This window comes from Orcinus orca, chromosome 6 (assembly GCF_937001465.1).
Source record: "Orcinus orca chromosome 6, mOrcOrc1.1, whole genome shotgun sequence".
Classification (NCBI taxonomy): domain Eukaryota; kingdom Metazoa; phylum Chordata; class Mammalia; order Artiodactyla; family Delphinidae; genus Orcinus; species Orcinus orca.
In genome coordinates this window covers 24,973,710-25,262,067 of record NC_064564.1, presented here as the reverse complement: position 1 = coordinate 25,262,067, position 288,358 = coordinate 24,973,710, and the positions used below count along the sequence as shown (strand labels likewise).

General features: G+C 39.8%; 1 protein-coding gene and 2 pseudogenes across 3 annotated transcripts; 2 read left to right on the top strand and 1 right to left on the bottom strand.

The window, feature by feature from the left end:
* Positions 1-101,028: 101,028 nt before the first annotated feature.
* AUH (AU RNA binding methylglutaconyl-CoA hydratase) lies at positions 101,029-264,469 on the bottom strand. 3 transcript variants are annotated; one of them, XM_004270608.4, is made up of 10 exons: positions 264,168-264,468; positions 245,018-245,085; positions 244,821-244,908; positions 208,238-208,324; positions 179,227-179,319; positions 177,495-177,551; positions 112,229-112,416; positions 108,886-108,936; positions 107,289-107,336; positions 101,029-103,097 (listed from the first exon to the last, which is right to left on the bottom strand). In XM_004270608.4, exons 1-10 carry the CDS (start codon positions 264,427-264,429, stop codon positions 103,020-103,022), a joined length of 1,020 nt encoding a protein of 339 aa, XP_004270656.1. In that variant the 5' UTR covers positions 264,430-264,468; the 3' UTR covers positions 101,029-103,019. The 3 variants fall into 3 exon arrangements, with proteins under 3 accessions (XP_004270656.1, XP_033285532.1, XP_033285534.1); XM_033429641.2 differs by lacking the exon at positions 107,289-107,336 and having other exon boundaries at positions 264,168-264,469; XM_033429643.2 differs by lacking the exons at positions 244,821-244,908; positions 245,018-245,085 and having other exon boundaries at positions 264,168-264,469.
* LOC117201659 (uncharacterized) lies at positions 215,068-215,185 on the top strand (annotated as a pseudogene).
* Positions 215,191-215,292, top strand: LOC117201658 (uncharacterized; annotated as a pseudogene).
* Positions 264,470-288,358: the final 23,889 nt, after the last annotated feature.

Below are 288,358 nucleotides of genomic sequence, written 5' to 3'. Positions count from 1 at the left end.
CCACCAAATAGGAAAAAACAACTACTTGATGATCACGAGCGTGTAGCCCCCAGACCTACTGGCGCCTAAGGATTGATAATGTTAACCCCTGTGACACCTCACCATCAACCAATCAGAGAATTTTGCAGGAGTTGACTACATACCCTGGGATGCCCCTCCCTCAGCTGGCCTTTAAAAAAGCTTTGCTGAAACCCATTAGGAAGTTCAGGTGTTTTGAACGCTAGCTGCCCTGGACTCCTTGCTTGGTGCCCTGCAATAAACACTGAGCTTCTCTCCACCACAACCCTATTGGCTTTACTGGGTGCACCAAGCACAGCCAAGTTGGGTTCAAACTTGTACCCAAGTTCTTATCTCAGATTCAGCTTGTGCAGAAAGCCGAATTTAAGCTTCTAGTTAAGGAAGATTCTTCATCTTCTGCTTCCTATGAATTGCTTGGTTGTGTTTTGTTTTTAAGAATTAAGGAGAGACAAGCAAATATAAGTTATCGCATGAGAATGGGCTAAATCCATGTGAACAGATAAATATTAAAGTATTCCAAATATAGACTAGCAGAAAAACATACCAATAATAGGAAAGCAGATTCAGAGGTGTGGTGGTGTTCTGACCCTATTGACTGTGAAGCTAAAATTCCAATTTTTAGTCTGCAAAAGTGACAGACCCAGCACAATTCAGAACAAGGAGATGATGTCTGAAATCAAAGAAGCAGAAAGAAATACACTTGATGCCAGTGCAGATAATATGGGGTAACCAATGACGTGCTCATGGCCATAGGAGCAAAGCATAACTTTTATTATTAGGAATTATATTCTAGGTATTAAAAATGTGATCGAGACAGTCATAGTTACACACTGAAAATCACACGTTACTTAAACTTTACACCTCCTACAGATATTGGCTCAAGATGGATCACGAACTCAAATGGAAAACTTAAAACTATGAAACTTAGAAAAAAAAGACAGGAGAAAATCTTCAGGGTCTTGGACTAAGCAAATAGGTCTTAGCCATGACACCAAAAGTATCATCTGTGAAAGGAAAAAGTTGATGAGCTGGGCTTCATCAAAATTAAAACTTTTACTCTACGCAATATCTTGCAGAGAGGATGAAAAGACAAGCTAGAGATTTGAGAAAAAATAGTTGCAAACCATCCACCCATCCATCTAACCAACTAAGGACTTGTATCTAGAATATATGAAGAGCTCTCAAAACTCCACGATAAAGAAAAACAATCCAGTTAGAAAATGGGTAAAAGATATGAGACATTTCACCAGAGAATATGCTGATGACAAATAAACACACAAAAAAGATGTTCAACATTATTAGCCATTACAGAAGTGCAAATTGAATCATGATTGCTTCATACCGATCAGAATGGCTAAAATAGAAAATAGTGATGACACCAAATGTTCGATAAGATCAGAGAAACGGTATCTCTCATACATTGTTGGTGAGAATGAATGGAAAATGGCACAGCTGCCCTGGAAAACAGTTGGGCAGTTACATACAAAACTAAACATGAAATTAGCATACAACCCAGCATTTGTATACATGGGCATTTATCCCAGAGAAATGGAAACAGGTCCACAAAAAAACCTGTACACAAATATTCACAGCAGATTTATTTGTAATAATCAAAAACTGGAAATGACCCAAAAGTCCATCAAGGGTGAATAGTTGAACTGTGGTCCATCCATACAGTTTACCACTCAGCAATAAACAGGAAGAAACTATTGATCCATGCAAGAACTTGGATGAATCTCCAGGAAATTATGCTGAATGAAAAGAGCCAATCCCAAAAGGTTACATACTGTAGGATTCCATTTACATAATATTATTGAAATGACAAAATCATAGAGGTAGAGAACAGACTAGTGAATGCCAGGAGTTAAAGGGGTGGGGTGGGGTGGGGAGGAAGGGAAGTGGGTATGGCTATAAAAGGGCAACATGAGGGATCCAGGTGGTGATGGAAGTGTCCTGTATCTTTACTGCATCAACATCAACATCCTGGCTGTGATATTGTACTATAGGTTTGCAAGATGTTACCATTGGGAAAACTGAGTGAAAGGTATATGGGATCTCTGTATTATTTCTTACAGCTGCATGTGAATTTACAAAGTGAAAACAATTTCAAAGAGCAGAACAAAACACACAGAAAATGTCATGAATTGAAAGAATTCCAACATCATGTTCAAACATAAAGGCAATATTTTACTGAATGTTAATGCACATTAAGTACCAGGAGAAAAAACATTTTAATGATTTTAGAAGGCAAGGATTCAGTGAATAATGGCTACTTAATAGTCACAAACATCGTTTTTAAGTATTACAAAGGTTTTAATATTCATCCTCAAAACATAAAGAAATATTTTCAAAGCCTGGAACTGTTTCTACTATTGAGTTCTACATGGATCTCTTCATTCGCCACTACATGAGGAACTGAGCCAAAACCATCTCAAGCAATAAACCGTGCTCTGGTTGCCAAGAACATTACTAATTCACACTATTTAAACCATTTCACCAATAGCTCTTGTTTTATAGCATCCCATAAAGTTTTGACCCATTCACACACTTGAGAGTTTGCGAATCTCTTCCTTCCTCCTTTTGATATCACTTCAAAACCTGTATCTGCTTGTCCCCTCTCTCCTTGTGAGTCCTTTAAGTGGGTTTTCCATAATGTATCTCGAGGCTGTGACTGGCTGGATAAGTCTCCTGGTTAAGTCACAGCTGGCCAATGTAATCAATCGAAACTCATTCCAGACTCACATGACCGGTTACTTTAGTAACCCTCTAGGACACCCTAGACCACATGTCGGCAGTCTACAACTTAAATTCTTCCTTGTTCATCCAACCTGGGATGAACCAGGGATTCTTTCTTCTGATCTGGATATAGTGTTCTTTAAAAAATTAGAAGAAGTGGCAAATTTCATGCCATTAACAAAGCATGCTAATACAACTGTAAGATATAATTTCTCATGTCCAGAAGTTTTAATAGTGGACAATTAAACAAATTTTGCACTTTTGTAGTTGGGTTTGATGACACATTGAGCATCAGAGGGACTTAGGCCCCTAGTAATATTCATATATCCATATATATTAGTTACTATCTCACAGATTACCCCACAACTTAATGACTGAAAGCAACAATAAACATGTATTACCTCACAGTTTTTGTGGATCAGGAATTCAGGAATGTCTTACCTAGAAGGTGCTTTTTCTGGGTCCTTGATGTGGACCAAAGCCAATGCACAAAGGCAGTCAGGCAGAAGGAATTCCCTCTTACTCAGGGGAGCTCAGTGATTTTTGTGATACTCAGGCCTTCAACTGATTGGATGAGGCTCACCCACATTAGGGAGGACAATCTGCTTTACTCAGTCTATGGATTCAAATGTAAATCTTGTCCAAAAACACCCTCACAGAAAACATCCAGAATCATGTTTGATCAAGTATCTGGGAACCCTATGGCACAGTTAAGTTAACAAATAAAATTAACCATCACACCACTGTTTCTCTATTAATATACTGATATTAATTATGACAATACTATCCCCTCCTAAGTATCTTACTTGCCCACACCCCACCCACCTATCCATGGTAATGTATGAGTTCTCAAAGGCATCACCGCCCTGCTCATGATCACCTCCAATGCTTTTCCTTCCCCTGTCTCCACACCTCAAGTTTCCTTCCCACCACCACACACCCAAACATCCAGCCCTAACTCCTTGGTTTTGGTGAAATATTTAATATTGTAAGTAGTTTAAATAGCAGATTATCATTATGCTTTCTCTTCTGGAATGAATGTTCTGTCTCGAGAATCCTTAGTTAACATTCACATGCTCATTTTCCAGTGATTCACGGTATTCACTTTGATGTCATATTGCTAGCACAAGACATTGTTCACAAGGGCCCAGAACTCTTCATCTTCTCTAGCTTGATTCAAGAGTTTTCTTTATATTATCCTCAGATAATGTACATGGTTATATTTCTGAGGCCCTATATAGCCAAAATGACAATACTTTGCTATGGAATATGAATTCCATTATTCTCAATATAATTCACTTGGATAATAGAGGCTTTTTCCTTAATTATTATCTTCTATCTTCCAATGTTTTTGATGAGACATCTAATGCTAAATTCATTATTTTTTTCTTATATATAACATGCTTTTTAATATTTTTCTGAATGCTTATAGGTTTTATTCACTTTATCAGGAAATTCTCTGGAATATATTCAAAGACGTGTCTTGTTTTGTTCATTGTGCATGAGATTCAGAGAGACCATTGACTGTGCAAAGTCACCTGTTTCTTCAGCAATGGGTGGTCTTCTTGCTCTAGCTCCTTAGTTACTACTTTTCCATCTGTCCCCTTTCTTCATTCCGGATTCCTACTATTTATGTTAGTCATCCTGGTTCTGGTGCTTCTTATCTCCTCACTCATAATTTCTCACTGGCTCTCTGCCTGGCTCTGTTTTTCTGTTTTGTGAGAGGTTCATCCCACTCCATCTTTCAAACCAGAGGTACATTCAGGACTCAGTAAAGGTGATCCTTTTTTGATTCATCTACTGAAGGCTTAAATCAGAATTCATGCATTTTATTTTCATAAAGTCCTCTTTTCAAAGAGATGATGTGACCTCATCTCTTTGAAAGGTCTCCTCCTATTCTCACTAAAGTTCTCAAGTTATTCCATCAGTTCCACCTCAAGACAAACCAGTCATCTTGATTGACTTCCCTCTGTAGTCCTGAACCCCCCTAAGTGGATTGCAATTCCCTTTGCCCACTCAAAGTTGTCACATGCCTTCAGGTTAGGTGGTAGGGAGCCCCAGATCAGAGGTGGCCTTGCTGTTTTAACAGCCAGAAGGGGTTATGCTCCAAACTGGGATTGGAGAAAGGGCTTTTCAAGTGCAGGGAGACCCCTGTCCCAGCAGCACATTTCAGCTTACAATTAAGCCCCTTTGCCAAATTCAGGGCCAACCTATTCCGGTATCCCCTTGAAGGACCTCATGCATACAACCTTCCTCTCAGAGGGCCCCCTGGCTCTCCCTGGTTCCTCAGACTCCATAGGAAGTGGGACCCAGTTCCTGCTGACACCTCTGTCCTCCTGGCCCAGATTGCCTTGCAGGCCATCTCTGCTTCTGTTCCAACACACCTGCTAGCACATCTTTGGATCACAGTTCAGGGCTGTAGCAGTGAGGGGTGAGTTTAGTGTATGGACTGGGGTTGCAGCTGTAGGAACTTGGTGAAGGAGTGAACCAATGAACAAGCACTTTGGGATCACAGTATTTATTTATTTGAGAGGAAATGGACCACTATCTCTCTTTTCATAAGGTGCTGGTGCATTTTCCAGGAGCGTGCATGGGACAGAAGGTGCAGCTTACACCTGAGTCAGGGCCATCTCAGAAGCAACTCCAGAGATCCCAACTGGCCTCGGAGAGTTGAGAAGGGCAGTGTATTGGTCAGCGCAGGCTGCTGTGACAAAAACAACAGACATTTATTTCTCATAGTTCTGGAGGCTGAAATCTGAGATCCCAGTGTCAGCAGGGCTGGTTTCCTCTGAGGTCTCTCTCCTTGGCTTGTAGACAGCTGTCTTCTCCCTATTTCTTCACATGTTCTTCACCGTGTGTGTGTGTCTGGGTCCTAATAATCTCTTTTTATAAGGACACCAGGTGCTTGGATTGGGGCCCACCCTAATGACTTCATTTTAACTTAATTCACACTTTAGAAGCTTTATCTCAAATATAGTCAATATTCTGAGATATTGAGGGTTAGGAATATGAATTTTGGAGTATACAACTCAGCCCATAACAGGTGGTTGCCTCCCTCTGCTCTCCACTCCCTTGGGTTCTGGAAAGACCTTCTAAAATCCTCCTTCCTTTATGTCTCACTCCAGGCACTTGATTGTTTTCCATTCATGGACCCATCCTCTCTGGTCTATGTTTCAGGATGTTCTACCATCCTATATCCTTTGCTACCACCAAACAGTCACACCTGTAGCCTGGAGAGCCTTCCCTGACCTTGGGTCACTCTGTGATTGAAGGACCATCTGGGGCTGGTATCTGTCTCCACTGTTTCAGAGACTGATTAATCTTGTGCTTCCCATGTGATTCCAGGCTGCAGACCCTCTGACACACAGGAATCTCAGGGCAGACCACCCACCCTGAGTGCCTGTTTCCCCCACAAATCTACACCGACCACGGGGAGCATCACAAGGAAATCCCCAACTCAAGCCAGGTATGAGCTGCAGTATTATCAATATTCATGCTGGCTGCATTCAGACATGAGACTCTCAGGCAGACCCATGGACTAAACCACTTTCAGGCTGAAAACTCCAGCTTTGGATCAGCACCGGGATTCAGCATGGATGTTACTGCACCTGGGGCTACTTCATCAGACACCCATTGCAAAGGTGCCTTCATGACCAACAAGAGTAACTACAGACCAGGGCCTCCATCCCCAGCCAGCACCACTGGCCACTTTCACTGAGGTTGGCAGACCATTTTTGGAGGAGCCAGAGAGCACTTGCTGGAGCTATCTAGTTCTTTAGAGGCAGTATAGGCTGGTATCGAAAACACACATTCTGGACTTTGCCTAGCTTTGAATGCTGACTCTCCCGGGTACTGGCCTTGTGACCTTGGGTACTTCACCTCTCTGGGCCTCAGTTTACTCTTTTGTGAAGTAGGAACAATAATAATACTTACCCTCTAAGGTAATTGGGAGGATTAAATGTAGCTATCTTTAAAAAGCATTTAAAGAGTGTCTAGTACGTAGTAAGTGTTCTACAAGTATTTCCTGAAATTATTATCATGGTGCTTTTACCACTATTTAATACACACCTTGTGGAGTTGATCACTTTTCTCTAAACTGGGCCCAGTCTTACGTTGCATTGTGGCCGATGTGGGCTGCCACTGCTGCTGTTTTAGCTGAACCACTCCTGGTGGAGGCCCTCACATCCAGTGATTCTCTTCTCTAACTCTGACGTGACCTCCATCCCTACCAACTCTCCCCACTGCATGCTTTGCTCAGGATGGAGTCTGACACACACAACTGGACCTCTGCAGATACTCATAGACATGTCGACCAGCCCAGGTCTCCCCACTTTCCCGGGGAAGGGGACATGGTACTCAAACAAATTGCGGGAACAGTATTTGAAGTGTCACTGAGAGGCTAGGGTATGAAATAGAATGTTTTGATCTTTCCTAGTTGCGGGTGTCCCGTAGACTGGTCTGGGAGCACATCTCTAACATTTGTCAAGCTACCTGGAAACTGGTTTGAACAGTCAGTGTGTGTATCTAAGTTGATTTCATTCTAGACACTTCATTATGGCAGCCAATTATCTCTTTTTAAACGAAGCTTTCCTCTGAGGATTTTAAGACACCTTATATCCGTGAAAAACTCCTCCTGCACTACACACCAGTATGGTATTTGCACGTGCCTGTTTTCGTGTGCACCCTTGATGATGGCAGACAGAAATAGCAGGGAAGAGTAAAATGCACATACATCCCTGGGATGGGGAGCCTTGATTTCTTCCTCCACCAAACTTATCTGGCAGCCAGCTCAGATTTAAGTTTCATTACATCCCCCCATTTCTATAAGCAGATTAGAGAAATTAAACAGCCCCCACTCCCACCCTAGCCTGAGTGAGAGGGCAGACCCAGGCTGGCAGCCCCAGGCCAGGTCCATCCAGGGAGGCTGGTGCATCCCAGAAAATCTCCCCAGTCCCACTGGCTTTCAACTTCACCTGCAACATTCAGAAAATAGAGATCAAACCACGTGACTCTGTTTTGTAGCAAGAAATTACACCAACTAGGCCAAATAAATAGAAGAGCCGAGGCACCCACACACCCCCAGGAAGGACATGTGTGACCCAGACGCCCTTAAAGAGCTAGGATGACAGAAAGAAATATCACAATTCAGATGAAAAACCTGACAGTAGACAAGTTTAAAAGGCATTCTCTAATAATCCAGAATATACGAGAGAAGGAGGGCCATTAAAATGCTCTCTGCTCCCTTGGAGCATCTCAGCTGCTCTTTCCATAAGCAGAAAGAAAAGCTCTTTGAAAGGCAATGATTTGCTTAGAAAACATTCATTTAAAATGTCTTGCAATTATTGACACTTTCATTAGATCTTGGCAGGAGCACAATATCATTGTGTCCAATGTGTGCCTGCCACAAGAAGAATTTCATTGGTTCGGAGAGAAAATAAAATGAAAGTCCAAGGACACAATGCTTGAAATGCTGGTGATGGGAAGTTGACCGCCCCAGGATTAAGGAAGCTGGTATCTGTGTTGTCATCCACCTCCCAGCCCACATCACCTCTGTCTCTCTGTCTGTCTGTCTGTCTGTCTCTCTCTCTCTCTCTCTCTCACACACACACACACACACACATACTTGAGCTCAGCTGGGCAGCCATCCAAATGATTCATATTAAATTCTAGCTATATTCAGCACAAAAGTCATCTAACATCAGAGGATCAAAGTTACATCAACTAACAAGCACTGGGGAATTGATAAGCAGCTAAAATTAGGTCATTGCATAGCAGCGGCTTTTGATGGATGAAGTGAAATTTAGCCACAGGTTTGCTATTTAAAGATCTGTTACAGCATCCTTTCCTGTAGCCACAATGAACATACAGCAAAGTATCAGGCCTCTGATGAAACGTTTAATCATCACTGTTCGCTCCACTGTCTGTGGCAGAGATTTACACGTTCCTTAAGAGTATAGTCAGCTCTTAGCCTGGGCCACATAAATGAATGCATTTTAATTCCCACATCCAGAGCTTAACAAAGGCTATTTCTTCCTTCTCGGGGTAAATTCTGTAAAGTTATTTTAATCACTGTTTAAAAAAAAAAAAAAAAGAAGGAAGAAACCACAGGCCCAAAATGGAGTCACTTGTGCTAAGCCCCATGTCAGCAAACTGAGATTTAATACTTATGACTAAATGTAGTTTCAGCTTCTCCCAGGAATGTAACCTTTAACCAGTCAGTCTGGGATTACCTGGTCAGCACTAGTGAGGTGACCTGCCCAATAGACCCCTTCTGTCCCCCATAGAAAGGTGACTTTGCCTGAAACAATCTACTCTTTGCTAGAAGCTTCCTCTTCCTGCCCCCTTCTGCCTATAAAAGCCTCATTTTGTTCAGGTCCTGAGAGCTCCTTTCTGTTCACTAGATGGGATGCTACCTGATTCATGAATCATTGAATAAAGTCACTAAGATCTTTAAATTTCCTCGGTTGAATTTTTCTTTAACATCACTTTTGAAAGCATTCCATCCAACACTCCAAATCCTGACCCAGCTCTGTGTTTCAAAATTCTTCATCTACTTAAAACAAACACAACTCTTGATTGCCAAATGTATTTTTCAACTTGTCCCAGTTTCCTCATTTCTTTGTTTTTCTTTTTCTTTCCATTTTAGAAACATAAACCCTTCCAAAATGGCTCATTTCCCTCTCGTCTTTGGTTTGTTTCTATTTCTGGATGCATAGGATTGGGGATCCTGTTTAGTCAGATTTCAGTTAGCTGTGGCTGAGGCCCCAGCCTGTGTGGCAGTCACTGGTTTTAGTTCTACAACCCCAAGGCCACACCTGTAGCCAGAAGGGCCTCGGGTCAGTGTGTCCTGTCCAGGCGGCACTGGATCAGGAGGCTGACTGCCCGTCTAGCCCCTACCATCCCCCAGGTCCAAGGAGGCTGTGATACCACCAACGGCACCAAGGGATTGTTGAGCCTCCCCAAGTACTGGACTCAAAGAGAAGGGCAGCCGTTGCAAACACATCTGAGAAAGGAGAGGAGGCTTCTGTGGACAAAGGCAAGTGCAGAGGGGCAGACTGGGCCCATTTGGAAAGGCCTGGAGGACAGGCCACCCTTGCCATAGGAGACAGGCTCCAGCCAGGCTTGGCAGGGCTCTGGCGGCTGCCCAGGCCCCAGGAGAGGCAGGGTATGGGGAAGGCTTGGGAAGGGAGCACACATCTGTGATGGCCCTGCAGTGGCCCATAGAGCCAGAATTCCTTGGCACACCCAGAGAGGTGCTGCCCCTGGGATCCCTGGGCTGGAAGACAGTCCTGGGGGAGCTGGCAGGGCTGGGAGTCATCAGAAAGCAGTGGTCAAGCAGGGGCCCTCCTGGACCCACCCCAGTCACTGCTTCCGTGGTTCCTCCCAAGACGGACACCCAGGATTCTCAAGCCTGCCTCTCCTGTCTGATGACCAATCACCAAGGCAGTGATTATCTTGTCATCACAGAAATGTCACCATGCCTGGCAATGACTTTTCCTAGGCTAATTCTATACCTTGTGCTTCCCATTCTAGCCAAACTGTTGTGCTGGCTTTGTTGGGAAGATAAACTCAATCACTGGAAGGCTGTTCCTATTGTATTAACGGGGTGCTCTAAATGGAGTGGCTTCTGTAATCCTACAGGCATTCATCAGAGAGCCCACTGGAGGCGGCAGGAGCAGGGTGTGCCATCGCACCCAGTTTGTGGTTTCCTGTGATGTGGCAGTGGCTGGGGTGGAGCTGTAGGGCCCAGACTGGGGGAGCACTCTTGGGAGGCCAGGCTGACACGGGGTAGGGGTAGGGAGGTCGTGGGGTTGGAGTGCGGAGGGCTTCCTCAAGTTCAAATGAGAGAAGCAATCTAAAAGACTTGATTTCAACGTCAAAGTGGTTGTTCTTGTCTGTTTCCACACTCTCCTTACAGAGCCACCCAGTGTATCTGTCTTAGTTTGGGTTCTTCCAGGTAACATTCCAGGGCAGGCAGTGTATTTGGGGGTGGGGGTTATTCCCAGAGCACTGTGAGGTGTGAGGGGGACAGGAAGTGAGATGGAACAGAGAAGGCAGCAAGAATGCTGTCGTCACCGTGATAACTGAGCCCAGTCCCACTCAGGACCCTGGGATGCCAGTGTGGGACTCGAGATGAGGTCCCTGGAGTGTGTGTAAGCTGCTCCCCTGGGCCACTGGTAGAGGCTGCTGGGTGCAGGAAGACCATTAACCTGCAGGCATCCTGCCCTGCTGAACAGTCAGGCAAAGCGGCCCAAAGGCCAGAAACAGCCCAGCTGGGAGATGCAGGGGTGGAGGATAGGAGTTAAGGGGCGTGCACATCCTGGCGGGAGTGGGGATATGAGTGGGGCATGTTGGCAGCACTGGCTACAATGTCCAAGACTTCATTTTCAGGAATGCTATTTTTTTTTTTTTTTTGGCCGTGGCATGTGGGATCTTAGTTCCCTGACAAGGGATCGAACCCGGGCCCCCTGCATTGGAAGCACATAGTCTTAACCACTGGACCACTGGAGATGTCCCCCAGGAGTGCTATTTTTAAGGCTTAGATTTGAACCCTGTGTCAGAAGAGATGGGAGCCAAAAACCTGATTAGAGTCAGGAGCTGTTTTCAGGGGTTAATTCAAAGGGACACGTCTATTCATGGTCACAGTCCCAACCATATGTACCTTTACACATGGTAGGTGCTAAGATCACCCTGTGGGTGATGATGTGCCTTGGGTGGGTACAGGCCCTTCAACCAGAGGGCCTATTTCCTGAGACCAGTAAATTACACCCTACTAATTATACCAGATGTCATTATTAATCACTTTTATCTATGTAATTTAGACTATTAGCCGACTGTATTTTCTGAAGAAGGCCATACCTGTAGGTACAACCATCCCACCAGCTCTTCTTACAATGTGACAATAGCCTCCTCTCAAGTGGTGTGTTCTATATTCCCTCCTATTTATGGGTTGAATTGTGTTCCTCCAAAATTCATGTGTTGAGGTCCTAACGCCAAGAACCTCAGAATGTAAACTTTTTTGGCGGTAGGGCCTTTAAAGAGATGAGTAAGGTAAAATGAGGCCATTCGGTTGGGTCCTAATCCAATGTGGTCACTGGTGTCCTTATAAGAGATTAGGGCACAGACATACAAAGAGAGAAAACCATGTAAGGACACAGGGAGAAGACAGCCATCTTCAAGCCAAGAAAAGAGGTCTCAGGAGAAACCAACGCTGCTCACACCTTGATCTTAGACTTCCAGGCTTCAGAACTGTGAGACAATTAATGTCTGTTGGTTAAGCCACCCAGTCTGTGGTACTTGTTTTGGTAGCCTGAGCCAATTACTACGTGTCCCCTTGAGGCTGGGCAGACTTTGTAACTGCCCGACCAACAGAATGCAATGGAAGTGGCACTGTGTGACTTCCGAAACTAGATCAGAAAAAAGCAGTAGGGCTTCCATCGGGCTTTCAGTCTCTCCTGGATGCTTGCTCTCAGAACTCAGCCACCATGCAGTGAGGGGCCCCAGCTAGCCTACATGAGGAGACCATGTGGGAAAGAACTGAGGCCCCATATGGCAGCTGGCACCAACCATCAGACACATGTGTTAATGAGGCTTCAGGTGATCCCAGACCCCAAGCTCAGAGTCATTCAGATGAGGTTCCAAACAGAGTGGAACAGACACAAGCCACACCCTCTGTGCCTTGTCCGAATTCCCACCTCACCAAATCCATGAGCATAGTAAAAGTTGTTTCACACCACTGTATTATGGGCTCACTTGTTACATACTCAAGGTAACTGAAGCTGGCAAAAACAGGAGATACTGCAATTTTCATTTTGCCAAAGAGAAAAATGAGATGAAGAGTAACTCAGATTCACATAGCTAGAAAATGGCAAAGCAACTTGGGTGAGTAATTTTGCTGTAAATGTAGAGTCATCAAGTGTGCATTTCAGGGAAGGAAACATGCTTAAGCTATTGGGACGCAGAGACGGCCTTGGGGACACCCCTCCCTCCATGTGTCCCTAGGATGTCCACCTGCCATGAGCATTTTCCCCCAAAGGCTGTGTAAGTAAATCTGTTGCATAAATTCCTAAAGTGGCATATTTATTTAAAACTGTTAGATCATGCCACATCTCCCCACAAAGAGATGGCAAGAATCAACACACCACTAGCAGTGTCTGACTCCTGTGCCGGTTCAGTCTTGGCAACATTATTGGGTTTCTGATAACTGGAGAAGCTTTTAGTCCTGTTATAATTACCTTTAAAAGATTATATAATATACTTAAATGAGTATGGGTTGAATTATAACTTTGAAGCCTTATCATTTATCCTCATGTTGTGAAAGGCAAGGAAAGCAGCATAATTATACCAGTTTCCTTTTCTTTCTCTCTCTCTCTCATCACCTCCAAATTCTTGCTAATTATATAATTATCTCAAAATGGTCATGCTAGAGCATTTGCATTCTGCTCCCACACACATCCAGCTTGCCTGAATTCCATGCTCATGACCACTTCTTTGCTGCCAGCTTCTGAATTTGGTGGCTTGCTCGGGGTCCACCTCAAGCTCCTTGTCAGCAGGGCTCCGGGTGAGACATTTCCTGATTCCTTGTTTGCTTGCTCTTTTCTTACTTCTATCTAGTTGACACTCTTCATATCATCACCTCTTCCTTTCAGGTTTTTTTTTCTTTGAGAGCTTGTTTCACAGTGGCCATATATTTTCTAGTCTTTGAATTTCATGGAGAAACATGGGTTGGCTATGTCCTTTGGCTTTTAGCACAATTTTGTGTGTGTTCCTCACCCGTCTTTTCATCTCCTTCCCTTTTCCACCCTTACTCAGGTTCTTTGCTGGTTCTTTTTTGATCATTAACAGTCCTTATTTGTGGTGTCATTCATGGTAGACCATTGTATCAGTTGTAGCTGAGGAATGGTGTTGGGGAAGGGACCAGTGGAGTAAAGCTTGGATTTGGGTCTTTGTGCCAAACACCACACCCTGGGGGCTGTCTTTACTCAAGAAGAGCTGGGGTTGCCAATTCAAAAGATGCAAAGCCCTGCACCCTTGGCCTGCCCATGGCAGGTTCTGCCCCTGCCTCTGACTGAGCAACCTACCGTGCAGACAACATTCGCCTCTCTTTCTGTCAGTCATTCTAGAGTCTGATAACAAAGGAAGCCTGGAGTTGACCACTTGACTCAAAGAGTTGACCAAGGAGCAAGTGGAAATCCTTCTTCTAGTGGGGCGATCTGAGTAGACTGCAAACACGCACTATATTTTCTTTCATACGTGCCACAAAATGCTTTCCATGATTTTGTGTCATTCCTTCGCCTGTTGCTAGAATGACTTTGCTGAATGCTCTCCTGGGGAAAATCACTTAATTGTTTCAATTTTGCCAATTATCTACTTAAGGGTCACTGTTTGCTTCCTATGATACAGCAGCTTAACTAATTAAAACGATTAACCTTGGGTGGAAACATAGCCTGAATTTATGCAAATTATATGAAACAGTGACATGCATGGAGGGATAAAGGAGAGCCTAAGGGACTTCTGGTCTGTGGAAGGCTGACAGCTCTTGAAAGCAACCTCCAGAGCTATTCTACTGGGACCAAGGCTAGCTAATGTCCAGGTCCAGGGCAGTGTTCTGGCTCTGATTTCATGTGATCACCCCCTGGGGCATCTGGAACCCCAAATGGATCACAGCAAGACCTCATGGGGTGGGGCCACTGCTGGAACTTTCAACAGCTCCCCAGGGGGATTCCAGTGTGAATGAGGTTGGACCAGAGTATGTAGGCTTTGTTTGTACTTTTTCCTGAAGTGAATTTAGAAGCAAATCCAGTTAGAGTCAAACACACTTGTCCCCTTCCAATCACAGGTATTAATAAATAATAACAAATCAGAGGAGAAAAGAATCTTATTTGGGAAGAGTCCTTAAAAGCTTCCATTTTCTCTGCAGCCTCAGTGGTCCTCAACCTCAGCTTCTTCTGGACTTACTCTCAGGGCATTAAGAAATATGCATGCCCAGGACCTTCCCCCTGAGGTCCCGATTTAAAAGGTTTAGATGTGTTCTGGACCTTCCCCATGCCCCAACTTCCTCTTGACCCAGGTGTGCAGGGGCGCCTCCAGGTTCCAAGTTAGTTCTAATAGCCCCATGGTTCCTTGGGCTATTTAGGATGGTCAGAACAAAGTGCACACAAGGACTGTTCAAAATTCAAATGTATCCATTCATTCAAATTCACTGAGGTCGGGCTTCCCTGGTGGCGTAGTGGTTGAGAGTCCGCCCACCGATGCAGGGGACACGGGTTCGTGCCCCGGTCCGGGAAGATCCCACATGCCACGGAGCGGCTGGGCCCGTGAGCCATGGCCGCTGAGCGTGCGCGTCCGGAGCCTGTGCTCCACAACGGGAGAGGCCGCAACAGTGAGAGGCCCACGTACCGCAAAAAACAACAACAACAACAACAAAAAATTCACTGAGGTCTTACTACATGCCCTGTACCATAAGCTACTTGGGGCAGAGCTGTGGGCAACAAAGACAAGTTCCCTGCCCCCCCAGTCCTTATTCTCTTCTCTTCTCTTCTGTATGACTATATTATAGTGCTCCCTGTATTCCTGTAAACAAAATAATTGAAAATGATAAGACAAGTTATGAGTGAAGGAGTGTTGCGCATGCTCATTGCTACTGGAGTGTCACAGCTTCTAAGCCCTCTCAGTAGTCACAGCTAGAAGATAAACATAAACACCCTAACATAAATACCTATTTTTATTTATCTATCTGTATATGTATTAAAAGCCAAGAGTTGGTGCCAACATCTCCGATTCCCATCCAACAACCCCGAGAGGCTTCCTTGCCTTGTAGTTGCAATTCCTCCAGGACAGCTCCCCTTACTTCACAGAGCTATCTCCAACATCCTCTGATGTAGTGACCCACTGTGCTGGGCTCACTTTCTGGGGTAACCTGGCCCTGTCTCCTCCCATTTGGGTTTGTACCTGATCCACTTGGACACCTGTGCCAGCACCTCTCTTCAGTAGAGGCCTGTACTGCAAGGTCAGTTTGAGAGCTCAGAGGAGCTAGGCTGCCCAAGCCCTTTGGATCTTCCTTTTTTACCATTGAGATTAAATATGCACAACATAAAATTCACCATTTTAACCATTTTAAAGTGTACAATTCAGTGGTTTTTAGTCTATTTTAAATGTCGGGTAACAATTACCACTATCTAGTTTCAGAATCTTTTCATCACCCCAAAAGGAAATCCTCTACCCAGCAAGCAGCCTCTTTGGTCCTGCTGGTAGAGCTTATATATAGCACTCACCTGGGGTGACCTCAGGTGGGGCCTGTGCACTCACCTGGGGTGATCTCAGGTAAGCCCATGCACTCACTCATGTGATAGTATCTGCTGTTCTCAATGCCTGACCACATTCTCCAGGGACCACTTGCTAGACTACTTGGATTCTCCTGTTTTGGATCCTTAGATCCTTCCCCTCTCTTTCCTCCTTGTTCCACCCACACAGATGTCAATGCCGTGGTCTCTGGTTGTTGGTGGTTCATCACTGCCCACTTGTTTGGGGGACTTGTAAGGATATCTTGTCAGCTGGTTTTGTTGCCCGTGTTGTCCATGGAATTTGGGGGTTGCTATCTGGTTGTTCTCTTTTGAGTGTGTGTTGGTGGGGGCTGGAGAAGAGTCCTGAAGAGAGCAAAGCCAGCCTCTAAGAATTGTTTGATGAATCACCTCTCTGAGTTTCCTACCACCCCTGAGCCACAGGGGTTTGGATTTCACCTGGCGCCTCTCCTGGGAAATGATTTAAGTCATTACGAAAAGGTCAAGTTGTTTTCAGAAAACGGTTTTAAGAAGGGAAGGAAAGTATAATATGGCTTATGTTCCTAAAATGCTCAATTTTTAAATGCAATTTAATGCTACCTGGAACTTTAATCTATATGCAACTATTCAGTCTCCAATGACCTGAATAAATCTATGTATGTGTCTGTAGCTCAAATGCAGGGTTTGAGGGTTGAGTTTTAAGGCTGTTATTTATCAAATATTAAGTTCTGTCACGAGTTCTTTCTTCCTTTGACCGTGCTAGCGGGCAGATCACATCCCATGTTTGTGAAGGGGTGTTTGTGTTGAACGACAGGCATCACACACTTGGTCCTAAGTCATAGACTAACACCGGGTGAGCACAGACTAGGGCTCAGGGAAGGAGCAAGCAGTTCCCTGCCTCTGCTGCTAGGACCACGAGATCGCCTAGAAAATGCAAGAACTAATGCTCTTCTTGTATTTAGTGTTTTGTTTCGTTAAGATTTCCTTGCTTCTCTTTCCTGGTGACACTGTAACTTACCTCCCCTTGGGCAGTCCGTCCACCAACCATTCTGGTGATGAGCTTTGCTAACTCAGTTACATTATGCCACATTCCCACAAGAGCTTTCTGAGTACAGATAGATTGGCTCTGAGCATAGGATTGTCAACCCTCACGTCACCCTCAAATTCTCAGGTAACCTACATTCTTCCTACATTTCTGAAACATTATTGGGCAAAGAGCTCAGAGCTCCATTTGTCACCTGGTACAAGCCTTTGCAAATGTGACAGCTCTAACCTTACATCAAGAGCTGGTCAAGGGGTCTGCCCACTGTACCCAAGCACAAGCGAAGCCAAGGACATCCGCATCTCAGAAAAGCTCCACTTAGAAACACAGGAGTAAGAACCATACAGAGAATGAGGTAAAGCACTCTCAAAAACAATGAGATATTTTACAGTAAAATATTTGTGGTGAATGAATATAAAAAGAAACTATATCAGAGATTGAAGGGACCAGTTCAGAGAGACAAATAAACAAGTCACCCCCCACTAGGATGCAAAGAGGTAGAGAAAGAGCAGGGTTAGCCTGTGAAATCTTCTTATGATTTCACAAAAATTTGCTGCCTGGACACATTTTGCCTGTTCATAGAAAATCAGAGATCTGAGCAGGCAACTATTTAGAGGATGGAGCATACTGAAATCTACATCAGGATGGATGGATATGGATAGATGGATGGACTGATAGGATGAGTGGATGGGTGGATGGAGAGACAGATGGGTAGATGGATGGAAGGATTGTTTTGTGTTAAAGCAGATATAGCAAAATGTTAACTGCACAATCTGAGTTGTAAGAATATTAGTGGTCCCTATACAATTCTTTTAACTTTTCTATATGTTTGAAAATTTTCATAATAAAATGTCAGAGAGAAAACCTGTGGCTGAGTGTCCCTCATGGGTTCGTTTCTTGACAGACCCAAGGAGCTCGTGAAAAAGTAAAACTCCTGAACCTCACCAGGCCCACATCTGAGTTTCTGAGAATGAGGCCTAGGAGACTGCATTTCCAAAGCTCTCCTGGGGGTTCTTGTCAACCTGGGGTTTTAAAAACACCATAGAGGAGTCACCTCGGGGAAAGTTCATCACAACGTAACCAGGCACGGCTCTACCTCTCGCCACATGAGCCTATAGCAACTGCATCGAGCAGTGGCTGCAGGTCTGACACTCTGACCTCAGGGCTGGAATCCAGATCATCAGGCACCAGAGCAGTAGAACAACCCTCATACTCTCTTAACTCCTGGGGGTATTTCTGGAGTCACTTCTCACATAAACGACTTGCTCTCACATCTTCATCTCAGGAATCAGGAAAGCCGGAATCAGACACAGCTCCAACAGCATTCCCTGCAAAGGAAATGGGAAGGAGGCTGAGGAGGGGCCAAGAACACCAGAGAGAAAATGAAGGGGGTGGTGCCTGCAAGCCACAGAAGGACGGGGTGGCAGGCCATGGGGGGCCTGCAGTGAGCCTAGCAGAGGAGAACATGGAGTCCTTGCAGGCCTCATCAATGACGGGACAGCGGTCCTGTTGGATAAGGCCCATGGAAACACAGACAGCTCTTGAGAGAAGTCCAACCAATGACGAAGGGAGGAAAAGGCGGCAGCTGCAGGGATGTGTGGGGTCAAGGGAGGACACTTCAAGTTCAAGTTGCAAAGACACAAGTGGAATGGCAGCTGGGGTGGGGCCGGGTGAATCCCCAAGAGAGAGAATCATCAGCAGTGGAGAAGGTGGGAGATGTGGGGTCCAGAGATTAGGCAACGCGGGGACCACGTTGCAGACAGCAGATCTGGGAATTTGACACGAGGAGCTTCCCCCGTACGTGAACGTAGCCCTATATTCATGATCCGTCCACTCAGATCCCATGGGACACAGGTTCTGGCCTCATGATTCTACAGATGTTGTGAGGAAGGCGGGATTCAGCCCCATGTTTGGAAGCCTAGAGGGCCGAGGGGCTTAAGGATTTGGGCACAATCATGCAACACTGACCAGGGGCAGCCCGGGTCTGACCCTGCCAGCCCCAAAGGCATATCTGTGGGACTCATAGATGGACCGTGGGACTCATAGATGGACCATTGGGCTTGACATGCAATCCTGCCATGTGGCAGCTGTGTGACTTTGGGTTGGTCACCTCAACTTCTCTGGGCCTCAGTTTCCTCACCTGATAGGTTTAACAGGAAGAACCAACCAGAGGACACAAGCCTGTGCGCTTTCACTTCAACAAATATTGATTCATCCATTTCACTTCAACAAATAAGAACTGAGGGTCTCGAGGGCTGTGCCGAGTGTCTGGCATGGAGCCACCCACCCCATAAACCTAGACAACCTGGTCCCTGCCTTGAAGAGTGTGGTTTAGAGGGGAACAGACATGCACTCACAACCTGTGGTCCAATGAGGGCCAGTGGCCAAGGGGCACCCAGGGTGGTCCCAAGATCAAAAGGAGCCAAATGACCCTCCTGAAGATGGGGGTGTCAGGAAAGGGATTCTTTCGGTTATCTATATCTACAACAAAGTGCCCCAACACTTAGTGGCTTAACCTATGGGTTATTTATTTGTGATACCAATGATTGTTTTCTTACTCTCTCTCACCGTCCTGGAGTTTGATTGCAGTCAGCTCGGCAGTTCTTGGGCAGATGCAGACACTTGGTGGCTGAGTCTGGGTTCACCCAAGGATCCCTCAGGCACCCATCTGTGGTGAATGTGGGCTGTCAGCTGGTCTTCCTCTGGGGCGATTGCCTGGAGCACTGCACCTGGCCTCACCGTGTGCCCTGGGCTCCCTCAGAGCATGGTGGCTGGAATCCAAGAGCAAGCATCCCAAGAGACAAGAAGGAGATGCTACATAACGTTTCATGCCCTCACCTCGGCAGCAACGTAGGTCATTTCCAGTGTCTCTACTTTTTGGCCAGCCATTAAGGCCAACCCAGATTCAAGGGGACAGACAGAGCCCACCACTCCAGAGAAGGAGTGTCCACACCATATAACAAAAAGAGCACTGGGATGGGGGTGTGTGACCACCATTCTTGGAAAACACAACCTCCCCCAGGGAGGGTGGCAGGGCAGGGGTCCCCTGAAGATGACCCTGGTCAGCACTGGAAGGATGAGTAGGTGTCTCCGTGGAGAAGAAGCCATACCAGCCTGGTCAGGAGGTGTGTTGAGGAAGCTGACAGAGCCCAAAGGGCTGGGAGGGGAGGAGAGGAGACACATGTGGCCATGGACACTTTGCAAATGTAAGCAGTCAAGGCTCGCTGCACTGGAGCACATGTCATGTCTGCATGTCCATCTCCCTGGAGACATCGCCGGGAAAGGACCCCAACACTCCCGCCCAGCCCATATGCAGCCACCAGCCACATAGGGCTTTAAGCCTTGAAAAGTGGCCACTCGGACCAGAGATGTGCTCTGAAGGTAAAATGCATCCCGGATTTGGAACACTTAGTACAAAAAGGCATGCTAAATATTTCATGAATGATCTTTTATATCGATGGAATGATAAAATGATAATAGTTTATATATATCAGGTTAAAATAATATTTATTAAAATTAATTTCATTTGTTTCTTTTTTTAGCATGGCTACTAAAAAACTGGCTCACATTATATTTCTGTTGGGCAGAGCTGCTCAGTCATCAGAACACCAAGCTGTCACCTCCCTGTGCATTTGCTCATGGTGGTTCCCCTGCCCAGGCATCCCCCTTCCCACTCCCAGTCACTGCAAATCCTGCTTCCTCCCACGCTGCCTTCCAGAAGTCCTGCCAGGTTTCTCCCCAGAGCCAAAATTGAGTCTTGCCAAGCTTTGTCTTCAGACCACCTTACTCCTGTTTGGGGCCTGATAGATCCCCCTAAATTGATCCCTGACTCAGGTTTATATACAATAAGAACATTGTTTAATGGGCTAAAATGAAGTTAATAAGAACTCTGGTTTCCACTGGCCTCTTTCTCAGGAGAACTCAAATTCTGTGGCAACAAACAACACTGCAACAGATAAATACAGGGCTTCAGTAGAGCCTCCTGCACTCATAAGCACTGGGAATTCAGGCCCTGGGCAGTGGTAAAGCAGTTGCACGCAGTACATTTCTTATTCCAAAGCCTTGGAAAATAAGAGGAAAACAGTTCAGAGAGAGAGGACCCTCAACCTCTCAGTAGAGAGACCACAACTTGCCTGATTACTAGAAAGAATACAAATTGTTGTCTCTCATACCTGCAACGTACAATTCCATCATCAAATGTGTAAGGACTTGCCCCACGATTTCTTTTCAAAATACATCCATCATCTGGAACCATATTTCTTTTCCTGGATTTGTTTTCAACCGGGGAATGTACATTTCTAGCACTGGTAGAAAGGATTAGTTTTCTGATCCTTTTCGTGGGCCACAGTGTTATTTTCCCCCTAATTAACATTTATGCAGACATCTCTCCCGCTAGCTCTCAGCCTAGAAATGATTTATTTTTTGGAAAGCTCAAAAAGATATTCATTCAGCCATTTTTTTGCCCCTAGTAAGGAATGCAATAAAGGAGAAAGACAATTGGATGCCCTTGGCTCACTCAAAAACTTTAAGAATTTAAACCATCTCCACCAGGCATGGAAAGTGCTCATTGATGAGGAGGGTGATAAGCAAGAAAAGATCTAAATACACAAAACATGTCCACAGAGGGCCCGAGGGGACTGTAGGACATATGCATACAGACACTCAAATATAGACTTAAGCAAAAATAGATACTCTGTCCAAATACAGCTAGCCAATAAATATATGTGGGATCACAGCCGCCACTATTTTGAAACTCATAATGGGACTGCATCTAACAAGCAGTTCAGGTGGAGGTACAGGAGCCAGGGAAGACCGCTGGCTGTGACTCAGAAGCTGCTGGTGTTGCTGACAAAGAATCCCCCAGGCCCGTGCTGAGGGACTCGCATTACCTCATTCAGTCCCTGCCATTTCTGGGAGGTGAGAGTTATGACAGTTAGATTGGCAGCAGTGGCAGGGCTGGGATCTAGACCTGTGTCATCCAGCTCTGAGCATGTGCTCTCACCATTGAGCAGACCTCCTCTCAAAGAAAAACAAAGGAAATCATTCATTCATTCATTTATTCATTTGTTTTCTTTGCAAATATTCACTGACCACATGCTGGAAAAATTCCTTATTGGTCCCTGATTGAAAAAATTAGTAACTGTGGACCCAATTTGTGGCTTCCTTGGAAGACAAAGTGTGTAGAGGAAGGTTCCTGATGTGCAGTCAACACCCCACTTCCCTGCAGACACTGAGAACCCTCCCATCTCCTTTCCCTCTCTCTAGAATTGAGGAGCTGCCTGGCCCAGGGAAAGATTATTCACTGTATGGACAGCAGCAGGTCATTGAGGTCACCAAGACAGGTTTCCACAAAGCACAACGCCAACTTTTCCTGCAGAGAATAACACAAAAGTGCCAAATCATTGAGCAGGAAAGTTAAGTGCCAGCGGTAAAAACAAGAAGAAGAAGAAATGACATTGGCTGAAGATTCACTTTGTCAAGCTCCGGGCTGAGCACGGTTCATTTTCTGAACTCCACATCATAGGCACTATCATCTTTTCCCTGTGTTATGCTGAGGAAACTAGGGCTTTGAGAATTAACAAACAAGGTCTTTCAGATCGGGGTCCACGCTCAGCATCAGTGCTGTACACGATTCTGTACCAGGCAGCTGGTCCAGGTGCCTCAGGGAAGAGGTCAAAGGACGCTGATGCCCCCGTACAACTTGAATCTTGGAATGGCCCCATTACTTCTCCCACAGGCAATGACCCACTTATTTCAATGCATATTCAATGCCTGAAATTTCACAATCAAAAAGAAGGGCAAAACCATCAGCCTATTAGATTAATCTTAACAATGGGAATCCTAGAGTACTACAATCAAAACTCATTTATGTTATTTGCATGTGAGTATTATGTGTTTTCTCCTGCCTGCAGCCACTGCCTTCCCAGGAGTCCTAGCACAGGGCTTTGCCTGGAGAGAGTGGGAGTACTGACACCTCAGTACTTGCCCCCTTCCAGGAAACTGAGGGGTCACTTCCCACTGGTCCCGATTTTGAAAGAAGAGGATGGGGAGGGGTTAAGTCCTAAAGTGGTACCAAGAGAGACCGTTTCAAAACATCATCTGCAGATGATGTCCCTAATGGGGGTGGGACATCTTACCACTTGGGCAGTATCTGCATGTATTAATCAAGAGGAACTTCTGCCCATGTAATAAGACTGTCTACAAAGCTTTGAGGACAGAGACAGGCAAGAAGGAAATGTGTAGCAGACATTAGCTGTGGCTATTACAGCATCCTTCAATCCCTCATCTGGGCAGGAAGTGAGCATTTACTGACTTGCCCAGTGGACCCTGGGAATCAGGTCCAGAGGGGCTTGGTGGACCTGCCAGGCACACATCACTTCCTGGAGACCCTGCTCCACTGGGAGCTTTGCTCAAGGATTCACCGTGGGGCATGGATTCACTCTTAGCATAGAATGGACCCAGGCATCTCTGCCCAGTCCCGGGCTGCCCAGCACTGAACCTCTTGTGCCTTTGAGGATCCTTTAGGACACCTTTGGAAGACGTCCTCGGGGGAACCAAGGGGTAGAAGGACAGCTTTCTTCACCTGCAGGAGATTCGGGACTACAACTGAAACCACGAGAGAACAGAAGTCTGAGTTTTCTAGTAAGTCTGTTCCGTGCATCCTGACTTTTCATTCTGTACTTCACACCAGTTAGGGATTTCTTCTCAGAAAACAGGAGGTGAGGAAAGGGGATGACACCCAATGAGCCCAGCCATCTTTACTGTGGGTTGGCCAGCCCTTTCCAAAGGGTGTAAATAAGTGAGAGTGTGGTTTGCTGTGAGAATTCGAGAGAAAGAGAGGAATGTGTAATGTACTGAGGAGACTTTTACTAAGAGCATGATGGAGCATCGAGCCTGGTGCAGCACACAGAAACCCACAGCAAGAGGTGGTTTCCAGCTCCCTGAGGGCTGAGGCCAGGGTCCACTTGAAGCCGATTGCAGGCTGCAGATGGCCTCTCCTGGGATTCATGGGTCCAGAGAAGGGCCTTGCTCCCGGCATGTGTGAGAAGGGCAGGGATGGGGACGTGTCACCTTCCAGAGGATGGAGGGCACTCCACCTTCCCAAAGACAGCCCTTGTTGGGGCCCCGTTTTGCGACTTGCCATTCTGTGACACCGGCCACACATGGACACAGAGGTTTATGTTCCCCTCCCAGGAGGAAATGTGACTGTGGTGCTGCCCATCTGAAATCCATCTAAAGGGCTCAGTTCACATCAAAACACCCCAGATCCAAGACAAGAAGACAAATCTTCGACCAATCTCACTTTCCTGTTCCTGCATCCACCTTCCTCCTATTCCGTGGTTGGAATGAGGGTAGTTTAGCCACTGCACTGAAGATCTCCAAAGGACCCAAGTGTCCTTCTTGCTCCTCAAAAGGCATGGGGATGCCCACGCCAGCCTCAGCTTCCTTTTAAAATGGCTAGTCCAAGTTACACATGAGGGAGGGTGGCTCCCGAACTGCAAAACCCTGTGGGGAAACCAGGACCCTGGTCGGGGAGGGGAATGCAAAACCCTCTCTACCCGAAGCTGGCAACCCTGCAAGGGCTGTTGCTTCTAATTTAAATTCTCATTTCTTATTCTATTTTGAGATCCTCTCTGGGATTTTAGGAATGTTGAGACGTGCCAGTTGTAAAGCTCTGAGTACAGAACGGTCACGCTGGCTGGGGGCAGGCGCTCGCAAATGGAAACAAATCACTTGTCAGGAGCAGCCTTCAGGCTCAGCGGGTCTGGGAGGGACCCGCTGGTCGAAGAGATGGCCTGGATGCAGGCTGTGGAGAGAAAGAGGCTTTGAGGCTCCCTTGTAACTCTATAATGCGGAGGAAAGTCAGCCTTTAAATGAGGTTAAGTTCCCGGGGAGTGACGGTAAACAGAACGGGCAGCCCCTTAAGTGGAAATAAAGTGGTCTGGGTGTTGCCGCAAAGCTACAAAATGAAGCTTAGCTAGGAGAAGTAGATTCCATTTGGGAAAGAGCAAATTTGTATGCAGGCTCAAGGGCAGCTTAAGAGAGCTCCTTTAACCAGGAAAGAAGGGAAGCAGGAGAGGAAAGGAGAAGGAGAGAGGGCGGTGGGGAGACTGAGTGATGGAGTACGGCTGAGCCGAGGGAGCACAATGTCACCCTGAGATTTTACAGCATTCAACGTCCGCCCCCAGCACGACCTCTTGCAGCTCAGCGCTGCAGACGTCAAGAGGAAAACACTCTGAACTTACTACTAAGGATTTTTCACACATTTAAAGATGTTTTGCATATTTTTTTCTAACTGCTCCCCCCCTCCGCCCCCCAGGCTCTGTAGTATGTTTCTGCATTGTTTGTAACCTCTTAGCTTGTGCAAAGAGCATTTCAAACTCTAGGGACCCTGACAGGCGTTTCTTAGTTTGATTGTGTGTGTGTGTGGGGGGGAAGTGGGGGGCAAGAATCATCAAATGAAAACTGGAGGGAGAAACAAAGAAAATACGATCTTGTGTTTTCTTGGTTTAAAGGCAAGCAATAAAGGCTGATTTGATATGTTGACGAGGTTCCAGGTTTACTTGGTCAAAAACCAAACCAAAGAGAGGCGTGAACTGAAGTCACATCCGCTCTCCCGCTGCTGTGAGGTGACCCACGTTATCAGCCTGGTCTCCCGCGTCTGCATCTATCTCATCTCACTGTTTGCTCCACGACTCTTGACAGGATGGAGATGATGGGAAAACTTCCACATCCACAAGGCTCGCCAGAACTCCCTCGGGCTAGTAGAAAGCCGGTTTCTCTTCCAAATCTCTGCATGTTGATGAGACAATGACTCAGGAAGATGTGATTGGATTTAACTTGCTTAAAGATAAAGTTCCTGAAGAGTTTCAAATTGTAGTCTGGCACCCTCTACATATTAAAAGTTACTGATTTGTGTCTATTCAGAGCTATGAATTTCCATGTCGCTACTCTTTTTTCTTTAGAGAGAAAGTGCTAAATATTTAAAGGCTAAGGTGATCAGGAAATTCATAAATGCTCAATCAAAAATAATTTCATTCCATTCTAAAATTAGAAGTGGAGAAAGTCAAGAGAATTGACACAAGTTGTTAAAATGAGTATACAGGTTGGATCAAGTCTTTGTTTGTTTGTTTCAAATTTATTTTATTGATTCTTGATATGTCCTAAGTGGAGGTGACTCATATTTTTCCCCCCACCAGGTGATAAAGTCATCCTGGAGGTGGGATGACTTTCCCAGAATTCCTCTCACCACAAGGGATGGTGGGGAAGGGTCTGGTCCTCTAGGTCTCTTCTGGATTGGAATGCAAACTGCCATTCTGGGAATGTCAATTGCGTGGCTGATAATTTCATTCTTTTGCTTGTGGAAGAAGCATTCAGGAAATGTGCCTCAGGCCTATTCAGTTTGTTGAAAAACTAAGAATGTCACATATAGGGTTTAGCCACCTACTTGGCACTAGGAACTTAATATAGCATTGTTATTTTTCTATGGAGCCAGAATGCTAAATTTGATCGCTGGATAGTTCTTGGATATGTTCCAGAAAGAAGCATCCGTATTCGATGCCCAGCAGCTCTCTAAAGGAACAACAAAAGTAGGATACTTTTCATTTTCTAGAAGGCATAGAATTTTAGCTAGGGGACTTTTTAAAAACAACTATTAATAGATTCTCACATCCAAGACTTAAAAACATACTAGTAGGGCTTCCCTGGTGGCACAGTGGTTGAGAATCTGCCTGCTAATTCAGGAGACACGGGTTCGAGCCCTGGTCTGGGAGGATCCCACATGCCGTGGAGCAACTAGGCCCGTGAGCCACAACTACTGAGCCGGCGCGTCTGGAGCCTGTGCTCCGCAACAAGAGAGGCCGTGATAGTGAGAGGCCCGCGCACCGCGATGAAGAGGGGGCCCCGCTTGCTACAACTAGAGAAAGCCCTCGCACAGAAACGGAGACCCAACACAGCAAAAATAACTGAATTAATTAATAAACTTCTACCCTCAACATCTTCTAAAAAAGAAAACAAAAAACATACTAGTGTCCTGAACAAATTTAAAAGGCACTGTGCCTGGCCCATCCCTCTGCTGATGGCGTTGGGCTGGGCATTGGCATATATAGATTCATTGGCTTTAAACGTAATGTTCCTCTTCATGCTTTCTTCACTTTGCCATATGTCTTGGTGTTCACTACATGTATGTATGTATCTTTTTCCTTAAGTGTGCAGAATACAATTTACTTAACATTTCTCCTGTGGATGAACATTTAGACTGTTTTCAATCCAATGGCCAAAAACAAAAAAACCCCAAACAAATTCTCATTTGAATATGCAATTCTCTGAGACTAGGTATTTTTATATATGTTTATTAGCCACCTGTATTTCACTGTCTGTGAATCACCTATTTATCCTGCGTATGTTTCTATTTCATTGTTTGCATTATTATATTACGGTTTCATAGGCACTCTTTATATATTCTAGATACTAATTCTTTGTTTACTAAATATTTTCTTCCTATCTGTCACTTGCCTTCTCCAAATGTTTCAGCACAGTTCTTCTGCACTTTCTTTTAAACATAAAGTTGAGATTCAGCTTGTCAATTTCAACCAAAAAAAAAAAAAAGAAACTTACTGGGATGGGAAGAACTAAAATCTTTATAATATTAATATGTCTTTTCAGAAGAATGGTATGCCTCACCAGGTATTCAAAATTTTTTATGCTCTTCTTTAAGGTTCAACTGTAGATTTCTGATAGATGGCCTCTAAGGGTTAAGCAAATATTTTCTATCAAGTTAATGAGGATTGTTTACTTAATTAGGAAAGAGTGTTAAATATTTTAAAATATGTTTTACATCCATTGAGAGAATATACGGTTTTCTCCATGTCCACTAAGGGGATAAATCATATCAATAGATTTTCTGATATTGAACCATCCTTACATTCCAGGTATACACCCTAATTTTTTCATGATATTTAACTTCTTTAATACTCAAGTAGAACCTGTGAACAAGTATTTTATTTAGGATTTTCACATATAGATTCATAAGTGAAGTGTATCTGTGAGGTTTTTTTTGTATTGTCTCTACAGTTTTAGATAAAGATTATACTAGCTTCCTACAATGAGTTGGGATGCATGTCTCATTCTCCATTTACTGGAAAAATATACATAAGATGGAGATTATTCCTTGCAAGTTTGGTAAAAACCCACATGTACCATCTGAGTCTGGGGCTTTTTGTTTTTTGGCAAGGGGGTGTCTTAGTCCATTCAGACTGCTGTAACAAAATACCACAGACTGGGTGACTTAAAAACAACAAAAATTTATTTCTCACCGCTCTAGAGGCTGAAAGTCTGAGATCAGGGTGCCAGCGTGGTCAGGTGAGGGCTCTCTTCCAGGTCACAGTCTTCTCAGTGTATCCTCACATGGCAGAAGGGGTGAAAGAGCTCTGTGGATCTCTTTTATAAAGGCACTAACCCCATTTATGAAGCTCCACCTAATGACCTAATCACCTCCCAAACGCCTGCCTACTAATACCATCATATTGGGCATTAGGATTCCAACATGAATATTGAGAGAGCACAAACATTCAGACCTTGGCATGTGGTGCCCTTGAAAGGAGGTTCTCAGAATAATCCAAGTAGTCTAGTAGGCCACTTTCTTTTATACTTTCTCCTGCTTCCATGATTTAAAGTGAATACTTACTACATGTCAGTAGTGTTTTTCCCCAAATTTGCTTATGACAAGTGTACCTGTTGCAATAATCTTATTTAATTTACTATTATATAAGCCAATGGAAAAAGTGCAAAAAAAAAGAGTTTTCATTTTTATGAAGAATAAAGTAAAGCTTTAGGAGGACTAGATAGAGATGAATCACTAAGATAAATGGTTCAGATTTAAATGTGCTAATACAACTAGAAATGATGGGTGGAGGCAGAAATACCAAACATCATATCCTGTCTACTCAAAGTGTGGTCCATGGACCAGTAGCAGCAGCATCACCTGGAAGCCCATTAAAAATGCTGACTCTCAGGCCCATTCCAGACATACTGTCATACTTGGCATTTGAACAAGATCCTGAAGAGATGCACAGATACAGTAAAGAAGCTCTAATGTCAAAGGATTCCACAATCAGATTACATTTACTGTCTTAACATTCTTGCTCTCTATTTTAAAAATTGAAACTGGAAATTGTTGACAGTGAATTACAGGTGTGGTTTATGTAAGAAAGATGATGTCTATTTCCACTCAGCAGACCCATTTTCAAAGAAAAGGCTGTGGCCCTACATTAAAAGATTGGTAAATGAATACATGTTTTTATGTTTTCAATTAAAGTAAAATATTTGTGGTTTGACAATTTTTTGTTTTTTGGTTTTTTTTTTTTTGCAGTACGTGGGCCTCTCACTGTTGTGGCCTCTTGCCAATTGCGGAGCACAGGCTCCGGACACGCAGGCTCAGCAGCCATGGCTCATGGGCCCAGCCGCTCTGTGGCATGCGGGATTTTCCCAGACCGGGGCACGAACCCATGTCCCCTGAACCGGCAGGCGGACTCTCAACCCCTGCACCACCAGGGAAGCCCTGGTTTGACAATTTTTAATGATTCCTCCCATTAGCACATTTTTCTCACTTAGCCAACTGACTACAGGTCTGGACTGTGATGGATAAAAGAGATTCTACTATAATTTATGTTTTCTTAGATTATCATGACTTTCATCTAGAGTCTCAAAAATGTTGGCATAGACTTTTATTCAACTATAGTCTTTTTCTTATGGTTGCTTTTCCACTTCTATTTATATGTATCTTGTTTTTGCTGTTTTGGAGTTTTTTGTTTGTTTGTTTTGTTTTGGTTTTTACTTGTTCAGAGTGGCCAGAGATATATTTAAATTATCTTTTATTTTCAAAGTACTATCTTTCATTGTTTTTTGTTTGACTTTATAATTGTTTTTCTGTCTCTCCTATTTTCTAATGCCAGGATTGAAACCTAGACATTTTCCTCTGACATTTTCCTCTGATGTCTTCACGGACATTCACTTCTAAATCCACAGCTTATAGATTTAGTTTTTATTTTCTCTTTATTTAAAGGGTATTTTTAAATCTAAAACAAGAACCATTTTGCCAGTCTTTTGATTTCAATGCCTAATTTTTTTTTTTATTTTTTCTTTTTATCTTTTGCAGCTTGTTCAGATAATGTGGCCTATGTAATTTTTGTATTCTGGAATTTATTGAGATGTTCTTTGTGTTCTACTTTAGCAACAATTTTTGTGAATGATCCATTTGTGTTTGAAAAGAAGGTATGATCTCTTTTGGCGTAAAAGCAATGTGTCTGAGTGCGTAGATTTATATACAGAGCTAATCAAGCTTGTTAATTAGGCTATTCCAATCTTCTATTTTTCTCTACCATAGCAAACACAGTTAACTGCTCACCCAGCCATTCCACTCCACTTCTATTTGCCCACATACCCTGATTTTTCTTTGGGGGGGTGCGGATAATAATATGCCCAGGCTGGGAGATGAGTCATGAGTAAGTCTAAGCTAGCATTTCTCAACAGAGGCTTTGCTGACATCTTTGCTCCTGCTTTGGATGCTAGTGTAAGAATATAAGACCTAGGGCAGTGGCAGACATCTTGTGGCCATCAGGCAACTTTACACATTATACAAGTTCCTTTGCTCACCACTCCTTGGATAGTGTTCATGTTTCTCTTGTGTTTATTTTTATTTGTTCTGGTGTATGTTTCTTTTTTAAAGAATCCCTCATAGAGGGTTTATGGGTGGTCTGTTTTCTGAGTCCTTGGTGCCTAACAATGTCTATTGTTTGCCTTCTGTTTCACATTGTACTGACCTTGGGCATGAGCTCCCTAAACCCTCCTGTCCTCACAGCATCTTCTGTATTTGTGTTGCTTCAGTTTTGTTTTTCCCTAGCATCTGATACTGTCTGCCCATATATGTCTTTCAGAATTATTCCAAAGCTCTCCTGCACTCATGGCACTCTTTTGTTTTCCTGTATTATTAAGAATCTGTTCTTTTAAAAATTTCTTTTTTATCATTTTGTGGGAATTGAGGCTGAAATGAAGGTAGATGTGTGAACTCAGTCAGTCATCATAATTCAGTATCAAAATTTTGGCACGGAAAAATCAATAATTCATTCTTTAGAAATTTGTAGGGAAATAATAGTCACCAAATGATACCACCATTTGGGCTCAGGGATATACTGATGGCAGTTCTGTGTTGTTTTGGGTTTTTTTTTCTCCCCCTCAGCTATGTTTTACATTCCTTGTTCTGTGGACTCTCTTCTGGTAACATCGAAAATGTATGCTTTCTTCTAAGCAGATCCTCAGCCTAAACAAAGGAGAAAAACACAAACACACATCACACCTGAGAATGGGCCAGGCTTGGTGCCCAGAAGCTCTTCAATACAGATTTGCACGGCAGTCCACTGGACAACCTGTCCCAATTCCCAGGCAATATTATCTTCAAGGAAAAATTTGATCTCACAGGTACATTCCAGGCAGCTCTTGTTCAAAGAAGAGACTATTTTGAAAGTAAATGATAGAGCCACGATGTAACTCAGGGGAGTGAGACCTGTTTCCTGGCTCTAAGCAGAAAGCCCCAGACTTTACGGTCAGGGCTTAGAAGCAGTCTCATTAAGCAGGCTAGTGGCTCAGAGCCCACGTCCCTCCTCCCTGTGTGACTCAGAGCATACTGTGGAGCCTCTCCAGACCTCGTGGCCATAACAGTGAGACGATGAAGTGGTAGTCTACTTCATGGAGCCACTGTGAGGACTAAATTGCACACACAGCACTCAGAGCTGTGACTGCAATCACTGCCTGTCCTTGTGACCAGCCTCAAATTTCAAGCTAAAGCCTAGAAGCTTCTACCTTCAGCATGTGCCAGGATCAACATGAGCCCTTACGTAAATTTAAGTCTTAAAATGCAGCTGTTTACAGGTACACAAAACACACGTACACACTCCTCAAACTACATAATGGTATGTGTGTGTCCATGTCTTAGGTGTTCCTATGCTTCTATACAGGCGTTTGTGCTTGTATATGTGTATGTTCGTGTCATACATGTATATGTGCTTATATATGTGTTTGTATGTGTGCATAGATGTGTGTACATGTATGCATATGTATGTAAATGTGTATAAGGGCATATATGTCTGTGCGTGTTTATGTACATGTGGGGAGAGTGTCTCCTTCCTACAGCCCAATCTATGTCTCATGAAGCTTCTTGCTTTACAATAATCACTGTAACTCTTTGTCAAGTGTAGCTATGCTGATGCTCACTCACAGTGTCCAAAGGGATGTTCCCGCTGTCTTTACAGGGTTTGCATTAGAATAAATATTACATTTGTGGGACTGTTTAGAACATGCTTATCTCTCAAGAGACTCTGCAACACGATCTTGAAACACTTAAGTCTGCCATATGTGTATCATATTTAAATAAAATACAGAGACAACTTCATTATGTGAATGACAGCAGGGCAATGGGAGGCACAGATTAACATTTCTTCTAAAAGAAAAACAGTTATTCCTAAAATATTTATGGATTCATTTCTTAAATTGCTTTATAATTTATAGAGGAAGTTGTCCTTTAAATGTCTTCCATAATATTAATGTCCTCCTAAAGCCATAATCAATTTTCCATCAATTTCATCAATTTTCCAAGTTGGCATGAGATAGATACTCTCCCCTAAGCTCTTCTCTCTCCCCAAATTATTACAATTATGATCTAATATTCAGTGCTCTGTGTAATTGAGAAAGCTGAACATAGAAAGTCAGACAGAAATTTGAGTATTAGCTTTATCATCTATATAGTGACACAAGCTTTCTCAGCAAAGCAGGTATATTTTAATTGTAAGTGCAACCCAGATCATCATACAAAGCAGGCAGGTGTATGTGAGATGCCATAGTCTTGTCACTATTTTAATGTAGCTCTCCACCTCCTGTGCATATATATAACTTAATGCCAGTAGAAGGTACTGTCTTACTCTGTTTCGGCTGCTGTAACAAAGCCCCGAAGACTGGGTGCTTATCGACAACAGAAATTTATTTCTCACAGTTCTGGAGGGTGGAAGTCTGAGATCAGGCAGAGAGAAGCAAGCTCTCTCATGACTCTTATAAGGGCAGTAATCCCATGGGGTGGGGGGGGGGCCACCCTCCCGAATGACCTTGGCTAATCCTAATTTTCTCCCAAAGGCCCCACCTCCCAATCATCATTACATTGGGGGGTACAGTTTCAATATGTGAATTTGGGGGACACAACCATTCAGCCCACAACAGGTTCTAGGTGTGTTGTGGTGTCTATGTTGCAAAGAGCAGCGTTCACTCAAGCCACCTCAAGTAGGTTTGGATGTATGACAAGGTTAGTGGGATAGCTTCCAGAAGCAAGCTGCCTAACCTAGCCTGGCAACGGAGCTGCTGATGCCTCTACAGTAAGAGTCAGAGCACACTGCCCCATCTGGAAGCCCTGACTAAGGCTGCCAGCTCCCGGACATGCTGCACTTGCCATTGTCTGCAGCTACAAGATGGACAACACCCTGCCCATGACCCCAGGGAGCCAGCACCAGATAAGGTGACCTTCACCAAGATTGCCACAGAAAACCAAACTCTTCCCTGCTGGCCAGCAAAAATGAGAGCTCACTTCACTTCTGCTTCCAATTCTGTGAGAGAGCCTCTGGACCCCCAGGTGCATGGGCACCTAGGGAATGCAGGTGTTAGCCTCCCAGCCTCTGTCCTCCATGGGAGGATGGAGTGGAGGTCGATGTGGATCCATCCTACTCACCTTAGCTGAATTCTGGAAGCCACACAGAAGTGCTGCCCTCCAGGAGACCACCCACTCCTACGTGGATGCCACTGTAACTTCCAGGAGGGAGTGCTCAGTCGAGAGAATCTAGAATCACGGTGCCCATGCACTAGCTGCTGGCCACATGTGACCTTGTGCACCTAAATGGGGATGTGCTCCAGGTGTTACAATACACGCTGGACCCCAAAGACTTGGTACAAAACAAAGAATGTAAAACATCTAGTTAACAACATTTACATTGATTACGTGTTGAAATGATCATATTTACATGGCAACTGGGGTTAAATAAAATATATTCTTAAAATCAATTTTACATCTATGGATGAGTGGATGAAGAAAATATAGTGTATCTAGACAATGGAATATTAAAGAGAATTAAAGGGAATATCCCATTCCCTTTAAAAGGATGGGAGTTCTGGCACACGTTCCAACTTGGATGTACCTCGAGGACAATATGCTAATGAAAGAAGTCAGAAACAAAAGGACAAACACTGTATGAGTCCACTTAGATGAGGCACCTGGAGTAGTCAAATTCATAGAGACAGAAAGTAGAATAGAGGTTAGTAGTTAAAGAGGGGAAGATGAATGAGGTACAGAATTTCAGTTGGGAAAGATGAAAATAAGTTCTTCAGATGGATGGTGGTGTTGGTTGCACAACAGTATGAATATTTAACAGCACAGAGCTATACACTTAAAAATGACTAAAATGGTAAATTTTGTGGGATTTTTTATCACAACAAAAATAATCAAATTCACCTGTTTCTTTTTTACTTGTATATTTTTTACTAGCATATGTATATATTTAAATTAAATTTTATATATCATTTACATATATATTAAGGTTTTATAAATATTCTACTAGAACATTTAAAATTATCTATGTAGCTTGCTTATTTCCACTGGACAGCCTGGGCCATCCAGGCTAAGACATCCAGCACACGTTTCCTTAACCAAATGACCAAGGTTAACATCACCAATAATAACACATGGTGACATCATGTACCCCTGATATGCTGCCCAGAGGACAAGATATCACCTTTCCGTCAAATCATAAGAAAACATCACACAAATTGAAACTGAAGGACATCCTACAAAATAACTGGCCAGTGCTCTTCAAAAGTGTCAGGGCATGAAAGACAAGGAAACACTGAGGAACCATTGCAGATTGGAGGGAGTGAAGGAGAAAGAGCTAAATGCAATGTGGGGAACGAGGAGATCTGAATAGTCTGTAGTTTAGTTCACAGCGCTGTGTCATGTTCTTTCTTAATCTTGATCATGGTTATGTAAGATGTTGACATTAGAAGAAACTGGGTAAAGAATATACAGTTACCCTGAACTATTTTTGCTACATTTCTGTTAGTCTAAAATTATATCAAATTTTAAAAGTTAATACAAATAAAGTCACCCATGTCAGATGCACTCAGGTAAGCTCTCTCCTTACCTGCACAAAGCCTGAATCTACATTCTCTCCATCCCCTCCTCACACCCCAGGCTTCCTGGGGGCTCCAGCCCAAGGTATTGAAATGAGACTTTTTGTTTGTTTGAGAGGTGCATAGAGAGGTTGTTACTGGATTGTGTTCAATGATGAAGGTAGTGTGTGTTTATTGTAACAAGTCAAAGAAAGAGCATGAATAAGGGAAATGGCAACAAATAATTCATTTCTCCCAACACTTCATTCCCACCCCAGAGGCAACCAAGTAGCAACTGGATGGCAGCATCTCTGTCTGTCTCCACGCTCATCAAACAGGGGTACACACATTTCTGTGGTTTTCTTTCCTACCTTTACAAAGGAATAAAATCATCTCATAAGTGTTACTCTGAAACTTGCTTTTTTTACTTAACAATTCATCATGGGTATTTCTTAGATATAGAGATATATAATTGGACCTAATATTTAAAGAGCTACATAATATTCCAACATTCTATATTATGATTGTACTATAGTTTCGTCAGCCATTTTCCTATTGATGGATTCATATCATTTCCGATTTTTTTTGCCATGTAAACAGTAACTATAGCCTTATCTGTTGGTACTCTTCTTTTTGAAGAATAGTCTCTGAAAGAAAGGGATGGCTAAGACAAAGGACATAAACATTTTTTCTTTCATTGAGGTAACATTGGTTTATAACATTATATAAGTTTCATGTGTACCACATTATATTTCTACTTCGGTAAACTCTACACCATACACACCACAAAAAATTTATTTTCCATCTATCACCACACAGTTGATCCCCTTTGCCCATTTCACCCACCATCCCACCCCTTCCCCTCTGGTAACCACTTCTCTGTTCTATCTACATGCTTGTCATCTATTTTGTTTGTCGGTTTGTTTGTTTTCTATATTCTACAAATGAGTGAAATCATACAGTGTACGTCTTTCTCTGTCTGACTTATTTCACTTAGCATAATGCCCTCAAGGTCCAACCAAGTTGTTGCAAATGCCAAGATTTTATCTTTTTATGGCTTAATAGTATTCCACTATATATATATATATATATATATATATATATATATGTATGTATGTATGTATATATAGTATCTATCAATATCTGTCTATTTTTCTCACACCTTTTTTATCCATTCATTCATTGATGAGTACTTAGGATGTTTTCACATCTTGGGTGTTGTAAATAATGCCATGATGAACATGGAGTGCATATACCTTTTCAGATTAGTGTTTTCATATTTTTTGGATAAACACCCAAAAGTGGGATAGTGGAATCATATGTAGTTCTATTCTTAATTTTTTGAGGAAACTTCATACTCTTTTCCACAGTCATTGCACCAATTTACATTCCCACCAACAGTGCACAAGATTTCCCTTTTCTCCACATCCTCACCAACACTTGTTATTTCTTGCCTTTTTGATAATAGTCATTCTAACAGGTGTGAGGTGATATCTCAGTGTGGTTTTCATTTTCCTAATAATTAGTGATGTTGAACATCTTTTTCATGTGCTTGTTGTTCATCTGTACATCTTCTTTTGGAAAATGTCTATTCAGCTCCTCTACCTACTTTTTAATTAGCTTATTTGTTTATTGTTGAGTTGTAGGAGTTTTTATATTTTTTAGATATTAACCCCTTATTGGATATATCATTTGCAAATATATTCTCCCATTTGATAGGTTGACTTTTTGTTCTGTTGATGGTTTCCTTTGCTGTGAAGAATCTTTTTAATTTGATGTAGTCCCATTTGTTTATTTTTGGGTTTTTTTTCCTTGCCTGAGGACACATATTCTAAAAGATATTGCTAAGATCAATGTCAAAGAGCATAATGCCTATATTTTCTTCTAGAAGCTTTATGATTTCAGGCCTTACATTCAAGTCCTTAATGTAAAATTTGAGTTGATTTTTGTGTACGGTGTGAGATAGTGGTCTATTTTTTTACATGTAGCTGTCTAGTTTTCTCAACATTTATTGAGACTATCCTTTCACCATTGTATATTCTTTGCTTCTTTGTCCATATATGCATGAGTTTATTTCTGGGTTCTCAGTTCTGTTCCATTGATCTATGTATCTGTTTTTCTCCCAATGCCATGTTGTTTTGAGTACTATGGCTTTGTAATATAGTTTGAAATCAAGGAGTGTGATACCTCCAGGTTTGTTGTTTTTTTCTCAGGATTGCTTTGACTATTCTGGGCCTTTTGTGATTCTGTATAAATTTTAGAATTTTTTGTTCTATTTTTCTGAAAAATGTCTTTGACATTTTGATAGGGATTGTATCTTGTCTTTATCTGGTTTCTCTCACTGCCTTGTTCTGAGTACGGCCAAGGAGTCTGGAGCTAAGAGTGGTGTTTGTGCTACAGTTTGTGACTATAGGATTCTAACAGAAACCTTGTTAGAAACGCACAGAAAATGAACTAAAACCAACCCTGAGAATGAGTATCAGAAGGGTATCTCCTCTGATTGAAAAACAAAATGCACAAAGAACGGATAAAAAAGATGTGGTGTGTGTGTGTATATATATATATATATATATAGTGGAATATTACTCAGCCATTAAAAAAAGAATGAAATAATGCTGTTTGCAGCAACATGGATGGACCTAGAGATGATCACACTAAGTGAAGTCAGACACAGAAAGACAAATACCATATGATATCACCTATAAGTGGAATCTAAAAAAAAAAACAAATGAACTTATTTACAAAACAGAAATAAACCCACAGGCATAGAAAACAAACTTATGGTTACCAAAGGAGATGGCGGGGTGGTAGGTGAGGAGAGATAAATTAGGAATTTGGGATTAACATATACACACTACTATATATAAAATGGGTAAATAACAAGGATCTACTGTACAGCACAGAGAATTGTACTCAAAATCTTGTAATAACCTATAATGGAAAAGAATCTGAAAAAGAATATATAAATTATATATATATATGTATATACATATATATATATATATACACACACATATATATCTGAATCACTGCTGTACACTTGAAACTAACAAAACTTTGTAAATTAACTATACTTCAATTTAAAAATATTGATATGAAAACAAAAAGCAAATAAAAAAGAAAGAAAAACAAAATGTATAGACTTCAGGACATGGATTTTAGTGACATTGATTTGGTGGCTCAGATGACCTTTTTGGACTCCTACTTGCTTTTGGATAATTAATTTTATTCCTAAGTGAATCCTGGGTGAGTAAATCATTTACTATTTGCTTAAAGAGTACTGGTTCATTGCCATATCTTTGAAGTTCTAAAATTACTTGTAAAGTTCATATTTATTCCTTTTTTCAGAAGACCTTTTCCTAGACCCCTCTAACACTTTTCCAGTTGCATCTCTTTCTTGCCCTCCATTAATTGTCAGCAGATCCCAGCTATTTCTTTCAAGGGCTAGGTTTTTTTTTTTTCTATATGTCTACTTATTTTTTTTTATTCAAAAATTACCGAGGGCTTCCCTGGTGGCGCAGTGGTTGAGAGTCCGCCTGCCGATGCTAGGGGACACAGGTTCGTGCCCCGGTCCGGGAAGATCCCACATGCCGCGGAGTGGCTGGGCTCGTGAGCCACGGCCGCTGAGCCTGCACGTCCGGAGCCTGTGCTCTGCAACGGGACAGGCCACAGCAGTGAGAGGCCCGCGTACTGCAAAAAAAAAAAAAAAAAAAAAAATTACTGAGCGCTGGAAAATCATGTGGGGGTAGGAGGGAAGCATCATTATGTTAACCACGAATTTCAATTTTCTTTTCTGAATTTTTCTGGATTTTAATTTTTTTAATGAGCATTGATTGTTTATATGATAAAAAAAAAGTAATAGAAATAATGCTATGGTCATGGCTCCCAGGGTCAGCTTTAATTCTGATTCCTGTATAGTGTAAATAATTGGCCTCTGATCATATATCACTCCTCTAAAATGTTCAGATCTTCGTTTATTTCAGACTCTAGGGAGCTTTAAGAAATGGAGCAGAGCTTAGTTGACAGTAGGAAGTTACACAGCAGGGTTGCCACTCAGAGCAGGAAGCAAGCAAGTACTGAGTTGAGTCCCACTCTGCTCTGTGTCCACTGAAACACAGACAGAAACTGTGGACCAACAGTTTTGAGAAGATATGTACATGCTGACATGTGTGAAGGGCAAAGGAGAAGATACATGAAACGTGCTTATGGAAAAATTCAGTACCCTTATTAAGGTAACACACTGAGCCTCTGATCAGGTACACCTGGAAGCTGTCTTAAACGATGCTGAGAAAATGCTCTCACACTGGAAATCGGCTTTCTTCTGAAACCTTAGGTCTGGAGCTGAGCTAATGATCATGGTCTCCATTCCTGGCCTTACACAGGCCAATTATTTACCTGTTGACTCTCAATCCTTTCCATCCTCTTGTGCTGGCCTCTGTGGCTAAAGGGATGGAAGTCTGCAGACCACCTGCCCTGGACACCTGCCAGCTGGCTTCCTGATGAACCATTGGTGGGAGATCAAAAGGAAAGGGGAAACAAAAGGCCCTTTTGTTCTGCTCCTGGCAAAACCTTTATATGGGTTGAATAGTGTCCCCCTCAAAATTAAAGTCCACCCAGAACCTGTGAATATGACCTTATTTGGAAATAGGGTCTTCAGATGTAATCAAGTTAAGATGAGGTCATGCTCAACTAGGGTTGGTCGTAAATCCACTATGACTGGTGTCCTTATATGAAGAGGGAAATTTGGACATAGAACCACAGAGAGACACCATGTGACTATGGAGACAGATTGGAGTGATGCCAAGGATTGCTGGCAACAACCACAAGCTGGAAGAGGTAAGGAAGGATCCTTCCCTAGAGCCTTCAGAGGGTGCATGGCCCTGCCGACAGCTTGATTTCTGACTTCTGGCCTCCAGAACTGTGGGAGAAGAAATGTCTGAGGTTTTAAGTCACCCTGTTTGTGGTACTTTGTTCTGGCAGCCTCAGGAAACTCAGCCTCTCACAGCAGCATGGCTCAAAGCAGGACTCCAGCTGTAACTACAGGTGGCTGCACTCAACAGCGCTGGGAAGGTTTCAACAGCAGCTGCTGGACTGTGGGCTCCTGGTCACCTGAGCAATAGCAGTAGATGTTCAGGACAGCCTGTAGCCCATCAGCGACCAGCGCAGCATTGGCGTCTTGGGAACACCCTTCCTTACAGGTGATAACTGAAGTTCAAACAGCTAAGCAAGTCAGCAAGAGCCCCCAGGTAGGTAGAGCAGAAGTGTGATGCAAAGTCCACACTCTCACCACCTTGCCATGCTGCCTCTGAAAACACTGGATGCAAATGTAGTCTCACCCACAGTGTAGACCTCCAACAGTAACTCACATCTCAGAAACCCTTGGTGTAGCTAAAAGGTTAGTACACGCTTGTTGCCACTTAGTCAGTCAACAACTGATGGCACATTTATGAAGTGACAGACATTTTGCTAGATGCTTGGGCCATACAGATGAATCATTTCAGTTTCTGCTTTTGAGATGCTCATGGATGAATTTAGTTAGTAATTGCAGGTACTAGGCTAGCCCCTAGGATCAAACCAAGCAGGTAGGGATCAATGCTGGTCATCAAGTATATCCCCAGCTCTTACCCTGGAGCACATGTTAGGATGGCATTTCTTGATCCCTCCTGACCACTCCTTGGCGATGGCAGCATTGAAACAGTGGCTGTCCCATCAGCCTAGGTGACCAAGTGACTGGTCACAATGAACAAAGTTCCCCTTTAACCTATGGTAGACATGCAGCATGAGCCATCTGAAGTGGCTAAGACTTTGGGCTACTTGTCACCGTAGCATAACCAGCGTATTTGACTGGCCCAACAAGTGAGATCAGTATCTGCTTTATAGATGCTCACGGTCTGTGAAGGAAAATGTACTCCTTTATTCAACGGGAGTCAGTAGACATTGCAGTCACTGGCATAGCAGTCTGCTGGAGAGAATGGGATAGCATTGCAGGATCAGTCAGGAAACTTCTAGAGGAAGGTCCCACTCAATGGAGCTGAGGAAGAGGCAGACACATGAACCACCAATTGCAATACAAGTTGATGGGTGCCAGAACAGAAGGACAGGCAGAGGGCTGTACTGCCACAGATGGAGCGTGACGCTGTCCGAGAGGCAAGGAAAAGTCTCCTGGGGACCAGCATTGGAACTGGGTCTCAACAAGCAAGCCATGAAGTTGAGGCAAAGGGGAAAGGACACTGCACTGCACCTTTTAACTGAAATCGCTCCACTGTCTAGCAAGGTGCCCGTAACGTAGAAAGTGCTCACTAAAGTTTTGCTGGCTGAACGCATGGATGGAGCATAGGCAAATTTCAGAGAGAAGAGAGACGTGTGTGAAGAGCTGGGGCCAAGAATGGGTGTGACTGTTCAGGGAAAGAGCGAGCTTCATCTACAGACCTCTCAAACTCAGACCTTTCTTTAGTGTGTTCTGGGCACCACCCAGGAATCAGGACGTGAGGTTATTTCCTCCTTGATCCTCACCCTCCCTCTGATCAGCGCAGGCGCTCCAGAGAAACAGAGCTAATAGGAGATCTATATCTGCATCTATATCTGCATCTCTTTCTATATCATCTATATCTATATATAGATATATAGAGCCATATAGAGACATACATATATATATGTATATGTATGTATATGTATGTAAAGAGATTTATTTCAAGGAATGAGTTCACAGGCTGGGAACTCAGGCAGGAGCTGACACTGCAGTCTTGAAACACAATTTCTTCTTCTTTGGGAAACCTCAGTTTTTACGGCCTTCAGTGGATTGGATGAGGCACACCCACATATCAAGGGCAATCTCCTTAAAGTCAGCTGACGGTTGATGCTAACTACATCTCCCCAATACCTCCACAGCAGAACCTAGATTGGTGTCTGATTGAACAGATGGTACTTTAGCCAAGTTGACACAGGAAACTACCCACACACCCTCCAGACCATTTCTCCTGCTTCCTCCCTAAAACCCCGGCTCCTTGGACAACCACGCCATCCCTTCCCTTGCTGCCCACACGTGACTAATGCCTCCTCGGCTGTCCACAGCAAGACTTCTGCTCCTGGCTCTCTACCCTCCTCTCCATGCCTGCTCTTGCCATGATCCTCAGATGGTCCACAGTGGTGCTGGCTGAGTCACCCAGGTGCCGGTTGAGTCAGCTGTCCAGTCCATAGTCGCTTGTTTCCAGGCTCCTTCCCCCACCACAGAGGAGACCGTAGAATCAGACTAAACTTTTTGTTCCTGGATGCTTCCCATCAGCTGTGTATCAGTGCACATATACAAGCCACAGGTGGTGAGCTGATATCCTAGGATCTCTAACTAGATCAGCCTCAAAAGCCTAACCGCTCACACTTCAGAAGCCAAACCAACAATAAATAGGGTCCCAATACAATGATGACACTCCTGAACTGCTTAAACCCCAAAAGGGGAACTCTGGGGATATGCCTGAGCTTATACTATTATGAAAGGGAATCCTAACAAAATAATTATCTTTGAAGAACTTAGTTTGGGTATTTGCCTCTGGGGTGAGACTCACCAAACTAAACCCTGAATCCACCACAGGATAAATATTTTCGGCAAAAAATTTAGCGTTGATTTTTCAGGCTTTTGCACGTTTGGAGGGCTGGGACACAAATCAGTAGGTAAGTTATTCACTCATTTTATAGGAGCCAAAATATCTAGGATTAATATACACAGCTGTATGTAGCTGGATCTAGATCTACTTATATCCAGTCATCCATCCACCCATCATCCCTCCATCCATCCATCTATGCACAAACATGTCCTTTGGCTCCAGTGCTGTCTTACTTGCCAATAAAAATAAGGTGTTCATATTTTACCTCGTTAACACACCACATAAAAATTATCTTCTACTCAGCAATACAAATAAAACCTCACACTTGCCCCAAGGCTTGAGGCAGTCCCCACCCCTCAAACTCAGAATTGTTAGAGGTATCTGAAGGCCTTTCTGTCACTCTTCCCGGTCCAGACTTGTTTGGCCCAACTCAGAGGAGGACTGGGGCCCTAAATCACCTCCAGAAGACGCCAGCTGCTCATCTCTCCCCACTCCAGAGGCTTTGGCAGCACCTTGCTGCTGTCACAGAGCCAGCCCTGCTTTTCAAAATATACAGAAAGGCAGGTTCTTGAGTCACGTATCTCCCCAGACCACAGCCAAGGGCAAAGTAGCGTTTCACTTCTGCTGCAAGTTCTGCTGCTGTAGACCATGCATGTGCTGGGTACTGGGCACACAGTATAGGCCCCCTGACAGTTTCCAGTGTATGGAACCAAATGTCTAGTATGTTCTGAGAAGTAAACGCTTTGGGGGTCAACGTGACAGCGCCCAGTTAGGAGCGTGACTGAAGACGGGCACTCCCAGCTGAGAGAACAGTGCAGGCAAAGACCTGGCAGAAATAGCAACAGCATGATTTCAGGCCAGTGGGAGAGGCCAAGCATGGCAGGCCCGGTGTGAGGGACAGAAAGGCGAGGCTGTCAGCAGGCCAGGCCAGGCCAGCCTAACACATTAGGACCCTGAGGCCTCTGAAGGTTTCCAGTCCTAGGAGCAGCAGGCTTTCTTTTGCATTTTATTTTTCCCCCAACATTTTACTGTTATATAATTTCAAGTATACAGAAAAGTTGAAAAATAGAACCCAAAGACTATGTGAGTGTAGATTCAATAACTGCTTACATTTTCCTGCATCTATTTTTGTGGGCATTGGGGGTGTGGGGGGGAGGTATCTGTTTGTTTGTTTGTTTACTGTCATTTGCAAGTAAGCAGCAGACATCACGGCCATTTACCTCTTTTTTTTAAATCTATTTTACTAAAGTATAGTTGATTTACAATGTTGTGTTAATTTCTGCTGTACAGCAAAGTGATTCAGTTATACATATATATGCATTCTTTTTCATATTCTTTTCCATTATGGTTTATCACAGGATGTTGAACATAGTTCCCTGTGCTATACAGTAGGACCTTGTTGTTTATCCATTCTGTATGTAATAGTTTGCATCTGCTAATCCCAAACTCCCAGTCCATCCCTTCCTCACCCCCACCCCCCAACCTTGGCAGCCATAAGTCTGTTCTTTATGCGTGACCATTTACTTTAAACGCCCAGCACGTGTCACAGAAGAATAAGGAGCTCCTCCCACCTTAGCACTCCCCGCTAACATTATGCTGCCCAGTCCATGTTCAAACTTCCCCAGCTGTCCTCAGAACGTGCTTTAGAGTTAAGGAGATGTGTTTCCAGGATGCCATCTAAGTTCACCCACTGCCTTTGGAGGTCACAATCTAGAACCACACTCTTATCCTAATACATTGACTTCCTGAAGAGTCCAGGTCACTGGAACATAGAAGGATGCACCACATTCCGTCCCACATTCTGGATATTTCTCATCATTTTCCCGTGGTGCCATTCGGTTTGTTTCTTTATTCCTTGTATTTCTTATAAACTGAAAGTTAATCTGGAGCCTTCATGAGATTCAAGTTAAACATTTTTGTCCAGACCACTTCATAGACGATACCGGAGCCTTTGTGTCACTTCATTCCAGAGGCACACAATGCTGGTGCCACTCAGTGATGCTAACTTGATCAGATGGACAAAGAGAGGCCCCAGGACCCCTGTGCAGTAGAGGAGCATGCCCTTGTAAGTTACAACAGTCATGGTTGGGATTCTTTGGCACTGAGTGACCATCTGATCCACAACGTCACTTTCACAAATGGTACAAGCACCCACTGACAGCCCAGATTTGCCTTGAGGATGAGAATTCTGCAGCATGGCTGGAGGATGAGATGGGAGGAAAGGAAGCCAGTGTGGCAGCCCGGCATCCTCCGCCAGAGATATGATGTTGGTCCAGGCTGGGGTGGGGCTGGGCAGAGAGAAGAGGATGCATTCCATGAGAGACACCAAAGAGGTGAAAGAATGAGATCTGGTGAGGGTTCAGTGGAGATGGAGAGATCTAGGTTTGGGTGTGAGCAACTTGATGGATATTGTGGACTTCTTGCCAAGTGGGAGAAGGCAGGAGGGGAAACAGGATGGCCAGAAAGAGGTGGCGCTCAGATGCAGACCCCTTTGGGGCATCCAAGAGACAGGCGTGAGGCTGCTGGACGCGTGGGGCTGGCCTCCCGAGAAAGGCGGGACTGGGGGACTCCGGGGACTCAGCTCACTGGCCAGGATCAGCAGGCCAAGAACAGAACTAGAAAGGGGAAGACAGCCCAGGAAGAATCCTTGAGCACAACATGGAAGGAGAGAGTCAGAAGTCCAAGCCTGCCCATTCTAGGAACTAGGGGGAGAGCACCCGAGAGAGAGAAGATACCAGAGAAAATGAGAGAAGAGAGCATCTCAAGGTACACAAAGCTGTAAGACTATCTCCTTTAGAAACAGATATTTTTATTTTTGGGGGGTGTACGCAGGCCTCTCACTGCTGTGGCCTCTCCTGCTGCGGACCACAGGCTCCGGACGCGCAGGCTCAGCGGCCATGGCTCACGGGCCCAGCCGCTCCGCGGCATGTGGGATCTTCCCGGACTGGGGCACGAACCCGTGTCCCCTGCATCGGCAGGCGGACTCTCAACCACTGTGCCACCAGGGAAGCCCTAGAAACAGATATTTTGATACAATGTGATAGAGATGATGATTGATGGAGAAAGCAGAAAATGTTAAGACAAAAAACTTACCATTAGGCAGTCTATTGTTTTTAATTTACTTCATTTGTCCCCAGTTTTATTGAGATATAATTGACATACATCACTGTAGAAGTTTAAGATGTACAGCATAATGTTTTGGCTTACATATATTGTGAAATGATTACTATAATAAGTTTATTTAGTATCCATCACCTCATAAAGGTATAAGAAAAAGAAAACAAAAAGGAAAAAAATGTTTTGTCCTTGTGATAAGAATTCTCAGGATCTACTGTCTTAACTACTTTCCTACATTTCACACAGCAGTGTTAGCTCTATTCATTATGTTGTGCATTACATCCCTAGTGCTTATCTTATAACTAGAAGTTTGTACCTTTTCACCACCTTTCTTCAGTTCTCTCTCCCTCTACCCTCTGCTTCTGGTAACCACAGATCTGATTTCTTTTTCTGAGTTTGGGGTTTTGGGGCTTTTTACTTTTAGATTCCACGTATAAGTGAGATCACACAGTATTTGTCTTTCTCTGTCTGACTTATTTCACTAAGCACAATGCTTTCAAGGTCCATCCGTGTTGTTGCATATGGCAAGATTTCTTTTTTTATGGCTGTTTAATATTCCATTGTGTATATATATATATATATATATATATATACCACAACTTCTCTATCCATTCATCCACTGATGGACATTTAGGTTGTTTCCATGTTTTGGCTATTGTAAATAATGCTGCTGTGAACATGAGGGTGCATATATCTTCTTAAGTTACAGTTTTTGTTTCCTTTGGATATATTCCCAGAAGTGGAATTGCTGGATCATATAGTAGTTCTATTTTTAATTTTCTGATAAAAAATATAAAAAATAAAAATAATTAAAAATTTTATTTTTAATTTTTTTTAATTTTCATACTCTTTTCCACAGTGGCTGCACCGATTTACAATCCCACCAACAGTGCACAAGGGTTCCCTTTTCTCCACATTCTCACCAGCATTTGTTATATCTTGTCTTTCTAATCATGGCCATTCTAACAAACAAGAGGTGTTACCTCATTGTGGTTTTGATTTGCATTTCTGTGATGACTAGTGAAAATGTCTATTCAGCTCATAGCCCATTTTTTTTAAAGCCAATCACAGTCCACAAATTAATTTCATGGCCCATTAGTGGATCCCAATCCACATTTTGAAAAACACCACTGTGATAAGTCCCCAGACCATCAGTAAACTCTGTCTCCCTCCTGAAGCTCTCTCATGAACACCACCCTCCCACTTGGGTAAATCTGAAGAAACATGTGAGTCCTCTGGCTGGGTCAGGTGGGCACAGGGAGGAAAGATGCAGAAAATGAGAGACCATAAGAGGGTGTGCCCACAAGGGTGGGAGGACGATCCAGGAAAGGGGGTGTGTCCAGGCTGATCCCTAGGTTTCGGGACCCCTTCGTGCTGTTGTTTCACCTGAGATCACCAGTGATCCTATATCACATTCACCAGTGTTCCCCAAGTATGGCAAGCCCCTTCTCCCAGTTACCCTGAGAGCCTGTTCTCACTCCAAGTCCTGGACAGCAGGGACCCTCCTGTACACTAGAGCTCGACTCCCTTCTCTACCTCCACCTGGCTCAGCCATCTGCCCAAACCTCCTTATATAAAAAGCAAAACAGGAGTTCATGTACTCCCTAACCCCGGGCAAATGGGCCTTCTTACCATATTTTTTAGCTACAAGGAAGGTATAATGGCTCCTTTGCAAGACAAAGGTGATCCTTCTGCCTTTCTGGTTGGTTGGTTGGTTGGTTTTTAAAAAGGCTTGCTGTTGATCTATAAGAAAGTTTTGGGGAGATTAAGAGCAGCATGGAATTTAGATGTTGGCCTGATCTTTAATGCATCACAGACACACAGACACAGACACACACACACACACACACACACACACACACACACACTGCATGGACATGACAGCCAGCAACTTGGGAACCACTTCAGAAACTCTTCTGTGAAGCACAAAGTGCTCACCAGGCAAGAGATGAATCATCAAGCATCAGAAATGATCACTTAAGATTTTCAGTTATACTTTCTTGCGTTCCATGAAGGTAAATGTGTTCTAATAAGTTCATGTGTGAATGTACTCATGGGGCATCCAGGATATGTTTCAGTAAAATACCTAGGATCTGCTTTTCCTTTTTTTTCCTTCTCTCTCTCTCTCTCTTTCTCCTTTGTGCTAGTGTTCTTTCAGGAAGGAGCATTTGATCCAACTAGGAGAACTAGGGAGGACTTCCTGGAGGAAGGGGCATTCAGATTGGGATTTGGAGAATCATCTGCAAATGTGGGAAGTGACTGGAGGCTTGGACTAAACCTGAGAAAGCAGAAGGGTTCAGGATCCTTGGGGAATACTGAAGAGTCCAGGGCAGCATCAGCATGCACTGGAAGGGTGGGAAGGCAAGTAAAGTGGGGATGCAGAGGGCCTGGGGCACCAACCTCAGACGGAGCCCATGTTCAGGTGGTAAGGAACAGTTAGGGATTTATCCAAAAGGGAGCGGCATGATCCAGTATGTTATAAAACCAAGCACATAGATGGCACTGCAGTGGTGGGGGGACAGCTGGAGGCTAGTCAGGTGAGACTTGTGAAACAGTGCAGGCAAGAGTCAGGGGGCTTCTCCACGAGCTTAGAGACGCTTAGCCCTCTAACAGCTGCTCCTTGGACAACTTATTATCCACACACTAGCCTGGGGCACTGAGTAACAGAGGTGAATCAGGAGGAGGCAGAACACAAGCAAGGTCCATCTGGACCCCAACAAAATACGATTGTCAGGGAGGCCCAGAGGGCTGCAATCTCTGAGCGTAACTGTCACCTAGGGTTTCTATTTCCTGTATCCAAATACAAAAGTAATCAGCTAGAGGAAGGGGCAGAGAGGACAGCATTCTCACCATGAAACTGGGTGATCTAATGTTCCACTTGGTAGTGTAGCACTTAACAGTCATCAAGCCCTGGAGTATTCATTCTAGTAACTCACAGTAAGCAACACATGCCACAGGCTTAGAGAATGCTCATTCAACAGGTGAATTCTGTTCCTTGGTTTAAATATGAGGATTGCACATACCAATGTTTCTTTACAATCAGTCACCAAGGGGGACCCTTGCATCTCCTTGCCCCTGGGGAAGTGTGCCCCCAGGGATGCCCAGGGACCCTGCCCCCTACCCCCTGCAGTAACCCCCCCCCCCCATGAAGGCGGGCTGTGCCAGAGCCCAGCCCAAGCCAAAGAAGGCTCATCGGTGTCTTCTTTCATGTTCTCAGGAGTCCTGGGTGACCGTGTAAGAGAGGAGGCAGCAAACTACGGCCCCTGCTAAGACTGCCCCCCCCCGTTTTTGTAAATAAAGTTTTATTGTAACAAAGTCATGCCCATGTATTTATGCATTGTCCTTAGCTGATTCTGCTACAGAGTACTGATGACAGAGGCCATGTGGCCAAAAGACCTAAAATATTTACTATCTGGCCCTTTACAGAAAATTTGCCAAATCTTGATTTAAGAAGTCCACCTGGGACTTCCCTGGTGGCGCAGTGGTTAAGAATCTACCTGCCAATGCAGGGGACGCAGGTTCAATCCCTGATCCAGGAAGATCCCACATGCCACGGAGCAACTAAGCCCGTGGACCACAACTGCTGAAATCCACACGCCTAAAGACCATGTTCTGCAACAAGAGAAGCCACCTCAATAAGAAGCCCATGAGCCGCAACGAAGAGTAGCCCCCGCTCGCTGCAACTAGAGAAAGCCCATGTGCAGCACTGAAGACCCAATGCAGCCAAAATTAAAATTTAAAAAAAAGTCCACTTACCCACTGGAGAGACCCCACGGAGGGGCCCTGAGGCCACAAGGAGAAAGAGAGGCCCAGCTGTCACATGTCCCTGTCATGTGATTTGCCAGGTGATTTGGCCATGAGCTGCCAGCACAGAGGTCCCAAGGGAGGTGGCAGGAGGACCTTGCGGCTGGCCCTGGCCAGCTCTCAGGGCTAGTTTAATAGAACGGTGGATTTAAGACATCGAGTTTGGGGTGATTTGTTACACAGCAATAGATAACTGAGATCTGCTCCCCCCTTTCTCCAAAAATTGTTGGGCTGTGACCATGAGGATGGAACAAAAAGACAGAGTACCACGAAGATCAGACATGAAACCACGGCTGAATTAGTTCCTGAAGCTGCCCAATAGCAAAATGTAACTGACTGCAGAGCTTTTCTGGAGAAATAACATCACTCATCATGAAAACAGCTACCAAACCACAGACTTCTGTTTCCTTCACCTCGGACGTCACCTCTACTTTTGGCAACAGTTTGACCACATTTGAGTTTGTGGGTTTTTGCCTTTTAAATGAATCTTATCCTTACGAAGGCAGTGAGCACTGGAATGGTCCCCCAGGACAGGAACTTCTCATCCCTCTAATGCACACTACACACATGTGTTCTTTTAGACACAGAGGCTCCTTGTGCTGAATTCTAGTGTCTTTCTAAAGAGGCAAGCCTGTCCTTTCAAAATAGCTCGAGCTTGAAAGAGATGAGGCACGCTGTGAATCCAGCCATGATTTTCATGATTTGCTCATCGAAAATCCATCCGTTAGATTTGTTTTTCAGGGAAAGTGAACATCAACACTCATTCTGTTTGTCACATTTCCTCAACTGCATCTTGAGAGAAGGCTCAGTGCCCTCTTCCCCCTTCTACTGGATTAACGGCAGGGTCGTGGTAGATGGTGCAGGAAACTCCCCTGTAGAGGCCATAGTCAGTGCGGCTGCCTCCCAGACAAGCAGATGGAGGAGGGAGAGGCAGAAGGCCCCCAAAGATGTCTGCAAATGAGTTGCACTGCATGGTGAAAAGGACCCTGTAGGGGTGAGTATGGTTATAGACTTTAAGAGGGATTAGATCAGATAAGAGATTGTCCTGGGTTATCCAAGCAGGCCCAATCTAATCACATGCGCCCTTAAAAGCAGAGAATTCTCTCTGGCTGGAGGCAAGAAGAGATGTGGCTGAAGGTGGCTTCAGAGAGATGGGAAGCATGGAAGGACTTGGTTTGAAGATGCAGGTAACAACATGAAGAAGTAGGCGACAGGCCTTCAGGCACTGAGATAGGTTCCAGCCTGCAGTGGACAAGGAAGACCTGGGCTGGGCTGGGGGCTCCCAGGAGTACTTTCCCCCAAGCAAATCTCAGTCAGCTTTATTTTGGGGAAGTGAAGTCTCACTACCCCTTCATCAGGCTGAAGAAAACCTTCACTGTTGGAACATCCTCCTCTCCTTCCAAGGAAATCCAACCTATTCCTGTGACTGCAAGCACCATTGCTTCTGGTTCTCATGAACCGGCCTCGAAGGAGTGAGTTAGTTCTTTTAAGAAAAAAAAAAGAGTGCCGGGCTTCCCTGGTGGCGCAGTGGTTGAGAGTCTGCCTGCCGATGCAGGATACACGGGTTCGTGCCCCCGTCCGGGAGGATCCCACATGCCGCAGAGCGGCTGGGCCCGTGAGCCATGGCCGCTGAGCCTGCACGTCCGGAGCCTGTGCTCCGCAACGGGAGAGGCCACAACAGTGAGAGACCCGCGTACCAGAAAAAAAAAAAAAAAGAGTGCCAAACTTCTCTCTTGCTGCTGCACACCCACCCACTGAAGCCTTTGCTGCCCACGTTCACCTGCTCACCAAGGTGTTCCCTCTTCTAGAAGTTTCCATCCTACATTGTGTATAAATGTCTCAGCTTTCAGTCAGCAGGTGGTGGCCACGCCATCACTCGAGGGGATCAGCACTTTTCTGTGGCCCAGGGGTGCCATTGCCGGGACAACCAAGAAGGACTCCAGAACGACTCAGGTCCCACCTGTGCTTCTCCAACCACACGGAGGGCATCCAGATCCCTCTACACTTCTCCACCTGTTGCCTTTGTCCTCTTCCACTCTCTGGCTGCCCTCACACCCAGCTGTCCCTACCGGCCCCTTCCAGCCCTGCGCCAGGGCCTCAGTCCTTACGATGCCTCTCCAGCCCTCCCTCCTCCCCACCGTAGCCCCAGGAACCAGGCAGAGCAGACAGGAGATGGAGTGAAGCCAGCAAGTGGCCCAGGGAGGCAGGCTCAGTATTTTGTCTATCACAGGGGAATCTCCTCTCCGATGCTAAGTGCTCTGCCCCCCTAGCCAGCAGGCACGAAGCTTCCCTAACAGCTGATCCCCAGTCTTGTGTCTGTAAACATTTACCCAGGCCTCGCCCAGTCCTGCACTGAGCTCCAGGTTGTAGGTGCATTATTTCTAATCCTTACAGTGGCCAAGTAAGGGGTTCCTGAGTCCCCTAGTAGGAAACTGAGGCAGGAGGGGACGAGAGGGATGGAGGAGACAGAGTTCGTTATTTGCCGGAGCCACACAGCTGATGGATGCAGTTAACACTGGGTTTTACTGTGGTAAAAAATGCTATTATTTTACTTAAAAGTATGTGCTCATTAAAAAAAAAAGTTAATTCCTATAATAAAGTACTGATGAGAAAGAACACTTAACCTCCTAAAATTGTAGTACCTCAAAATGCATCCAGTCCAAGAAGGTCTGTTGGGCAGATGCCTGCAGGGCTGTGTGCCAGCCAGCGAACCTTGGCTCCGTACCACCCCCGACGCCAGGGCACCTGGCAGACCCGGCTCCGATCTTCCCGGCTGACCCGCTCTTCCCACCGCAGGAGAACCGGGCAAGGACCACCTGATGCTGCAGCAGTCCAGGGTCCCGGCAGGGAGGGGCGTCCAGTAGGAACCAGGAGAGGAGGGAAGCCTGGACATCAGAAGGGCCTCCAACCTCCCTGGGTGACAAAGTGTTGTCTGTATGAGAGCTGGGAGAGAACAGAGCCTGGGGTCTGCCGTGTCTTGCGGGTCTCAGCCAGACAAGCCTTGAAAGATGCCAGTTATGTGGAGGCGCCCATGTCCGGCTGCACCATCGCTGCACACCCAGCAAGGCCTGTCTTCAGGCTGCGGTCATCAAGGGCACAAGTGGCCCCAGCCCCGAGACTTACCCCTCATGGTTATCCACAGACTAAAGGGGACAGAGGGGTCCTCCTGGCACAGGAGGAGAGACCCCCACAGTCTGAAGCAGAGGGAAGAGAGAAGAGGTGTCGTGACCGGCCCTGACAGCTGAAGCCAGGGCCTCCGTCACCCCACATCGGGCAGGTCAGCCACATTCCACATTGCACCTTCCAGAAGTTTCACCAAAAGTGCGGAGAACCCAGAGAGGAGTGGATCTCATACGTCTGGTGGGAGGGGAACCTTGTTGGTTGGGTGAGGAAACCAACAGTGGGCTTCAGGCAGCATGTCTTGAGTCAAGAGCAAATTCCTTGATGACTCCAGCTAGGCCCTATAGCATGAGTTCTTAGCTGTGAACTTCAGAGCGAAAAGGGTCAGTGTAGGCTGACGTCTTCATCCTCCACTGCACATTCACCCAACACGGGGACCCTAAAATTCTCCAGTCCTGGCCCCAGACCATGATGTCAGAAGCTCTGCAGCAGGGACGAGTTTCATAATTTTAAAACGTCCCCTGGTGATTTTAAGAGGCACTGAAGCCGAAGAACAACTCAAGAGTGATGAGTTTCCAATGCTACATGCCTATGCCTCCCTCGGGATCTTGTTAAATGAAGCTTCTGAACCTGGGGCCTAGGGGCCACTGAGCTTCTGCATTTCTAATCAGCACCCCAGGCATAGCTGCTGCTGCTGGTCTGTGGACCACACTTTAAGTAGCAGGAAAACAGAACCATAATTCTCAGTCTTGTCTTGTCTTTTTTTTTTTTTTTTCACTCCGTCCCTACCACTGATTAACATAAAAATCTCATGTCTTCCTTTAATAAGATTTAAAGCTAGCGCAGGATATAAGTGTTACACCCAAGCCAAGTCTCAGTACGCGAGGATAAAGCCCCGCTATGTTTGCACATCACACCTCTGTGGCCCGCCAGGGGAGGTCCCCTCACACCCAGGATCTGGGGAAACAGCCTGGTGCAAAAACAACACGGAGGCTCCAGCAGCTGGGTGGCCCAAAGCCCACGTACCCTTGTGGGGCCTTGCTCCCCCCTCACCAAACAAGGGAGCAGCCAGGTGACCTTGAAGGGCCTTTCCAATGTGACTGGGACTTTTGATCTTAAATCATCTTTTAATATTTTCCATCAATGGCCAAAGGATCTTTGGCCTCCTCTGTGACTTCCAGGAAAGAGGCAGGCCTCCAGGGGTACTTTGTACCAGGGGCATCATGCCAGGGGACTTTCCCGACAAGAACAGGATCAGGTACAGCGGGGTCAGAGACCATGCCATAAAGACCAGAAGTATCAACTGCCCAGACCAGGGTCGGAAACTCTACTGTTAAGCGCCAGATGGTAAATATTTCAGGCTTTGCCAGCCTTAAGCTTTTCGTGAAAGAGGTAAGGGGGGCTTCCCTGATGGCGCAGTGGTGAAGAATCTGCCTGCCGATGCAGGAGACACGGGTTCGAGCCCTGGTCCGGGAAGATCCCACATGCCGCGGAGCAACTGAGCCCGTGGGCCACAACCACTGAGCCTGTGCTCTAGAGCCCAAGAGCCACAGCTACTGAGCGCACGTGCCACAACTACTGAAGCCCGTGCGCCTAGAGCCCATGCTCCGCAACAAGAGAAGCCACCGCAACCAAGAGCAGCCCAGGCTCCCAGGCTCACCACAACTAGAGAAAAGCCCACATGCAGAAACGAAGACCCAAATGCAGCCAAAAATAAATAAATTTATTAAAAAAAAGAAAGAAAGAAAGAAGCGCAGGAAGAGCCATAGACAATGTGTAACAAATGGGTCTGGCCGTGTCCTAATAAAACTTTATTCAAAAAACCAGCAGTGGGCAGGATTTGGCCCACAAGCTGTAGTTTGCCAACCCCTGGCCCAGAGCAGTGCTTCTCAAACTTTCATGGCTGCAGGTCGCACAGGGAGCTTGCTAAAATGAAGATTCTGAGCCAGGAGGTATGCGTGTAGTGCTGTCCAGTACAAATACCATGTGAGTCACATGTGTAATGTAAATTTTCCTGGTGACAATACTTTTTTAAGTCAAAAGAAAAAGGTGAAATTCATATTAACAGGATATTTTATTTACCCTAACATGCCCCAAGTATTATTTTTCCCTTGTGTGGCATGAGCCAAGTGTGGCTGGCAGCTGGGGTCATGGATGGCAGAGTTCAGTGCATGGCCTGAGAATCTGCATTTACAACAAGCTCCCAGGTAAAGTTCTGGTTGGTTTCTAAGAGCACCATCTTCTACCTGGGCAGCCTTGACACAATTTTCTGCAGAAGATTTGGCAAACTGTGTACCTATTCTAAAATGCTTGAAGTCATATCTTAAGGAATATCCAGCTCCAAGTTTATTGATACTATAATTGTATGTTATTATCAAGTATTGTTTCTCAAATGCTCTCACCTGTTGGTTTTACATAAAGACCAGTTAAACAGAGGCCCTGGCTCCTCTGCATCCTACAGAGGAGAAGCTGTGCATTGATAGAGAATGCAGGAGACAAAGATTATGATCATCTGTGTGGCAGATCCTATACCAGGCCCTTTACATCATGTATTTCTCAGGATTCTCCAGAGATACAGAACCCACAGGAGACAGGTAGATAGATAGATAGGTAGATAGATAGATAAATAGCTAGCTAGCTAGAAAGATAGATAGATAGATAGATAGATGATAGATAGATGATAGATAGATAGATGATAGATAGATAGAGGTACGATTTATTATGAGGGATTGGCTCATGTGATTATGAAGGCTGAGAAGTCCCCCATTCTGCTGTCTGCATGCTGGAGACCCAGGAAAGCCAGTGGTGTTCTTCTGAGAACCCAAGGGCCAGCGGTGTAAGCTCCAGGGTGAAGGCAGGAGATCGATGTCACAGCTCAAGCAGGCAGGCAGAGAGAGGGACAAATTCTCTCTTCCTCCACTTTTTGTTCTAGCCAGGCCTTCAACTGATTAGATGAGGCCCACCACACTGGGGAAGGCAATCTGCTTTACTCCGTCTACCAAGTCAAATGCTAATCTCATCTGGAAACCACCCCACAGACACACCCAGAATCATATTTACCAAATATCTGGGCACCTGTTGACCCAGTGAAGTTGACACATAAAATTAGCCACCACTCATGGTTATCTCAATGAGCTTCACAGCTCTGTGAGGGAGCACTATGAATATCATGGAGGAGAAAACTGATGTTCAAGTTTAAGAAGCTGCAGCTGACAACAGGCAAAGCTATGCCTGGGATCTGTTTCCATTCCGGGGTCATACCCAAGGGGTGGGGTTCACATGCAATTTTAAGGTGAGAACACACAGAGGTTGTTATTTCAACAATTTTAATAATATATCTCCAGCTTGGCTATCTCCATCATATCAAACTTAAAATATCTCACAGATAGAATAGGAAAAGCTGAGGTTTATTTCAAGAGTTTGTTTAAAAGTTATTTTTCAAAAAAAAGGTTAAGTGATGTAACCCTGTGGCAAAGTGTGCAAAAATGACACTCAGAAAAAAGACAGAAAGAGCCAATAGAGGCTGGTGTCCCCAAACAGTGAATGTTCCTTGGTCATTTCAGCCTTTTAGAACCTTGCTCTAAAGACCGTAGTCAGTCCCCCCAGATTCACATGTCACTGTCTGCCCAGAGCCCTCCCTGATTTTCACTTTGGCATTTCAAATTTGCCCATCCCAGAGGAAATTCTAGGAGCCTCTGTTCTCCCGTCTCGAGGAACGATCGCCCACACCCTAACCCTAACCCAGTTTCTCAAACCAGAAGCCAGTGGCCTTGCTGGACCTCACCTTCCTCCCTGCACCCCCGCCTCCAAGTCTCTTCCTGCTGCCTCCGACAGGAAGCCCCCTCCACGGGCCCTCCTCACCCCAGCCACCCTGCCACTCCTGTCCTCATCCAGGTTCTCAGAGAATTCCTTATGGGAGGAGATAAGTCATATAACGCCTGCCCATCACCTGGGGTAAGGGTGTGTCCTGCGTCCTGCCTCCCTCCCTGATGGCATCTAGCCCCACCCTCACTGGGGTCACCCGACTTCCAGGTCACTCCCTGGCATCGCCCTTGCACATTTGTCACCTGTGTGTTCGCCAGTGAACCCCAATTAATGTGCTGTCTTGCCCCCCTCAGGGAGGCTCCCCCACCCCCAGCTGAGCTCTGCACCACCCCTTCCTCCCATCACTGTTTTGCTGCTGCCCTTTAACCCCTCTCAGAGTCTGTAATCACCCTAATTACAGGCTTAATTATTAACGTATGTCCTCCCTTTGTGTCTCCCACCAGAATGTTAGTGTCAGGGGTGCAGACCACGCGGTATCTCAGTGTCCACCCAGCCCAGCCTGGAGAGGGGCGAGTGCTCAACGAATATTTGGGGACAAATTCAGGTACAGAGTAGGAGTGAACAGAGACCCAAAGCCTGAAGCAACAGTGAAGGGTGGATCCATCCCATCCCAACCGACTCATAAGGGCAGTTATCCTGCTTTGAAAAGCTAGAAAACCTTTTGGCAAGGTTTTATCCACAGGGATTTTGACACAAAGAAAAATATCTGACAGTCTCTGGCAGTAGCCAGAGTTCTGCTCGAGGCAAGAGGCCTGAGAAATAGTGAGTATTTCTATTCTGCCCACCCAGTGAATAACCTGTGCCATCCCAGGTTCCCTGTGCCTCGGATCTAGAACACCCGTGTCCCCAGCCCACACCTTCCTGAGGAGGCCTGTCCCCCAGCGCCTGGCCATGCTTGGCCCATTCTCCTCTCACCGGATTCCTCCCAAACTCAGCCCAGGCCTTACACTACACTGTGTCTGCAGGACCCCAGGGCACATCCTCACACGTGAGCCTTTTGCATCCTGCCCTCCCTGGACATGCCCTCTCTGCCCACTTAAAGCCACTGTTTAGGGCTCTTCTAGGTCCCCCTACAAGGTCAGGAGCAGGGCTGCCTGAGGTTCCCCAGGTTCCTCAGCAGGTCCTGAGATAAGGGTGCATGTAATGAGGCAGGGCTCCCAGGAGAGACTATGATGGGAAGGCAGAGCATAGCATACACAAAGAACCAAGCTGGGGGAAAATTGGGCCAGTCCCCAGGGAATGGGGGAGTTTTCAGCCTGGTCCTTGGAGACCCAGAGTAGAAGTGGCACCCCACAAGCCAAGGGCATGGGCCAGGGAGGGGTAGAAATGGAGACCGCAACTCCTGGGCCCTTCCAACAAAACATCTCCAGCGGCCCAAGGGCAATTCAAGAAGAGCTCAAGGACAACCTCTCCCAGGAAGTGCTAACCAGGAAAGCAAAAGCACACAGAAGCCCAGAACAAGCAGCAGAAACAGTAATGCAGCCCAAGGGACCCTGACTGGAGTAGCCACAGTCAAGAATTTCCCAGGACTCTCAGCACAGCGGTAACTCCATCATCTGGGGAACAAAGGAGTCTGGTCATGGCCTCTGCACTCTGACCCACACTCAGATCCCGGGAGCTGGAGGCTCATCCTCCTCCATGAATATCCCTTTGTGAGCACCAATATCTAAGCCTGCACCATGCCCCTCATTGCGTCACCCCTCTGATGTCGATGTCACGCTCCAGAGAACTCAGTTTCTCATCATCAAATATCTTTATCTCAGCAGAGGAATCAAAACCTCTCCTCCTGGTAAAATGCTCCATAGAAAATATCAGAGTCTTATATTGATGTCACCTGGGGAGATGACCACGTAAGATGTGGTCAGTGCTCGTGGCTGGGCTGCCCCTGCCTGGCTGTCCTTCTGGACAGGGGTGGAAAGGAAAGCCGCCCTCTCCCAGGGTTTGGGGGACCCAGATGCCCCCCAAAACCGGAGGGTGCTGTGCTGGGCTGAACCTCCCCATGCCCTCCGCTCTGCCAGGTAGCCTCTCTGTCCCTCCCGTCACCGTTTAACATTGTTCATTTACTTCTCTGCCCTTGGGGTCTCTTCCTTCCCTATCTGCAGCTGAACTATGTGTCTCAGGTTGCCAAGGGGAGCCCAGGGCAGGGGGACAGCAGGAGTAGCCGGCAGGGGGACAGGCATGGGCCTCCCACCCACCTCCCAACACCAGCACACCAAAAACTCTGCAATCTGTGAACCCCAGAGTTTAGGGCCCAGGCATCTGGGGGCCCCGATTCTCAGGGGCCTGCAATTATTTGGTATTTAAAAAAAAGAAAGGAGATGCTCCAAGCCCTGAGATGGATGTCACGCTGTAGTTTCAGGGGAGGAGGTGATGGCGGGCACGTGGGGCCAGGTTCCCACCCTGTTAGAGGCACCCAGTGGGCTCCCTGCAGACTAAGGAGCCTGACGAGGGGTGCGTGCTGGGGACACCGTAACCCTTGAGGGTTGACTGAGGGAATGAACATGTTTATAAGTGAGAAAAGTGGAGGAAAGGGGAAAAATGGATGGCTCTCTCTGAATGTGACTCGATGATCTGGAAGCCTTTGCCTGTCCCCCACCGACCCAGGATTCGTGGGACCCATGGAGAGTGTCACCAGGCACTGGGCTGGTCATCGGGGGCTGCAATGTCCTGCCTGAACAGACTCCTCAAGCTCGGGTGGCTGCTTGAGAGCAAGGCCTACCCCACACGCCTCCTCTGTCAGCAGGAATTGGGAAGACACACCCCACCAAAAACCCTTGTTTAAAAATTGGGTTTCTTGCCATCCTTCACTGTGCTGGTAAACGGCTCTCTGAGAAAGGAAGGGGGAAAAAACGATTTGATTCCTGGTGTTTGCTGATTTCCTTGGGGTAAATATTGACACTTGGCTCATCTGGAGCTCCCCCGTCTCAGGAGTAGGAGGACGACAGCTCTGTGCATTAGGAAAGATCTCTATCGTGGGCGTTACTGATTCATCCTCACCTCACTCAGGACGACTACAGTTTCACAAACATTTACTGGATGTTAAAGAATTCTTTGTGGTTGATTTCCTCAAATACAGGAAGCTGACTTTTCTCAGCAGTGAACTTCACTTACCAACCTGACCAGGGAAATGATCTTGGCAAATGAGAAGTTAATGTCACCCATCACTCTGCACAGCCGGCGGCTTATTCTCTACTCAGGCAAAACGAAGGTTTCCTTTACTCTCTCTCTCAGTTACTAATTCTCCATAGATGGTCATTTGGCATCCAAGCGGCGGAGGATTCAGATCAAAGACAACTCCGTGTCTTTGAAACAGTATGGTTCTGGGAAGGACACTGGCGTAGTGCTTACTGACTCTCGGCTGAGAACAGAGATTGCCCTGGGTTTCCTGTCTCTTTGTCTCATCAGAAGGATAGCACATGTGCCACCTCTACCTGCTAGAGTCCCTGTGAGATTTTAAACAGCCTAACCCGAGAGAAAGTTAACGTGTTAGCCACGAGGCTCTACACCTCGTACCTATTGATTTTCTATCAGGTGGAAATAGAGGGAAATTCAGAGCTATTTGTTGATGCTGTTGGTAACAAAAATCAAAGAATAAAAAATACAAACTGCTATTAATTGAGCAGTTGCCCTATGTCGGGCACCATGCTATGGGCTTTATATATAACATTACACTTTTAACCTGCATAAACCCCTGCAGACCCCCATTTACAGATGTGACCACAGAGGCTCTGTGAGGTGACATGTATTAGCTTGGCTTTTGCCTGTGAGGTCCCACAGCCCTTGTTGACAGAGCAGAAGGGCCAGGCGAGCGTTCTTCTCATTTGAGTCCAGTATTCTGTCTGCTCTAGTGTCTATCCTACCTTCTCCCCTCCCCCACTCCAAATCCCCTTTCCTTTGGGATTTCTGGAGGTTATCCCTGGGGCTGCCCCAGCTCACCAGCAGACCCAGGAGCTGGAGCTGATGCTTTTTTTTTTTTTTTTAAACATCTTTATTGGAGTATAATTGCTTTACAATGGTGTGTTAGTTTCTGCTGTATAACAAAGTGAATCAGCTATACATATACATATATCCCCACATCTCTTCCTTCTTGAGTCTCCCTCCCACCCTCCCTATCCCACCCCTCTAGGTGGTCACAAAGCACCGAGCTGATCTCCCTGTGCCATGCGGCTGCTTCCCACTAGCTATCTATTTTATATTTGGTAGTGTATATATGTCCACGCCACTCTCTCACTTTGTCACAGCTTACCCTTCCCCCTCCCCATATCCTCTAGTCAATTCTCTAGTAGGTCTGTGTCTTTATTCCCATCTTGCCCCTAGGTTCTTCATGACCATTTTGTATTTGTTTTTTTTTAGATTCCATATATGTGTTAGCATACGGTATTTGTTTTTCTCTTTCTGACTTACTTCACTCTGTATGACAGACTCTAGGTTCATCCAACTCATTACAAATAGCTCAATTTCATTTCTTTTTATGGCTGAGTAATATTCCATTGTATATATGTGCCACATCTTCTTTATCCATGCATCTGTCGATGCACCTAAGTGTCCATCGACCGGGAGCTGACTCTTGTTTCTTCAGCCCTTCCTCCCCTCCCGCCTTCCTACTGCTTAAGGAGAAATAAATGTGTGATCTGATTCCCTTTCTCTCTTGCCCCTCTTACTCTTCTGCCCGGCCCTGTGTCTTTCTCTACAACAGTGACGACAGGGGCCTCACCAGCCACTTCCTGGAGCTCAGGCTCGCCGTCCAGAGCAGCCTGTGGCCTCGGACCTCTGTTTCTGGAAGCTGTGGTGTTTCCAGGGTGGGATTTTCCCTTCTGATTGAATCACCTCCAAGTCCTTCCTTCCATCGCAGACATCTGGCAGTGCAGATATCTTGGGTGACCCCCGAAACCATCTCAGCCTATAAAAAGGGGAAGAGACTCAGCAAACGGGCCATGTCTGGCAGTGGGCACCAGACTTCCCACAAGTCCACCTCCCCGCAGCCAGGTCCCCTAAGAGAGGTCCGTCACACAAAGGCCCATCTCCAGCAGCCCTCACGTTGTGAGAGGCCTGTGCTGGAGGACAGTCCAGGCTGAGTTCCCACTCACCTCCCATCATGTGTGGGCACCACAGAAGAGAGAACAGGACACAGCCTGCCAGCATTCAGAAGGGAGGGCAGAACCCACGCTCTCAAACCACAGCCCTGTTCTAGGAGCCGAGAGGTATATTTAGCAAAGCAGGATGTTTGTGGGTAAATCAACATTTTGCTGTAAATAAAATTCTGCAAACTAGGGAGTTTAAGCTGAGGATGGCAGAAACTTATTTTACCACATTCTCCTAAAACAAGCTCAATGTGACCCTTGTTTCAGAGATGCCCTTCACGCTGAGGGCTTGGGTGAATTTTGGGTACAGTCAGGGGCTTGAACCAGAGCTTGGAGACCTTGGAGAAGCGTCTCCCTGGGTAGACCAGCAGGCCAACACTGTTCCTCCTCGCGTCCGTGTGGGGTGCCCCCACTGGCCCACCTGGACTCCAGCATCCTGGCTGAAGTCTTTTTGTGACAGGCTGCCACTCCAGGACGTCCATTAATGGAGTTCACAAGTCCTTGGAATCAAGAGCTCCTATAGATGGCTGACCCCAGGCTTTGGGGCTGACCAGTGAATGACTCTGCATTTACTTCAAGCCTTGTTACATACACAATAAATACACATCACACGTAAGGTTCTTCTGTGTGTCTCCCACGGTGCCTTTCCCCTGATTTTGCTAAACTGTATTCTGACTCATTCCATCAGCCAACAAATATGTGTGAGCAGGTGCCGGGCACTGTGTTTGGAGACAGCCCTGAGGGAGATGGCCCACAAGCCGGAGGGGATCCTCAGTGGAGAGACGATTGTGATGACCATGGCATGTGGTCCCATGTGTGAGAGGAAACGTGGCTGCATGTTCTTTGCTGCTCTCACCACTGAGAGGTGGGGTCCAAGTACCCTCCCCTTGAATCTGGACTGGCCTGTATGACTCGTTTGACTAATAGAAATGAGATATATGTAACCTATGGACATTCTAGACTAGGTAAGAAAAAGCTTTGAGGCTTCTGCCTGTGTCTCTCAGAACACTTGTCTCAAGACACCCCCTCCTAGAATCCAAGCACCATGTGTGAGGAAGTTCCAGCCATGGAGAGAGGCCAGCTGTGGGTTCTCCAGTCAAAGCCTGGCCTGAATTTCCAGCCGCCAGCCAGCAAGGTGAGGGTACCCTTGTGGGTGGCTGGCTCAGTTGATTCTTTAGGTGGCTGTAGTCCCAGATGACATCTGCTACCTCTCCATGGGAGAAGCCAAGTGAAAGCACCCAGCCCAGCCCTTCCCAAAGTCCTGACCCAAGGAATTGGGAGCAAAATAAAATGGTTATTTTAAGCCACCCAATTAGGAGTGCTTTTGTGCTGCAACAGATGACCAAAGTACCATGGAAGCAAATACCAGGGGCACCTCACTGGGAGGCTGGGAGGGGAAAGTCCAGGAGGGCTTCCTGGAAGAAGTAGTATCTCAGGTGGTGAGATGGGAGGGGTTTCTCAGGAAGAGAAAACAGCGCCTGTGAAGGGTCAGATGTGAGAGGGGGTTCCATTTCCCTAGGGATGTGTAGTCTACCAGAGGAGAGAGGAGAGACGTTGAAGATATTAGCAGAGATGAGCTTATACCAGAGATGCTCTGACTCACAGCCCTTGGAATTCCCCACTGGGCTGACCACAGCACACATGTGAAAGAGCCACCCGTGCCATTCCCGTGCCCTCTATGAGGACCACTGAAGAAAATATGTGAAGGCCTGGGAGCTGTCACAGTGGGACTGCTTGTCTCTGGCTAGCAGAGACCTCAGCAGCAGCAGCTGGTGACATGTCCCACATGCTTTTCTGAGGTGCTCCTCAGATACACACAACTAGGGCTGGGGGACATTGAATTCACCTGAGAAGGAATTCTCACAGGAGCTGGAACACACAGGTCCCACTCCAGTGGACAGGATGCAGCACACAAGGTACAGGTGCTGCTCGGGTGTCATGACTGAGACTTAGATCCTAAAGAAGGTTCAGAAGCCAAGAGGAAAACTAACTAGAATGAAAAGCCTCTTGTGTAAGAGCCCAGGGATTCAGACCCAGGTGCCAGAGTAGCACCACCATTGGCGGGGGGGTCTAGGTTCCAGACTTGGCCAACAAAGGTGATAATTGGGGGTTTAGAATCCATAAGAGGGCTTCCCTGGTGGCGCAGTGGTTGAGAGTCCGCCTGCCGATGCAGGGGACACGGGTTCGTGCCCCGGTCCGGGAAGATCCCACATGTCGCAGAGCGGCTGGGTCCGTGAGCCATGGCCTCTGAGCCTGCGCATCCGGAGCCTGTGCTCCGCAACGGGAGAGGCCACAACAGTGATAGGCCCGCGTGCTGCAACACAAAACAAACAAACAAAAGAATCCATAAGAGCCACACTCTGCAACTTCAGGGCAACTGCTTCTCAAATTTTAATAAACACCACCTCACCTAGGGATCCAAGGGAAGTGTAGATCCTGCATCCGGAGGCCTGAGAGGCAGCCCTGGATTCTGAGTTCCTAACAAGTTCTCAGGTGATGTCTGTCCTGCTGCTGGTCCAGGAGCCACACTTTGAGCAGCAAGAATTTAGAAGCACTCTCCCAAGAAGATAGACCATAATTTACCAGCACGCTAGCAACAGCTTAGAAAATGGACCTTGTCCACAACCAAAAAAAAAAAAAAAAAAAATAGAATCACTTTCATTATTCCATGAAACAGCAATAAAACGGGGAACAAATTTATTTATCAAATGATTTATTACTGTGATTGGGTTATCATTGCTGTGTATTCGGGTTCTATTACTGCATAACAACTAACCATGAACTTAGCAGCTTCAGGCCACACCCATTTATTATCTCTCAGCTCTGTGGGTCAGAAGTCCAGGCGGACTGGTGAGCATCTCTGCTTATTGCCTCTTGAGGGCAAGGGCGCAGTCAAGGTTCTTACCTGGGGGCGCTGGGAGGAATCACTGCCAGGCTCATCCATTCCTTGCAGCTGCAGCACTGAACGCCCTGCTTTCTTGCCGGGTGTCAGCAGAACTGCTCTCAGCAGCTAGAACCCATGCCCAGGTCCTTGTCCCCTTGTTGTGTCATCTCAAAGCCCCCAACAGGGAACCTCCCTCGCGTCAAATGTCTTCAACTCCCCCCCCTCCCCAGTGACCAGCCAGAGAAAACTCTCTGCTCTTAAAGGCTCTCAGATTAGTTGAGTCCCACCCAGATAATCTATTTTCAGGTAAACTGATGAGTAACTTTAACTATACCTGCAAATTCCCTTTTTCTATGTAAAGGACCATAACCCCAGGAATGACATCAGGAGGCTCAAGTCCTAGAACCATCCTAGAATTCTGCAGCACAAACTGGAAATTGTGCTTCCAGCAAAAACTACCCAACAGTAATGCAAAAGCAAAGGAAAGTGGGCAATGTTTCATCACCTGATCAGAAAAGACCCAGAGAATAATTTCCCACTCAACAAAGAGAAGCCAACAAAAGGTAGGTCCTCTTACTTTAGCAATGCAAACCAAAAGCCCAAGGTCAATTTGCATGATCCTTAGAATGTACTGGCAACTTTCCCTGAGATGCCAACTGAACACTTAAAGAGATGCAGCGTTCATATCCTTTCCTGATTAATTGGTTTGTACCATTCTGAGCAAATCCAATTGAGGAAACCGAATTCAAAAGAAAATAAGTTTTCTTTACAGAAAAAGAAAATCTCTATTGAAAATTTGTAGGAATTATCCTTGACCTAAAACACTAAAACACTCAGTGTAGTTCATTTCTGACAGTTAACAAGGATTTTTTTCTTTTTTTATCAAGGTATGAAATTGACATATTAAAGTGAGTGAAATACACTGGTCTAAGTTTCCACCCCTGTGGATCCGTGTATACATAACCATGCCGCCACCACCCAGCTCTTCCAGGGTTCTTGTTCTATGTTCCAGTACTCGGTCACCCCCAACCTGAGGCGGGGCTGCTTTTTCAAAACTTGATTGAGGATATGATTTATATCCAATAAACTGCACCCATTTCAAGCTTACAGTCTGAGGAATTTTGACACATACCGTCTCAGAACCATAGCTGCCGTCGGATACAGGACATTCTCAGCATCCCCAGAAGAGTCCTCAAGCTTCTCTGAAGCCCCTCCCTTCACCCTTGGCTTCAGGCCACCACTGATCTGAGTTGTGTCACTACAGATTAATTTGCAAATTAAAATCTGTATATCAAAGGAATCATAAATTATGTACAATCTGGCTTTTCCCACTCAGCAGTAATGAGTTTGAGATTCACTCATGTTGCATCAATAGTTCATTCCTTTCTTTTTTTTTTTTAACATCTTTATTAGAGTATAATTGCTTTACAATGGTGTGACAGTTTCTGCTTTATAACAAAGTGAATCAGTTATACATAAACATATGTCCCCATATCTCTTCCCTCTTGCATCTCCCTCCCTCCCACCCTCCCTATCCCGCCCCTCTACGTGGTCACAAACCACCGAGCTGATCTCCCTCTGCTATGTGGCTGCTTCCCACTAGCTATCTATTTTATGTTTGGTAGTGTATATATGTCCATGCCACTCTCTCTCTTTGTCCCAGCTTACCCTTCCCCCTCCCTGTATTCTCAAGTCCATTCTCTAGTAGGTCTGCATCTTTATTCCCGTCTTGTGCCTAGGTTCTTCTGACCATTTTCTTTTTTTTTTTAGATGCCATATATATGTTTTAGCATACAGTATTTGTTTTCCTCTGACTTACTTCACTCTGTATGACAGTCTCTAGGTCCATCCACTCACTACAAATAACTCACTTTTATGGCTGAGTAATATTCCATTGTATATATGTGCCACATCTTCTTTATCCATTCATCTGTTGATGGACACTTAGGTTGCTTCCATGTCCTGGCAATTGTAAATAGAGCTGTGATGAACATTTTGGTACATGACTCTTCCTTTCTATCGCTGAGTAGTTTCCCATTAGATGCATATACACGCGTACCTTGTTTTACAACTCTTCACTTGATTGCACTCCTCAGACATGTTTCTTACAAATTGAAGATTTGTGGCAACCCTGCATCCAGCAAGTCGATCTGCACCATTTACCCAAAAGTATTTGCTCTCTTCTTGTGTCTCTGCACCACATTTTGATAATTCTCATAATATTTCAAACTTTTTCATTATGACTGTATTTGTTATGGTAACTGTGATCAGTGACCTTTGATGTTACTATTATAACTTTTTCATTTTGTATTTTTAAATTAAGGTATGTACATTGTTTTTTGAGACATAATTCTATTGCATGCTTTAATAGACTTCAGTATAGTGTAAACATAACTTTTATATGCACTGGGAAACCAAAAAATTCACATGACTCCCTTTATGGTGATAATTGCTTTATCAATCTGGAATCAAACCCACAGTATCTCCGAGGTGGGTCTATAATACAGAGTGATGATCCATTCAGCTGTGGATAGGCTATTGCGAATGAAGCTGCTAGGAACATTCACATACAGGTCTTTGTGAGGACATGTTTTCATTTACATTGGGCAAATATCTAGAAGTGGAAAAACTGGGTCATCTGACAGGTATATTAAGAAACTGTTAGCAATGTTGACACCACTTTACATTCCTACTAAGACTGTCTTAATTTTAGCCACCTTAGTGTGAGTGTAGTGGTATCTCACTGTAGTTTTGTTTGCATTTCCCAGACACTTGATGTTGAACATCTTTTCATGTGTTTATCAGCCTTTTATATGTCACCTTTGAAGAAGTGTCTGCTCAAATCCTTTTCCCATTTATAATTGTATTGTTTTCCCTTTTAGTACTGAGGTTTGTATTCTATTTGTAAAATATGTTTACAAGTCATGTATCAGATATTGGCCTCGTTAATATTTTCTCCTATTCTGGGACTAGCATCTTCATTTTCTTACTGGTGTCTTTCGAAGACCAAAAGTTTTAAATTTTGATAAATCCTGTTTATGACTTTTTAACATTTTATGATTTTTTTGTGTGTTCTATGTAAAAGTATTTGCTTACTCAAGGTCTCAAAGATTTTCTCCCAGGAGTTTTATGTCTATGATCATTTCAAGTTCATTTCATGTATGGAACAAGGGTAGATGTGGGTTTTTTCCCAAAAAATATCCAATTGTTAAAAAAACCTGTCTTTTCCCTATTTAATTGAGTGGGCATCTTTGTTAAAAATCAACTGACCCTCTGTGTGTGGGTCCCTGTTATGTCCAGTTTATGGACCGGTCCATCCTGGCTGCAACACTGCACCACTTGCTTACAGCAGCTTTGTAGGAAGTTGAAACTCAGGTACTACCTATCTTCCAACTTTTAAAAAATTGCTTTGACCATTCTAGGTCCTCTGTATTTTCAAGCAAATTTTAGAATTAACTTCTCAATTTCTACACAAAACCCTGCTGCAATTTTTATTGGAATCACATTGAAGCTATACATCAACTGGAGAAGAACCGATGTCTTGGCACTACTGAGACTTCCAATCCATGAACATGGTACATCTCTCCATGAATTCAGGTCTTTTTAAAAGTCCCTCTCAGCAATGTTCTGTAGCTTTCTGTGAACAGGACCTGTGCATCTTTTGTTAAATGCATTTTAAGTATTCTATTTGGTATTATAAATGGAATTTTTTAATAAATATAATTTCCAGTTGCTCACTGCTAATATATACATAGGCAATTAATTTTTTATATTAACCTGTATCCTGCAACTAATGTGAGTGGTTTTGTAGATTCCTTGAGACTTTCTATGTAAACCATCATGCCATGTTCAAATAGAGAGCTTTATTTCTTCCCCACCAATTTATGTCTTTCACATCTTCTTGTTTTACTGCCATAGCTAGTTTCTCAGTGCAACACTGACCACAAGTGATGAGAGAGAACGTACTTCCTTATCTTGTTCCTGATCTTAGAAAGTATTCAGTATTTCGACAGTATAGACAGTATTAACTCTAGGTTAACTCTAGGTTTTTCAGAGATGCCCTATATCAGATGAAAGAAGTCCCTTTCTCTGCTTAGTTTGCTGGAGAAAGAAACAATCATAGTAAGAGATTTTACCATTCCTTTCTCAGCAATTTATTAATCAATTAGAAAAAAATATCAGTAGATACAGAGAGGAGCTGAACATATCATTTGCCTTAACCTAATTTCTACTTATATATCATTAGATAGTCTTTTCAAGTGACATAGAAAATTACACATAATGCAAATCTCAAAAAATTTAAGACTTGAAAATTTATGGTGCAGTTTCTTTGACTGCAAAGAAATTAAATTAGAAATCAATAACAATAATATAAACAAGGAAAACTCCAATATTTAGAAAGTAAACTACCCACTTCTCAATCATGCATGTTTCAAAAAAAAATCAGAAATAATTTAGAAAATATTTCAAACTGAGTGATAGTGAAAATACAACATATCAAAATATATGGCATACAGTTCAAGCAGTGGTTAGAGGAAAATTTACAGCTTTAAATATTTACGTTAGAGGGCTTCCCTGGTGGCGCAGTGGTTGAGAGTCCGCCTGCCGCTGCAGGGGTTACAGGTTCGTGCCCCGGTCCGGGAAGATCCCACATGCTGCGGAGCGGCTGGGCCCGTGAGCCATGGCCGCTGAGCCTGCGTGTCCGGAGCCTGTGCTCCGCAACGGGAGAGGCCACAACAATGAGAGGCCCGAGTACCGAAAAAAAAAAAAAAAACTTACGTTAGAGAAGAGGAAATGTCCATCTCAAGAGGCTAAAAAAAGAAGAGCAAAGTAAACCCAAAGTAAGTGGAAGGAAAGAAGTAATAAAGAGCAGAAATCAACAAAATAGAAAACAAACAATGCCAAGAAATTGTAAAGCTAAATCCTGGTATTTAAAAACAACAAAATAGATAAACCCTTAACTAGACCAATTAAAAAATCATAACAGGACACGAATCATTAATATCAAGAATGAAAGACTGGTTATCACTTTAGATATTATAATAGATATTCAAAAGATAATAAGTCAATTTTGTGAACAACTCTGTGCTGATCACTTTGGCAACTGAATGAAACGGGCAAATTCCTTGCAAAGTACAGCTTACCAAAATTTACACAAGATAAAGGAGAAAATGGGAATAGCCCTATATTTACTCATGAAATTGAGTTTCATCATAAACCTTCCCAGCAAGGAAACTCCAGACCCACACAGTTTCATAAGTGAAGCCTGTCAAATATTCAAAGAATTAACAACATCAACTGTGCACAAACTCTTTCAGGAAATAGAGGGGGAGGGAACACATCCTGACATGTTTTCTGAGACAAGCATGACATCAGCACCAAAACATAACAAAATATTACCCCCCCCCCAAATGACCACTTTTTAAAGCACTAAAGTTAACAAGCTAACACTCTCATGAGATCTCAAAGTCGAAGTCATCTCCATTGCAATAGAAATGACTAATTCAAGCCAATGAGAACCAACTTCAACTCCCATCATAATATTAAACTACATTCCATGATGTCTTTCAAGAGCTTGCCATATTTGGTAATAAAACATTGTTTTAAAAGAAAAGAAAAATGAACTCTGGTCAAAGAAACACAGAAAAGCAAATTACTGGTTTAGCAGAAACCCCAATATAGTAACTAGAACCCTGGAAAAACTATGTGTGTTGGGAAGGGATTTGTAGAAGAATGATATAGAAAAATCCAGGAGGAAAATGGGCTTATGCTCCTTGTAACTGGCATGTGCTGGAGAACATTATAAATGTGTAAACGTGAATTCTTTGAAGAAAGCATTGTAGTTTCTATTTTGACAGATGTTCTTGTGGTTTCCACTATGTAGCTAAGTGACTTTCCTGTTCAGAAGATCTGTGATAATGAGAAATGAGAACTTCTTTAACTAGTTATTAAGAGCCAGCGTGTTACCTAGAGGATAAAACTCAGTTCAACAAGTGACTGACCAACTGAATATCCTCAGGGACCACAAGATACCCAGGAGTCAACATGGCCAAGCGTCCCTCCACAGAATAATTTCATTAGGAGTCCCCAGAGAGGGAGACACACAATAGCTATAGGAAATCAATGGTATAACCACATTTCCCGATTGAAAATTCAGGGTCTATGGTCTGACAAAAGACTTTGTGGCTGACAGCTTGACAGCACCAGTAGTTTATAAGAACAACAGAAAGCTTGTTCACGAACATGCACAGAGAATCTGGGGTGTGGGGCTGCCAGCGCCACCCCAGTGTTGTCTGTGGCCCGAGGTCCATTTGCAAACTGCCCACCCTGCTCGATGACTAGATCCCTGAAAGCAGAGAGTGAGGGTTTAGAACCTTTACAGCAATTTGACACTGCAGCATCATCCAATGTGTGCCCATTTTCTAGTAATTCATGCTTATTGCCTCTTACAAAAGTACTAGTCCAAGAGAGATTGGGGAACAACCCAGAAGATCCGGTCCTTCACCAAAGATTGCGTGTGATGCACTGTCCTAGAAGAGCAGCCAGGAAGTGTGATTTTACCGCCGTCAGTTCTGGAGGGAGTTGCAGGTAATTAGCTACTGATGCAGGTAGTGCTGCTGACACTCAAAGTGTCGTACTTCCCAGCTGATGTTTAAAATAGACATGAATGGGGAATTCCCTGGTGGTCCAGCGGTTAGGACTGCCGTGCATTCACTGCTGAGGGCATGGGTTCAATCCCTGGTCAGGGAGCTAAGATCCAGCGGGCCACACAGTGCAGCCAAAATAAATAAATAAATTTAAAAATAAACTAGACACGAATGAATGCAAGATTGTCTCTCTGCTGATCTGTTCACACCCTTCACCTTCCCCTGTGTTTCCTGAGAGAAAAGTGGGGCTGGCATCTCAGTCTCTGTGCCCAGAAATGCCAGGTCCGGGACGTGCCTGGCAGCTTGACCTGAGTGTGAGATCATTCCTGGAGTGATGACAAAGTGGGAGAAGGATTCTGGCCCAAGGTGAGGAACAGGGGCATTCCCACAATTCCAGGGCTGGGGAATTGTTTGTTTCGGAGCAGAAGCCCTGCTAACCGTTCCTGAGCGTTTGCTGGGCTGGCAGCAGTGTCCTCAGTGGGATGCTGAGAGCACAGAGGCTTGGCTGGCCTCAAATGTTACAACAGTGCTTGAAACTCCTCTGTTTTTCTGAGTCAGCCCCAAGCTTCACTTCAATGTGGTTACTTCCAGAAGCAAACTGGAAATAACGTGGCCCTTTCTTCTTTGGCAACCTCCACGGTGAATGTGTACGAGCCCCGTGTCCTAGAATCCTATCCCCACTGGTGATTCGTTTAATTTTCCAGGTCCCAGAGGTTTTATTTTACAAAGTTAACAGTCTGCAACCTGCTTACACTGCTCTGAAACAGGCCGACCCCACTTTACTTCACATTTTCAAGGACAATGAAAAAACCCAGTGAACTTCAGTGTAATACTTGATTTCATGATAAACCCATCTTTGGGCTCGTCAAGTTTGCCTGCAGAAGGTGTGTTTGCCAGGAAACAAGCCAAGTATTGTTTCTGTGGTTTGGCAGGGGAAATTTCTGAGCTGGGTGAATTTGGGAAACGGGGGAACAGAGTTCAGGCCGTGAGTGGGTCCAGCTGCATAAGAAAGGGTGCTGAGGAGAGGTCTGGGGCTCAGAGAGGCAATGCAGCGGCCAGCAGAGGTGTGGGTAGCTGCTGGGGCCTGGCCAGAGACTCTGGACACTACACAAATGCTCCTCAGGAAGGCCCTGGCTGCATGGCTCTGGCCCCCATTCCCATCAGCCCTGGGCTAAACACCCCCAGAGGAAGGAAAAGCTGAGCTTTTCAGTGTGTGAAGTGGGCAGAGGGGTAGAGGCGGCCAGCTAACACCGGCCTGTGTCCCTTGGGACGGACACCTGCCTCATGCCCCACCTGACACTTGGGATTTGCCAGTTACCCCTCCCTCACCCCGCTGGGCGTCTCGGGCCTGCCAGGGTCCTTGGGGTGGTGCACGGCCACACCATGGGGCCGTTTCAGCAGAGGCAGGCAAGTTCCTCCTGCTTCCCTTGGCAGAGGGCCAGAGGTCAGGTCTGTCCATAGGCGACCTTGTTTGACAAACTGGGAGCTACTGGGTGTGGCCCAAGGCTTACCGTTGTCTAAAAGCAATCAGGGATTGGATCAGAGCTGCTCAAAATCAACATTATTTGTGTAAAGTTCTGCAGACAAAGCGAGCTGCCACGTGGAGGATGGGCTGTCACTTGCAGTCTCTGGGGGCTCTTGGACCCCCTCACCACTGTGCCATCTGAGAACAACTGTGCATTCCCCTGAACAGGGGTGGCTCTGTCCCTCGCCCTGACGCCCAGCAGCTGGCCCGCTCGCCACGCACCTGGTAAGACTTCAGCAGTGCAGGTGCAGGGCAGGAGGGGGCACTGAGGGGGTGACAGAGACATGGGTTTGTTTAGACATGGTCCTCAAGGAGCTTAGAAGGGGAAATCCGTCACTACCGGTGGTCACAGGATGGGGGGTGGAGTAAGAAGCCTCAAACTAGCAGGTGGGCCTCATGGGCTGTGCCCCGACGGCTTGCTGAGGACCAGGTGGGCCAGATTCCCAAGGATCCAGGGTCAGGCTGGTGAGTTTTATCCTCCCAGTGTTTATCCAATTTGGTCCCTCTTCCCAGTCATACCGTTGCCCCCAAGTTCACTGTCACCTGTTAGGCGTTCCTCCTCCAGTCTCTCTGGCCCTGGACTCCACACGGCCCCCGGCCATGCTTGCCCACTCTGCACGATCAGGTGGGAACAGTCAAGGTCTACACGTCCCACCACTCTGCGCTGCAGCCAGCGCTGTGTCCCTCACTCCGGCCACCCTGGCTGGGATAGAGTTCCCCACAAGGACCCCCACCCTCTGCAGAGTGGCCGACACTGCAGAACTAACCGGTGCAGATCTGGCCAGGTCAGCAGCGGGTCAGCTTGACTCTCAGCAAGGAGTGGGCCGTGGGTGGTGTGTGCTGCCCTCTTTGCCTGGAAGCCCCCTCCCACCGTCCCTGCCCAGAGAATCAGTACATGTCCATCCAAGGGGTTCCCACCTATGGTCAGCTGGATAGCCCCCAAAGATATCCATGTCCTAAGCCTGGGACCTGTGAATGTCACCTCATATGGCAAAAGGGACTTTGCTGATGTGATTAGGGATTATGGGGTGGGCCCAATGTAATCACAGGAGTTCTTACCCAGGGGATACTGATGGCAAAACAGAAGATGGTGTGATGATGGGACCAGAGACTGGAGTGATGTGTTTTGAAAATGGAGGTAGGAGCCAAAAGTCAAGGAACACAGGCAGCTTCTAGAATCTGAAAAAACAAGGAAATGTGTTCTTCCCCAGAGCCTCCAGAAGGAGCCAGCCTTGCAGACACCTTGGCTTCAGCCCAGTGAAACTGATTTCAGACTTCTAGCCTCTAGAGCAGTAAGACGAAAAAACTGGTGTTTTAAGCACCAAATTAGTAACTATCAGTAACAGTGGCCCCAGAAACTAATACACTGCCCATCTCCATCCTCAGAAGCCCTGCCGGCTCCTACAAGCTGGGCGTTTCCCCCAGGACCTCCTGGCACCTGTGCGGAGCGCGTGTGTGAACCCCCTTCCAGCACAGGCTCCGTGAGAGGAGGGTGAGGCCTTCTGCCACCCACATGTCAGTGGCCCCATGGCTCCCCACAGGCCACGGTGACCACTGCAGTACTGGGCTTTGCAGACCCCTGTGACCTGGTTCCCTGTTCAGGGGGAGGCCCTGAAGATGTGGAGGATCAAACCTCAACCACACGGTTCAGCAACAGCTGCCCCCTGGAAGCATGGCTGGCTTGGTGACAAGTGCCACCCATTGGGCCATGGCTGCTCTGGTCAGAGGGAAAGGCCTCGGCCAAGGACAAGCCACTGAAGTCCCTTCCTGGGGTGTTTCAACTGGGAGCTGAGGGCGCAGAGCCTGCCCTCACAGATTCCTGCAGGAGACAGGCCAGGGGCCTGGCCCAGACCCAGGGCTGGTCCCTGCAGGCCTCCGGGTGCCCCTGCAGCCTGGCTTGCCCTCACCAGACTCAGCAAATGCCAAGACGCTGGCTCTGTGTGTACGGATTCAAAGAAGCACGTCTGATGAGTAGGTGCACGATCACACGCTTCCTCCCTGGAGCTTCTCTCAGAGAACGGCAGGAGGGGCGGGCCTACACCCGGGGGCTGGGCTTCGCTCTCTCACCCGGATAGAGAAAAGCTCCGGTGCCTTGAGGAGCCATTGGCCCATCATGCCTTCTGGCCTCCAGGGCATCTGGAGGGGAGGCCCATCTGCCCACCAGCCCACCTGTCCTCCCTCACAGCCCAGGGGTGGAGGTGGGGGACATGAAGCAAGTCGGGGGCCCCAACTCAAGGCCTCATGGGCTCCAGCCTAGAGCAGCCACCTCCTGCCTTGGGGCCCTGATCTCAGTTCCCACTTGATCTAAGATCTACCATAAATGCCACACAAAAGGGTTTTTAAAAAATGTGTTTACTGATGTAATCTACAAGTCCAACTACATCATGACCTTCACACAGATCGGGGCTCAGTAACCAGTTTTTGAATGAATGACTTAATACGTAACGATTTGGTTTATAGAATGAGCACTTCAAAACTATTACCATTGGAAACAATGTCAAGGTTCCAAATTTAGAACTCTTCTTTACCGAAATGTGCTAATTCGGCAAATAACAGGTTTGAATAAGTCGTGGATTGTCTGTACATGTTTCTTTTTGTTTCTTTGTAGAAAAAGGATCAGCTATAAAACAAACCGTGAAGGCCAAAGAATATATTGACATTGTTCAGAATGGTGTTTGCACGTTGCACAAGACAAATGAGAGGCCATCACACAAATAATAATCACAGAAATGCAGATTAAAACAAGGACAGTGCATTTCTCAACGACTGGGCTGGCAGAGTGCAGGGCCGCGTCCACTCCCATCGGGAAGTGGAGAGAGAGGCCCCCGCTGTCAGTGGGAATGCAAACTGACACAAATCTTGGTGAGCAGCAGTTAAAATTGTATATCCCCAACCCAGGCCAAGCCTTGCAGCAGTACGTGTGTGGCAACGAAACCTCCGAACAACCGCATGTCCACCGGGAGAGGAGTGGCAGCCCCAGAGGAAGGCGGATGTTGCTGACTGGGAAAATTGTTCATGATTATTGTGAGGTGAAAAACAGAGCAAGCTGCAGGCCTGCACGGAGATTATGATGCTATTATTTGCGGGAAAATGTGTGTGTGTGTGTGTGTGTGTGTGTCCACAGGTATGTATGCGTGTGTCCATGTATGTATGCGTGAGTGTGCATGTGTGTGTAATTGTGCACGTGTCTTTGTCACACACGTGTGTGCATGTGTCTGCTTTTTTAAGCGTAGGGTGCAGTCAGGAATAATCATGATGATGATCATAGTTAACTGAATTCCACCCTGTGCCAGGCACTGTTCTGAACACTTTACACATATTCATGCATTTAATCCTCCCAACAATCTACAAGGGGGTTACACTTGTTACCTCCACTTTACAGATCAGGAAACTGAGGCAAGGGAATAGCCACATGACCTACGTAAGGTCCCACGGCTCAAAGGTGGCAAATCTGAACCCAGGTGACCCGGTTCCAAAACCCAGACCAGAATCCCTTTGTTCTGCTTCCAAGCCCAAAATATGAAAGGCAGGGCAGATTATGGAACATTTTAAGTAGTGGGACGTTTTTCACTTTTCTTTTTTGTATTTTTAAAGTATTTTAGATTTAAAGTTATTCCTTTAAAAAAGGAAAGGAGTGACAAATTTTCCTTCAGGGTAGAACAGTGCTGTGGGATTTCTCCTCCTCCGCCTGAGATGATGTAAGTGAGCTTGATGAAGAAACACAGGTAATATCATGCAGTTATGCAATCAGGTGTACATTTCACATGAATTACAACGCACCTGGAGACACTGATGAAATCCAGGATGCCTAGAGCTGTCAAATGTGGTTTTTTAAAAAAAGGAATACACCAGCCCACACCCTGACTTCACAACCTATAATTAATTCGGGAAAAAAAGAGAGATCTGTCTGGTTTCGTGACTTCAACTTTCCACCTCAAATATAAAGTTCTAAGAATATCATTTGACTTTGCTCCTTGCTGCCTTTTCTTCTCACTCTCTCTAACTTTTTGATTTCTATTTTCAGTGCTGCTACCAAAATGAGAATGCAAATATATTCTGCATAATTCATAAGCTATACTATGAATGTTCAAGTGCTACTACTTGTGTCACAGCCACAAACGTAAGCACAAGGGCGTCCAGACAGCTGCTCTGTCTCTCGCTCCCAAGCCAGTCAATAGTGCCTAGAGTTAAACCCAGAACGTTTGTCCGCAATTCTGGTCTCAAATTCTACGTTTACTTAATTAACTAGAGAAGGCTAAGCTGTTCATCTCATGTGCTGAAAAATTGTGAAGCACTTTTCTAGGGAGCCTGGCTCCTTTGCTGGTGGAAAACACAGGAATTCTCTCACTATGCTGGTACCCCGTATCCTGTACCCCTTCCCATTCCCAGTACCAGTATCTTTTTGTCTGCAGTTAGGTTTTTAAAAAATACTCATTGATTGAAATCCTAGCACATGTTCATTCACTAAATCAATGACTGTTATTTGTGGCTGGACCAGGACAATAACTTGCATCCTACCACCAGAGACCCTTGTCTAAGTAGCTTGGGTGGGCTCAGGCATGTGGATTTTATAAACCTCCCAGGAGACTGCTGTATGCAGTTAGGGTTGAGAGCTTCCACACAAAGGGCTCCGTGAACAAACCCTGTCCTCAGAATCTGGCCTCTGCAAGGCTGTTTCCTCTGCCCTGAGCTCTGGCCCTTCCTCCAGGCAGCCACCGGCCTCTCTGGACTGGGTGGGAGCCCTGGGATGCCCTCCCATAGCGCTTGGTCCAAGGGAACAGCTTCTCGTGTTACCAGCAGCCACCCGAGACCCTCAGGGAGGACCTGCCTCTATTCAGGGAAGCCCCTAGATGCACCCAGAGAAAAAGAGGGCACTGCTGGGGAAAGGGTGATGGGTAATGCACCTTTAGGCAATAAACAGGCCAAACTACCCTGCTCAGAAAATGAGGGGCCCGTGGGAGGGGGAGTAAAAAGGATGAAAACTCAGTCCCACAGAGACAGAGAGCCCTGGTGGCTGTGTGGTCTCACAACCTTTAAGGACCAGGATATCCATAGGTCCCTGGTTCTATGACATCACTGCCACTCCAGATGCTCTGGGGCTGTTGTGCTCTCTGGGTGGCACCCTCGAGTCCAGGAGGATGAGGGATACAGTGTGGGTGGTGCCCCACTGCAGCTGTGCAGAGAGGCAGCCCTGCTACAGCCTCAAGGCACACACCTGAGCAAGGTCACTGTGCACATCTGGGGGTGGGGGTGGGCAGGTGTCCTGCTAGGATGTGTGTCCGTACAGACTGAAACATTTCAGGGGAATCGGGGTCCAGAACGATTTCAGGGATTTGCATAACCTGGGGGGCCAGGATCTGGCCTTCTTCACAGTGTGGGGTGTGGGCTGCATTGTTTCTCGATTTCAAGGGAACGAGAGGTACCACGGATGTGTGACCATGCCCACCAAGCACACACTGCACGCATCCCACATGCAAGCTCCCTAGGACAGGGTGGACACAGGGGACCACCCTGAATACCACCTGAGGACCAAAGGGCGTCACAGCAATGCAAATGGCTGCTGTGTAGGGAATACTGACCAATACTGGCACATGCTGCTCTTTATCCAAACGTGACCTCATTGCATCCCTGCTCTGGCCCACTGGCCTAGAGCCACTTCCTCTCCCCTTGAAACTGGACCAGGCTGGCTATTGCTTTGACCACAGACTACAGCAGAACTGACCTTCTGAGATTTTGCGTCCAGTCCTTGTGTTGCCAGGAGGTGCAGGCTGGACACACGATTGACCAGTGGGCCCTGAGGAGAGGCTCTGGAGACGGGACACCTTCCAGGACATTCCAGCTGGTGGAGTTCCCAGCTGAACGTAGCCCCACAGGCACCACCCCAGCCGATGCCACCGGAGAAGAGCTGCCCCGCTGAGCCCTGTCCAAACCCTGATCCACAGAACTGCAAGAAATAAAAGGTTGTGCTGTGCTGAGCACCACATTTGGGGATGCCTTGTTTCCTGGCAATAATTGAACCACACGCAGGCACCTCTGTACTACAGGGGCTCTGCTGACTCCGAGTGCCCAGAACACAGACACGCATGTCCCTTGAGGAGGCTTGCAATGTGGAGGTGTCCTGGGTGACATTCTCGAGAGCCCTGCAGGTGAGCGAGATGGCAGCACAGGGGTGACCTTCAGAGGGAATGGCTGTCTCACCTTCAAGATTAAATGACAGAAAACAGATTTTGACTCTTAATAGGACTGGTTGAAGCTTGAAAAAAAGAAAAATACTGCTAAACTCCTTAAACTCTGGGGTGGAAAGAGAAAAATCCCAAGTGCTTTATTTTAGATATACTATTTTTAAAATCCCACAACAAAAAGCAAGCCCCCAAAAGGGATTCATAAAACCACTTAAAATATGGAATTAGCTGCTCTCCTAAATGTACACAGCAGCCTAGTTTCTATGAAGCCAGCCTGGGCCACAGCAAAGGGCCTCATCCTGTGACCTCGGGGTTGTTCACCCCTTGCCAGGGCACAGAGCTCACTTTTCTGTCTTCCAGGCATCCTAGACATTCTCGAAGCCGCTGTCTCAGCACAGTCATCTGGAAGGGCTGAAGGTTTAGGCACCAAGGCCGTCAATGGCTTTCGGGCAGGAGGTTACCTTGGGCCACATCACAGGTGGGCTTCTCCACTGACAGAAGGAAGTGGCCTTGCGCTCAGCAAGCCAGGTGGAGGGGTTCCCTGCCCCTTTGCTTCAAGGCTCTGTCTGGCTCAGCAACTTTATATACATGTATTTAATGTCTGCAAAGCCTGAGTGTCTCCAAAGAAAAGCCATTTCTTCCCTTCAGAGGCAGGGCTTTCTGTTAGTAAGAGTTTGAAATGAATTTAGGAGCAGCCTTGTACCCCCTCCAACAGAGAAATCATACTTTAAGGACTAGAGTTCCATCGATGAAGTGAGAAATGAGAAAACACAGCTTCTCTGGTCGAGAAGATGACCCGGGGTCATGGTCAGTGTCCCATCTTGGAAGTGCTAGGTTGAGCCAGATGCTGGGACTTTATTCACGGAATGATCTCCAGCAGCCTGAGGTGATGTGTCCTCACCCCACCAAGGTGAGGAGCCATTAGGGACCAGGCAGGTATGCCCTGGTCTGGACGTGCACCTGTTCTCTGATTACCTGGACCCCAGACCCATTTTCTGTCCTGCTTTGTGTCCCCAGAGGCTGTCCCACGGAGTCTTGTGCTTTTGTGCCCCCCAGCAGGGTGCATCAGTAAGTGGCATGAGCAGGAGATCGGAGGGCCAAACACGGCATTCTAAGGAGCCCTTTGACCACGGAAGAGTCACAGCTCTGCTAAACCCTCAGCGTCCTCTGCCCTTTCCTCCTCGGGCTAGGAAGGGAGTGAGAGTAGTGGGTGCAGCCCAGAAACCCACCGGGGGCCATGAAGCTCTAAGGAGGGGAGGCCTCATCTCACCCTGAAATGGTGCACACTTTGAATTCCTCAACCCAGCTTGGCATTGACTGGGCGGAGACAGAGGGGCGTCTCTAACAATGTGCTGGTTTTGTTTTCTAGTGCAATGCTCTGAGGGGCTTATGACGACACCTCTGCGGAAGGCCTGTTGGGGGGTCTGAACAGCATCTTACCAGCAGCGTTTACTGCCACTAGCAGAAGAAACTCTCCTGGAGGATACAAGAGGGAAACGGGTGTGCCCAGGAACTGCAGACCCAGTTAAGTCATCACTCTAGTCAAACTCAATAGACATACATTTCAACCTCACCTGGTTTCAGGAAATACAGAACCTTTTAGGAAAACAAAAATAAAATAAAACTGCCTGACCAATCAAGAACCTAGAAATGGAAAAGCCATGATATGAAATGAATGATGATGAGATCGAATTAATGTCCATTTAGAACTAGAGCTGAGAACCATAGGATTTATGGTTACAGAAATGAAAGTGAATCTTTAAAACTGGGAGGAAAACTAATACAAAGTGCCCAGAGCCTCCTGCTTTTCTGGGCTCTTCTTGGCTAATTACAGTAAAGTACACGTGTTGTGGTGAGCAGAATACCGGTATCTGCTCTAATGTTGGGAAGATGTCTGTGCCCTAATCTATGGAACCTGTAAATACATTAGGTTATGTGGTAAAGGGGGTAGGGTAGCAGATGAAATGAAGGAAATTAAGATGAAGGATGCTAATCAGCTGACCTTAAAATAGGGAGGTTTTCCTGGACAGCCTGGGTGTGTCCAACTTGGTCCCAGGTCCCAGCTGTGGGTGAGGAGGACAGGAGAGACCACAGGTGCAGGAAAAGAACTTGACCTGCTGTTGCTACTCTGCAGAGGAGGGTAAGGATGCGAGCCCAGGAGCGCAGGCAGCCGCCAGCAGCTCGAAAGGCAACGAAGACATCCTCCCCTGGAGCCTCCAGACAGAACAGCCATACTGACACTATGATCTCAGCTCCGGGAGACCCACGTCAGCCTTTGGAACCACCGAATCGTAAGATAACAAATGTGTGTTGTCTGAAGCCACCAAGTTTGTGATGATTTGTTACAGCAGCAATAGAGAACTAATACAACTGTAAAAAAACTGGAAAAGGTATATGTATCGTTATGTGAAAACTGGATTATACTGTGCCAACTGAATTGTAACTGTTTTTTTCAACGTAACAGCACACAGTAAACATTTTTCCGTGACAGTTATATACATACTTCTACAACACGATCTTCAGTACAGGGAGTGCAAGTGCTAGAATGTATTTGCCCCATCTTCCTATTGTTGAGGGTCGTTTCAGAGATTAACATTCTATGCGCACGTCCTTGATTAGTTTCTCAGGACGAATCCCCAGGACTTCAATTTCTTTGCCAGAGCACAGGATCTTCTTCTTTTTTTTTTTTAACATCTTTATTGGGGTATAATTGCTTTACAATGGTGTGTTAGTTTCTGCTTTATAACAGAGTGAATCAGTTATACATATACATATGTTCCCATATCTCTTCCCTCTTGCATCTCCCTCCCTCCCACCCTCCCTATCCCACCCCTCCAGGCGGTCACAAAGCACCAAGCTGATATCCCTGTGCTATGCGGCTGCTCCCCACTAGCTATCTACCTTACGTTTGGTAGTGTATATATGTCCATGCCTCTCTCTCGCCCTGTCACAGCTCACCCTTCCCCCTCCCCATATCCTCAAGTCCGTTCTCCAGTAGGTCTGTGTCTTTGTTCCTGTCTTACCACATACCGTATGCTAACACATATATATGGAATTTAAGAAAAAAAAAATGTCATGAAGAACCTAGGGGTAAGACAGGATCTTCTTTTCTAAACATGTGGCTTTAGATATCTAACATCATTGCTATGCAACCACTCCCTCAGCCCTGGATCCTCGCTGACACAGGGTGGTGACCATATACTTACATGACTTTTTAGGGGGCTCAGCGAGATGCTTTCTTCTGAGAGGTCCTCCTCCCATGCCTCCTTGTTTCATTGCCAGATACTTTCTCTTGGGGATCCCATTGTTGGGGGCACAGCTGGGTGAGCTGGGGTGCAGAGCTCTCTGGACCCCAGGAAGCAGCCCAAGGGTAAGACAGTCCTTCTTCCAAGGTTTAAAGGCCATTAAGTTTCATCCGTCTGTTCCACTTAATTTTTGAAGTACTGCATCCTTCCTATTCCCTTTAAAACTTCATTCCCTTTCCAGACAATGCATCTGGGCCCTAGACCTGTCACTAGCACCCTTTCAAATTATTTTGAAACAGTCAAAACCTTTGATTCTCCAAAGTGCTTTTGGCCAGAAGAAAGTGCTGTAAGAATTGTCATGCAGGGTCAGAAACACACACGCAAGTTCACCATGGTCTTTCTTAGAGTCCCCTGCTAAAAGCCGGGGAGTGCACCCCTTAGTGTCCTCGGGAATCTGGAGCCTCTGGTTGGCAAATGGACTGATGCTCCCTTTGAAAAAGTGTGCGCAAAGTGGAGAGGCGGGGCAGTTGCGAGGGCTTCCGTCCCAGCTCAGCCTTCGGGGAAAGTGCTAGTGGGAGTCTAGCCTCCCCCCTTAGCACACACAGGCTACATTAATTCATGGGCTATTGAGATTGTTTCATCAAACAGAAACAGGCCGGAAAGTTTCCCAGAGCCTCCAACAGTGTCCTGGCCTGACCATCCCCTGCACCCTCTGTGACAGCCTGATGGAGCCGGGCTGGAGGTTCTTAGAGCCCCTGCAGTCCTCTGACACTGGCCTACCCAGGCTCGCTCTCTCCATGCCCTCCCGCCCCTGGGGAATCTCGCTCGTCTTCCTTTTTCTCCTCTGATACGTCACCATTCCCATCCCCAGAGAAAGCACTCTTCTCAGCACAGAGTGTGTGTGCGTGCATGTGTGTGTATATGTAGAGTGTGTGTTTGTGGTGCATGTGTGTTTGGTTTGTGTATGTGTGGTGTTTGTGTATAGGGGGTATGTGTGTGTTTGTGGTGTGTGTGGGGCACTTGTGAGGTAAGAACTGGGAGATGTTTCCCTTATTTCGAGAAAGCATGTACAGGTTAAAATACAGTGAAGACTGAGCAGAGAAAGTTTCTAAGCAGCAGAATCCCAAATCCTATTGGTGAGTACTCTGGATTTGGGGGAAAACCGTTTAAAAAACTGCTTGGCATTGGGAAGTGCGTGCTCAGTGAGCAGAGGCCGAGAGGGCTTCCTGGAGGTGTCCATTCCCTTCCTGTGCTGGCAGAGCCTGCTCCCTGGCTGGGTACCACTCCCTGGGGACCACAGCGAGCGCTCAGCAGGGATGCACAGCCCCAAGAGCCTGTGCTTGCTTGGGCCTAAACCGAGTCTGGGGACCACCAGCACCATTCTTCACCAGGAGAGGTGCCGTTTCCAGCTTCATTTTATTTCTCAGATTCAAGCCAGTCCCTCCCAGGACGAGCAAGGGCTCCATCCACCCCCTGACGTCTCTAGGTTTTACATCACCCTGTTAGCGTGAGAGTCATTTTATAGACAACAGTGCTGCACAGGGGCGTGGAGAGCCTCTACAGGCCTGGCGCACATCGCCCACCAGGCAAGACAGCACCAGGTACTTTGTGAGGGAGGCTGAGCACTTGGCGCATCCCCTCAAAGTCCAGTGCTCTGGCCATTTCTCCCTAAATCACGACAGGCATCAGGCCTCCCCAGCCGGGACCTCACTGCCACCTCATCTCCAAGCCCAGTGTCTTCACCGAGGGGGCGACTGCTCCCGGCATCAGGCTTCAAGGGTTCTGGCTGACCTCGAGATCCTGCAACCAGCCCCGCCAGGGGCACAGCGCTGGTCCCCGCCCTCAGGCCCCGTTACTCAGAGGGGCAAACGCCTGCCCCCAGCTTCAAGCTAGGAGCAGGACTCATCAGCTTGAAAGTCTCCAGAACAACAGATGGTAATTTGTTGAAACTGAGAGATTTAAGGGGACTCAATTGCAGTCCTACTGAAAAAGCTTTCTCTAAAATAAGAAAGCACACAGATTCCTCAATGCACAGAAATTGCTGACAGCTTTGTTTTCAACCCAGCAGGAGTAAAAAGAAGCTGACAACTTATTTTTGCAGGTTATACTCATTCAAGTCTATTTTTAGATCTTTTTCCTAAGTAAGTGCACCAGAATAGCATTCCGTTTGAAAAATCACCATCTGTTCCGAGCAGTAAGCCCCGTCTCATGGGGTCTGGGGTGGGCATGCCTGGCTGATCAGGGCCGTCCCCGTGGACAAGAACAAAGGGTATTTTTTGTCCCCAGTGTGGTGCGGAGAGAGCGCCCTGGCAAGAGTCACTGGCAGTCGGCATCGTAAATGTCCATCAAACAACCCCTAATCTATTTTATTTATAAATTGAGCACCACAAAAAATGCCCTTGGCTTTTAAAAAGAAGTTCAAATAATCCTTTGTATTTAAATAGATTTCTTATGAAAAGACCATCCAACCTTATCTTGGTTGTTAAGATAAAAATTAACCTATGGAAAAAGAGCCAACGCTTGATGCTATAAAAGGCCCCTTCCCCGCCTTTTTCCGGTTTATGAGAGCCGTTCCCTGCCACTCTAGCCGAGTTCTTTCTCGAAGCCCCACTTGGGAGTGACTCACGCTTTTCTGTGGAAATGCAGTTGGTGCATGCAATAACATCACGACAGTGGGAATCTGACATATGAGTAACGGGCTCTGGAACCAGTATTGGCATGTGGCACGTCCAGGGAGGGCCAGGGTGACAGCAGGCAGTCCCCAGGCCCACAGGTCTGACCAGGCCGGCTGGTCTCTGGCTATTTTTAGCCTCCACTGGACTTAGCTCACTCCACCCTCTGGAATAACCTAGATCTAAATGCCATTTTTCTCCTACAAGCCAGAAGACATCTGCAAGGACTGTAGATATAGGTGGTCAGTACAGGCGTGGAAGGCGTGACAGCAAAGATGATAAACCCATCCCAGCGAGCCCACCCCATGGGTTCGGGGACCCCGTGGTCACCATGCAGTGGCTCTTGCGGTTTCTCAGCAGGACTGCCCATGTGCCCAGCACCGAGGGTGCTGTCTGTCTGCACAGAGACCCCGAGACCCGCACGGAGCACAGCGAGGAAGCCCCCTTGCTGGTCATTATTTTTGGCCTCTCTGAACGTTTTCCAAAATAAATACTGAAAGGAAGTCATGCTTGCTCACATACACTCCCTTTCTCTCTCTCTCTCTCCAAATACTGAGTCCTTCTTGGGGAAACCAGCACTCAAAATCCTAAGTGCAGTAGTTATGACATAGGATTTCCTTACCCACAGTGGAGTTCAACTGAAACTTAAGCACAGCAAGTTGCCTCTTATCAGCACCTTGTTCCAGGAAGCAGCTCTGTCCTTGTCACCACCCTCTCCAGAGACGCCGGGCACGTAGGCAGCATCAAGGCAGCCCGGGGACCTGCTTCTTGTACCTTTGCACTGGCTCCGGGATGACTCCTAAGTCAATGTTTACCCACCCTCTCGGCTTTCGATGAAGCCAGAGTGTGGGAAGTCGCATGGACTGGAACCTCTCCGAAGCTCGATTGGTGGACAAATGCGTCCCCTTAGCAATGAAGCTAAAACTAGAACATGCCAGGCTCCCCAGCTGAAGTGGAAAGAAAGGGCCATGAGAGCAGGGCTGTAGCCTGAATTTCACACAGCTCGGGTCCCGTCTGCATTAAGACACTTGCCTGCCACCGCCATCCCGTGAAGCGAAGAGAACAAGGTTATTGTACCAACTGCTCTTCGCAGAGAAGGGAATCAGGGCTTTGGAGGAGAGTGTATGGACAGTGGGGAGGCTGCTAGATTCCTGCTTCACCTCCCTTTCCCTTTTCTCATTTTTCTCATGAGAACATGTGGCTGCACTGTAGGCTAACTAATCTTACATCCCTTCTAAGTGTCTCATCAAACATGCAGGCACTGTGTAAAGTGTTCAGGAGAAAGAAAACCAAGCATTCTCTTCTTTAGAAGTTTTATTTACAGAACAGGACGTGTGATTTATTTATTTATTTCTCTCTCTCTCTCTCTCTTTTAAATTGAAGTACAGTTGATTTACAATGTTGTGTTAATTTCAGGTGAACAGCAAAGTGATTCAATTATACATTTATATATATCTGTTCTTTTTCAGATTCTTTTCCCTTGTAGATTATTACAAAATATTGAGTATAGTTCCCTGTGCTATACAATAGGTCCTTGTTGGTTATCTATTTTATATATAGTAGTATGTGTATATTAGGACGTGTTATTTAGAAAAAATCCACTGGTGTTGCCTAGTCATCCTGCAGCAGAAAATTGTAGAACTGCTCCAAGTGCAATAAAAAACCGGGGCTACTGTGTCTCTGAGTGTGGACATCATCATATTTTGAGGAGCCCTACATGAAAGTAACTGGACATTTATCATCCTCTTAGAAAACAAATAAAATGACGAATAACAAATGTGGATTAAGTGGTGACTTAAGATGAACCAACTTACGATGAACCAGCACTTTGTTAAACACAACAACTCTTGAAACACTGGGGAAGCATTGGCATATCTGTGCCAAGCATATTTACCCAGTTGGTGGCAACATGGATTTGTAGACCCTTGTAATAACCAAGTGGTTTCCTGGGTGTTTGACCACAGTGCAGGTGCAGAGGTGAACAAAAAAATGCATTAATAATTGGAGACATAGTCACAGGGACCTGCCCAATGATACTCCACATGGCCGTCTGCTGTCATTAAAACCAAGTGTGGTGGGGTTCTCCTGCTTTGTCTCCCCGACTCCAAGCATGGAGTCCTAATGAGGGCTCAAGTCCTTCCCAAAATATCTTCCCAAAATATGGAGGTAAGATCACCCTCTGCTTTGGTAGAAAGGCTGGGAAGATGCAAGCTGGGGACCACCAGGGGCACATCCTCTCCTGCATGGAGAACCAGTTGGTACAGGAGAGGGAGAGACCAGAAGAGACTGAGACTACAGGTCTAGTTGTCACAGAAGTTGTCTGGTCAGCAGATTCTCTTTTCCTGTCTAGTTTAGTTCAAGCTGTGTTTGTGTTTCTTGCCACCAAAAGAGTTCTGACACAGGCCTGGGTGTCTTATCCCAACTGAGCCCCCTCTGTCACCTGACCCCTTTGCCTGCCAGTAGATTGTGTTCTTTACCTACCTGGCTAATTTAGGTCCTTGCTGACAGGGCCACATGCTGGAGCTCGTTAGTCACCATCACCCTCTCCCAAGCCTTTGATATGCTGTTGGTCTAAAGCAGATGTCGTTAAGCTGAGGTCTAGAGAGAGCAGAATCCCCAAGCACACAGCTTAGGAGGCAAAGTCCTTAGATTCCACCCAGTCCAGGTCCCAAACTAGTCATTTGACCAGGATCATGTTATGAGTTATTAATGGACTGCCTCCCCTGCATTCAATCTATGAAAAGCCAGACGCAGTCTTCAGGGGTCTATCCCCAGCCTGTGACAACCTCCAGGACCCTCTACAACAGCACTGACAAAAGTGACTCAGTGAGGGATAAAGACCCCCATGATGTTCTCTCCAACCATCCTTCAGGAGAAAAGCCTATCGGGAGGAACCTGGTGGGAAGATTGCCTAAGGGGCTTAATCTACTGTCAGGGAAGGGGGTCAGAAAATGGACGTCTGAGACCTGTCAGCCCCGTTATGTCCCCCCTGTGACATAGATATTGTGGGGATAGAGAGCTCAGTGTGCTTTGTCCCCATTTGTAAACAGGTTCCCTCCCTCACTGGGTACAGTGTGCTGAGGTGGCTGAACAGTATGGAGGCCACAGGCTACCTGGTTCTGTGGAGCCAAACCTGACCTCGAGAGCAATGGACGTGACCTAGAGGTAAGAGGTTAGAGCTGGGCGCAGCTGCTGGGCAGAACCTGGGGTTGCTCTTAGCAAGACACCTGCGTTTGTGGACACACAAGGAGGAATGCTTTAATATAAATTGTAGATGTAAAGGAGAAAATGCTTTAAGGCAAGTTGTGGATTGACAAGGAGGAAATGCTTTAAGGTGATTTGGGGGCATCATGGTGAACGGATGACCAGTTGGGTCAAGGTTGACCCTCGGTGGCTGCTGTGATCTTTTGGGCCAGACAGCAGCCCTCCCTTCTGTTGGAGAGGTCCCCCTCACCCACTCATAATGCCCACTTCTGTGGCCATAGAGAGTACATGTGATCTGTGAGGCCCAGCAGAGGCCACTCCTGGGAGATTTTGATTTGGAACTGAGCAAAGAGGGTTCCTCTTCCTCCCTGGTGGTAAGGTCAGCAGCCTGGAGCTGAAGTCAGACCCAGAGGATGAAGCCACATGCCCGAGGACACTTGATGAGAAATGGAGAGTGTCCCTGCAGCTCTGAGACCCTGGCTCTCCTGTCCTGTCCACGCTGAGAGCCACGAAGCTCCCTTGTGCCTAAGCAACTTCGGTTGATTTCCTGCCACTCACATCAAAGAGTCCTAATACACCAAGAATGTCATACTGTACTCAACCAAGTTTCGAAAATCTTCAACAAAATGTAAAATTTTAATTTACCATTTTAGTCATATGAAATCAATAACAACCATCAGAGTAACACTCCATCATGCATGGGGATATAAGAGGCATAGCTTTGTGGCCCAAAAATGTTGAATAAAAGCAACTGTATATTCATACTACTATATGAAAAATAGATAATCAACAAGGACCTACTGTATAGCACAGGGAACCCTACTCAGTACTCTGTAATAACTTATATGGGAAAATAATCTGAAAAAGAATAAATATGTGTATATGTATAACTGAATAACTTTGCTGTACACCTGAAACTACCACAATATTGTAAATAAAATACACTCCAATATAAAAAATAAAGAAAAATAAAAGTAACCTTATGTTCAATATTGAGCTCACAGGATGGAGTACTATAAAATAGATCTGACTTTTTCCACAGCCAACTAGAATACATAAAGTTAAAATTAAAATATGGTAGAAGAGTATTCACACATGAACCAATCTCACGAAACCCCCAATCCAAACAAAAATCCCAAATAGGTTTCTCTGTTTTACTCAGTGGCTTTAAAGCAGTTGTTAATCACGGACCCATTAAGGAGCCAAAACACATTTGGTTATTTCTGAAGCACATGATCTTGGAGCTCTGTTAGAATCTTCCATAGTTGTATGATGAGAGTTATGTCACAAAGTTAATCATTCCCAGGATGCTTGCATTCAGGGTAATGAAAAACTTCTTGTGCAAGCGACCATGAATCAGTGAGCATCACATTGCATAATGGGCTCTGAATCATGTGTCAGGGGATCCGAGCCCACGGCTGCACAACGCAGGCCAGGGTTTGTGCCTCTTATTGACATTTTCTGAAGCAGAACTGGAACCACGTGATGCAGGCTTCCTGCCAACCGTCACTTATTGCCAATAATTAAGTTGGATGATATGGAGAAACAGCGCTTCAGTTCCTTCAGAGTTCTAAAAAGAAGACTCTTTGAAGTCCCTGGTTTCTAGCACAGTGTTGTGGCTGGCTGGGATGTGTTACACTTGATCATTGTAAAAACTACCCAATAAAATGAAAATCAAATATTTTGCTCAAATAGTTCCTGGCATTTGTGTTAGAAACAATAGACATAGCCCCACCATAAAATTATTTTACATGTGAGAAAAGTAAAAGGTCAAAGATGCCAGGAGCCAAAGACATACCCGTAATACATCAAATCTCAATCCAACATGTCTGATGTTCTTGAGAAATACTGTTAGCGAGAAACTATTACTTAATCTTGCCAGTATTATCCAAAGAGAACACTTGTGAAATACTCAAGACAAATAAGCTGTAATTACTACATGAATAAAGAGTCTGTGTAGCCTAAACTGTTTTTGTAACATCAACGCAGACTCTAGTGGAGCACACCAGTAATTAGCCACATTAACAACATTGGCCAATGTGTTTGAGGAGCTCTGAGAGTTAACAGTGCCAGTGGAGGTGTGAGGACTCCGCGAAACGACCTGTTGTTCTCAACAACACTGTAACTGAAAAATTCTTCTGAAACTTAACTGAGGGCCAATTATGCATTCTAGGAACCAGCTAGAATATATCTGGCTCCCTAGCCTATATTAGAAATAGTCAATCATCAAATTTAATCTTGATTGTTTTCATTTTACTTTTTTCTTTTTAAGAAAAGAACTCTTGGATTCCATCACTAGCAAACTCTTACTGTATTTGAAATCCTGCCCAAGATCTCTAACAAGTTCAAATTAATAAACTGTTTTGTCATCATAGTCTTCATGTCCAGCATGAATTTAACAGCATGGAAGAAAAGTTTATACTTCTCCTAAAACATAAAACACTTATAAATGCTAGGACTATAATAATTAACTTCTGATTTTTACTCCTTCAATTCTGCATTTATGGATTGATTTGCTTTGATCTATGGCTTTCAGTTTAGCCACTGGTGGTTGAATGAACACAAATCCTCCACAGACCAAGACAACCTTATGACTAGGCAGGGGCAGCCTCAGCTGGAGCAGCAAATTTCTGTTTCCTGGGTCCACCCTCAGAGAACACATTTAAAAGACAACACAGCAGTAAAGCCTATTCTTTTTGGACTAAAAATAAACTTTACATTTTGACTGAAAATATTTGGGGTTGTAATAATAATAAATTTTATATTAATAATAATTATTAATATATTATTTATATTAACAATTAATGATCTCTCTCTATATTTTTGGCTATACTGTGCAGCTTGTGGGATCTCAGTTCCCGAACCAGGGATTGAACCCAGGCCACAGCAGTGAAAGCTCAGAATCCTAACCACTAGGCCACCAGGGAACTCCCTGGTAGAATAATAAATATTATATTAATAATAATGATAAATATATTAGTAATAATTAATGATCAATATATTATCATTGTTCTATTATTACCATTATTCAACAAACATCAGTTTATTCAATAGACATCAGTTCTGATGTACCAGAAGTCAGAAAGCTACTCTGAATACCTTATTTATCAATAACATCCCATGATACACATGGTTGCACTAGAATCAGCTGGGTGTGTGTCATCAGTGGGAATGGTGCAAGGAGAATCTCCAAAAATCTGCTCCTCTATGTAAGCAATAATTATCAAAATCAACTTTTACAGAATGCTGGAATTCAACCAAAAGCTTGTAACAATCTAAGGAGCATTTATTCAAGAAAAATGACTGAATCTCAATAAGAACATCAAGCTCTGTGGTTTTTTAAATCGCTGTATATCCAGCCTCCTTTCCAAACTCCTTGTACAGCTTGAAATCCAACAGCCTCAAAGTCAGTGTAGCCATGACCAGACTACCACCATGACAGAGCTCCCCACAGCTCTATTCCTAGGAATTTGTCATTATCTGACCTGTCTGGCAGCTCCTTGGAGAATCAACTAGTGGGAAAATCCCATTTAAATCAAAGGTCTTGCCTTTATCTGACCTAACTCAGAGCTCCCTCACTGTGAACAGATTTGTCTCTAGAGTATTTGTGGAAAACAACCATTGACAATTGTTTAGCATCCAAATTGTCTGAGGCAGTGATTACAATTGGCATAAACAAGAAGCTGACCAAAACACTGAAAAGGAGAAAATGGGGAATGAGATGTCCACAGGGGCTATGAAAAGCTCTAACATATTCCTAGGAATCTAGAAGGCAATATGCATGTGCAGGGCTGTATGTACACTCAGGAGAGACCTGAAAAGGCCCTAACTCTTACCTCTGGTTGACCTTGAGGCTCTGAACAAATAGGAAGTGAAGACTAAACCAAGGTTGCCAATTCCCTGACAAAGCATTGATGACATGCCCCAACATGCACACAGAGCCCTTCTGCAAGAGCTGGAGACTTATTGGTTCAAGGAATTTAAAGGAATATCAGTCCAGCTAATAGCTGACCACTGAACTAACCAAGCAGAGATTTCAGTGACCACACATAACAAAGAATACATTATTATTTCAGTCAAATCTATAAATAAACAAATAACAACAATAATGGACAGCAACTATAAATACAGGAAGGGGATACAAGGATCTGATTTTCAGAGTTGGACATTATATGATTTTAAATGTCCATAATTCAACAAGATATTATGACATGCAAAGAAATAAGAAAGTGTGACCAATACAAGGAAAAGAAGCAACAAATAGGAAGTGTCCCTGAAAAAGCCAAGACTCTGAACTTACTAGAAAAGATTTTAAATCAGCTCTTTTAAATATGTTCAAAGAACGGAAGTATGAGAACAATGTCTCACCAATCAAGGACATTTAATAAAGAGAGATTGTAAAAAGGGAACTAAAGAACCGTTCTAAAGTCAAAAATATAAACTGAAACAAAAAATTCCCTACACAGTCTCAAGAGCAGTTTTGACACAGCAGAGGAATCAGTAAGCTTGAAAACATATCAATAGAAATCATCAAATTTGAAAAGTAGAGAGAAAAATATCAAAGAAAAATGAACAGACTCTCAAAGACCTGTGGGATATCATCAAATGTACTAATATATATATAATGAGAGTTCCAGAAGGAGAGGATAGAAAGGGATAGAAAGAATATTTAAAGAGATAATGACCAAAAACTTCTCAAATTTGACAAAAGACATGAACTACACATCCAAAAAGTTCAATGAAATCCAGTTAGGATCAACTCAAAGAGATCCACACCAAAACACATTATAATATGTGCCAAAGCCGGAGAATCCTGAAAGTAGCAAGAAAGAAGGAACTTGCCATTTACAAGGGGTTCTCAATAAGATGAACAGCTAATTTCTCATCAGAAACCATAAAGGCCAAACGGCAGTGGCATGACATATTCAAAGTGCCGAAAAAAAAGACTGTCAACCAATAACCCTATGTCTAACAAAATTACACTTCAAAAATGAAGGAAAAATTAAGATATTCCAAGACAAACAAAAACATAGATAATTTGTCACTAGCAGAACTTTCTTATAATAAATATTATAAAGGGAGTCCTTCAGGTTGAAATGAAAGGATACTAGAGAATAATTCAAATCCACATGAAAAAAATGAGGTATACTGATAAAGTTAATTACATACATAAAAGAGAGTAGAAATGTATTTTTCATTTGTAACTTTTTCCCTCCAATTGGAATTCAAAGACAACTGCATAAATTAATCATTATAAAGCTATTCTCACAGATTTATAATGCATAAAGATTTAATTTATATGATAATAATAGCACAGAGGGAGGGAAGGGTACAAAGCTACATTAGAGCAAAGTTTTTATGTACTGTTGGAATTAAGTCGGTATCAATCCAAAATAGATTTATAAGTTAAGATGGTAATTGTACTTCCCCAAAAAACCATTAAGAAAACAAGTCCAAAGATATATACAGCAAATGAAATGACCAGGGAATTAAAATGTTACACTAGAAAGTATCTGTTAAACACAAAGAAGTAAGAGAGAAAAAAGAGACGTGACATGTAGAAAACAAATAGCAAAATGGCAGATGTAAATACTACCTTATCAATAATTACATTAAATGTAAATGGTTAAACTCCATCAAAAGGCAGAAGGAGCAGAATGAATTAAAATAATATAATCCAACTTTGTGCTGTCTACAAGAGACATGCTTTAGATTCAAAGATATAAGTAGGTTGAAAGCAAAATGATAGGAAAAATATGCCATGCAAAGAACAACCAAAAGAAAGTTGGAGTGTCTACACTAGTATCAGACAAACCAGATTTTAAGATAAAAACAGTTACTATAGATAAAGAAGAACATCTTATTATGATAAAAGTGTTAATCCATCAAGACATAATAATTATAAATATATACACATAACAGCAGAGTCCAAAATAAATGAAGCAAAACTAACAGAATTGAAGGGAGAAATACACAATTCAACAATAATAGTTGCAGATGTGAATACCTCAGGGGAGCTATTAACATCTGACAGGAGGGGGAGGAGGGGGAGGAAGAGAGGAGGAAGAAGGGAACACTTTCACACTTTCTAAATCATTCTATGAAGCCAGTATTATGCTGACATCCAAATCAAAGTCAAAGACATCACAAGAAAAGAAAACTACACAATAATATTCCTTATTAACATAGACCCCAAAATCCTGAACAAAATACTAGCAAGACACATCCAGCAACATAAAAAAAAAAAAAAAAAAGGGGGTATATACCATGACCAAACAATTTATCCCAGGAATACAAGGTTGGTTTAACATCTGAAAATAAGTCAATGTAATAACCATATAAATAGAATAAAAAACTGTAACCACATGATCAAATGAATAGATGATGGCATAAGGAGAGGCAATGAAATAGAATTGAGAGTTTAGAAATAAACCCTTACATTACAGTTAACTTATTTTTGGCAAGGTTACCAAGATAATACAATGGAGGAAAGAACAGTCTTTTCAACAAGAGTGTTGGGACAACTGGATATCAATATACAAAAAAGGAAGTTGGGTCTTACATGGTATACAAAAATTAACCAATGTGGATCAAAAATCTAAATGTAAAAGCTAAAACTATAAAACTCTTAGACAAAAACTTAGATCTTCACCACCTTGTATTGGCAATGGTTTCTAGATATGATACCACAAGCACAGACAAAAGGAAAAATTGATAAAACTTCATCAAAATTTAAAACTTTGCAATGTTAAAGGACACCATCAAGAAAGTGAAAAGGCAACCCACAGAAGAAAGACTTACTTACAAATCACATATCCAATAAGGGACTTATATCCAGAATATATAAAGAACACTTACAACTCAATAATAAAATGACACATAACCCCATTAAATATGGATAAAGGGTTTGAATGGACATTTCTCCAAAGAAGATATATAAATGGCCAACAAACACACGAAAAGATGTTCAATATCATTAGTCCCTAGGGAAATGCAAATCAAAAGCACAATGAGATACTACTTCACACCCACTAGGATGGCTATAAACAAAAAGGCCGATAACAAGTGTTGGTGGAATGTAGAGAAATTAGAACCCTCATATATGCTGGTAGGATTGTAAAATCATGCAGCCACTCTGGAAACCAGTTTTGTAGTTCCTCAAAAAGTTAAACGTAAAGTTGTTTTATGCCCTAGTTAAACATAAAGTTGTAAACAAAAAGTTAAACATAAAGTTGTTTTATTCCACTTCTAGGTATATACCCAAGAGAAGTGATAATATATATCCCTACAAATAGTTGTACAGATAGGCTCATAACAGCATTATTTATAATAGCCCAAAAGTGGAAGCAACCCAAATATTCACCAATTGATGAATGGATAAAAAAAAATGTGGTATATACATAAAGTGGAGTATTTTCAGCCATAAGGAGAAATGAAGTACTGATACATGTTACACCATGGATATGCCTTGAAAATATTATGCTGAGTGAAAAATGCAAGACATTAGAAGGCTATATCTTGTATAATTCTATTTATATGAAATATTTAAAGTAGGCAAATCCAGAGACAGAAAGTAGATTAGTGATTGCTAGGGCCTAGGGGGAGGGGCAATCAGGGTTGACTGGTAATGGGTACAGAGCTTCTTTTTGGCGTGATGAAAATATCTACAATTAGGTAGTGGTCATGGTTGTACAACTCTGTGAATATACTAAAACCACTGACTTGTACAGTAGAAAGGGTGACTTTTTTTTTTATTTTTTGAAAGGGTGACTTTTATTGTACGTGAATTATAGCTCAAAAAAAAAAAAATTTACCAAGGTGGCTTTTATCTCAATAGCAATTTTAGGGCCCCAAACACAGAATCAATTCAGAAGTTATGGAATGGAGTCCCAAAATATATCTTGAGTACTTTTTCCAGGTGCCAGCAGCTTTGAGAATCCCTGCCCTCAGGTTAATGAATAGACAAGATGAGGTCTTTTTTTTCTTATAGATGTGGCCTCCCTCCATTCTGCGTCACGGCCAGGTAGGACTGGTCCAGGCCAGGACTTGGCTGACTCCTTTCCCTGGTTCTCTTAAACACCACACTCCTCCTCACATTCACTTTCTAAGACTAGCTTATCCTGGGGTAGATTAAAAATGTCAAGTCTATCGAGTTTTTCAGGAAATTCAACATATATTTTCAGATCTACACAGATGAACTTTTTTGTTTTAATACACACATAGCGAATGAGAGCTCACGCACTCTACCTGAACTCAGGAGTACCAGGCCTGCGGATGGTCAGTCTTTTTAGAAGAGTGGTTGGACAATCACAAGTCACATACACATTCCCACAAAGACCAGAGCAAAAGAAAGTACCTTTCATGTTATGTGCAGACTTCTGTTCGTGTTCTGCAAACATCTCATAGTCACTGACAGGTAATACGAATAAATATACCAATTACACCTTTCCAATAATTACAATTTCTTTCCACCAAGTCAGATGTGGGCTGTCATTTCCTGTGTTTTGTGGCGCATCACACATTTCTTGTATTTTTAAAGCACTCAAATTAGGGCCACTCATGAGCAAGTTCTAGGCTTCGTAAAAAGTCCGTTTCAGAACAGTGTTAATAGACAACTCAAAAGAAATGTTACTCAGTGTAGGAGAGGCTGAGGAGTTGGAACTTTTCTCGGTTGCCAAACCGCTCTTCACTTTCTGTAAACTGCACAAAGGATTCATTTAACATGCTTCGGAGGCTGAAAGTGAAAGTGACTCAGACTATTTTCAGAAAGGTCAAGAAGTACATTTGCCCATCTTCCAATTCCTCCGAAACCTTGGCCTGTGAACATCACAACTAAGAGAACACAGTTCCCTCCTGAGCTGTCACTCAGTGCCATGGTGATTTTACTATTTCTCTCAGAAGAGTTCAGGCCCCACTCTGTGAAATGGGTTCACGAGTGTGTGATGTGAATGTGTTTGGAAAATGTGTTGGAAGACATTGGACGGGCAGTCTTTGGAAATGTATTAGGACCGAAACTTGGCAGTGAGATGTGGGGAGCGGATGGTGCAGGCAGCCCACCTTGTTCCTGGCCTGGTCACGGCTCACTTGCCACAGGGGCTGCATCCTCCAGCATCTCCTCTGGGACAGGGAGGCCACCAGGCAGCCATGTGAAAGCCAACAGGGTGATGAGAAAATGGGCAATCCTTCCTTCCCACCCCTCAGAATTGGTACCATAAACATGGCATTCAGGCCTAAGGATAATTTTTCTTAAAATATTAAAAGAACTACTGCTTAAACTATGGATTATCCCAAGGACCAGAGCTGTTATTAACCACAGTCCCACTTAAGCAGACTACTGCTTTCTGCGCTTCTTTATGATCCAGCCCAACAAGTGAGCTGCCTCTGCAGCCATGTATTTCCCATCTATTCAGCCCGTGTGGGAACTGAAGGGGTGCGATCTGGATGACTTCAGGGACAGAGATGAGTTAGAGGAACTGTCCTCTGTCCCACCCCCTTGCCCACTTTCTGCTTCAACCTCAGTGTCAGGGAGCTGCTCCTGGTCCTGGGAGAGTGGAAGCAGCTTCCCCTACTGACCATAGCCCTCATCTCTGTTTGTGGACAGACGCAGAGCAGAGCAGAAGAGGGGTTTTGGGAGTGGGGGGGCCTGTGTGGCTTCTTCTGGCCCCTGGCAGCCTCGAAGTTTCCAGTTTCACACTGTGGTCCTAAAAAAGACAGCCACCAGGTTTCCCCTGACCTCTTGTCTCCTGAGTGAATGCCCAGGTTCCTGAACATGGCCCCAAACTGGACGTGGTTGTGAGACCCACCTCCCTGTCCCAACAGTTCTCTTCCAAAACATGAAACAAGTAAAACATCACCACCACTTCTGTAGAAGGCGACCTTACTGATTCCAAAGCCCTTTTGCCTGGACACATCCAGTCTGTCTTTGCAGTTATCACAAATGACTACAATCTCTTTACAGATGAAGAAACAAGGCTCAGAGGGAGGAGATGCTTTACCTGGTCTCATCACTGGTTTCGGAAGAGTTGAAACTTGGGCAAAGAACACCTGTGTGACTGGAGAGAAGCCCGAGCGTTGCAACTAGAGAGAAACCTGAACAGACCCCCAGCTGACCTCGCACTCTAACACAAAAGGATCCCGCATGCTTCAACAAAGATCCCGTGTACCGCAATGAAGACCCAACGCAGCCAAAAAATATAATGAAAAAAAAAAAAAAGAACTCCTGTGTGCTTTCCAGAAAAGCACAGAGGGAATCTACAGCCACCTGGAACTGTGACATTGAGAAGTGAATACAAGACTGTCGGTGAGCCTGACCAGTGCAGAATAGAGCAAGATGCACATTATGCTTCCCCAAAAGAAGCTTGGGGTGCTCTTCACCCACACATGCTTCCTTTCTGATGGATATCCCTATCAAACATGAGTCCTCAGACTCATTGCTCACAGCTGCCAAGATTGGCTCTGTATTCTCCAGGTGTCGTGATGAACGTCGGGGCTCTGAATTCAGAATGCCTGACACAAATCCAACTCTGGCCTCAGCTTCTTAAGCTAGAAAATGACAAACCCATTTCCTAAGTTTTTTGAGTATTGGATGTGAACATGCAGGCAAAGGGCTTGGTTTAAAGGAGACGCTAAGCAGGCATCGCTGTAACTGTCACACTGCCTGCCCATCATCAGATCATTCGATACGCACACTATCTCTTGCCAAGTCATGAGAAAACTAGAACCAATCTGGGCAAAGGTTGACATACACATGTATCGGTAGCCTTTGGCTGTGTTGTTCAGCTGTTTTCAGGCTTAAGAGTAATGACAGGTCAACAGCTCCAGGTTCAATTCCTGACTCCACCACCCACCTGTAATCAGGCTATGCTCCAGCCTCCTGCTCTAGATCCCAGGAATAACCAGTGCCTCTTCTTTCCTGGATGCTATGAAGAAGAGTAAATACAATAGCGCATGGAAACACCTGGAAGTATTTAGGGCTTCATAAATGGTAGTCATTATCATCATAACAATACCCAACCCTGATTCTCTCATTGTATTCACATCAGTATCTTCAATGATATTGTCAAAATGTTCTCGTGATCAAAACATATAATACTGTGTTTTCTATACTTTTAAGATAGGATTGACAAGCTGGTGGCTATGAGCTCACTTTGCTGGTTCCAGGGAATTGTCAGCTGAGGAAGGGCTGTATTCCTACCTTGCCTCCTTTAAGCTGGTGTGTGGACGACTGTCATGAGGGCTGGCTCTGACCACTCGAGAGGTGCATGTCTTGGTCTATTCTTGGGGTCCTTTATTCTGTCAGGTGCCCAGCTGGCTCACACTGCCCTGAGGATTGGTTTAGGAAATATGGCACACCAAATTGTTTGATTAGGAGCTATCCCTCTGAGGGGTAACTGAATTTTTGGAGGTTCCCAAAGAAAAGGCATTTCAAACAGTGAGTTTTCAGGGCTTGAGACCCACAAATATTTTGAGCAGAGTGTTTGATCCCCCTATCTGCCAAAATACCCCCAACCACAATCTGTAGCATCTCATCTATGCAGAAGAGTGGCTCTCATTTTACCAAAATATTACCAAGTAACTTTAAACTGCTCTATTTTTTCTTTTGTGACACATGTACACATTCTTGTTAAATATAAGAAAATTTCTACTGTCTTTTGATAAAGCCCAATAAATGCTGACATACATTATTTAACTAGGTAAGTAAACAAATAATAACGGCAGGATTAAACATTTAAGAAGTCTGCCTGCCTGCCAGGATTTTTGGACCCCAAATCAGAGCAAATGCAGGGCCTCACTTAACCAGAAGAGAGAGTTAAGATTAAGTGAGGAAAAGGGTCAATGGGTAGCCAGATATGAGTCCATATGAAAATTAAGCATTTTCTGTAAGTATGGTATACATGAAATGACACCCCACTACCCTAGTCCATGTCCAGAGTGCTATTCTAAGTATCGTCAGAAAAGTAACACTGTGTGACAAGCCAGATTTCTTGACAGCTAGAGGGGAAAAAAACCCCAGGAAAACCATGTCTATTTTTTATTGAAAACAACACAAACTGGAAATGACCCTTTAAATCACAGAAAATGAATCACAGGAAATCTGAGTCTTCTTTTGGCCATGATTACAAGTCCTCTCGACTCAGAGTCTCTGTCACTTGGAGACCTCTCTTTCTTTCAGAGATAAGTTATAAATTAACCAGCACTACATTACCTCAAGACCAGTAGGTCTCCTGCTCTGAGGTAACATGAAATATTTTTCCCCTGAACTGTAAGTGTGCCCGGTTAATCATCCTCCCTCTTGGTCGCCTTTAACTCATCTGAACATATGGATACATCCACTGTGTTACCAGCTTGCATCATGTGGTTTCAGTGTGAGGACTCGAAAACACTCCAAGCCTGGGAGGAAAACAAAAGGAGCTGCTGGCCCACGTGCTGGTGCAGGCACTCCCTCAGGGACGAGCACCCTCCCCACCCCCGCCAGCACCCAGTCACTGGGCTTCGACCCATGGGGTGTGTTAGGACCACCCCCCCAGCAAGACTGCCCTGCTGAAGAGAAAACCAAGGGAAAGGCAAACATCTATACAGACAGCTGGGCAGACACGTTGAAGTGACTACAGGATGAGGTCTTTGCTTTCAGATACACTCCATTGACTTAATCACTCCAGGGACTTAATCAGAACTTGTTAGGAAATTAAATGGCGTTCAATCAGCAGCAGACTCCGAATCCAAGTTAGGAGAGACAAGTCACTCAGCACACTCAATATTTTTCCCCGTGAACATAATTATTTCCTACTCAGAATGGAAGTGGAATTTGCACATGTCACGGACAGAGCCAAGGGGTCCTGAAACGTCTGAAGGATCATGAAAACAAGGACCAGCACTTTATTTGCAAATTATCCTGCAGGAAATGAATGGTACAAGTTTATCAGCAAAGTGTACACACCATCAGATACAATCACCACAGAGCCCAATGTAAATTTTAATAAGCTCCTTTCATATGATGGCGATCAGCTGAGCAAACATCATAGTCTGCACAGTGTCAGCAGCAAAGGTGACAAAGAGCACAGCACTTGCTGTAGTACAAGGACGCACATAGTAAGCAGGCCTGCCCCCTGGCACAGTGCCCATCGGCTGAGGTTAAGTCCACGCCTACCTCTTTCAAGGATTTTAGAATTGAGATTAAGAGTTCAATTTCTCAAATTAAAAAACAAAAGTTTCGGTGATTTAACAAATTCCAAGTCTATATCCTTTAAAGAGCAAGGAGGCTGTGGTGCAGAGCATGGGAATGCATGAAACAGGCAGTCACCCATGTGTCGAACTTGACTTCACTGCAATGAAGCACAGCTGCAGCGTTTGGGGACAGTGGGGGACCCCTGGAGCTGGAAAATAACAGGCGCGGGTCCTGGAAAAGGGGGACTTCTCCAGCACTGCTGGACTCAGCCCTGGATGCAGCCTCAAAAGGCAGTGTAGTTTGATCAAATGAACACAAAATAAAGCTAGCCCAAATTCTTTCAGGGAGCTGTACTGTTCCGCTCCCTTTTGCACACTGAATTCTACAGCTATTTCCCACACACTTCCTATCTGTCCCGCAGGCAAGGCTATATAAACTCACATATCCCTGGAGCACCTCCATTTCTAGTTGCTTGCCTGGCCAGGGGTAGAAAGGCATGACGTTTGTTAGAACGGGGAGAGAGGGGTGATGTGTTCACCTCCTTTCCTTACTGAAATCAGCTGCAAACAGCTTGGGAGAAGGAAGCAGAAAACAGGCTTCACTTCACCCTTAATCCAGGACGAAGCCACTTCTAAGGGCCAACCTTGGCTGCACCATTTTTTTTTTTTTTTTTTTTTGCGGTACGCGGGCCTCTCACTGTTGTGGCCTCTCCTGTTGCGGAGCACAGGCTCCGGACGCGCAGGCTCAGCGGCCATGGCTCACGGGCCCAGCCGTTCCGCGGCATGTGGGATCTTCCGGGACCGGGGCACGAACCCGCGCCCCCTGCATCGGCAGGCAGACTCTCAACCACTGCACCACCAAGGAAGCCCAGCTGCACCATTTTATTTCTGGGTTAGGCCAGGGGGCCAGGCCACTTGCTAGGAGGGCTTACAGGTACAACAGTTCCAGGCCTCCAGTTGGCCTCCACAAGGCCTTTGGTCCCAGTCTCTGACTGGATTAATTCTCCACCATCCATACTGTATTCTAAGACTGACTACGTAAAGAGGTCACCTGACAGAATCAGCAATGGAAAGGTGGTTTCTTCTAAAATCCAACATGCAATGATTTACTCAATACAAAAAGAACGGGGTAAGAGAAAAATTTCCACATTTCCTTTTCACTAATTTTACTTATATTTGATAATTTTCACTCAGAATTCTATCAGCTCCTTTTTCAGTATGAGATGTATGTGTGTGGGTGCATGTGTACAATCCCTTGAGAACTTTATTTGGTATAACTTCACATTTTTGGTACATGGAAATAATTTTATTTTCATACTGTAGCACAAGAGACATACAATCAATATTTTTTCCTAGCGTGTGCAATATATAAATTATTCACATTAAGAAAAATTAAGAACAGAAAGCTTCATATGCAGGAGGTATTTAAAAATGTATACCTAATTTTGAATTGGCGTTTTTGACAGTATACACTATTAGCTTTATAAATCTGAATGAAAATGACGATATACATTTGAACAAGTACACACAGGGGTTCACTCCAGATACTTAATTCAGTATATGGATAACTCGCTCTTCACTTTGGTCGCTGGGATTCCAGATGCTGAGGCATACGTGAATCTGAAAGATACTTCCAGAAGTATATTTATTACACTGGCATTTTGAAGATTTCTCTTTCTTCTACTCTCCTTTATAACGAGGGGTCCTTTTCTCTTTAAAAGCAAGAAGACCTTCAAGTCTGTCTTTTGTTGGAATAGTCTAAGAGAAGCAAAACATTGTTATCTATGCCAAACAATAAAGACAATTGTAAAAGTTTAATAAGCTTTAACTAAGGAAACTAATTGGAAGACAATCTAAAATTTTGAAATCATTTGAACAATTTAAATTATGTGACCAAATTTATCATTCTAACTCTAAGATGCTTTTTTTCCCATTTCAAATATACTTGAATAAAATTGACTTTACTTTTTTTAGACAATTTTAGGTCTACCAAAAAACTGAGCAGAAAGTTCAGAGTTCCCATATACTCCCTCAAGCCCCCCCACTGTTTCCCCTATTATTAACATCCTGCATTAATGTGATACATTTGTTACAACTAATGAGCCAATATTAACACAATATTATTAACTAGTCCATAGTTTACATTAGGGATATTCCATGGGTTTTGACAAATGCATAATGTCATGTATCCACCATTACATTATCACAAAGAATAGTTTCACTACCCTCAACATCCCTAATGTGTCGCCTAGTCATCCCTCATCCCCCACCCCACTGTCTTTTCCAGAATGTCATATAGTTGGAATCATATAGTATGCAGGCTTTTAAGACTGAAATCCTTCATTTAGTAATATGTATTTAAGGTTCCTTCCTGTCTCTTCCTGGTAGGATAGCTCATTTCCTTTCATTGCTGAATAACACCCCACTTATACATGTACTACAGTTTATCCATTCACCTACTGAAGGACATCTTGGTTGTTTCCAAGTTTTGCCATTAGGAATAAAGCTGCTATAAACACCGGTGTGTAGGCTTTTGCGTGGACACAAGTTTTCAACTCATTTGGATAAATATGTAACAACATGATTGCTAGATCATGTAGTAAGACTATGTAAGAAATGGCCAAACTGCGGTATCTTGTTTTTATTTGCATTTCTTAATGACATATGATGTGGAGCATATTTACCTATGCTTATTTGCCATCTGTACATCTAATTTGGTGAGGTATCTCTTCAGACCTTATACCCAGTTTTTAATGGGTTATTTTCTTACTGTTGAGTTTTAAAAACTCTTTGTATGTCTTGGATACATGTCCTTTATCAGATATATGTTTTGCAAAGATATTTTTCCCAGTCTGTGGCTTGTCTTTTCATTCTCTTCACAGTGTCTCTTGCAGAGTAGAAGTTAATCTTAATAAAGTCAAACATCAATTTTTTCTTTCATGAATTACACTTTTGGTGTTATATCTAAAAAGCCATGGCCAAACTCAAGGTCTAGAATTTCTACTATATTATCTTCGAGAAGTTTTATAGTTTTTCACTTTACATGTAGGTCTATGGCCCATTTTGAGTTAATTTTTGTGAACGGTGTAAGGTCAGTGTCTAGATTTTTTTTTTTGTAGTTGAATGTCCAGATGCTTCAGTACTATTCCTTTTTAAGACTATCTTTTCTTCATTGAATTGCCTTTCCTCTTTTGTCAAAGATCAGTTGACTATATTTGTATGAATCTACTTCTGGGCTCCCTATTCTGTTCCATTGATCTATGTGTCTTTTCTTTTGCTAGTACCACACTATTTTGATTATTGTAGCTTTACTGTAAGTCTTGAAGTCAAGTAGTGTCATTCCTCCAACCTTGTTCTTTAATAGTGTGTTGGCCAATCTGGGTCTTTGGACTTTCCATATAAACTTTAGAACTGGTTTGCCAATATTAAGAAAATAACTTTCTGGAATTTTTATTGGGATTGCATTGAATCTATGATCAAGTTGGGAAGAAGTGACATCGTAATAATATTGAGTCTTACTATCCATGAATATGGGATATCTGTTTTTTTGTTTTTTTTTTTTGCAGTATGTGGGCCTCTCACTGTTGTGGCCTTTCCTGTTGTGGAGCGCAGGCTCCGGACGCGCAGGCTCAGCGGCCATGGCTCATGGGCCCAGATGCTCCGCGGCATGTGGGATCTTCCCGGACTGGGGCACGAACCCATGTCCCCGGCATTGACAGGCGGACTCTCAACCACTGCGCCACCAGGGAAGCCCCTGGGATATCTGTTTAAATTGTGATTTCTTTCACCAGAGTTCCCTCTTTAGTCTGTTGATATGATGAATTATATTAACTGACTTTTGAGTGTTGAACAAGCCTTGCATATCTGGGAAAAAATCTCACTTGGTTGTGGCATATAATTCCTTTTATATATTGTTGGAGGCAGCTTGCTAATATTTTGTTGAGGATTTCTATATCTATGTTCATGAGAGATAATGGTTTGTAGTTTTCCTTTCTTGTAATGTCTTTAGTTTTGTTATCAGGCTAATACCGTCCTCATGGAATGAGTTAGGAAGTATTCCTTCTGCTTCTATTTTCTGGAAAAGATTGTAGATAACTGGTGTAATTTCTTCCTTAAATGTTTGGTAGAATTCACCAGTGAAACCATCTGCACCCGGTGTTTCCTATTTTGGAAGTTTGTTAATTATTGATTTAATCTCTACAACAAACATAGGACTATTCATATTATATTTCTCCTTGGATAAATTTTGGTATATTTTGTCTTTCAAGGAATTGGTCCATTTCATCTAGGTTATCAGATTTGTGGGCATATATAGTTCACAGTATTCCTTTATCTTTTCAATGTCCATAGAATCAGTAGTAATAATCTTTCTTGCATTTCTGATATAATTTTTATCTTCCTTTTTCATTGATTATCCTGACTAGAAGTCTGTCAATTTTATAGATCTTTACAAAGAACCAACTTTTGGTTTTGTTTTCTATCTATTGTTTCCCCTTTTTCAATTTCACTGATTTCTGCTCTAAAGTATTATTTGTATTCTTCTGATTTGGGATTTAATTCGATCTTCTTTCTCCACTTTTGAAAACTGCAAAGTTATTATTGATTTTAGATCCTTCTTCTTTTCTAATATATATATTTAACGCTATAAATTTCTCTCTAAACATTGTTTTTCATATATTCCCACGAATTTTGATAAGTTGTGTTTTCATTTTGATTTAGTTCAAAATATATTTTAATTCCTCTTGAGACTTTCTCTTTGACAAATGTTATTTAGAAGTATACTGCTTAACCTTATTAAAAAGATTACATCTCACCATTAATAGGTGGGGTTCCATCTATCTTTCTGTGATTGACTTCTAGTTTAATTCCATTGTGGTCTGATGGAATACTTTGTATGATTCCTGTTACATTTGATAAGATGTGGCCAAATATGCTTTTAAATATTTTCTTCAGACTCTAAGGTTGTCCATTTGTAAGAGGTTTGTAATTTAGTTCATTCATGGTATGTGCTCATCAATGACAGGTGGTAATTTATATATACAGACCAGGCGCAGAGTAACACTCTAGCTGTTGCTCCTAATTCATGATACTGCCATGCTTAAATGGGAGCTGACTCAGTTTCCAATTCTCAGAAAAGGTAGAACAAAACTCTTTTGCTACTTTAGATGCCTTAAAACAAGCACCTAAAGTATCTTTCATTTTAAAAAGGATGGAAGGGGCTTCCCTGGTGGCGCAGTGGTTGAGAGTCCGCCTGCCGATGCGGGGGACACGGGTTCCTGCCCTGGTCCGGGAAGATCCCACATGCCGCGGAGCGGCTGGGCCCGTGAGCCATGGCCGCTGGGCCTGCGCGTCCGGAGCCTGTGCTCCACAACGGGAGAGGCCACAACAGTGAGGGGCCCGTGTACAGCAAAAAAAAAAAAAAAAAAAGGATGGAAGAAAGGAAAGGAGGAAGGAAGATTTGTTCCTCTATAAAAAGCCCTATTAATTTGTGAACAAAAAAGAAAACTGTATACGTAATCAAACTAGTGAACTTTCAGTGGGTAGGAGGAAAGGCTCAGAACATCAGGAAAAGCCAATGAGTCTCAAATACTGACGTTTCCTGGAGGCACGTGCTCACAGCTGCCGTCTTCACACCTCTCTACCCTGGAGTGAGGGTTCAAGACCACACCCAGAAAATACAACATGAGCCAGAGAGACAGCTATAGCACAAATGGTACTAACTTAACTATTCTAAGCATTTTCTAAATTACATAGACAGGAGTCATTAGTATGTGGAACAGAATCAGTCATAAGAGCTGGTAACAGTCAAACAGCAGAAATAAATAATTTCAACCCATCTGTATGATTTTTTAATAGTGTATATATATCATGGTTCAGTGATATGTAATTTAGTTGACTTATACAGAAGGTAAGGGGTATCTGCATTGAATTTGTGGTTGTATTACATACCTGAGCATAACAAGCTTCTTCTATGGCTAATCCTGTTACTAAATCGACCTGAGGATAAAAATATAATTCATTTCAGCAAGAATTACTTTTAAAAATATGGTATACTCATAAATATAAATTCAAATTTAATAACTTTATTCCAAAAGAACAGAATTCTTTGATGTAATACAGCAAATCAGAAGTATGACCAGCACGAGAAACTCTGGAACCAGGTTGCCTGGGTTCAAATTCTGACTCTACTATATGGGAGCTGTGTAACCTTGGTTACCTAGGTTATTTAACCTCTCTTGCCTCGGAGAAATGTATCTGAACAGGGAGTTAATTACAGTATGTATCAAATGGGGTTATTGTGAGGATCACATGAGTTAATCTAGGTGAAGTCTTTATAAACTACATAAGCTATACATTGGGTTGGCACATAGGGTCATATAAGGTTTTTGCTATTAGCATTGTTACTATTTTCTCTTTTTAGAGAAGTTTTTTAAATTAATTCATTTTATTTATTTTATTTTTGGCTGTGTTGAGTCTTTGTTGCTGCGCGTGGGCCTTCTCTAGCTGCGGCGAGCGGGGGTTACTCTTTGTTGTGGTGCATGGGCTTCTCATTGCCGATGGCTTCTCTTGTTGCGGAGCACGGGCTCTAGGCGCGTGGGCTTCAGTAGTTGTGGCACGCAGGCTTAGTTGTCGTGGCTCGCGGGCTCTAGAGCGCAGGCTCAGTAATTGTGGTGCACAGGCTTAGTTGCTCCACGGCACGTGGGATCTTCCCGGACCAGGGCTCGAACCCGTGTTCCCTGCATTGGCAGGCGGATTCTTAACCTCTGCACCACCAGGGAAGTCCCAGCATTGTTATTACTATGTAAGAATTTTTAAAAAACAAATACTTTGTAAATTTTTAAAAATGTATTTATTACTAACATATTTAACCTCTTTTTACTGCTGTGAAGGCCAGGAAAATATAGTGGCTCTGGGTCTGCAAGGAAGAAATATCTTTCTTCAGAATTCCTGTAGTTAATTTATCCAAAATACAACTGCTGCAATGAAAAGCCCAATGTAAATGGGTACCTGCATTGCTCCCTTGCCCTGCTTACTTCTCCCCTGTCCTGGGGCCTCTACTCCTTTGGAGCTATCTCTCCAGAGTAACCCCAGGGCCCCCTGCAGGGTTTATGTGTGTCTCACTGCAGAAAGCACATCAAGAAGTTAAAGATGGTCTCCATCTTTAGGAGGAGCTTTGAGCCAGGAAGTTCTCCTTAGAACATTTTTTTATAATATGATACTGGTGCTGAGAATACACAAAATGCCCTTTTCCTTTGGTTTTCTATGAACTACTAGCCAATAAATCTATTAACTCAATGGCATAAATAATAAGCATGTCATATGCTGCAGTGTATCAGTGAAATTACTGAATTCTGTGATTATGATACTGAAGCAACAACAGATATAAGCAGAATGCAATCACTGATGTAGCTAAAAAGAACCTCAGTAGCTTTCAGTAATCACAGCAGTGAAACAGCTATATTTTAGAATATTAAAAAATAATGGTTCATTTAAGTTAAATCTCCACTACCTATTCCAACAAGAAACTCAAACTTAAGGCACTCACCTCCATCCCTTGATTAATTGCTAATTTTGCCACTCTCATTGCAACAGGTCCCTAAAATTCAAATTAAAGAAACATATTTTAATTATTTATGCAAATCATGTTGTACATCTCAAATTCAGAAATTCCCTTTGCTGGATCCATGGCATAGAGGCAACAACATGGCATAGAGGCAACAACAATTTTCCTGACGGAAAATTTATTTTAGGAGCCTTGCAAGGCCTTAATTAAACAGCAATTGTAATAATCTATTGCACCAGCATGTTACACAGATTTCACAACATGCTGTAGCACAGCAAACTATATGCTTGGAGGTCAGCAGGTGGTATGTGTCCAGTAGGGCTTTTAATTGTTCAGCAAATTTCCCTACAAGTTAAGTAGGAAAAAGAAAAGGAGATAAAGTGTTTGGCACAATAATACACCCATGAGTGGTTCGACAGAACCCTGGGCTTGAGATGAGGCTGACACTATTGATTAACATGGGATTCATATATCATCTGTTTCAGGCAGTGGAGCTGTATCTTTCTTCCCTGAGCATCAGTAACTAACCACGATGACGATGTATTAGTAAAGATGCGTCCTCCAGGCAGTGCTCCCACATCACACAAAAGCTTCAAGTCCAAATAAGTCCTTCAGGATCTGTGAGGGTCACAGAGGAAAGAATTGGGAGTCCTCTGCGAGAAGGGACACATAACTTTGTCTTAGAAACCATAATCCTCCAGATGGAATTTGATTATTTGATCACATTTTAAATCCCTGAAAATTGTTTATTGGGTGATGAATTAGAATTCAATGGCATGTTTTTTTTTTGTTTTTTTGCGGTACGCGGGCCTCTCACTGTTGTGGCCTCTCCCGTTGCGGAGCACAGGCTCCAGACGCGCAGGTTCAGTGGCCATGGCTCACGGGCCCAGCCGCTCCGCGGCATGTGGGATCTTCCCGAACCGGGGCACGAACCCGCGTCCCCTGCATTGGCAGGTGGACTCCCAACCCCTGCGCCACCAGGGACGCCCCAATGGCATGTTTTAAAGCATCTTTTGAATTAAAATGCAAGAGGCTCTAAATAACAGGCACAACAGAGGACTCCAATAAGTGAATGGATAAATGTATGATGGCATGAAAAATGCCATTTTTCGGTTATCTACTTTAACCTATATAAATTCTCTTCCTAAATCACATGATGAAAAATCTTTTTCAGAGACTGCAATTTTCCGAGCCTTAGGCCTCGGATTCTTAGTTAGAATCCTTTCAGATGTGATTTGTATGTATGTTACACATACTAGTTTTTTTTATTTCTTTCAAGATCATCAATTCATTTTTTTTTTTAACAGAGTGCTCCTCTCACCAAGAAACTTATCCATTCACTTTTATTACCAGTTGACCCAGACAAGTGCTAGTCAAACTTCCATATGCACACAACTCCCCAAGCCCCTGGTTAAAATGGAGATGCAGATTCAGGGGTCTGGCATGGGCCGGGGATTCTGCAAGTCTAACATGTTCCCAGCGGATGCCTGGACTGCTAGTCCACAGACCACACTTTGGGCAGCAAGGTTTATAAAACTGGAGAAACAGGAAAATGAAAATGCTATTAGATATAACGATTAATTAGTTTCTCTTTTAAAATAAAAAACCAGTGCCTCTTCTTTATATACAAACTTTTTTCCTAAGATAGAAAAATGGAAGTAACATATAATACAGAAATCACCTAGAAATACTAATTTTATAGAAGCTTTCTAATTATTTAGAAGACTAATCATTTAGTAGCAAGGTCTGTAAAAATGAAGATTATTCCACCTCAAATTCTGTTTTGTAACTTTTGTATACAGTTTCACAGTTACACATTTTCCAAAGTCATTTGACATCTCCCTTCACCTGGGGAAAAATTAATTTCAGCAATTAATGTTCTCAGAGGCATGTCCTTCAGATGAAAGAGACGATGAGTTCTGCCTGGTTCACCACGTGGTAGGGTGCAGCCAGATGTCAGGTTGGAGGTGGGGAGAAGGGGGCTCTCGGGCGGGGTGAGCTGTGGGCAGTGATGGCATTAACAGCACTGCAGTCACAGGAGAAAGAGCCAGTTCCCAGGAGTGAGATAAGGAACCTGAACCACAGAGGTGCCAAGGGGCTAATGAGCCACCTGGGCAGAGCTCTGGAATAGGGAGCTAAACGCTCCCATCCGAGGATCAGGAGAGGCTGTGAATCTCAGAACTCGGGAGCTGTTTTTTTTTTTTTAAAAACTAGTAAAAATCTTTTCTACTTGCTCTCTCTCCATCAATTCAGAGTATAAGACTCTGTGTTACCTCATATGGGGAATAAACTATATTATATAAGGTCCCTGCCCTGAAAGAGCTTATAGCTCATAACTTAACTGAGAAGGACTGAGGTAGCATCAACAGCAGGCAGTGTGGTTTTAGAAACCAACTCAAATGAGAGGACCCGTCTGACAGCTCTCAGGGGACAGGTATATCACAGCAGACCTGGGCCTTGTCTTACAACAAAGAACTCCAAGGATGCCTCCCGAAACTGGATGCGAAACTCCAGACAAATGTGGAGGGTGCATGCATTTTTCTAGAGAGAGATTTCATGAGATTTCCCAAAAGGACCCATGGCCTTCGGTTACAAATACTGAGAGGTTACAAATACTGTTTGAGTTAGAGAGGAAGTAATTTTGACTCCAGAAGTTATAAAACTTTACACGCCATTAGGAATAAAGACAAGTCACTAATTGTTTACATAACAAAAATCCTTTAATCCATGATTTCAGAAGAAAGGAATATTTGAAAAATACTCCTAAAAGAGTGAGAGAACCAAGAAACCCCTAATACAGGCCCCTAGATGCGCTGTTATTAATATTACTCATGAGGATTATGATCTGTGAGTAAATGTGCAGTGAGTCCCAGATTTGAAGTGTAATTGTGAGGAAGCATATTGTGCACAAAGGAGTTAAAACAATGCCTACATCACCATAAAAACAAACACAATAAGACACACAACTGGTGCTGTTCAAGCAGGTTATCTCAGGTTATGGGATCTCAGTGAAAGCTCACTTGGCATAATCGACTCTGGGCTCCTTACTTGTGTTTCAGTTTGGGGGCGATCCAGTGTGACAGCCCATCCGTCACTGTTTCTCTTCACGTGTACAGTCAGGTCAGAAGGGCTAACTTAAGTTGCTGGCAAGTTCTGTCCCACGTGATAAACATGTATGTGATATATTATCAACGTATGGCTACAATAGGGGCCTCAGATTATCTTCAAATCTTAATTTTAATTCTGAAGGCTCTTAACATTAACCTAGTCAATTTGTTATAAAGTTATCTAAAAAGAGTAAAAGAAGGAAATGCAATTAAAGTACCTGAGGTAAAAACTCTCTTGCTAGGTCCAAGGCCTTTCTATAGGCAGCATCACCCTCCTGGTTCTGTTCCAGAACATGGCTGATCAAGCCCACTGCTTTGGCTGCTTGGCCATCGAGCACACGTGCAGAGAAGATGAGCTCTTTGGCCAGGGACATCCCAATGGCACGTGGCAGTCGCTGCGTGCCCCCTGCACAGGGGATGAGACAGAAAATGCAGGCAATGATTTGTCACCCTTTCAACACTTCAATGTTTCATTTCTTCTTTTATAAAAACAAACCAGGGCCAGAAGTTTATATGTCAAAATTAGTAACTGGAAAACTATTTCAAGACAGAACCTAATTTCTTAATTAGTTTATAAAATTATTAATATCCCAAAAGTACTTAAGAACCTTATATCATTATTAAGTGATCCTGACACTGACCATTACTTGCACCATGGCTGGTGTGTTCCTGAATCCAGTCCACAATCATTACCAAGTCAGGAACCACAGGGTGCACCGCAGTTGAGGGGGTCAGGGGCTGGCGTTTTCTCTCCCTCAGAAGGTTCACCAGAGGAATGACAGGTCCATCAAGCTTGGTATTTCGCTTTCAGTTTAGATAAAACATCAAATTCTGAGCAATTCAACTCATGTGCTTTTGAAGACTCATTTACAATTTACAGTAAATGAACCATAAACTAATTTTAATTTAACGAAAATAAAAACAGATAATTACTCATGAAAATAGGCTTCGTCCCAGGGTTTTATTTTTCCGTGCAAGTACTAATCATCCCCTGATGCATTAATCCATTAGATCCATCTATCTGCTCACCCCAATATCTTTGAGTGAAGAGATGGGGATCTCATTAAATAGAAAGCTGGACAAAAGCAGGTAATATTCTGACTCGGAGCTTCAATTTCTACCAATAAGAATATGAAAATAGCTGCAAATCCTAAATCTTATCTTATAAGTCTTATCCTTAAAGTGGCGGCTGGACTGCCCAGGAGGCCAAAGAAAAGCTGACTGCGAAGGTTCAGAAGACAAAAAGCAAACTGATGGCCAAACATCGGAACAAGCTCACTGTGTTTCTCTGGCCCCTAAAGTTTAAACTTTTTTTTTCTGCACTAGTTACCAACATTTATAAACTGGATGGGTAATTTCATATAAAAGCTAACTTGTACCTGGAAGTTAACTGCAGCTGCACTTTTTAGATGCAATGCACTCGAGTCTGCCACAGCCTCCACCACTTCCTGCTACTCCAGTACTACAGACTGAGAAGTTTTGATTTTCTTTAAGCAACACTAAAAGGCAGGCAAAATATACTCTTATTCACATCTCAACCAAAAGTGGGGGGGAGACAAGTTTCAAGAAAGCATATTTCCCTTCAATAATTAAGTACATTCCTACATGTTTAACAAACAAAGCACGCCAGCATTGGAAGAACATAGCTTATGATGCTATTATTAAGCAACCATGTTGAGAACGATGACCATGTTTTGAAAATATAGGTGATTAGAAAAAAAAAAAGAAACAAAAATAAACCTCAAAAGGATTGACATTTTCAGTAGGGATTGTTTTTGAACATTAAATGAGTACTGCTTCTGTAAATTGCAGTTACTTACTGCTCACACAGCCCAAGCAGTTATAGATGGTAAGTTTAAAGGTATTTTACACAACGTGGCAACAAACACGTGTGAAAAAATGAAGCACTAACAAATTTAAATCTAACTGTAAACAATGATGTTGCTCAGTATAGTAAAGATAGGTCTGAAAACTTACGGAACAAGCTATATGGAACAGACAAGTTATTTACAGTGTTTCCAATGGCAGCTGATTAGAACAGAGATATAAATAATACAACCCAGATAGCTATATTTACTCATGGAGCTGATGAGGATTTTCATGAGACTAAAGTACTTACGGATATAGTATTCATGATAAGCACATGTTAGGAAATGATTCTCTGTTGTGTTCTGTGAAAAGTTTAATGTAGATTGGTCGAAATCAACAAATGTGACCCTCAACAGTCATTGTTAGTGCTGCACTTTTTATTCAAAGGAAACTCAATATTTTGCAAGTCCACTTAAGCCCATTCATCATATTATTTTGTTTATGGAATGATTCTCCAGGAATAAAGATTTTATAAATATTTAACAAAGGAACAGTCATGAAACTAACACCATGAAACAGAGCTGAATGGCACTGAACTCTAAGCTTTGATGGATGAAATGGATGCAAACCTAACTGTCTGCTGCAGGGCATGATGTGAGTGTGAGAGGCTTGGTGCTGAAGAGACCTTTCTGTTCTGTTGAAAACCCTGCATCATAGGATCCAAGGAAAAATCCTCAACTTGGCTCACCAACTAACACTGCATCCAAGATTTGGCTTTTTTGGTTGACATCACAAGCTATCTACTCTAGGAACCTCATGTAAGTGCAATCATACAGTATTTGTCCTTCTGTATGATGGACAGAAGGTATGTGTCAGAACTCCATTCCTTTGTAAGGCTGAATAGTACTCCGTTACACGAATATGTTTTGTTTATTCTTTCATCTACTGAGGAACACTTGGGCTGCTTCCATCTTTGGCTATAAGGAATAATACTGCTATGAATACGTGTACACAAACATCTCTTCAAGACCCTGCTTTCAATTCTTTTGAGTAGATACCCAGAAGTGGAATTGCTGGAACATACAGTAAATGCATGTTTAATTTTTCTGAGAAACAGCCACACTGTTTTCCATAGCAGCTTCACCATTTTATACTCCCACCAATAGGGCACAAGTGTTCTAACTTCTCCACATTCTTACCAACACTTGTTACTTTGTGTTTGTTTTTTGATGGTAGCCATCCTAATGGGTGTGAAGTGGAATCTCATTGTGGTTTTTGATTTGCATTTCCCTAACAACTAGTGATACTGAGCATCTTTTCATGTGCTTATTGGCCATTTGTATATCTTCTTTTTAATTGGGTTGTTCTGCTGTGGTTGAGTTGAAGGAGTTCTTTATATATTCTGGATATCAATTCCTTATCAGATACATGACTTGCAAATATTTTCTCCCAATTCCTGGGTTGCTTTTTCACTGTTGACAGTATCCTTTGAGGCATGCAAGTTTTTAATTTTGATGAAATCCAATTTATCTATTTTGTCTTTTGCTGCCTTTGCTTTTGGTGTCACGGCCAAGAAATAATTGCCAAATCCAACGTCATAAGTTTTTCTACTGTTTTCTTCTAAGTTTTGTACGTTCAACTCTTACATTAAGGTATTTGATCCATTTCGAGGTAATTTTTGTATATAGTATAAGGTAAGGGTCCAACTTCACTCTTTTGCGGGCAGAAATCCAGTTTCCCTAACCCTACTTGTCAAAAGGGACATTCTTAAATAGTTACACAAATATGTGATTTAATTTGCTCATTCTTACCAAAACTTTATCTTTAGGAAACCTGTTTGGTAAGAATTTATCTGGCCCACTTTCATATGCTGCATTCAGTTTGCAGAAATCAAAGACTGATAGTTTGAACTATATTTTTACTTTATGGAATTAAAGGTAACTGACCCTTCACTGGCTCCAGGTATATAATTTCAACCTTTATAAAAATGATATGACCTGTTCAGTTTGCCTTTGTCAATTAATACTGATAGTGTGAGCAACGAGCCATACAAATGGAAGTTACTGAACTGCAGCGCAATACGACACAAAAAACTGAATATAATTGATGTGGAATCTCAGACTTCTACAACCATCTCAGGAATAGTTACTCCAAACAGAAAATATTTTTATGCCAACATTCTAGTCCAGTTTGGAAGTACCTCTGCTTATGAACAGCTATTTTCTATTATGAAATAAAGCAATTAGCTCATTAGGGAAGCAAGGTTCACTATAGCATTGCATCCTGCAACTCGAGAGACAAGATGTGCCACTGAGACCTGGTGTGGAAGAAAAGGCATCAGATATTTTAAGTTCCAAATACAAAAAGAAGTACTAGAGAGAATTTATTTCAATTCATCTATTATTAATTCTGAATACTAAATTCCAATATTAGCTTAGAGTTAGGTAGAAGTGAAGACAGTGTGCTGTATTTCTGTTGGTTGATTTTCTTACACCAGGCCTGCTTCTATAGATCACACAACCTGCTTAGTTCCAATAGGGATTTGAGTTCAGGATCACTAAAGTGCCATCTCTAGATACAGTCTTGATGATGGGAGAAATTAACCAGTAGAACTAAAAATAGGGTTGTCCCCAGTGGAATTAAAATCATTCCACTCTGACAGCCACCCTAATGTATTCAAAATCACACAGGTCTGAGACTCTACTCAAACTTACACTGGTGTCCATCCCAAGAGCTTCCAGCATGGAGCCCTGACTCCTAGTTGGGCCCTGCTCTGAGACTCACAGAGTTTTAGTAACTTGCCCAAAGTCACAAAGTTAGGTTGTAGAAACAGGATCCAAACCTACCTCTGCCTGATTCTTATCTACTATGTGGTAAGACAGTAAAGAGCAACTTATGAAATAAGTTTGTAAGCTGCTTGATAAAAGGTATGGTATATATAAGTAGGTACATAATCTAAGTAGGCATATACATATATCAAATCTATCTAGAAAGTTGTCTCTGTGGGATCAGCTGATAGATAATGATCATTTTTTATTCATTTTGCTTGGTTGTATTTCAAAACTGTTCTGCAACAGTAATATGACACTGTAATAGGAATAAAAGTGCTACACTAATTTTGAAGAGCACAGTACAAGGAGACAAAGAGCCAAACCACCAGGTAAAAGCCTCTCAAGCCACTTCCTGCCTGTGTCCCCAAGAAGTTCTCCAGGATCTGGGAAGCCTCAGCTCTCCTGGGTTGCAATGCTAACACTAAGGGACCATGGTATCAGGAGGTCATACACTCCCGTGACACTCTTGGCAGGTACCCCACAGTACTACCAAATACGAGAAGTATGAACGGAAGCTGAATCAGCTGTATTTCTGTCAGTTTTCACAATAACTCACAAGGTTCCTGCTAAAATACAAGTAATTTAACCCTTTCCAGGGGCAGTAAATTCAGAGCATGTTTTGCTTCCACAAAAAACAACTACTGTTGAGTCACTTCATCATCTACCAGAAAAAGGCATTCTGTGGTGGCCCATGAATCCTCATGAAGATCCATCAGAGTAATAAGCAGAAACAGCGTGCCAAAGCCACATTACTAGGAAGAGGAAGCATCTTGGACACTGACCCTTCCCTTGCTAATGTGGGAATGCTCAGAAAATGCCAGTTGTTTTCTAAGGCTTTTTGCTTTGGCTCTGTCATCAAGGAGATGCTGATTCCGTGGGTTCTGCTGACCCACTGCTATAAAACATGAGGTAGGAGATGATTCATTTTTAATGAGGCAACAGAATTTACATAACCAAGTGAATATGCACCATTTCAGAATAGTCACCCCAAATGCTGTATACTTGTTATTCAGGACCATTTTGGAATTCCTCTTTTGGAACTCATTTCCAAAATGACACATTTATTCACTCATTCAAGTAGTTATTGCAGCTTCCTGTTCTGGGAAGATGGATACAGCTGTGAACTAAACAAACCCCGGCTCCCAGGAGCTGACACTCCTGTGGGGAAGCCCACAATAAGCAAATAAATACATACTGTTAGTTGGAGAGTAGAGTGTATCAGGGTGTGGGGTGTATACAGTTTAGACAGGATGGCCAAGGAGGGGCTCGGAGGAGGTGACACTAGAGCCAAGAACAAAAGGAACCAAGGAGTGGACACTGCACAGGTCTTGTGGGGACCATGTCTGACTCACAGAGCAGCACAGGGAGACCAGAATGGTTGGAGCAGGCCCAGATCCCATAGGCCCCCTGGGCCTGGAAGGACCTATGGACTACTGTGAGGATGACAGAAAGCCACAGGGCATCTGAGAGCATCTTCTGAAAACAGTGGTGTGGGAACATCAATCATTAGTGGAGATTTGGGTTTGAGGACAAGCTATGGTCATTATGAGCCATGAAGATGGAGGAGGTAGGTAGATGTTCATACTACTTGTGGCAGGGCTCCAACAGGCTCAAAGAGAAATTTCAGAACAACTACCCACATGCTTTCGATGTCTGTCATGTTTCGGCTGCCCAACACCCACTGCCCCCATTAAAATCCTGGTCTTGCTTTTGGAGAACACTCCCCCACATACACCCTGCTGTATTCAACCTGGGACAGTAAAGAATCCCTCCAGTGGAAACCAAGATCCTCCTTCTCTCTGCCCTGGAACAGCAGGGCAGGCATCCGAGTCACGTTTGGTCCACTGGATGTTACTTCTCAGGACTAGGAGTCCTGAATGGGTGATCTTGTAACATGGAGACTTTCTATGCTTACAGGCAATGCAGGGGCAGCAATGTGCCAACCTGGTGATTCTTGTGTTGTGTTCTTGCAATGGTGCAGACTGTGTGTTTCCAGGGCCACTAAGGTCTAGTTTGGGCTCTAAGCCTTATTCTCTAGCCAGCTATTGATTCTGGGAACCTTGCAATAAATTTCCTCTTCATGTAGGGTAGCCAAAGTCAATTTCTACTGTGTGCTTTCCAATATCATGAATGATACAGTGACATACCAGGAGTTTTGTTTTTCTCTCTCTTTCAAAAATAGTTAGATGAAGCTGGATGGGAGTTTATTTGTTCTGCTTTTCCCAGGTAAAATCCATTCATTCAATCTCTTAATTTATTGGTCAAGTGACCCAGTATGTGCCAGACGCTGTCTCAGGTGCTGAACAAACAGTAGTGAACCAGATAGGCCGTCCTAGATCTTACAAAGCTTACATCTTACATAAAGAAAGGGAAGAACAAGAGCAATAAACAAGCACATGGACAAGAGAGAACTGAGGTTGTGGTGAGTGTTACGAAGAGAATTTAAGGCCGGGAAAAAGGTTCTGAGATAATCATAAGATGACTAATTTAGATTGGGTGGTTGGGGAGGCCCACATCTGAATGCTAACAGGGCAGCGACATGATCAGACAGAATACCCAATGATGAGATCAGCCATGCAAGGGCCCTAAGGGGAAGCCAAGCTCAGCACTGAGGAAGAGAAGGAGGCCACTGTTGCTATGGGGAGAAGGCTGTGAGGGAAGTGGCAGCAGTGAAGTTGGACAAGCAGGGTTCAGATCACACAGACGCAGTGTAGTTTTACATCTTACTCTATGTGTTATGTAAAGACACCGGAGCATTTTGAGTGGAAAGTGACATAATTCGATTTGTGTTTTAAAAGATCCTTTGTAAGGCTGGCAGAGAACAGACTGTAGGGGCAAGATCAAAGTGGGGTGCCCAGTTGGAGACTACTGCTGTCCTCCGAGTGAGGTATGATAGCAGCTTGGACTGAACTAGGGTAGCATAGGCAGGGAGAGGGGGAGGTATTTGGGGTGAGTGTCCAAAACTGCCAGTAAAATGGATGTAGGGAGAAAAGGAAATCAATCTAATGCCTACATTTCTGGTTAGAGTGTAATTAGTAAGCAGTGCCGTTTACTGACACTGGGAAAAAGGAGGCAGCAGGGGTGTACTCTGGCCATGTTAAGTGTGGGGTGTCTTTTACATACATAAATGGAGCAGTCGAGCATGTGACTGGATATGCAGTCTAATGTTCATTAATAATCACTATCATACAGATGGCATTCAAAGCCAGGGGCCTGGATGTCACCTAGGGAGACTGTTTAGATAGAAAGGAGCAGAGAAGGAGTCAGCAAGACGCTGAGAAGTGCCCACTGAAGTGAGTGAGGTAGCAGAAATGCAGGAGGAAGGTGGTGCTCTGCTGGACACCTACCCCCACCACTACTCCCCCAGCCTTCTTCCAGTGAAGTCAAGTCTGTAGGGGTCTTCTAGGAAAGACTTTCCTCACTGAAATAAAGACTCCCAGGAATAAACAGACCTTCTCCCAGTATGCTTCCATGTCTACATGTGATACCTGGAGCAATGACAGCCACCTTGTGACCATAATGGAAGCCAGCAAGGGCAGAATCATCAAACTAAAGATGGCACAGCAGAAAGACGTCACTAAGCTGCTGAACTTACCAATCCGGAGACTGCCCTATGCTGTGACTTCTTGTGATATTACACTGTATTTTCTTATTGTTTAGGTCTCCTGAAATACGGTTTCCTGTTATCTGTACCAAAAATGTCTGCAAGTGTAGATGGATTAAGGAAAGAGATCTGAACACACATTTTGGAGAGTAGAAAGCAAACACACTAGGGAAGTAATGGCAAGACTGCTGGGCAAAACCAATTACACACTGGAGATTTGTGGCCATGAGATGACTAGCATGTTTTTTTCTAGAAACTCCTAGCCGACTGGGGGCAGGCACAGAGCAGGCATGTAAGCTGGAGCTTCACGAGACAAGTACAAGAAAAGACGAGCTAGGCCATAGCAATTGTTGACATGTACTGTGCAGACACTATGTAATAATACCAGGTCAACTGTCCTAAGCACTTCATAGGTATTTAATTAGCTCATTTAACCCTTATAATTCCCCTATGAGGTGGGTGCAAAGGTAGTTAAGGTCATTTGTACGTAAGTCATGCCACAAAAGACCATGAAATCTAAACTGGATGAGGAGAGGAAGGACTTGGCTGAGAGTGAAAATGTCCATGGACGTGATGATTCAATGAGATCCAAAAAGAACTGGAAAGTTAGAATGTTGCAGAGTGACATGCAGGGATCTAGATTCAGAATGGAGCCATTATTGATGATGCTGAAATCTAGGGTACAACCATGAGGGTACTGGGCTAATAAGATAGATGGTAGGAGGTGAGTTAAGAGATAAGTTGGGTCGTGACAGGAGGAATAGCGAGAGTCACTGCTGCCACCTGATGAGCGTGGAAGTCAACAACAGCGTGCTGATGACGAGCAAGCAGACCTGCAAATGCCTGGGGTTTGTTCACGTGCAAATCTAATTCTCTTTTTGGCACTCAAATTTGGGAAGCAGGTAGCTCTGAACCACTGTCTGAAGCCACAGACAAACTAACAGGATGAAAACACTCAAAATGGTGTCTGTCATATCTTTTGCATGTGACCTATCAATAATATAAAAATGAGTTTTCAAGATCAAAAGGCGGTTCCCTAGCATCCTCCAAAGGTGACCAAGAAATTTTTAATCTTTGAAACCACCACAAAACTGACAACTTTTAACACAGTTGAAGTATTAGACTCCACTGCAGTTTTTAATCTTTACTGATGCTCAAACTACCCCATCTTTGGTCAGTGGGAACTTACTTAGATTGGCTCTAGGGTCCTACTGACATGACCTTAATAGTCTTTGATAACTTGTTACTTGGTATCACAAAAATGTTCTAAGCTCAACTTGAACATCTCCTCCCCAGACCTTGAATCAGTCACTTTCCCAGAGCCCTGATTCCTTTCAGTGGAGCTGCATTTAAAAATTTAACACTTCTACTCATATCGTGACCAAGCTTACCTAAAATAGCCATGATTTCATATGCATGTTCTGTATATTCTTTTAATGATTTTGCATTGAGTTTCAAGATTCTGCTTCTTCAAACAAATGAGCATCAAGGATGAGCATTAACAAATGAACACGGGAGTGAGTTCTTTGGTAGTCAGGAATTTGCTATGAATGCTAACAGATCTTTAACATTTTCACTGTCCACTTTATTAAAGCCAGCCTCTTTAAAAAGAGCTTTAATTTTATTACTTTGATCTAACCACTTCCTTGATACCATTAGAAGTCAACCACAAAACCTGGGGGCCAGTTTTCTCAAGGCTGCACTTCTTGCGGAGTGTTTGCCATTGCATAGGGAATAAAACTGGGGCTCTATTATAATGAAAAAATGAAAATGGGTGCTAACTCAAGTGGTAAAACTGTTTTAATCATGTAACAAAATGTTTTCATCTCTATGTATTATTTAGACAGAATGAAAATATCTTTGAAATATCATATTCCTTTTAAAAAAATTTCCATCATTTTAATCTATCATTTTGAGAAGGCATCAAGAACCATCGCTCCCCCCCCAACCCCGCCCCAGGCAAGGTAATCCTCTCCTGGGATTATAGCACTTTTATTAAAATAAGCTTAAAGTAGCAACCTCTATATCAGCAGTGGCTTAAACACAGAAAGCCTGTCTTTGCAGAGAAGACAAGAAAGGAAAACTATCTGGTCTCCTCCCACTCCTCTGTATTCCCTGCTGGCAACAATCTGGGACTGCCACCCTTTTCCTCCCAGACCAAAGTTCTAACCTGATTAAGCCAAGTACAGATGCTATTTTCCTTCTGCATATTTACATGTATTTAAATAATTTAAAGCAAGCTTTGACATTTCACAATCAATTACAATGTAATATGTAAATAACTGAACATAATTTATAGTTTTGGATTATAAATTATGTTTTAGTAATATGTACAAGGTAGAAAATTCCAAGTTTTTTTATTTTTGTTTCTGGGTTTCCTTTTAGCCTTTGCATTTCCCTCCTCTTACGACTTCATGGAGAAAGAAGCCATGCTAATAAAGGGGGATGCTTACAACAAATACTTTAAGTTGAAAAGTTATATAGATACTGCATTCAGGGCATTTTGTTGATACAATTAGAAGTGATCTCTGACTCTTACTTCTTAAGTAAATATCGCTTTTGATTTATTTCTAAATCCCCTCTCATAAATAGGATGTTCCACTTAAGGTTGTATTTTCCTTGAATTGTGGAGGAAACATTACAGTAAAATGTTAACTTTGGATTAAAATGCCTGTTTCAACTGATTACTGTGGAACTCTGTCAGAGGGCTTTAGGCAAGAGCTTTCTTGACAGATCTGGGCTAGATGCTTTACAAAACTGACTTCCTCTCACTTTTACAAAGAAAGAGAAGTGTGCTATGTGAACAAACATGGCATGATTACTGGTCTCATAATAGATCATGTCACAATCATAAAAAAGCATAAAAATATCTATTCTTCAATTTGTGACCAATGTTTAAAGTGTTGTAATACTTTGTTTCCTGAGGCTTTTTACTTTTTACCATGTTGCAAAACAATAAGAGAACACACACACACTCTCTCTCTCATACACACACACACACACACACACACACACACTCTCCCTCTCTCTCTCTCTCTCACACACACACACACACACACACACACACACACACACAGAAACAAACAAGACAGGAATAAATGAGAAGGAAAACCTGACTGGCTAAACCCCAGCAGAACCTACCTAAAATACATCGGCTTGAGCTCTGCTTGGCTTATGCTAAAGGAGCACTTAGCAAAATCTTAAAGACTTTTTAAGAACTGGGGCACAGAAAGAAAAATTGTACATCAAACATTTTTTTTTCCAGAGCAAATTAAGCTGACTAGCAACAAATTAAAACCTTTGCGATATAGCTTTCATTAATATTTATTCTAGAAAGTTTTCTTGACTATTATCCCATTCACTGTTAGAGAGACAGATTAAGAACAAAACTTTATTTTTAAATGTTTATATATACTTTTTTTTTTTTTTTGGCGGTACGCGGGCCTCTCCCGTTGGAGAGCAAAGGCTCCGGACGCCCAGGCTCAGTGGCCATGGTTCACGGTCCCAGTCGCTCCATGGCATATGGGATCTTCCCAGACCAGGGCACGAACCTGTGTCCCCTGCATCAGCAGGCAGACTCTCAAGCACTGCGCCACCAGGGAAGCCCTACGTATACTTCTTACATCAAGTATCTGAAGCATTATTATATATTTTTTAACTTCCAAAGAATATATTGTTATATACTGCATGAAACAAAGTACCTTACTTTTTAAAATGACTTGTCCATTTTGGGCCACGCAGTGTCCACCAACAGTGCTGCATGCTCCTCTGCCACTCTCTGCAGCTGCGGAGGTTCTGAACTCAGGTCCCCTGGTGGCTCCAAGGGGGTTGCCAGAGCCTTCCTTTACAGGAACCTGTCTCCCACCCCAGCATAGACAAGGGGTAGGCAAATGACTTAAGTCAGGCCAATCAAATTATCTCTCACAACTTGGATCACAAATGGAGCAATGGAAGAATGGAGGAAATGGTTGGATACATCAACTCAAGCAAAGGCTTCCAGGCAAGCTTATCTAAAGTTGTGCTGCCAGATATAACTTTCTGTGATGATTCTGGGCTGTCCAACATGGGAGTCACTAGCCACACATGGCTACTGAGCACCTGAAACGTGACTAGCTTCAATTTTAAGTTTTAATTTTAGTTCATTTTAATCAATTGAAATTTAAATAGCACATGTGATCAGCAGCCACAGTACTGGAGAGCCCAAGTATAGAGTTTCCTGCCCTTTAGCTTCTCCTGAGCTCATTTTTGGTTGCAATATTTGTTTCTGTTGCAAAACCAAAGGAACTTTGATACAATCTACGGTTCATTGCAACATGTACAGAGTCTTAGTGACTGCAGCTAAGGTGCAAGGTCTGCAGACTTCCCCACAGCTCACCTTTCCCACAGGAAGAGAAGAGGCAGCACATGGCTAGTGAAAGACGTGTGTTCTACAGTCTAGGTAACCTCTGTCATGCCAAAATGAGCCAGAAACCAAATGATTCATCTGTTCTTACAATGCTGTTGAGCCGTATGCAAGAAAAGTGGGTATCACAAATGAGATTGAAACAGATATATTGCTAACAGCCTTCAACATAAACCTATCCTAGGCTTGATTAAAGATAAATATAGTAATTGCTCAGAGAAAATAAAACTAAAAGAAAGAAGTGATCCAATGAACTCTTCCGTATTTTGATTTCCATCTCGTGGCATACATTTATTAGACAATTTACTGTTGCCACAGTAACAGAAATTTCCTACCTATAGTAAAAATTTTGTGCCATAATATGCCACTTATGCATGACTGTTCTATATGTAATATATTTTCTATTTTATCCCTAGTTATTTATATAAGTATGCTTTATATATTATATATGATAAATATATTCTATTTGGTTTAGCCATAATAGTTATTTACAAGTATATCACAAGGATTATGACTAGGCTGGATATCTCCTCCCTCTTGAGATTACTTATAAATATATGTGTATAATCTTGGTGTCAAATGAATATAAATACATATACATATATGTATATATGTGACAGCCTTAAAGAAAATTCTTGATTAACTTTCCTTAATACAGTGATATTTACTAAAAATACAATGTTTCACATTTACTTCAGTGGATGAATCATGTAATATAAATTAAATCAAGTATAAACAAAATCAAATTTAACAGCTTGATATCTCTCAAACACTGAAAACAAACCAATTACGCAGTAACGTTCCCTAACCCAAATGGATGGTGACTATGGTAAAGCATAAACCAGGTAGTCTGCATTTAAGAAGACAGAGTTTCATCATCTCTAATGATTAAATATAGACTATATTAGTTATTTCACGTGCATTGCAAGTCACCTCAAAGCTCAGTGGCTTAAAACTACAAACATTTACTCTTTCTATGGGTTAGGACTGGCTCTGGGTCCCTCGTGAGGCCGCAGTTCTCTGTTTCCAGGCTCATTCACGTGGTTGTTGACAGATTCCCTTGGTTCCCTCTACATGAGCCACTCCACAGGGCTACCTTTTGACAAGGCAGGTGGCTCCACCCAAAGTGAGTAATTCAAGAGAGAGAATGCACAAGATAGAAGCCACAGACTTCTAATAACCTACCTGAGAGGTGATTTCCCACCTCTTCTGCCATATTCTATTAGACAAAAGTAAGTCGAAATGCCCAGCCTGCACGAGGAGAGGAATCACACACGGCATGAACATTTAGAGGCTGCCTACCACAGGGTCTAAGATTGATTGAGCAACACACACTGTAAAAAGGTCATCTTTTCTTCTGCCCATCTTTCCTTTACCAAAAAGCAGTTTTTTTTCCCAGAGCACATTCAGACCATTTCCCAAAACTTTAAAATCATCTTTCATTATTTCAAAATCAAGGAGATGAACAGAACATGTTAACCATTATCTTGAAAAAAATAATGGGGGGGGTGGGGAATAAGGAGAGTATAAAATGGAAGATGTTCGTTCTGTAAAGCTCACTCCATTAAAAACAGTCTCTGCCAACTACGATCAGCAAAGAAAGTGACACCCACATATCAAAGGTATTTCTAAACTTTCTAAAATGCACTGATTTATCAACTGATCAGCAAAAAGAGTGGACACTCTGTACTTCATAAAAATTGGACCCTGACATTTTCATTAAATGGGGGGGGATCTAATAAATGGCTTAAGATCTTCAATATCCAGATGTTTTCTCTCTGGATAACAGAAAACTTCTGGACAAGTAAAGAAAAGTAGAAACTTATTGATAAAAGAAACAATATGTATAAATATTTGACTAAATGACTAAACAATGGAGTGAACATGAAGATCTGAATACTTCTGATTTTTCTTATCAAAAGCAGGTCACATGATAAAAATTTGAAGATTCTGGCACAGCAGCACCATTATTTACTGAGAATTTACTACGTACTATGTAATTTAACAAATTGTTTCTTATAATTTTTGCAAGAATCCTAAGAGGCTACTACTATTACTATTCTTATTTGATAAATCAGGAAATCAGAGGATCAGAGAGGTAAAGTAACCAGCTCATGCCCACTAGTAAACCAGTGGGTGTGAGTGAATTAGGTATGTCTGATTCTGCAGCCCACCTGCTTTTCCGAATGGCAAGCTACCTCCCCCTAGAAGAGACCAGATGCACAGCTCCTCAAATAGTTATCCTTTGGTAACGCAAGGCCTTGGTGGGAGTTAGTCAGCATAACAATATAACTGGGTAACTGGAACAAAAGGAAAAATGAACCCACTGGGTCTGGTATCAGAGGCAATGAACAATGGCAGAAAGCTTCAAATCAAAAGCACCACACAGTGGTCAATTCCCAGTGGGAAAATGTGGCTGAAGAGAAACTAATTACAACACAAGGCCCACGGGACGGAAGGCACACACACTTCTGCCATCCTTCCATTTTGGTGGCAGATCTTCCTCCCCCTCACTCTCTGCTCTCTGATACTGGCCTGTCTCTACTTTATCCTGTGTTTTTTAGGGCTAGTGTTACATAGGAAAAGGCCAGAGGCATAAAAGATGTGGAACTGACCACAAGGCACAAACCCTGAGATGAAGGTGCCTCGGCCAGTGTGGCCATGCCTCCACCCTGGCCCTTTCTGAGGTCTCCTGTAGGGAACAGCCCACTTTTTTTTTTTTTTTTTGTTAAACTGAACAGAAAAAAAGCATAATGAGCAAAATAAATTAAAAAAAAAAAGATATTTCATAGTGGCTAAAACTATAAAGATGAACTAACTAGCATTATTCCTCACTGGGAGAACCACGAAACATTTTGTGAAATGACAGTATAAGATTTTATTATTTAGAGAACTAGTCAACAACTGTTTCATATTAAGAAAGTGGGATGAACCATTCTTCAGAGCATATCCAAGCAAGATGAAGCAACTCTAACTTACTGGAAACAAATTACTTTTACAAAATATATCCAACATCTAGTCAGTTTTTCATAATTCTAAGTCATGTTGCAAGAAAAACAGAAAACCTGTAAAAATATAAATAACCTTCTCCCCACACCCGAAACAAAATAAAACAAACATATGCTATAAAACAACTAAAATCCCTCCCTAAATGAGGGACAGAAACTACCCACAACATATTATAATAACAGATATGTATTCACTCACATCTATTGCTTTTTCATGTCCAGTAGGCTAATTTACAATTATCTGATATGTACTTTTTAAATGGTCACTATATAGGATCAATAGAACATCAATTAAAATAACAAATCTGTCATAATAAAATACTGGGGAAACCCCCAAACACTGGCCACCTGTAGACTTCTTGGTTACCCATCTTGCTCGTAGTTACTCAGCTCTTTCATAAATGAACAAAAACCACAGCTGCAGTTTTAATAAACATGTTTTTTACATATTAAAAACATATTAAGTTTCATATTTCAAACTACACTAAGGCACCGCTGGGTGTAAAATATATGTGAAATTAACTTGTCTAAAGGCTGACACTCCTTTCCTTCTTACCTGCATCTCACAACTAGCTTCTTATGTGCACTGCTGAGTATGTGGGCAAATGACCAGGATGAGACAGGTTGGCCACTGCCCTTTACTCCCTCTGGCATGTCCTGATTACATGCCCACACATGGGAGGCTCCAGAGGTAACCTCTGTCCTCTCCCTGTTCCAGGAGAACATTTGAAGGGAACTTTCAGACAAAACAGGTATTAACTGTTGCCATCCCAGCAAGAACAATAAAAGTTCTGTCACAACCACTCTACAATACGTGGCTTATGTCAACAATGGATTGACACAGGTGTTATTCTGAAAAACTAAGTTTGAGATACAAATATTAAAATTAAGCCATACTGTCAGTATTTTAAATGAAAAATTCTATACACACTGGAGATATAATATGCATTGATTACAAATTAATATACATTGCAGATTTTTCTAGGGTAGATATTTGGCTAGCTCAGAGCTAATTCCTCAACTCTCTTTAAAAAGCAACAAAAACAGTTGAAAACCAGAGAGGGAGGGAATGAGAAGTGGGAATGGAAAGACCAATGAGAGAGAGGAAGTGGCACAGTCACCAAAAAGCAGAGGCCAGGCAATGCACACTACAGATTTCAAGTATGGCCGCAGCATGGTGGGACTCTGAACAAATCTCAACATAGAAGCCATGTGGGGCAATGACGGCAAATGGACAAAACCTTGTGTCAATACTGCCACAAACCCCTTTCCCATTAGAAGAAAAAGCACCCCAAGAAAATTTTAAAAATCTAATAAGCACTTTTTGAGGGACAGGGTCCCTCTTCTCATCAGGCTATCCTACAGAATAGGGAGATAGCCATTTTGGTTTTTATCTGATAAGAGGAAAGCTGGAGAAAGAAGGCAGGAATTATCATGCTCATCTAACCATTAATCACCTTCAACAATTAGTAAGGATTTAGTAAAACGGAAGGCAAAAGTGAAAATAAGATCAGAGAGATCAGGATAACTGAGTAGGAAAAGTGCCGAAGTGAGAAATCTATGAGATATCAATTTCAGGTTTACCGGCTATCCAGAAGTAGAGTGTTCCCATGAGACCTCTCATAAGCCAAGATGGCTTCATAAAGCAAAGCAGCAGTTACCTTAGGACACATTATGCTAACGGATGCACAAAATCAATCAAGATAAAGCACAGATGCTCACAGACACAGCTGAAAGCTATGGCAGCTTGATGCTGAGTGAGGTTCCTGAGGAAGGAACTTGGCGGGGCCACTGTCGCTGCTCGGGGTACACGCCACCTCTGTCAAGGCTGCTGCAAAACAAACCCTGAACGCTATTTTCATTTTTCACCTTTTTTCACAAAAGTGAAAACGCTCTTCAGATTTCTTTTTGGTGAGTGAAAACAGGTACTAATGTAGGTCTTTCATAAAAGTGAAGTGGCATAAATGGAACTTTCAAAAAGTGGGGTATACCTGTACTTGGAGTTGACACCTGCTCAGAGCAGCAAACTCTGCTGTTTAGTGACTTACAGGTATTATCTCATTTAATCCTTCCAACCTCCTTATGGAGTAGGACTATCATTATCCTCCATGTAGACAGGATAACAGAGGACCCAAGTCAGGGCTAGTAAGGCAGGAGTCAGAAAGTAAACCTGGGCAGCTGTTCCACCTACAACCCTCTCACTCCATGTTATCTCACTCCATGTGCACATGTGTGGTTTTTACCCAACCTCTCTATCTCAAGCTGGAAAGAGAGTACACACAGGGTCTGGGGGTGGAGAATGGGGATAGGAGCAGAGCTGGTGTACACCCGGGACCTGCTGTCCTAAGATTCCAAGGCCCCTGTCTCTAGCTGGGGAACAAAGGGTGTATCTCATGGGAAACAGTATGGCCCTGAGTAGGTGGAGGGAGCCCTGGGAAAGGACTTTTATAAAGCTGCATAATGGACTGCGTCCAGCCCCTGGTGGGTGATTCCTGCCACCCCTCATCTTCTCCTTTCATTCTCTGAGATGAAAGGAAAAAACAAGCAATACTCAGCCCTCAACCCACTGTGTAACCGAACAACAATCCTGATAGAGACTCATGATAAAAAAACATGTGGAGATGAAAAAGACATGTCATTCTAACAATACAAAAACATACCAGCATCCTCACTGCCCAAAGGAAACCAAACAAGCCACCTGTGGAAGACAGCAAAAGCACACAGCATGCTTAAAGACACAGTCTTTAAGGAAGCCCGATGCAAGCACTAACGGAAAGTTTAGATAATTTAGAGAAGACATGAAATCAACAGATGAGACTCAAAGAGCGATGATAAATCAAGAGACTGGAAATGAAAAGTGAGATTGCAGAGCTAAGAAAAATACTGAGGAACAAAATTAACATTATTACAGAACAAATGCATTAGAAATAGCATCATAAAAGAATTAAGGCTAAAGACATATAGCTAAAGGCAAAATGCTTGCAAAAAAGGTAGTGTATGCACAAGAAGAAGTTAGAAGCTAAACAAATAAATGTAGACAAATATAATAGTGTCTAAACAAATAGACAGTATTTAACAAAGAAAAATTTGTTCCTAACACAACATAAGACAACGAGGCTATGGATGAAAAGCCACATGATGGTGGCAAAATAGAAAGCTGGAACAAGTGTGGAACCTCAAAGTCATCCATAAGCTGCTAAACGATGCCACCAACCGCCTCCCCCAAACTTCTTACATGAAAACATCTAAGCCCTCATTTAAACCAGGTTCTCTATCACCTGACTCCTCCTCTCAGCCCTCCCCACTCCTTCAGCCTCCTCACACTGTTCTTCCTTTCCATGCGGCTACTCTTCCCATTGCCAGAACCCTTCAGACACATTCTTGCCAGGATCCTTAATCTTACTGTAAATATTCTCCTTAATCTTGCCATTCCCTTAATCTTTCATTGTATCCAACCGGCAACTCTCAACTGCGCTCTAAGCCACCCTGTTACCTTCTCTGATTCTGCATCTGAACAGTACAACACCCTGCACGGAATCATGAGATCTATGGAATGGTACTCAGAGTTCAGTCCCCAGTGCCAGAGAACAACCCTGGTCAAGGGAAGTCCTGGTGGGCAGCTAACTCTCTTGTTCCTGTACAGATGGACCCACATAGCACCACTCCCTTACCCCGCCTCAGCACAGGCAAGCATCTCTCATCTCTTCTCTCTGGTCACACACACCCCCCGAAGGATCTCCTCCCTCCCCCTTGGTCACACACACACACACATGCAGGCAATACCTCAATTCCCGGCTTCTCCATCTCCTGCCCCTTTCCTCATCCACCGACACCACTGGTCTCAGAAGGAGGAAGTACTCCTTCTCCAGTCTAAAAGGAATCCCTCTATTTCCTCCAGGATCGGAGACCTAGGGTCACCATACTGGAATTATTCTCTCTGTATTATCGACCCCTCCTGCTTACTGTGTCTTCCTTCTCTGACGGTAAGCACGGTCCCTTCATTTCCACAGATGAAAGATTTGCTAAAGCACTGTCCTTCAGTTACAGGAAACCTGATACTTAAAACATAATGGCACAAATCAACATTTCAAGAATGATTTTTGCTTGTCTACCTGACAGCAATATCACACATTTTCCTTTAAGTAAGCTAATTTACTAAACGCTAAATTCACGTGTTTTAAATGTTGATTTTAATATATGATCTGTCATGATAACAAGACACATGAAATATCTCAGGTTGAAAGAAAGCACCTGTTTCAGGGACAGGAAAATGTTGGCTAAAAAAAAAGTTTGTTTTTTTGTTTGTTTGTTTTTTGCAGTACATGGGCCTCTCACTGTCGTGGCCTCTCCCGTTGCGGAGCACAGGGTCCGGATGCGCAGGCTCAGCGGCCACGGCTCACGGGCCCAGCCACTCCGCGGCATGTGGGATCTTCCCGGACCGGGGAACGAACCCATGTCCCCTGCATCGGCAGGCAGACTCTCAACCACTGTGCCACCAGGGAAGCCCCCGTTTGTTTGTTTTTTTAAATTAGATTTCTCAAATAATTCTGAAAAGTTTTCCCTCAAAACAAAGAAGTATACCAACAATTAACTCTGGATTAAAAGCAAGAATGGTGTAAAAGAAATGTTTAATAAGGAGTGTCCAAGTAAAAGAAGTAAAGTAAAAGAACTTCGGCTGCTATCCTGAGGGTCTGAGTCCAAGCGCCACACCTTCCCCACCTACCCCCTCTGCCCTCCACCCCAGGCAGGGCCAGTCCTGTGACCTACATTGGCCAGTGGTGCAGAAAGCAGGGGATTCACGAGCACCTGCAGGTCTCCGCCTACACTCAGAACATGCTGGAACCAGCCAGCCTGCGGAGGATGGAAGACGAAGGATGGAGGGGAAAGACTGAGTCACCCTAGTCATCCCAGGGGGGCCATTCTGGACCAAATAAGTGGGCTAGCTACCAGGCATGTGGGAGGGCCTGCAGGATCAGACGTGCCCAAGTCTCCCAACCTAAATCACTCATGCGCATGGGCACATGAGCTAAATAAATGGTTATTGTTCTGAGCCACTTACTTTCCAAGTGGATTGTTACACAGCATTATTGTGGCAAAAGACAGCTGGAACACAGATAAAATCTCTTGGAGGAACAATCGCTAGATATAAAGAGAGGCACAACTGTATTTAATTTTTCTGAAACGTACTGAGAATATAGAGAGTAAATCCACAGTAAGCAAGGGAAGTTTTGATCCATCCTATCAGAAGCCAATAGATGAAGAAGACAAAACACTGGTAAGGACATAGACAGAGTCCCGATCTTCACTGCCACCTGCTTTGAACACTTTAGTCTTACTGGGACACAGTCACCATTAGCAGCTGAGACAGAGACTGCATGGCCTGCAAGGCTTGACGAATTTACCACCTGGTCCTTCACAGAAAAAGTCTCTCCACCCATGATATACATTATTGGAAAAAATACAAATAACAAGTTTAATCCAAAGAACACTGCACCCCATTTATTACTTTCCAATGTATAGGCAATATGTATGAAAACTAACTGTATGCTAGGTCACAGAGAAAATCTTATAAAATACAAAGTAATTCATACTAGACAGTCTGTATTCTTTCAGAGATCAGATATCAAACAAAAATAGCCTCCAAAGTCATCTACAAAGCATACAGATACACTAAATGACAGCTAAGTATAATAAATAAGACAGTTAAAAGCCATATAAAACCTCTAAACAACTGACTTACGTACGAGAAAGTACCTAATATGGTGATATCTCAATCCTTCTAAAATTTATCTATAAATTTAATAAAAAAACAAATTTAAAAAGTATAACAGGTTGACTATAGCTCTGAGGTAGGAACTAGGTTATTTGGATCAGACAATTTTCCCAACAAAAACAAACACACAAAGATGTTAGGTTTCCGGTTAAAAAAAAAAAAAAAAGATTATCAAGTTAAAAGCACTGGAGAGCCAAAAGAACAGCAATGAACTTTCAGGCCATTTTAGGGATGAAAACCAGGAATCACAGAAGTGAGCAGAATACAGGAGCCCCCAAGTCACGTCTGTCTCAGGTAACTTACAGCTATTACAGTTCAGGCTCTGGTCCCAAGGTTCCAGGGCCACAGGGATGGGGAAGAAGAGAAGTCAGGGCTCAGAGCCTGAACAAGGAGGCTAGAGGAGACCCACCCACTACAGAGGTGGGACTTCAGAGGGTACTGTTCCAAGGGGAAGGTAAACCAGATCTCTATCCTTATAACCACCAAGGACTGCATAAAAGGCTGCCTTGGTGCTGAACGGAGCAAGAGAGGGAGGGGAAAAAGAAAGAGAGAAAAAACTCCCTGCCACTGTGTAGTTCTGTATACCAGTGCCACAGAACTTGGATACTTGTGTACCCTGAAGAACTGAATGTGATCTGAGGGATCTAACTGGCATTGTCCTAGGGCAAATGGCAGAACAGATGCAAACCTCTGGGAGGAGGGGAGGACAGGGAGACACACATTCATTCTCCATCAGAGAGCCTATGAGTAATTTTTCAAGGGGAATGGTCAGCAAGCAGTATAAAATATTCAGACACAGAAAGAAAAAGATATGAATAAGAACCAATAGAAACAATAAACGGAGTAAAAAGACTAACACACACTTCAGAAACTCAATGATCAGATACATACTTTAAAGCAACTACATTTATCATATGTAAATAAATGACAAACTTGAACATATTCTTAGGGAACAGAAAACTAGAAAAAGTGACATGGCAGATTTAAAAATGAACCAAACAGAATTTCTAGAAAGTGAAAACTTAGGAACCAAAATGAAAAACTTGACAGATGTATTAGGCAGCAGACAGAACACAGCAAAACAAAGCATAAATAAACTGGAAAATGGATCTGAAGAATTATCTAAAATGCAGCATAAAGAGAAGAAAGAAAAACAGTGATTAGGTCTAACATAAATTTGATCAGAGTATAGGAAGAAATGAAAGAAGGAATAGGCAGAGATAATAATTCAAGAGATAATGGCTGGCTATTTCCAAAACACTGAAGGATACCAATTCGCAACAAGAGTGCCAGTGAATTAGAAGCAAGATAAATAAAATGAAAATCCACACCTTAATAAATAAAATGGAACTCCAGGAAGGCAGACATGGAGAAAAAAATTGTTAAAACAGCTAGGCAAAAAAAAAAAAAAAAAAAAAAAAAAAAAGGTAGATTATCTTCAAAGGAACAAAAGCTAGACCAGAGCCAACTTCTCTGGTATGGTAGGAGCCAAAGGAGAGTGGGATATCTTCACTGTGCTGAAAGAAAATAAATGCCAACCTAGAAGCCTATACTCCATGAACACATTCTTCAAGAATGAAGGCAAAAACATGAGAAGAAAAGATAAAACTGCATTGATTTCTCTCAACATGTATCAGGTTAAATTCCAAATAGATTGAGATCTAGAAGTAAAACATGAAGCCAACAAAGGGCTAAAAAAATTGGATGAATTATTAATAACCTGAGGCTATATCTCAATATCTATAGGTAATAAAAAAACATTACTGCGTTAAAAAAAAAGAACTTCATAAGGAAAAAAAGAAAAGAGAAAAATCCTAAGGAAAGTTAAGAGACAAATGGCAAAAAGAGAAAAATAATATTTGCAATTGGAAAAAAAATCACAGCTAAAGAGCTAATTCTTAATAAAAATCGAGACTGATAATTTAATAAAGGAAAAAGGCAAAAGTTAGACAATTGAAAATTCAAATGGCCTGAAGGAAACCAGAATATACTACTCCAAAATATGTCTCTTTGACATAAGGATTATTCTGAGCTGAAGGCAACTGAGGAACAGCAGACATAAGAAAGATCTAAAAATAAAGCGCACGTTTTTCTTTTGCAAAGGAAATGTATAGTTATAAAGGAAATTTCCATTTGTAAAGATGTTTCCCTCTCCAGTACCAGGAAAAGGAGGACCACCTTTAACAACGCTTACCAGTGGAGAAGGCACAGACTTAAATATGCATTATGAACCTGACCAAACAACCTCTGTTTACCACGCATTTCCTGATCACTTTCCATAACCTAACCCCAGCCCCCACCAGAAACCCCAATCCCCTTTTCCTTTTTCTAGGAAATAAAACGAAAATCCACACCTTAAGAAATAAAATGGAACTCCAGGAAGCCAGACATGAAGAAAAAAATTGTTAAAACAACTAGGCAAAAAAAAAAAAAGTACCATCTTTAGGCTAAGATGGTACATATGTCCCCAAATTCTAACTGCCTCCCTGAGTTACTCATCACTGAGTTTCTCCTACATGTATGTGTGCTGCACATGTTAACAAACTGTTTATTATTATTAGAACTGTTTGTTCTTATTAATCTTTTATTAATTTCCAGGACCCTAGCCAGAGAACCTAGAGGGTAGAGGAAAAGTGTTTCTCCTCCCCCACAGGCCCTTAAACATGTGAAAACTACCAACCCTGCTTATAAAGAGAAATGCAAGTTACACAGCCTCAAAATGCCCTACCTCACCTGTCTGACTGGCAAATATCCCAAAGACCAACAATTCCGTTAGTGAGGGGGGGTTGCTATCCTGCAAACTGTTATAACCCCTATGACAGGAAGGTTTGGCAATATCTATGAGTAGCTACCCTTAGCTCCAGCTACTATCTCACTTCTAGGATTTTACTCAAAGACAGTCTAATAAAAATGTGAAATGGCATGACATATGCATGAGGTTTTTCATTGTGACATTATTTGTAATTACAAAAGAACAAAAACAAGCTAAATGTTTATCAATAAGGCACAGGCTGAATGGATTACAGTACACATACACAATGGTGGGGAAAACAGGAAGACATCAATGCAGCTGCAAAAATAACAAGATATATATATATATATATATATATATATATATATATATATAAACTGCTATCATGTCTTACCATATGGGTCATATGGTAGGTGTATACTTAACCTTTTAAGAAAATGCCAAACTGTTTTCTAAATTGACTGTACCATTTTTTTACATTCCTATGTGTGGTGTATAAGAGTTCCAGATGCTCCTCAACCTTGTCAACACTTGGTATAGTTACTCTTTTTAATTTTAGCCATTCTACTAGGTATTTAATGGTGTCCCATTATGGCTTTAATTTGCATTTCCCTTATGACTTTGAACATCTCTTCATGTGTTTATTTGCCATTCATACATCTTTGGTGAAGAGCCTTCTCAAATAACTTGACTATTTTTTAATTAGGGTGTTTTGTTTTCTCACTATTGAGTTCTGAGAGTTTTTTTACATATTTTAGATACAGGTCCTTTATCAGATATATGATTTGCACATATTTTCTCCCAGTCTGGGACTGGACTATCTATGCTATTAATGGTGTCTTTTGACAACTAATACTCTTAATTTTGATCAAGTCTAATATTTCTTTTTTTTTCTCATATGGATTGTGCTTTTGGTAACTTCCCTAAGAAATCTTAGATATTTAACCAAGAGCATAAACCTTCTTTTCCTAAATTTGTTGTTGAAGTTTTATATGTTTAGTTTTCATATTTTGGTCTATGATCCATTTTGAGTTCATTTTTATATATGGCAAGAGATATGGATTGGAGTTAATTTTTTGCATATGGACAGTCAATAGTTGAAAGACCATTCTTTCCTTCGATGAACTGCCTTTATACCAAGCCTTATTTTTAAAGGTTTAAATTTGTATTATTTATTATTTTTGTCTTTAAGGGGCCTACTGAGAATGTCTCAAATACATATCTCCTTCCTAAAAATGTGTAGAAATATAGTAATATAAGAAAGAAAAACTACAAGCATAACTTCTTAACAATGTTGGATTTTTGACAAAGGACACCCTAGCCTAAAAGCTATAATAAAAAGGACACCTGTGGGAGTTGGGAACTGCTCCAGAGGTAGTAGATATGTAGCCTAGGACACTGTCAGGACTATGGGTTAGGACACAGGAATTTCAAGAGCTGCCAGGTAAGCCTTACGTTTTGACCGCCTCTCACACAATACTAGTTATTGTCTTCATTGCTTCACATTAAAATGTAGCTATACACTTGTACACACGTGTTATAATTAGCAGGCTAGCATGGCATTTTTTTGCTCATGGTCAATAGTGTAACAAAGCTCTATGCCTGTAGTGGAGAGCTCCATGTAACTGATGAAAGAGAGAAAAATAGAAATAAGTAAAGAACGCAATACTTCTGAACACAGGCCTAGAGTTCTGTAAGAGCTCTGGTGGCTCTGGGAAGACTAAAGCCACAGTGGCTCTGTGACACAACTAAGGAAACAATATCTCACAAACCATCATGTCAATCCCCCTCTTCCTGTTACCTTACCCCTGAGGCTATTCTTTCAGCTGACTACACAAAAGCTGTTTGTTCAGTAGATTTTTTTCCCTAGCAGTAACATAAAATCAGCAATGTAACAAATATATTAATATATACTTAATGCTCAAATATCTTTTATATCTTTGCTCATGATTATGAATGTGACAGATAAAAGTATGCTTAATGACCATGTTCAAAATATGTTTATCAACCACTCTTTTTCTTAATTTTAAACAAGAAAGTTATTTAAATTTAAAAAAAAATCAGGGGTTCCTTGGGAGTTGCAGTCCCCACTAACCTCTTCTTTCAAAAAGTGGGGAAATAAAAATATTGTCTCCCTGAGAAGGTAGGCAATACATGGCCACCCCACCACGCGGTGACCCAGGGCACCCTTCAAAATTCAACCTCCCCAATGTGCCCCACCCCCTCCTCAGGACTGGCCTAGCTCAGCCTGTCATGGTGTACAGGTTTTCTCACTCCTCTGTAAAATTGTTTTAATACCACAATCATATCAAAGCATTCTACAAAGGGACATAAAGGTTACTGTATCACTTAGCAAACATTTATTAAGTTTTTAAAGTTCTTTCTCTGCCAGGTCTGGTGTAAGGATCAGAAACAACAGGAGAACTTTCTCCTCACTGTTTCCACACACAGATGCAGTCGAATCTCCTGATAACCAACCCCCGCTCTCCCCCACTCCCCTCTCTTCCCCCCCGAGCTGCCAGATGCCTGACCCATGCTTAAAGAGTATGTGATTTTAAATCACTAAAAATCTAAAAGAGAATGTTGATAGCATATTCATTATGCTTTTTTCTCTCTGGAAAACAGTATCTGTAACTTTAATCGCATTAAACAGGATACAATTTCAAGTTTCCAGTATCTAATGAATCACTGATTTTCTCCTCGATGGCAGACTGACAGTCACCCCCTAAGACAAGCCTATCAGACTGTGGACTGACTGTGGACTGACTGTGGACTGAGATGTGCTAACATGCCACCCAAGAGCTCTTTGTTTCCGTCAACTCAGAAAGGGATACAGATTTCAGTTCTAGAGGACTCCTAATATGATACATCAACATGCTCCTCTGGGTGAAGGCCAAGCTGTGTCTCATAAAAAGAAGAAATCACTAGTAAACAAAATGATGATTTTCCTCAGTATATGGAGAAGCTGTGAGCTCATCAACGTGTCTGCAATGACCTAAGTGAAAGGGCACTGTCCTGGGGTCTGGGGACAGGGGGTTGCAGGGTCCCCGAAGGGATGGCATTTTACTTTAGTGAATCTCAGTTTCATCATCTTTAGGGGAAGAAGATGGATGACCCTGCTGCTGTAAATATTTTGCAAGATCAAACACATCGGCTCCTGGCCAGTCACCCTAAGTGTAGCAGTGGTGTTCCAAGGCCCCACAGCAACAGGAAGGGTCTCGCAAAGTTTGGGGTGCACCAACACACGTGTAAGTGCTGGGCTCTCAGCCAAAACGTGAAAGTGAGTTCTTCTAATTCCATCTCCAGTACAGAACTTTCTCCTCCTCTCATAGGTCCTTCTATAATGCAGAGGCTGCCAAGGTGTCATGCTTTTTGGAGTATGAATACTCATAGATATACTCATGTTGGATCTTTACTACTTACAAAGTAGCTGGGTTTCTGAGAGGAGTCACTGGAGAATGGGAAATACAAGTCAGTCACTGGCTGATCGTGTATTCACTATAAAAGCCAGAAGCTGTGGTTTCCACTGATATAAGCTCCCAATGAGCCTGTAAAAGAAAAAGGAAAAGGGAGCCAAATGTCGACTGCAGGCCAGGATAGAGTCAACTTTCCCTGTGTTTCTGCTCCTCCTCAACATTCGACTTCTTCCCTGATAATCCTACAACCCCCGCATACATTCCATTCAGTAAATCTTTTGATAAATTCTTATACTGCTCAAGCAAAGAATATTTCACACTGCCCCGCTAAGTGCCATGATTATGCAACTGTAATTGGTAAGGGGTTATATAAATATTGCCACTATTCCAGTTCCTTCAAAGTCCTCTGTGCTCTTACTTAAATGGTTCTCTGATGGCTAGGGGCTATTTCCCTATCTCTTCTGTGTCTATGATGGCCACAAAGACTGGGCAGCTGTCCTCACTGGTCCGATGGGCTGCAGGAGCACAAAGGATAGAGGACACCTGAGGTACCAAGGAGGTCACATACTGGAAATAAAAAGCAAAAGAATACTTGAAGTCAACATTATCAGGAATAAGATACCACTGGATATGGATATAATACATGTTTTGACTAAATTGGAACAAAGGTATCATAAAACCCTAAAGGCAAAGAAATAAAGCCATTAATATTGACCTTTTAATATGGAGGTAGCAAAACAATCTTTTACTTTTCACATTTTTACTACAGGACTATACTTTAATCACATATGGTACAGATGAATATTTAATGAGAACAGTCAAACTTTTTGTTTCTATACCAGTTTTTATTACTAGTCGTTTTTTTGTTATTTATTTATTTATTTCCTTTAAATCCACTGTACGATTTATAATTTTTAAAAGTATACCAGGGTCTATTACTCTTCAGAAAATAATTCATCATACAATTCCTTAAACAAGGTCCTTTTCATTGCTTGAAATTATTAAGTTTACAAAGACTACAACAGACCTTCAGAAATACAGAATGAAAAGCAAGCCTGTACTGAATGAACATTTCAACCTCAGGTTACATGTAAGTGATTTCTTCTCCAAGAGAAATTTGGAAAAATGAATTTGGCAGGCACCATTCTCATGTTCCACAGAATGCACACGTTAGGGCTCTCCACATGGTATAATGTGAAGTGAGCAAACTACAACTCTCAGAATTTATCAGCTATTTTGATTTCAGATATTCATACTTATCAATAAATCATGACTTATACCTCCTAAAAACTAAGTCTGTAAATAATATCTTCCTCTGTATTATGTTAAGTTTATAAACACATTTCACAGAACATCTGTCAAAGCAGAAATAAATTATGGGGTATGATCAAAGATGCAGTAAGACGGAAATCCGTGAAATTATTATTAACGGGATGGAGATGGCCCTGTATGCCTTATCACAGTGCCTCCTCACCCAGAGCAGGTATCTCTCTGCTTCAGTTGAACCAGATTCTTGTCAAGTATGGTGAGGAGTTGGCTTTCAGGACTTTGTGGCTCTTCTGTGATCCTAAATCTTGGCGCTGGAGAGCCAAGGAGGACTGCAGGCAGCAGGCAGCTTTGTAAGCTGCTTACTAAAGCAGTTTCCTTATCCCCATCCGAGCTGTGTGTGAATTAACACTCAGAACCTCTTTTCTGACCAGCCCATCAAGGTTGTCTAAATACATCACTATACACTGGATAATCTTTGTGTTCCTTAAAGTTAAGTACGACAAGTAATTCTCCTGCATATAAATCACATTTCAATAGTATTAAATAAAGCATAATTCAGAGAAACAAACTATAAAGATGTAAAAATATTAGCATAAGAAAGTCAAGAAGCTAAAGAGTGAAAAGAATTACATTTCAAACTAATTAAAATGGAAATAAAACTAATGTCCTTTTTAGTATTCTTAAAGGTCCATACACAAATAAATTAGTGGAAAGGAGGTAACAAAAGAAATGTGGTTTGCCTTAAGTGCACAGGCCTATAGTAGAAACCAGACAAGAAAAAAGTGCAGAAGTGTGAAGAAGGTAATCTCTGGATGGTGTGCACACACTTATTCTGTTTACCTTAATTTCCTAGATTTTGTGATTTGGAGCTAAAATTATTAGGTACTCTAAGAGGTATAAATCAAGCGCTATGTCAGGGAGCAGGGAAAATCTTCCGGGAGGAGGGGGCAAAGGGGCTGCGCTGAGATGGGGAGCAAGGAGGGAGGTCATCCACCTGTAGCTCAACTCAAGGCCCTCCCAACAACAGGTGAGGTCTCACATGGGGCACAGATATGGGATGGGAAGGGCAAAACTGAGAAGCAAAATTCAAGTCTTCAGTGCCAGGATGAGTTTCTCCTTCCTTTGATTAAGCAATGTGAGATACTGAAGGTTTTGGAGTAAAATTAATCTGCCAAACGTCATATGGACATAAACATACCAAAGAGAGGCTAGAAACCCAGAGACTAATTACAAAATGCTGGATTAGCTCAGGTGGCAGGTAATGGAAATCTGAATTAACAGAGCAGCAGCAGAAACAAAAATGAATTAAAAGATGGTTAATCTAAAATAGCAAATTGTTCAAGTTATCTCTTCAGTTAATACAAAAAGTAAAGACCTGTCTATATTGATGACCATTTATGTGCTGTCAATGCAGTATGTTTCCACTGTGAAGATTATTTCCTGAATATCGGAGAACTTCTCTTAACTAACAACAATCCTAAATGATGGAGTGAGGTAATCAATACATTTACTAGGATCAAATATCCTTAATTAGCTATGTGACCCTGGAGAAGGTTCTAAGATTCAGTTTCCACATCTATGATATAGGAGTAATTTACCTCTTAGGCTTGATGGAGAAATACGAGACAATGAGATAATGCCTATCCCATTTGTAGATGCCACAAATGGACCTGGAATCTAGCACAAACTCAAAGGTCAACTAAATCTGATGTTTATGCAAACAGTAATGTTTCAAACTGTCACACAAAAGTTGCCGTGAGATTTTAAGTTTAGGCTTATAAAGAGTTTATATATTCTAAAAGTTCTCATTTGGGCCAAAGGTTTGGAATTTTAGACTTCTGACAGTCTTATAAATTCACTAAATGTATAAACTAATATGTATACATTTCTCAGTATCAGAGCAAACTAATTAAATGTTGGCATGCTATTAACTCTCAGAATAGTAAATACAGTCATAGTTAAACCCAGCATAAGAAGTTTCATGGTGGAAAGCACCTAAGAGTGATAATACAAAATCCTGAGTATATCTTTTGTTATGATTAAAAAAAAAATTATTATCTTCAACTTAACTGGCCCGAAAGAGTAGTTTTTCCAGGAAGGTATGAATTATACTGACATCATGTATTTCATCTAGTTCTACAGTTTACTTGCCTTTAATTTGCTGCCCAAATGTGTAATATGAGTGATGGCAGCACTACAAAAGAATGTAGTTTTTAAAAGAAAAAGCTTTACACAGCTGCTTGTAATAAAATAACAAAACCTCCCAGCAAGGGCTGATTAGATAAAGATAAATATAGTAACACATGCATAAGTCCGAAATAGATCTGAGAAAAACTGTTACAGAGGACATTTCCATGACTATCCTGACAAACAATTTTTAATGATTAAATATGCCTATGCATGTATATGTACATATTTTGTACCTAAAAGCTATTTATAATGCTCCCTTACAGAATCATAAAGTAGAATTTCTTATTTTAAACTATCAAATGCTAACTTGATACATGTTGAAGTTATCATTTAGAAATAACCTTTATTATTTAAAACCAAAAGTATAATGTGACAACTTAGAAAATGTCCTTTTTTAATTTCCCAAAACAAGTTAACTGCTCATGAATTAAAGCACTATAAATTATGCAGCTCTATTTAAAAAATAAATGAAAGACAAGTTCTAAGATCTGGCATTTTATCTGCTGTTTTACAGAAACTAAATATAATTAAATTTAAGTAATGTCATAGATACATTTTATTTCACTTTCATCTTATTTTAGAAACAATAAGGATTGATCATTTGTAATATATGGAAGTATTTGAAATTGCTTTTGGCTCGTCTATTAAGTCAGTTAGTGAGGCTTAAACTGTAAAACAAATATACATCTACCCAGACTGCAGCAATTAAGTTTATGATTTATTTAGTGGAATAAAATAACACTTCATAAAATCCATCCTAAAATAACATTTGCTAATAAAACTATGACCAAGATTATTCTGAAATTCTACACTTCTTATAATGAGATGACAAGTGGAACTTCTATTGCTGCCCCTCCCCACTTCTGTTCCCTGACCATGTATGTGTGAGTCTATTTCTGGAATTTCTATTCTGTATGTCTGTTCTCATACCAGTATCATGCTGTCTTGATTTCTTTACAGTAAGTCTTGAAATCAGGCAGTGTAATTCAGCCAACTTTGTTCTTTGCCTTTCCATATAAATTTTAGAATCACCTTGCCATTTTATTAAAAAAAACCAAAAAAGCTGCTAGGATTTTAGCTAAGATTGACCTAAGTCTATAGATCAATTTGGGGAGAAGCAACATCAAAACAATACTGCATCTTCTGATACATGAACATGTTATGTCTCTCCCTTTACTCCAGTCTTCTTTCATTTCTCTCTACCATATAGTTTTGAGTGTACAGATCTTACATATACTTTGTTAAATTTATTCCTAAATACTTCATGTTTTTTGATGCTACTATAAATGGGAGTGATTGTTAAATTTCATTTCCCAATTGTTCATTGCTAGTATATAGCACAACTGATGTTTATATGTTGATCTTATATTCAGCAACTCTGCTCAATTCGATTACTAGTTCTAATAATGTTTTTGGTAAACTTCTTAGGATTCTCTCTGAACACGATCATACGGCACCTCTGAATAGAGAGTTCTTCTTTCCAATCTGTATGCCTTTTATTTCTTCTTCTTTTCTTACTGTACTGGCTAGCACCTATAAGTACAATGTTGAATAGAAGTGATGAGACTGGACATTCTTGCCTTGTTTTCATTATTTGTGGGAAGGGGTTCAGCTTCTCATCATTGAATATGTTAGCTATAGGTATTTTACAAAGGCCTTTTTTCAGAATGAGGAAGTACCCTGCTATTCTAATTTACTAAGAGTTTTTTTTAAAATAATGAATCAATATTGAATTCTATCAAATGCTTTTTCTGAAAATATTGAGATGATCACAGAATTTTTCTTTTATTCTGTTAATATGAGGAATTGTATTGTTTTATAAATCGGATTAAATTCCACTTAGTTACATTATCTTTTCTAAATTAAAAAAAATTTTAATTAATGTTTATTGACTACTGACTGAGGACTGGATCCATGTAGAACAGTCCATGTCACTTAGTTCAATATAATGTTATGCAATTTAATCAGGGTGGGTAAGTGATGAAGCTACAGTTCATACAACAAAAAAGTGGCAGAGCAGGGCGGATAGGAGGTCTTCAAGCTCCTGTAGCATTACATCAGAGTTGCTCAAGTCAGAGTCATATCCCCCTACTCCCGCACATTTCCCCCAGCCTCTTGGCATTTCAGACACAGGAAAGCAAAAGATAGAACAAACACAACCATAGATTCCTGACTCCGAGAAGCAGAAGTCCTTCTTCCCAGCATTCGCAGTAACATTCCTGAATGGAAAACCCATCAGGGGCTTCTGTAACAGGCAGTTTACCTCCTATACCCAACTTACCTTTTTATATATTATTGGGTTTAATGTGCTAAAAATTTGTTAAGAATTTCTAAGTCTGTGTTACTATACATAGAAAAAGATGCCATCAGAAAACTACTAGAGCTAATCAATGAATTTGGTAAAGTTGCAGGATACAAAATTAATACACAGAAATCTCTTGCATTCTTATACACTAACAATGAAAGATCAGAAAGAGAAATTAGGGAAACAATCCCATTCACCACTGCAACAAAAAGAACAGAATAAACCTACCTAAGGAGGCAAAAGACCTGTATGCAGAAAAATATAAGACACTGATGGAAGAAATCAAAGATGACACAAACACATGGAGAGATATACCATGTTCTTGGATTGGAAGCATCAATATTGTGAAAATGACTATACTACCTAAAGCAATCTACAGATTCAATGCAATCCCTATCAAATTACCAATGGCATTTTTCACAGAATTAGAACAAAAAATTTTACTATTTGTATGGAAAAACAAAAGACCCCGAATAACCAAAGCAATCTTAAGAAAGAAAAACGGAGCTGGAAGAATCAGGCTCCCTGACTTCAGACTACACTACAAAGCTACAGTAACCAAGATAGTATGTTACTGGAACAAAAACAGAAATATAGATCAATGGAACAGTACAGAAAGCCCAGAGATAAACCCATGCACCTAAGGTCAGCTAATTTATGACAAAGAAGGCATGAATATACAATGGAGAAACGACAGTCTCTTAAATAAGTGGTGCTGGGAAAACCGGACAGCTACATGTAAAAGAATGAAATTAGAATATTCCCTAACACCATACACAAAAATAAACTCAAAATGGATTAAAGACCTAAATGTAAGGCCGGACACTATAAAACTCTTAGAGGAAAACATAGGCAGAAGATTCTTTGGCAGAAATCACGCAAGATCTTTTTTGACCCACCTCCTAGAGTAATAAAAATAAAAACAAAAATAAACAAATGGGACCTAATGAAACTTAAAAGCTTTTACACAGCAAAGGAAACCATAAACAAAATGAAAAGACAACCCTCAGAATAGGAGAAAATATTTGCAAATGAAGCAACTGACAAGGGATTAATCTCCAAAATATACAAACAGCTCATGCAGCTCAATATCAAAAAAAAAAAACCCAATCAAAAAATGGGCAGAAGACCTAAATAGACATTTCTCCAAAGAAGACATATAGATGGACAACAAGCACATGAAAAGCTGCTCAATATCACTAATTATTAGAGAAATACAAATCAAATACAAATGTGTCACCTCACATCAGTCAGAATGGCTATCATCAAAAAATCTACAAACAATAAATGCTGGAGAGGGTGCGGAGAAAAGGGAACCCTCCTACACTGTTGGTAGGAATGTAAACTGATACAGCCACTATGGAGAACAGTATGGAGCTTCCTTAAAAAACTAAAAATAGAACTACCGTATGACCCAGCAATCCCACTCCTGGGCATATACCTAGAGAAAACCGTAATTCCTAAAGATACATGCACCCCAATGTTCACTGCTTATATGTGGAATCTAGAAAAATGATACAGATGAATGTATTTGCAAAACAGAAATAGAGACACATAGAGAACAAATGTAGGGATACCAAGGGGAAGGGGGGGTAGAATGAATTGGGAGACTGGGATTGACATATATACACTACTCTGTATAAAATAGATAACTAATGAGAACCTACTGTATAGCACAGGGAACTCTACTCAGTGCTCTGTGGTGACCTAAATGGGAAGGAAATCTAAAAAAGAGGGGATATATATATACGTATAGCTGTTTCACTCTGCCATACAGCAGAAACTAACACAACATTGTAAAGCAACTATACTCCAATAAAAATTAATTAAGAAAAAAAAAGAATTTTAAGTCTGTTTTCATGAGGGATACTCGTCTATAGATCCCTTTCAATACCTTTGTTTGGTCTGGCAGGAAAGTAATGAGGGCCTCATAAAATGAGTTGGGACCTGTTCTCTCCTTCTCTATTTTCTGAAAGAACTTAGGTAGGATTGGTAATCATTCTTCAACAAATGGTCGATAAGCCATCATGCCCAGAGTTTTCTTCCTGGAAAAAATTTTCATTACAAATTTAATTTCTTTAAAAAAAAAAAAAAAAGTAGAGGTATTCAGATTTTCTATTTCTTCTAGTGATAGTTTTGGTGTGTTTCCTGGTATAAACTTGTTTATAATATTCTCTTATAATCTTTTAATATCTGTAGGATTTGTAGGGATGACCTATCTTTTAATCCTGATATTGGTAATTTGTGTCTTCCTTTTTTTGTTTCTTTGTTTCTTGATTATCAGATTAGCTAGCAGTGTTACTGGCTTTTGGTTTTACTGATTTTTCTCTGTTGTTTGCACAAAGTCTTTTTCACTAATTTCCTCTCTTTATTAGAAGTAGAAGTTCAGTTCACTGATTCTAGATCTTTCTTTTTGCTTTCTAATATAAGCTTTTAAAACTGTATTTTCTCTCTAAGCATTGCTTTAGCTACATCTCACAAAATTTAATGTTGTTTTCATTTTCTTTAAGTTCAAACTATTTTCTGATTTTCTCTTGTGATTTCTTCTTTGACCCATGGATTTACTTCGTATTCTTTTAATTTCCAAGCATCTAGAGGCTTTTCTCATATTTTTCAGTTACTGATTTCTAATTTAACTCTGTTGAGGTCAGAAAATATAGCCTGTATTATTTCAATCCTTTAAAATTTATTTTATGGTCCACGTTTCTGTCTATTTTGATGAATATTCCATGTACAACTTTAAAAAAGGATGTGAATTTTAGAATTGTTGGGGGGAGTACTCCGAAAAGAACAATTAGGCCTAGCTGTTTCATAGCATAGTTCAAGTTTTCTATATACTGACTGATTTTCTTTCCATTTGCTTCATTAATTATGGAATCTCCAGCTAAAAATAGTGGGTTTCTTTACTCTCCTTTCTGTTTTGAGGATTTCCGCTTCAATTATTTTGAAGTTCTGTTATTATAAAATGTCCCTCTTTGTCACTAGTAAGATTTTTCACTCTGCAAACTATTAATATAGCTATTCCAGCTTTCTTATCTATTGTTAGCATATATCTTCTTCCATTCTTTTAGTTTTAACCTATCTGTATCTTTATAGTTAAAGCATGGTTCTTATAAACAGCATATAATTGAATCTTACTTTTTTAACCAATCTGTTTTTAATGACAATATAAAGAAAATTTTACATTTAATATAAGTATCAATATGGTTAGGTTTAAATTTACCACCTTGATATTTGCTTTCTATTTTTCTCATCTGACCTTTATTACCTATTCTTATCTTCAAGACTGAGCATTTTAGTATTCCATTCTATCTTCAGTACTAGTTTATTAACATTTAATTTTTTTTTAAGTGGGTGGTAGCCTTTCTCAGGTAGAGTTTTGTGAGAGAACAAAGCTAACAGGAAGTGACATGAATGAGTGTTTTTAAATGTCCCAATGACAGTACACTGCTCTTAGATGCAGAGAATAGAGGTTAATTCATTATGTACAATACACTTTTCTCTGCCCTTCCACAACTCACCTTGGGTCAGCTATACTTTTTCTTTAACGAAATAAAGACTGTACATTCATATCTTGAAGTAAACAGTAACCAAACCTTCTTTACCACAGACTGGTTCTAAAAGTTGAAAATCAACAACCAGCATCTACATTATGATGTATAAATATTATTTAATGTCAAGCCAAGAGGTCAGCTAAAATTACACTTCATTCTTTATAAATCCAATGTCATGATCTCCTGACCATGCCAAGAAATTTAAAAAATTCTAGTTTTAAAATTAAATAGACCCATTTTTCTCACTGATTGCTTAAAAGCATGGCCTTCCCTCCCATATTTAGGCCACAAGAGGAGTTTTACCCGGGGTTTCTAATTGTTTTCTTTCTGGGAGGGTTGATTTGGTGGGGGCAGGAGAAGGGGGGCAGTGACAGAGGTTATCCCCAAGCTATCAATCCTTGCTTTCCCTCATGTGTCTTATATTCCTCTAATTTGTAATGGTTGTTGTCTGGACCTATTTTATTGCCATTATTTGTGGATTTGCTTTGATGCCCAATTAGGTTGATTCCTCTATTTCCTGAAGGCCAAGTTATTTCTTAATAATGGTACTTGGGAAGCTAATTTTTCTAGTCCTTGTACATCTGAAAATGTCTTTATTCTGCTGTTACAACTGAATGGTAGTTTGTCAGGTACAGAATTTGGGGTTAAAAGTGTGTTTGCCTTTGGATTTTGTCGGCAATACTTACAGCATCCAGTGTTGAGACTGATAAAACGTTGATGTGAGTTTGACACTTCTTCATACTTGGACAATCTGTTTTTCTTCCTCTCTGAAAATTTTTACAATCCTCTCTTAATCCTTGAAGCACTGAAACTTCACAAACATATACCCATGGGTGACTTGTTTTCATTATTTGTGCTGGCTCTCAATGGGTCCCTTTAATTTAAAGACGTGTCTTTTCTGCCTCTGGGATTATCTTCCCTTCCTTTTTTGATAATTTCCTCCCCTCTTTTTCCTTTTTTCTCACTTCTATTAAGCCAAATGTCAAACCTCAAAGATTAATTTCCCATGCATCTCTTCTTACATTTTTTTGGTCTTTGCTCTACATTTTGGAAGATTACTTCAACTTTATTTTCTTAGATTTTCATTTCAGCAATCCTTTTTAAAAATAAATACATAAATCTAATAGCCCTTTCTTGTAATATCATTGCTTGTGTATTAGCTGCTTCCTTAAGGCTCCATTTTTTTTCCTCTCAAATTTTCCTCATAAACCCAATGACCCTTTGGTTGTCTGTTCACTTAAGATGGAAATACAGGAAGATGGGAACTGCTCTCCTCTTCTCTGTCAGTTGGTCTATTTTTTTTCTTTTGGAAAGGCTTCTTCGCTAATTGGAAATTCTAACTCTATGCTTAACAAGGATAGGTAGGCTTTACTTGATGTGAACAGAAAAGAACCTGACTGCTGAGCAGAAAACCCCCCAAAATACGGAGAGCTTTACTGTGGTAAAATCCTTATCAGAAGTCTTAGTTTTCTGAATTTAGTTTCATATCTGAAGCAGAATCAGTTTTTGCCTCTTTTGCCTAATAGTACATGCCAGCTGTTTTAAGTGTGTGTGTGCACGTGCGTGTGAACGTGTGCACGTGAGCGTGTGCACTGTGCATTGGGAGAGTGGGGCAGGGGACTGATCTGTACTACAATTTAACAAACAGCCCTTCAATTGTATGCTGTTTGTGGAAGTCTCATATCTAAGTTACAACCTCTGAAACAGCTGCTGACTCTCAGCCCCTCTGGGATTCCCTTAGAAAGACTGCCTTCCACTTCTTTGGAGGCACCCCTGTAGTACATCTAGGTTAGAGTTTTTCAATCTGCCTCATCTCCTACATTACAAAAAAGTTGTTAAAATCTCTTGTTTGTTGATGACCCCTCTCTCTTTGCTTTGCTATTTATTGGTTAATGATTAAACGTTTTTTTCTCTTTTACAGTCTGTGCTTTCATTTTGATGAGGCCTTAAAACGGGCAGATGGCAAATGATAATGCTCAGTGCCTAGTCTACCTTCTTGACCAGAAGGCTTAAACATTTTTAAGCTTATGTGGAAAGTTATACTCACATACAAAAGTAGAGAGACCAGCATAATGAAATGCCATGCACTGATGACTAACTTTCAAGGATATTTTAAGCAAGTAAAATTTGATCATTTGCAGCTTCTATAATAATAAATTTCTGTTGAGCAAAGTCCTCTGTGACTGGCCTATATGGATAAGAATTACACAATATCTAAAAACCATTTTGAAGAATGAGTTTGTCATATAATTTGATTTTGTAACCAGGGCAAGAGTTCCTTACAATATCTGCTACACAGGATTTCACAGAATAATTGCCCAGAAGGGGACATAGGCCCCACAGAGTCAATCCTCTTCTTTTTCTTTTTTTAAATAAATTTATTTACTTATTTATTTTTGGCTGTGTTGGGTCTTCATTGCTGCACGCAGGCTTTCTCTAGTTGCGGCGAGTGGGGGCTACTCTTTGTTGCGGTGCGCGGGCTTCTCATTGCGGTGGCTTCTCTTGTTGCAGAGCACGGGCTCTAGGCGCGCGGGCTTCAGTAGTTGTGGCATGTGGGCTCTAGAGTGCAGGCTCAGTAGTTGTGGTGCACAGGCTTAGTTGCTCCGCAGCACGTGGGATCTTCCCGGACCAGGGCTTGAACCCGTGTCCCCTGCACTGGCAGGAGTATTCTTAACCATTGCACCACCAGGGAAGTCCCAATCCTTTTCTTTAACAAGTAAGAGGAACCCAAGAGTTGCGTATGTGTGCTATGTCTGGGGACACGCAAGTCACAGGCTGGGGCAACCCCATCTTGCCCACAATTAATAGAACAGGAAGGACCCCCTCCCTCTTCTTAACATCTTATTCATAGGTAACTTAAAAGGTATATCTAGTTTCATATATTGTATAGGCTAAACTGCAAACTTTACATAAAACTGTAAAATAAAATGAGATTTTAGAGAAACTATGAGCATGTGACAGACTGTTTGGGAGCCCTGAGTGCATGTGTTCCCTTTTAGGTCCACTTTGGTGGGAAGTTTTAGAAGCACAAAGCTAGTCAGGAGTAAAACCAGCTCTCCAGCATCACGACGCAGGTCTCTTTAGTATCAGTCCAGATAGCAGAAAAGGAAGTGCCCCCCTAACCCACTGCTGTATCACTAAGACTCAGAGTTAGCAATGCATGTGCTACAAAGGTACCCAGCTTCCAAAAGTAAAACTCCATGGAACAACTAGCATTTGCATGGCACTTCGCAGTGTACAAAGCAAAGGTAAAAAGGTAACAAATATAATAAACCTTACAACAGCTTTGTAATAGAGATTTATCATCACTCTCATTCACAAAAGAAGAAAAGCTCAGAGATCTAAGTAACCTGCCATAATTAATAACCTGTCACACAATTAGTAAATGACTTAACCCAGTCTCCTTTAACTCCAAACCTTCACAATGTAGAACATAGCCTCTCTTTCCCTTGACTGTTCACCTGCTCCCTTTTCGTGGTGTCTGGTTGTTGTTTAATGGCTGTAATAGCCAAGTAGAATAATCCGAGGTTTTCAGATGTATATTTTCAGTTGTCTGCATTTTTTATTCCTTTGGCCCTCGTCTACTTGCCCCACACAGTCCTCCACAAGTGGAAAGCGTATGTGAAGCTAATGCTAGGAGCACACACCCTCCTCCCTTGGTCGTGGCTTCAACTGAAGTGATCAGCACCTTCAACTGCCATGTCCCATTCCTGCTCTCAGTGGTTCAAGGGAGCCCGAGTCTCACATGGGTGATATTTGGTCACCCCTTCTCTGGTGCAATGGGTACTCCAGGCAGGCAAGATAGAGGAATGATAAAAGAAATCACATCCCCCTTCCTAGTCTCTTTTCCCTACTCTATAAATGCTTTCCTCCCCTAAGGTTACTACCACCTTTTCCATACTAGTTCTCAGAAGACAGACAATAGGGTAGTTTGGCTGGTTCTGACCCTCCACCCACAAATATCACATTCCTGCCCGAACCCCTATTCCTGGACTCACAAGTCTGCCCACTAACTGCCAGCTTTAGCTACGAAAGTTCTGGTCACCAAACATCAACTCCAGATGACTCAGAGGATGCCCTACAGGAAGGTAAAATGAAGACTAAGTCCATGGAGTCAACCTCCTCTTGACAACATTACCATTGAAAGTTTACTCACAGAACACTGTTTTCTTTTATACTTGAAAGCACAAAGTACTTCATCCAAACTTTGGATTAAATTAGGCTTTAACACTATACCATGGGCCTCCTCATCCCATGTAACATTTCTACAAAAAGAACATCCTCTGGGTTAAAGTCATTCCAACATAACTCACTCTTGTATCAGGAAGGGGACAAAATGTAAAGTGTGTGCAAAACCTATGAATATGCAAAGAACAGTGCACTTACACTGAGAAAAAAATGACACTCCATATACATATTTTTTAAAACCCCAAGCTTCTATTTTTATGCTAATATACCAGTTGCAACTATTTCGGTTTTCTTTTGAAAGCTGGGATACCTTTCTAGCATATGCATTGCTAAACCTAGGTCTTTTGAGGTAAACCCATACATATTCAGTTGTGACGAGTCTATATTCAAAGCTATTGTGCATAATACATCTAAGCATAGAGAAGAGAAGAGAAGCATATATTTAATAAACAAGAGTACAAAACAAGATGCTGGTCTGACTACCCTTTCACCAGGTTTATCCTATTAAGGTGATATGATTCAGATAATTAACCCTTTCCAAATGCTGAGAAACTTCCCTCCTAAGAGATGGATTAGCTACAGAAATGCTTGAATATCCAGAAGGCCTAATGTGAAAGGATGTGACAGAGTCAGAGAGTGATCTAATACAAAAACCATGTAGTGACAGATCTAAATATAAATGCTCAAATCTTCCATTTCACTAGTTCACAGTGACTGAAAAAAGTTCAATTTCTTTTCAATACATAATTCACCCAGCAATATTTTAATTTTTATAGAAAACAAATGTCTTCAATGATAAAAGTATATTTTATTCTATATGAGTGAATTTGAAAATGTAATGCTTCAAGTTTAGCCATCTTCTAACCCTGAAACTGTCACTTTAAAATTACGAGAGAAAATGAAGTACTTATTTTGCTTATCTTTTTTAAAAACCTACATTATATAAAAATCAGTTGAGGAAACATTTTTTTCCGGCTGCCCTTTTACGACATACACCATCCAGTAACTAACTGGCTTTAAACACTAGGGCACTGGGTAGCATTCCTACGATTTTAAATACAATTCAGCAAACAGAAAAATACTGCCAAATACCTTTATAGCCTGCTATCCAGACCTGTGCAAACCATGCCTTCAAACACTAACTAAAAAGAGACAAAAAGTGATCACCTGGAAGGGTCTACAGGGCAAGTGTTAGGACTGTCTCTGAGCAATGGAGTCTGAAACTGCCACCAACTGTATAATACGAGAGAATGGGACACATTTACTAAAATTAAAATATCACTTTAGACTTGAAAAGGATATGCTTCTTTAGCCAATTAAAATTCTGGTGAAGGTGATAAGGAACTAAAATTGACTCCGATTAGCATAAGGAAAAGGGGATTTCCGGAAGGCTCTCAAGGGAGGCTCTGAAAGATAACAGGCAGACACCAGTCAAGACCAACTGGCAATGCCACAGTCAGGGTCATGCTGCGGGAGCTCCACCTCCCCCTGGAGAGTCCTGTGGGAGGGAACCCATGCTGCAGGAGCTCAAGGTTCCCTGCCCAAGGGAGAGGAGGGGGGACTCTGGCTCCCTCCCTAGTGGGAACAGGCCCAGTGATCTCCTCATGGAAACTGGAGTGTTTTCAGAAAGGAGAATGGATGCTAGGCAGCCAAAAAGCAACAACAGTCTACTGCAGATCATCAACAGTCTAGCAATACTGAAATATTTCTCAGTGATATTTGATGAATTTAAGACATATTCACATGGTTGTGGCTCTCGGAGGATTCACACTCAATGTTCCCTATAGGGCAATAAAGGAATAAACACCTTCTGTTTGGGCTCTACATAGAATTTTTGTTCAATTCAGATTATGATCAATGTAAATAAAGAATCAACCTGTGACAGACCCTAGTGAGGCCTATCTGGTGCCATATATGGTACCTGTCAAATCAAACACTGTAGCTATTCAGCAGGAAAATATACTTGTAATTTCCAAATAAATACGCAAACTATTCATCACTTTGATATAGAAAATAGGTGTGCCTCAACACTTTTCAAAAGACCTAAACTTTATGAAGATTAAATGTTAGTATTTATAGAAAACTCAATTGAAGGTTGCTACCTTCCAACTAAAAAGTATAAAAAAGAAAGTAAAAGTAAACATTCTAACATTCTAAAGTAAACTACCTTAGTGAAAACATATTAATGTATTGGGCTTCCCTGGTGGCACAGTGGTTGAGAGTCCGCCTGCCGATGCAGGGGACACGGGTTCGTGCCCCGGTCTGCGAAGATCCCACATGCCGCGGAGCGGCTAGGCCCGTGAGCCATGGCCGCTGAGCCTGCGCGTCCGGAGCCTGTGCCCCGCAACGGGAGAGGCCACAACAGTGAGAGGCCCGTGTACCGCAAAAAAAAAAAAAAAAAAAAATGTATAAATTGGATTTCATATATCTAGAAAAAGTTAAATATTAATAGTTCAAAAAGGGTAGATACATAAATCTTTATCAGAAAAATGTTTCAAAACACTTCTTTAAAATAATAATATTTATAAGTTCCCCTTCTCTAAATACCCAGCATTATGAAATTTGGAAACACCACTTCATAGAGTACTTAGAATTTAACTGAAAGGACTTCTGTTTGTTTGTTTGTTGGAAATGATGCAAAAAATAAATCAGAAGTTACAGCAGCATTCATCCAAACTCAATCATGAAATACTTTACAACAAATTAAATACCAAAAAGGATGCTCCCAAATGGTGGCTGTGTTATGTGCATTTGCTCAGAGACAATTAATGCATGCAGCTGGTGCTAACCTTCAGTAAGTTTCAATCAAAGCTTGACAGCTACCAGTTATATTTCACACAGGGTAATTATAGCAAATGGCATTTAGGCTTAATGTTCTGCCATTTCTTCTTCTTTCCGGAATGTAATCAACAAGATATTAAGATTGCTTCTGCTTAGCTTTTCTTTAATCTTCACACTGACAAAAATAAATATTCAATCATAAGGCATTTAGTGAAAGTATAGGTGGGGAAAAAGACCTGACATTCAGTAGAATTTTTCCTATGATAATCACTTCAACAAATGATATATTTATAGCTTTTCTGCATAATAAAATATATTAGTCCTTTCAAAATAAAATATATCTTCACTATGCTTCTCATTTTCTACAATGCCCAGACTTTTCAACATATATTGTACTAGCATATAAGCATCAGTGTGAAATACTTTTGTATGTTCACTAAGGAAAAACTATAGCAGCTCCTCCGGAGGTTATGCTATTCTAAAACCCCATGCTCTTACACATTCTTTGTGTGTGGTAGGACAGCTAAAAAGACACTAGGATGATGAGCATATGGTCTAGATTTAATAGAACAGGTGCTTAAATTTTTATAGTAAAGTATTTCAAATGCTAACTCATATCTGAATGTACTTTTAAAACAATATTCTACAAAAAACTGCATATATATATAATCTCATTACGCATATACTTGCTGAAATGAATTTAGACTGCTCTTTAAAAATTCTGCCTATCTGCTATCTGTGCATCTGCCATAACTGTCCTGGACCAACCAGCACATCTCAAAAATCAAAGTCTGTGCATCTGCCATAACTGTCCTGGACCAACCAGCACATCTCAAGAATCAAAGTGGTCCAGAAGCTATGAGTGCTCTTAGTTGAGTCTTGCTCTTTCCTGGGCCTCCAAATTGTTCCACCAGAAATGGAGCTGGGGTGCCAGCACTCTCCCTACCTCAGTTGGTAAGACCAACCAGGACATCTCATTGTAATGGCCTTTTGGTTCAGAGCTCCTTCTCTCCTCTCTTGCTTAATTTTATCATCACATTTATCAACATCTACATAATTACATATTTTATTTATTCAACAGTCTCCTCAAATGTAAACTCCATGAAGGCAGGGGTTTGGTCTCTTTTACTTACTGCTATATTTTTTCAGTCACTACAAACACCTGGGACATAATAAGCACTCAATAAAATACTAAAAAGATAAATAAATGAATACGTCTCACAGACCTATAAACCAGAAAGAATACTTACTGGAAAAATCAGGTCAGACATACTAGCCATACAATATATTCTGAAGAAAAAAGAGAACAAAATTCTGAGTACATTAACACTTGCACTTGACCATCAACTATACCTCACTGATGTGGAGGTAGATGGATAGAATAAGGGTAAACTGTATCAGTCAGACTTCTTAGCTGTTGGCAATGCAAATGAACTTTGGCTGATTTGCACACAATAGAAATTTACAGAAAGCTTTCTGGACCACTCCAAGAATTACTAAGAACGCTAAAGAACTATGTTTAATAAACAGAACCAAGAGTCACCGTTAGCCAGGATGGCAGCCCCAGCCCACACCAGAGAGGCTTGCAACTAGTAAGGACACTGTCTCCCAGGACTTGGACAAAGCCCCCACCATTGCCAAAAGGAAACCTTCACTGTCCCTACCTCTGAAGGTCAAATTTCAACTTCAAACTCCTCGGCAGAAACCTCTGCTAGCAGGGACCCACAGACTTCGAAAGAAGGGTTCGTACGCTGGGAAGGCCAAAAAAAACAGATAAAAAGGTACATTAAAATAGTGGTGTAAAACAAACTTCACTTGGTATAAATACCAAAGGAGAAAGTTCTTCTCTGGAACGCATGTATCTCCTAATATCTGCGTTAAAAAGGACTCTACTATACTGGTGTGAACATGTGAGGTGGCTGTTCATTAACACTGTGTGTGGCAATAGTTTAAAACGAATATGCTAAACTTCACATATTTGAACAATTTAGATTTCTGCAATATCAACTGGCATTAGAAATGTTACACTTACTTAAAAGTGCACAAAATAAAGGCACCAAACTCAAGTATTTTAAATCCTCTACATCCCTATAACTCAACTGAAATGTTTTTTAAGGCATCAAAAATAACAGGCATGTGTGTACGTTCATGAGGCAAATTAGCAAAAAATAATTGCACAGTGACCCAAATAACAGGGATTGGGAGGGGCTGACTGCTCTAGTTACAGAGCAACCACTGACTCATGAAAATTCAGTTGTTTGCATTTTAAAAGGGTCTTAGCTCTTTGACTAACACTCTGGTTTTTTTCTGCAGCTTTATTTTGTGCAGCCACAACATTTTTAAAAACTCCTGAATCTTAATCTACTTTCTTTTCTCTCTTCTCAAAGGTGTGAAAGTGCTGGCCAGGTATGCTTGAGTTTTAGAAAGACAATCTGTTCCTTTCTTCTTCAGCTTCCTTAGGCTCAAATGATAGGCATTTGAAGCCCCTCTCACGGTCTGCTATTCAGAGCAGGGAAACAGTTTTTACAAGCTCCCTGGAATCTGAAGAATGTGTCCCCAAAGTGCACTGAAACACGCCTAGTTAAAAACAAACTACAATAAGGAAAGCAACAGAAGCCAAAAACAAATGTACTAAACACACTGTTAACCAGCAGAAACACATCCAAAAAACATATAAACATAATTTCTGGGTATACTGCCTAGAAATAAAACATTCAAAGAAAACCAATTTATTTCATTCAAGGAATATTTACTAAGCACCTATCATTCCACAAACACTGAGCTAGATAGCTGTTGCTATCTAGCAACAAAATCGAACAGTTCCTTCCCTGGTAGCAGTTGGTGCTGAAGATGCACGGAGTACATAATCAAACCAGCAAAGAGATATAACTTGTTAAATTAAGTAAACAAGGAGCCCATTAGACTAGGTGGCTGTAAATGCCTTGGTAGCCTATGTAAGCAAACCAAAATCTAAGCCGTAAGTGCCTCAAAGTTACAAAATCAAAAGGCTAAGAACAACTAATCACAAAAAGCCAACTAGGCTTTCAGCTATATAGCCAATCAATAATTTCCTTCCACCTTTTCTCTATAAAAGTCTCTCCCTAACCTCCTGTTGGTGGAGCACTCCTAACCACTTCTGGCTTGGTGCTGCCCAATTCAAATTGATTTCTGCTCAAATAGACTCTTAAAATTTTAATATGCCTCAGTTTATCTTTTAAAAATTATAAACTGGAAGAAGACAGGATATTATAAAGTTCTTATTTCAATACCTAATGATGTGATTGTATACAGGTTATATAAAAACATTCAAATCCTTTCAGATTTTATAACTTATTTTTCACTGAATTCTCAAAGTTGTGAAATTTATGAATAAAAAATTAACAAAACTTTTATAATTGCAAAGTGTATGAAAACAAAGGGAGAAGGAAGTAAATATCAGATTGGCAACTCTTCATGTTTCTGAAAAATAAAGAACTTAAACTCATATTAAATAAATCTACGTAAATTAACAATAAGATGAAAGTGGATTTTAAATAATGCAGAGAAGAAAAACATCTACTAAACAAATAATGAAACTGAAGCACAGAAAATACCCTAAATCTGCAAACTTCCTTACCAAGCTTCACCCTTTAATTCTACAGTTTGGAAAAGCTCCTGCTCAATTAAGCTAGGCTATATAGAAAATCCTACTGGAATACATTTCCTGAGCAGGTCAAATGACGCTACTCCCAAGACTTGCCCTCTTGGCAGAATTAAAGTGAAGCAGGTACCCCTCCCTAACCACACGGAACAGAGTGACAATATATCTGGCAAGGAAGGGGCAGGGGTAGCAAGAGAAAAAAGGACATTTATAAACACAAACACATTAAAAGGATACTGATGAAAATGAATGTATTGCATGCTCATTATCTACCAGAACACTTTTAATGCATGTCCATTTACTGTTTTCATCCCCATAATGCCGTTATAAAATACTCATGACTATTATCACACTTTATGCATTAGGAGATGAAAGCACAGAGAAGCAAGCCATAAACCCACTCCAGAGTCCACACTCAGTGAGGTTTTCCTCAATCTCTTTCTCAAACACTGAACTGATACATAACTGACTTCAAAGTAGCTCATTTTAAATTTCAGAACCTACAGATAATTAATTTTAGAGGAGTCCTATGGTTACCCCTTATTTTTCAAGTACTTGCTCCTGTCCAGTGAATGGAACAGGGAACTTCCCCAATTGTGTTTAAAGTTGGTCAAGGTAAAACAGAGTTCAAAAATACATACATTAGATGAGTTTTCTCAACCCCTGGAGCCAGCAAATCCTACCATGGCATCAGGGAAAAGTTTGTTTAATAAATAGCTCCTTGTTTTTCATAAGATATCAACTACTTCAACAAGCCAAACCTTCAAGCTGAACAGAAACCCCATAATTTATCACCTAACAGGGTGACTATGACCATTTCCAGATACTTCCTCTGCCTCTGAAATGCTCATGACCAAGTGTAACTATAAACAGGTCAAGAAATAAATTAATTCCAGGGCACTGGAAATTATGTTCATGAAATGAAAAGTGGCCTTGCTGACATTGCATCACTATTTCTAGACAGTGCACTTCAACATCAAATAAATATCACATCATGGAGATGTGCCAAAAGCCAGTGACCTAGTTTCATTAGGGTGGGAAAGGAATAGCAATCTGTCCTTTGAGACTAGTACCAAAATAGCTTCCTTAAAGCACAGCTTCATGCTTTTTAAAAGTTTTAAATAATCTTTTCATACAAGGGCAAAAATAACAGACAGAGCCAATATCAAATATGAATTTCCTTTACGTACCCCCATAAGTTAATGCTAGCTCTCATAATGTTATCAATATTTTCAAAGCTTGGAAAAAATTAAGGATCAGAAAAATTAAGTAAGAAGTTGTTTCAACATCTAATAATTGCCTAATAGAGGCAATCATACCACACCAGTAGAGTAAGATTATTTTTGAGAAACTCCATAAAGATAATTGGCTGACTCTGCCAGTGCCACACCCAAAGAAAAATGCAAGTAATAAAACACAAAACTTTTTTTAAAAGAAGTATCTTTGTATTATATGTATTTAAAAATATAAAGAAATACTGAACTTATGCACAGTACCATAGAAACAAAATCTGGCACAATATACACTGGCAAAAATGAAGAACAATTACTTTAAGAAGGGCTGGGCACGAAACAAGTCTGAAAGACGCTGGGCCTATGAAACCTATTTACTATGGGATTTTCTTCCTGAAATAAAGAATGAGTTAGGGGTTCACAGTATCACAACCAGGTAAAACAGAATTCAATGTAAAAACATTTAATGGGAAAATAGGGGTATGTCATACTGAAGAAGTGGTATAAACCATAATGAAGATACACATGACCTCTTTAGGCACCAAAAATGGAACTGAAATATATATAATACAGTTGACCCTTGAATAATACAGTTGACCCTTGAATTGTATGGGTCCACTTACATGAGGATATTTTTTCAATAAATGTGTAATACAGTATTACACGATCCGTGGTTGGTTGAATCTCTGGATACGGAACTGTGGATATGGCGGGCCAACTATAAAGTTATACGCAGATTTCTGACTGCATGGGGTGTTGGCACCCCTAACCCCTGAGCAGTTCAAGGGTCAAGTGTTCAAGAAAATCTGAGAAAAAAACAAGAAACTGACAGAAATACAATAGCAGTGGATACATTAACATACCTCTCTCCAATCTGACAGACAAAATACAGAAAAACTAGAAAATAATGTAATTAATAAATATATTACATAAAACTATGTCTAAACCCTACAATCAAAAAGGATACTTTCTTTTCAAAGGCCATGCAATATATTTACAAATACTGGCCAATGTAATTGTTATATACAAAATGAAACTGCAAGCACTTCCTAAAAGTAGTACTACAGAAAACATTATCTGAATATGTTATAATGAAACTAGAAAGTGTTAATAGAAAACACCAAAAATAACTTGGAAACTAAAAAAAAAAAACAAAAGACACACACACAAGCAAACAAAAACCCTACTCTTAGGTTAATATTTAATAAGAATAAAATACAAATCTAGAAAATAATATGTGCTATATGAAAATGAATGTTAAACATCTAAAATTAGCTTTAAAATACAAACTTTTTCATCACTAAAAATGAAGATAAACAAACTAAATTTTTAAGTTAAAAAAGAGCAATGAAAGCACTGAGACAAAGAAAAGGTAGAATTATCACAAAAGCAGGAAGTCATACATCAGAAAAGAAAAAAACAGTAAAAGGGGGGGAAAAAAACAGTAAAAGGGGGGAAAAAACCCATAAACCTAAAAGCTGGTTCTTTCTGTGGAAAAACAAATCATGAAAAAGAGAAGAGAACAAAAATACAAATTAAAGAATTAATAAGGGCAAACACCCAAATATGAAAGAAAATTAAAAGAATTATAGGAACACATGATATACAAGTCTCTGTCAGTGTATCTGAAAATCTGGGTAACTATATTTCCCAAGAATTGTGAATTATTAAAAGGGAATTTTAAAATCTCAAAATATATCAGGACACAAAAGTAAAATTAATATAAAATTTCAAGGGTATTATTTAATTCCAGTATTATTTCAAGTATCCCAGAAAGCAGAAAATTAATAAGGCTTCCAAATCATTTTTAAGATGCTAATATTTAACTGCTACCAAAGTCTCACAAGATAACATATGAAACAAAACTTCAAACTAATCTCTTCTATAAAAATGGATGCAAAAAGTACCATTTCAATATAGGTATACAGAATCCAGAAGAATCATTAAGCATGAAAGAATAATATACCATTACCAGAGTAGTTCATTCTAAGAAAACCAGAATCTCTCTATAATAGAAAATCTATCTAAATAATTCAAGTATCAAAAAATTCAACACTATCAATATTTCCTTCATAGGATTATGGATACATATCTCAGTTAAAGCCAGGAGAATGCTTTATAGTGAAACATCAGAAGTTTCTCTGTACTAGTTATAAATAAGACAGGAAGGAGCGATTATCTAAAATATACCATTAAATCAAAAATAGCAAGTCACAGAACAAAATGTATAATATGATCATACTTTTAGGGGAAAAAAATCTACGCAGATCTGTATTAATACATTGGTAGATGCACTTTTAAAAGTCTGAAATGACAGGCAACAAACCATTAATAATAATTACTTATTGGGACCAATATTTCCCTATTGTTTTCATCAAAATTATGTGACATGAGACAACATAAGCAATTACTTTTAAGAAATCTGTCAACTGCAAAAAGATTAATTCAACTTTGAAACTGCCCCAAACTGCTTCCCATTATTATTTTTATTTCTAATCATACATTATTAGTGATTATATGTTTTCCTTTTAAAAAAAATAGCAATATTACTTTTGTGTTCAAATGCTCTAGGAGTTAAATTTTAAAGTAATACCATTACTTTCTTATTGACTGAGGTTATACCACCTCTCACAGAAGACTTCCCCAAAGGGACATGGGCTCTGAGGATGGGGTAGTTCAAGATTTCTCAACTGGAGGAGGCATGGTGGAAGGAGTAGGTGATTTTCTAATGGTGAGATATCAGGAAAGAGACAGCAGAAGGTAGAAGGGGAAAAAAGATTAGGAAAAGAACAAACCTGGCTGCTGGCAATTGGCTACACATAATAGGATCAACAAAAGAGATGCCACTAAAGGTTGCCATAAATAGTGATCAAAAGGGTCAAAAGGGTATATTCACAAAGTGCCACGGTAAAATGAAAAAGAAAAAGCACAAAGTGAGACATGTGATTGTGAAAACACATCCTAGTTTAGCAGTGTAATCCTACATGCAAAAAGCTTATTTAATAACAGCCAATTTTACAAAGATAAAACATCTGAATGTTAACAGGACGTTTTTCAGTTCAACCACAATCATGACAGATGGTGCACATCTCCGAGTAACAAATAACTATAAACACTGGTGAATCTGTTTCACCATTTTCACCATAACAACAATCATTCTGGGTGTATAGAACTTTTCTGATTATGCTTTCAGTCGTTCGACCAAAATAATGCAACTGAGTTCCAGTTCAAGATGACAACATAGGAGGATCCTGAAACCACCCCTTCCCATAGACACACCAAATCTACAGCTAAATAAGGAACAATGTCCTCTTAACAGAAACCCCAAAACTACCTGAGCAATTAATTCCTCCACATTTGGCAAATTAGGAAAAAACCCACATTGAAACAGGTAGAAGAGGCTGCGGCACAATCTCACCATTAACCCCACCCCCAGTGCAATCCGGAGGGAGCTCAAAAATCCAAGCTTCTCCCTGAGGAGCAAAGCGTTAGAATCCCACATCAGGCACACCAACTTTTTAAGCCCTGCACCTGAGAAATGAAACACAAAATATCTAGCTTTGAAAGTCAACAGGCTCATATCAATGAGAGTGACAGCTACAGCAAACTGAGAAACAGTTCTGAGCTCACACAGACTCACCTGGCTACCCCCTACCAAAGCCAGCACAGAAGCAGCTGCCTGAAAAGTGCCCAGTCTTTCTGTGAAGGAGGCCGATTTAAGGAACAAGCATCTAATTCAATACACATCTAGAGGCCTACTGAAATACTATCCAAAGACAGCTGAGACCACTGGGCGCCATCTTTGCACTCTCCCTCTGCCTCACTCCAAGTCACCAGAATCTCCTAAAAATGAGTTTGTAGACACAAATCTGGCCCCCTAATTTTTGCTGCCCAGGAGATACCCCTTGATCACTAGGCTCTGGAGGCCAATGAAGCTTATATTCACGGGTCCCACGAGACTATAACAAATGGAGAAAGAGTTTTTAACCAGCTATACACCCCATGGCACAATGGAGAGGTAGCTGAATAAAAGGCCTAGTATTTCTGTGAAAGAAGCCAATTAGCTTACCTTCATAGCTGGGCTCCAAGGGGCAGCTTCTAATTAAACACACATCAAAGGACCTACTACAATCTTCTCTAGAGATAAGAAAGCTGCATACCTTCCCACCCTCCATCTGCCCTGCCCCAAGTAGCTGTTGTCCCTGAGAAAGAACCTTGTGCGCACATCCGTCACCCCAGCTTTTGTAGCTGCTGCCTAGAGGACACATCCCTTGATAGCCTGGATGTGCTGACCAGCTGGTCTTGTGTTAATGGTTGAAAAGGACAACAGCAAACAAAGAAACATTTCTTAACTGGCTATCACCGAAGGGTCAGTGTAGAGGGAACAAACAGATATGCCCATCTCCCAGTCTTCCCCTGAAAGAAATATGTTTGCATACCTTAAAAGCTGCTGCCTAAGGGTCTGGCTTCCAATCAGCCTGAATCCAGATGCTGAGGTCCTCCCCTCTGAGACACAGACAGGTCCTGGCACACCCTCAACTACTGACAGCCACTTAGAATAAAGCAGGATACTTGCACAAAACCAAAGGTTTGACAGACAATAAAGAGCTAGGGCAAGGCTGAACAATAAGGTTCATCTCCAAGACTGGGAGAGTTAGCTGTTTTATCTAATGCATAAAAACTAACACAGAATCAGGAAAATAAAGAAACATAGAAATATATTCCCCAAAAAAGGCCAAGATAAAACCTCAGAAAAAGACCTTAACAAAACAAAAACAAATAATTTATATGAAAAAAAGTTCAAAATAACAGTCATAAAAATGCTCACTGAGGACAGGAAAAGAATGCATGAACAAAAAGGAATTTCCACAAAGAGACATTTAAGACAGTGCAAACAAAAGTGACAAAGTTAAAGAATACAATAACTGGACTGAAAAATACAATAGAGGGGTTCAACAACATGCTAGATGAAGTAGAAAAAAGAATCAGGGAACTCAGAGACAAGACAGTGGAACTCAACCAATCAAAGCAACAAAAAAGGGCTTCCCTGGTGGCGCAGTGGTTGAGAGTCCGCCTGCCGATGCAGGGGACATGGGTTCGTGCCCCGGTCCGGGAAGATTCCACATGCCGCAGAGCGGCTGGGCCCGTGAGCCATGGCCGCTGAGCCTGCGCGTCCGGAGCCTGTGCTCCGCAACAGGAGAGGCCACAACAGTGAGAGGCCCGCGTACTGCAAAAAAAAAAAAAAAAAAAAAAAAAGAATGGAAAAGAGTGAAGCTTAAGAGACTTATGGGACAACATTAAGTGTACCGATATTCCCATTATAGGGGTCCCAGAAGAAGAAGAGAATGAAAAAGGGCAGAAAACTTGTTTGAAAAAATAATGGCTAAAAATGTCCCTAACCTAGAGGATAAAAAGACATCAAGATCCAGGAAGCCCAGAGAATTCTGATAAAGATAAACCAAGAAAGACTCACACTAAGACACATTATAATTAAAGTGGCAAAAGTTAAAAAGATCTTTTTAGGAGTCTCTTCAGAGAATCTCAAAAGCAGCAAAAGAAAAACAACTTGCTGCATACAAGGGAACCCCCATCAAGACGCTGAGCAGATTTTGTAGCATGCAAATAAGGCTACCTTGAGTACAGCTGGACAACAGGAAAGTAACATGCTGCTCACAAAATACCAAGTTACTAGTTATTAAAAAAAAAAAAAAGAAAAAAGAAAACAAAAATGAGAACGACAGACATCAATCTGAGGTCAGTCAAAATCACTGATTAATTCAATCCCATTACTTATACAATTTGGATATATAAAGCAATAAGGTGAATTTTAATGAAGAAAAGCATGCAGTACAAGTAAACAAAATATTCCTGTAATAGTTAATCTCTAATTTACTTTGTGTAACCCATCTTTGAAGTTAATTTCATTCTATCTCCTCCAGGAGCAGTACAACGGGCCCTCCAAATCCACGGATTCATCCAACCTTCTCCAAACAAAAGTATTCAGAAAAAACAAATTCCAGAAAGTTCCAAAGAGCAAGACTTGAATTTGCCTCATGCCGCCAACTACAGTCATCCCTTGGTATGCAGGAGGTATTGGTTCCAGGAGCTCTCACATACACCAGAATCTGCAGATGCTCAAGTTCCTTATATAAAATGGCATAGTACAATGAATATAGTTGGCCCTCTGTATCCGTGGGTTTCACATCCTCGGATTCAACCTACTTCGGGCAGAAATTTCCATACATAGTTGTTGAATCCATGGATGCAAAACCCACGAATACAGAGGGCCAACTGTATATTTATTGAAAAATATCTGCATATAAGTGGACCCGTGCAGTTCAAATCCATGTTATTCAAGGGCCAACTGTCTTTACATAGCCCTTACATTGTATTTATAACTATTTACTTAGCATTTACATTGTATTAGGTATTATAAGTAATCTAGAGACGATCTAAAATATATGGAAGGATGTGCAGAGGTTATATGCAAATACTACACCATTTTATAAGGTGTACCATGCCATTTTGAGCATCCATGGATTTTGGTATCCACAGGGGGTTCTGGAACCAATCCCCCTTGATACCAAGGGACAACTATAATTTACACATTTAGTAATACTCGACGGATGACTACCGGACCTGTGGTTTCAAACTGTGGAAATGAGAGAGACAGTCTGTGGCTTTATGAAGCTTCAAAGATTTGTACCGTTTTATATTTTACATTTAAATTTATGATTTGAGTTCATTTTGTACAAATTGTGAGATTTAGGTTGAAGTGGTTTTCTCTTTTCTTTTGCATATGGATATACAACTTTTCCACCACCATACTTTCTCCACTGAATTGCTTGTGTGAATTATCAATTATCAACCAGCCATATTTGCACAGGTCTATTTCTGGATTCTGTTGTGTTCCACAGATCAAAGTGTCTATCTTTTCCCCAATACCACACTGGGTCTGCAGGCCATAAATTCTCTTAGTTTTCCTTAATCTGAGAATATCCTTATTTCACCTTCATTCCTAAAAGACACTTTATCTTGATATAGAATTATGGGTTGACAGTTCTTTCCTTTTAGCAATTTAGAAATACCATTCCACTTATTTCTGGAATCCATTGTTTCTGATAAGGAATCTAAACACTCAAATCATTGTTTTCCTATAAATAATGTTATTTTCCTTTGACTTTATGTATCATTATTATTAGTAGTAGTATTTGGTCTTTAGTTTTAAGCATTTTGGTTATGACGTGTCTGGTCCTGGATTTCTCTGGACTTATCTTGTTTGGGTTCACTCAGTTTCTTAAATCCTTAGTTTATGTCTTTCACCAAATTTATGAAATCTTCAGCCATTATTTCTTCAAATATTTTTTTTCTGAACCACACTCTTTCTCCTTTCCTTCTGAGACTCTTGTGACACAAATGTTAAACATTTCAGTATTGTCCTATAGGTCCCTGAGGTTCAGTTCATTTATTCAGGTTTTTTGTTTGTTTCTCTGTTACTTAGATTGAGTAACTCCTATTCATTAATCACAAAGTTCACTCACTCTTTCTTCTGTCGTCTCTATTCTGAAACTTTCTATATTTCCATTTGTTCATGTGGGTAAGGCCTAAAATTTTGAAGTCCCAATATCATGTGCTGCCTAACACCTAGGGATATCAGGTGAACCACAAATGGCCGGACTACAAGTTCTCCTCTCAACTCTGCTCCAATAAATTAAGTTCCCTAGACAAACAACCTACCTCTCATCAGGAAAACTAGACATGGTTCCTACTTATTCCTGGGAAGAGGGTTCCAGGTTCCTGCCAGATTGTGAAATTATTCAAACAAAACCAATCACATCCTCCTTAAGGAACCAGGGGGCACACCACCCTCTCATCACTACAAAGCCTGCCTCCCACACTCTGTTTTTTCACTGTTCCCAAGCACAACCTCCATGTGGTCCTGTGTGCCATGTGGTGGCTTCCTCTGAGCTGTGAGTACATGTGACTAACAAACTGCTATCAATCACATCTGTCTAGTGTCAGGCATCATGTCATGTGTTTGGCCATCCCCAGAGTCTCCAGTGATCTTTCCATGTTTGTTTATGACTACATACCCAGTGTCTACACCAGTGCATGGGTCAACAAGTATTTGCAAATTAACTGAATAAATATATCTGGAACCCAGCGTGTGAGCAAAGGGGGCAGCAATAGGAGAAGGTTAGAGAAGTGCTGGGGACCCACATTGCATGTCTTATAAACTGAGGCTTATAGCTGACAGAATCCACACTATTTTCTCAAACTCACAATTCCCAGTTTCAACTGCTTTATTCATGTTTAATTCCAACAACTTTATAATAGAGCAGTTATGATACTTGTACACATGTTTAATATCTCCTACCAGATTTCAGATGGGCATTTTAAAGGAACACTGCTGAGTCATCTATATCTGTACCTGTATCTACATCTATTGATATATCTGTTTCCTCTACAACAACTAACAATATGTCCTGTCGACAAATAACTTCCAAAATCCCCTAATTAGAAAAAAGTAAAGTGGTCACTGAATACATTTTAAAAGTACAAAGAAATGAGACTGCATGAGACTGTATGAGGTGTGTTCGTAAATGTACTAGACTTCACAGAGCAGAACGAGTGCTGGCCTTTAGAGGTCACTTAGGAATCAGTCCATTAAATCCAGCAGTGCTATCCATTGCTCACAACACTGGTAAATGTTTGACATTATATAAGCCTCTTAAGAAAAGCAGTCTTATTTTTATTGTTATACTTTTCTTCTTCCGGAAATAGTATGACCTTATTAATCAGATTTGGCACCGAAAGGTCTCTTGCTATTTATGAAAATCAAATTCACCCTCACAGGATCAAGATGAGTCATGCTGAAGATAGTCAAAAGAATAAGCTCAGATTCTGATGTATGTTCTAAGAAGATTTCAACAAAAGTTATAAACAAAACTTTCCAAAATGACTACTGTGTTCAGGACAACACACACACTGGATTTAAAAATCTGTCATTACTTCACAGACGCACCTTAAAATAGAGTTCCTGGACACCATGCCAAGATACTGCCTTATTGCTAAACACAGCCTACAGTGAGACATGCAGTGATGTCCCAAACCCCTCACCCTGGGGAGGAGAAAAAGACAAGACTGGGGACTCTCATTCTGGTCCTGTGAAAACTGAGTGCTCTCATTTCCTTCCTTCCTTTTTTCTTTTCATAAAAAACTCATTTTTCTTTCTTCCTTTCCTTTTTAATTTGGGAAATAGTCAATACCAATGATAATTATTAAAGATTCTTTTCCTGAAAACTTTCCAAGAAGAGAATACTAAAAGTATACCCACAGTTAGTCACCACTTTAACCAAATGATCAAAGTTATTGTCACCCAAAATGGGACAACCTAACTTTAAGTGCCATCAAATGAAAAGAAAATATAGAGTGTGGCCCATTTAGTATTCTTGGCAAAAATTTTTTATCATAAACTTAAACGTGAGGAAATACCTCAGTCAAATCCAGAATGCGCAAACTTCAATAATTTGCTTAACTTCTTTTAAAAAAGATTAGTGTTAAAAAAAAAAAAAAGAGATGGAAAACTTACTGAGATTAAAAGAACAAACAAACAAAATTGCAATGTGTGACACTTAAATGAATTGGAATTGCAAACCAAAAAGACCACTACAAACATTTTGAACCTGAGGTAATCTGAATATTAATAATAATGTTAATATGTTAGGTGTTATAACAGTGTTGTGGTTATATGAGTCCTTTCTTATTCTTAGGAAAAGCATACTGAAATATTTAAAGGTTCACTTGTTATTTTGAAAGGGTTCGGCAAGAACACAATGGATGTACATATGAGAGAGGGAGGTGGAGAGTGGAAGGAGAGGGAAATGGGCGGGGACAGATCTTGGCAAAGGGTATAAAGAGTTTCCTTTTACTGCCTTTCACATTTCCTGAAGTTTGAATATTTCCGAAATAAAAAGCTAGAGAGAATGAAAGAGAACCACAGAGCAATGGAAATACTAGACATCTTGTCCACAGTGATGTATACCCAAGCAAGAAGCCTTAACAGTTTTCTTAGATATAATAAGGTTTCTTGACATATACCCCAAATCCTCTAGCAGAAGATGTAAGAAACAGAGGCCAGGAATAAAAGAATCTGCCACCATTTTCTGTGCAAACTTACAGAAATTTCCTAAACTGTCAAATAACAGAATTCTAATCCTCTGAACTTGTTTTTATTGCATTCTTATAAATGTGTTAAAGGGTGGTATTGTTTGGGGAGCTATTTCCAAAAGAGAATTTTATTTTCTAGTACTGGAGCATTCTCTCAGTTGGGAAGAAGATAGGAAGTTTAGCTGCTTTCTTAAAGGTGAAAATAATAAAGAACAGAGTAGGGCTATTTAGTGTATAAAAATCCTTAATATAATTTAAGAATATTACAGGAAGGTCCTAGGGTAACAATATTAAGGATTTTTAAACTGGCTTTAAACCATTAACATGGTATTTTATATTTTATAATATCTGTCTATACTTAAATATATATATATTACAAATAAAAGTACTGGTTTAAGTATATGACAGTCAATTACATTCTATTTTTATTTTACCTGATATAATACAACTTAAGGAAGTTCAATTTGGCTTTAGTATGTTTCCACCTTCCTTCACATCTTACTTTTCATTAACTATGTAACTTTAATGATCAAGTAAAAACTGAAATTTAGAACACTAATCTAAAACTTGCATTATAGTAACGGTCCATTAATACGCTCATTAGGACTATTATTATATCTGCAAAATAATCGCTTTATAATTTAACTTTTTTATTTTAAGAAAATTTACAAAATATACCTTTAAAATAATCACATTGTTATTCAGACTCAAGTTCAAGTAAAAAAAAAAAAAGAAAGAAAGAAAGAAAACTAAATGCCAGGTTTTGATTACAGTTTCCCAGTAAACTGTTATCACAAAAGTGCAGAAGTGATAATAATATGACAACTAAGAGCATCAGGTTAACTCTTTTGTGGCTGATCAAACATACAGTAAATCCAAATGGGGAGATAGTTTCACTTGGATTAACATACGGAACCATGAGCCTGTAATGACTTAGAAGAGCATTCTTTGTTAGACTTACAGACATATGTCTTCTAGACTGGATGGAGTTCACACATTTTCCCCGAAAATATTTATTTCATCCATAGTATTAAAAAGGAAAGCAAAGCATTATTTTTTCCACAATACTCTTCCTGTATTTGAATTCTCCCCACTTACATTCTACCCATCTTCTATTCGCAACCACCCTTGTCTGAAATAGATGAAAGACTGGGACCACTGACAGTGAAGAAAGGCTCACTGATGGGGGTCATGAGCACCTGGCTGCTCAATGAGCATCTACAACAGGAAGCAAGTTAGGCACCACCAAGAAGGGAGAAAAAAAATTCAGTGTAGTCTACTACGTCTATTATAGTAAGCTCTTCATAACACTTAACAGCAATGTTTACAGTCAAAAAAAAAAAAAAGAGGACATCTCAGAGATCATTTTAGACATAGCAAATTCACCAATTTAAAAACAGTTTTAAGAAAAAAATAAGCAGTATTTTCATATGAGGATCATCTAAGACAGCAGTCCCCAACCTTTCTGGCACCAGGGACTGGTTTCGTGGAAGACAATTTTTCCACGGACCGGGGATGGGGGGGATGATTTCAGGATGATTCAAGCACATTACTTCTATTGTGCAGCTTTATTTCTATTATTATTACATTGTAATATACAATGAAATTATTATACAACTCACCATAATGCAGAATCAGTGGAGCCCTGAGCCTGTTTTCCTAACACTAGATGGTCCCATCTGGAGGTGATGGGAGACAGGGACACCCAAAGTGTGTTGCTTATGCCCAATCTACTCCGTAATCTCTTTTTGGTTGCTGTCACTGCAGAAAACCCTGCTTCACAAAGATAGGTTGTTGGAAATGGAAGCAGGGTTTTCAATGTTTTTGTGGCAATCTCAGGATATTCCGCCTTGACTTTAATCCAGAATGTATGGAGATTTGAAGTTGTCTCAAACATACTTTTGAGGCCACCCTCATTTGTGACCTCAAGCAGCTGATCCTCTCCTAGCACGCACAAAGTCAATTCACCTGGCTTATTCACAAATCGTTCGCGGATCTATTCCTTCCCAGTTCGGGGGTCTTCTGTGGTTGGGAAGTAATGCTCAAACTCTTGTGAAAGGTGAGATAGGTGATCATGCACCAGCTGGGAGAAAGAAGGCCCTGGCTCAGTCTCTTTCAAAATCTCTGCTAATGTATGAAACATGTCAAAAATCCCAAAGTGCACTCGTTGCCCCCATAATTCCAGTTCGGCTTTGAGTGCAGCCACTTTATCTGCTGACTTGAACACAGTTGTCATTCTCCCCTGAAGTGACAGATTGAGTTTGTTGAGGAGGTTGAATATGTCACATAAGTAAGCAAGTTTTGCGACGCATTCTGTGTCACTGAAATGTGCCGCCAGTGGTGACTGTTTTTCTAAAAGAAATCTCTGGAGCGGCTCTCGTAACTCAGAAACTCTGGCCAGTGATCTACCTTCAGAAAGTCATCTCACTTCCGTGTATAAGAGAAGATGTGTGTGCTCTGCGTCCATCTCCTCACAGAGCTGCATGAACAGACGTGAGTTAAGGGCACGTACTTTAATGTGGTTGATAATTTTAATCACATTCTGCAAAACATTGTTAACTTCAGGTGACATTTTTTGGCTAGCCAGCATTTCTCTGTGGATGACACTGTGCGTAGGCTCACATTCAGAAGTGACCTCTTTGACCCGAGCAATAAAACCAGAAAGCTGTCCAGTCACGGCAGCCACTCCGTCCATGCATATACCAACACAAAATGACCAATTCAGTTTTCCTGATATGTAATCATTCGAAGACATAGTTCTGCAGCTGTGGTGTTGGTTGGCAACAAAAGTGCACATAACATATCTTTATGCACATCCTCCTGAAAAATATGTCACATAAAAACAAGCATTGTTGCCTTGTTGTCAACATTAGTAGACTTGTCAACCTGGATTGCATACCATGGTGACTCATTAATCCTAACTATTGTGCTTCAATATCCTCTGCTATTTCATCAATTCATCTAGTTATGGTGCTAGCCAAAAGAGGAACATGTGTCACCTTTTGAAATGCAGCCTCTCCTGAAAGTTCACGACAAATGTCCTCAGCAGCAGGCAGGATCAACTCTTCACCAATAGTAAAGGGCTTCTTAGCTTTACCAATGCAGTTAGCCACTAAGAATGGTGCTCTCAGAGCAGACACATTTGATGAAGTGGTGGCCTTCAATAATTGCTTCTGTCCTTCGTGTTCACATTTTTTTTTTCTTTTGAAAAATTCCAAAGGCTTGTCTTCTGATGCAGGGTGCTTGGTCTCCATGTGGCGAAGCAGTTTTGAAGGTTTCATGGCTTTGCTGGATAGCCAGTCACCACATATTATACAAAGCGGGCTTGGAGAATGTGAATCACCTGTTGCAATGAACCCATAATTTAAGGACTCTTGGTATTTTCTTTTAAATGCAGCTTTCTTTTTGTTGGCAGTCTTAGGCTCTTCTGCTGTCTCCTCATTAGGTCTCTCCCCCTTTTCAAAGAAGCTCTCCAGTGATGTTTGTTTTTTACTCATTTTGGCTAGGGTTAGCTTGTGGGCTTACATGTGACTGAGACAAGTGCACAATGTGGCAAAGAGGCGCAGATGGAAGTGGTAAATAAAATAATGGGTGGGCCACACACAGACTAAAATAAGTATCAGATTCGACTTCAAGCCTGCCACCAGATACAGTTGAAGTACATCAACTCACTTGCCACTATAAAGCCTGCTACCAGATGCAGCTTAATTGTCACTTGCCACTCACTGATAGGGTTTTGATATAAGTCTGCAAGCAACTGATTTATTATGGTCTCTGTGTAGTCAAACCTCTCTGTTAATGATAATCTGTATTTGCAGCCGCTCCCCAGTACTAGCATCACCGCCTCAGCTCCACCTCAGATCATCAGGCATTAGATTCTCATAAGGAGCGCGCAGCCTAGATCCCTCACATGTGCAGTTCACAGAAGGGTTTGCGCTCCTATGGAATCTAATGCCGTCGCTGAGGCAGTATGCGAGCAATGGGGAGTGGCTGTAAATACAGATGAAGCTTCGCTCGGTTGCCCACTGTTCACCTCCTGCTGTATGGACTGGTTCCTAACAGGCCATGGACCAGTGACAGTTCATGGCCTGCAGGTTGGGGACCCCTGATCTAAGAGAAAGGGGAGGAGAGAAATGAAATTGGAGAAAATATCTGTGGATCAAAAAAATTCTTCTATGCATAGGACAGAAGAGGATTTTCTCCATAAAATTTTCAGAAATAGCTCCTTTAGATACAATTAAAAAAAAATCCTTACTTAAAACAAACTGTTCTGCTATTATTTAAAAAAACAAAAAAAAAACAGGCTTTACTTGGGGTACTTTGATAGCCATAATGCTAATATAAAACTGAAGCAAAAATTGTGCATGCACCTCTTATTATCTAAATGTGAGTATGTGGCCTTATACAAAATTAGATTCATTTTCAATAAAAAATTCAGTACTACATAATTACATGCACTATGAGCTATAAACTTGAAAACTTCATTATATTAAAGGAGCAACTAATATTCCTTCAGACTCACTTAGAAAAAAAGGAAAGAAAACAAAAAGACAGAAAACTATCTTTTATAAACAAATGGAAAATGTTAAAGCATTCTGAGTTTTATAACAAATAAATTTGTTAAGGACCCCAGAGAACTTAAGTACACTGTGAAGAAAATGCTAACTTCTAGACCTAATATGACACAGGCAGCTCCCAAGGGAAGATGGAAGGAGCTAAAGCTACCACCCTCATTTCTTAGTATAATCAATTAAGCTTTTTGCATCTAATCAAACCCAACTATACTCTCACACAACAGTATTATCTTCTGGTGGTTTTAATACAAAACATTTCATATCCGGGACTTGGTAAATATTCAAATTATCAAGTTCATTTTCCTTCTATCCCCTATCTCTGCCACCTACTAATTCCCTTTCCAAGAAACTTACTTAAACACTAAAAACCACTGTATTAGTTTCCTAGGGCTGCTGTAACAAAATTACCAAACTTGGTGGCTTACAACAACCGAAATTTATTCTCTCATAGTTCTGGAGGCCAGAAGTCCAAAATTAAGATGATGGCAGGGTTGGTTCCTCCTGGAGGCTCTGAGGAAGAATCCCCTAGCTTCTGATGGCTGCCAGCAATCCTTTTTCTTCCTTGACTTGCAAATGCATCTCTCCAATCTCTGCTGTCTTTGTCTTCACAAGACCTTCTTCTCTTTGTTTTTTCTCTTTTTTGAATCTTCTCCTCTTCTTATAAAGATACTTGTCATTGAATCTGAGGTTCATTCAGACAATCCAGGATGAAATCATCTCAAGATCCTTAAGTTAATTACATCTGCAAAGACCCCTTTTCCAAATAAGGTCACATTCATAGGTTCCAGATTGACATCTCTCTCAGGGGGCCCACCATTCAACTACAGTCACTATCTTTCTAGGCTCAGTCATATCCTAATTATGAATAAATGCTTACTTCTTTAAAAGAATTTCAGAAACACATCATATCATCCTTTTTCTAAACCTTGTATTATTTCACATATTTTTATCTGATAATTCTTTTCAATTGGGTCTATTTTCTTATAAATCCTTTTAGGGTTTTCATGAGTCACTGTGAAAAAGATTGGCATGGTAAAACAGGTAGATAGTAAATGCTTTTACCTACAAGAATATTATTTTTGCGGATTACCAAAGTAGAAAACTCAGTGAGTCTTATATATTGATCTGGGTAGTCTTCAGTTTCACTGAATTATGTTTTTATCTCTACCTATACACCTTAACCAGGATAAATATTCTTATAATGATAAGGTTAAACATATAATTTTAACCTAGGTACAAAGGAAGTATTCAAACACTGCCTTTAATTTTTACATTATTACTGTTATTTCATTCATAAACTAATGTTATCAATGTGCACATCCTTAGGTGAAGTCAACTTTTTGAAAGAATGACTTCACAGAATGGGAATGTCTCCAAATTCTCTGCATCAGATGAAAGAACAAAAATGTCAGATTTATCTGGTGATGCAGATTTCATTATCAATGGTGGAAAAGTACTTTCTTAAATGAGTCTTCCAACAGAAGCTGCTCACCTTTTTTGTAGTAACAGAAGAAACAACACCTCCTCAGCTCAAAACTCAGGCTACCCACCAACCCTAACCTTTGTCCAGCTGCAGAGAAACACAGTAAGCTGGCACGAAGCCTGGGAAGCCCTGCCCCCTCCTCCACTGGGTTCTGACTGTGCGTATAAAGCTCTCTGAGGATGCACACATTTACATACTGACATAAAAGTTTCAAAATATCGGTGTTATCCTTCAAGAATAATGTGACTGATGCAATAATTTTAAAGTTCAGAAATCTAACAGAAAAGCACAGGACACAGCACAAAAAGAGAGCAACAGGCAACAGGTCTGCAATCTTCACACCTACGGAAGCTAAAGAATGCATTCTGAATAAGGACTCTGCTACAGAAGCAAACAACACAGCATTAGTCTCTTTACCCAAAATGTTGCCTTTTCAACTAACACCTTTTTGCCTTATGCTCTGTTTTGAGGAACAAATCAAGATGGGCGTGAACAATCCATACCTCCACCAGGAATAATTGCCAACTTTGTTTCAACCAGGCCCATTTTTGCAGAAGAAGCTAAAAAGGAAAGAAGAAAATTAAGTAACATCCACATCATCAAATTCAAATATGATGACCTGAAAAAGTTAGGAAAATAAGCTACAAATATTGTTTACTAATTAAATTTGTGTCACAAATCTTTTTAAAAGTCACTTCAGAAGGCATTTAGTTATGGAAATAAGTAAACATTCTAAATGATATATATTAAGAGATTCACACAACATTTTCTGTTAAAAACTGCTTGGCAGAGAATTAATTTTTGATGCAGAAAGACCAGGGTTGTGACTACATAATTTGACCTGATACTGCCAAGTCATGTTTGAAGGCTTAGATCTCATTAATTATTCAGGATGAGGAGAGAGGCTGTGTTTGACAAGTATGAATTCTTTAGCTGCCTGAACAGCCCTCCAGATCAAACAGCTTAATATATCATATCAGATATGGCAACTTTTCAAGACCAAATCTCTAGTTACTTTTGACAAATGGCTTTGCTGTTCTGACAGCTGGACAGGGTTCCTCTTTCCATGTTTGTTTTCACGGCTACTTTAAAACATCTTAATTATTTCTTTATTTGCATATCCAAATGTACTTGGACTACTTCCCATATCCTGATTCCCAGAACTTGCATTCTTTCAAAAATGGATTGCGTGTAACTTGCCTTTTCAGTTTAAAACCCAAAAATCTCAGTCAAGAAAACAGAGATCTAAAATAAAGTGAAATGGGGGAAAAGTACACATGGATTAGCAAATGCAAATTCCAAGAGCCAGTTACCATAAAATTAGTAAAAACATAATTATATTGACTCTACATTTAACAGGCAGCTCCATCAGAAGAGACAGTGGGAACCAGGGGAAGAACCATGACAAATACTTGCTGCCTACCTCGCCCAGTCCTTGATCCCAGAGCCCCTGTATGTCACCCCTATAAGGGACAAGGATACAGACAGCACTGTGACCATACAGAAGATAGTGTTGAGGACAGCACTGGCAGCATGCAGTACGTTGGCAGGATAACAGAAGTGAGAGCCGTGACGCCAGACTGCCTGGGTTCAAATCCAGCTCATCACTGATCTGGGTTTTGTTTCTTCACCTGTCTCTGCACTAGCTTCCTCAAGCACCACAGTATGTACCTATCTCACAGGGATGTTAGGCAGATTAAGTGAGCTAATATGTGTCAAGTATTAGCTGAACACCAAGTCAATACTCAGCACATGGTTAGCACTAATTGTTTCCTTCATTATTTTCATAAACACTTCATCCAGTCTTCAGAAAACCATGCAGGAAGAAAGTGTGCCTCAAAGAGATTAAGTTATTACTACTATAGCTAACAATAATTATGTGCTTAGACTAGTCACATGCTGCACACAAACTCATTTAATCTTCACAACAGTAACCGTCATTTCTCCCATTTCAGAGGAGGAAACTGATCTAAAAAGGGCAGGACCTAAGATCCAAATTCAGTCTGTCTGACCCAATTCCTGTTCTCCTTTCCTCCTGCTAAGACTGAACAAGATACTACAAAAGACTGTTTTCTTAACTGGGAATTTTAAATACTTCATTAAGCCCAACAGGTGATTTTTTTCTACATGTTCTATTCAGCAACAGGAAAAAAATAAAATATTTGGAACAATCTGAAGAGTAAGCACAAACCTCATTTTTAAAAAGTTATGTTTTTATATAGGATTAATTCTCACCTGCTACTCTTATATCACATGCTAAAGCCAGTTCAAGTCCACCACCTAAAGCGAGTCCATCTATTGCTGCAATGGTTGGCACTGGAAGATTAGCTGAAATAGAAAGAAAGATTTTATGCTCCTTCAATAAGAGTGTTACCTTACTATGCAATTTATTTTACATTTTTTTCTGTGAATATAATTTTAAACAAAATATCGTCTATAGACTTTTGTATCCCTTTTACTTTTAACTAAATAAGCATTTCATTCTTCGTTATTCTAGAAAATGTAATGATTGTATAGGGTTTCATCACATAAATATGCAGTAATATCTTTAAATCTTACCATATTATTGAAATACATTCATAAACATTTTCTGTTGAATTAAAAGAATCATAGTTCTGATTCTGTATTCTTCAAGCCTGAAGTCTTTTATGAAATGTCTGGTTCACACAAATTTCAAGTTCAAATGACTTAGGTATAATGCAAAATTCATGACCCTTTATAGGTTACCCTGGTACTCAGAATGATAGAGCCTCATTTAAAGAAGTAATACATCTACTCAAACAAGACAGAAGCAGTCCAAGTGGCTGCTGGACGTCAACCCACTAGTTCTACCATTTGGCAATGAGTATGATGAACAGTAGCTAGAAAGTGATCAGGCTCTATCAAATACCACACACTTCAGATGGAAGAGGTACTGAGAACCTGCCCAAAGGCATGACTGGGAAGGGGTCAGCCAATCACAGAACTCAAAGCCAGATTTTCTTTAGTCCAGAAACACTATTATTTTAATGAAACTTCTGTAAATATACAGATTTCATTTTTTACAAGTAGTTCCAAAACTAACTGGTTAATTATTCCGTGAAGCAGAATCCTTTCTATAAATTTTATTTTGACTATGGGAATGTGAAGTAGGCTGAACAAGCTTAACATATGAATAAAATGTGGATATTAAAAAGGTACCATCTCCTAATTTGTTCTCACCACAAAAAAGAAATAATAATTGTGTGACATGATGGAGGTGTTAGCTAATGCTACAGTGGTAATCATATTACAATATGTAAATACATCAAATCAACACATTCACCTTAAACTTACACAAGTTATATGCCAATTATATATCAATTTAAAATAAATAAATATATAAAATAAAAATGAATAAATAAAAATAAAATTTAAAAATACCATCTCTAGAAGTCTCTCTTCCATAGGTATTCTGATATGTGAAATTCCTCAGATAGCGAGCTTTATTCAAATTTGTTGAAGTACACTGAGTTTTCTTCATACATGAAGAAATTTATTAAATTTATTCTAAGAGCAAAGCTGAAATGGCTGAGATAGAGCACATATAGATGCTGCCACCTGAGGCAAAAGCACTACTGATAGAGCAGGGATGAACGGGGCTTGGGAACAGGGCATATTTCACTATTTGCACCTGTCTGAGCATTTTGCGGGGAGGTGGAAGCTTGAAAGGACAGGACAAATTCAAAGGTGCTCCACACAATGTGCTTTACAGCACACCTGGTAAAAAAATGAATAGACAGCTATGTCAGTGTTTACAGTCAGGAAATGAGTTTAATGAAAAAATAAAATCTAGTTATTTTATCTGACAAAAAAGAAAAATTAATTAAGTAATATAATGGCAAATTAATCCAACTGGCTCCCAAGGTCACCTCAAGCCACTACAAGTACAATGGAATTACTGTTACACAGCTCCCAATCCTCCTTCCTTTCTACAAAGCTAGCTATAGAAATTATCATATTTCTAGACTCCTTCAATCTGCTACCTCCCCATTCTCAAGTCTCTCCCATCAAAATTTTTCCCTAGGCCTCACTATGGCCTTGGCTCACCTCCATCTAAGACAAGCGTCTAGAGGGAACAGAGTAAACGCGTTTCATCACTCCCACTCATCTCCACCTCACAGCTCTAGTCCCACTCATCTCACCGAGACCGTTCTTGCTCCGCTTACCAGTGACACTATGATATTGTCCCATAACCAATGGGCACCAGTCCCTATTAAACTCGTTGCCTCTGAATATCAGAGACATAAATCCTGAACACTCCTCCTCCTTGAATTCCTCTCTTCATTTGCCTTCTGGATTCCTCCCCCTCATTTTTCCTGCCTTTCTTTCTGCCTCTGGTTATATCTCAGCCTTCTTCCTCTCTAAATAGAAGCTCTGCCCAGTAGGTCTCTTTCCTATCCTTAACTTTTCCCATCTGTAATACCAATGATATACAAATCACCACTTCAAACCCAAACTTCTCTCTAAACTGTATCTCTACAGTTACCTGTCTGTTGGACATCTCTACTTAAATACTTTATCATGTTCAAATCAACTTCCTGTCAATCCTTCTTCTAGATTCTATCTCACATTCACCAAGCATTTCCATTCACCAAGTTACTCAAGACAGAAACCCAGAAGTCATCCCAGATGTCCTCTTTTCCAATGATCTTACATCTAATTGTTTTCTAAGTCCTGTCTAACAGGTCACAATTTGGCAAATCTCCCTCCCTTTCATACAGCCAAAGTTCTGGGCCCCCTCATTTTGCACCAGCAGGAGATCTCTAATTGACCTCCTTCACCTGCAATGTGCCCCTTCCAATGCAACTTCCATATTTCTTGCAGGCTAATCTTTCTAAAGTGCAAACAGTGTCATGCTCTTCCCCTACTTAAAACAGTACAATGATTTATTCCACATTCAGGGTAAAATTTGTGAAAATTTTAGCATGGCACAGGAGGCACCTGATGAACTAAGTCTGCCCACCTGCCCAACCCCTTCTCCAACCTCACACACCTACTCTGTGTTCCAGCCCCAAATTACTTAAAGCACCTTCAGAAGTCATTTGCATCCAAACCTGTGTACAAGCTGCCCTCTGCCTGGAACGCCTAGCTAGTCCCTAATTATCTTTCAAGGCAATGCTCAAAAGCCCCTTGCTTTACGCTTCCATGGCACTCTGTACACACTTTTCCAGGAGAGCATTCACATTCACCTTCTGAATGGACAGTTCCATTCAGAAGTAAAGATTAACATCACATCAATGCTGGTCAATAACATCCTTCCTACCACTCTGGAACAAACCGCAAGATTTTTCATTGCCTCTTCTAACTCCATTAATTCTGATATTCTCTCTACTCTTCTTCTTGTTATTAACTTCTTTCATTTAATACTTTAATGGAACAACGTGAATATATGCAGCCCTATGGAGCTACAGAAAAGAAAAACTGCAGAGTTCCTAAGATGGAGAGAGCAACAGGAAGAGTGGGGTATTCTCTCCTTGCTGTGTGAAAATGCTGGTCAACAGTGGGTGTCTTCAGCACTCACTAAATATCTGCTGGAAGCTGATGTGTCAGAAAACAAATTAACAAAAATGAGTTTAAAGGCTTCCAAAACCAAACCCAAGCCTGAAATATGTGTACCACCAAGTTCCAATTTCTGAAAATTTCAACTCATGGTAAATAGGAGTTATTTCATATTCCTTAGATTTTTTTCCCCTAAAAATAGCAACAAATTGATGTGATATATATGGAAAAGAATTTTTCTTCACATCAAACTGTGCATTGAAAATGTAGACTAAATAGAAGGGTAAAAGGAATAAAATGAATGTAAATTACAAAAGAAATACTCTATCACTTCATAATTTCTAAAGCATAATGGAAAGAACACAGGAAAAATTCCTGGTCATCTGTAATGTTCTTAATACTGCAACACAACGATTGCCTCAAAAAGACATAAAGCTGGGCTTCCCTGGTGGAGCAGTGGTTGAGAGTCCGCCTGCCAATGCAGGGGACACGGGTTCGTGCCCCGGTCCGGGAAGATCCCACATGCCGCGGAGCGGCTGGGCCCGTGAGCCAAGGCCCCTGAGCTTGCGTGTCCAGAGCCTGTGCTCCACAACGGGAGAGGCCACAACAGTGAGAGGCCCGCGTACCACAAAAAAAAAAAAAAAAAAAAAAAAAAAGACATAAACCTTTGCTCTACATTTTTATTAGTTAATATTCTCAAATAAATATTACACTTAAAAATCACACTTAGCCAATAGAAAGTTAAAAAGCACCATTTTTTCAGAAGTATAGAATGTCACTAAAAGAAAAAAAGTAATAACACAAATGAAATTAATGTATATATACCCTTTCCCTTCATTGTGAGAAGTCTATAACAAACATTACTTTGACAAAATAAAATGATGGGGGAAGGGGCATGTTCAACAGACAGGTTTCAGGTTCTACATGACTTGAAGTATGAGGATGGAGTTTATATAATGCAGTGGTAGGAAAGGAGAAGAAATAAACAAATGCAAACATGCTGACCTGGGAGATGAGGGCACTGGTGGCAAGGGGCTAAAATGAATCATCTCGTGCTAAAGTTTTTCTTAATTCTGAAGTTAGAAAACAATACTTTTCTGTTATATGCTTTACTTTCTGGAAGTAAAGAAAATTATTTTTAAATGTGACAGTTAAGAACTTAAGGTATTTTCTCAAGGAAATAAAAGTTTTTAACATTGCAACTTATATAAAAATATATAATAAAAATGACAAGAAATGTGGGGTCCTTATATTACAAAGAACACAGAAAATAGGGTATTAATACTCTCAAATCATTAAATAGGTAAACTACTTGGTACTTTTGAATATTAACATAAATTAGCATTCTGTAAAGCTGACTATAAAATTTTTCCTACTAAAAGAATTATTTAAATAGAACTGAATTAGCATTCAATGAGTAATTAAATTTCAATCATTTTATAATATTATAAGTCCTGAAGTTCTATATCATCCTAATTTTCCCCTGAAAGATGTTTTTCTTGTAAACATTTTTCAGGAAAATATAAGTGACCTCAAAGTACATGCTAGTTTCATAGTTACCTAATATGCTTGTTTTTATACATAGTGTTTCTTCTACTTGGGAGCAGTTAATAATCTTAGAGAAAACTCAATAAAACAAACATCTGAAAGGCAGATTATCAGTTTCAAAGAACCAAGAAATATCAAATTGGCAGTTGTATCAGAGTGAGACTGAATGAAACGGGAACCGCCACGAGCAGTGGCTATTCCCAACAGCAATAGGAAGAAATGATGACTCAATGTGTTATGCAACCAACAGGATTAGATACTATTTTGAGTTTAGCACCAGGAAATGAGCCAGGTATGACAAAGAAGATAATCATCCTTTGAATTCTCCTAAAAATATAATTAAAGCAAACAATTAAAGTGTTGCTATTTTAAGAGAAAATAAATGAGCTACAAGGCAGGCCCTGTCTACTCCAGAGTCTGCAGGACACCCTCTGAGAGCATAACGAGTCAGAGGCCACGAACGTGGGGGAAAGGCAAGTGAGGGGCTCCTTTCAGCTCTGAGATAAATACAGTACATAATGTAGGTTTTCAGATGTTTCTAGAAAAACATAAACAGTGCGATTATTAAGGGACTGCTAGTGTCACTCATGAGTTTTAAATTTGGTTTTGCTTGAAGAATAGTGTTCTTATAGAAAACACAGAATTAAATATTTCAAAACAATGCCCATTTAGTAATACCAAAAGTCTGACTTTATTGAAATCATTGAAGGAGAATAGAAATAAAATCAAGGTTAACTGAAAGTTATAATAAATTCCAAATTATCCCTAATTTCAGCTAAAACTTTACCTTCAGGTTAAGCTGCCATCATCAAGTTTCAAAGGAACCACAAAAAAACAAAATAAAACCACTCCTGCCCAAAGCCTGCATGCTGGCTGCATGTTGGCTCTCCGGAGGTCCAGTCTGGGCCACTGAGAAAGGAACAGGCCTGACTAGACGCCAACAAACACACTCTCCTCACCACACCGGGGGCTGGAGGCCCACAAATGGGAGCCACCCTTCCCAGGACTCAAAAAAGTGACCACTGTGCAATCTGAGAAAAGCTGCCTGAATTTTCTAAGCTACCACTTACGCAGATGCCTTCCTGTCTTTCTACATAGCTACCTATGGATCTAGCAAAATAGTAGAAAGTGCTTACTATGTCTGGCCACTCTCCTAAGCACCTCAGAAATATTTAAACCTCCTACCAGCCTTATGACATCAGAACTATTACTGGGTTGAGGAGTTGCCCAGGATAGCCACAACTAGAGCACAGGTGGTCTGGCTCCAGGCTCTCCCCTGTACCCATTATTGTCTATCACCAGTTCTTACAGCCCAGACCCAGAGTCCCTGAGGAAGGACTCAGCATTGTTAGCCATCCTTTCCAAAGGATGTGCAGCCATGTACCTGAGGAAAGGGAAATGCTGAGACTCCTAAGAAACTCCGACAAGCACACTGGTTCTATGCTCTTCTAACTCTTGGAAACCTAGAGCAACACCACAGTTCGGTGGATCCAATTGGGGAAACCTCAGGAGCCAGATGCAAGGCACCAGTCAGTTGACTGTAACAGAGTTCTGACTCGAGTTTTCCCTGGGAACCCCCAACCCAGACTGTCCCTAGTATATGACTATATAGGTTATTAAAGTAGGAAGAGCCAACACCTGAGCATCCCCTTCCTACCAAAATTCCAAATCAAATAAAGCCGCCCTAGGGGAAATGCAGAGAGGGGATGCTGCTGAGGTTAAATCCCCACATGCTCCCACTCAACAGCCTTGTCTGGGAGATTATAATAAGTGTAACTGAGTAATGACTTCCACTGTCAACTGCTACTTCAGATGGAATAGAGCCCCTGGCACTTCAAATGCTGCTTGACAGGGCAAATGTAGTTATTTTGTTGCTAATAAAAGTATAACACTAGAAGTAGTTTACTTTTTGACCTGTAGGAAAAAAACAGCTTTACTGCCTTGCTTCATTAACTCTCAGGGTCTATATCCTTGCCCTTCAACGTGGGGTTGTGGACCAGCAGCATTAGCATCGCATGGAAGCTTGTTAAAAATGTAGAATTCCAGGTCTCACCCAGACCTACTAAAACAAGGATTTGCATTTCAAAGAAGATTCCCAGGCAAAGCTCTGTACACCTCCTCTAATCCCCAGAGAACCTGACAATCTCATCAATCCACAAAACTGACAGAAAGAAGCAGTAAGGGCCTTAATCTTTGGGGAACAGTAGTAAAGGTAAAGATGGTCAAGATTTACATACAAATATTTGTAGCAGCTTTATGTGTAACTGCCCCAAACTGGACACAACCCAAATGTCAGCATGTGGTACATCCATACAAGGGAACAATACTCAGCAATAAAAATGAACCAACTACTGATCCATGATAAACATGGATGAATCTCAAAAAAGCGTATGCTGACTAAAAGACAACATACAAAATTAATGCATACTGTGTTCCATTTATAAAAAATTCTCAAAAGTGAAAACTAGTCTCTAGTGTTATGAAGCAGTTCAGTAGTTTTTCTGGGGACAGGTGCAGGGCAGGGAGGTGAAGAAGAAAAGGATTACCAAGGGCCATAAGGAAACTTCTGGGGGTGATGGATATGTTTACCATCTTGATTATGGTTATGTTTTCACAGGTCGCAGTTACCACACTGTACACTTCAAAGTTGCAATTTATTATATGTCAATTATACTTCAATAAACCTGTTTTTAAAAAGTATATGACTTGATTAATATAAAAATGATAAACAAAAGAAAGTACACTAGTTCCCTGATCTTTTATAAACAATAGAGATAAATTTAAAATTGATAAATCAAGTAATACAGGTATGATTCAATTTAGAATTATAAAGAAAACAGTAAGAAAATATGATGGGATAAGAGAAAGGTTGGAGGAAAGAATTTAAAACTGGAAATATGCCAATTCCATCACTGCTCATAGTAAGAAGTCAACAGAACTTTCTAAAGGAACAGAGGACCAAGTACACTACATAAAGTTCTAATAATAAAGATAACCAGGTGACACAAAAATACAACCCTTTCCCATTACTAGAATAAACCTATACACAGAACCATGAAAACACACAGCATATTTAAGATTATTTTTTAAATGTAAAATCACCAAAATCAGAAGGCATGGAAATCGTAATGACAGACCTAACACCAAACATATCAATACAGTTAAGAAGCTATAACCATCAAGTAAGAAAACGACTCCAACTGGATCACAAAACGAAACCCAGCTAACAAGCAGAACAACAGAGAAACATCTAAAACAAAACAGAAAATAATATTTTAAAAATATGAAAGATGTCAAATACACAGTCAAATACAAAGAAAACATCTCATAACCTTAATAAATAAGGGCAACACTGGGGTAAAAATTAAATAAACACACAAAAAAGGTACTTATTAAGCCTTAATAAAGCAAAAATCCACAATAAGGATCTAGCAGTGATAAAATACCTATACACCAAATAACAGCATGCACAAAGCAAAAACACAATAAATTCAAAACAGTACAAATGTCACAGCCATTCTCTGACCAATATGCAATAAGTAAACTAGAAAATAACAACAAAACTACTAGCTAATTATAGACAAACACATATGGGTGGCCTGGAGGCACATTTTCTTCCCCATTTTAGTAACCTAGCAGACAGTTGGCTCAATGTGTGAGGATCAGTTTAGCAGGAGTGCAGGCTCTAGCCACCTGCCTCCAGAGGTACTTTCTAACAAAGCCACTCACTTTCCCAACTGGAAAGTGTCCAGTGTACATGGTCATACAGATGTTCTCCCCTCCCCTGACATACTAAATATATACAGCATTAGAGAGGTGGGTTCTAGTCTCCTATAACTTTTGCCCCCAAATTTCTTCTACCCTAACAAATTATTTTTTATCTAATTGGCTAATTCAAAAATGAATAAATGGGCATATTCTTGGTTCAACTATTCCCTCCTTCTTCCTTCTTTTGGAAATGCACCTGGCCTCCAAGAACACAGGTTCTCCTCGATGCCTACATGAAAAGTGCCCTGTGAGTTATGCGACGCTGCATCTGGGCCAACTGCTGTAGGAGGTGGCCAGAGCTTCAATGTAGCTCTGACTGGGGTAAGCTGGTCTAACGCTGGAGATCCAAATGAGCAAATCTCATCAACAGATCTAAAGCCACAACCTTCAACTGAACAGTAATAAAGTAATAAAGATCATATCAGTAATAAAGATAACATTTTGCCTTTTTTTCTACTTTTTATTTTATTTTTCAATTTATACCAAACCTCAGAGAGAAGGATGATTTCTATTTATTAAGGCCCCCTCAGATACCCTAGTAATATGTATAATGATATTTTCTGCCTTGTTGTTTATAATAGTAAAAAACTAAAAACTACCTATAAGCCCACCAATAAAGGAATAATTATATACATTATGGTATATCCATAGCAAACAATACTAGGAAGTCATTTTCTAAATTGCAGTGATAAAAATCCACATTGGAGAAAACTAGATTCTAAACTATTCCCAGAAATAATTTTTCAAATACAGTGTCTATCACACAGCCAAAGAATAACCAAGGAAACAAGATACAGTAAGAACCAGTAGAAAAAAACAATTAAGAAGAAAAATATCCATGTAAAATTGAGATCCAAAGTCATCAAACACTGATTGTCAAAGACATAAAGCCAAGCAGGAAACTGTAAACTATAAAAAGTGACAAAACAGATTTTTTAAAGAACGAAAACAAAATGAAATAAAATAACTCAATGTTTATAACAAATCAGGTGCAGCTTACAAGAAAACTAGTGAGCTGGTAGATGGGTGACAAGAAACTATTCACAGAGAGGTAAGGAAAAACAAATATGGAAAAGACAGAGATAAAGGATAAAGTAAGAAGGTCTAATATATGTCTAATTGGAAGAAGATAAGTGAAATAAAGATCCACCTGAATGAGTTTAAAATAAAGCAGTGGTTTATATCTACTAATCCCAAACTCCCAATTTATCCCTCCCCCACCCCCTTTCCCCTTTGGTAACCATAAGTTTGTTTTCTATGTCCGTAAGAATAAGAATACACACACACACACACACACACACACATATGTGTATATATTAATATATAACTGAATCACTTTGCTGTACATCGAAAACTAACACAACATTGTAAATCAACTATACTTCAATTAAAAAAATAAACTAAAATAAAGCAGCAAATTAAACCTGAATAAAAAAGAAAGGAATTAATAAAAACCAGAATAGGGATTAATAAAACAGAAACAATAGAGAACAAAGCCCAATACAGATTTTTTTTAATGTATAATGAAACTGAAAAGCGTCTGGAGAGACTGATCAAAGAAAAAGAGAAGACATGAATTACCAATATCAGGAATGAAAAGGGGACATCATTGTTGGTTCTTCTGATATTTAACAGATAAAAGAATATTATGGATGACTTTAAACCAATGCATTTGACAATCTAAATGAAATGGATAAATTCCTAGAAAACTAAAAATTTCCAAAAATAAAATTAAAAAACCTGTTTACTGTGGTTCTTTTCATATATACATATATGTTTGTACATAATCAATGTACATTATCAATGTATATAATATACATTATCAATGTATATAAATATATATTCAAGTAAAAGCCAGGAAAAGGCCCCAAAATATACATATTAAATTAGCATATTAGCAGTAATTACTTATGTGGAGAGAAAGGGAATGAGGGAAAGCTGCTGAAAAGGGTTTTAAATTTTTACATTAAACACATACTTAGATATTGCCTGTGGAATTAAAAGCTAACAACCATGAAAAAGACATAAAAAAATTTTTTAATGATTTTTTGGGGGGAGCTTGTCAAATTCTAGAATATTCTAGGTAATATTTTAGAGTAAGTGACAGAGCTTGGTTGAGAAGCCCATTACTCCTGCTATAGTTAGGAAAACATTGTAATTTTCACAAAATTACAGTCATAATGTAATTAACACCCAATGAAAGTCAGCAAAGGCAATAAAATTCCAAAAAGAGAAGAAAAACCATCAGTTGCAAACTGTGATGTGTAACTACTCTATTCTAGATTACAAATCAATAAATAGGGGATGTTAACAACTCATAAGGGAAAACAACTGATTCCTAGATACCTGTGTCAGTTTTCCGTCATTCTTGGCAAGAGGATAAAGGAAACTAAAATTGAGATCTGTAAGTTACTACTTGGAAAACTAATAAAGGTAGCTAACTAGAGTGTTTCATTAATCAATCTTTCACATACTATAATTCAGTACTTCCAATTTCTAATTTGTAATAACATCAAATGGGGGGGAGAGTAAAACATAAACTGGATTGCATCCAATCTAACTAAATTAATTACTGATTATTAAACAGCTCAACCCGCTGACCAACAAACAATTCTGCAAACTTTGAAAATGTTCTTTACTAATCAATTCTTAACACACTACATCTAAAATAAAAATCAAATAATCATTTAGGCAATAGCAAAGAAAATATAACAAGGGCATAATCTCTCAAATTGTATTATAACAGTCACTGTGGTAACAATTAAGTATTTTCAGAATCAGCTTTATTTCAGATAAAGTAAAACAAAAAAGAAATCTGAAAAAGCTTTGAATTCTATAATTGTGAAAACTTAAACTGCAGGAAAAAGAAAAATAAAAGAAACCCTCTGGATTTTTCGTGAACAAGTATCAGATGCCTCTAAATCAAATGGAAAGCTTAAAGCGGATATACCTAGAATTTATGAAAGCTCTTTTGTATTCATTACTCAAGATTCTCTAAATCCTGGGAATTCCCTGGTGGTGCAGTAGCTAAGACTCTGCACTCCCAATGCATGGGGCCAGGGTTCGATTCCTGGCCAGGGAGCTGCATCCCACATGCATGCTGCAACTAAGAGTTCACATGCCGCAGCTGAGGAGCCCGCCTGCCGCAACTAAGACCTGACACAACTAAATAAATAAATATTTTTTTTAAAAGATCCATTTGCTTTAAAAAAGAATCTCTAAATCCTAAAACGGGATACTAGAAAGAGTTTTAGGTGGATTTATAGCTTTACAAGCACATTTCTTAGCTTAATGTTTTATGTAATTAAAAAGAATATAATGACTAAATGTATGAAGTGACAAATACAACACTTTAAACTTTGGCAAAAAATTATTCATACTTTATTCATATTCAAAAACTCTGAATTTACACCAGAGATTATTATTAAACCATGATAAATTAGCATCAGAGACTAATATTAAGCCACGATAAATCAGACGTTATGTTTCACAGAAAGGTATATATATATATATATATATATATATATATATATATATGTTTTTTTGTGGGTTTTTTTGAGGAAAACTTTTCCAAATACTCTCATTTGTAGTTTACTTACAAGAAATCAAACTATGGGAAGTATTGTCCAGAACCAGGATAAGTTTCAGATAACTAGTTTTTTCTAAACGGATATACAACCAAAAAGTCCAGCAAGTCAAATTAGGATGCCTCCCAAAATTGCTTTGGGAGCTTTGCTAAGGCGATGGAGCTTTTTCATCATTTGCCAGCAAATAAGCAGCTGCCCATAGTAGCCTCAACACTTGTTTCCAAAACGGTACATGGTGAAAGTCACCAGTAACGACCATGTTGCAAAATCCAAGTCAATTCTTTAGCATTCACCTTACCTGACCTATCAGCAGCTTTTGATCTATCAGTCTTCATGAAAGACTTTCTTCGGTTGGGTTTTCAGAATACTGTTTTCTTCCTACCTCCCTACCGTGGCTGATCCTTCTCAGTCTCCTTTATGGTTCTTCTTTTTCATCCCAGACTTGACACATTATAATGTCTCAGGTTTGGCAGACTTCTTTCCTCTCTACAGTAACTTTCTAGGTGCCTCACCCATTATCAAGTCTTCACATAGCACTGACATTCTGATGACTCCAAAATTCACAACTCAAGCCTGGACTACTTTCCTAAACTCCAAACTCCTATCTTGTTGCCTCCTTGACATCTGCACTTGGATGTCTACTAAGCATCAACTAACTTCACATTTCAAACTTGAACTCCTAAGCTACACCTCCAACTCTAAACCAGCAAATTGGCGCTATCCTAATTTACGAATCACAATAACTAATCAAACTGCTCCATCCATGTTCCTTCTATCATCCTCAGTCACATCCTGGAAACAACATGAACTGGGATGGAAGAGACAGAATCAAACTCAGGCCAGTACAGGCATAATTCTTTGAATTTTAGGTACAGGCAGACAGAAAGGTATTCCATGAGAGAATCCAATCTGAAGATGAGGAAAGCAGTACAGCTTGGGTCACCTGTCTACACCAATGGGATCCCAGTCAATTTACTCTTTCAACTGGGGATCTACCATGCCAGTTACTATGCTAGATACTAGGTACAGGTGGAGGAAAAAACCCACTATGTTCTCACAACAGAGAGGAGATAGGAAAAGTACCATACAGTAGAGAGAGGACTAGAATCCACATCTTCTGCCTCTACATCAAGAGATTTACAAATGGAATGCCTTAATAAACATATATCAAAACAATTCATAGAAACTCACTAGATTTTAGGAATGTACAAAATTTAACTTTTCTACAACAAAATAAGCATCTATGGCAATGTCTCTGAGAAAATGTTATGCTGATCTGATATTCTTACATAAGAAAAACTTTATATTATGAAATAGAATGTAACTTCTAGCTTAAGATAAAGATGACAGAAAGAAAGATAGATCATGTAGTTACCAAAACATTAAAGAATGCTCTCTTGTACAAAGCTAGCTAGGCTGGGACAGGCAAAGAGTTTGATTCCAATAACAAACCCCTGCAGAAAGGCAGCAAAGATAAAAGTCTGACAGAAGAGTGTTTCCATATTGTGGTGGGTTTTTCTTTATTTTTTTTCTTTATTTTTTAATTATGAGTGACTTGTTTTGTATTGCTTTGAGGCTTTCAATTCTAAAATTCAAGTGAAGTGTGTCTCAATTCTAAAATTCAAAATCATGCCAACAAAAGTAAAATAAATGAGAAGCACTACTTGAGATGAGGTTTATCCCATAAAATTTACATAAGATTTTTCATACAAAAATTTTCTCTTCTGTTGTACAAAAATATTTTCTATGTATTTGACCCAGAGAGACAGTTTTTTCTGATAGAAAAATGCATGAGAACAGGAGATTTTTCAATCACATGAAGAAAAGCTAATCAGAGAATTTGAAAACTTTCAAAATTAAATTATTTCCTTTTATAAAACATTACAGTATAACAAAATCTTAAGGAAAAAAGGATGTTTGTTAGATTGATGAATTTTGTGATCCAGCCTTTTAACATAATTACCTGTATCTCAATGCAAATTCAGCTCTGTACTTAAATAGCTAAATAAAAGCTTTTGCAATTTTATTTCATCAGAAAAAAAAGGAAAAGGAAGCCAGAAATGCCTAACATTTTAAAGAATTACTGTGGAAGATTATTTACAAAAATATCATCCACATCACACTAGACTCTACAACTTAAAATTCTGGTGAAAACCTATTTTAAATATTTATTTTTTATTAGATAGCAACTCCTTGAGGCCTCAACTTGAGAGAACTGGGTCTGCCCCCTCAGAGTTTCTACTTCACAAAGAATTCTAAAAATGTTTTCCAGCTCTTCATGAAATACCATCTAATTACAGAAAGACTAGTCAAAAGTAGATAAACACCTCTGCTCTAGAACAGCATATTCTATACTGCTAATTTGCACAATGGAGGTCCCAGTAGCGAGGTACCCACATCATGCACCTGGAGGAGGGATGGTAAGTTCAGGAACAACAGCCGTTATTAGATTGGGATCATCTCATGTTTGTGCAACCATGCTGACTTGTTCATGCCTAATATTTCAAAATAGTCAGTTAACTGCTTTCAACCTACACATCCCATACCTGAAGGGGGGCAGTGAGGACTTCTAACAATGAGAATTTGTTTAGGAAAAAACATCTCAAAAAAGAGCCATAAGAGGTTTTTGGGGTTTTTTTTTCCTTTGAAAAGAGCAAAAGACCTAAATTTTGTTCTAGGATTTTGGAGTTACTTTTTAAGAAGATGCTTTCCAAGAAGCTAGGAAAGGTAAAGTAAGGAATTTAGTGACTCAAAACACAGAACTTCTTTCTGACCTCTATTTTAATAAAATAGCTTTCAAATGAGTCTAGTACCTCTAAGTTCCTTATAGACTCTCTTTTATTAAAAACAAGCACAGCATAATAGTCACTATGGCCAAGAATAAAGTTCATTCACCCTTCAGACCACAGAGAAAGATACTCTAAATGTGGAAAATGACAATATAATGAAACAAAAGGGGAAAGTGGTATCAAACAGGTAGGATATATTCTGATTTGTACTATTACTGATACTGCTACAATGACCAATTTCAAGATATGTATGGTTGTTGAAAACCAGCTCACAAAATTCCTGAAAATTTAACAATCCTCGAGTCCATATGAACAGGCGCCAGCACATGTACATATAGAACAGCCCCAAGAGTACAATGCAGGATCCTCCTCCACCAGCATCCATTAACATCCACCAGACAAACCATTTCCTCCCATGGGAAAAATAGCCCCAGGAAGCCCTTCTCTAGGAGAACTATAGCATAAGGACCAAAAAGAAAGCTGGAGGCCTTTGTGCAAATCTGGTCCATAAACCAATTTTGTTTGACATTCAAAGGGTTTCTTCTCAAGAAAAACCTTAAAACTAGGAGATATTTTGTAAAAATCTAGAATTCTGGCTTCTCTTGAAAATAAGAAAAAAAGAACATAAGAAAAAATGCAGAAAATTATTCAAGAAATAAAGTAAGAAAGGTTTGCGGAACTCAAGATATATGAATCTATTAAAAACACTGATCTAATTTGACAAATATAAAGAATATATGTAGCATGTATATATAATGAAGCATAATAATAACAAACTCCTTTAAAATCACCAAAATAAGAAACAGGTCAGAACTAATACCCTATCTGCCCAGGTGTTCTTCACCTATTCTTCCACCTGCCTTCTCAAACCCAAAGTTAATCACCGAAGTCTGTGTTTATCATTCTCATATTTTTCCTCTGTGTGTGCGGGTATATGTATGTGATTTCATTGCGTTTACACATCTCTAAACTATATACTGTTTTGTATTGCTTTTAGTTTTACAAAAAATTATATGTTGTTTTAATTCAACATTTTTCAAAGATTTATCTTTGCTGCTACATGTGTAAGTTATTTATTTGCAAGGCTGCCCATGTCCAACTGTACAAATATACCAAAACATCTATCCATTCTCCTGTCATTGATATTTGTTTGTTTTTAGCTTTTTACTATGAACAATATTGCTACTATAAACAGTATTTTTCTTATATCCTAGTATAAGTAGTTTCCCTGGACACGTGCAAAATGCCTATAGCATAGTGCTGTTTCAAACTCTAAGTAGCAAACCACTCATTAGAAGACCAAAATCAGGAAGTTTTAAAAATAAAATAGGATAGTATCAAACTGCAATGCACAAAGAAAGGTAATTATTTCATGAATCTTTGATACCCACCCACCCCTATGTGTTTACTGGACCAAATTGTAAGTATATTTGTTACTGTCTAGTAAAAACAGTCTTAAAGTCACCCTTCTAGGTAAATACCTCATAAACATGTGAACTATTGACTCTTTTGGGATGTGGATGCCCAACTTTGTAAGATAGCACCAACAAACTTTTCCTAACCAGTTACACCAATTTATACTCCCATTGAAAATGTATAAAAACTTCCTGGTGATCCACTACCCCGCTAACTTTGGTAATGTCAGGCATAAGAATTTTTGGTTAATCTGGTAAATACAAAATAGCATCCCACTGTGGTATTAATCTGCATTTCTGTGATTGCATATGAGGTTGATCATCTTTCCATATGTTTACTTCCGATTTCCCTTTCCTCTTGTGTGAAACATTTTTCTGTCTTATTGACTTCCTGGCTGCATGTATGTATGCACGTGTTGATCCATGTCTGCATGTATATATACACAAATCCTTTGGCAGTTATGTGTTTCAAGTCTTTTCTCCCAGTTTGTGGCTTTTCTTTCTCCTTTCTTCACAGTGTCTTTTAATGAACGGATGTTCTTAATTTCATAGAACTTATCAACCTTTCCTTTGGTTTGTATTTTGTGTTTAAGAAATTTTTCACTCCATCAAGATCATATAAGTTTGTTTTACCTCATAAATGTAGTCAAATCTTTGCCGTCCCCAGTGATCTCAATGCCTTCTCTCTCCTTATCAGTTCTCCTACTTCTGTGGGGCTGTTTTGGGTTCTATATTCCACTCCATCGGTCAATTTGTCTATCCCAAAGTCAGTAATATACCATCTTAACTTCCATATCTTTAAAATAAGTCTTGAGTACTAATAAGGCAAGGACCCTCATTTTCTTCTTCTTTAGAAATGTTCGGCTATTTGGGGGCCTCTTTTTTTTTTTTTTTTTGCGGTACGCGGGCCTCTCACTGTTGTGGCCTCTCCCACTGCGGAGTACAGGCTCCGGACGTGCAGGCTCAGCAGCCACGGCTCACGGGCCCAGCCGCTTCACGGCACGTGGGGTCCTCCTGGACCGGGGCACGAACCCGTGTCCCCTGCATCGGCAGGCGGACTCTCAACCACTGCGCCACCAGGGAAGCCCTGGGGCCTCTTTATGCTCATCAAGTTTCTCACAAAATTAATGTACTTTTAAGTTAAATCTGTACATTGAATCATTTGTGAGAATCATCTTTTAGATACTGAATCTTCCTATTCAAGAAGATAATGTCTCTATTTAATTTTTTAATGTCTTACAATAATGTTTCATAATTTTTCCATACAGCCTGCATATGTTTCTAGATACATTTTTCTTCCTACTGTCAATAATATCTTTTTCTGACTGATATCTTTTGTCTGTTGCTATTGGAAAAAAGGCAATTGATTATTTTTTATATGGATCTTATATTCAGCCATCTTGCAATACTCGTTATTTCTAATAATTTGTGGATCCTTTTAGATTTTCAATAGAGACAATCACTTGAGAAAGATAGTGTTACATTTCTTCATTTTCAGTCATTATTTTATTTCTATTTTCTGCCTTTCCACAAATGCCAGGATTTTCAGAACAATGTTGAATAGAGGTGGTGATTGCAGGCCTCCTGTCTTTTTCCTGATTTTAGGAGACCACTTTTACATTTTACTAAGAAATACCAGGCTAAGAAAGCTCCCTTCTATTCCTAGTTTACCTTTAGTTTTATCTATGATAGATTTGACATCTCTCATTCTTTTTATCAATCTACTGAGAAAAACACATGACTTTAATGTGGTATCTTTGTCTGGTTTTGGTATCAAGGTGATGCTGTCTTCGTAGAGTGAGTTCAGAAACATTCCTTCCTTTGCAAATATCTTGTAATAGTTCACAAAGAGTAGGTGCTAGCGCTTTTCTAAATGTTTGGTAGAATTCACCTGTGAAGTTGTCTAGTCCTAGACTATAGTTTGTTGGGAGTCTTTTTATTATGGATTCAATATCATTACTGGTAACTAGTCTGTTGATATTTTCTATTTCTTCCTGGTTCAATGTTGGGAGATTGTACATCTATAGGAATTTTTCCATTTCTTCTAGGTTGTCCATTTTATTGGTGAAAAATTATTCACAGTAATCTCTTATGATCCTTTGCATCTCTGTGGTGTCAGTTATAAATTCACCTTTTTCATTTCTGACTTTATTGATTTGGCCCCTCTCTTTTGATGAGTCTGGCTAAAGGTTTATCAATTTTGTTTATCTATATCTTTTGACTTACATGTAAAGTGATTATTGATGGCTAAGTAATTGCTGCCATTTTTAAAATTGTGTTTGGGTTGTTTTTATAGTTGTTTTTTGTTCTTTTTTTTGCTCTCTTCCCTTGTGATTTGATGATTACCTTTAGTGTTATGCTTGGATTCCTTTCTTGTTTTGTGTGTGTGTAACTATTATAAATTTTTGGTTTGTGGTTACCATGAGGTTTATGTATACCATTATATATGTATTAAGTAATTTATTTTAAGCTGCTCCCCTCTTAAGTTCAAATGCATTTTAACAACCCTGCATTTCCATCCACCCCAATATTTACTGTTTTGACATCATATTTTACATCTTTTTGTTTTATGTATCCCTTTACTACTTATTGTGGATATAGGTAATTTTACGACTTTCATCTGTTAACTTTCCTACTAGTTTTGTATTTGGTTGATTTACTACCTTTACTATATAGTTGCCTTTACCAATGATATTTTTTTCTTTCATAATTTTCATATTTCTAGTTGTGACCTTTTTTTTTTAAATTTATTTTGAGGTGTGTTTATTACCCTTTGGACAAGTAAGCAGAACGTCCAACTGACCAAGATTCAAGGGGGGATGGTCAGAGCTGGCTTTAGAGGAAGACTGCGAGTCATATATGGAAATTTAACAAGGATCTAAGGAGGCTCCCTGGAGTGACAATGTTCATGGATCAATGAATATATGGGCCTGCTGGTCAGGTCTATTTTAGAAAAGTAAATTTGCTTTCTTGTAGGTAAATTCCAAAACCAGCTAATGTGGTCTCCAGGATCGCGGGGATATTATTAGAATCCCAGACAATGCTAAATTAGCAACCCCTTTCCCTTACTAATCTATCTAAAAACAACAAAAAAAAAGTACTGCCCAAAACCCTCTCCTCATGTTTTCATTTTTCCCAGTGTCTTTTCGGATGAGCCCTGACAGATAGTTGAACAACTGCCCTTTGGATGGTGGCTGCAGAGAGCTGAGCAAAGGGTCTTGGAATTCTGAAATACAGATCAGATGACGTTCTTATAACTTAATTATCTTGAATTCTCTAACATTCTTTTACCTGTTGACATTATCATATTAAAATTTTATCATGCCTGAAATGTTTATTCTTGCAGTGAAAATCACTCCAGGTTACAATTTTTCCCCTTCTCAAAAATACTGCTATTTCTCTAGATGGTTGTTTTTATTCCATCATCCATCATGATAAAAACTAGATAGCTAGTGGGAAGCAGCCACATAGCACAGGGAGATCAGCTCGGTGCTTTGTGTCCACCTAGAGGGGTGGGATAGGGAGGGTGGGAGGGAGACGCAAGAGGGAGGAGATATGGGGATATATGTATATGTATAGCTGATTCACTTTGTTATACAGCAGAAACTAACACATCCTTGTAATCAATTATACTCCAATAAAGATGTTTAAAAAAAAATGGCCTTTTCTTTTTCACTTACAGAAATCCCTTTAACGTTTCTTGTGAAGTTGGTTTGGTAGTGCTAAAAGCTTTTCTTGTCTGTAAAAGTTTTGACCTCTACATCAAATCTGAATGAAAGCCTTGTGGGTATTTTAGGTTGTAGGTTTTTCCCTTGCATCACTTTAAGTATATCATGCCACTACTTTCTGCTCTGCAGGGTTTCTGCTGAAGTCAGCTGATAATCTTATGGAAGTTCCCTTTTAGGTAACTTGTTACTCTTCCTTGCTGCTTTTAATATTCTCTATTCTCTCTTTAGTTTTGGTTTTTACCGTTTTAATAATACAATGAATTGTACCTTGGTGTGGTCCTTTTTGGGTTGATGCTGTTTGGGGCTCTCTGTGCTTCCTGGGCCTGGGGATGTCTGTTTCCCATCCCAGGTTAGGGAGGTTTTCAGCTATTATGTCTTCAAATACGTTCTCTTCCCCTTTCTCTCTTCTCCTTCTGGGACCCCTATAATGCAAATGTTAGTATGCTTGATGCTGTCCTACAAGTCTCTTAAACTGTCCTCATTTCTTTTTATTCTTTTTTTCTTTTTCTTCAGCTTCATTGATTTCCACTACTCCATCTTCTAGCTAATTTGTTCCTCTGTATCATCTAATCTACTGCTGATTCCTTCTAGTGTATTTTTTCTTTCAGTTATTACACTCAACCTCTGTTTAGTCATTTTATATTTTATACTCTTTGTTAAAAACTTCTACCTTTTCACTCTGTTCATCCAATCTTCTCCTGATTTCTTTGCTATGTATCAATATTTGGTAGTTCGGTTACATTTCCTGACCTTGGAGAACTGCCCTTTAGTAGGAGATGGCCTATCTGTTCCAGCAGCACACTCCTTCCTATCTGGTCACCAGAGCTGTATGCTCCAGGGGTGCCCGTTATGGAGACTGCACAGGCCCTTCTGTTATAGCAAGCTGACCACTTTGAATGGTCTGGCAGGCATGGCTGACCCCCAGTTCAGTTGGTTGCCAGGTCCTGCCTTATGTAGAGGCTGTCAGCTGCTGCTGGGTAGGGCTGGGTTACAAGGCAGCTGGCTGTGGATCCCCAAGGGGTCCCGAGTCTAGTGTTGGCTCACTGGTGGGCAGAGCCAGGTTTCAGGGTGGGTGGTTACAGGACTTGGGTCCTTAGATCTAATGTTGATCTGCTGGTGGGTGGCACCAGATCTTGACACACCTGGCTACAGGGCCCAGGGTGTCCCAAAGATGGTGTCGTCCTGTCGGTGAGTGGGGCTGGATCCTAGAGAGGCCTGCTGAGGGGTCCAAGGTGTCTTGGACCTGGTGTTGGCTTGCTAGTGGGCAGGACCAGTACCAGGGCCTAGGGTGGGATGGGGGGTGGGGTGCACCAGGGCAGGTCCTGCAAACGAGTTGGTGAAGTCGGTCTGGGGCTAGTGCCGGCCCACTGGTGGGCAAAGCCAGGTCCCAGAGTCTCTGGCTGCAGGGTCCTGGAGGTCCTGGAGTTGGTGTATCAACCTGCTGGTGGGCAGGGATGGGGCCCAAGGTGACCTGGGGCTGGTGCCTGTCCACTGGCTGGTGATGTTGGTCTAGGGTTCGTGCTGGCCAACTGGTGTGTACAGCCAAGTCCTAGGGTCTCTAGCTGCAGGGCCCTCAGGTGGAGGGACTAGTGCCGGTTTACTACTGTGCAGGGCTTGGTCCTGGGCCCTCTGGTGGACAGGGCCAGGTCCCAGGATGGCTGTGGGCTCAGGGAGTCTTAAGGCAGCTGGCAGGCTGGTGGGTGGGGCTGTGTCCAGCCCAGCTAGTTGCTTTGCCTGAGGCATCCCAGTACTGGTTGTGAAAGGCTGGTGGGTGGGGCCAGGTCCTGGAGCTAATAAGCTAAAGGGAGAATTCCAAATTGGTGCTTGCCAGCATCAGTGTCCTAATGGTAGAATGAGTTCCCAGAAATGTCTGCCACCAGTGTCTATGTCTTCAGAGTGAGCTGCAGTTGCCTCCTGCCTCTCCAGGAGGATCTCCAAGATCAGCAGTTACATCTGAATCACACTCTTCTCAAACTACTGCTTCTGCCTTAGGTCCTGGAGGATGCAAGATTGTGTGTGTACCCTTTAAGAGTGGAGTCGCTATTTCCCACAGCCCTCTGGCTCTCCCAAAAGTAAGCACTGCTGGCCTTCAAAGCCAAACATTCTGGGGGCTTGTCTTCCCAGTGTAGGATGGCTGTACACCAGAAACTAACACAACATTGTAAATATATATATATATATATATATATATATATTCTTTTTCACATTCTTATCCATTATGGTTTATTACAGGGTATTGAATATAGCTCCCTGTGCTATATAGTAGGGCCTTGTTGTTTATCTATTTTACAAACAATAGTTTGTATCTGCTAATCCCAACCTCCTAATTTATACCTCCCACTCCCTTCCCATTTGGTAACCATAAGTTTCTCTTCCATGTCTGTGAGTCTGTTTTGTACGTAAGTTCATTTGTATCATATTTTAGATTCCACATATAAGTGATATCATATGATATTTGTCTTTCTCTTTCTGACTTACTTCACTTAATATGATAATACCTAGGTCCATCCATGTTGCTGTAGACTGCATTATGAAATTTAATGAAGATTTTAGGATCCAGCACATGATACCTTTTTATAAATATTTCACATGTTCATGAGAAGTATACATACACTCTAATCTGGGGTTAAGAGTATATTAAACCAAACTTGGTACTCAGGTTGTTCAAATCTTTATTTTTAAGCTTTGTCTTTTGACCTCATTGATAAGTTGGGAGAGACGGGTTGCAATTACCCACAATGACAGAGGATTTGACAGTTTCTCCTATATACATCCAATATAGCTTTATTTGTACATTTTGAGATCTTTGTTTTCAGGTGCATACAAGTTCAGTATGACATTTCCTAAGAAATTTAAACTTTTATCATATGCAGTGACTATCTTACTAACAATCCTTTTTATCTCCAAGTATATATCTATATACCTCTTTCCTTTGGTTAGTCATCTCCTGGCATAAAAAGAACTATACCAGATGTGGCTATTATTAACAACACACAGCCTATTTACATTTTTTAATCAGATCTAAACATCTCTGTCAACTGCAAGTTTAATCAACTGACATTAATGGTAATTACTTTACTTATTTCAACATCTTACTATTTAATTTGTCCTAAGATTATGCTTCTTTTTATATTTTTTATGGATCTGATGAACTTTCTTTTGGTTTTTGTTTTGTTTTGTTTTTCTTACTACTCCCTTCACCCTCCAATTCATCTGTAAGCTTTATGCTCTGTTTCCATGAAGAATATCTTAGGACCCCTATCAAAGGATACATAGGCCTTAAAACCTTTCATCTCTGAAAAGCAAAAACCAATGAAAAGCCCTGAGCCAAGCGTGAAGCAATGTATCCAAATTAGAACTGAAAGTCAGTAGATTTTTTTAAATATATAAATTTAAAAAGTGGAAGACTAGAATTAATTCTAAAAAACAGAAAAAATAAAAAAGCTAGAAGACATCTGAGATGGATGGATAGATGGATGGCAGTGAGGGAGGGAGAGAGAGAGAGAAAGGGCAGGTGAGAGGGAGAAAGGAAAGAAATCAGGCCATGTGTCTGCTTCAGCACAACCTGTGAGCTAATATGGTTTTTCTATCTTTAAATAGGTAGAAAAAAATCTATTTAAAATACTATTTCATAACCTATAAAAATTATATGGAATTCAAATTTCACTGTGCATGAAATTTTACTGTAACAGAAAAACACACATTTTTTTACACATTGTGGCTGCTTGAGCACTGTATGTCAAAGTTTTGTAGCTGGTACAAGACAAGGATGTCTCCTGTCACTAGTCCTTTTCAACATCATGCTAGAAGTCCTTACTAATGCAATTAGACAAGAAAAGGAAATAAAAGGTAATACAGACTGGGAAGGAAGACATTAAACTGGCTTTGTTTGCAAAATATATTTTCATGCATGATGTGCAGAAACCTGAAAGAATTAACAAAAACATTCCTGGAACAAATAAGCAATTATACCAAGGTTGCAGGACACAGGGTAAATATACAATAAGTCAATCATTCTTTTATATACCAACAACGAACAAGTGGAATTTGAAATTAAAGACACAATATCACTTACACTAAGACCCCAAATAATGAAATACTTAAGATATAAATCTAACAAAATATGTACAAGATCTATATGAGGAAATTAAACTAATGCTTGAAATCAAGGAAGAACTAAATAGAGAGAAGAAATTCTGTGTTCATGGATAGGAAAACTCGATATTGTCAAGATGTAGATTCTTCCCAATTTAATCTATGCAATGCAATTCTCAATCAAAAGCACAGCAAGTTATTTTGTGGATATTCACAAACTGATTCTAAAATTTATATGGAGAGGCAAAAGAGCCAGAATAACCAACACAATATTGAAAGAGAACAAAATTGGAGGACTGACAGCAACCAATGTCAAGAGTCACTATAAAGCTACAGTAATTGAAGACAGTGCGGTTACTGGCAAAAGAATAGACAAATAAATAAAGGAACAGAAACAGATTGCATAAATACAGTCAGCTGATCTTTGACAAAGGAATAAAGGTAATATAATGGAACACTGATAGTCCTTTCAACAAATAGTGCTGAAACAACTGGACATCCAGAGGCAAAAACATGAATCTAGACACAGACCTACACTCCACAACAATTAACTTAAAATGGATCACAGATCTAACTGTAAAGCACAAAACCATCAAACCCCTATAAGATAACATAGGAGAAAACCTAGAAACCTTGGGTATGACAATGACTCTTTAAATACAACACCAAAGGCACAAACCATGAAAGAAATAATGGATAAGTTTGACCCTAATAAAATAAAAAACTTCTGCACTACGAAAGATATCGTCAAGAGAATGAGAAGACAAGCAACAGATTAGGACAAAGTATTTGCAAAAGACACACCTGATAAAGGAATATTATCTAAAATATACAAAGAACTCTTAAAACTCAACAATAAGAAAACAATCCAATTAAAAACTGAGCCAAACACCTTAATAAACACCTCACCAAAGAATATATACAGATGGTAAATAAGCCTATGAAAAGACACTCCACATCATATGTCATCACGGAAATGCAAATTAAATCAACTACGATCTACCACTACATACCTATTAGAATAGCCAAAATCTGGAACACTGACAACGCCAAATGCTGGCAAGGATGTAGAGCAACAGAAACTCATTTACTGCTGGTAGGAAGGCAAAATGGTACAGCCACTTAGGAAGACAGTTTGGCAAATTCCTATAAAATTAAACAGACTCTTACCACATGATCCAGCAATCGTGCTCCTTGGTAGTTACCCAAAGGAGTTGAAAACACGTTCACTCAAAAATCAGCACACAGATGTATATAGCAGCTTTATTCATAGTCTCAAACACCTGGAAGCAACCAAGGTGTCCTTCAGTAGGTAAATGGAGAAACTGTGATACATCTATACAGTGGAATATTATTCAGCAATAAAAAGAAATGAGCTATCAAGGCATGAAACGACATGGAGAAAACTTTAATGCATGTTACTAAGTGAAAGAAGCCAATCTGAAAAAGCTACATATTACATGATTCCAACTATATGATGGAAAAATATGGAGAAAGTAAAACATGGTTGCCAGAGAGGGCAGAAGGGACAGATAAGCCAAGCACAGAGGATTTTTAGGGCAGTGAAAACACTCTGGACAACACTATAATGATGGGTACATGTCATTTTACATTTGTTCAAACCCATGGAATGTAAAACACCAAGAGTGAACCCTAACATAAACTATGGACTTGGGTAATTATAATGTGTCAACATAAGTTCATCAATTGTAACCAATGTGCCTCTCTGGTGTGAGATATTAATAATGGGGGGGGAGACTATGCATATTATGGTGGCAGGGGATATATGAGAAATCTCTTTACCCACCCCTAAATTTTGATGTGAACCTAAAACTACTCCTGAAAAATAAAGTCTTTAAAAAAAAGAAAAGTTGAGTTACTGAAATAGAGACCATAATACCCCTGCAAAGCCGAAAATATCTGCTATCTGTTCCTTTAAGAAAAAGTTTCCTAGCCCCTGGTTTAATGTACTAAACGAACAAATTTGATCAAGACAGTTTTTACCTGCCCTTCAAAGTCTCACTAAGTCACCACCAAAGACATCTTAAAAATTTTATGTCCATTGGAATGCTGTAGTGAAAAGTATCATTACCTAATATTAGGGAACTCATGGAATAGTAAAAAGAGTACTGGATCAGGATCCAGAACAGAAATAGTACAGCTTCAACCAGTGAAAAGAAAAATCTACTACAAAAAAAGTAGTTCTTCATTTAAAAAGCATCAGAAAAATTCCAATTTCAGATTCAATAAAATAGAAAGAGGCTGGGAACAAACATCAACGTAATGTTTATAACTGAACCAGTCTTAGCCATTCATCCCAGCATATATAGAGAGTTACAGACAGCATCAACTTTTACTTCCAAGATCAAGTTCTCTGACCAACATGGAAACCAAATCCATGCTCTGCCTCAGAAGACATCTATCTCACCATATGGTTGAAGCTGGAGAGAGAAGCAGAGGACAGTCTTCAATAACACTGGCAGAGGATAAACAAAAGTCATGAAGGTGACAAGAAACATTCTAGAAACCAAAACACATATATTTTTTAAAAACTTAGCTCTAAAAAAAAAAAGGAAATAACAAAACCACACAAGACCCCAAAAGATGCCACATGGTCAAATTCTAATCTTTCAAATAACAGATGATTTCCCTGTATAGTACAGAAAAAGGTGAAAAACTTTTCACTTCATTCTATGAAGGTTGTATAAACATGATACCAAACCAGAAAGGGTAACACAAAAAACAAAATTAGAAGATTCCCATCTCATTTATGTTTATATCAAAATATATAAAATTAAATCCAGCAGTATATATTAAAAACCACCATAATCACGAACCACAATGACCAGGTAGTGTTTATTCTAGTAATACAAGGCCAGTGCAGCATCAGTAAGACTATTAATACAATTCAGTATAATAAAATCTGAGACAAATTTTAATATATACCATCCTGACACATAACAAAAAGGCAGTTGACAAACTTTAACCCTTATTCTCGATTAGAAAAGAGTAGCAAACTCCTAAAGAAGTTGAAATAGTAGAAAACTCTCTGAACTTGATATTTATTGGCAAAATATTAAAAGCATTCATTAAACTCAAATAAAGGTAAGGATGAACATGATCTCTTCAACAGCTGAATATTGTACCAAGAACCTTAGCCAATGTGAGAATATATGAAAAATATGTTAAGATTAAAATGCTGGAAACAGAAGAGATTAAAATTGCATTTTTTATATATAATGAACTTTTTTTGCTTTCTGGAAAACACAAGAAAATTAATTGAGAAAAAACAATGGCTTATACAAGTACAAGCACATAAAATTTACCAAATTTCCTACGGACCTACAACAGTAACCAGACTTCATCAGAAATACGGTGAAAAGATCCCATTCAAAGGAATAAATGCTATAAAATAGCTAGGGATAAATCTGAGGGAGAAAAAAGATACAAGACAAAGCCAATGTGAAGAAAACTTCCTTGACGAACATTAAAACATGAATGACCACCTCCTCAAAATAAGAGCCATGCATATCATGGATGGAAAGATTTAGTATCATAAATATGTCAATTCTTTATAAACAAGATTTATAGAAATTCCAATCGAAGTCTCATAAGAGGATTTTTCCTCTTCACTTTAAAATTAATAATTCTAAACTCATTTGGAAGAGTTGATGTGTGAGAATTAGCAAAGAAAATCTTCAAGGAAAAAAGAAAAATAATAATGATGGGAACTTAGTACCCTCTAGATGTTAAAGCTCCTAGAAGTGAATTAGGGTGGAACATTAAGAGGCAATACCTGTAATAAATTTAACAACAAAAGATTAATACAAATTTGGCTTTAGGTAAATAGTTATTAAATAATGCTATAGAAAAGAGGATAAAGAATGTGAAAAGGCAATTTACAGGAGGGGAAAAGCAAGTCTAATCTGAAAAGATATACTAGCATCTGAGAAAGTGAAAATTAAAATGCTAAGATTATTTTTTTCTTCAACTCTGGCAAACTTAAAAAATAACAACATTAAATGCTACAAGACTATAAGGAAACAGGTACTGTCATGTGATTGATGGGAATATAAATTATTACCATCTTTTTGCAACATAATCTGGTAGGATTTATTAAAATGTAAAATGAACACATGATACTTAGAACTGCAATACCATGTTTAGCAATCTTATAAATATACATACTAATGTTCTAAAAGACTTTGTACAAAGATAATCACTGCTTTATTATAAATAACAAAAATGGCAAAACCCCACAAAAACAAAACAAAAACATCCTAAGTGTTCATTAATGAAGAAATAGTTTAAAATTTTGGATAAACTATGCTATGGATTACTATGTAGTAATGTATTAAAGAGTATTAATAATAAATTGATATATACTGAAATATAAACACTACACAGAAATTTATAATTCTAAGGAGATAGTATGATCCCGTTTATGTAAAAAACAAAAAAAATCCCAATCTATAAATATGTCTGTGTATGCAACTATTTAAGAAATATAAATACTTATGTCAAAGGCTTATGCCAAATTATTCTTTGTTTTCTAATAATTACCTCTATATGCCATGTCATCATAAATAGGAGGCATCTTTAATTATAAAAAAAATTTTCACAACTTTTCAAAATAAATATATTACATGCTGTTTTACAACCAGCTATAGGTCATGACTATCTAACTATATAAATATTTTAGCCAAAGCTTATACATAAAGACAATGTGCAACTTTTAAAATCTGACATTTAAGGTCACCTTCAGCATGCTAAAAGGAGAATTTAATTGTGCTTACCGATTTCATTAATCACTGCTCTTATTTTGGAGACAAAAGGACCAACTTCACTGGAATTCATTTTGACTCTTTCCTTAAGGTCAGCACCTGCAAAGTATTTTATTTACAAATATAATCTAGTTATAAACAAAATTTTAAGGCAACAAACTGAACATTCATACATAACTTGAAGACAGACTAGATTTATCTATCAAAGGAATTACAGTATCTAAGTTTGCCTTCCCAAAGACCAGCACCAGATTGAATATAATATTTGTTTGTTCATGTATCTACCATGTGCTTAAAGTAATGCTTCTCAAACTTCATGGTCTCAGAACCCCTTTATACTCTTAGAGAAGGAGGCATTGTTAAGATTATATATATCTACCAATAGTTATTCTATTAGAAAATGAAACAAAATTTTTAAAATATTTATTTATTCATTGAATAATACAAATAAACCCATTCCTGTTAACATAAATGATTACAGACTGATGCCACTTTCTTGGTTCTTGAAAAGATGCTGGCAGTTCTATCCACCACTGCTTCTGTCCCATCAGTGCAAATGCCAACCCAATGAAAAGGGCAAATCACACCTTCCTGCTATGAAAATCATTGTGACTTCATGGATGCCCACCCTGGTGACTGCAGATCACATTTGAGAATCACTGGCTTGAAAGTATATGCAAATAGACAATTTCATAATTATGACTTTATCACAGAATCATAACTTTGGAACAGATAAAAATAAACATAAGGAATTCCTTAAGGGATTAAACTGTTTACTCTGTGGCTCAACAAAGACCTTCTTTTTAATAAAATTAAACTCACTGAGAAAAGGTATGTCTCCATTAAAATAAACAAACAAATAAAAAACAAAGTAAAATTACAGCATAGATAGTATATACTCAGCTACTTATTTTCTTATTAGCCCATTATAAATTGATCATGACTAGATGTAACATCAAGTAGCAGCTGATTCTGAGCCCATATACTTCCTGTGGAAGTGACAACTGCAGTTGACAAAACACATATCCTACAACCCATCAGTTCTTAGGTATATATACCCTAGAAAATCTCTCAAATATATGCCCAAGGAAATACATACAACATTCAATACAACATGTATAAAAATAGCAGAAAAGTGGAAAAAACCTAAATATCCACCAAAAGGATTAATAATAAAACTGGGACATATTTATACAACAAAATGTTATATGTGCAGCATGAAAATGAAGGAATTAGAGTATAAACATGGATAAATCTAATGATGTTGCAGGATTTATAATTATATAAATAAATACAATATATATTTATCATTATATATAATTACTGAAAGATACACAGGATAATAACCATTTAAATAAGTTTTTAAAAGAAGAATGCTATGTAGGGATATAAAACATACATGGAAATGATAAATTCCAAATTCAATTGGTGGTGACCTCTGTGGGGGAGGGAGAGAGATGTGATTGGCAATAGACACAGAGAACTTCAATCTTATTTGTAATACTGTGTTGCTTAAGTTAAGTGGTGGGTACTCAATATGGTAGGTAGTCATGATTTTTCGATGTCTGATACACGTCTTCATAATTTTTTCCATGGAGAATTAAAATTTAGCATGGAAGAAAAATGTTAGTAGTGTCAAAAGAATTCTAAACTAGTAGGATGTATTTGTTAAAGAAATAATGTTTCAACTCACTGTCATTTAACATTAAGAATATAATTTTAAATTGAGAATATAAAATGTTGCCTAGTGCACGTTAGCTAACACATATTGGTTAATAAAAGTAGCTAAATGTAGTGTGGTATGGGGGAAGGCAATAGATGAAAGAGGAGCCAAAGCAATGAGGAACTGAAAGCTGATGGGACAGATAGGGACTCTGGATGAGGTGGTCCTGAAGGAGCCCCTGTAACTGTATCATGGGATCCATCACGTCCTCTGGCCTCAGGGCACCATTAGGGTACCCTCTAACACAGCTCTAACTAGAGCTCCAATGGGGGGCTTTCACCAACATTCTGCCCCTGTGAGCACACAGCAGGCTTTGAAAACCACACTCAAGTTAAAGAGACTAGGCTGCTGGAAGCCATGCCAGGACCTAAAGGGAATCAAGGTTTGCTCTTAACACGTGTGGCCCATTAACTGCACACTAGTCCCAGCAGAGAAGTGTAGAAGATGTGTCTCCTTATGGAATGCAGCTTTATCCACACAATGGTATGAGACAGAAAATGAGTATCTTTAAAGTGAAGAAAGAAAATAACTGCCAATCTAGAATTCCAAACAAATCAAACCTATCCTTCAAAATGATGGTGAAATAAAGACATTTTACACACCCACTCACAGACACACACACACACACAAACAACAATTTGTCACCAGCAGACCCACGTGAAAATAAACGCTACAGGGAATTCTTCAAGCAGATTATGAGAGTAGAGTTTTAAAGCTTATTTTATACTCCTTACAAGTGATATGTCTTAAAATATAAGGGCACAGACTGGCTAAAAGGGTAAAAAACTTGCAAACATTAAGCAAAAGAAAACTTGTAAAGTTATCTTCATCTGACAAAAGAGAAGTAAGGCAAGAAACATCACTCAAACTAGAGGGTTATTTTATAATAATAAATATGATGATCCATTAAAAAAGCCATAAGAATTCTAAATTGGCATACATAAAAAAGACAGCCCCAAAATACATAAAGCAAAAACTAACAGAACTAAAATGAAAAACTGCCAAGTCTACAACCACAGTGGATTTTAACAGACCTTTCACAGTAACTGATAAAGCAAGCAGTCAAATATCCTTTCAAATATTCCTATCAAGAAATAAAAAATCGGAAAAAATTAATCCCAAAGTAGAAACTGGAGCAAAAAAAAAACTTTTAAATAGAAAACAAATGTGCGAGAGAAAATCAAAATAGTTGGTTCTTTGAAAAAAAACTAAAATAAATAATAGACCTTTTAGCAAGACTCATCATAGATAATCAGAGAAGGCACAAGTCCCAATCAAGAATGAAAAGGAGGGTAATACTAAGGATTTTACAGACAATAAAACAATATTATTAAAAACTTTGGCCCAAAGGATTTGAAAAACGACAGGAAATGAACAAATTCCTAGGAAAACACAACTTATTAAAACTGACAAAGAAATAGAAAATCTGAAAACACAAATACATATTAAAGAAATTGAATATGTAATTAAAAACTTTCCTACAAAGAAAACTGCATGCCCATATGGCTCCAATAGTAAATTCTTCCAAACATATAATGAAAAACATTTACCATCAATCTTAAAAATGCTGACATGGAGAACAGCAAAACAAAAACTTGAACAGAACATTGTAAGAAAAAAACATGACGGGCCAATTTTTCTCATAAATAAAGTCTCAAAAAATCCTAAACAAAGTATCAGTGTATCATACCTAGTAGTAACATAAATAAAATATATCAAGACCAATTTATACTCAGTCAAGATTTACGACTGGACTTACATTTTTAATATTAAATTTTTTAATTTATGAAATTTTTTAATTTATGTAATTGAGAAAGGTGAAAAACATATAAATTTTCAGTAGGGTCAGAAAAGTAGTTGATAAAATTCAACACTCATTCTTTAACATCTTCACTGAGGTAAAATTTACATAAAATAAAATTCAGTCATTTAAAATACACAATTCAATATTTTTTAAGTAAATTTACAGAGTTGTACAACCATCACCACAACCCAGTTTTAGAACATTTCCATTATCACAGAAAAGGTCTCTCACACCCATATGTAGTCACTCCCTGTTCTCACCTCTAGCCCCAAACTAATCTACTGATATTTTCCGATAACTTTGCCTTTTCTGAACATTTCATACAAATAAACTCATATAATATATGGTCTTCTGTTTCTTTCTTTCACATAGTGTAGTGTTTTTCAGGTTCATCCATGATATAAAGATGAATCAGTATTTTTTATCTTTTTATTATCAAACAGTATTTCATTGTAGGGACAGACATTTTGTTTATCCATTCATTGGTTGAGGGACATTTGGGTTGTTTCTACTTTTTTGGCTATTATGAAAAATACTACCATGAACGTCTGCATACAAGCCTTTGTGTAGAGAAATTTTTTCACTTGTCTTGGATAGAGTGAAATTGCTGGGCTATATTGTAAATTTCTATTTAACTTAAAAAAGGAAAGAAGGAAAAAAACCTGCCACTGTTTTCCGTAGTGGCTGCACCACTTTACATTCCTATCAGCAATGCCTAAGGGTCTCTATTGTCCTACAAGGTCACCAACACTAGTCTGCCCTTTTATCATAGCCATTTTAGTGGACATGAAGTGGTATTTATTATGGTTTTAAATTTGCATTTCCCTAATGACTAATGAGGTTAGCATCTTTTCAAGGTGCTTATTAGCCATTCATACAGTTTCTTGAGTGAAATGTCTATTCAAATCTTTTGCTCATTTTTTTGATGGATAATTTATTTTATTCTTACTGGGTTGTAAGAGTTATATCTTGCATACAAGTCCTTTTTCAGAAATATGATTCACAATATTTTCTCCCTGTGGCTTACCTTTCGATGATTCTTGATGGTTTTTCGAAGTTTAATTTTAATGAAGTCCAATTTACCAATTTTTTGCATTTTATTACTTGTACTTTTGGTGTCCTCTCTAATTAACACTCATTAATTAAAAATTCATAGCAAAGAAAAGAATCTTTTTGATTTTATAAAGAGTAATTACAAAATACCTATAGCTAACACCACCTTTAATGGTCAATTACTTCCTCTCAGAGACCAAGAATGAGAAAAGGTATTCTTTATCACTTCTACAGATGGGAACAGATGTACTAGTCTGTGTAATAAGAAAATTTTTTTAATTACAAGGAACAGAAGGAAAAAATAAAACTGCATAATTAGCAGATGACTTAATTATACATGAGGAATATCCAAAAGAATTTACAAACCATAAAAATAAGTGAATTTAGTAAGGTTGCTGGATACAGGTTCAATATTAAAAAATCAACTTTCTATGTACTAGCAAAAGAAATTTGTGAAATTTTAAAAAGATACCATTTATATTAACATTCAAAAATCAAAGAGCCAAGGAATAAATCTAATAAAAGATGTATAAAATCTTGACACAAAAACCTACAAAATCTAAATTAAAGTCCTAAATAAATGGAGGAATATATCATTTCATGTGTTAGAAGATTCCATACTAAAAGATGTAAATTCTCTCCAAATTAATAGATTCGGTGTGGTTCCAATCAAAATCCCAATGCTTTTTAGCAATTGACAAAGTGGATATGCAAAAGCCCAATAATAGTCAAGATAATTTTGAAGAAGAAAAAGCTGGAGAATTTATATTAAAATAAGATGTATTATAAAGCTACAATAATTAAGAAAATGGGACACTGGCTCAAAGATAGAGAAACAGAGCAATGGAACAGAATAGCAAGTCCAGAAAAGACCTGCTTGATTTATGACAAAGATGGCACTGCTGGAACATTCCAATACATGGGGCTGGGACCACTGAAGGTTCATATGGGGAAAAACAATTCTTGACCCTTCATATCATATACACACACAAAGCAGTGCATTACAGCCTAAATCTGAAAGGTAAAACAAATAACTTCTAAATGAAAATATCCAAAGATATCTTCAAGATTTTGATATAGACAAAGATTTTTAAAAGGTTTTTCCAACACTTTTAAAAGGAAAACACTAGAGTTCTTTAAAATTAAAAACTTCTGTTCATCAAAGGACATCATTAAGCGAGTGAATATGCAAGTAAAAGAGTGGGAAATGGTATCTTAAATACATGTGTCCTGTGCATGTAAAGAACTATAAATCAGGAAGAAAAATATAAATAACCCAACTATAAAATATAGGCAAAAGATTCATACAGATAATTCATGAAAGAGAATATAACATTGGCTAATAAAGAGATGAAAAGGAATACAACATGACTAATCATCAAGGAAACACCGATTACAAACACAGATAGTTGGGGTTTCCCTGGTGGCGCAGTGGTTGAGAGTTGGCCTGCCGATGCAGGGGACACGGGTTCATGCCCCTGTCTAGGAAGATCCCACATGCCGCGGAGTGGCTGGGCCCGTGAGCCATGGTCGCTGGGCCTGCGCGTCCGGAGCCTGTGCTCCGCAACGGGAGAGGCCACAACAGTGAGAGGCCCGCGTACCGCAAAAAAAAACAAAAACAAAAAACACCACAGATAGTTTTATAAGCAGTACAGTGCTAAAGTGTTGGTGAAGGTATAGAGCAATGAGAACTTTGATTTAATGCTGCTGGGAGTAAAACTGGTAAAAAAAAAATCACCACCCCAAGTATACACATCCAACAGAAACACATGATATGTACACTAAAGGACACGTATAAGCATATTCACAGAAGCATTATTCAGAATAGCTGAAACCAGCAACACCCCAAACATTCATCAACAGCAAAATGAATAAATTGTGAAATATTCCCACAAATATGAATATAACTATTCCTAGATGAACAGTACATACTGAATCCCACAAACGTGTTGAGAAGAAGTCAACCTTAAAAGATACATGCTGGATAATTCCAGTTACATAAAGTTTGAAAACAGGCAAAATTAGTATTTGGTAATAAAAATCAGAAAAACCTCCACTATCTTTTGGGTGAGAGATGGTTAATGATAGGAAGAAGCATAAGGGATGAATTATGGTGTGCTGGTAATGGTAGTGTTCATTTCTTAATTTGGGTGGTGATTGCACAGGTGAGTTCATTTTGCAGAAATTTAACTTACAGTTTGTGCAATTTTCCCTATGTACATTATAATTCAATTTAAAAATTTATGTTAAAAAAAATTCCTTCTGCAGCTAATCAGGCCTCTTTTCTCTGTGGAGGCCTGGTGTGCAATGGCTGCAAAAAGCAGCCCCACACACACATTGTAAAGCAATTATACTCCAATAAAGATGTTTAAAAACAAAAAAAACCAGATAACTAAGGCACTAAAAAAAAAAAAAAAAGCAGCTTCCTTGGTAGTGCATGCAGCCTGTTGCTTATATGGGTTGCCCTAAAGGACCTTCGAGACAGCCCTTACCAGTGGACATTCATGTCTGACATCATGCTCTGCCCAATCTAGGCTCCAGACAGGTATACAGGATGCCTTTGGAAAGCCCCAGCACGCAGTGGCCAGGGTCCACACTGGCCAAGTCATCACGTCCATCCGCACCAAACTGCAGAACAAGGAGCAAGTGATTAAGGCCCACACAGGGCCAAGTTCAAATTTCTGGGCCCCAGAAGATCCACATCTCCAAGAAGTGGATGAATCTGAAGACATGGTGGCAGAAAAGTGGATCATCCTGGATGACTACGGGTCAAATACATCCCTAATCGTGGGCCCCTTGGACAAAAGGCAGACCCTGCACTCATGAAAGCCGTGGTGCTTTCCCTTCCTTACTCATGCCCACCAATAAATCCAACTTTCCTGCCCAAAAAACAAATGGAAAAAAATGACAAAAAAAATTCCTGACTCCATACACATTACCTGCTCCAGCTACCACCAATTTCTCTCCTCTTTTTTTTTAAAGCCAAACTCCTCAAAAGGGCTGTCTTTCTGTCTCCCACCCTCTCCTCTTACACTATGTCTCTAAACAAGGGGGACAAAAAGATACTAAAAAATAAATATAATAAATAACCAAGATAAAAAGTGATAAATGTTTGGGAGTAAAAATAACAGGAAAGTGTGACTCTAGAGTGCAGAGGGAAGTAAAGTTGTGAACCACGTTACAATATTAAATAGTATGATCACACTGGTCTTACTGAGAAAGTATAATAAAATTCAGTAAGATCTCTGTAGTCCATATATTCCTGATAATTTAATATTTGGTTCTAAGTTACATATTTTTAATTATTTGTATTGCTTTTGCAGTATCTACCGCAAACTCTTTTCAACTAAATATGTAGTAATCAGAAACATAATACCCCAAGTAGACAATGCATGGAGTTAATATACCATTTAACAATTCTGAGAGAATATAGTTCATTTAAATATTGCCCACTAAAATGGTCCTCTCCTAAAATACTTGGACCTTTTTTTATAAATTCCTTCTTTTGAATATGCTTTAGGATTACTATGCAGTAAATTTCTACCTACTTATGTTTGTCGCGGACTAGTCCAGTGAGTAGAAAAGTTATGTAAAACAATGATAATATTCTTTGTTGTACACTGCAGGATACCTAGCTTTCTTGGCCCCCAGTAACCAAATGATAGTAAAGCCTCTCAGTCATTGTGACAAGCAAAAATGTCCCCCTAAATTCTAATATCTTCCCCAATGAGTGTTACCATCCCTCTTGAGAGCTAATGCTCCAAGTCAGTGGTCTTCAACATTTTTTGTTCCCATTACAGCTGAAAAGAATTTTGAAAAACGATGCATTCCCTTGAACAGTTTTATATTGACATCTAAAATTTTTCATAATTTAAATAGTTGCAAGGATTGCCGTGCACTATAAACACTGGCACCTTAAAATACAACTGATATATATCATTGTCAATGCATCCAGTGGAATCTACATACCAGCGACTTGACTCTCAAAATCATTCATGTCTAAAACAAGAAACAAATCCTTGCTTAACGATAAGAAATACTATGTCATTTATTTTCTTTATGAACAACTTTATGAAGTGTTGTATTTCTACAACACTTTGCTGCAATTTTTTTCTGATGCAATCAGCTTTTATGCTTAAAATTCTTCTTTTGACCACTGTCACATTTCTTTGCAACAAAACATATATATTGTATAAACTGAATTAATTTTTATTAAATTCCCTGTAACCATGAAGCACTAAGTTTAGAAGTTTTCCTCTGGACTAACTTTTAATTACAAGCATTATTAGCATAAAATTGATTAAATAAATTATAAATCTGATAACAACTAGACATTAAAAGTAAACTTTTTTGGGAAAAGTATCTCAATGAGATAGATAAGACGACCTCCCCTTCTTCCATTATTTCATATATCTATGCATGAAAATCATTTATTGCTAGAATACTTCAGCAATGTCACCCAATTCTTTCAACTCCTTTAAAGCCAGCTCTTGAAAAATCACATAGTAATCAAGAAGCATTTAAAAATTCCATAAAAACTTTACTGTCCTTAAATTATGCTGAAAGCAATGAATTGGAAACTGCCAGAATAAGAATAGGATCCTAGTTAAAATTCTCAACATTAGTATTTTAAAATACCCCTTTTATAGCAATTCAGACCTTTCTTCATCCCTGGGTCAAGGAAGCAAAAAAAGGCAAAATCAGGATTGACTACTGTAAAGTGCAAGAAGAGCAACTATGAAAGAGAAGATGGTAAAGAGTAACTTAACCTGCAGATCAGCCTGAAAAGTTCTACAAAAAAGTACATATAAGTTATCAGCTAGGTCCCTTTTAAACAATCTGTATCTCCTGAATGCCTAGAGGAGAACCCAACCTCAGTCTGGGGGATAATTGCTGTAAGTCATTTCCCTCGGAGTACAGGTGCTGGAATTACCTGTTCCATGAAATGTCTGGATAGAATGTTCCTCTGCAGTCATGGAGACCAAGTGTTTTCATTGTTATGGGACCAGTCAGGTTTTCTATTTAAGTCAGTTTTGGTTAAGTTTTATTTTCTAATAATTTACCTATTCCACTTAAAATTTCAAATTCACTGTTATCAGTTATTCTTAATATTATCTTACCAGATTAATCTCTGTAAAGTTTATACCTATGAGATCCTTTTGCAATTTGAATATTGTTTAGTTATTCCCTCACCCTTGATAAATCTTGTCAGAAATTTGGCTATTTGACTTTTGAGGAACCAACTTTGGACTTTATTATCCTATTACTTACTGTGTATTTTTCCAAGTCATAAGTTTATGTTCATCTTCAGTTCTTTCCTTCTACCCTATCTGGGTTTATTCTGTAGTCACTTCTATCATTTTTAAAAATTGGATTCTTAGTTTATTCATCTTGAGCATTTATTCTTTCTTAAAGTACAATCTAAACTATATTATACAACTTTTAAAGTATTTTGTTAGAATTTAGTTCTGAATACGTTCTAATTTCCATTAAGATTCCTTTGTTGAGCTGTAAGTTATTTAGAAGTTATTTTAAATTCCCCACGTAGGGGACTTTTTCTAATTACCTTTTGTAAATGACTTGTATCTTATCTGCCTGTAGTCACAGAATTCAGCCTTTGAAATCTGTGCAGGTTTTACAGCCAAGCAGATGGTTAATTTTCATGAATATTCCACGTGTGCTTAAAAGAGATGCACAGTCATCAACTGCTGAGGGCAATGATCCACACAGGTACATTACATTAACCCTCAGTAGGCCAGGAAAAATAATCAACACCCTTTATCAGCTGGGCTGATAGACTCTTTGTATTAATATTTTATTTAAAATTTAGGTCATTTTATAAATAATTTACAGAAAAATAAAAGGATAATAAAAAATCAAATTAGTTGGAAATTTCAGTCAAAATTTAAATACATAAAATCCATATATTTTTATATTTTCCTGGTATGTGCATATATGTGTATTATACATATACATACCTACAAATGCATAGTGCATGCATATATGCACTCACATACTTACATATATCACACACACATACACACACGAACACATATGAAAAGGGTTATATCATTTGAATGAAACTGGTCATCAACTGACACACATGAACCTGGGACACACAGTTTTATAAAATCTGATTCCAGATTTCAAATATAGCTCTACTAAATGATCATTACTTCTGCTTCTTCTTGAACTTGCATTGTAGACATGCTGTGCTTTTGAAAATTTGGATGGCCCATAAACTTGTTGAGGACAGCCATATTCATTGTTCCCTGATTGTAAATATTCATTTTTAGATTTATAAATATCCATCAGAATGATCAATGATTTGTTTTCTTTTCTAAACCATAGAGTCCCTTCCTGTCACCTCTGTATACACACCTGCCTTCAACACTCTTCAATTACAAGCTGTATCAAGTAAATGCTCATGTACATCATCATATGAAATGCAAGAATATGTCACATATCCTTTTGGAAAAACTGAATAGTCCAACTTCTTGTCACAAAATACTGCATGGTGAAGTCCTTCCTACCTAATGACTAACTGGATGCAGATTCCATACTTCCTTTATAGAAACCACAGAAATATACTGCTCACTCATCAATTCTTGAGTTCAAGAAAATTAATCTAGGATATTGTCATCTGATGACTCACAGTCTAAGATTTCACTCATAAGATCAAGTTCACCATCATGATTAGGGCCTACAGTCTGCTGTCTCTTTTGACCATTATTTTACCCATCTAATAACTGTGAAATGTCTTCCTCTGTCAACTTTTCTACTCTTATACCATTATGTGTAGAAAATGAAAAATTCTAAATTCTCAGCTGTGTTCAGTGATAACTAAAAGAATGACTACAAAGATGGTACCTCCAGACTTCAGTTATATTTTCTTAAAATATGTGCAACTCTTGAGGCAATGCAATAAAAAAAAAAAAGATAATGCAATAGCAATGATTTGACCTCTACAACATCTTTCTAGACAATTCCATCTTTCTTCCATTTTCTTATTTTAGTTTTTCATAGCATAGTTGGGAATAATTAAAGAGTAATGATAAAAATCATTCTTAGGATGATGAAATTACCAATATAAAGGTACAGTGATATGAGATAAGAACCCACAGCATCTTAGATTCATAAAAAGCTCCAATGAACCCATACAGTAACTGCAAGAGAAAAGGAGTTTTAATTTTCTTTTTTAAATTTTCTGTTCTTCAGAAGACCTCTAAGAAAGAATGAAAGCCATAAAACATCAATCCATACAAGCAAAATTGTTCAAAAAAGAAACTAGTAAATTAAATCTGGGTCCAGGGGACTCTGACGATATAAGGGTTAAGTTTACTAACTGACATATTCAAATCTCCTATAGACTTACTTTTTCCTTGTTTAATCTATCATCAACTAAGAAAAGTGCTAAAAATTCCCATTATGGTGGTGGATTTGTCCATTTTTCCTTAGGGTGATATCAATTTTTGCACTGTATATTTTGAGGCTGTTTCTAACAGCAAAAAAGCTGAGAATCATCATATCTACAAGGGAAATTGAATCTTTTATTATTACGTAGTGATCTTCTTTAACTCTAATAATTACTATCTCTAATAAAAATTTGTTTTAAAGTCTATTTCATTTGATATCAATATAGTTATACCAGCTTTCTTTTAGTCAGTATTAGACTGGTATATCTTTTTCTACTCTTCAACTTTCAATGTCCTTATGCTTTAGGTGTTTCTTACAAGCAGCTTAGTGATAACTTTTCTTAAGCCAGCCGTTGCTTGTGTTCTAATTCAAGAATTTAGTACACTTACATTCACTATGATAGGTAATAAATTTGAATTTATTTCTACAATTACATTTTAGGATATTTAGCCCATTAGTTCTTTTTTTTCTCCCTCCATCTCCCTCCCTATTTTTTAACCATCTTCTGGATTGACTGTTTTACTTGTTCTTATTTCATTTACTCAGAAGTTTAAATACCACCTGTATACCAATGTCAAAATTTTTACCTCACGCCCAGACCTCTACCCTGAACTAACTACAGACTCCTAAATTCAGCTGTCTATTAGACATATCCAGTTGAACGTCTAATATGCATCTTATAAACACAATAAACCCTCCCCTCCCCCAACTATTAAATTTCCTCCCCAGAATATGCTCCTCTTGCATTCTTCCACGCCTCAGTTAATGCTAACCCCATCCTTTTAATGTTCTGATCAAAACAGAATCAACCTTTATTCTTCTCCCTCATACCCCTTCCTTTTCATCAGTAAATCCATGTCTCCACCTTCAAAATACATGTAGAATCCAATTATTTTTCACCACCTCCACTACTACACTGGTCCAAGTATGATCTTACCTGCAGGGGATCAAAGACAGAAGTTCTGGAACAGTCTATTCTTGACACACAGCCAGAGCAAGCCTTTTAAAATTTAAGTCTTTTCAGGTCACTCCTTAGCTTAAAACACCCCAGATTCTCTTTTCACTCAAAGTAGAAGTGAAAATTCTATGTCACTTGGACTCCTACTACTTCTGTGACATCACCTCCTAGAACTCATCTTGTCCACTGGGCTCCAGAGACACTAACCTTCTTGCTCTCCCATTATCTTGCAAAGTGTGATGTTGCCTCCAGGCTCCGTTCTTTTTTTATTTTATTTTTTATTTTTTAACATCTTTATTGGAGTATAATTGCTTTACAATGGTGTGTTAGTTTCTGCTTTATAACAAAGTGAATCAGTTATACATATACATATGTTCCCATATCTCTTCCCTCTTGCGTCTCCCTCCCTATCCCACCCCTCTAGGTGGTCACAAACCACCTAGCTGATCTCCCTGTGCTATGCGGCTGCTTCCCACTAGCTATCTATTGTAGTGAGGTGGATAGTCCTAGAGTCTGTCATATAGAGTGAAGTAAGTCAGGAGAAAAACGAATACCGTATGCTAATACATATATATGGAATCTAAGAAAAAAAAAATGTCATGAAGAACCTAGCGGTAAGATGGGAATAAAGACACAGACCTACTAGAGCAGGCTCCGTTCTTGCTTACCTCTCTGCCTAAAACACTCTTCCCCAGGTATCCACAAGGAAAGTTTACTTCTTCCAGTGAACTTCTTCAGGACTAGTTCACTTCTTCCAGGACTCTACTTATTTATCTCCTTCTCAGAGAGGTTTTCCCTCTTCACCATATATCAAACAGCAACCCTCCATGCCAGCCACAAGAACTCATTCTTCTTGCCCAGTTTTATTTGTATTCAGAGCATTCATCTGACACGGTACACATTTATGTTAATTTTTTTTTCACTGCCTCCCCTACCCCCATGCCTATGGAGGCTTCACAAGAGCAGGTGATTGCTGTCTTACTTACTGCTGTATTCCCAGATCCTAGAATAGTCCCTAGTCCCTCCAAGAAATATGATGAATAAATAAATGAATAAATGAACGAAATCCATGTGTTTTCTTTATAGCTAGCCCTAATGAAGACAATTTATAGTAGGAATTTTAAAACTCATGAATATTGGCTGTCTACTTAGCATCTACCGCCCTCCTCCCACCTCCTAAAGGTGGCCTTATTTTTGTTGTCTGCCTCTACCGTCCCCACCCCCCACATTCCATGTACTTTGAAAGAAGTTAAATCCATTCCCATAGCACATCAGCATAGTTTCTTCCTCTGAGAGGTCAAATCAAGATCAATCTGAGGGTTCCAGCTTGGATTTGGGCAAAAGTGTTCTCTTCTCTTCATTTCAACATCGTCATACATGGATAGGAGGCCCTGAACTACTGAAGCTTCAGGCTACCAAGCTGGATGAAGGTGGCATATAGAAGACAGTGAAGCCAAAGGAATTTCGTAACAGCCCAGAATCACTGAATTAGAGCAATCCTAACTACCTTGTAGTTTAAGTCAACTTGAATCAATTTTTCTATAACCTGAAGCTGAGAGATTCCCATCTGATGCTTATTATCTACTAGATGATATATTACAAATGATAACAAATGGGTCAGATTCACTCTACATCTGTTCTCAAGGAATGGGACTGATTGATGAGGGCACTGGTTAGCCCTAATTATTACATGGAATTTCTAGCCAAGGTTTAGCATGGGAGAGAACCAAATCAGGTTCAGGAACATAATCTTCTTGTTATGACTACCTTCATAGCTTCTAAAACTTTAATAGCAACACTAAATTCTCAAGTACTTTTAGCTTAGATTTCTTCATCCTGGATCTGAAACCACCTTTTATCCAATTAAACATAAAATTTCAATCTATAAAAAGTTACAGGGACTTAACAGTTTCTGGTTCCACATACAAGGAGCTTAGAAGTTGTCACTCTGTCCTAACAACAAGTAAAAAGCTGAATAGACTGAATCAACAACTCTTCTAGGATCTGAAAGAGAGGTGAGGAGGACACAGGGCAAACCACTGCTCCCAAGACTGAAGAAACAAACAGACAGATACAGAGAATCACAACATACCAGAGCAGAGACTCAGGATGAGTGGAAACCAGTGCCAGGGTCAGAAAACCTGAACTGCAATTGATGAACTGCTGGAGGCTCAGTAGGAACAACTCTGAGGGTTAAAAACTCTAGGGGTACCCCACAGTTTTCTGAGGTTTACCTCCAAGAGCCTAACCAGCTTCTCAAAATAAATACTGGAGAAAAATCCCCTCCTCCTTCTAACAGAGGAAGGGGCAAAGGAACCATTTTGAAATACCAGAGCACTCTATTCTTAACAAGGCCTGCCTTCAGGGAAAACTGATAAACCAAAGCCTAACTGACCTGGAGGAAGGGAAACACCAAACTCCAGCCCACTCTAGTCATCCAGTCCCACCTAAGGGGGCAAAAAAACCCTGAGAAACACTTGTGAAGTTCACAGAGGCATAGGCTCACTAAAAGCCTGAAACTAATCATAGCACAATAGAACACTTCCCCTCCCCCCAGCACCTTACTGCATTACTACAGGCCTATTCACAGCCTTTACCCAGTACATCATGTCAGGCTATCAAGAAAGTATTAAAAGGCATACCAAATCACAAAAACACAATTTAAAGAGACAGACCAAGCACCAGAACCAGACGTAGCAGACATGTTGGAATTATAAACCAGGAATCTGAAACAAATTGTTAAGGGCTATAATGAATAAAGCAGACAGCATGCAAGGGCTCCAATGAATAAAGCAGACAGCATGCAAGAACAGATGGGCAATGCAAGCAGAGATGGAAACCCTAAGAAAGAAAAGAGATGCTAGAGATCAAAAACTTTGCAAAAGAAATGAACACTGGCTTTGATGATCTTCTCAGTAGACAGGACAGAGCTGAGCAACCAATCTCTGAGCTTGAGGATGTCACAATAGATTCCAAAGATGAAAAAGGGAACAAAGACTGAAAAACAAAAAACAAAAACAAAAACAACATCAAAGGACTGAGGGACAACTACAAAAGGTATAATATGTGCATAATGGGAATACCAAAAGGAGAAAAAAGGGAAAAAGAAACATAAGAAACATCTGGAACAATAATGACTGAGAATTTCCCCATATTTATGTCAGACACCAAACCACATATCCAGAAAGCTCAGTGAAAACCAGGCAGAGAACACCAAGAACACCAATGCAAAAACCAAGCAACCAACAAATAAAAAAGAAACTACCTAGGCATATTTTCAAACTACCAAAAGTCAAACATAAATTCTGAAAGAAGCCAGAGGAAAAATACATCTTACCTATAAAAGAACAAAGGTAAGAATTACATCTGGCATCTCCTCAGAAACCATGCAAGCAAGGAGTGGAGTGAAATATTTAAAGTGTTGAGAGAAAAAGAATACCAAACCTAGAATTCTGTACCTGTGAAATTATCCTTCAAAAGTGAAGGAGAAATAAAAACTTTATCAGAGGTGCTTCCCTGGTGGCGCACTGGTTAAGAATCTGCCTGCCAATGCAGGGGACACAGGTTCGAGCCCTGGTCCAGGAAGATCCCACATGCCACGGAGCAACTAAGCCCATGTGCCACAACTACTAAGCCTGTGCCTGTCTAGAGCCCATGAGCCACAACTACTGAGCCCGCGTGCCTACAGCCAGTGCTCCGCAACAAAAGAAGCCACTGCAATAAGAAGCCCACGCACCACAACAAAGAGTAGCCCCCACTTGCTGCAACTAGAGAAAGCCCACGCACAGCAACAAAGACCCAACGCAGCCAAAAATAAAATAAAATAAATACATTTATAAAAAAAAAAACTTTATCAGATAAACAAAAACTGAGGAAATGTGTTGCCAACAGACCTGCCTTGCAAGAAATATTTAAAAAAATATTTAGAGGGAAGGAAAATTATATAGTCAGAAACTTGAATCTACATAAAGAAAGTGCATCAAAGAAGAATAAGTGAAGGTAAAATAAAAACTTTTACTTTTCTTATCCTTAATTGACCTAACAGGTAACAATGTGTTCAAAATAATAATAGTATTTGATTATGTTTACCTATGGATATATCTTACATATATATGAGTATGTGTGCCTATATGTGTATAAACATATATAAGAGAAACAATTAATAGCTATTGTAAAGGATGGAAGGGAAGAATTAGGATTATTTTGTTATTATAATGTATCACACTACCCATAAAGCAGTATTATTCTAAAGTGGACTTAGATTAACCATAAATGTATATTGCAAACTCTAGAGCAACAATAAAAAAAAAGGAAATATAACTGACATGCTAAGAAATGAGAGAAAATGGAATTACATAAAATGCTCCAATGCCTTTTGAAAACCACAAAAGGCAAAAAAGAGAAGAAATAAAAAGGAACAAAGAACAAGGGCAACAAATAGAAAACAGTAACTAATATGGTAGATATTAATTCAACTATATCAATGATCACTCTGAATATCAATGTCTAAATGCAGCAATAAAAAGACAGAGATTGTCAGAGCTGATAAAAAAAAAAAACCACTGAACTACATATGACTACAAGAAATCCACTTTAAATATAAACACACATATAAATTAAAAGTAAATGGATAGAGAAAAACATACCATGCTAACACTAATCGAAAGAAAGCAAGAATAGCTATATTAATTTCAGATACACATTCTTCAAAGCCAAGCAAGCTATCAGCAATAAAGAAGGACATTACATAATGATAAAGGGGTCAAATCTCCCAGAACACATACCAATCCTTAACACATATAACAGCCAAGCATCAAACTACGTGAGGCAAAAACTGATAGAACTGAAAGGAAAAACAGAAGAATCCATTACCATAATTAAAATTTCAATATATCTCTATCAGAAATGGACAGATCCAGTAAGCAGAAAACCAGTACAGACGTAACTGAACTCAACACCACCATCAATCAACTGGATATAACTGACATTTATAGCCTACTTCATCCAACAACAGCAGGATACACATTCTTCTGAAGCTCACATGGAACATTCACCAAGATAGGCCCCATTTGGGGCCATAAAGCACACCTTAACAAATTTTAAAGAAAAGAAATCATACAATGTCTACTCTCAGTCCACAAGAGAATTCAACAAGGAATCAAGAACAGAAAAATAACTGGAAAATCCCAAAACACTCAGAGATTAAACAACACACTTCTAAATAATACGAGTCAAAGAAGAAATCTCAAGCACTATAGAATTTTAAAAAACATTTCATTCAATAAAAATAAATGAATAAATAAAAGAAATCTCAAGAGAAATTTTAAAATATTTTGAAGAAAATGAAAACACAATTTATCGAAATCTGTGGTATACAGAAAAAGCAGTGCTTAAAGGAAAATTTATACACCACTGAATGCATATGTTATGAAAGAATATCTAAAATCAATACACTAGAAAAAGTGCAAATCAAATCCAAAGTAAGCAGAAGAAAGAAATAATAATAAAACAGAAATTATGAAATTGAAAACAAAAACAGAGAAAATCAACAACAAAAAAAGCTGGTTCCTTAAGATCAATATAATAAATAAGCTTCTAGCCATACTTATGAAGGAAAAAGAAAAGAGGACACAAATGATTTTTAGTATCAGAAATGAAAGAGGTGACACTGCTACAGATCCCACAGATGTTAAAAGAATAACGAAAAAGAATACTATGGGGCTTCCCTGGTGGTGCAGTGGTTGAGAGTCCGCCTGCCAATGCAGGGGACACGGGTTCGTGCCCTGGTCCGGGAAGATCCCACATGCTCTTCCCACATGCCACGGAGCGGCTAGGCCCGTGACCCATGGCCGCTGAGCCTGTGTGTCCGGAGCCTGTGCTCTGCAATGGGAGAGGCCACAACAGTGAGAGGCCCGCATACTGCAAAAAAAAAAAAAGAAAAAAAGAAAAAAAAAGAATACTATGAACAATTCTATGCCCACAAATTTGATAACCTATATGAAATGAACCAATTCCTTTAAAGATGCAAACTGCCCAAACTCACACAAGAAGAAACAGATAATCTGAATGTGACTATGTCTATTTAAAAAATTGAATCAATAAATAACCTTCCAAAACAGAAAGCACCAGGTCCAGAAGGGTTCAGTGGTAAATTTCTACCAAAAATTTTAGGAAGAAATACAGTTGACCCTTGAACAACACAGAGGTTAATCTGTGTATAATTTATAGTCAGCCCTCTGGACCCACAGTTCCTATGCATCCATGGATTCAACCAACCACGGACCACATAGGGCTTTACTATTTACTACTGAAAAATATCTGTGTATAAGTGGATCTGTACAGTTCAAACCCGTGTTGTTCAAGGGTTAACTGTATTCCAATTTTCTACATCTCTTTCAGAGTACAGAAGCATAAGGAATACTTCCTAACTCATTCTATGAGACCAGCAACACCTTAATACCAAAACCAGAAGGACATTACAAGAAAACTACAAACCCATATCTCTCATGAACACAGATGCAAACATCCTCAACAAAGCATCAGCAAATTGAAACCAACAGTGTATAAAAAGAATTAAACAACACAACTAAGTGGGATTTACCCCAGATATACTAAGCTGCTCAGCACTCAAAAATCAATTAAAAGAATCCATTACATCAGCAGGCTTAAAAGAAAATTACATGATCATATTAATAAATGCAAGAAAAGCATCTGACAAAATTTAGTACCCATTCATGATACCCAATCTCAATAAACTAGGAATACAAGGGAACTTCCTCAACTTGATAAAGAATATTTATTAAACACCTACAGCTAACATCATAATTAAAGATGAGACACTAGAAATTTCTGCACTACGATCAGGTAAAAGGCACTCCTTTTCAATGTCATACTGGAAGTCCTTATTAATGCAATAAGGCAGGAAAAGGAAGTAAAAGGTAATACAGACTGGGAAGGAAGACATAAAACTGTCATTGTTCAGATGATACGATTGTCTACTACATAGAAAATCCAAAATAATCAACAAAAAAATTCCTGGAACTAATAAGCAATTATACCAAGGCTGCAGAATTCAGAGTTAATATATAAAAATCAACTGCTTTTCTATATATCAACAATAAACAGGTGAAATTTGAAATTAAAAATGCTTACATCAGCATCTCAAAAAATGAAACACTTAGATATAAATCTAACAAAATATGTACAAGATCCACACAAGGAAAACTACAACACTTATGAAAAAAAATCAAAGAAGAACTAAATAAGCAGACAGATATTCCATGTTCATGGATAGGATGACTCAGTATGGTTAAAATGTCAGTTCTCCCCAATTTGATCTATAAATTCAATGTACAGATGTGACATCAAAGGCACAATCCTTGAAAGAAATAATGGATAAGCTGGACTTCATTAAAATGAAAAATTTATTCTATGCAAAAAACAAAGTCAAGAGAATGAGAAGACAAGCAACAGACTGTGACAAACTATTTGCAAAAGACACATCTGATAAAGGAATATTATCTAAAATATACAAAGAACTCTTAAAACTCAACAATAAGAAAAAAAAATTCATTTAAAAACTGAGCCAAAAACCTGACACCTCACCAAAGAAGATATGTACATGGTAAATAAGCCTATGACAAGATGCTCCACATATATGTCATCATAGAAATGCAAATTAAAACAACAGAGATACCACTACACACTCATTAGAAGAGCCAAAATCTGGAATACTGACAACACCAAATGTTGGCGAGGATGTAGAGCAACAGAAATTCTTTCATTGACAGTAGAAAGGCAAAATGGTACAGCCACTTTGGAAGACAGTTTGGAAAATTCTTATAAAACTAAACAGACTCTTACCATACAATCCAGCAATCATGCTCCTTGGCAGTTACCCAAAGGAGTTGAAAACTATGTCCAGTTAAAAATCTGCACACAGTTGTGTACAGTAGCTTTATTCACAATCACCAACACTTGGAAGCAAACCAGGTGTCCTTCAGTAGGTAAATGGATAAACAAATTGTGATACGTCTATACAGTGGAATATTATTCAGCAATAAAAAGAAATGAGCTATCAAGGCATGAAACGACATGAAGAAAATGTCAATGAATAGTACTAAGTGAAAGAAGACAATCTGAAAAAGCTGCATACTGTATGATAACAGCTATAGGACACTCTGGGAAAGGTAAAAGCATGAAGACAGTAAAGAGATCAGCGGTTGTGAGGGTGAAAGGGATGAATAGGCAGAGCACAGAGGACTTTTAGGGCAGTGAAAATACTAAGTATAATAATATAATGGTGGATACATTTCATTTTACATCTGTCTAAGCCCATAGAATGCACAACACCAAGAGTGAACCCTTGTGTAAAGTTACTCACTTATAACCATGTAGGTTAATCAATTGTAACAAATGTACCACTCAGGTGGAGGATGTTGCTAATGAGAGAGGCTATTCATAAGTGGAGGCAGGGGGTATATTGGAAATCTCTGTACTTTCCCCTCAATTTTGCTGTGAACCCAAAACTGCTCTAAAAAAAATTTAGTTTTTTAAAATCTATATAGCAAACTTTCCTCAAAGTCATTTATAGCAACTCCCCATTTAAAGAAAAGGATTTTATCAGAATTCAAGGCTCTAATAAACAGGGCTTCATTCTTCCTCACAGTGAAGCATTTGGTTGGTTTTCATCAACCAAAACCCCAAACCTCCATTCTGCCCGGCATCCCAGGACCCCTGGCTTGCTTAAAGACTTCTTTTTTTTTTTTTTAAAGCTGCGCCGCATGGCATGTGGGATCTTACCTCCCCCACCAGGGATGGAACTCGCGCCCCCTACAGTGGAAGCACAGAGTCTTGTCTTAACCACTGGACCACCAGGGAAGTCCTTGAAGGCTTCTCTTCTAAAGTCATGTCATTTCTCCCTCTCAACAGGATCAGGATCAGTTTCATCAGCAAGCAAACTGGGAGAGTATCTCCATCTTGAGAAAGTCTCATTAACCCACTTCTAGCTATCATGACACTTCTACGAACTAATATGGAATGATTTCTAGGATATACTGTTAACTGAAAAAAAGTAAGTGCAAAAGAGTACATATAGAATCCTACTTGTACAAGAATGGAAACAGGTAAACAAGTACATCCTTAATTTTGCAAAAAGAAACATAATGGATAAACTAGAAACTAATGAGATTCATTAACACCCTCAAGGGTGGGAATTGGAAGGGATTAGAGGGAGGAAGTGAGTAGTGACACTTCCATGAATAGTTTCGACTTTTGAAATTGTATTGATACTTCAAATACTCAAACAAGAGTGAGGAAATCTAATTTTACTTCATATGAATCAAACATAATTAACTGAAGGGGAAATAACGTAAATAACTTTTCAACACAGTATTTTTACTCTATACCCTCAGTCTAAAGACATAAATACTCTAACAAACTCTAGTTAGAAAGTGTGTTTATCACAGTGGTATGGATCAGCAATTTTGAAACTATTTTCTGCATTACAATAGGACTGAGCAATTGAGTAAATATACTGTATATGATACATATAGAGAATAGGAAAGAATGAGAATGAATCCTGTGGTGAACCGGAAATGGAGTTATCAGTATGAACTCATGGCTTTCAATATATAAATACAGACCTTGACATAAGTATGTGTGTATATATATAAAAAATCTAATTTATTTATCTACATATTTCTTAGTTCTGCCCAGTAAAAGGGCCAAGAAGCAGACACCCAAGGAACAATGAGCATGTTTAGCACCCAGATGTTGGTTCTTAAATACCATTCCCCATTAAAGGAACTGGAGACTTCCATTTCTGACTATGGGGAGTGAGTGGCACTGGACTACTAGCCCTTCTTCATTCAATATATATGAAATATCTTTCAGATGTTGATCAACAGATAGTGACAGACTGATCTGGGAGCCCACTGACTGTTCCAGCTTTCTTTCTGAAGGCACTTCACAGGCTGGGGTGCAAGGCAGGGAGATCTAAACAGAACAACACTAGTCTTGCTTGTATCACACGGACATGAGAGGGCAGGGGAGGCTGGTTGGCTGGAATTTGCAGGACAGGGAACCAGAGAGGAGAGAGCCTCTCACAGAGAGAGTGCTAATAATCTGCATGGGGTTCCCTTAAGCTTTAAGCTAAGGCAATTATCATTTCATAGGTAATTATCAAAGAAAGAACATCAACAGGGAGCTGTGGTCTGAACAACTCCTGATGTTCACGTATGACCAGAAAGAAGCAAGAAAATGTACAGAACACCCCAGGCATTTAGTAAAGACGTCAGAAACTTTAAAAACAAGCCTCAAAAGGGTCAAGCAGATCCTCCAGGAGAATAACTGCCTGCTAGAACAAAACAACACTTTAAGAAAGACACCCAGTAAAGGCTGTCCTATCTGTAGAAAAACAAAACCAATTTACAGAAGTATTTCATAGAATTCAAAAGAAGAGAATGACCAGAGGTTTACAGTTAGGAAGAGATAACAAGTCTATAATAGTACTACAGATATTAAAATGAATAAATCATATTGTTACTTAATGTGTTAATCATGTTGGCTTTATTTTTATTTTAGAGAATACGAAAATACTACCTCCATCTCTCAAATCTTATTTTGCCCTCCAAAGTCCTAAGTTATTCAAATGGAAATTCTAATCAGGAGGTTTCCAGGAACCCTAAACCTCAAAATAATCCTAACTGGTAGTGGCCTTCAAATCTAGCATTCATCTAAATGATGATATCAGTGAACAAAATATTTGTACAACTGTGAGTTGCAGAGTTGTCTGCAGGATCATTCATCAATCGCGCAAGAGAAAAAGGTACTTTTAAAGTACGTTAAGAGACACAACACAGCTTCCACAGGTCAGGCATCTTAACATCTTCCTGTGGAGCTCAACGGAACTCAGCCTGGCTTCTCCAGCTACAGGTGAGGGGCCAGGTCTCAGGAAATGGACTCAGCCAAGCAGAGGAGAAAAAGGAATCAAGTCTGGACCAGGGGTAAGAATAGTACAGCCTGCAGACCCCTCTGCACCCAGTTGTTGCTTGGCTCTCAAGATAAAAACAGTCTACTTTTTTCTAAAGCACTGTAAAAAAATTTTTTTTAATTCTTTTAAATAAAGTATGACAAAGACTGTAACAGGTCCACAAAGCCTAAAATATCTGGCCCTTTACTGAAAAAGTTTCCCTAACCCTAATCTAGACTAACTCTGGCTCCCAAGGGACCCTCTCAGAAAGCAATCTGTGCTGCTAAATATCAATTGCCAGAAGCAGACTGATAAAAATTCAGTTTTCTTTCTAATATTTCCAGCTCTGCCTTTCTAGCTGCTGGTGCTCTACCGAACCTGACCCAGGGTCACGGGCGAATTTTATACTCCCCTGGCCCCTCCCCTGTAGAAGAGGGGCCTTCTACACTGAGGACCTCTTGTGGCCTTCAGTGCCTTCCAATGCCCCCTCCCCACCAAAGGCTGCACGACCTAACTGGGCAGGCCTAGAGAGGGGGGCTAAGGGAGAACAGCCAAGGCCAACTGTCTCTTCATCCTATAAGCCACCTGTATATGTACTGAATCCAAAAATAAGCTTGTTTTATTTAATCTTTGCCAACATTACTTTCTCAACAACCAAAATTTTTCAATTCTTCATCCCATGAACTATTTGTCAATGGACTAGGCACTCTTCTGATAATGGGCACCTGCCCCAATTCCAGGGAATGAGCTTATCTGCAGAAGAAGCAGATTGATGACAAACAAGTAAAAAATAAATTCAGGAACTAAGAAGTACAAAGATGAGGCTAAAATAGGAAATAGTAACAGAGGGTGAGAAGTAAGGAGGCCTGTTTTGGTTAAAATGACAAGGTAACAACTCTCTAAGGAGATGACATTTGAGCAGAGACCAAGCAAAGGGAACACTGAGTAGTCTGAGAGGAGAATGAGCACTGTCTAACAGAGAACAAGGGCTGCAGGATCAAGTGGGATGGACAAGGGCAAGAAAGGTGAGAGATGGAACAGGAGAAGGTGAGGCAGCCAGAGCAGCAAGACCTTATACATTTGGTATCAGTTTCCCTACAAATAACTACAACCTTAGTGGAATTATCCTATAGTTCTAGGTCAGAAGTCTAAAATGGGTTGGCAGGGCTGTATTCCTGAGGCTCTAGAGAATAAGTTTCCTTGCCTTTCCCTGCTTCCAGAAGCTGTCCACATTCCTTGGCTCAGGGCCTCTTCCCTGCAAACTTCTTCCTATCCTCATTTCTCTTCTCAAATTCTAATCCTCCTGCCTCTCTCTTAAACAGAACCTTGTCTTTATATTGGCCCCACTACATAATCCAGGATAACCTCTTCATTTCAAGATCTTTTATTTATTCATATCTGTGATGTCCCTTTTGCATTGTAAGATCACACATACACAGGTTTCAGGGATTAGGACATGGACATCTTTGGGAGTCACTATTCAGCCCATCATACTTTATTTCTGAGAATTATTTGAAGTAGGGGAATGAACTGATTCACACTTTATTTCTGAGAATTATTTGAAGTAGGGGAATGAAGTGATTCACACTTTATTTCTGAGAATTATTTGAAGTAGGGGAATGAAGTGATTATTTTTTAGATTACTTGGGCTGCACTGTGGGGAATGTACTATATATAGTGGGGCAAGAATGGAAGCAGAGAGATGAGTCAGCAGGTTATTACTAACATATACTTCCTGTTTCTTAAAAAGAAAATAATATCTACAGAACATAAAATATTATTTCGGTAGTATTTTTTAAAATGGAAATAAGGTCAGAAATGAATTAGCAACAACCAATAATTATTAGTTCCACAAAAAGGCCATGAGTACTCTGAGTCATTTTTAATGGCATCTCTGGCACGCTGAAATGAAGAAATTAAAATAATAATACTAAAAGTTTGTATTAGGAAAGAAGAACTAAAATCAATGATCTAAGCTTCCACCTTAAAAAGCTATAAAATGAGAAGTAAATTTAACCCAAAGCAAATAGAGGAAAGAAAATAATAAAGAAATTAATGACACAGGAAACAGGAAAAAAAAAAAAATCAATGAAACCAAAGCCAGTTCTTTGAAAGGATCAAGAAAAATAATAAATGTTCTGACAGACTTTTAAGAAAAAAGACACGAATTATCAATATCAAAAATGAAAAAGGAACCATCATTATATTTAGATTCAACAGACATTAAAAGGATAATAAGTGAATATTATGAACAACTTCATGCCAATGAATTTGGAAACTCAGATAAAATAGATGATTTCCTTAAAAGACATAATTTATCAAAACTTAAAAAGAAATGGATCACTTGAATAGTCCTATATCTACTAAAGAAATTAAATTCATAGTTAAAAATCTTCCCACAAAGAAAACTCCTAGACCAGATGGTTTTGTTGGTGCTTTTTACCAAATAAAGAAATAATATCAATTCTACACAAGTTCTTCCAGCAAAATAGAAGAAACAAAATTGCAACATTTTCCAATTCATTTTATGAGACCAGCAATACCTTGACACCAAAAACAGACACAAACATTGCAAGAAAAGAAAGCTACAAACAAATTTCCCTTATGAGCAAAGTTGCAAAATTCCTCAACAAAATTTTGGCAAATCAAATCTGGCAATATATAAAAACAATAATATATCATGATCAAAAAGGGTGCATTCCAGGAATACAAGGTTGTTTCATATTTGAAGATCAATCAATTCACCATATTAAAAGACTGAAAAACTATATGATCATCTTAATAAAAGCAAAACAAAAAAAGATTTGATAAAATTCAACACCAATTCATGATTTAAAAAACAAACAAACAAAAAACCCTCACAAAATTGGGAACAGAAACTTTTTCACCCTAGTAAAGTACATAAGTGAAAAAACTACAGCTAAATTATACTTAGTGGTGAAAGACTAAATGCCCTCCCCCTAACAGTCTCACCACTTTTATTCAACACTGTAATAAAGGTCCTAACTGATGTAATAAGAATAAAACAAAAGGCCAACATAATGGAAAGGAAGAAGTAAAACTGTCTTTTTATTTGCAGATGACTTGAATATCTACATAGAAAATCCCAAGGAATCTACAAAAAAAATTCCTAGAACTAAAAAGTGAGTTTAACATGGTTGCAGGATACAGTCAACATATAAAAATCAATTGTATTTCCATAGCCTAGCAATAAAAATCAGGAGTCTAAATTAAGAAAGGTCATTTTACAGTATCATCAAAAATATACAATATTTAGGAATAAATTTAACCAAGCATGTTCAAGACTGTACACAGTAATTGAGACAGTGAAGAGCATAGAGAGCCTGGGTATAACTCAAACATATATGGTCAACTGATTGTTTTAGAAAGGTCCTAAGATAATTCAATGGATGAAAAGCTAGTCTTCAATAAATGGTGCTTAAAGAATTGGATATACTTTATAATATATAATAAAAATATATTTGGTCTTTGTCATGGGATCCTGGCACAGAGCTCTTAAAACCCTTGGAATTTCCTGAGTTATAGAAGTATTTTCTATTTTTATTCATACTGAGCCCCTCTCAACCACACCTGAGCTTATGTTAATGAGCTAACTGCCAGAGGGCCCCTTAATAGTTTTACGATGGAGGCTGGTCACCAGAAGGACCAAGCCATGATTAGAGGTTGGAACTTTTATCCCTACCCCTCAGTCTCTGGGGAGGGTAGAGGAACCAGAGATTGAGTTCAATCACTAATGGCCAATGACTTAATCAACTGTGGCTATGTAATGAAACCTACATAAAACCCATTAACAATTGGGTTCAAGAAGCTTCCAGACTGTTGAACACATGTTTGGGAGGGTGTCATGTCCAAGAGGGCATGGAAGCTCCTTAACCCCCTCCAGCCCAATCTTGCCCTATGCATTCTACCATTTTGGCTGTTCCTGAGGTGTAGCCTTTATAATAAACCAGTAATAGTAAATAAAGCACTTCCCTGAGGTCTATGAGTCAGTCTAGCAAATCCTATTCCTGACACTAAATGCGGTGGGGGGGGGGTAGTCCCCTACACCAATTCACCAATTCTCTGACACCAACTGCATGTCCAACAATTCAATTCAATTCTAATGCTAATGCCCTAAATTAGCATAGACCCTACAGGTTAAAGCCTCAGTCCCATGAGACTTCTTTCACTTTAGATGCCAGTTATAAGTCCCAGAGATCACCCATACTTCTGACCAACCAGCTATAAATTCAAGAGTTCCCCACACACCCCTCATCAGATTCAATAATTCATTAGAATAACTCACAAAACTTAAGAAATCACCTTACTTACATTTTCCAGTTTATTATTAAAATACAACTCAGGAACAGCCAAATGGAAGAGATACATGGTGCAAGGTATGGGGCAGGAGGGACACAAAGGTTTCACCCTCCCAACACTTCCATGCGTTCGCCAACTTGGTAATTCCCCCAAACCCCATTGTTTATAGGTTTCTATGGAGTTTTCACTCTATAGGCACAATTGATTAAATCATTGGACAGTGGTGACTGAACTCAATCTTTGGCCCCTCTACTTTCTTGAAGTTGGAGGACTGGGGCTGAAAGTTCTAACCCTCTAATCCCATGATTGATTTTTCTGTCAACCAGCCCCATCTGAAAGTTATCTAAGGCTCCTGCTTTGAACCATCTCATTCACTTGCAAAAGATACTCCTATTACGCCAGAGAAATTCCCAGGATTTTAGGAGCTCTGTGCCAGACACCCAAGGCAAAAATCAAATACATATTTTATTATACCACATTACCTAAATCCACACCTTGCAACAAAAATTAACTAAGAATGCATCATAGATTTAAATATAAAACGTAAAAACTAAAAACGTTCTGAAAGAAAACATAGTGTGAGAAAGTCTTTGTGACTTTGGAGTAGGACAAGATTTCTTAGGTACAAAAGAGGAACAAACCATAAAAGAAAACAAATTGAGTAAATTGGACTTCAACGATAAACTTTTGTTCTTCAAAACAAACTGTTAAGAAAAAGACAAGCCAAAGAGTAGAAAAAAATACTTTAAAAACATGTATCAGCAAAAGGTCTTGTATTAAGAATATATTAGAAACTCTATAACCAACACAACTTTTATTTCTATTAAAACATGGGCAAAAATCTGAATAAACACTCTCCAAAAAAGATATACAGGTGACAAAAAAGCACCAGAAAAGATGTTCAAAATCATTACTCATTAGAGAAATGATATCTAAAACCATAATTATATATTGAATATAACTACGTACCCATTAGGTTGTTTAAAATTAAAAACTGACAATATCAAGTGTTGACAAGGATGTGGAACACCTGGAAGGCTCATACATTGCTGGTAGGAATGCAAAATGGCTAGAAAACAGTAGGAGTTTCTTACAAAACAAAATGTACAGTTATTATAAAACCCAATAATTCCACTGTTAAGTATTTATCCAAGAGAAATGAAAACATGTTCACAAAGTGGCTTATATGTCACTGTTCATGGAAGCAGTAGTTATAAAAGCCAAAATATTGGAAAAACCCAGATGACCATTAACTGCTAAACAGATAAAGAAATTGTGGTATATCTATGCAATGGACTACTCAGCATATAAAATGAATACTCAGCAATATAATGAAAATCATACTCAGCAATAAAGTGAAACTACTGAAACATATATCATGGGTGAATCTCAAAGCATTATGCTAAGTGAAGGAAGCAAGATACAAAAGGCCACCTACAGAATGATTCCATATGTGGGACATTCTAGAAGAGGGAAAACTATGGTAAGAGCAATGAGATCAGTGTTTTAAGGGGGTCAGAAAAGACTGACTACAAATGGGCAGAAGAAAGATTTTTACAGCACTACCTACCAGCAGGCTAGTACGAGCCCTAGGACAACCTGGCCCTGAAACCAGCTGCCTCAGAACCCAACCCCACCCATGAGGCAGAGCCTGGCAGCCAACCAGGCCAGAGGCCAGCACCACCTACCAGCACAGTAGTTAGCCCTGCCACATAGGGAGCATCCCTTGAACATATAGCTCTGGTGACCAGGGGGGAGTGTGCTGCTGGACCCCGTAGGACATTGCCTACATAAGGCTACTTATCCAAGATCAGGAAATGTAATCAACCTACCTAATACACAGAAATAAAAATAGAGAACTGAGAAAAATGAGGCAACAAAGGAATATGTTTCAAAGAAACAAATTAAAATGCCAGAAGAATTAAGAAAAGTGGAGATAAGCAAACTATCTGATAGAGTTCAAGATAGAACATAAAGCTGTTCAGTGAACTAAGGAGAACAGATGTAAAGAAATGTACTGTCACTGTTTGCAGATGACATGATACTATATATAGAAAGTCCTAAAGACACCACCAAAAAACTATTAGAACTCATCAGTGAATTCAATAAAGTTGCAGGGTACAAAATGAATATACTGAAATCTGTTACCTTTCTATAAACTGACAACAAACTAACAGAAAGAGAAGTTAAGAAAACAATCCCATGTACAATTGCATGAAAAATATCTAGGAATAGGGCTTCCCTGGTGGCGCAGTGGTTGAGAGTCCGCCTGCCGATGCAGGGGACACGGGTTCATGCCCTGGTCCGGGAGGATCCCACATGCCGCGGAGCGGCTGGGCCCGTGAGCCATGGCCGCTGAGCCTGCACGTCCGGAGCCTGTGCTCTGCAATGGGAGAGGCCACAGCAGTGAGAGGCCCGCGTACCGCAAAAAAAAAAAAAAAAAAAAAAAATCTAGGAATAAATCTAAACAAGGAGGTAAAAGACCTATACTCGGAAAACTGTAAGAAGCTGAAGACAACACCAACAAATGGAAAGATATACTGTGCTAGTGGATTTGAAGAATACTGTTAAAATGACCATACTACTGAAGGCAATCTACAGATACAGTGCAACCCCTATCAAAATCCCCATGGCATTTGAACTAGAACAAATAATTCTAAAATTTGTATGGAGACACAAAAGACCCCAAATAGCCAAAACAACCTTGAGAAAGAAGAACAGAGCTAGAGGTATCATACACTCTGATTTCAAACTATATTACAAAGCTACAGTAAAACAATATGGTACCTGCACAAAAACACATACACAGGTTAATGGAACAGAACAGAGAGCCCAGAAATGAACCCACACTTTTATTAGCAATTAATCTACAACAAAGGAGGAAAGAATACAAGATTTAGGAATAAATGGTGTTAGGAAAACTGGACAGCTAATGCAAAAGTATCAAACTGGACTACATTCTCACACAACATATAAAAATAAACACAAAATGAATTAAAGACTTAAATATAAGACCTGAAACCATAAAACTAGAAGAAAACATATGCTCTTTGACATTGGTCTTAGCAATATTTTTTTGGATATGTCTCCTCAGGTAAAGGAAACAAAAGCAAATATAAACAAATGATACTACATCAAACTAAAAAGCTTTTGCACAGTGAAGGAAATATCAACAAAACGAAAAGAGCACCTACTGAATGGGAAAATATATTTGCAAAGGATATATCTGATAATAGGTTAATATCCAAAATATACAAAGAATTCATACAACTCACATCAAAAACACAAACACCCTGATTAAAAATGGGCAGAGAACCTGAATAGACATTTTTCCTAAAAGATATACAGATGGCCAACAGATCCATGAAATTATTAATGATTAAGGAAACATAAATCAAAACCACAGTGAGATATTACCTCACACCTGTCAGAATGGCTATTATTTTAAAAAAAAAAAAGAAAACAGATAACAAGTGTTGGTGAGAATGTGGAGAAAAGGGAACCCTTGTGCGCTGTTGGTGAGAATATAAATTCATGCAACCACTATGAAAAACAGTATGGATGTTCCTCAAAAAACTAAAAACAGAACTATCATACCATCCAGCAATTTCACTCCTTGGTATCCTTCCAAAGAAAACAAAAACACTAATTCAAAAACATATATGCACCCATATGTTCATTGCAGTATTATTTACAACAGCCAAGATATGGAAGCAACCTAAGTGTCCACTGATAAATGAATGGATAAAGAAAATGTGATACATATACCTATATGTTCAGCAGAGTATTACTCAGCCATGAAAAAGAACGAAATCTTGCCATTTGCAAGAACATGGATAGACCTAGAGGGCATTATGCTAAGTGAAATAAGTTAGATAAAGAAAAATACTGCATGATTTCACTTATATGTAGAATCTATAAAGCAAATAAACATAACCAAACAAAAACAGAGTCATAGATAGAGAACAAACAAGTGGTTGCCAAAGGGGCTGAGGGTAGGGAGATGAATGAAATAGGTGAGGGAGATTAAGAGGTATAAACTTCCAGTTACAAAATAAATGAGTCACAGGGATGAAATGTATACCATGGAGAATACAGTCAATAATATTTAATAACTATATGGTGACAGATGGTAACTAGACTTATCATGGTGATCATTTTGTATATAGAAAGAATGAATCACTATGTTGTGCACCTGGACCTAACATAGTATTATAGGTCAATTATACTTCAATTAAAAAAGAAAAAAGAAAGCTTTTTAAGGGATGAACATGTTCTATATCACAACTGTCATCATGGTTTAAACATGTCAAAACTAATCAATTACATATGTACTAAAACTGGTACATTTTACTGCAAGTAATTCATACCTCTATAACACACATTTTTTTTTTATTTCCAAGAAAAGAACCCTATGTTAAACTAATACAAATTTGTGGATTATCTATCCTTTCTGTTTACTTATCAAACTCTCTAAGGGACTAACATTCAAATATACAAATGTAACTTAACCTAAGATTCTGAAACAATACTGACTAGATAACTTTGTTAGTCAGAGGCCTCCATAAATCCAACCATGTCATGACATCCACAACCATTTGAACAATACAACATTCAATAAAGCACACTGACATTTTAGTGAGAAGTTTTTAGTCAGAACATAATTTACTAGAACTCAAAAGCAGAAGCAAAAGTACCTTTACTTTTTAAAAAAACCCACACTAGTATAATTCAGTGAAACACTCAATTTAGAGTTCTACACACAAGAATCAATTACCAAGAATTGTTTATACTCTATTTCAGGAATTTCAAGAGAAAAAATCCTCCGTCTCAGAAATTTCTCATAAAATTTTCATGATAAAAGCAATGCATATCTACTTTGCTACTTAGTGTTAGAACACTGAAAGAACAAAAATAAACAGATGACTAGGATTAAATGTTTACTTACAATGCAATAGCCTAGTCAAAAGGTCTTTTTCATAATTTCATTATAGGTAATATATTAAAATTTTGACTCCAAAATATTTTGAAATAGCAAAATTATTTCAGTTTTTCTTTGTGTGTGTATGTGTTTGTGTGTATGTAAAAAACAAGATAAAATTTTTAAATGAATAAAAGAATAATTTCTAGAGTATGCAGGGGAGACAGCACACATTCAGGCCAATCTCTAATACAACCTATGTAGCCAATGCTTCACAATGAGCTTTGACTATCAAAATGATATTTCTCAGCATTCTAAGAGAAGTATAGGTAAGCTATAAAATCCAAAAGCAATGTTCGAACCCACAAGAAAGAAAACGTAACATCGATTCCCAACCTGGAGTCATGCCTAGGGTATGGAATGGTATCTGAAAGCATATATGTATAGAAAACTTCGTCTACAGCCATGATAACTATGATACAAATTTTTCTGTATCTAGATTATCATTGTGGTTAGTAAAAGAAAATTCATTTAAATACATTACTGTAACCAAAGTGGCATTCTGACATTACACATCTTCTCAATCAACATAGCACCACTACAATGTGTAAGTGCATGAAATTTTAAGAACTTAAAAAGGAGACCTCATACCCCGAAAGATTAAAAATCACTGGTATTCATGACCCAGCAATCCCACTATTGTGCATATACCCAGAGAAAATCACAATTCAAAAAGACACACGCACCCCAATGTTCATTGCAGCACTATTAACAATAGCCAGGTCATGGAAGCAACCTAAATGCCCATCAACAGACGAATGGATAAAGAAGATGTGGTATATATATACAATGGAATATTACTCAGCCATAAAAAGGAACGAAATTGGGTCATCTGTAGAGACGTGGATGGATCTAGAGACTCTCATACAGAGTGAAGTAAGTCAGAAAGAGAGAAACAAATATCGTATATTAACGCATATATATGGAACCTAGAAAAATGGTACAGATGAACCAGTTTGCAGGGCAGAAATTGAGACACAGATGTAGAGAACAAACGTATGGACACCAAGGGGAGAAAGCGGTGGGGGCGGGGGGGGGGTGACGAATTGGGTGATTGGGATTGACATGTATACACTGATGTGTATAAAATTGATGACTAATAAGAACCTGCTGTATAAAAAAAAAAGAAACTGACGTCTGTGTTGATAAAAGAAAACAAATGTCAAAAGAAAAAAATTAGAATTTTTATACTACTATTTTTATAGGCTATAATAAGTTTAAATATTTGTTTTAAGTATGTAAAGAGATTCTGTGTATCTAAACATACAATACACTTAATGTGTACATATTAATAAATATTAATATTAAATATCATATTAATAAAATATTAATAAAGACAGACATACTAAACTGCCTGTTTCAAATATACGTAAGAAAACCTTTCAGAGAAATTTGAAAGAATGGTTTTATTTATATACTCTAAGTTACTAAAATGAGTTGCCCCAATTTTTCTATAATTCACACTTTTTTTTGGACAAAATATGGCAAAAAATCTTATGTTAAAACATAGGAAAAATTATCCTGATCATGCAAAAGCACACAGAACAAAGAAAATAGATTTGATAAGCCCTTGGAAAAAAGTATTCAATGCTAATTTGTTAATCTGATAAAGCATTTGGTATATTACCTAGTATGTCCCCAAAAAGGCAACCTATAAAAGATAGTTGTAACCTGTGCTAAAGCATTAAAGCCTTTTCCAAAGAACATCGGTAATGTGGAGACACAAAACCAATAGGCAGCAAAGGAATAGGTAAAACAAGAAGAATTCTACCAGTCATTATAGTGTTATAATTACAAAACCCATTACCAACAGAAAGACAGTAATGCTAGTTATAATCAACTCTTTCTTTCTTAAGCGTTATTCTGCCACTATCACTATCACTCCTCAAACATTCACATAATTGGGCCTTCCTTAAAAGCCCCCAAACTGCTCAATGTCTTCCCAATAAGCCCCTCACCAGCCCTCAGAGGACCTGAGTACAGTAACCTCAGAGCCATTGGTCACGAAGTTAGACTCAGTCACCCAGTCACCTGATCCTAAGGTCACAGATACAAGAATTCTAATTCTCTCAGTGTAAGTTTTTCATACTGTTTAAGAAAAAATGTTTAAATATATGTAAAGCCCTTATAAAAACTATTAACAGCTATAATTTATTGACTACTGCACTGTGTTTTATGTACATTGTCACATCAAGCCTCCAACAATCCTACCAGGAGGATAGTGTTACTCGAGTTGGACAGATGTAAAAGCAGAAGACTGTACTGCAAATTGTCATCACCCAGGCAGTTGAGCATAATAATCCTACTCTCTTTGACTGCCAAACAAGTTAAAACTAATCCTTTTACGTATGGTACATTATATCAAAAGCTAAAATATAACTCATTTACACTGAATGTTCCTAAATACCATAAAATTTTGCAATATTTTAAGGTGGAAGCTATGGAGTTCGAAGCTTGGAAAATCTGAGGACCTTTAACAATGAAACTGAAGAACATCAGCCTCAACTAAGACACCTCGAAAAACATTCTGTCTAGAAATGCTCCTCCAAGTCCCAGCATTGCTCTGGGTATACTCTAAATGCTCAAAAAATACTTGTTGAATGAATAAAATACTGTATGTTGTTCCCTCAAATGTCTGATTATCTCAAATGGATTATCCCATTTATATTTTTACTGAAAAAAATTTTTTTACGCCTCAGTCAACGTCTGCCTTCATTTACTTATTAGTAAATTATAATGATCTGGTATATTGTCAGCATTTTTTATCTTTTATCATTTAATCATCTACATTTTTCACTAATTGAAACAGATTCATTCAATCTCATGACTTAGAAATATTTACAAATATGGAAAATGCAAGACAACTTAATCTTTGGCTTTTGGTAACACAGTACAAGCAGAAAAAACATTTCGCTGCTGTAGATACCAATTTAAAAGTACAATTCGTGGACACATACTTGAGTGGGCACTACTACAAACACGAAAGCATATGTCTATATTTAACATTCCATACTGGGGTAGCTACTGCTAGTCAATTAAAGCATTTTTTAATACAGAGCACACTTGTGAGTAGGAGATGTGATTTTTCCTGCACAGCTCATCTTTCATAAATATTATTCATGTACTACAAACATATATTTTAATGGCTTAAATTATTTTTCAACTTCCAAAACAACCTTTTCCACACTCAGCAAAGGTTTCTTTCTAATACTGACAAAGCATTTTTTTTTCTTGTAAAACAGTAAAAAAAAAAACCAAAAAGGAATTGTTGGTAATGGAATTCAAACCACAGAACACTTTATAATGGAAAATAGGCTACTACTAAGGAAAAATTAGACTCGTTTTAAAATTTTAATCTATTTACATACCAGCACAGAATATCCCTGGGACTTCGCTTCTGACTATTATGGTCCGTACTTTCTTATCAGATTTTAAAGCATCCACAGCTTTTGAAAGCTAAACAGAAACAGGAGGGTAAGAAGGAAAAGGGGGGAAAATCATTTTCAGATTGATATCAACACTGTATCTTAATATTAAAAGCAAATAGTTTAATCTTTACACTCACCATTTTTATAAGATTTGTACTCAATGAATTTTTGGCATAAGCTCTGTTTATTCCAAGCACCACAATTCCTGGTTAAGGGGGAAAAAAAAAAGTCATTTGAGTTAGTGACGTATTCAGGATACAGACTCCCGTATACACAGCTAGTTGACTTGGGACTTAGGAATCTACTACCACCTTGAGGTTCACTTCAAGAGCTTTACCCTAATTTTCATGTTTACCTTCCTTTTCAAGCATAATTTTGAAGAAGTGGTATATATATTTATAAAATCAATCTGATGCCTAATATTCACCACTTTTCTACAGCCTTTTAAAGAAGAACTTTGTAACAGCATGTTCCCTTCAACTCCTCTCTCCTTAAACACCACCAAGGTAATCTGCCACATTTTACTAAATTTTACATCATTAAATCAGACTAGCTAGTTGAAGGCCACGCTTACTGGTGAAAATTCTAAGTTACAGAATACTGTTTAAAATATGGTTTTTTATCTTCAATATATACAGAAGTACACAATAGCTAACAATTCCTTCTCACAGGCAAGCATTGTGGGATCAGCTTTTTTGCTAGCACACCAGGTGTTAATACTCTTTTTGTCCTACTACATAGCTTTCAGTATTTTCATCCTAGGTTTCTCTCCTGGCTCTGTCCCATGTACTTAACCTGAAGCCACCTCCACTTAGAATTCCAAAAAGCAATTCAACCTGAATCTATAGGAAGTTCATTCTTTCTCCTACAAAGCCAAGCTCTCCCTCCTAACTTCCCTAATCTTATCAGAGAGCATCATCTAAATCCAGCCTCCCATTCCAATTGCTGTAGTCGGATCAATTTTCTAAAACCAATTCCATGCGTAGAATTCACCCCGTTTAAAATCCTTTATTTCTTATTTCCAAAATACCCGAGTTCAAAGACCTTAATTTGATATTCGAAGTCCTCTAAAATCTGTACCCGACCTTCTTGTTCCCCAAGGAAACTCAAATTTTCCTTGTATAACAAAAATGCCTTCCACCAGGTGGGGCGAGGTGGGGGAGGGGCGGGGGTTGAGGGAAAGGGGTAATCCTTATTTGTAATTGGGTTAAACGAAAGACAACAAAATGTGTGCATGCCTTCTCTATGCAAGAAACTGCTCAAACCCATTTTTCAACGAACTTAGGCTCATAGCAGAATAAATATACAAGAATTCCCAGTGATCTCAGCAAGGAGAAAATCATGAAGGAGAACTGGTTTCTAGGGCAGGCTCTGCATTAAACAGCTGAATGACCTTGGGTAGGTCCCAATACTAATGACAACAGCTACCACTAACTGAGTCCTTTATTATGTGTTGAACACTGTTCCCAGCGCTTTACATTTACTGACTTACGTAATCCCCAAAGCAACCTAAGAGGTAGGTACTGTTTTTATCCTTGTGGAACAGATAAAATAATTGGGACTTGAGGAGGTTAAATAACTACCTTCAGCTAGTAAATAGCAATCTAACTCCACACTTGAAGGAAAAATGAGACTTGCTACACTGTTCATGCTTTAGTTTCCTCAGAAGAAAACCAAGTGGTTAAGACTAGATATTAATTCATTCAAATGTACTGAGTACACATTATGGCGCTCAGCCCTCAAGGAACTATAGTCTAAAAAGGAAAGACAAACATCAATTTAAAAAATCATAGAAATATACAATTCAAAATGCTTTACATGCTCTGAACGGTGCTACAGTAATTTGTAACCAGAACTGATATGGTCTGGGGGCAAACAGGGATAGTCAGGGAAAGCTTATCCAAGACAGTGCTATCTGAGTTGAGATTGGGAAGATGAGTATTGGGGGAGAGGGGGGTGCTGGATTACAGACAGGAACAACATAGGAGAAATCATAAAATAGTCATGCCAGAAGGAGGAGAAGAGTACCCAATGAGAGGAGAGGTCAGCACCAGCCAGATAGTGTCATTACAGGCCCTGTTAAAAAATAAGGAGTAACCATTGAGAGAGTTTTAAGTATTGTATAAACACACATATACAACCAGTGGGGAGGATTCGTTTCTATATTTGGAGACCATGCCAAAGTGTACAGGGCTAGACACTTCCAGGCACAAGCTGCAGTCCAGTCAACAGATAATAGGTTTGGCTGAGGTTAGCTGAGTTAGAAGTAGAAGGAAGTGAAAGGACTCAAGAGCTATTCAAGAGGTAAATGTAAAATGAGTTAATGATTGACTGGATTGAGGACTGAATGCATTGCAAGGAGGTATTAAGGAGTGTCTAATAAAGTTTTGGCTTCAGCAATTGGATGAAAAGAAGATGACATTCAATGAGACAGAGAATCATAAAAAACACCAAGGTGAGGGTGCCGGGGGATAAGGTTCATGAGTTCAGTTTTGAATTAAAGTGAATCTGAAGTGCCTTTGAGACACCCAAGCTGGTTATCAACTCTAAGGGTACAGGCTAAGAATGCAGACTCTGAGGTCGGACTGCTGGAACTGAAACCCCAGTCTGCCACTAGCTATGTGACACTGGACAGTCACTTAACCTCTCTGACCCTCAGTTTCTTACCCTGTTAAGTGAAGATACTAATAGGTCCAAACTCCGTGGGACGGTTGTGAGGATAATATGGCAAGACATATGTAAAGCTTTTAACATAAGCATTTAATTATTATTGTCCCTTCTGCAAACATTTTGATGCAATAATTAAAGTGTTACCATAATGAATAGATGCTAGATAGGATACTGTTGACAATATTACTAAATTGTAAAGTGCCATCAAAATGCTTCTACCATAGTTAATTCCAGTGGTTTTGGTCCCATGTTTGAGGCCTGATGTTTTGAGCACTTCTACCTCAGACAGTTGGAAATCAGCTCTGTAATTTAAAACGAATCATCCTGTGCCTAACAACTGTCCCACCAAATGTATCAGTAAGCTATTGATACCCTAAAATGGAATAAAACCTTACTTTATTCTGCAGGGCCTATTGTTTTCATTTTGTAACTGCCCCACTTTATTTCACATTTAATAGCTTCTCAATAACTCAATTATCATGCATCCTCATCACATAACCTAGCCAGAAAAAGTTTGCTAGGTTATTAAGGTTATTAAATTCCTGTTTCAGACTTTTCCTGTCTTTTGACAAAATATCATAAAATTCTTGGTGAATCTTCAACAAGTTCATATTACAGCATCAACCCTGCTCTACAGAGCTCACAAAACTGAAAGATGAACAAAGTGACTCAGCTGGGACTTAAAATATATATATATATGAGAATACATTTTACTCATACAAAATTGAAGTGATACACCCCAAGTGAAAGTCCTCCTTCCCTGGACCCATTCCATTCTCCTCCCCAGAGGTAGCCATAGTTATCTGCTGATATGTAACCTTCCACAAAATATATTTACATACAGAAATAGAGTTGTGACTATAGTTTTGCTTATTGTTGCTATTTTACATAAATGGGACCACAGAGTATTTTCTGTTGGCGCTGTTCTACGTAAATAGGTTCATACATATTTCCTTTATTTACTTAATTTGGCCTTAAAGATCTTTCTATATCAAGACATTCCTTTTAATTCATAATATTATCTGAAATGAATTTCCATTATTTAGTTTCCTTTTCATTAGCATTTTCCTAAAATACTGCAATGCTGCAATCAACATTCTTGAAGATTTCTTTTCTGTACAATAAATATCTCTCTGACAGGTATCAAGAAGTGGAATTTCTAGGTCCAACAGAATGTGTATTCTTAAATTTTAACAGATAACTCTCAAAAATACAGATACTGTCCAGCCAAATCACCAGTACCTATTTATTCACAGTAGCACATCTTAATAGAGCTCCAATTATGTGTATTACCTGCACAAGGACACTTCCTTGCCCACATATTTTAATATTCATATTATCACTAATTCTCAAAAAATATATAAAATCAATCTGAAATTAAGATCACTTCTAATATATTTTAAAACTACCTCTACATTGTACTAAGACACAACTGTACCACCAAATTAGTCTTACATTATACACGTTAACTTATTTATAAAGAAATAAAGAAGTTAGGACACTGGAACTCAGCTCCTTCAGGCCATTTAGAACTTTCTGTGGCAATTCTGTGTACCACTTTGTATGGAACCACCAGACTTTGTTAGACAAGATGCATGAGATACACTAGCATAGGATCTATTACACTGGAATACACAAAATTCATAACTTTACACAAAGATACATACACTCTTTTCGAGTACAAGGTTTTTGACCTAAAATTAGAGGAATTTTAATATATTCTGTTTTACATGGTACCCATCAAACAGAGAAAAAAAAAGTTATGTTAAGTCTAATTACATTCACTGCATTTTCAAGTATATTACTGGTAAGAGAGAACTTCCGTTTGACTTGGTGTCAATGAGAACTGAATCTTACAATTTACTCTGTCACCACCCTCTCCCACATCCCAGTAGAGAATTATTTTGACCCAAAATAAATAAATAAATAAGGCATGGCTCATTTGTGAGAATACCACTTCCGCTCAGTTGAAAATTTACCTTCGCATATTATCCTTTTTTCAATTAAAGCTATTGTCTCAGTCTCTTATCATATACAAATAAGTTTGGTCTGTTATTACTAACCCAATACTAGGTTTTATTCTAATATCCCCTTATACCACCTGTTTTTTATTTTCCGCTACTTACTTTGTAGAATGGCTTCTAGTCTTCTTACTTCTCTTAAATCCTAACTTATTTATATTTTAATGATCACAGCAGAAAAATTATATATTGAAATAAGTTATTTTGCCATAAATTACCTTCCTTTTGTTTTATTAAAGATTTTTTTAATTATGTGTGTGAGCTGCTTACATTATCTATACATTTCATCTCAGGTCACTAAGGGGACCTCATTAAACATGTTATTGTGAATCACTGGTCTACCACCCAACACTGAATATTATAAATCTCTGACAATATATGGGAAAATAACATCATTATGTATCAAGTTTCACCTAATCTTATGAACCAAAGTTGAGTTAACTAAGTTTAATAATCATTTGTCATTTGTTTTCTGAATTAACTGTTCTCATTGTTTGCCTATCTTATCAGAGTTGTCTTTTGCATTTCAATTAATAAATTTTTAGATTACAGACATTAATTCATTATTTATAAAACAAACCTTTTCCCTATCATTCACTTTTAAAGTTCAACTTGTTTATGGTAATTTTTGGCACCATAGTTTTAACTTTTTATATAGTATATTATTGCCTTTGCAACTTTCGGGCTTAGTATCTTCCTTAAAAAGGGTTTACAATGAAAACACACATCCACACAAATGCACCAAAATGATCACAGCAGCATTATCCAAAATATTCAAAACGTGGATACAACCCAAATATCCCTCAGCTGATGAATGGATAAACAAAATGTAGTATATCCACGCAGTGTATATTTGGCCTAAAAAAAACAGCGAAGTATCAATACACGTACAACACGGATGAACCCTGAAAACATGCTGAGTGAAAGAAGCCAGTCACAAGGGAGCACATACCTTATAATTCCATTTATATGAAATGCTGAGAGGAGACAAATCAGAAGGGACAAAGAAGGTCAACTGGTGGTTGCCTAGGACTAGTAGAGATGGAGGGATTGAGCAGTGACAGCTAAAAAGTGTGAAGTTTCTTTTTGGGGCAATGAAAATGTTCAATAATTGATTGTGGTGATAGATAGCACACCACAATTGATTGTGGTGATAGATAGCACAACTCTGTAAAAATACTAAAAGCCATTAAACTACATTTTAATAGGAGAATTTTAAGGTATATGAATTATATGTCAATAAAGCTATTTTTTTTAATTTTTTAAAAAACATGGCAACATTCTCTTAGACCTAGAAATAGAGCAAAATTACCAGAGAACCATGGAATGAGGATGAGGGCAAAAGAGAAGGTACACATTTGTGGTGGAGTGTGAAAGGGAGCCAAACCCTTATCCTCCATTGCAAAAAGTCAATAGATAGGTAATACCTAAATTTGAAAATTCCAGTAGAAACACATGTATGTTATTTCAAATGAAATAACATATGAAATAACATATACCCCAAAGAATCAGCCAAAGGATTTTAAATAACTGCTTCTGGAGTATAGGAAATGGGGTGGAGGAAGGCACTGCTAGTTCTCAAAACAAACCATGTTAAATATTGCTCACAATACTAACTGTATAGATAATTAAGAAAAAGTAAAACTAAACCAATTAAAACAAAATAAAGGATCTCTCTACCCTAATGTTTTGAAACAATTCTCTAATACTTTCTCCTAACATTGATTACTTTCATTTCTGCTGTTCTCAACTCCGCAGGTATCTTATTTTCTCTGAAATGCATAAACATTTTTGGCTAGCACCATATATAAAATAGTACCCTATTTTCTTTCTGATTTCAAAAATCAAACAACTGTATACTAAATAACTATAAAAATCACTCTCTGGACTCTGTTTTACTGTCAATTTCCTGGGCCACTCCTATTCTAATGTTCTTCCTACTTTAATTATTATAACAATATTGTATGTTTTGTTATCTAATGTACAGTAAGCACCACGTCTACCAGCTATTATTTTTCAAAATGTCTTAAATATTCTTAAACACAACTCTTTTCAATGAAATTTAAAATACACTGTTAGGATATTTGTTGTTTAATATTTAGGAAACTGACATATTTAAAGTATTAACTCTTTCCCTTTATAACATGGTACAATGCTGCAAATTTTCAGGTCTTGGTTTTTTCCTCAATAAAGACTTAAGAGACTTCATCTTGCACATCTTCAAAGGCTATCTGTTGCCCCTTGTGAATGCTTTTATTTCTATATCAGTTATATTTTCTAATCACATATTGAGAGTACGTGGAAAGTTTAGTGTTATTTTATATGAACTTTTTCTGGCAAATTTATTAAATATTAATAGACTTAAGTGGTTCTCTTCAATTTTCTAAGACAACAATCAATCATTATCTGGAAATATTGGCAGTTACATGTTCTGCTCCAATGTTAATTTCTCATTTCCTTCTCTTGCTGTTTTACTTTAGCTAGGACTTCAAGTCCAACATAATATTAGCAAAAATAATAAGTTCCCTTATTTTATCAATGCCTTTAATGAAAATGTTTCTAAGTATTTCACCATTTAGTATAATGTTTGCTATGCATTTCTAATAGCTTTTTTCCAAGTTGGGGAAATTTATTTCTACACTCAAACTTGCATTTTAAAAAGATCACTCAGGCCACAGTGCAGAAAACAGATTAGAATAAAGCAAGAATATACTAGAATATACTAGACCAATTTCCCTTATGAATACAAATGTAAAAATCCTCAACAAAATACTAGCAAGCCAAATCTAGCAGCCATGACCAAGAGGGACTTATCCCAGGAATGCAAGGGTGGTTCAGCACAAAAATCAATCAAAGTTACACACCACACGAACAGAATAAAAGAAAACATTTGAAAGCTACATGATCATCTCAACTGATGCAGAAGAAACACTGGACAAAATCCAACATGCTTTAAATGATTTTTTTTAATGATAATTTAAAAACCTCAACAAACTAGTAACAGAAGGAAACTTCCTCAACCTAATAAAGGGCATTTATAGAAAACCCACAACTAACATCATACTTAATGTTAAAAGACTGAAAGTCTTCTCCTTAGGATAAATAACTAGATAATGATGTCTGTTTTCACCACTTCTATTCAGTGTTGTACTGGAAATTCTAGCCAGGGTAATTAGGCATAAAAAAAGAAATAAAAGGCATCCAGATAAGGAAAAAAAAAGAAGTAAAACAATTTCCATTCACAAATAACATGATCTTATACACAGAAAATCCCAATGAATCCACCAAAAACTATTAGAGCTAATAAATGAACTCAATAAAGTTGCATGATACAACATCAATATATAAAAATCAGTTAAATTTCTATACACTATGAATAAACACTCCAAAAATGAGATTAGGAAAACAATTCAATTTGTAATAACATCAAAAAAATACAATACTTAGGAATAAACTGAAGAAAGTTCAAGACTGTACACTGAAAACTATAAAACACCACTGAAAGAAATTTAAAAAGACCTAAGTAAATAAAAATTTATGATCAATTGGTTTTTGACAAGAATACCAAGACCATTCAATGGTGCAAGACTTTTCAACATATAGTGGTGGGACAACTAGATACTCACCCACAAAGGAATGGAGTTGGACCCTTTCCTCACACAACATACAAAAATTATCTCAAAATGGATCTAAGAGCTAAAACTGTAACACTCTTAGAAGGAAGCAAAGGTATAAATCTTCATGATCCTGGATTAGGCAACAGTGTCCTAAATATGACAACAAAAGCACAAGCAACAAAAGAAAAAACAGATAAACCAGACTTCATCAAAATTACTAAGGAAGTAAAAAAAACAAGCCACAGAAAATATCTGCAAATCATACATCTGATATGGGGTTTATATTTAGATTATATACAGAATTCTTACTATTCACAACAAAAAGACAACCCAACTGAAAAACAGGCAAAGGAGTTGAATAGATATTTCTCCAAAGAAGATATATAAATGAAATGAGGCTCAACATAATATGTTATTAGAGAAATGCAAATCAAACCACAATGAGGTATCACTTCATATCCAATAAGATGGCTGTAATTTAAAAGAGGAAACAAATAAGCATTGACAACGATGTGGAGACTTAGGAACTCTCAACCATACTCTCATATTCTCATACAGTTTGGTGGTTCCTCCAAACACTAAACATAAAATTACCACATGACCCAATGATTCTATTCCTAGATACCCATCCAAAAGAATGAAAACCTATGTTCAAACAAATAATCGTACACAAGTATTTAGCAGCATTACTCATAATATCTAAAAAGTAAAAATACAACATGTGCTATATCCAGTCAATGGAATATTATTCAGCCATAAAAAGGAATGAAGTGCTGATGCATGCTATAACACAGACGAACTCTGAAAACATTAGGCTGAAAGAACCCAGACACAAAAAGCCACATATCGTATGATTCTACTTCTGTGAAATACCTAGTATAGGCAAACCTGTAAAGACAGAAAGGAAATTAGTGGTTTCTGGAAACTGGGGGGAGGGGGAATATGGAGAAACTGACTAAAGAGCATGGGCTTGTTTTGAAAGTAATAAAAGTGTTCTGGAATTAAGACAGTGATGATGGCTGTACAACATGGTGAATAACCCAAAAACTACTGAATGTACACTTTGAAAAATTAAAATGGTAAACTTTGTATTATGTGAATTTCACCTACAGTTACAAAAAAGAAAAAAAAAAGTATACTGGAGGATACCAAACAAGAGGCTACTGCAGAGATCCAGATGAGAGATGACAGCACACAGGCTTCAGGCTGTGGAGTGGAGATGGAAAGCAGACTGCTTCTAGAGATATACTGAAAGCAGTACCAACGTAACTATTACCAATAATATTCTAAACCCTGTTTATATTCAATCTATAGATACAGCAATGGACAACTGTAAGAGAACAAAATGTAACCATCATAAACTTTGATGATATAAAGTTACAAATGACAGAAATTGTATGGTTAGAAGATGAAGGATATAGAACAGCAAACATTTTCTGAACTTACACCAAAAAAGTCCAGATACTGTCTATAAAAATAATTATAAAGGTAACACAAACCAGAAAGTGAATAAAATTATGATTCACAGCAAAGACTCAAAATATAAGTTTAAGGTCTTTACTTTTGATGAAACAGTTTGAAAGTGAAGAGATGACATCCTTCCATAGTGTTTTTGTTTGTTTGTTTGTTTATTTTACCATGAGCATATATTGTTACTTTAGAATTTTGTAGACCTCAATAATTTAACTATTTTTACTAACAAGTCACTTGTAATACACAAAGAACTGAAAAGCACTGACAGAATACTTTTGATAAACCATATATAATTCAGTCTCCTTAAAATACTACAGAAGTAATAAGAACCTACAATAAAAACATAATGAACCCAGAACTCCTTCACATGAACAAAAGGAGATATGCAATTTTTATAATACCCAAATTTTAGAAACAATGTGGAAAATCATTAACAGATGATGACTGTAAACCTAGAAAACCCAAAACAATCAAATGAAAAACTACTGCAACAAAAGAGCATTATTTAAAAGACATGAAATTAAATATCCAGATAAAATAGCCTTCATATAGAAGGAAGGAAGGAGAGAGAGGGAGGGAGGGAGGAGGCGGGGGGAGGGAGGAAGAAAGGCAAACACACAGAAGATATACTGAAAGAAATCATCTCATTTTTATGAACAACCAGACAGGAGGCAGGATGACCTGGGGTACACTTAACATAAATGTGCAAACCCTACTGGTGGGCACTTCTAAAACTCCCATTAAAAAAAAACAAAATAGAATTGCAAAAATGGAAACACATTCTGTGTTTTTAGGTAGAAAAGAAAGCAGTATCATAAATATTTCCCTAATTTTAAATCCAACACAATGTCAATAAAAATACCAACAAGCCTTTTTCTGAAACTATACATGGATATTCCAAAACTCATGTGGAAAAATAACCAGGCAGGAAGAGCCAAGAAAAAAAAAGAAAGAAACAGCAAAGGTGAAGGAGGGAATACCTAGCCCTACCATACACTGAAACACAACACAGCTTTAATCATAAAATAATGTAGAAGTGCAACATCTACAGAGACCATAAAACAGAACAGAAAGACCAAATTTAGCTCGTGATAAAAATGGCCCTTCAAATCAGTGGGGTAAAGATGAATAAGTGGTGTTGGGACAACTGGATACCCATTTGGAAAAAGATAAAGGGTCTGTATCTCACACTACCATGATAATTCCTTTATTTTTACATTGGTGGTTTCAAAAGTGGTTATTTTCTATCATTCCTACCATTCTTCTATAAAAGCATCTTCTTCCCTACCCCACCATCTTGAATAATCACCATGGCTTCACGGATTCTTTACTCAAGGTGCTATAATCCATTATCACTGTATTTTTTAATGTTCAAAGCCCTTGTAAGCTTATATCCTGACATGTTCCTTTTAGTATTTAACATGTTTCTATGTCCTTCTGACATGTTCCTTTTAGTATTTGAACATTTCCTTGCTTTTTGACTCACAAAGATATTCCAGGCTCACCTTTCACTTTCCCTGCTCCAGACCTGAAATCAGACATTTCTCCAAAGAGCTCTGGCTTCTTTCAGTGGGGGAACAGTCTTTAGAAACCAAAATCTGGACATTAGATATGTTCACTGCTACTGTGGTATCATTCCTTTTAGACTGTTTCAATGGTCAGAATAGGAAATAAATATAAACATGTTTGTATACAATATACTTATGGTTTTTGTAAGTTTGTCCTGATAACTCTAATTCAAATCCAAGGTAACAGGTTTCTTCCTCACCTTCCCCCATCCCATATTTGTACTTTCTCTCTCCTACCACAGTGAAAAGTCTGTTTCCCAAGAACAACATTTTTTTCATTTACTCTATCCTATAATAAAAAGAAAACATATTCAGAATTATTAAGACCAACTACTGCTAACAACAGACTACTAAGTAAATTTCAAGATTCTTTTTGACTCAAAACTAATTGATGTCAATGATAACTTATTCAAAACAATAATGCCAACCATGTATGGGGTGACTGTAACTTACAAAAAAGGGTAATAAATGACAGTAATGTTATAAGGAATGGGAGGAAAGAAATAGGAATATGCATTTATACCATTACCACCATGAAACAGTATAGTGTTATTAAAAAGCAGGCGTGGATTAGTTGTAAATATATATTGCAAACAACAGGGTAACTGATAACAGTTACAAATACATAATAATCCAACTATTTAAATAATCACTTTAAGTATGAATGGTCTAAAGTACACTAATTAAAAGACAGATACTGTCAGAGTGGATTAAAAACAAGACCCAGGGCTTCCCTGGTGGCGCAGTGCTTGAGAGTCTGCCTGCCGATGCAGGGGACGCGGGTTCGTGCCCCGGTCCGGGAGGATCCCACATGCCGCGGAGCGGCTGGGCCCGTGAGCCATGGCCGCTGAGCCTGCACGTCCGGAGCCTGTGCTCTGCAACGGGAGAGGCCACAACAGTGAGAGGCCCGCGTACCACAAAAAAAAAAAAAAAAAACAAGACCCAACTATATGTTGTGTACAAAAAATCCACTTTAAACATAAAGACACAGACTGATTAAAAATGAAGAGATGAAGAAAGATAAACCATGCTAACACTAATAAAACCTGGAGTAGCTACATTAATTTCAGAGACAACAGATCTCAGAACAAAGAACAGTCTCAGGGAGAAAAAAGGGCATTACATAATGCTGGAGGGGTCATTTCTGCAACATAATAACCCATGCATATCCACCTAACAATAGAGCATCAAATTGCATGATTTAAAAACTGATAGAATTACAAGGAGAAATAAACAAATCCCCTAGCATAGTTGCAAATTTCAACTCACCTCTATCACTTATAGATCCATCAGACAGAAAATCAATTAAGGGTATAGCTGAACTGAACACAAACAAAAAAATCAACTAAATCTAACTGAATACTAGATCTACTTGAATATAGAACACTGCATCCAACAATAGCAGACTACTCATTCTTCTCAAGGTCATACTGATATTCACCATGACAGACCACATTCTGGGCCAAAAACACACCTTAACAAATTTAAAATAGAAATCAGGGCTTCCCTGGTGGCGCAGTGGTTAAGAATCCGCCTGCCAACGCAGAGGACAAGGGTTCAAGCCCTGGGCTGGGAAGTTCCCACATGCCGCAGAGCAACGAAGCCCGTGCGCCACAACTACTGAGCCTGTGCTCTAGAGCCCGCGAGCCACAACTACGGACGCCCGTGTGCCTAGAGCCTGTGCTCCGCAACAAGAGAAGCCAACGCAATGAGAAGCCCACGCATCGCAATGAAGAGTAGCCCTTGCTCTCCGCAACCAGAGAAAGCACGCACGCAGCAAGGAAGACCCAACACAGCCAAAAGTAAATAAAATAAATAAATTAAAAAAAAAAAAAAGAAATCATACTGAAGTATCCTCCTAGATGACAATGGAAATAAACCTAGAAATCAATAACAGAAAAACAGCTGGAAAACCTCAAAATACTTAGAGATTAAATAAGGTACTTAAGTAAAATATAAGTAAATGAAGAAATCTCAAGAGAAATTTAAAATACTTCTAACTATATGAAATTGAAAATACAACTTATCAAAATACATGTGATGCAGCAAAAGCAATGCTTGGGGAAAACTTACAGCACTGAATGCACATATTAAGAAACGTCTACAATTGGTAATCTAAGCTTCCACCTTAAGAAACTAGAAAACAAACAACAAATTAAATTAAAATAAGTGGGAAGAAAAGTAAAAATCAGCAGAAATCTATGAAATTGAAAGTAGAAAATCAGTAAAGAAAAATCAATCAAATCAAAAGTTAGTTCTTTATTAAAAATATCAGTAAATTGATAAGCCTCTAGCCAGGCTAGCCGTGAAAAAAAAGAGAGAAAACAAATTACTAATATCAGAAATGAAAGAGAGTATCAATTACTAACATCAGAAATTCATCACTACTGAATCCCACTGATACCACAAGCATAATAAAGAAATATTATGAACAACTATATGCCAACAAATTTGCTAACTTACATGAAATAAACCAATTCCTTGAAAGGCACAAGCTAACAGGACAAGAAATAGATAAGCTGAATAGGCTAAATCTATTGATATTAAAGAAACTGAATCAGTAATTAATAAGCTTCTAAATCAGAAAGCATCAGATGCAGATGGTTTCACCAGTGAATTCTACTAAAACATTCAAAGAAAAAAATGATGCAATTTCTCTACAATCTCTTCCAGAAAACAGAAGCAGACGGGGCACTTCCTAGCTCATTTTATGAAGTCAGCATTACCCGTATACCAAAACCAGACAAAGACATCACAGGAACGGAAAACTAAAGGTCACTATTTCTCATAAACATAAATGCAAAAATCCTCAACAAAATGTTAGCAAATTAAATCCAGCAATGTATAAAAATAATTACACCCCAAAATCAAGTGGGATTTATTTCAGGTGTGAAAGACTGGTTCAATATTTGAAAATCAATTAATGTAATACATCATATCAATAGGCTCAACATGAAAAGGCATACAATCATCTCAATAGATGCAGAAAAAGAATCTGACAAAATTCAACCAGATAAAAACACTTGAACTATGAATAAACAGAGGCTTCTTCAACCTGATAAAGGACATCTACCAAAAAACCCATAGCTAACATCATACTTAATGGTGAAAGACTGAATGCCTTCCCCTCAGATCAGGAAAAAGACTAGGATGTCTGTTGATACTTTTAGTCTACACTGTAACAGAGGGTCCAAAGGGGGAGATTACAGAAGAGAAAGAAATAAAAGGCATCCAGATTGGAAAAGAATAAGTAAAATTTCTTCTGTGTGCAGATGACATGGATCCTGTATATAGAAAATATTAAGAAACCCACTAAAAACCTATGAGAAAAAATCATCAAGTTCAGGAAAGTTTCATGATACAAGATCAACATACAAAAACAATTGTTATTACTGTACGCTAGCAATGAACAATCTGAAAACAAAACTAAGAAAACAATTCCATTTACAATAGTATCCAAAAAGAATGAACTAGCTAGAAATAAATTTAACAAAAATAGTGTAAGACTTATACAATGAAAACTACAAAATACTGCTGAATGAAAAGATATTCCATGTTCATGGAATGTTAAGTTTTACATTGTTAAAAAGGCAATATTCCCCAAATTGATCTACCTATTCAATGCAATTCCTATCAAAATACCAGTTGACTTGACTTCCTTGAATAAACTGAGAATTCTTTAGAGATTCTGGTATAAATTCTTCAGAAATGGTACTGACATAAAGATAGACATGTAGATAAATGGAATACAACTGAAAGTACAGAAACAAACTCTATGTTTACAGTCAATTAATTTTCAACAAGCATGCCAACACAATTCTGTGGTGAACAATAAGTCTCATCAATAGCACTGGTACACTGGATATCCAAAGCAAAAGAATGAAGGTGACCTCTTACCTCACACCATACACAAAAACTAACTCACAATCGATCACAGACACAAACGTGAAGAGCTAAAACCATAAAACTGTTAGAAGGAAACAGTTATAAATCTTTGTGATCCTGGGTTAGGCAACAGTTTCTTAGATATGATCCAAAAGCTCAGCAACAAAAGAAACAAATAAATTGTACTACATCACAATTAAAAACCTAGGGTCTTCAAAATTAACAAGAATAAAAAGAACCCATAGGAGAAAATATATTCAAGTCATGTATCTGATTAGAGACTTGCATCCAGAATATATAAAGAACTCTTACAATTCAACAACAAAAAGACAAACAACCCAATTAAAAAGGATTTGAGAAGACATTTCTCTTAAGAAGAAATACACACGGCCAATAAGCACATGAAAAGATACTCAACATCCTTAAATATTAGGGAAGTCCAAATCAAAGCCACAATGAGATATCACTTCCCAACACACCCGATGGCTATAATCAAAAACCAAACAATTACTGTTCATGATGTGAAGAAATTAGAGCCCTTATACTTTGCTGGTGGGAATGTAAAATGCTGCAGCCACTTTGGAAAACTTTGGCAGTTCCTCAAAATGTTAATCATAGAAGTACAATTACCATATGATCCAGCAATTGCACTCCTAAGTGGAAATAAAAAAGGATGCCCATAAAAATTTATACATGAATGTTCTAAGCAGCATTGTTCACAAGATCCAGAAAGTGGAAATGATCCAAATGTACATCAATAATGAACAGACAAAAAAATCCAAACAATGGAATACTACTCAGTCATAAAAACAAATGAAGTACTGATACATGCCACAACATAACAGAATCTTAAAAACCAAATGCTAAGTGAAAGAAGCCATAAATAACCACATATGATTTCTTTATGTGAAATGTCCAAAGTAGAAAAATCTATTGAGACAGAAAGTAGATGATAAATGGGTCTTAGCCTGGGGGGAGAGGGAGTATTGAGAATGGGGAGACACTGCCAAAAAGAACAGGGTTTCTTTCTAGATTGATAAAAATGTTCTAAAATTGGATTGTGGTGATGGTTGCACAACTCTGTAAATATGCTAAAAATAATTGTACATTTTTAATTTTATATGTGAATTAATCTCAATAAAATTTTAAAATATATACATCTATCTAAATATATAGCTTTATTGAGCTAGAATTCACATGCCATAAAATATATGGAATTAAAGAATGTATTCTTTAAAACATGAGAAAAATGTGAAAGGAATCAACCTGGTTTTTTTTAAAAAAAAAGGATGTAGTAGGAAGATGAGCTAGCTGACCTCTTCAACAGGCCACCTGAGACATGATACAGGCTTGGACAAGAGCACTGTTGGTAAAGAAGAACATGGATAAAAATGGAAAGACTACAAAGGCACTTGGGAAGACCTGATGATAAGCCAGATGTGAATGATGAGGTAGGAGCGGGCATTAAGAATAACTTGAATTATTCATTTGCTTGTTTGCTCTACTTCTACCAGAAGTTGGTATAAGGTTCACAAAAATGGTCTTTAAAATGGGTCACAATTATGAGTAGAAGCCTGCAAGACTGGGAGAAGGTTGGTATGGAGAAGGGAGAGGTCATTCCAGAAGATGTGTGCAAAAGCACAGACACATAAGAGCAAGAAAAGGTAAAGCTTAGGTGCAGCAGAAGGGAGATGGATGGTCTGTAAAGGCCTGCAGCTGTGAGGGCTTGTAGGCATTAGAGACCACTAGAGGTTTTTAACTGAACAGAGATGTGATTCTTGCTTGGCCTTGAAAAAATAACCCCAGCACCAGTGCAAAGAACAAACTGGGAAGGAGAATGACTGGAGACCAGTTGACCTATAAAGGCAGCCACTGCAGGAAACCAGGAGAGACCTCTGTAAACCATGACCAGGACTGCTGCTCTAAAACCCTGAGGAGGCTGGACAACAATGCAAGAAATAACGACTAAAGAAAGTTGGTTGTCTAACTGTGCTTCCACAACAAATTACAAATATGGAACCCAAGCAACCTATGAGTACGGATGTATTCTGCATTTACCCACCTCCACCAGCCTAAAGAGGCCTACAGGGCAGAGAGCAGTCTGGGGCTCCTCTGACCCAGTGGAGTTGTCATATTCCCTGCAGGCTGCTAAGAGCACCAAATTTTGGACTCGCCTCTAATAAGCAAAGGCACCAGGGAGATTTCTTCACCTGCACCAGCCTTGAACTCATGTTTTTCTTTGCACTGCTTATTGCTGGTTTGACAGTAAAGCAAAGCAAAGTAAAGCATATATAATGTTAAACAAAACTGAGTTGTCACCTTTCCAATCCTGAAAGGAAGCAGGTCAATTTTCTTTAGAACCCGTATTCCCTAATAGCTGATTTTTACATTTCAAGTGACAAAACATTCTGAATTTATCAAATTGACTTATATTCTGATTTCTTCTCCTTGACCCATTTGAAACCTAACTGAAGGACTTTCCAGACATTTTATAAAAAGTTACATTCAATATGCATTCATTTAGGTCAAAAAAATACAGAATATGGTGCACATTACTAGCTGTACCTGCAATGCATTTGAATCTAATGTACTGCTGGTTCACCTACCTAATGTAACTGAAATGCTGGCAAGACTAAGCTTACCCAAAAGATGGTAGCGTTCATGGCTCTAATCACTCCAGTGCCAATCTACTTTCCAGCTGAATTTCTCAAAATTCTGCCTGTCATGCCACTACAACCACACTTGCCTTATGCCATTTCCCCAAAACACCACACATGTTCCCATGCCATGCCTTTCACCATGCTCTTGTCTGTATGAAATAATAAACAAATAAAAGAAATAACTCATCATACTACAGAAGACCCCCTATGAGCTAGATCGATACTCAGTGAGCAATTTATATTACCCTCTCGTCTAATCTCCACAGTAGGCATACAAAGTTGGTATTATTTTTCCTATTTTTGCACGGAAGAAAATTGAAGCACAGAGAAGTTTGCCTAGGAACCCTCACTAATGTCACATCCCATTGCAAAGAATGCCTTGGACCCCTTTTCATCTGGCAAAACCCTAACTTAACCCTCAGAATCCCCTTCTGGAGTCTTCCAATCTCCCCAGACATAGCTATCATATGAACCTTGGGGGTACTACAGCCCTTTGCTGTCGCCAAGCCTTTAAAGTTAGCATAACCTTTTAATCACCACTATCTTCCTCGCTATACTGGGTGCTGCTTAAAGATAGCAATCATGACTTAACTCGTTTTGCACTTCTGCTTAACCGATTATAGGTGCTCAATAACTGCGTGTCAAAATTCAATGACTACTCTTCTGGCAAACTGCTATTTCCACCTTTCTTGATCCATTTAAGTTCTCCCAACAAGGCAAGTGAAAGGAATTGAGCTTTAACAGCAATCCCACCGACTGGCACACATCCTCTATCACAACCCTTCCTCCCACTGTATTGTACTGCTAATGCATCTATCTCCATCCACCCAAGGAGGTAGCTCAAGGGCAAGATCAACATCATCCACAACTGTGTCCCCCAGAGCTCAGCAAGGGAATTGGAAGACCAAGAAAATGCTCAAAATTGTCTAACTGAACTGAAATAGTCCACAAAACTAACCTTCTAAGATAAAATGGGCAAGGGGAAAAATTGTTCCAGATGCACCGCTTTAAATTGAAGAAGACTCAGAATAATAAGGTGCATTGTCAAGGCTGCTTCCAAAACTCTCCGCCTGATAGCTGAGTTGACAGAAAGGAATCACAGAGCAAGAACAAAATCTGGAAGCAAATATCACACACCCGGTTTATTGACCTTGGCTCGTCTAGAGATGAGGACGTAAGCCGCATTTCTGTCTTCGGCGCCGAGTAGGGCCACTTTTACAGGTAAGCTGCTCCGAAGGACACCTTTAGGCAAGGAGAGCACTATACAGCTGCAACGCTTGGGAGGGGGAGAGGAAGGGCCCCCAAGCCTCTCGGCGGACACTGACGTCAGCCCGGACACTCGACCTTGCAACCCCTTCCTAGGACCGGCGGCCGCCCGCGTCGCGCCCCTCACCTCGGTTCTCCTCCTCCAGATACCGCACCCGCAGTTCGTCCTCCGTCTTCACCTCAGAGCTGTAGCCCCTCCGCCAGGCCGCCCCCCCGGCCGCGGGTGTCCAGCCCCGAGCCCAGGTCGCCGGGTCGACCCGCGGGACCGTCCAGGAGCCGGACAGCCTCCACCCAGGGCCAAGCCGCGCACAGCAAGCGGCCACCAAGCGAGCGCGGCCGGCCTGCAAGATACCCAAGGCCCCGGGTGCCGTTGCCGCCGCCGCCGCCATGTTGACTGTTTACGGCGTGAGCCTGCGGCTGCTGCCCCGCCCCCGCCGCGCGCAGGCCAGCCCCCCGCACGCCGCAGGGCATGCCCAGGCCCCGCCCCCAGCTCGCCCCGCCCGGCCACGCCCCTAAAGCCTCCCTCTCGCGCCAGGCTCCGCCCCCGAACCCTCGCCCCGCCCAACACCGATGACAGAGCGTTCCAGGTTCCACTTTCTCAGGCCTCCCTTGCCTGACAGGAGGTGTAATGGCTTGTACAGCAAAGGAAGGGAGAAAGTAATTCTCCAAGGCTGTGGAATATTTTAGGGGGGAACATATTCTATAAGAACTCCCCGGAGAGGGTCGCCTCCCTACACTCCCTGGGCCATGCCCTGGGGTCATGAGTTAGCGGCAAAGGTGAACTAAAATGTTTGGTCTCAGGTTTGGCTGACAGGGTAGCAGCTCTGCGTGGGACTCCGGTTTACTCATATATATAAGGGCCAAGGGTTATCGGTTAAACATGCCTATAAACATACATGAGGCTTACCATACAGAGTACAGGAAAGTAGTGAGAACAGCCAATCAAAACAAGGGTCCTCAGCCCACCAACTCAAGCAGGTGGCACGGCCCGTCCCGGAGTCTAATCCTAATCAGGAACCACCATCTTAACAAAGAGGCTCAGCCAAACCTTATGCTGAGGTGGGATTTAGAGCACAGAGGCCCTTCCCTCAACCAGAAACGCAGAATATCAACTCAGAGTGTAGGTGGCCATCAAAGCACACTGTATACAATTTTCTCCTACCTAGCTTTTATCAAATCTCAACGGAGAAAAGGCGTGTTTGGGAATATTGTTTGAAAAGCATGCTGCTATGAGAATATTCCCACTGCCACACAAATTTCTGCTGTTGTGCACTGATTACATTTTTGAGTATTAAGCAAAACTTCCTCCAATGTTAGACCCTCAGCTTTATCCAAAATGAAAAGAAAAAGGCAATTGGGTTCCATTTCTGTGTCTCCAGTGAGAACGTTGTTGAGGTCATCTTTTATTCTATCTTCGGTAAAGTGCCACTTGTGAAATCTCTTGAAGTTGAAGACAAGGAAAAACTTTGCTTCCTCTTGTATCTTTCCCCTTTTCTTATAATCATGTTCACTTTTTCTCCTAAGAAACTCAGAATTCTAATTACAGTTCAACTAGTGCAATAATTGCAATATTTATTTACTGTTTAAATATTTAAATATTAATTTAATATTTTATTATTTAATCAATAGCTATTTAATTAAATATTTAATTATTGTTCCCTTGTATTAGTTGCTAATTGTTTTGATATCTTTATGTTGGCTCATCAATAGATTGTAAATTCAAATAAAGGAGTTACAGAACACTTGACACAGTACTGTTTGAAATAATATAACCTCAGAAAATACTTGTGATTGATTAGGACAACTGCAGAAGGCTAATCATAGATTGTTTATGTTATATTAGAAATCGGAGTAAGAAGGATGGTCAATGGTTTTGATGAGCACAGAGCCAGTTGAGAAAACACCACTTAGGGACACTTGCTTCTTCCCTAAGAGTTGTGACTCTGGTCTTTATTGAAAGGAGTCATGTGGATATGCCCATCTGTGAAGAAAATTGATTCTTGAAAGTTAGTGCAAATAACAAATATCACCATGACTGTGACAACCTGTCAGGGGTGACAACTAATAGAGAATTGCCAAATATCAGGTCGGACATGGCTTTGGATCGTCTCTCCACAATTGCTTTGCTTTGAGACATCCATGAGTTATTTAAACACTCCATGCTTCCATGTCTTCATCTGCAAAATAACTAATATGATATCTATTTCACCTCAGAAATTCTTTAACTTCAATTTCTTCATCTTTAGAATGGGAAGGATTATGCCCATTTTATAGGGTTGACAGCATAAGTATGCGTGAAAATTAATAAAAGGAAACCGCAACTAAAATAGGAGTCTGGAAGGCCTATGGAGGGAACTCTCACATCCTACCATTCATTGTCAATTACCCCAAGGAGGAAGAGGACAATTACCCCAACAGGAAGCTGGTCAGTTATTTACCCCAGGAAGTAACATGCACTCCCAAACAGGAAGTACTACTACTTACTACCACAGGGGAGGAAGGAAAACTTCCTTCTTGCCCAGCAACAAGCCCAGCCAATAGAAAACACCATAGCTCAGCCAATGAGGAGCCAGTGTCACCTGACCTTTTACTTTACTGCAATGAAATTTTATTTTTTCTTTGCTAATAACTTCTTTTCCTTGTCCCACCCTCCTTACTATAAAAGCCTTCTTTGTTGTGTAACCTCTCCAAGTAGCTCTTGGTTTGCTAGATTTCATAAAGCCAATTAGATCTTCAAATTTACTCAGTTAAATTTTGTTTTTTAATACGTTATGCCCATTTTATAGGGTTGATGGCATAAGTATGTAAAGCACTTGACATCAAGAAATGGGAACAGAACAGATAATGTTAATGACCATTTATCAACTTCCTTTTTAATCCATTCCAGACTTTAGATATGTTATTTAATGTCCAGAAAACTTCAAAGTTGGTTTATTATCTCAGTTTTGCAGATGAGGACACTGAGATTAACTTACTTACCGAACCCTACAGCTAATAAGTCATGAAGCTGGAATTTGAACCCTGATATATCTGACCTCAGTCCCCAAGTTCTTAATCACTGTTTTGCACAACCTCTCAATAAATCTTAAGGTGTCCAATAAAATTTACTTTCCTTTGGTTCCTTCTACTTTTCAGTAAGAGATGTGATCTGGGAACAATGAGTATCAGTTGGGAGAGGAAGGTAGGGCTGGTGTTTGCAGAATTCTGTTACTACTACAATTACTACCATTGGTTTACAGGATTTGGGATCTTGCCTCCAGCTAGCTCTCAGCTAACAGTCTTTTTATTCTGCCACATCCTGACATTTTTCTAATGCCTACTTCTATGTAATATTAAACGTGTGCAATACAGGATGACCAACACTGAGCTCCTGGAATACAGCCAACCCCCAGTGGCAGGAGCCATTCCTCCTAGAATACAGCCCTGTGCACAGAACACATAGGAGGGCATAGGTGTCACCAGTAAAATGAAACACTTACCAACATGTGACCAACCACAAGTGGAGAGACAAAAATAGCTTAGCAAACACTATGTGAGGAACAAAGCAAACCTTTTGGGCATTTTCAGAATGAGGGTATATTTTAAAACTGTCTTACCTGAAACAATCAATGGGAAAGTGGTATATCAGAATAAAGGCTGGACCACCCATGAATAAAATGGCTTAAATAAGAGAGAATGTTAACCATCCAGACATGGTAAGATGGCTCTGCCATCTTCGACATGGGACTTCACTTCTGGCTCTGGGTCTAGAGTAGCTGCTCCCTGCCACCAGCAAGACAGAAAATATGAAGGGAGCACCCAATTCTATCAAGGCATCTGTTCCTTCTACACACTTCCTGCAACCACACAGTCTCCACAGCAAAGGGGACCCAAAAATATAACCTTGTGCTAGGCAGCCATATACCCAACTACAATTCTATTACTATATAAAAGGGGGATTACAGATATTCGGGAGCACAATCTGCTACAGAGTCTTTTTTCTTTTCTTTTCTTTTTTTTTTTTTGGCTGCATTGTGTCATCGTTGCTGTGTGTGGGCTTTCTCTAGTTGTGGCAAGCGAGGGCTACTCTTCATTGTGGTGCGTGGGCTTCTCATTGCAGTGGCTTCTCTTGTTGCAGAGCACAGGCTCTAGGCATGCGGACTTCAGTAGTTGTGGTGCATAGGCTCAGCAATCGTGGCTTGCAGGCTCTAGAGAGCAGGCTCAATAGTTGTGACACACAGGCTTAGTTGTTCCACAGCATGTGGGATCTTCCCAGACCAGGGATCGAACCCCGGCAGGCGGGGATCAAACCCTGCGCCACCAGGGAAGTCCCTGCTACAGAGTCTTTTCATTTTTCACTTTTAAACCAAAACTTTCATGAATCCTAAGATTCAAAGCCCTAAAGTATGATAGGTTTCACAAGAAAGCTGGAACTACAAACTGAAGACTGTCTTTCCACATAAGCTATCTAGGAGCAATTGCTAATTATATGTTTCAGAATTGAATGATAATATAAAAGACAAGTGTATGAAATTGTGTATACAATTACAGTCATGTTAAATCTATGAGGATCTACGTATACGGTGACACATGGGAACAATTGTAATCTATGTGTTCTATGATATAAAACTATGAGAAACTGTGCACATTGACAATGATCAGAAAATGATAGAAATATATACATATAATTATATTCATGGTAAGATAGTTGTCTGTGTAATTTTCTATAAAGCTTTTTAAGTATTAAATAGGCATTTTAAATACTTGTAACTTTAAGGTACAGAGAATGGACAGGGTACATTTCAAGAAGGATGCAAAGTTTTACTCATGGTTAGTCCCAAAATAAAAATTAAAACAACAGCCCCCTGAATTTCTTTGGGTCACTTTTTAATCCCCAGACTCTTGGAGGTTTTTAGTGAACCTCTCCCAAGGACATTGTCCCCAGAGAAAAAGTATGGCAGAGGACAGCCTCTTTCATTCTGCCCTGAAGAGGTCTCCTTGACCAGACACCACACTCTATCCCCCACCAAGATTATGTAGGTCATATTTATAGGTGCCAACTACAACCATGTGTGCCTGTGAGTTCCTGAGACCTATGAGACAGAGAGTGGGTGTTGCATAGACATGGAAACTGAGGGTTTAAATTACTGAGAGTTACATAGCTATATGTTACACAGCTGAGACTCAAACACCTGACTCCAGAAACTGAGTTCTTAATTATCACCTTGTATTATCTACTTTTCCCAAATAATCATCAGGGCCTTACTCTACCCATACCTACCCCTACTCCCATCTGTGAGGAATTTAGCCAATCCCTTCTGATCCTGTCATTTGGAAACTTCACCCTCTGCATTAGATCCTGTGTGATCATGATTTCCCAGATATTGCCTCTTTCCCCTGCCAACCCCATAATCAATGGCATATGCACTCATACACACAAACAGACATACACACCAGACTCTGAGGATACATGCCATTGTTGTCTAGGGATGGGAGAGATGGGGACATTGGGGGATGATAGATAAAGAATATGTGGCTTCTTTTGGGGGTGATGAATATGTTCTAAAATAGTGGTGATGGTAGCACAACTCTGAGAATATACTAAAAACCATTGAATTGTACATTTTGAATGGGTGAATTGTATGTGAATTATATCTCAGTAAAAGCCTGGGTAGATTAGGACTCCTTGAAGACATGGCTGGTTCTATATCTGAGACAGAGAAAATACAAGGAGAGTCCAGAATATCTTCTTGTGCCAACAATGAGTTGCTCAAAGATTGGTGGATCTCCATCAGTGAAAGGACACAGCTTGAAAGGAATCCCACTGGCCAAATCTGAGACAACTACAGCATCAAAGGGAATAATGCCAGTAACGATACTAACATTTCAAATTTTTTTTAAGCCAATGAAAATCTAAGTAAATGGATGGCAGATGGTGGCTGCCAGTTTCTCACTCTTGGAATGGGAGAATACAGATAAGCCAGGGAAGGTGCTAGAAAGATGTATGTGATAAGGAAATAGAGTTGGAGACATCAGTATAAACTCATATTTAGCTTAGTATAGATACAGATGGTTACATATAGAAATATTTAGAAAAGTTTATGTACATGGGTTAGTATACACACATATATTTCCTTGCTCTCTCAGCTAAGTGACTTAGAAGCAATGACATCCCAGTAGCAATGAGCACACTTAGTGCCCAGATCTTGGTTTCTAATACCATTCTTCAGTAAAAGTGGTCCCTGTTGAAATGGCTGATTCTAGGACTGGGATAGCATAGGAAATATACAAGATAAGCCTGAAGGATGTTGCCAATAGCCAAATCTGGATAGAAAGAAAGAGAGCGAGCGAGACAGAGAGAGAGAGAGAGAAAGGAAGGAAGGAAGGAAGGAAGGAAGGAAGGAAGGAGGGAGGGAAGGAAGGAAGAAAGGGGTATAGGATTATAACTCAATATCCATGAATACTCACTGATATAAATAAATAAATAAGGAGAGAAGAGACATATCACCCAAACAAAAGAATTTCAAATAATTTATGTACAAATGGAACAGGATAGAAAGCCCAGAGATAAACCCATGCACATATGGACACCTTATCTTTGATAAAGGTGGCAGTAATGTACAGTGGAAAAAGGACAGCCTCTTCAATAAGTGGTGCTGGGAAAACTGGACAGGTACATGTAAAAGAATGAAATTAGAACACTCCCTAACACCATACACAAAAATAAGCTCAAAATGGATTAAAGACCTAAATATAAGGCCAGAAACTATCAAACTATTAGAGGAAAACATAGGCAGAACACTCTATGACATAAATCACAGCAAGATTCTTTCTGACCCACCCCCTAGAGTAATGGAAATAAAAACAAAAATAAACAAATGGGACCTAATGAAACTTCAAAGCTTTTGCACAGCAAAGGAAACCATAAACAAGACCAAAAGACAACCCTCAGAATGGGAGAAAATATTTGCAAATGAAGCAACCGACAAAGGATTAATCTCCAAAATTTACAAGCAGCTCATGCAGCTCAACAACAAAAAAACAAACAACCCAATCCAAAAATGGGCAGAAGACCTAAATAGACATTTCTCCAAAGAAGATATACAGACTGCCAACAAACACATGAAAGAATGGTCAACATCATTAATCATTAGAGAAATGCAAATAAAAACTACAATGAGATATCATCTCACACTAGTCAGAATGGCCATCATCAAAAAATCTAGAAACAATAAATGCTGGAGAGGGTGTGGAGAAAAGGGAACCCTCTTGCACTGCTGGTGGGAATGTGAATTGGTTCAGCCACTATGGAGAACAGTATGGAGGTTCCTTAAAAAACTAAAAATAGAACTACCATATGACCCAGCAATCCCACTACTGGGCATATACCCTGAGAAAACCGAAATTTGAAAAGAGTCATGTACCAAAATGTTCATCGCAGCTCTATTTACAATAGCCCGGAGATGGAAACAACCTAAGTGCCCATCATCGGATGAATGGATAAAGAAGATGTGGCACATATATACAATGGAATATTACTCAGCCATAAAAAGAAACGAAACTGAGCTATTTGTAATGAGGTGGATAGACCTAGAGTCTGTCATACACAGTGAAGTAAGTCAGAAAGAAAAAGACAAATACAGTATGCTAACACATATATATGGAATTTAAGAAAAAAAAATGTCATGAAGAACCTAGGGGTAAGGCAGGAATAAAGACGCAGACCTCCTAGAGAACGGACTTGAGGTTATGGGGAGGGGGAAGGGTGAGCTGTGACGGGGCGAGAGAGAGTCATGGACATATACACACTAACAAACGTAGTAAGGTAGATAGCTAGTGGGAAGCAGCCGCATGGCACAGGGATATTGGCTCGGTGCTTTGTGACAGCCTGGAGGGGTGGGATAGGGAGGGTGGGAGGGAGGGAGACGCAAGAGGGAAGAGATATGGGAACATATGTATATGTATAACTGATTCACTTTGTTATAAAGCAGAAACTAACACACCATTGTAAAGTAATTATACCCCAATAAAGATGTTAAAAAAATAATAATAATAATAATAATTTATGTACATACTCTGCCCTCGAGGAGGGAGAACATTACTCTCCACTACTTAAGTGTTGGCTGCATGTAGTAACTTCCTTCCAAAAAGTACAGTACGGAAAGGGGAATAGAAAGACTAACCTTGCAGTGGAGAAACCTGACAAACACCACCACAGCCAAGTGATCAAGATTAACGTCAACAGCGATAAGCCATGTTGATAGTATGCATTCTTTTATTTTTTTCTTTCTTTCTTTTTTTTTTTTTTTTTTTTTTTGCGGTACGCGGGCCTCTCACTGTTGTGGCCTCTCCCATCGCGGAGCGCAGGCTCAGCGTCCATGGCTCACGGGCCCAGCCGCTCCGCGGCATGTGGGATCTTCCCAGACCGGGGCACAAACGTGCGTCCCCTGTATCGGCAGGTGGACTCTCAACCACTGCGTCACCAGGGAAGCCCGATAGTACGCATTCTTGATATGATATGATGAAAATGGCATCTTCCCTCCATGGTCTTCCTCCCAAAATCCATAACCACATTCTAATCATGGTAAAAAATATCAGACAAATCCCAATTGAGGGACATTCTAGTAAATACCTAACCAATATTTCTTAAAACTGTCAAGATCATCAAAAATAAGTCTGAGAAACTGTCACAGCCAAGAGGAACCTAAGGAGACATGACAGCTAAATGTAGTGTGGGATCCTGGCTGGATCCTGCAACAGAAAATGAACATGAGTTTAAAATTAAGGGAATCCAAATAAAGTATAGACTTTAATTAACAATAACATGTCAATGCAGGTTCATTGGTTGTAACAAATGTACCATACTAATGTAGGATGTGAATAATAGGAGAAACTGGGAGTAGAGTATATGGGAACTTTCTGTCCTATGTTCTCAATTTTTCTGTAAGTCTAGAACAGTTACAGAATTTTAAAAAAATTATTAAAACAAAATAAAAGATAGATGCCACAGTCCACCTGGACCCTAATTCAAAGCCAATGAGCCTGTGCTGCCCTGGACTGGGCTGGAAACCTGCCTTGGTCAACTGGGCATTGATGCTTCTGGAAGAACTCCATGCCTCTCAGCCAGCCTTCTCTTCTAAGCCACCCGTTTGCCTTACCCTGCCCCTCAGATCCTTTGAAGTTCCCTTCCTCTATCAAGTTCCCCCAGACAAACCCAGGGAACGTTTGAATAATGGTGCCTTCCCCACTGAGCCCTAAATCTCTGCTTGGCTATGAGCATGTCTAGGATGAGAATTGGCCATAAAATTCTAAGATTTGAAGGCCAACACCATTGCTCTTTACCTCTTTTAGCCCTTAAAGTTATAGTGTCTCTCAGCCAGGTAAAAAGGGTTCCCACTCTGTCAGAGTGTAACTGGAAAGCTGTGATTTAGCCCATCCTCTTCAGGTCTTGGGGTTCTTGTGCCTTGTTCCTTACACACTTTTTAAGTAGGTAGGAGTTTATTCTGTCCTCTACATCAGTAAAGGAGTCTAAAGAAGTTTTATAAGTCAGCTTGGGCTGACATAGCAAATACCACAAACTGGGCTCGAAGTCCGAGATCAAGGTGTCAGCAGGTTTGGTCTCTCCTGAGGCCTCACTCCTTGGCTTACAGATGATCATTTTCTAGCTATGTCCTCATACAGCCTCACCTTTGTGTGTATGCTTCCTTGGCATCTCTGTCTCTTCTCCTAAGAACAGCAGTCCTATTGAATTAGGGCCCCACTTTTATTATGTTATTAATCTTAATTACCCCTTTAAAGGCCATATATCCAAGTACAGTTTCATTAGAGGTTATGGCTTCAACATATGAATTTGGGGAGGCACAATAGGGTCTATAACAGAGACTCTTCTTCCTCAGTTCCCTGTAACCAGCTCTGCTGACCTACGTCCCCTTAACCCAGCTCCTCACCAGCCTCCTGATTTTAAGCTGAAGATAATTTGAGATTCAACAGATGCAGAAAGAAGCCTTCTAAGAACTTCCTTTATCTGACTAAGCAGGAGCTGCTGAGAAATGAGGCTGTCATAAATCCCCTTTTGGAGGCGGGTCTACTCCCAGGAGAGAAACCAAGATAAACATACTGTAAATCCCTTCCTTGGGAAGTTTCACAGCCATGAAGAAGAAAAAACCACTCACACCTGCTTAAACAAACATTATCAAAAATGTTCTTATCTTTGGTTTGTTCTCCTTAAAACCCATTTGTGCTTCTTAGTGAAATTTTTTTGTTCTTCTCATAGAAGTCCCCTCCCTTTCCCCTTCTAAGTTAGGTCTAAAGCCTCTAACTTTAACCATTTAGGGAGCTAGCTACTTCTTTTGTTAGTTCCCGTATGCACACACATAGAAATAAACCTTTTTTCTCCTATTGATATGTCTTTTGCCAGTTTAATTTTCAGGGCCCCAGGCACTAAAGTAAGAGGATAGGGGGCAAGTTTTTCTTCTCAAACAGTGCCACCAGCTCTCCCCTCTTGTTCTCAGAGCAAGCGCAAGAGGAGGACACTGACACTCTCAGAGGAGGACTCTGGCTTGTAAACCAATTTGTCGAAGGTCAAAAAACTAGTAAGCTGCAGAGTCCTGTGCAAATCAGCACAGGGAATTTTGTCATAATGTCCTACCTCTCTCTTCAAGTTCTCTTCTTTCCCCAGGACACCTAGCTATCCTCATTAATGTCCTTGTTATATTTAGGCAGGTGGCAGTGATAGTGGAGGCGCTGATAGCTTAATACTTTCAAAGAATAGGTATTAGCTAAGCCCTGGCTATTAGGGCTTTCAACAGCTTCAGAGGAAAACAACGGATGACAGTGCAGTTCATCTATCTTTTTGATTAGTGGCTATCCAGAAACAAAAAAAAATTTTAAAAGCAACCAAACAGATACTACTTCTCAAGACTTTGTGGTGCTGCTCTTTTTGCACTGTCGTATCAGGGTCATAAGGGTTTCTTCGTGGACAGAGAGGCCGTAAGGCAAGTAATATATATTCAGAGCACTGTGTAGTGCCTCTGAGTGTCCCAACATTTGTGAGGATAGCCATCAAGCTTTTCAGAGGCCAAGTCTCCAGTATGTTAGAAGAAGATTTTTCTACCCTCAGAAAGTGTTTTTGAATCACATTTGTTCTTGTTATTTTCATTATGCTAATGATATCTGAATACAAGCTTTCTGTAAGAAGTGATCAAAGCAAACAGAGGTTTGTAGTAATGAACTCACAACTGATATATGTGTTTTTTTTTTTAATCTGTTACTCTCTTGACTGAAACCAAGGATCAGTACACCTTATTTTATAACTTTTAAAACATTTATATTTTCTCATCTGCCATATTGGGGTAAGAAGAGCCCACCTTTCCAGGTGACAAAGAATAAATGAGATAACTTACATAAAAGACCTGCATCATCGGCATTCAAAGTGCCTTTTCACTTCCCCCACAAAGATGCTGGTTACATGGTCAATATGTAAATAGGGGCGGGGGCTAGTTAAGCAGTTTTGAAGGACGAAAAGGCTACTTTGCTCCCATGTCTCTTTTCTCATGCCTGTCATTATGCCAGCACTATTCCTTAGATTTAAGGGACTGGATATTAGAATAGGATACACTGAGTTTAAATCCTGTTTTTAACACTTTAACTGTAAACATGTAACTCAGTGCATATGTGGCAGGGGGGACACACCTTATTTTTCCTGATTGGGAAATGTTAACAGTTACAACGTCTGCCTCATAAAGTTCTTGGGGAGGACTAAATGGGATGGTACCCGTGAGGTGCTTAGCACTGAGCATGGTCCTTCTCTAATTACTAAATAAATATTAGTTATTATGATTAAGACACTGGCTGCCCTTGTTACAGCTGTGCCATGGAACAGTAATATATTATTAGTGAATAACACATTAGCTTGAATTATTTTATAAAATTAAGTAATTCACAGACACCTGGACTTGGAGATACTGAAATGGAACAAAGCTACACCCAGCAGAAGCACAGAGCATAGCCTGATTTAAGTTAGAAGGCAAAACACAGGAAGTGGGCTTTTGGTTGGGTGGGGATTGGGGGAGCACTCAAACAGGGGTGGACAGATGCCACAAGCAAAGCACACTTTTGTCTTAATTTTTAACTATAGCCAGTTCTGCTGGTTGTCAGGATTTTGCTGCAGAGCAAGGAATCTATAGGGTTTATTATTCTCCTGCCCATGTAAGAAGGTAAATTATACCTTCAAATGTTGTAAACAAAAGAGAGATACTTAAGATGTGTCTCTTGTAGACAGCAAATAGTTGAGTTTTGCTTTCTTAAAATCTACTGTAACAATCTCTGACATCAAGTAGAATGTCTGCTCCATTTATATATTTTTTAAATTAATTTATTTTATTTATTTATTTTTGGCTGTGTTGGGGCTTTGTTGTTGCGTGTGGTCTTTCTCTAGTTGTGGCGAGTGGGGGCTACTCTTGGTTGCGATGCATGGGCTTCTCATTGAGGTGGCTTCTCTTATTGCAGAGCGTGGGCTCTAGACGCACGGGCTTCAGTAGTTGCAGCACGTGGGCTCAGTAGTTGTGGCTCATGGGCCCTAGAGCGCAGGCTCAGTAGTTGTGGCACATGGACTTAGTTGCTCCTCGGCATATGGGATCTTCCCGTACCAGGGCTCGAAACCATGTCGCCTGCATTGGCAGGTGGATTCTTAACCACTGCGTCACCAGGGAAGCCGCTCCATTTATATTTATTGTAACTATTGATATGGTTTGATTTAGGCCTCCCATATTGCTACTTGTTTTCTGTTTGTTGCATCTGATTTTACTCCTCTGGTCTTGTTTTCCTGCCTTCTTTTGGCTAATTGAATTTTTTAGAATTCCATTTAAATTTCCCTATTGGCTTTTTAACTGTACTTCTTTTTCCCCCTAAACAGTTACCTATGGATTACAATATACTTTCTTCATATAGTCTATTTAGAATTAATTTTGTACTGTTTCAAATAAAATGTTTAAAAAAATTGCAACTATGTAGGTCTCTTTATATCTTTACTTATCTTTTATGCTATAGTTGTCATACATATTACATCCATAACAAACACACAATACTTGTTTCAATTTTTGCTTTATACAGCAATATGTATTTTAAAGAAATCAAGAGGAAAATAGTTTTTTATATTTTCCCCCATATTTATTATTTCTGGTACTCTTCATTCCATCCTGCAAATCAGAATTTCTACCTAGTATCATTTCCCTTTGACCTAAAGAACTTATTTGGCAATTCTTAAACTGTACATTTGCTAGTCATGAATACTTTCAGCTTTCCTTTATCTGAAAATGTCTTTATTTCAGCTTCATTTTTCAAGGACATTTTCACTGGATATAAAATTCTGGGTTGAGAATTTTCTTTTTCCTTCAGCATTTTAAAAATGTAGTTCTTCTATCTTCTGGTTTTCATGTTTCTGATGAGAAACCCATTTTCTTTTGTTATTGTTCCCTGTACATAGTGTGTTATTTCTCTGACTGCTTTTAAGATTTTCTCTTTATCTTTTGCTTTTAGCAGTTTGACTATCATGCACCTAGGTATGGCTTTCTTTGTATTTATACTTGGGGTTCTCTGAGCAACTTGAATCTATAAATTTATGTCTTTCCATAATCTTTGAATATTGGGCCATATTTACTTATATACTTCTCTCTGCCTCATTCTCTTTTTCTTGGATTCTAGCTACAAGTTTGTTAAACATTTTGATGTTGTCTCCTAGTTTTAAAGTCTTGTGCCTCTGTTCTTTTTCTTTAATCTTTTTTTCTCTGTGTTTTAGATTTGATAGTTTCTATGGATTTACCTTCCAATTACAGACTTTTTCTTCTTTCCTTTCCAATCTGCTATTAAGCCCATCCAGTGATTTTTTTAAATTTCAGAATTGTATTTTTCAGTTCCATAATTTTCCATTTGGTTCTTTTGAGTAGTTTCTATTGCTGAGATTTCTTATTTGATCATTCATTTTGAACATATTTCCATTTTAAAATTTGAGCATTCTTTTGATAGCTGCTTTAAACTCATGGTCTGCTAATCAGAACATCTGGGTAGTCTTGAGGTCAGTCTTCATTGTTTATATTTTCTCTTCTGTGGCAGTACTCAAAGTATAGTTAGCAGACTCCTAAGGTTCCTAAGATGCTTTCCAGGGGTTTGAAAGGTCAAAACTATTTTCCTAATGATACTAACATGTTATTTGCCTTCTTCAATATGTCAACATTTGCTAAAGCAAATGGTACAAAAGCAGTTGTCAGTAAAACTCCTAACATTTTAGAATGAATCAAGGTAGTGGCCCCAAGCTGTACTAGTGGCTAGTTATTTAAGAATTGCCTTGATGAAGCCAGATAAACTATGACTTTCTTCAAATCTCAACCTTTAAATACATGTCTTTTTTTTTTTTGCGGTACGCGGGCCTCTCACTGCTGTGGCCTCTCCCGTTGCGGAGCACAGGCTCCGGACACGCAGGCTCAGCGGCCATGGCTCACAAGCCCAGCCGCTACATGGCATGTGGGATCTTCCCAGACCGGGGCACGAACCCGTGTCCCCTGCATCGGCAGGCGGACTCTCAACCACTGCACCACCAGGGAAGCCCAAATACATGTCTTTTTAATATTCTCTTTAACAAGATGTGAATCATGCATAAATCACTTTTGCTGCATAATGAAGCAGATCGAAAAAGTACTTGTGTGGTTGGTTGAGTTGTGAGCAGAACTAGCTGATTCTTTCATGAAACACCATTTTTAATGGAAAGCACAATGAGTAGACACACTGGTTATTCAGAATTCAGTATTTTCTAAAAAATGAATGAGAGTTTGTCACTTCAAGAAAATTGACAATATTTATTGCCCACAGTAAAATTTGAAATTTCAAGTGAAAATTGGAATTTTAAAAAACTTGTGTCTACCATTACGAGCGTAAGAGTTTCCTGATATCTAAAGACTTGCCTAATGAGATCAGTAATGACATTAATGACTGTGATTTTTAGTATTGAACAATGAAATGAGTCAACATTTGAAAGGTCTGCATAACTTAATGAACCAGGATTTTATAAATGACCAAAGCTAATGTTGTAAAATCATGCATGGATTAAAGATCCAATAAAAATACAATATAGAACAATGGATTTTAATATAATAGAACATGAAATTTAACAGACTATGGTATAGTTTCAGATTCCACAGTGCAACAAACCTTTGAGAAACTATCATTTATCAAATTTTAGAATAGTAGTAAAGAATATCCACAATTATCTGTGAAGGCTATTAAAATATTTCTCTCTCTCCAACTATGTGAGGCCAGATTATCTTCATAATGTAAACCAAACTATAATATTGCAATAGGTTGGATACAGAAGCAAGCATGAGAATCTTGCTATTTTTCTATCATCAGACATTAAAGAGATTTGAAAAACTATAAACAATGCCACTCTTTTCATTAATTGCTTTTATTTTGGAAAACATAGTTATTTTTCATGAAAATATGTTACTTATGTTGACATGTATTGGATTTATTAACTAATACATCCAATTTTAAAATAATTAATAAATTTTATAAAATGTCAGCTTTGATTTTTAATAAGGTAATATCAATAGGTATAATATGCATAGTAAAACCCTGTTGAGGTCCTCAATAATTTTAAAAAGTACAAAGAGATCCTCAGACCAAAATGTTTGAGAAGCACTGCTTTTAGTATGGGTCATGTATCTCTGTTTCTTCACACATCTAATAATTCTGGATTGTATTCTGGACAATGTGGTGATATATTATAGAGACTCTGGATTCTACTGTTGCTCTGAATAGCACTGATTATTTTGTTTTAGCAGGCGATTAACTTGTCTGAACACAAACTCTGCCTCTCCTGCCGTGGGCGATAGCTGAGATCTCCTGTTAGCTCTTTTAGCCCGATCTGTGTTGCTTGGAGTCTGCCAAGCTCATGCACCATTCAGAGGCCAGCCAGAGATTTGGGCAGTGTTTACACAGATAATTTGGGGCATCTGCTCTGTAATTCTCTCCTTTCTGAGATTTCTCCCCTTAACTTTTAGCTTTTGTGGTTGCCCCAAACTTTCTCCTCTGCTTCCTCAGCCAGTACAGGTACAGGTTTCTGAGTCTTATCCACCATACAAACGGAGGCTTGCCCTAGGCAGAAACCCATAAAAGCAGAAGAATAACCCAGTACTGTACCTTTCTTCTAAGTGTCAATTCCCCTCCAGTTTCTTTCTGTTCTTACCTCTCCAGTGCTTTCAGTTAGTTTTTTTCTGTGGGTTTTGTCATTGTTGTTGTTGTTGTAGTTGGTTGTTTGTTTTTGTCCAGAGGTTACAATTATTATCTGCAAGAAATTTGGTCCTATATGAGCTATTCTGCCATTAACAGAAACAGAATTCCAAACAAGAGGCAAAAAGACTCAATTGTACTTCTGAGAAAAAAAATGCTTTCTATGTTTCATATCAGAACACCTAAGATCTTTTAGCAAGTCACTTAGAAAATAGAGTTAGGAGGGAAGGAAAACTTTTTCTGTTCCTTTTGTATATACTCTACCCTTAGGGTTTTAAAAAATCATATTAATTTATTATTTGATAATTTTTAGATGTAAGGGAAGAAAAAAATGAAGTGAAATTTAAAAGATGTTGCAGAAACTAAGGTCACATTTTTGCAGGTAGCAGCATGGTGATTGATTAAAAGTATGGTCTCTGGACTCAAACTAAATACATTTCAGTCTCAGTGATGCCTCTTAGCAGTGTGTCCTTGAGAAATGGAGTTTCATATGTAAAATGGGAGGAAATAATATTATTTGCTCTCTACAGTTGTTTGAAGATTAAATGAGATAATATATGTAAAGCACTTAAAGCACATTATGAAAGAGCATATTATAAAAATTCTATAAACCTTAGCTGTTATTATCACTTTTAAGATACAATAACTTTAGCATTGAACAATGATGTCTAAGAGAATATATATTGTGGTAGGAAAAAAAACATTAGGACCTCTGCTTATATTTTTACCTCTTCCTATAACTTTTATTTGTGTATGTTTACATGTATGCATACACACATGTATATATATATGTATGTATGTACATACACACAAAAATTACATGTTTAAAATTTTTACCCTATTCCTAATGGTATGTGTGATCTTTTAAAAATTGGAGACTATTGGCTCAGATATTTAACCAAAACACAGAAGCATATATTTACAGCATTTTCATTTTCAAAACAAAGTTTCTTTCATGCAGACCACAAAACATTTTCAAATCATTCGTTAATTATATAAAGTTTGTCACCCTGTAGTGGGTGAGATGAGAATATTCCCATTTTGGACCAAGGCCACAAAAGTCAGTGTGCTACATTTATCTGCAACCCCAACACTCAATGCAAGTTCCTGTTTCTAACCACCACACCAAGGGCAGTGTGTTGCCTGGGATGCTTAGTTTATGTTAAGCAACTGAATTTATCAATAATTCAGAAAACGAGACAGACTTTGTTTTGATCAGCAATTTTACTCTAAATGTGTCCTGTAGAAAAACCGTACATGTCATCTCATCTGAAGTCATTTGATAATTATGTACCTCTAATATAGAAAACCCAGTTAAATTAAATTGGGCCTTGGGAGACATGAAAAAAAGAACTCTTGACTTTCAATCCCTGATAAGCAGCAACAGTGCGGGACTTTCTGTGTTTGTCCACAAGTTTGTCATGTGTTACATTTGTGAAAGACTACCACTCAGGAGGCTGCCCCAGAGTACCCACCGTGGTGGAGCCTCTGACTTTTTTCTAAGAAAATGGCACTGCCTGTTGTTTAGGAGAAAAGGAAGATATCATCAAAGTTTTGCTGGAAATAATACATTAATCACATTGAAAGGGAAAGAGAAGGAGCAAAACCCAAGAATATCATACATATTACACACATTATTTTTTGAGACAATAGAGATGTTCCCTTCAAGTATTAGGTGCTTTGGGGTGTGGATCCTAAGGGAGGGGGTGGAGAGTCTGGAACCCCTTGTGACTGACATCAGTTCTGTGATAGTCAATCTACCAGAACCCAGCAAATACCCTGGAATCTTCTGGCCTTTGGAGTCAAAAGGCATTTTCAGCTCCAAAGAGAAAGCTGACTTGTTTCATAGTAAATATGAGAGTAAGAACATGTGTTTTTAACAAGCACACCACTGAGGTTATGCTACTGGTGCAGATGTTTAATTACAGAAAATGTAATCCAGAGCCACATGTCAAATTTCGATAGTTGGGGCTGAGCGCTCTTCTTTTTCAAGTGTGTAGGCCAGGACTGAATTCTCAATTACTTTGAAGACTGTCTGTGGCCTTTATGTATTCTCCCAGGATCAACACCAAATTACTGCTACATTGTAAGATCCAGGAGAACAGCGCCTTGTACATTTTATTGGCCGTGGTATCCCAAGGTCCACTACAATGCCTAATACAAATTAGACTCTTGATAATATTTGTTCTTCTTGTTGAACAAATAAAAATAAGGTCTATAGCTTTCCATGAAGTTACTTAGAGCTAGGATCAAACCCCCCAAAATTACTAATTAATTTTAGAAGTATCTCAAGATTCAGCATTTGATTTTTCAATTAGAATTGTAGAGCAGATAATATTAATCTGTTACTGCTGTACTAATCCTTATAGAATAAATAATTATATCATCATTTCTTTAGTCATATATATTAAATACTTCATTCTTCAATGGGATCCATGAATTAAATGACAATATTTCAAGTTAAAGAACGTCTCTGGGTCTCATTTAAATAAACTGAAAACCACCATTTCAAGCAGGCAAGCATGGGCAAACTTCTCATTTTAAGGTATTTTTAAGTTAAAAAAAATTTAATTTTTAGTTTTAATATCACAGATTTGTTTACCTATAAGTATGTCTGACAACCTAAATTCTATGGTCAGTATATTCTTCTAAAAGTAATTTAATAATGTGATCTCTCATAATAAAATTGAATTGCTCAGAAAGTTCTGCTAAAACTTTGTTGCTAGAAAATGCAACAACTAACCATCTCAACATTATGTATGCAAGCAGAACACGGGGCTCCAGTACACAGGTGCAGATGGGCCCCACATTCAAGAGCTCAAAGCAGATCAAAATACCACTTATTAATATTAAGAATGTCTTTCTACTCTCAATATTGGGTGACTTTGCAAAACTGATGGGCAATTCACACCTTATGTCAGTAGTTCTCAGCCATAGCTGAACATAATAATTACCTAGGTAGCTTTAAAAGAAAAAAAAAGCATAAGACATATGACATCTCTTTCTAGATAGAAGGAGTCCTAGAAATCCTAACTGTCCCTTAGGAAGTCTGTTTGTTACCTGGTACCATTTTCTATTGAGTTTTTTTTTCTTTTTGCCAGTTCTAGAAAACTCATTTTTTGATCTATAGTTTATGAAACCACCTGTGGGTGATAATACTGAATAGCTCTGATTAGTTGATGGTATTTAAATCAGAATGTAGAAGAGTGGAAACCTCTATTGGGGTATATCTAGCCAATAATGATCCAGAGAGAAGAAACTTGCAATCAATGAGGATACTGACAAATGTCCAGGACCTTTAATTTTTTAATGAAGTACGTATTATAGTTGTTACCAAATTACAACGGTTTTGTGTCTAAATAAAAGCATCAATTTTTGAACAGTTTTGCCTCAATCATTATACATGAATCCAAGTATGTTCTATTCAACCTGAAAAGTAAACAATTACTAAAACATATTGATAACGTTTTGTCACCACATAATTAATCAGATTTCTCTCTTTGGATCTGAGAGTTTTGTTTTAACTGTGGACTTAGATTAAGGAAAGGAAATATCAAAAGAAAGTGGTCAAATATTTAATTACAGTAGGATATGAATACATGTCATATTTTTTAAAGACAGGAAATTATTAAGCCAGAAAACCAAGGTTTTAGAAATGAGAGATTTTTGTTTAAAAAGATTCAAGAAATTTAGTGCAAAGCTACAAATAGAGAACACTTTCTTGGAAGGTTGACTTTTTGGAAGATAAGAGTTAGCTGTGGGTTTGTGTCCTCCACAGAACACAAAGAACAAAATTGTTTCCTTTTTCTTTAAAGAGTAGACTGTATATTCAAAGATCAAAATAATTTTTAATCTGAACTATTTGCTCTTCTCTTTATTATTCATAAGCTTTTTCAGTTTAAAACATTTTATATGCATTCTTATTGAAATACACACAAATACATATATGTAGTTAGTTAAAAATTTTAACTTCAGCTTTTTAAGATAAATTAACTTTATGAGTGTAGTATAAAAGGTAATATATTACACATAAATTTACCATCTTAATTGGAGCTTTGCAGAAAGCAAATATGCATTATAGAGTGATTGATCACTTTTATAATCCATCTATATTTATATACTCTAATCACCAAAGATTTTGGGTGACAATGTTATTCATTAACTTAATTTAATATTACTCAGACATCTTAAAGTCAGTTAAAGATCTCAAAAATTGGGAGAGTTCCTCAGATGGCAGAGTAGAAAGACCCTGAGCTCATCTCTACTCACTGGCACACCAAAATTACAACTATTTACAGAATAGCTATTGATGAAAAAGACTGTAACCTACCTGAAAAATCTACAACTAAAGATATAAAGAAGGAACCATAACGAGACAGGTGAGAGGGCCAGAGACTAAAAAGAAGTGAGGACAATTTCAGAGATCACTGGGACAACATCAACTGTACTAACATTCACATTATAGGGATCCAAGAAGGAGAAGAGAGAAAGAGGTAGAGAACATATTTGATGACATAATAGCTGAAAACTTCCCTAACCTGGGAAAGGGAACAAACATCCAAGTTCAGGAAGCACGGAGAGTTCCAAACAGGATCAATGCAAAAAGGACCACACCAAGACATATTGTAATGAAAATGGCAAAAAATTAAAGATTAAAAAAGAGAATATTAAAGGCAGCAATGGAAAGCAACAAGTTACAAGCTAAGGAACTCCCATAATGCTATCGCTGACTTTTCAGCAGAAACTCTGCAGGCCAGAAGGGAGTAGCATGATATATTTAAAATATTGAAAGGGAAAAGCCTAACCAAGACTACTTTACCCAACAAGGCTCTTATTCAGATTTGATGGAGAGATCAAAAGTTTTACAGGTGAACAGAAGTTAAGAGAGTTCAGCACCACCAAACCAGCTTTACAAGAAATGTTGAAGGGACTTCTCTAAACAAAAAAAAAAAAGGCCACAACCAGAAACATGGAAATTAGGAAAGGAAAAAAGCTCATCAGTAAAGGCTTATATACAGTAATGGTAATAAATCAACCACATACAAAGCTAGTAGGAAGGTTAAAAGACAAAAGTAGTAAAATCATCTATATCCACAATAAGCAGTTAAGGATTCACAAAACAAATAGATATAAAATGTGATGTCAAAAACAGTAATCATGAAGGCAGGAGAGTACTAAAACAGGGTTGTTAAAATGTGTTTGAATTAAGAGATTAACAACTTAATCTAATCATATATATATATATATATATATATATATATATAAAGATTGCTATATTTAAAACCACAAATATGTGGACACTAAAAATTATGCTACTAAACAACCAATGGGTCACTGAAGAAATCAAAGAAGAAATAAAAAAAAATATCTGGAGGCAAATGAAAACAAAAACACAATGATCCAAAATCTGTGGGATGCAGCAAAAGCAGTGCTAAGACGGAAGTTTATAGCTATACAAGCTTACCTGGGGAAACAAGAAAAATCTCAAACAACCTAAGCTTACCCTACATGAATTAGAAAAAGAACAAACAAAACCCAAAGCTAATAGGAGGAAAAAATTATAAAGATCCGAGCAGAAATAAATGAAATAAGTACAAAACAAAAATAGAAAAGATCAATGAAATTAAGAGCTAAATTCTTTAAAAAGATAAACAAAATTTATAAAACTTTAGCCAGACTCATCAAGAAAAGAAGAGAGAGGGCCCAAATCAGAAATGAAAAAGTAGAAGTTACAACTAACACCACAGAAATACAAAGGATCATGAGTGATTACTACAAACAACTATATGTCAGTAAAATGGACAGCCTACAAGAAATGGACAAATTCCTAGAAATGTGCACTTGCCCAAGACTAAACCAGGAAGAAGTAGAAAATATAAATAGACCAATTACCAGTAATGAAATTGTATCAGCAATAAAACAAAAACAAACAAAAAACCCCCCAGTAAACAAAAGTCCAAGACCAGATGGCTTTACAGGTGAATTTTACCAAATATTTAGAGAAGAGTTAACACCTGTCCTCATACTATTCTAAAAAATTGCAGAGGAAGGAACACTTCTGAACTCATTTTATGAAGCCGGCATCACCCTAATACCAAAATCAGACAAAAATATCACATGAAAAAGGAAATTTCAGGCCAACATCACTGATGAACACAGATGCCAAAATCCTCAACAAAATATTAGCAAATAGAATCCAACAACACATTAAAAGGATCATGCAGGCTTCCCCGGTGGCACAGTAGTTAAGAATCCGCCTGCCAATACAGGGGACACTGGTTCGAGCCCTGGTCCAGGAAGATCCCACATGTCATGGAGCAACTAAGCCCGTGCGCCACAACTACAGAGCCTGTGCTCTAGAGCCTGTGAGCCACAACTACTGAAGCCCATGTGCCTAGAGGCCATGCTCCGCAACAAGAGAAGCCACCACAATGAGAAGCCTGCACACCGCAATGAAGACCCAACGCAGCCAAAAATAAATAAATTTTTTTAAAAAAGAGCCCTCTTTAAAAGTCATGAGGGATGCAAAATAATTTAAAGAAAAAAAGAAAAAGGATCATGCACCACGATCAACTGGGATTTTTCCCAGGGATGCAAGAATGATTCAATATCTGCAAATCAATCAATGTAATACACCACATAAACACACTGAAGACTAAAAACCATATGATCATCTCAATAAAGGCAGAAAAAGCTTTTGATAAAATTCAACATCCATTTATGATAAAAACTCTTCAGTAAGTGGCCATAGAAGGAACATACCTTAATATAATACAGGCCATATATAATAAACCCAGCTAACATCATACTCAATGGTGAAAAAGCTGAAAGCATTTCTTCTAAGATCAGGAACAAGACAAGGATGCCCACTCTCACCACATTTATTCAACATAGTATTAAAAGTCCTAGCCACAACAGTCAGACAAGAAAAAGAAATAAAAGGAATCCAAATTGGAAAGGAAGAAGTAAAACTCTCACTGTTTGCAGATGGCATGATACTACATATAGTAAATCCTAAAGATGCTACCAAAAACTACTGGAGTTTATCAATGAATTCAGTGAAGTTGTAGGATACAAAATTAATATACAGAAATCTGTTGTATTTCTGTACACTAACAATGAACTGTAAGAAAGAGAAATTAAGGAAACAATCCCATATACAATCACATCAAAATACCTGTACTGGGAAAACCATAAAATACTGATGAAAGAGATTGAAGATGACACAAACAGATGAAAAGATATACCAGTTCATGAATTTGAAGAATTAATATTATTTAAATGAACTTACTCCCCAAGGCAATCTACAGATTTTAGATCAAAATACCAGTGTCATTTTTCATAGAACTAGAACAAATAATCCTAAAATTTATATGGAACCACAAAAGACCCCAACTTTCCAAAGTAATCTTGAGAAAAAAGAACAAAGTTGGAGTATCATGTTCTCTGACTTCAGGCTACACTACAAAGCTATAGTAATCAAAACAGCATGGTACTGGCACAAAAAGAGATATATAGATCAATGAAGCAGAATAGAGAGCCCAGAAATAAACCCATGTACTTATGGTCAATTAATCTATGATAAAGGAGGAAAGAATATACAATGGAGAAAAGGCAGTCTTTTCAATAAGTGGTGCTGGGGAAATTGGACAGATAATGTAAAAGAATGAAATTAGTCACACCATATACAAAAATAAACTCAAAATGGATTAATGACCTATATGTAAAACCTGAAACCATAAAACTCCTAGAGGGAAACAAAGGCAGAACCCTCTTTGACATAAACTGTAGCATTTTTTTTTTGATCTGTCTCCTAAGGCAAAGGAAACAAAAGCAAAAGTAAACAAATTGGACCTAATTAAACTTAAAAGTTATGCACAGCAAAGGAAACCATTGATAACATGAAAAGATAACCTACTGAATGAGGGAAAATATTTGCAAATGATATGACCGATAAGGGATTATTATCCAAAATATATTAACATACATAAATATATTAACAGCTCATACAACTCAATATCAAACAAGCAAACAACCTAATTAAAAAATGAGCAGAAG

Bases quoted from the DNA above. Each gene is read 5' to 3' on its own strand.
- AUH (XM_004270608.4), bottom strand. From the start codon at position 264,429: ATGGCGGCGGCGGCGGCAACGGCACCCGGGGCCTTGGGTATCTTGCAG. The intron at 208,325-244,820 runs GTATGTAAATAG...AATACTTTGCAG, and splicing joins CCCAGGGATATTCTGTGCTG to GTGCTGACCTTAAGGAAAGA. The intron at 179,320-208,237 runs GTAAGCACAATT...TTTCTATTTCAG, and splicing joins AGCAGTGATTAATGAAATCG to CTAATCTTCCAGTGCCAACC.